At 33.8% G+C, this 288,358-nt stretch overlaps 6 protein-coding genes across 12 annotated transcripts; 3 read left to right on the top strand and 3 right to left on the bottom strand.

The window, feature by feature from the left end:
* The first annotated feature begins 40,587 nt into the window (after positions 1-40,587).
* salm (spalt major) lies at positions 40,588-58,896 on the top strand. Of its 3 annotated transcripts, XM_089651460.1 has the most exons (8): positions 40,588-41,160; positions 46,607-49,696; positions 51,137-51,270; positions 54,803-54,919; positions 55,011-55,143; positions 55,293-55,528; positions 55,715-55,894; positions 55,996-58,896. In XM_089651460.1, the coding sequence occupies exons 1-8, from the start codon at positions 41,085-41,087 to the stop codon at positions 56,347-56,349; spliced, it is 4,320 nt and encodes a 1,439-aa protein (XP_089507586.1). In that variant the 5' UTR covers positions 40,588-41,084; the 3' UTR covers positions 56,350-58,896. The 3 variants fall into 3 exon arrangements, with proteins under 3 accessions (XP_089507586.1, XP_089507587.1, XP_089507588.1); XM_089651461.1 differs by lacking the exon at positions 54,803-54,919; XM_089651462.1 differs by lacking the exon at positions 55,293-55,528 and having other exon boundaries at positions 55,996-56,134.
* Positions 58,897-64,892: 5,996 nt separating this feature from the next.
* On the bottom strand, positions 64,893-72,119 carry Rpn7 (regulatory particle non-ATPase 7). Its single transcript, XM_089631291.1, has 6 exons — positions 71,709-72,119; positions 71,241-71,415; positions 70,160-70,319; positions 67,966-68,150; positions 67,501-67,676; positions 64,893-65,185 (listed from the first exon to the last, which is right to left on the bottom strand). The coding sequence occupies exons 1-6, from the start codon at positions 71,984-71,986 to the stop codon at positions 64,975-64,977; spliced, it is 1,185 nt and encodes a 394-aa protein (XP_089487417.1). The 5' UTR covers positions 71,987-72,119; the 3' UTR covers positions 64,893-64,974.
* Positions 72,120-72,614: 495 nt separating this feature from the next.
* Positions 72,615-74,418, top strand: LOC149424340 (peptidyl-prolyl cis-trans isomerase, rhodopsin-specific isozyme-like). Its single transcript, XM_089631292.1, has 6 exons — positions 72,615-72,714; positions 72,812-73,016; positions 73,607-73,726; positions 73,804-73,886; positions 74,059-74,201; positions 74,293-74,418. The coding sequence occupies exons 1-6, from the start codon at positions 72,643-72,645 to the stop codon at positions 74,387-74,389; spliced, it is 720 nt and encodes a 239-aa protein (XP_089487418.1). The 5' UTR covers positions 72,615-72,642; the 3' UTR covers positions 74,390-74,418.
* A 201-nt stretch (positions 74,419-74,619) lies between these two features.
* RtGEF (Rho-type guanine nucleotide exchange factor) lies at positions 74,620-105,261 on the top strand. 4 transcript variants are annotated; one of them, XM_089651465.1, is made up of 10 exons: positions 74,620-74,791; positions 78,640-78,910; positions 83,085-83,247; positions 86,588-86,806; positions 87,827-88,025; positions 88,514-88,729; positions 89,136-89,351; positions 94,572-94,857; positions 96,894-97,094; positions 103,187-105,261. In XM_089651465.1, exons 2-10 carry the CDS (start codon positions 78,727-78,729, stop codon positions 103,402-103,404), a joined length of 1,902 nt encoding a protein of 633 aa, XP_089507591.1. In that variant the 5' UTR covers positions 74,620-74,791; positions 78,640-78,726; the 3' UTR covers positions 103,405-105,261. The 4 variants fall into 4 exon arrangements, with proteins under 4 accessions (XP_089507591.1, XP_089507590.1, XP_089507592.1 ...); XM_089651464.1 differs by having other exon boundaries at positions 99,876-103,329; XM_089651466.1 differs by lacking the exon at positions 103,187-105,261 and adding an exon at positions 99,532-99,845.
* A 4,359-nt stretch (positions 105,262-109,620) lies between these two features.
* On the bottom strand, positions 109,621-117,735 carry LOC149424342 (betaine-homocysteine S-methyltransferase-like). 2 transcript variants are annotated; one of them, XM_089651467.1, is made up of 7 exons: positions 117,579-117,735; positions 117,332-117,490; positions 116,744-116,899; positions 116,066-116,166; positions 115,453-115,614; positions 110,512-110,726; positions 109,622-109,941 (listed from the first exon to the last, which is right to left on the bottom strand). In XM_089651467.1, the coding sequence occupies exons 2-7, from the start codon at positions 117,483-117,485 to the stop codon at positions 109,791-109,793; spliced, it is 939 nt and encodes a 312-aa protein (XP_089507593.1). In that variant the 5' UTR covers positions 117,486-117,490; positions 117,579-117,735; the 3' UTR covers positions 109,622-109,790. The 2 variants fall into 2 exon arrangements, with proteins under 2 accessions (XP_089507594.1, XP_089507593.1); XM_089651468.1 differs by having other exon boundaries at positions 109,621-109,941; positions 117,332-117,735.
* Positions 117,736-119,773: 2,038 nt separating this feature from the next.
* On the bottom strand, positions 119,774-180,677 carry LOC149424343 (betaine-homocysteine S-methyltransferase-like). The gene is made up of 7 exons (XM_089651469.1): positions 180,270-180,677; positions 163,290-163,477; positions 139,667-139,828; positions 136,011-136,111; positions 129,694-129,855; positions 125,692-125,906; positions 119,774-120,680 (listed from the first exon to the last, which is right to left on the bottom strand). Exons 2-7 carry the CDS (start codon positions 163,474-163,476, stop codon positions 120,506-120,508), a joined length of 1,002 nt encoding a protein of 333 aa, XP_089507595.1. The 5' UTR covers position 163,477; positions 180,270-180,677; the 3' UTR covers positions 119,774-120,505.
* Between the last annotated feature and the right edge of the window lie 107,681 nt (positions 180,678-288,358).

Raw genomic sequence — 288,358 nt, forward strand, 5'->3', positions numbered from 1 at the left:
GTGAAGAAAATATAATATTTCATCATAACAATTTACTTAGCGTTTTATTATTGCTAACATCAGAAGTGGGATTCGGAAAAGCGTTGGCTTTTAGTTAATTCGCCTGACTTGAAATATCGTGTTGTGAAAACAATGCAGCGTGCGCCATTGCGGCATTCACGAGTTTTTGTTTACCTTTGGTACTGATACCGGTGACTGTTACTTTTGTTGTGATAATCTGCATATCAGCGTGAAATATTTGGACTACTGTTGTGAATTTACGTAAATATGCCGCGTAATTACAGTGATGAGTGATGACAGTTTGTTAGGGCGGAGGAACGCTTTACTCATAGCTTATGTTACCGTCGAAATTTCATTGGAGATTTCATTTTTATATGGTGCGTGAAAATTCATTTGTGATTCAATGGATTCTCCAAGAAGACCTTGCCCTTTCGTATTTGTTTCGAGAGCCGAACTTCACGATGATCGAAGAAATTGTCAACCGAGCTGTCAAAACGAAGTCGCTATCTTTTTGTGCTGGGCGCATAACCTGAAATCTGGAACAGGAGAAGAACTGGAGAAGCCCTCCTGAGGGCAAACATATAGCACATGGATATTATTCTCGAGGGCGGTTGGTGAAATGTTCGAAACCTCAAAATGTTTCGAAATTCAGTTGATAAAAGTTGACGCGGCGGTAACGAAACCTGATCCTGGTACCTGATCTAGCTGCTAAAAAGGAGACCAATTCGGTGACTTGCCTGTTATGGATACACTGGTCACAAGCGGAATGAATGAAAAGTGCCGATCAATGTTAAAGGAAATATGTTTTCGAAAATTAAAGCCCGTTAATATGTGTGGCGACAAAGAGTTTTACATCATGTCGACTGTCAAGTCGAAATCCTGTATTATGGTTTGAAGATGTTCAAACTGGTTTGAAATGGTTGGGAGATAATCGAAACCATTCGATGCTGTTTGGAATGATTCGGAGATAATCGAAATGATTCGAAGATATTCGAAATGATTCACACCCAGAAATGCCAGGTGTGGCATCCTTTGGATTCTTCACGATGAGAGTGGACATCGAGATGTTTATCAAACACTGGCTACTGTCCGGGACAAATACTGGTTTCCGTGGATGAGGAATGTTATCACAAAATATGTGAAAACTTTTAAATGTTTGGTTGAGAAAAGTGATACGGGTCAAAAGCCCGGGATATTGAAAAAAATGGAGATATCTTTTGCCGATGTGTTGAGCATGTAGCAAGATCAATTTATTGTGACCCTCCGTGAAGAGACTGGATGGAACACAGCGTGTTATTGCTCTTCGGGGTGGCTTCACAAAGTACAGCCCATTAGAGGCGGTGGCAGAAACAAATATGAAAAGTGTCGTCAAGGCACTTTCGGCGATGGCGTGCCATGGGAGCTTTTGACAAGTATCAAAGGCGGCAGATGAAACGGTTCAACTCGAACCGATTCATTATTTCAAGACTTTAGGGTCATACGTGCAACGGCACGGAAGCTTTTGATGAGTATCAAATGCGGCAGGTGAAACGGTTCAACTCGAACCGATTCATAATTTCATGATCTTATGGTCATTCGTGCTGTGGCACGGGAGCTTTTGACGAGTATCAAAAGCGGCAGGTGAAACGGTTCAACTCAAACCGATTCATAATTTCATGACCTTAGGGTCATGCGTGCTAAAGCACGGTGTGGATAAATAATCTCACGTAGGCTGGTGAGAGGCAGAACCTTACGGTTGTACGTGCTGAAGCACGGTGTGGATAAATAATCTCACGTAGGCTGGTGAGAGGCAGAACCTTACGGTTGTACGTGCTGAAGCACGGTGTGGATAAATAATCTCACGTAGGCTGGTGAGAGGCAGAACCTTACGGTTGTACGTGCTGAAGCACGGTGTGGATAAATAATCTCACGTAGGCTGGTGAGAGGCAGAACCTTACGGTTGTACGTGCTGAAGCACGGTGTGGATAAATAATCTCACGTAGGCTGGTGAGAGGCAGAACCTTATGGTTGTACGTGTTAAAGCACGGTATGGATAAATAATCTCACATAGGCTGGTGAGAGGCAGGACTTTAACGTCATACGTGCTGAATAATTGGAACATTTTGATGTGTATCAAAGGTGGCAGATGAAATGGTTCCACGTGAAACTATTCATGAAACCCTCATATCGTTTTGGCGATACGGTTTTGATCAGGATCTCTAGAGGAATTCCTGGATGATAAAAAAAAAAAGTTGAACGATTGGTTTCGGAGCTTGCCTTATAAAGTGGATGAAGTCTTGCCGAACGATCGCTTTGACGTGTTGGGTACCAGACCCAACGGCAGCACTCACAGAGTGACGGTCACATATGAGAATATGAGGAATTGGCCGGCTGAACAAATTTCGGAGTAACGGTCAGGAAGGGCGAACAGTAAAATGTTTTCGTCAATACCGTTGTGGAGCTGAACAAGTTTCAATCAGTCTAATTATTATTTTATTTTTATTTCAGCAACTGCTTTGAGGTCAAAGCAGTGGTCAGTATGGCCGTGTTAGCAGCGCATTCAAATACTGCCGCCACAGTGTTTAGTTCACCAATTGGCCGCCAGAGGCGCCACTCTCATCACTGTCAGCCAATCAGGCATCTACACTTCGCGAGTGGTTCACGGTATGGCCGGCAGAGGCGCTACTGGTTGAAGGCGAGAGCGACTCCACCTCCACCTAGCGGCCACCCGCGGGACGAGCAAGGATGGCAAGCGGCTGAGACTTGGAACAGCGCAATGCGCGATATAACCTTACTGAATATTGGATGTTATTATTGTAATAGACCGTGAAGAAAATATAATATTTCATCATAACAATTTACTTAGCGTTTTATTATTGCTAACAATATGATACTCGTATGTGTTATGCCGTGTTGTGCCTCCTCTTTCTTTGGCCAACTTTTCTGACAGCGTTACAGTGTCCATCATCAGGGCAGATATAGCAGATACAGCCTTGCAGTGACTACCATCGTCTGCCCTGCTTATTGATACTCTGACGCTGTTCTAAATGTTGGCTAAAGAAGAACGAAGAGCCACACAGTATAACACCCCATAAATAAATCACGGTAATAAAATCAGCATATTAATATGTTTAATTATTATTTATGTATTAAATATTGAGAAAGTGTTGGCAAAAATGAAGTTCGGACGTGTGTCCAGTTATCCGGCACTCGCACAATAAAATGGCAATAATTAAGTTGGAAATACATTATAAAGTTATGGTATAGGGTTAGGTGCGCACGAGGGGGTAGGAATGAGTTATGACCTGACTGCGGGGGTGGTATGCAGTGGCGTACAAACATTACCCTTAAACTTGAAATATTAGAAAATAATAAATACTGCTATTTTTTTTAATTTGTATTATTTATTTTATTTTTACTAATTTAAACGCCCTGATGGGCTTTTAAAATTATATAGGTTTTACTACATAATACAGTGACAACAGAAGTTTCCTAGTGTTTAAATAAGAAAAACAAAAATATAACAAATAATTTGGTAAATATATAGTTTTCCATTCAAATGTACATAATATAAGAAAAGAGATAAAAATAAATATAACAGTTTGAAAAATGCAGATGGCATAAAATAATAGCGTAGTAGTACATTACAAGCGTAATTTACTAGTGAATACAAGAAATTTACAATAAGAAGTAGGTATATGAAAAACAAAAATGTAATTGCTCTAACGCGATGCTCCAAAATTATAATATAATGCCACATGAAAATATCATTGAAATATGTGTTATTTAATGATAAACTTATATTAAATATGAGGTGTATGTTGCCAAGTATATGAAGTTGAAATAAGGTGCGTGTGTGTGAGAGAGTTAGACCCGGAATTATTGTTGTAGAATAATATATTTTGCCTGGTTGCTCGATTTGGTGCTTTAAACTTTTTCATAATATTATTTTATATGTAATATTTTCAGCCCATCTTACAAGACGGGCATAAAAAAATTCTTAGTAATTTTAAACGCGAAAGTATGTGTTCCCACAAAATAATAGGTTCAGTCCATTTTATAAGTATCTAAAAAATACAAAAATAAACTTCACGGAGAGTACAATATTTTTATTTTATTTATTTTTTTTTATTTATTTAATACATGTTACATTATTATGAAATTTACATAAAGTAGATATAATGAATCACCATACTAGGCGGCTGCCTGTTTCATGGTGACCAATTGAGTGTAATTAATTTGTATGAAATATGAAATCTAGTGTAAACATATGAAATTAGTAACTATAGATGAAGCTAAAATTTTGGAAAAATTGTAATAAAAAGTAGAAGATAGAAATTAGAAAGGAGAAAGAAGTAAATTAGCATTAGATTGTAAAAATGTACATAATTATATATATAATTTTTAATATGTGTGCATGCAAGCACACATGTGTATATAGCAGCAGACATACCTATATACATATAACAGCACATGTATACATACACCCATATGACGCATCCTCACGCATATAAACAATATATACACCTCTATCTGAGTACTTGGAATAGGCTACTAACACTATAACAATCACACATCAAAAAATCCCCGAGCGCTTTCCTGAAACTGTCGTATTTGGCTATTGATTTTATTTCTAACGTTAAATTATTGAATATTTTTGGAGCAAGAAAGTTAAATTGTCTTTGTGCCATTGAGGTTTTTATTGGGGGAATAGTATAATTCGATTTGTTGGAATATCTTGTATTATGGGTCGATTCAAAAATATTTTTTTTCGTATGTTTGAATTTATAGTAGGAGGATATGTTTTTGACGTATAAGGATTTTATGTTGAGTACTTTGAAGTCGTTAAATAAGTCCTTCGTGGGGTGAATATAGTGTACTTTGTAAATAGTCCGCATTATCAATTTTTGAGCTTTAATTAATGGATCTAATATCGTGTTAGAGCATCCTCCCCAGACTATTATACCGTAAGATATAATTGATTGGCATAAAGAAAAGTATACCGTTTTCAGTGTATTTTTATTAAGAATATTTCGTAATGACCTGAAGATATATGCCAGTTTCCGTATACGGTTTGTAACATTTATTACGTGATCTTCCCATCGTAGTTTATTGTCAATTATTACACCCAAATATTTAATGGAATCTACTCGTTCTAGTGGATTGCACAGACAACTAGAGTTATCTCTACAAGAATGTATTTTTAGTGTATGATTGATTGAAGGCTGACTCGGAATATTAAGACTAAACGTTATATATTTCGTTTTAGTTATGTTTAAGGTGAGTAGATTATCATCCAACCACTGTTTAATAATTTGCAATGTTAGATCCGCTCTGTGAAATGTTTCTTCCCATGTCTTACTTTTTAGTACTAGGGCAGTGTCATCGGCGAAAGTGATTATATTGCCATCAATAATAGATAGTTTACATAAGTCATTGATATAAATGAGAAAAAGTGTGGGACCGAGTACACTGCCCTGTGGCACACCAAAGTTAATGCTAGTTGAATGGGATGGTTTATGCGATGGTAGCTTAACACATTGCTTTCTGTCTGTGAGGTACGATTTGAACCAATCAAATGCCTTATTCTTTATTCCGATTTTTTTGAGCTTGGCTAGAAGGATTGGATGAGATACTGTATCAAATGCCTTAGCTAAATCCAGAAATATTGCCAGACATTTATCACCTTTGTCTAAGGCTTGTGTTATATGTGATGTTAGTTCTAAAATAGCTGAATCTGTATTGAGTCCTTCTCTAAAGCCATACTGGTTTGACGAGAGTATGTTATATTTTGTAAGATGGTCGATAAGTCTTTTTTTTACTATTTTTTCAATAATTTTTGATAGTGATGATAATAAAGAAATTGGTCTGTAGTTTGTTATGTCAGTAGGATTTCCGGACTTAAAAATTGGTTGAACTAGGGCAAGTTTGAGTTTGTTTGGGAATTCACCTTTAGTGAGACTGAGGTTTATGATATGTACTAATGGATGGATTATAAAGGGTTCAACTGTTTTTAGTATAATTGAGGAAATTTTGTCATGATTGCACGAATGAGAGGGCTTTAACTGTCTAATGGTTTGAGAAATTTCATCGTAGTTGGTCGGGTTTAAGGTGAGTATATTATCTGTTTCACTGGCACATTGATTGATAATGTCGGCAAGGACATTTTCATCGGTTGATGTCTTATTTAAAATCTTTGATGCTAGATTTTTACCGATATTGCAAAAGTATTCATTTATGTGATTGGTCACAGTGTCTGGATGGTCATTTAGGGAGGTGTCTTGGCCGTTGATGTTTAATTTATTGATTGGTTGTACTGGGTGATCAGTGTTAGATATTTCTTTGACGATATTCCAAATTTGTTTGTTATTATTACCGACTCTGGACAGTTTTTCTTTGTAGTAGTTTTCTTTTGTGGTTTTAATGATATTATTACATATATTTCTGTACTTTTTATAAAATATTTGGGCTTGAATGTCTGGATTATTGAGTAAGTTTTTGTGAAGCTTGTCCCGTTTTTTAATACAAAAAATTAGGCCATCTGTTATCCATGGTTTCAGTTTTTTATTTTTTGAATTATTCACATGGGATTCTTCAGTGACATCCTCAATATGTTGCAAGAGAGTTTCAGAGAAGGTATTAAAAGCAATGTCTACGTCTGTGGAGTTTAGAGTGGAGAGCCAATTTTCTAAAATAATTTTAGAAGTTAGTTTCTCGAGATTAATGTGTTTCTTTTTTATATTACTACGTGACGTTCCGGTAGTGGGTTTATTATGCATAAGACCAATTGCTATTGAGAAATGGTCCGTTATGGTTGATTGATATATAATTCCCTTTGCATTTTTTTTTGTTCGTAGAAATATGTGATCAATACATGAGTTACTAGTATCAGTTACTCTAGTAGGAGCATTAATATAAGAAATAAGCCCGTGTTGAGTCATGAGATTTTTATAGTCGAGAGTTTGTGATGCTTTTGGTTTAAGTAAATCTATGTTAATGTCACCGATCACCATTAGCTCTTCATTTGGTGTACAGTTAAATAAGGCCAAGTCTAAGGATTTAAGGAAGGATGAAATATTTTGGTGTTTAGGTGACCTGTATAGTGCAAGAATTGTGGTTTGGATGGTTTTTATTTTAAGGCAGTTGGCATTATCAATGATTAATTCAGAGATAATCGGGTCCAGCTCAGATTTTACATAGACAATTACTCCATCTGACTGAGTCTTATTATTTTGTGTATTGAAAACTGTAAATCCTGTAATGTTTTTGTGAGTGTAATTTGATTTGATCCAACATTCAGTTAAAATTATTATGTCAAAAATATTATTCAAATCGGCAAGTGTTACAAGAAGGTCATTATAGTTCTTATCAATGCTTCGAATGTTTGTTGAGAATATTTTTAATCGTTTATAGGGTTTTAGAATATTTATGCACTTTGAGGCATCATTGGTTTCAGGAGAAATCACGTTACCGTGGTTTTCTATTTGTAGATTAATATCAATCATTTCGTTTGACTAGTACCAGCTAATTGTATCACGAGCATGTATGAAGAGTATGGGTAAGTGTGATGAATAGATAAGAACAAGGTTGTGAACAAAGATGTAATTAAAACAGAGTTAGAGCATTTCCAGTAACTTTCTTTCCAAGATTTAAATAGTATTGAGGTAAATGTATTAAGTGTTGTCAAGAAACAACCGCAAATATTAATACTGGTGAGAAATATTCGTGTTAATAAAAGTGGTATTATTTGTTTATATGGTGAGAATGTCGAAAGATAGGGTAAAACATTAGAATTTGTGACAGTAGTTATGTCAAAACTAGAGGAATCTGTTAAGGAAGGTATGAACACATTATTTTGGGTAAATACATTATTGATGATGGTGTAAATCATATAAAAACATGTGAGTAGGACAATACGTATGGAATGATCTACTGTTTTCTTATAGAATATTAAAGAGTCTTTAGTTTTTATCAAAATTAATAAACTATGGTAAGAGTAATTACAAGATAGATTAGCAATTTTTGCAATAGTTATGCTGTTACAAGAAAGTACGAATATGTTAATTTGAATGGTTAATAAATGGAAAATAGTTGTATGGATCATACAAAAACATGTTAGGAAAAAAATATTTACAGAATGATCTATTTTTTTCTTGAATAATGTTAAAAAATAATGTGTTTGGATGATAAGAAGTAAAATATGGTGAAAATGTTTAACAACAATATTAGCAGTGATTACAAAAATTATGTTCATACAAGAGAAATCTACTAAAGAAGGTAAGAATACATTATTTAGAGTATTTAAATTGTTAAGAGTGATACGAGACAAAGAGAAACTTGCAAGGAAAATAATATTTACGGAATGAACAAATTTTTCCTTAAAGGGTACTGAAAAAACTCGAGTTTCAAACAAAGGAGATAAAATATAGTAAGAATAGTAAGTAGCAAGATTAGCAATTATTACAATAATCGTTCGGTTACAAGATAAAAATACTAAAGACAGTAAAGATGCATTATTTTTTGTATATACTTTGTTACTAGAGATCCGGCACATATAAAAACTTGCGAAAAAAAAGATATCAGCCGAATGATTATTATTATTATGTAGCACAGTAAAGAATGAAATACCTTTTATCAACCGTCACAGTGATTGACGTTTTTGTCGATCGAGATCAAGGACATTTTTTATTGTGATGATTTTGGAGGTGTCCGTTTTTCTCAGCAGAATACGCCCCGAAGCCGTCCAGGAGTGTTTATAATCGTTTTCTTTTGAAAATTTTTTTGTTTGCGAAAGTAGATATTTTCCTTTTTGTGTCAGGTGTTCGGACACATAAATACGTTTGGCTTCTTGTGACAGTCCTAGGTCCGCTGTGTTTAGTTTATTTGTGGTGGTCGCAGTGGATTTTTTATATGCTTTAATTTTGTTAAGAAAATCATCACGTGATTTAATATTATTGAAAGACACTATTAATGATCTGGGATTCTTCTCGGACAGTTTCGGTCCTAGCCTATGTATCTTCGTAATTTCAGATTGTAAGGGTAGTGCGGTATCTCCATAGTTAATAATTTTGGATATTTTTTTTAGTGTTTCAATATGATTTTCAGTGTTTGATTCTGGAATACCTCTTATATCGATATTGCATATTTGGTTTAGGTACTCCAGTCGGTCAATTTTGTCTTCTTGTTGGGATATGGTATTTTGTAGGATAGAATTACGCTTATTTAATTCCATCATATCAGTATTGACTGTTTTTTGTGATTGTTCAATGTCAATTATGCGCTTTTTTAAATCATCCTGTTGTTCTGATATAAATTGTATTGATTTAATAATTTCTTGATTTTGTAAGATGATCGATTCATATTTTTGGGCATATGAGTCTAGTTTTTTTTCAACAAATTCCATTATATCAGTTTTAAAATTTGATAGTTCATTAATAAATAATCCTGAAGTAAGAAGCCCATTGCCATCTGTGGTTGTAATTGATAAACTATCTGTCCCTTTTGGCTGGCCGGGTGCAGTTTTTGGTGATTCACTCATCTGTTTACCTTGTTTGACGATAGATGGCTCTTCATCATTTAATAATAAAAAATCATTTTTTGTCATCTGCTTCAGTTTATTTTTTGGATGTTGAATGCATTTTTTACACTTCCATTGTGTATTTCTTGCACTTCGACGGGAGGATTCCACAATTTCCGCACAGCCGAGATGATAATTGCTTTCACAGAGACAACAGCATACAAAGTCTGATGGGGTGTCAATATTTCGTTGACATATGATGCACTGAGTATTCATTTTGGATGTTGTTATAAGCGAGATCTACGTAAAAAATGATTTTTAGATGATAGCTTTCAATATAAGTTGGTAATCACTTTAGTTGACACTTGTTTACTTTATAACGGCAGAGTTTTTTTTTTTCCGAAAATATTGACACTTGGTGACAGTTTTGTACTTGGGGTAAAAACAGTAAAAAACGCAACTCCGTGAGATAAGAATACACAGGTGTGATGCGCGATCCTCAATTTATTATAAATTAAAACTTTAAACTTGGTACACTATCTTTTTGTTTGTTGATTTTGTATTTGTTTAATGTGGACATAGAGAGACGTCAACACTAGACTGGGTGGGTATGTTGAAGTACCCTAACTTTTGAATTTCAAATCAAATGTTGTAAAATTTTAATGAAGACTTAATTCAGCATATATTTTTTATACAGATCAAGGTATTTATAACTCAACATTCAGAAAATTATTTCGCCTGCTATGTAAAATAAAAATCTGATTCCCATGGGGCAATACATAGGTATCTACCACAAATATTGGTTCTAAATTTTATAAAAAGATTCCATTTATTGATAGATTATTTATTATTATACAGGTGAGGGGTAGGTAGGTACTTTGCTTGATTAAAACAACTTTGTACGTAGATAATTCATTTATAGTTAGCGGAAAAGGGACAGCAAATTTATACGTTCACTGTGCAGATACAGAGTAAAACATTATATTATTTACAAAATAAATAAATTAAAAGTCACGAGTCGCCTTTTCGGTCAGTCTTGTGCCCAGGCAGTGGCGGTAGCCACGAGTGTGGGGCGCTTAAGTGCTTTACCGAATAATGATGGTTTTATGACGCGCCGGCAGATGCTCCTTGGCACCCGCCCCGCCACCCCGCTCACCTCCGCCATCGCCAACGAAAAAAAAACTATATTTCATTTTATTTAGTGCTTCACAAAATTACCTGAATTCTGTCCGGTGACAATTGATTTGTGGCGTGCGTGCTCGTACTGAAATTATTACTCTTTCAAAACTAAGTCAAATGCGATTCTATGAATTGACATATTTTTTACACAAAGTAAAGGTTGGAGGCAGATTTCACTTCATTTTTTATTTGTAAAATAAAAATAATATTTGGCTGATTTGTATAGCGCTATTTTTTGTACAATAATCACCTCAAGGGCGCTGTACAAATAAATACACTTAACACTAATTATAACTAATCACTTATAACACAGGCTTAAATCAAGTGACTTAGGCTGCGTATAAACAGGACAAAATTTCCGCGAGCCGAGCAACGAATTACGGGAAAAGAACAAACAACCGCAAACGGGGCGAAACGCTATTTGCTGTTGTTTCGTTCCTCTTCCATAATTCTCAGCTCGGCTCTCAGAAATTTTGTCATGTTTATATGTCACACAAAGCCACATACATATTGACAACTGTGTCTTAAAGTTAGAGACAACTAACATACTGAAATGTAAATGTACGTTTTGGGTTATCTGGATTTATAGAGAAGTATGGAATATAGTCTATCTAAGTACAGATATCTTAAGCGAATTAAATGAATTAGTGAAATTAATCGTCAGTCTTTACCCCATTACGATGATTCATCGCTCAACATTTAACACATTGAGGTGTTAGGCTTTTAATGTCATTGAGATAATATACACATTCATATTTTACCTGTTTTCAACTTACTCAACTGATTGATATTCTGCGTTCATAAATTTCATTGGTCAGAGCATAAGAATGAAAAATACTTTAGAACTATAAAATTTATGATATATATATTCAAACGGATGGTAAAATAACCCTTAATTTGCGTAATAACTACCTACCTGTACAATTAAATAGAGAACGTCATTCAAAAAATCTGTTACACTATTCAGAATTCTAATAGATCATCTGCTTGCCGTACATTGCCCGAAAATAAGTATCAGTAATTTAAACAATTATTTTTTTTAAATTATTTTAATTATTAGTAATTTACCAATCTAATTATTAGTTATTATTTAGTTTCTTTAAACAATTAGTAATTACTTTTCATTAATAGTTATTTCTATTAGTAATTTAATTTAAATAGTTTATTTTAATTAGTAATTTATTTTTACCAATTTAATTTATTTGCCATTTCTTTTCAGTGTATACCAGTTATGTAGCTGATTTATGAATAAAACAAGATATCGAGAATAAAATAATATTTAGTCAGAAACGAAATTATTCAGAGCGATCAGAGATATAAATGAATTCTTAAGCAACTACGTATTAAGATTAAAATATATATGACTATCCTTGTACATCTGCCCAGTAAATGTACCGACAATATAAAAAAATACATTAAATACGTTCGATTTCAAAAGTTGTGCAACATTTTTTCATAATCCTCGAAAAGCCACAAAGGAAGAAGAAGGATTTCAGGTCCGTGTCCTTCAAGGTGGTCAGATGTTGAATTATTATAAAACGTGAGGATTGAATGGAGACCCTCGTATTGTTGAAATAGCTAAGTATTGCGTGGTCCGGGACATGTGCTAGTTATGACCGTTGACTATTGTCATGTCCTGTTAATATTATTTATGACTAAATCCTTCCGATTGTTAACTGTTGCGTCACAGTTTCCTGTATCTGCGAAGATTAATGAAATTATTTCCCTTTTAAAAATATCTTTGAAGATTATACCTCATTCTAAAATGTTCTTGAATGTATTTATGATGAAAACAATTTCCACAGTCTAAAGTAGGAATGGAGATAAATTAGGTAGATAAAATACCCTTTTTCGAAATCATGTTTAAAATAAAACTGAAGCAATGAATCATGTTAATTCTTCAAATACATTATATTTAAGTAGGTAAGTACATCCATCGAATCTTATAAAATCTTTTCCCGTCCCTTACCATTCCACACTCTTTTTTCCCCACATTGTTACCAAACATAGTTATAATATGCAGGTGCCATCATCGCACTGTCTATGGCAGAAGAAACCTTTGTTAAGTCAACACAAAAAAACTTATTTTGCAGTGTGCTAGTATCTACGTACACATCCTACATAACATTACCTACACATTTTATTAAAATTTTGGAGGCGGGTATGGGTACCGTCGCCACCTCTGCCGTAGGTCACCCCAAGTGATTTGGTGACTGATTTGATTTTGGTCTTGGTGGCTGATGCGTTTGCCCACCTACTGCGTCGTGAGCCGGATCGGATAGAACGGTTGAGGGAGGCCTTTTGACTTTTCCAGCCAGACTCTCTCGACCCTTCGCCCTGCAAGGCAGTTGTAGGGATGTATTCATACGTCTGTCACTCCTGGACACACTGACCCCCAGATTCTTACCCGCCCGTCTTACCTTTTTGCTTCCCAAAATTTCCTTTCATTGCTTTCCTTAAACAGACTTTCCATACAGCCTTCATATAGAAAAAAATATTTTTACGATCTTAAAGGTAATAGGTACCTACTAAAAAAACATAGACTGACTGATACAGACCAAATCTTCAACAGCTGTGACGTACTATATATACGCCAATTTTACGTTAAAAAACTACATTTTTGTAAAAAAAAATTTTTTTCAACATACACAAAATAACACTAACAGACCAGTTAGACAAGCGTACAAAGAAAACATAAAAACTCCGACAGTAAATTCAAGCTTTGGACAAAGACACTACCAATACCATGCTATAAAAGCTTTCAACCGTGTAAAACTTGAAATTAAAATTGAGGAAAATAAAAATAAAATCACACGCAAAATTACAAAATGGATTAAAGAACAAAAAAGACAATATTATCAAAATCTCATAGCATAAAATAAAAATAAAACCTACACGTTACACACAAAACCAATATAAACACACATCACTCACAAACACACAAGATTATATTTTAAATGTATTATTTTCTCTTTAAATGTATTATGTAGATTATATTTTCATATTATAAAATGAAGGCCTCAGCACGGGCAAGTCACCCAGTGATGCCATCATTACTGGAAAACTTTGAAATGTAAAAATTATTGTACCAAATAAAAACATTAAAAAAATAGATGTCGTAGGCCCTGAGGTAAATTATTTCCCTAGGATATGAAGTGACGGTTTGTTAACAAGGCTTTGTAAAAATGATCAAAAAATATTTTATTTTGTATTTAAGTAAGAATTAAACCCATATTTGTAAGGATACACTGAGAAAATTGAGTCGTTATTGATATTGTATTCAGAATCTCTTAAAATTATTCGTAATCCAGTTAAATATGGGACCGCATGCCTTAAGATATGAATTTATAGATTTCGAGATAAACTTTTAGTAAATGACGAATATATTATATATTACCATATTTTCGCATCAAGGCACTTGCGTGACATATTAAGAATGTATTAAAAGTTTATCAGGAAACGGACTGCAATTCCGTTTTAACCGGATTACCAATAATTTGAAACGACTCGAAATACACATTTTTCTCCGTGTATAACGGAATTATTCGTATTCATTAACAGAATTTCACACATTTCTAAAATAATCTTTTAACTAGGTTCATAACTCATTATTACAAAACGAAAGTCTATTTTCCATTTATTAAACTCATTAAAATTAATACGCCATCAACCGACGCCCACTTAATAGAACATTAAATACGAATAATGTGAGCTATTAAGGTATTTAAACATAACCGAGGTAGGCTCTATCTGGCTTTATATAAAACGAAGCTAATGTATTCATTTCTGTACTCAGTTGAAGCAGTTTCTTTTATAGCAGAGATGGACTGCCTTCTAGTACCTATATCGGATTGATGAATGTATAACGTGGCTGGGCTAATGATAATATGCAAATCATATTACTGAAACACGTCAACTGTGTGGTATACTTGCCAATGCTACTTCATCTCTGTATGGGCTAACTGATTGCTAAATGCTTTATTGGTCGTTATAATGAAATACTGTACACGAAAAAACCTATTACAAATTAAGTGCATTCTAAATTTTTGATTTTGGGCCGGGAGGAGTCTGGTGCATGTTAGAGTATTAGGTGTAAATACTCGTATATATGTCATTAAGATAGTAGTTATAGGCCTTAGTCATAAGTCACTAGATATAAGTCTTAGAGATAAGGCAGTAGTTCTAGTATTAACTATTTAAGAAATATATTTGTACAGCGCCCTTGAGGTGATTTCTCACCAAAACGGCGCTATATCAATTAGCCAAATATTATTATTATTATTTAGGATAAGATGTAGAATACGAATTTCAATCACTCTCAGTCTTGTCGATGTACGACCTACGACAAGCACCAATGCACTGAATAGGTAATATAGGTACTGTAGATTTGAATGTCGCCACAGACTTGACACCTTTTGGCTCTAGCCCATTTAGTACGCGCTCTATCTCTCTTAAACTTGCCAGACATCGTATATTGCCATCTAATTTAAATTTCATGATGGTGATGATAAAATATACTTTATATTGAAAATTTTAGGCCACATTGTGAGACTTTTGAATAACGAAACACGCACACATTGCATTTTCTGTGTTTCTTATTCTAGGCACATGTGCTCCCTTTTTTAATAAGTTGCGCGAGTAATAGAAATATTGGTTCCAATGGATCTCTTATAAACTATCTTATCATAATCCAATCGCACAGCTAGGCAGCCCCAGTATAATAAAAACTTGAATTATTCATTCAGACACCGGACACGTATTTTTATATTCATAACTAAATGTTTTATAAATTATTAAAATTAAGTTTAAGAACCTCGCGTTAAAATAATATGTCGATATTAATAAACTGATTGCTGCAATGTACCTACCTAAACAGGTTTCAAAAATAATTAATAACAATATCCATGATCTAAAATTTATTTCAATAACAGCAACCTGTCGTTGGCAAAGCCATAAATCTTAATTAATGAGCTTACAGATAAAGCTATCTTATCGATACATACCTACTTCGAGACAGACAGAATTTTTTGAACGCAGACAGACAGAAGTACCCACCCACATTTTGCATTTCGTACATTTACTAAATGTTTGCAAATTTTCTGCGACTGTGTACAGGCGCCTGAAGGAAAAATTGCAGCTATTACGGCTGCGATATCTCGCCTGGTTGACGCGGAAAACGTGTCGCCATAAATAAAATCAGAGCTTTTTCTCCCCGTGCCTGGGGCGTTGGGGTGGCTAGGCCCGGAGACATTTATCTACGGTACCTACTTTGCGGGCAGCTAATTGATAAGCTAGATAACGTTTGTAATCTAATCAGATTAGATCATTAGAAACAGCGTACATAGGTACTGCCTGCGGTTTTGTATGTTGGTGTAAGTTGGTCGTTTGCATGGTGGTGTAAGTGGGCAAAATAACATCTTACGTGGGTTTGTTTTACTGTTAATTGAACCTCGAAAATATAAGTTTTTTTTAAATAATTAGATTGTATTATTCATTCAATCCTATATTGTATTTATATGTCTTTTTTATAAGAATTGAATTGTTATACAGACTTAGACATTTTTTTATTTATTCATATTTCATATACCGTACAAGCGCAAATAAACAATTCATCTTAATAATTGGAAGCACAACTTGCGAAAAGCGTTTTGTCCAAAATAATTAAATTAGCGCCTTCTGTGAACAAAGAGTTTATGTATAATTATAAATTCATATTTTAATAATGTGGGCAATATGTTTGTGAACGTAAAAAGTGCACCGCAGTTTGATGCGTAAATGAGCATTGTGGATGTAGGTACGTGTAAAAATCCAACTAATATTTCCATAATATTTAATAATATTTGGCTGAGTTATATAGAGTTCAAGACTCTTCCAGAAAATGGTGAAAAGTGACATTTTAGGGTGCGTATAAACACGTGAGCCAAACTGCCGAGCTGAACCACGACTTATGGGAAAAGAACGTATGAACCGCAAATGGCGCGAAACACCGCTTGCCGTTGCTTTGTTACTTGTCCGCAATTCGGGGCTCGGCTCACGCATTTTTTCGTGTCTACACGCAGCATTAAAAGAAGCGAATATGATGTGTAATATTTAAATAAGAAAAACTCTGAAACTTATTATTTAGGCTGTTTATTTTTGATCGGACCGGATCGTTAAGTTATTTTGAATTTCATTTGGAATACACCTTAAATAAACAGTTAAAATATCGATATGATTTTAATATCTTAATTTATTTTGAACCATAACTAATAATAAAATTCAAATAATAATCTTTAATAAAAATAATTATGTTAATACTGCAATCTACGATAATATGATATTTTATGTTTGGATTTAGCCATATTTATAACGGCCAATAAATTGATTTTGTAATAAAATCACGCATACATGTAAATAATACGGCGGTCAGCCTAAATTTAGCAAGTTCATGGACATGTTTATTTATGACATTATTTATGAAGCTCTTAAAATTGGTAGACATGGCTGATATTAAAATGATAATAATAATAATGATTGTATGAGTTGGCGTCGGATCAGATCGATTTGCTGAATTCATGATTGTATGGGATAATTTATTTTATAAATACACCGTAATCTTCGTTTACATAGATACTTTGACTTCGTTAGGATAGAATCATTTCAAACTTCACGTATCTACAATTCAACTATTCGCTATACATAGATACTTTGACTTCATAAGGATAGAATCATTTCAAACTACACGTGTCTACAATTCAACTATTCGTTATAACTATATAGATACTTTGACTTCATTGGGATAGAATCATTTCAAACTACAAGTGTCTACAATTCAAGTATTCGTTATACATAGATACTTTGACTTCATTAGGATAGAATCATTTCAAACTACAAGTATCTACAATTCAACTATTCGTTATACATTAATACCTACTTTGACTTCATTAGGAAAGAATCATTTTAAACTACAAATGTCTACAACTATTCGCTACACATAGACACTTTGACTTTGACGAGTAACAAGTTTTGGAAGCGGGTTATTTTCCGCTTCCAAAACTTTAAAGTTCATTCATCACCGAAAACAAAAATGAAATTCATATAGATTTATTTAAAAAATATATATATTTCATACATCTTTCTTTTCCTGAAAAAAATACCAAGTCCCTACAAACACGTTAATAATAATATTTGGCTAATTTATATAGCGACCTGTATAAAACAATTATTAGAACGGTCTTGGCCTATGGATGTGAGGCGGGAACACTGACAGCAAAGTCTGCGGAACGGCTGGACACCTTCTAAAGAAAGGTACTTTGAAGAATCTTAGGAGCGGTGCGAGAGGGAGAGGCATGGAGAATCCGCCACAATAAGGAGCTATATGACATCTACCAACCTCTCTACTCATTTACGGCTCCAAAGACTAAGATGGGCCGGACATGTGCACCGAATGCCAAGCACACGTGTACCAAAGAAGGTTCTAACAGGACACCCGGGAGGCAAACGAAAGGCGGGCAGACCTAGGCTGAGATGGGAGGACGATGTCAGGAAAGATGCCAGAGGACTACTCCATGTTGCAGATTGGAAGACGACGGCCGAGGACAGAGGGCGGTGGAGGCTCATGTTAAAGGAGGCCAAGGCTCGAAATGGGCTGTAGCGCCATTGAAGAAGAAGAAGAAGAAGAAGAATTTATATAGCGCCGTTTTCGTGAAAAATCACCTCAAGGTGTTGTCGATTTTTCTACTTTAAATTACCTTGAATTTGTTTGTTTTATTTAATAACTGGGCGACATCTTTTCGATATCGATATTTTGAGTAATTTGTGTGTAGTTAATATTTTGTAATAGACGATCGACGCGACGAAGCAATTTCAACCTTATCAAGATTGACGCAATAAGTGGTCGATTCCGAATTTCAAGGGTATATCAAAATATGCAATTTCTTTATCTTATCGACCACCGCTTTTGCATTAAAAAAATTAAGTTTGAATATTTTTAACTCTTGTGTCCATCCTATGTTTTTATATCATTTCTGAATATTTATGATGTCACACTTCAGTTACCGGAAACTAGCATGACTGAAATGAATTTACGTCACCGATCTGTTCCATAACATAAAACAAAAATTTAAATATTATAATCACATTTGATTCTATTTCTAAATCCATGTTTTAAAGATATATTTTTCATACTAGACACAATAATAATATGCAGCGAAGTGCAGAAGGTATTCAAAACGTATTACGCTCTCACATAAGGTCACCTAATGCAAAACCTCCTAGATTACAAGGCCCGGACACATTCAAAGCAACCTCCTAACTTGTATGAAATTCTACAATAATTTTGGTTTTAATTTTTTTTTCAGTTTATTCTTATTTATGTTAATAAACATTAACATTTCAAAATATTTCACTTAGTAAAAAAATCTTTTGGAGGTTCTTAAACAAGTTCGGAGGCTGATTTGATTCAGTGTCCCGGCCTCGTGATCTAGGAGGTTTTTCCTAATGTCGCGTTAATGGTAATCAAATCACAAAGTCTTAAACCCGATGTATTCCAATGTCCTCCCTCACTTGCTCCAGCATAATATGAGATAAAACGAAACTGAGACACCCAAACTGTCTTGAAAACTTCAATCGATTTTGTAGACAGAAATAAATCGCGGATACTTCAAGTGGTATTTCGCGTCATACTCAACCCGCTTGGCTCAAAGAGAATTAGAAACGTTGATAGATTGTTTGCGATGTCGCAACAGTACCTACCTACTTTGGATGATAGTATGAATATTATTAAAGACGGTTGAATAAGAAATCGTTAAACATTCAACAAATTATTAGAAATCCTTAAAATGAATCAGACATTCTGCGTTTGGGTATCCCACTAAAAAAAACTCTCGAACGGTGAGCTCTGGCATGAAATGTGCACAGCCTTGCCAGTCTGTATTTTAGAGTTCGATGCAAGTTTTGCAAAAGATCAGACCACAAAGTCATTTCCGAAAAAATACAAGGCCGATAAACAAAGGTTTGTCCATTTCTTAAATTGTTCATAAATAAAGCATTAGGAATGTTAAAATCTTATTTTACCGCAAACAATTAATATCGAAATCCCACTCAAAATCGAAAACTACTGAAAATATAAATACTAAATAGTCGTACTGTGCAACTACGAAGAGGATTTGTAATGCTGCCCATACACGTACGAACCAAAGGTCCGAGCCATGAATTATGAGAAAGGAACGAATCAACCGCGGCGCTTCGCCCCATAGCTTGCGCTTACCTACGGGTGGAAATTGAACAAGGTAAATAAATAGGTAGGTGGTAATAAGTATTAATCTAATCTCTTTTACCGATGTAATAAATTAATAGGAGATCGTTTCCTTTACATGACGCTCACATTTTATGATTTTAACGTGATAATGTTCGTTCGTCATTAAATTTATATTTTACAAGGCAATCCGATCATGTCATTAAAGTATTTTTCTTCACTGCATCCAAACGGAAATAAAAATGTGGTATTTAAATAAACTGCCCAACTAATTAAAATGAAAAATATCAAATACCTACATGTTCTCTTCAACTTCTGATTTATCCTTATTACACGGAATGCAGGTAAATACCTAAGTACCTACTACTACTAATTTCCTTATTATACGGAATACAGGTAGGTACGTAAGTACCTACTACTACAAAATTCCTTATTATTAAATGATTTACACTGAATGCTGGTAGGTACCTAAGTACCTACTATTACTAATTTCCTTATTACACGGAATGCAAGTAGGTACCGAAGTACCTACTACTACTAATTTCCTTATTACACGGAATGCAGGTAGGTACCTAAATACCTACCACTACTAATTTCCTTATTACGCTGTATGCAGGTAAATTAAATTAAATAACACTAAATTCGAACAACTAATTAATTATTATTGACAAACTTTCAGTTTTTTAACTTAAGCCAAGAAACGTAATTTTTAGGGTTAAATACGTTAAAAATTAATAAATTAGTTTTAAATATACATTTATCCCGGTACCAGGAACGAGCAGTTAAAACAGGTTATAAAGTGCGCATGCCCCTAGAAATGAGGAAGGAAAAATAAATAATTAATTTCTCAGCATTTATGGAAAAAGACACTTTTTTTAACAAAAATAAATTACAATATTATTTGCCTGCAGATAAAAACCGAACATTAACATAGGGCGTTGAACCTCGTAGTCAAATGATTTCTTGAACACTATATTCATAATTTATCAATGGTATATGTAACCATAATAAAACATAACGCACATTATTTAAACAAGTTTTTATTACACAAAACTAATACAACGTTTGCAAATATTTGGCCATTAATTTTTCTGTAATTAACAAAAATAATATCAATTGCAATTAGTATTTTTGAAATATTTTTTTTTATTTAAATTTTATCATTTAATTAGGTTTTTTTTCCGATTATTTATTTTTATTGTGCTAAATTTGCTTACTTTGTACGTTTGTACCTTCGGTGGAATTCAATGAATATTATTACCACAGATGTTTTTAAATACACATATATTTTATTTCCTATTTTTCCCCTCATTATCACCTCAAATTAGCTTACGAAATTAAAACAATCTTCTTCATTTTCACTGTGCCTACCAGAAACCGGCGCATGTTCGGTTTATTACCGCAACCAATAATAACCTTATCTTCCACGAAGTGTTAGGATTCTCACACTACGCTCGGTTCACTACACACAACACCTCCTTTCCAGGACTTAATAAATAACCCTGTTTGATTATTAATTTCAATCTGTACGTATATAATTATTTATTAGTGATGCGATGTAGATAGCTCGTGATAAGTAAACGTACCGGGCGGAGAAAGGCCGCGTAAAGATTTACAACAGCGCCACGAGTAGTATAAGTATTATATCTACCTGAACTGGTGTCTTTGTGTTTTGTTGGATTGAATTTGCAATTCCTTTGCGAGCGTTTAACATTTCTACGAAGTATCATTTCTCAGGCGGAGAATCTAATGTATGTACAGTGTGTATTAATTCCACTGTTCTAGCTATTAAGTTAATGTTATGCATGAAATATTCTAATACCTTCCTCCTTGTCTAATTGCTGGTGTGGCATGATATCTTAAGGATAATTGAAAAGCAGAGAAAGTATTTATAATAGGCCATGTACATAGAAATAATATTTTTTCAAATTATCGTCTTTCATAATGTCGCACTTCCTTTTAATTGGAAAACGTGGGTATATCATCGAAACCTAATCATTTAAAGGTTGGAAGAACAGACGAAAAAACGTGGATGTATTGTCATAAAAACAAGGGAAATATTTATTTTTAAATAAATAGTTTTCAAAAATGTTTCGAATTGTTTAATTTTAAACTCCAAAAGCTGAAAACAGTTGACCACCCGCCACTGGCACTAAATACCTACACCATCAACAAGTATTATAGCGGTATTGTGTAAATTTCCACTCGGTCATTAAAACATGAATAGACTTAAGTCATCAGTTAAAAGTCTTAGTTGTAAATCACTCGACATTAATCTTAGTTATAAGCCACTAGTTATAAGTCTCTAGCTATGAGACTTAGTTTTAAGCCATAAGTAATACGTCTGAGTGATAAGTTATAAGTCTAAGTAATGGGAATAAATTAAATGCATAAATTAAGTTCTTAAGCGCACTTGAGGTGATTTTTTCACGAAAACGACGCTATACTAATATTAATTATTTTTCCGATTTTATGTCCGGGTTAAATCTGCCCCATAGGAAAAACTAAACCCTTCAACACATTTTTCCACAAATGATCATTTAGTCAATCAACATTATGCAGGTGCATTATATAAGCAAAATAAATACAAAACAATACAAGAACAACAAGTCAACCCACCAGAGATCAAATGGGAAAATAATTCACCGACTCCAGATATTTTCATATCAGAGGGTTCGGCTCGGTAGAACTCCTAACAGGGCCTATAAATCCTACTGATCCCTCAACATAAATATTTAAAAAATCTTTCGTTATCCTACATGTATTCAAAATGACCGACTTTTGCATCTTTAAACATAAATTTTTTGATAGATCCAATACGCCTAAATTTTTAATGAGAGAGCTAGGTATATAGGTATAATGTATAATATTTATTATCATTACCATTGTTAGGTAAAAATGGCGGGCAGATATTATTGATTTTAAATCTATAAATAAAATTCTTCGTACCTCCTGTGGGCACTTTTTTATAACCAAACCCACCCACGAGTCTTGGAATAATTGTGTGTTTACATCTGTAACTCCAAGGGCTGTTTTTTTGGTGGTTACCTTAATAATAATTTAACTGCGCTTGGTGCCTGTTTGGAAAAACAGAAGCACACGCGTCTTTTTTTCTGGCACTATAAAGGGACAACTGCGCCGATGGCTTAATGATATTGCAGGTATTTAACGAAAGATGTCATGATCAGAGTAATATATATTAACTAATATTTCTATGTATCCATCATATACCTCCATGTGTAGGTAGCTACTACTAAAATATATTTTGTTTTATTGTTTCCTTCGAAGGGACTAATTATGCCTTATTTAAGCATTATAAATTGACTGAGATAAGCCTGCGGTCGGTTGCATAATTTGAAATGTTTGGACTTGGTACATGGATTGCACGGAAAAAAATAGTGAGATGTTGGTATTTTATTCTCACGAATGGATCTCAATTTTTTACAGAAGTTAAACTCTTATGCTGCTATTTATGAGAGGTTGATTGGCGGAGGGTTTATTTAAGTAAAAGTAGACACATGTCGCAGTATTCTCTGATCTAGTGATGTTGTATAAACAAATAAATAATTTAAATAAAAGAGTTTTTGAAACTCTCCATGGTCTAAAGTCTGATTTATTGGTATAAGGAATGTAGTGCTTACCAAAAGTATATCTAAAAAAAACTTTCAAAAAGTAATGATTTTTTATACATCGGCGCACTGTTCAACACCCGAGGTGTCATCAGTTCGTTATTTAATTTACTGCCCAGAAACCATATGTCGGGCGTAACTCGACACCAGGCCTGCCTCATCCCCGGGGCGACCTCCGACTCTTGCGATCATCCGCACCCGTCACAATCGGCCGTCATCAGTCACCGGGCAGCATCTACAATCACGGCGCGGCGGCGCTAACTGACGACTGCCGAGCCGTATCATCTCGTAATGACGACTAACAACCGGGGATGACTTCGGCTAATTGGCGTTATCGCTGACCGGTTGGCCATATGAATCCTGAGACAACAGCGAACGAATCATGATCGGTGCAATTTCCTCATATTGTAAGAGAAATAGGAAAATGATAAACCTTACATTTGCGAGTACTTGTTGCTAAATTAATTCTCCCCAACTTACTAAAACTTACGGAATCTACAATCGGTAAATATTAACTACAAATCGTGATGAAATTTGCACAGATCTCTGAATTTTTGAAGTCAACTCAACTATTTTGATAATGAGCTATGAGGCTTTTAAATGTATATTGAACTGAAAAATTAGACATGAAAATTTCAAAAATAAACAGATGTTTGAAAGAATTTAGGTAGGTAATTTAAATAACCACCTTAATCAAATTTTATATAGATACCTTTTCTTGGAAGAAGATTGATATGAAGATTTTTCACGAGGGTTTATCTGAAAGGGTCTACCTAGTTACTAGGTAGAATCTAGGTGCTAACCTACAATCGCACTTGAATAAATACAGTTTTAACTCTAATACAGGGATAAAACTGAGTAGGTACTGCTCATTTGTTAAGTACGATTGTACGTTAGCACCTAGATAAATACTGTTTATTCAAGTACAATGTAGGTGCTAACTGTTTTCACTCTAATACAGGGAGAAAAATTAGTACTGCTCATTTATTAGAAATCCTGCAAATTATTGTTAATCCAGTTAAAAGGGGGATTGCAGGTCTTAACGAATGAACTATTAGGTTTTCTGGTGAACGTTTTGTAAATTACGAATATATGATTACGATGTGTTCATGAAAATCCGAATATTTTCGTCGCAAGTGCACATGCCTTGATATATCGTGATTATATATTCGTTAATTATTAAAAGTTTATCATGAAACCTGTTAATTCATTATTTAAGGCCTACAATCCCGTTTTTAACCAAATTACCAATATTTTGAAAAGATTTGTAATAAATTAACAATACTCATTTTTCTCGGAGTAGTTAAATATATTCAATCAATAATTATTATATTAGTGTGTAATATAATGAAATACAAAAAATATGCATGAGTGCAGAAATGTGCATATATTATCAAGTAATAAATAAGCCCGTGTTCACTATATTACCCGCAAGCTGCAAAATGTTTAAATAATTTACGACCTTATAATTAGACATTTAATGCCGCGCGTCTAAAACAAATTATTAATAACCGGCCATATGGAGCGCTCGGTTTATTTTTATTATTTCGCGATACCTGCAAATCCCCGAGAAGCGATAAAACGCGTGAGATATTATTATTTCAACGTGCATTAAAATAACGAATTCCCTCTTTGAGACTTTGATACGTTCCTCTGGGGCATAATTCTCAAAGCTAAAAACGTCATTTCTTCCTCTCGCTGGCGTTTATGCCTCGGTTCATAAAACTGCAGAGGAAGCAGAATTTCATTGAAAATATCTATCACCTATCCATTTATGTTATCTACCTATCTATCTAACCGATTCTGAGACTATTTTTCACTCATCAATCTTTAATACGGAGACATAAACGAACTATTGAGTGCAATAGAGACATGATTTTTTATGAAAAATCAATCAGCATGTCTCAAACCAAATAACAAAAAGCACGTACAATACAAGTTGTCGTTGAGAGTTTTGTTGTACACATAGGCGTTCAATAAATGCATATAATAACAAGAGTAAAAAATAAGTTCCTGAAGGTACTATGAATGTACCTAGTTACAGAGCAACTTTTTTGGAAAAGCAACTTATTTAGAAAAACCTTTATTACGCCATATAGGGTGTTTTGATAAATTAATACAAATACGCCATACTTTCCGTTGCATATTTGTTACATCAAATCATGCATCAAAACGGGTGTTAAGCTATAACCTATTATCTACATAATATTATATCCATGTACATGCCTACTTAGATCAAATAAACATTTTTTTTAAGTTCTTACCTCACATTTTCCTAAGCAAGTTATTCAAAACATTTTTATTTCTTTCATCATTATTTAATGTGCGCGTTTTTTCTGTCTTTGAAAATTCTTGTCGATAATATTGCCGCAAGTCTAGTTCGCGGGTGTGAACCCCTCTACCCCTCCTTCCCCGGACCACACATAAATCAACCCCGATTCCTTCATTTTTTATGAAGTACCGCCGGGGAAACTGGGGCGCGACGTGGCAAGGGGTTACTCACACCGCTCCAGATCGGAAGTAGGATGTGGGGACTCACACAGCTGAAAAGGTAACCTCAAATATATTATTGATGTACCTGTACTTCGCGGGATGTAAAAATGAATGGGTAATAAAATTTATACAATATTGTGAATGATGTAGAGAGAAATTGAAATAAAAAACTTATTTTGATATTATTTTAATAAAAATATCTTGCCGAAAGCGTATCGCCAGAAATACTACCTACTTATTTAGGCAAAAGTAAGTACGTGTTAATTTTTTTAAGAAATACTACTATAGATACTATAATAACATATTATTCAGTTTAGTGTCATGTCACTTCAAGTGCGCTTTAATATAACAAACATGGTCATGTTCTTAAAATTATTCCTTCAGTGTGCCTTACCCAAAACAGATCTAATATTATCAGACTAAATATGCTGTTTATACAACGTGATGATAAATTATAGAACATCAACAGCAGGACAGGACAAAACAAGAACATTAAAACTAAAACATAATATAAACCAGGAGGCATTTTGTGCTCAGAAATGAGAATCTTCTGAGCAGACTTTTAAAGAAGGTACAATTAGGAGGCAAACGAAATCAAACAAGTACAGGAAGTTTGAGAATATGTACTATAAAATATTGAAAAGAAGTTAAGAGAGAAAGAATCGTAAGATTTTTTTAATTTTATCGATGCATTGGAGTGAAATGCATTTTTTTCGAAAAATTCTTGTATCTTTCATTAATAAAGTGCATTAACTTCGGGAGGTGATTCTACATGATGGTAGAAGTAAAAAAAGTTCGAATTCCATTGTTTTTTTATAGAAGAATATTTATTTTTTCTCGCAAACAATTCAACTTTCTTACCAAAAAAACTGCCTTAAAATGTACAATTTTCGAATTTTACTTGTACTGTCATGCAGAATCACCTTCCGAAACATGTGCTCTTTACCCAGGAACACCATGTATATAACTATTTATGGAAACAACATGGAATTATGTAAGAAAAATAGTAATAGTCAGAGTTTTCTACTAGAACAGGTACAGTATTACGTCAAAAAATATATGCTTTAAGGTTTTTTATCCTACTTTTATTTCATTAATTCAACGTGGTTAAGTAGGTACTAAATTTAATTTAGAATCTCTATACTTTACCATACGCTCTATAAATAAACTTATTAATACATTACCCAATCGCGCTCGTCTGTGTTTAGAGCAGGGGTCAGCAAGTAGTGGGGTCCGAATGCATTAAACAAAATTGCGGTCCAAGGAAAACAATTAAAACTTAAACTGCGTCACTAATTTACATACAAGTTTTTCAAATATAACGCGTCTTAAAATAATAGATGTCTTTAGTATTAGTTAATATATTGGAAGATACTTTGAGTATCGCCACGGGGTAAGACCAACATTTAGAAATGAAACGTTGCTTAAAATGGCTTTTGCCGTGTTTGGTGACAAGACCTTAAAAGCCAGGTACTCTTTCACCTTCCTCTATCCCATCTCTTTCCCCTCCTCACTACCTTTGGACTCACAACATACTCCAATTGGGGATACCATAGTCTCACTGGCTCCAGATAGTTGAGAGCAGTTAGAATACTTATGTGGTATTCACATAAAAAAATTAGGGGTTCTTGAAAATTTTAGGCATGTAAGTCTAAAGAGCCAATTGAACGTTAGAAGTATCATAGCGGGGTTTTTAAAACTCAAATTTGCTTTTTTACCGCAAAATCTTTTAGATATTATCAAAAGGAAACACAAGAAAATGCACATATGCGCATTCAAATTAAGAACACATAACATTGACATTTATATATCACTAAAAGACAGTAAAATAAAAGCTTATAATTTTACGATAATATTTTGGCGGTTCAGTTTTATATTCTTCGCGGTCCGGATTCCGACCGCGGCCCGCCTGTTACCGCCCACTGGACACTCGGGGTGCCATAAAACCGAGCTCTCACGCGACGGGCCGAGTCGCGGCTAAACTTTGCCCGAGTCAGCCCGAGTATGCGACAATCTGCGCCCGAACTATTAGAAATTATTATAACTGCCCGTGTACCTAGCGCCCCCTGCCTCCCCTTTGATTTATACCGGCGGAAGTTCGCCCCAACCTGCCCCCACCCAATACTAGCTACTGCTGCCTTCATACGTTGGGTTATACAACTGTAGAATATGTTCGCGATGATGCAATATTATTGTTTTCAAATATGCTAAAATATTTTTCAATATTTCGGGAAATCGAGAGTTTACATTTATTTCAGTTTGTACCTATTATGTAGCCAAAATAAAACCAATTATGGATTTCCTACTTGTGACTTTACCTCTACTGAGACAGCATAAAAAGGAATAAGTAAATTAAATTTATAAGAAAGGAATATGAATTCAAAAATTTATACAAAACAAAAGATTATATAAAACGAAAAATTTACAAAACAAAACATTTATCAATACATTTATAGCCACGGAGAGAGGTTGTAGATATAAATCAAATCATAATAGAAATATATACAAGACAGACATAACATTATTCACAAACGATCAGAGAAATATTCTTTTATGGACCTTCTGTATTTGGTAAGTTCGCAACTGAAAATATCCACCTTGGATAATAAGTTATTGTAATTATTGCATAGTCTGTTCAGGCGAGAATTCTGCTTACAGTTCGTTTTACATTGATCCACCCTGAACAGGACAGAAGAGCATGTTGAACGCACAGGTGCATTGAATTGAATCTTATTTAGCAACTCTGGGCATTATATTTTATGTATTATTTTCTCAGAAACATGTCAAAATAAAGGTTAACTGATAGGTTAATCTAAAGATTGACCTTCCTAAAGGGACCGCAGTAGTCCTACAGTTTTTACAACTGAGGAAACTTATTTTGAATCGTAGGATTCGTTAGGATGGTTGGTATTAGATTGAATTTTCGGAAAAGTGAGTCGTTAAAAAAACTCTCAAAACGAAGAGCACTCTTCGAAAAAATTGTATAGCTATTACTGTCTAAAAGTCTAAGGACAACAAAACTATTTTAACTCACATCATCATTTCCATCATGTACTATGAAGCTTTCAAATGTTCTTTTATCTGTCGAAAGTCGGAAAAAAAAGTTAAAACTCTGACAGTAATTCATTTTACATGATTGAGTTTATATAATTATATAAGAACTGAAAATCGAACTTTTATTTGCGGCCAGTAAAAAAATAAATTATCACGTGCCCAATAATTTTGTCATAAGCCGGCCTGAGGTACCTTAGGACGATTTAAGACTATCCACTAGTCAAAAAAGGCCTGACGTTTTATGAGATTTAACAACTTAACAGTTACGGCCTTAACCACACACTGGTTAAATTTGTCTAAAATAAAAATAATATAATAAAATAAAACATTTTTATCAATAAACTGTTAAACTCTTACATAGATTGATTACTTAATTCGTAGAATGCGTAATTTTCATTTATCAAATATTACAGTAGGCACGCCTCTTAATGTTAACAGCACGTTATTAATATGAAGTATTTATTATTTTCCTCTAAAATTTGTTCATCCCTGCTGCATAGCTCCCCCCTCCCCTAGCCGCTAAACCTCCGAGGTCCCAATTCACATGACGCGAAGGGCCAAATCTTACCAACTTTCAGGAAGGGATTTCCTAAATCAGAGCAAATTTTCCAGCCATCGCGTGAGGCGGGACCGTTCGTGGCGCGGACGTTTATTTGTATTAACTAATTAGTGTGTGTGGCTTTATATCCGGTGGCTGTGGTTAGGTAATGGAGGGCTGCGAATTGACTCGCGGAAATTATTTGGGTGTGTGATAACAATTTTCATTATAATTAAGGCTGTATTGATTATATTGTGAAGAATAAGTAATTAAAAATACTAATAAGGCGGAAAGTAGACAATACTATCTTGCCGTTTAAAAACTAAATAGATCATGTAGATTGTTACTAACAAGACTATTGCAGTAGCTTAGCGGGTACAAATCCCTACTTATTTATTTATTTATTTAATAACAACGGTATTAATATACCATAAACAATAAATCAAATACAATGACATCAGAAAGTATAAAATGATCAGAAACTCTAGAATGATATTAAAAGAGATGCAGGTACACGCAAAAATTCTAAGTAGACTTTCTAGGTTTAGTTAATATTTATTGAAAATATATGATATTATAGCCTTCTTGCAGTTAAATAGATCCGCCACATCTGCTTATCTATTACTAACTTCATGCAATTAGGTATAAGTGAGTATTTTATTGTATGAAAGTAACATGTGCAATAAAAAATCATTATTCCGCTTGGTATTTGCACTTTGTATCTAATATCTCTTTGCCTGCAGTAAAATCTCGAATTAAAACATACAATACTGACCTAACCCTCCAAAAATGCCACATATTACAGATAAGTTGAAAAAACAGTTACGGGCACGGGCATACAATCCATAACGGTATATGGAGTTGCCATGGAGGTGCGCAGACGAGAGTCCTTTTAGTTGGAAGACTTTTTAGTTGCTGCTGCCGGCAATCGTAACTTTATTCGTGGCTGAACGATTTTATCAAAAGTCTTCGAAGACTGTTCCAAATTTAAATTTGACACATACTACCATATTTACTACGATTATATCAAAAGTCTTCGAAGACTGTTCCGAATTCAAATTTGACACATACTACCATATTTCCTACTCATACATAAGTGAAATTTTATTTATATTGCGAATTAGTTGCCTCAACTAAAGTCTCTCGTTTGTGGGCGCCCTGAAAAAGATTAAATTCATTCAAAAATATTTGCAAAACAAGCTACGTGATACGTCGTACTCACCCAACATCCTACCCCTAGCTATTCCCTACCAGTACCAAGCCTATGCAGAAAGTACCTGCCTGACTTTCCGACTACATAAATGTTTGAAGACATAGCTAAAGCTATAAGTATTTGGTGTGTCCACCATCCACGTGGCCCGTGTTAATATAGCCAACCAACAAGACAATGATTTAGGTAACCTCCGGCGCTGGAATTATAGCAGGCCACTCACATTTATGCAGTAAACACTGCTGGATATTTGAATGGCCTTATATGGCGTCTGTAAACTACCTCCCAGGAACTGCGCCTTAATCAGGGCTCATCAATTAAAGAACTATACTAAAACTTTAAATAAGAAATTAACTTTGTGGTCTGACTGTGTTAACAAGTGTTGCTGACAGATCATAATCACAATGCTACAACTTTTCCTTAAGGTGATGCACTACGTCGTGTAATATTTTATATTGAGCTGCTATCAATAACAACCCTTACGTAGATAGCGATAAGGTTTAAATTCCCGCTTTACACCATCCGCCTGTTTTGATATATGCAAGAAAAAAACATGGCCAAAAAGTGCCTTTTATTTTATTTTGTGGATGTTCAGGCATAAATATTTATTTTTTTTTGATCATTTTATAAATAACTTAATTTGACACATTATACAATAAAATCAAAATCGAAAATGGGTTCGTAAGTAGGAGATTTTGAACTTTATAGCAGTTTTAATAGGACTTATACATTATTTTTTTCTGGGCTTATAAAAAGACTTATCTAAAAAATACTCGATTATTATAAAGGCCAAGATGTATTCTACTTGCAGTATTTAATTAAAGCATCTGAAACATTTCTAGGCGACCAAATTTTCAAACCAAAAACACATCATTTAGCATTACTACGTATGGCATCGCCTTAATATTAACTATATTAACCATCAAAATATTAACTCCGTCTTAACAGAGTCAAAATTTTCCCGGAGAATGTGGGAATATTCCATTCCCAATCAGGGGGTGTACTGAGGCTGAACTAAGCGCAAAAGTTTGGGATATGATCAAGAAAAAGTTTGTAAACATTGTTAACCTGGTTAGTCAAATCTTGTCACTAAACAGCATCAATGTCGAGCAAACGCGCGATTCGATAATGCATGTGATCTTTTACCAGGTCGATTTTCTTCCACTGACGTGCAAATATACTAAGTGGGTCAATTATTTTTTTGTTTAACTATAAGACAAAACGCCGCATTTGTGTTGTGTTGGTATCAATACTTACGCATAAAGTACATAGGTACTATATCCAGAAATTACAACAAATCGTGTTGATGTCAGGATTGGCATATTGATGATTTCATTATGGAACCTTGAGAACTGCTTATTACGTAATTTTCCTTAATTACGATAACTTAAAACTCATTCCATTGTTGTGTCAATCAATAATAATGGATTAGCTATTATCATACCATCATTCTACTAATTTAGCCTTCAATCAAGACAGATGATGTACCATGTACTCGTAAACGCCATAATACATGAAGAAAAATGTATATTTCTAATTATTAGTACTTTTTTAAAAGTTGATCAGGAAACATATTAATTCATTCGTTATGGATATGCAGTCCCGTTTTTAACTGTAATACCGATAATTTGAAGAGACTCTTGATAAATACATATGAAAAATTAATGAAAATTAGAATAATCATATAAAAATATTGGAATAGGTATTTTAATTTCATAAAAAACAGGTAGGTACCATTATTTGAGTACCCCTGAACTTAAACTATTCTGTGCACTACGAAACGTACAACCCGTCTGAATGGCGACAGCTAAACGAAAGGCCACTTTACCAAAATAAAATTCTCCAGTAAGCCGTTATGAAAATAGCTCCACACAAATACCGCGTCTCTTTTTGTCAGAGGGCTCCAAAAACTACCCCCGCTTTACGTGGATTCTCCGCCCAGCCGAGCTTCACAATGTTATATTGTGTTCTGAAGCTTGAATTATATTATGGTTCTTAATGAATAATTTCCTCGGTAAACGGCCAAAATGATAATGAATTTTTTGCCGTGACGCATACCTCGGATCTTAGTAGGTACCTATCTACCAAATAAATTATCCAATTCTTCATTTATTCTATACCAATTTATAATATCTATGGAAAACAAAATGCCTTACGCATTACGTATAAGTTTTAGGGTTTTTTCTATGGTTTTATCTGTGTATAGTTATATCTAATTATGCAGTAAGTATGATTTGAGATTTTCACTGCCAAAGGTATCATTATAGTAATTTATTTTAGGGTGCCAAGTTACGCTACCTCCTTCTTTAACAAACATTTCGGACAGCATTGCGGTGTCCATCATCAGGCAGACTTATTTTATATGTAATAATAATATGGTTGCTATTCAATTTTTTAAATGTTTGTTCACACAACAGAATTTTTTTTAAATAAATAGGTAGTAGATATAATAATATAATACAAATTAAATTTGATTGCGTTCATTATTTTGCTGTAGACACAAAAACAGTTTTTGCCATTGCATAAAATATTAATCAAAACTTTTCTATGTTTTGTTCTCAAAGTTTTTTTTGTTTGTCCCAACTGAATCCAACCGTCTGGAGCCAGTGGGACTATGGCATCCCAAATTGGAGTATGTTGTGAGGCTGAAGGCAGTGGGGAGGAAAATGAGATGAGGAAGAAGAAGGTGGGGGAGTACCTAGTTATTCAGATCTGGTCACAAAACACGGCCAAAGCCATTTAAAACAACGTTTGAATTCTGAATTGTGGTCATACACCATAATTCGTGAACATTCATTATTGTCGATGTTTTAGGAATTAAAAGAGTCTTATATTTTTTACGTTTACCTCACAAAAAATAGCGTACTACTATATTATATTTAAAATAGAGTGTGTTACCAATCAGGGTTCAAGTTTACAAAACCATAATATCGAGTGAAGACTTTTACTGCGTATCCCAGAAGCTATGCCTAAGGAATTTTTATTGATGTTCTTCTGCTTTGCCGTCAGATCTTGATCTTAGTGTAATTCGTAAATTTACACAGATACCTACGTACATATTTTTCATGGTTCCATGATAAAACAGAACATATGTGTACATATAGGCATTGAGGGAAAAAACCTAACCTAACCTATTATCATAGCATGTTCTGTTTTGTCCGGGAGAAGTGGCATAAATAGCCGTTTTTTAATGCGTCTTTAAATAAAAATATGCTGCCAACATGAAATATACCTACTAAGTAAATATAACTTTACTGGTTTATGCAACTTGGTAAAAATGATTTGTATTAAAATATGTATAACTGTTTGTTTCCCAAATAAAATAAAATAAAAATAAAATAAGCCAAAATTCTTTGATTTTAAATAGCTTTGTGCTTGATTGATACTTTTTGCAAAGTGTTGTATTTTTTTAAATCTTAATTTTGGGGGTATTTTTCCAATGTTTTACGTTAAAGTATTTTTTTTATTGAATAAAATTTTATATTTTTTGTACGCAGTGTAGGTACCTATTATTTGTAATTTTACATGAAACACGCCCTCTGAGACCTAATGTTTTTTCAAACAAAATTAGCAATAACATAATCCATTGGAAAACACCAAAAATTTTAAATATCTCTACCAATTGTTATCAAGTATAAAATATGTTCTACCATCGCCGGTTTTAATTCAGGTCTGAAAGGGTTAACGACACAGAATTAATGGTTCTATCATTTACATATTTTACATTTCCACTGAACCAGGCAACTGAACTTTGTTCATAGTTTTCTTTGCAAAGAGACGATTCCTTCAATGCTGAGTCGATTGGCTCTTTCATAACATTCTTTAATAACATTAAATTAACCCAATTTCAAGCACACCATTGCCAATACAAAATTATGTTAATTTTTACAAAAAACAATTTAAAAATTCAACTCACCACATATATCAACATCTATGTCGTCATATGTCAACAAAGCTATAATCAAAAATGTACTTTTTGTCGGCGCAAAATTCGAACGATCGCACAATTTGAATTTTTTTTTCTGCCAACTGCCAAACGACAGCGGATGATCTGTGAATAGTATTACTATTAAAAAATTAAAAATTCGTCGTCGAAACTTACTACTAATGCGTTTGGGAGCTACCGGCACTTTCAAAACCCTCCATTCCACTTCTCCCCTACCTACAATTATTTTTTTCAATCAAAAAATGTGTTTTAAAAATCAATATTTAGGACTGACGGTACTTTTGAATTCGTTAAAATATTATTATACTTAAATCATATTTTCTAATCTATCATATTCCTATGTCTTAAGAGTTTTATTTTTGAAACCAATTTTTTTTAAAGAGCAATATTTAGGGGTGACAGTATTTTTGAACTCTGAAATCACATTTACTAAGCTATCATAAATAAGCCTTAAGAGTTTTATTTTTCTTCCCAACTTTTTAAAAAAGCAATAGGTAGGAGTTATGGTATTTTTGAAATATTTATGATTTTATTATACTTGGCTATCATATACCCAAGCCTTAAGAGTTGTATTTTTCATTCACATTTTTTTCTACGGGTTTCACTACAATTTTAGGATAAATCTAAAAAAGATAAACTATGCTGTATGCCGTTGTAAGTTGCTTACATAAATTAGGTAGGTAGTTTTTTACCACAAATGAAGAAATCTTATAGAAATGTTGGTGTATTTGAACACGTTGCAGCTTTGTTGATAAAATTTGTATTCGTCTGGTTTCAGCGAAGCCCTTGACGGTGTTTCTAAAATAGGCGTTTAGTTGAGGAATGGTGTAAGCCGCGGCAGCCACGGGCATTAAAGTAAAAATAGAGGAAATTTGTGTTCTTGTAACATTAAACCTTAAATACACATCAATAAATATGTCAAAACGGTTCGTGGCGTCTATTTGGTTGTTCGGTATTAGACATTAGGCAACGGGCGTCAAGCGTCGCGGCGCTGGAAAAATCTTGAAATAATAAATAATACATTGTTTCCTTTCTTAATACCTGCAAAACAGGAGAAACAATCATGTAATTGGTTGGTTGAAAGACAAAAGCTACAAACTAGCCATTTAAAACATCATTCGATATTGTCTTAATAAATTAAAGATATAGCGATTTGGTGTTTTTTTTACATTAGTTCCTAGCTAAGTTATATCAGAAAATTAAAATTTGATTTTTAAAAGGGTAAGTGTATTATTTTTGTGTTAAATTTCTTGTTAAATCCATAGGTCGAAAATTTTGCACAATTTTCCTAAAGGTGTAAATAAATAGGTGTGGACATACCTATTTATTTGAGTTATTTTATGGGTTTTAATTAGACAACGATAGTTTTCTTGATGTTTAATTGAGATTTCAGAGGATTAATTATGTTGTAAGAAAGATCTATTGGCAATTACATAATATTTTTCAACATTTTAGAAAATAATTATGGACTCCCGAATATTCTAAATTTAGCAGAGAATAATATCTCACTACAAGTAGTTCGGTATAATACAGCTATATAAAATATATGTAATTATCTACCTACATACATGTCTATATACATTATTTTTTAATGGTCTGCATGTTCCCTTAGGACACTATTGGGAATTAGTGTAAAGCTCTAGAGTATCTACATAGGTAGTAAAAGTAAGAGAGGAATTTAGTTATAGGTACCTACAGGTAGTCACTTACCTGTGGCATGCTGTAAAAATAATAAGAAATACCCTGAAAAAAATTCTAATTCTAAAATTCTAAAAAAAATCTTTTGGTAGGTACCTAGGTATGTAGGAATTAAGTTAGGTACCTTGATGTAAAAAGAGAATGGGTGCCTGCCAGTCGTTGATGGACGAACATCGGGTAGATACTAAGTACTTACTTACTAGTAGCCAAAGTCTTCCTCCCACGACATATTTTAAACTATAAACCATTTATATTGAAATTAATGGTATTGGTCATAATAATATTATTCTGGCAACACTAAAAACCTCGTGCCGCTTCAGATGCGAAATTAACGACGGTAGACGTGAGAACAAGAGTGGATGTCCTAAGTTATAAATTAAAAATTACCTATGATAATAATTACCTACTAAAATATCCGCAGAAATTTTCTTGCTGGCATTGATTGGCAATGGAATGGTATTAGGTACCTACGACACTATTATTACAGTACCGTTCCTTTTGTTAATGTTTTACAGCATAAAAATCATCTAGGTAGGTAGGTACTTCCTCGCATATATCTACTATTTAAATACACAGGTAGCTTCCTATGTTTGTACCTAAAGAAGTAGGTACCTATCTACCAACCGACTGTTTCGAATTTTAAACCAATTTTGAACGCTAAAATAATTTAAATGAATAGTATCCATGCAGTCGTTCCCAAGAAAAAGCTCGTAAGTAAAATTAAATAGGTAGGTACCTACGTTCCTACGTAGATAGATACTTTTAGAGTAAATGTCTTTAAATTTTTCGTTTTAATAGACGAAGAAGAAATACTTCGAATTTGTATTTAGATATAGAAAATTGGTAGTGAAATATACTTTGAAATAGGTAAGTGCCTACCTACTTCCCTGTTCAAAGAGCGTCTCCGTGAAATCGTGGCTCCGCAGTAACGACCTATGTTTATTGTAATTTGAAGAAATAAAAAGTGAAATAACTGTTATGGTAGTGTTGGATAACAGATCAGACGTAGAAATTTTTCATAAAATTTTAGTAATGGCCGCTTGTCAGATGTTTTATGAGAATATTTTCGAAAATAGAGCGCCCGAAATTTACGACCCTTAAAAAGTATAGCATAAAATCAAATGCTCGTGAAATTGTTCGTAATTTGGTTTTTTACTGGTTTTAAATTGTTCCCATGTGATAGGATTGGTAAAGAAATCTATATCAACTCTCAGTATCGCTCTGGTGAGAGATTGCCTCTCAGAATCGAAAAGTTTCTTCAAATGGATTTGGCAGTATTAGATGTTAGTGACCATATATAAACAGCCAGGAACTTTCTAATCTTCCTTTTCTTTATCTGGTTGTCCTCACCGCTTCCTTCAGCCTTATAACAACCCTAAATTGAGGATATATGTAGGTAGGTAGCTATGGTCCAATAACCGTCACATTCTGTGTATGTTATCATATAAAAAAAATTATGCATTCGATTCCGTCCAAAAATATATAACCTTACTATTTTTCTATTTCAAAACTCTGGGAATAAATGTATTTTCCCAAAAATATAATGCCCAATTAACACAACATTTTATGTTTTTTATCTTTATACACGGAGAAAACTTACTGATTTGAAATATTGTCAATTTATTATAAATCTAGTCAAATTATTCGTTTTCATGAAAAACGGGTTTTTGGGGCCTATAACGAATGGTTTGACAAATTTCATAACAAACTATTATTAAAGCACGAATATGTTATTATGAAGTTAGAACACGTGTTCTTAAAAATAATAATATTGTCGCATCTCGTCCATTATATGCATTTAATACGACAATAACACCTGCATGAACACGTTTTCAGATATATTCTCAATGACTAATATTTTATTAGGAAATTGTCATGCAGTCACATTTTAGCAGTATCTTGATAAAAAAACGTCGTAGTCATTTTTTCCGTGTAGGCATTAAGTATAGTATAGAAATATTATGTTAGTGGCTGAGTTGGCATCGCGTTTGGGTCCAACCCAGACGTAGTGTGTTCAGTATCTCGGCTGGCTAAGTCGTCCATCACAACGCAAGCAACATTTTCTGCTTACTGTGGTAGTAGTAGGAGATTTTAAAATATTGCCAGGTTATTCGTAACCCGGGAATGTTTGTCTTTCCTTAAGGCGATGCACTACGTCGTGTAATAGTTTGAATCGAGCCGCTATCAACAACACACCTTACGTAGATGGCGATAAGGTTTAAATTCCCGCTTCACACCATCCGCCTGTTTTGATTTATGCGAGAAAAAAACATGGCCAAAAAGTGCCTTTTATTTTATTTTGTGGATGTTCAGGCACAAATTTTATTTTTTTTTTGATCATTTTATAAATAACTTAATTTGCCACACTATACAATAAAACAATAACCGAAAATGGGTTCGTAAGTAGGAGATTTTGAACTTCAAATCAGTTTTCAGAGGCCTATGCATTATTTTTTTCTGGGCTTATAAAAAGACTTATCTAAAAAATAATCGATTATTTCAAAGGCCAAGATGTATTCTACTCGCAGTATTTAATTTAAGCATCTGAAACATTTCTAGGCGTCCAAATTTTCAAACCAAAAACACATGATTTTAAATTACTACGTAGTGAATCGCCTTAAAACAAATCTTTTACAATTAAAATCTTAAAAATTGTCTTTGCGAAAATACCTATATAATATGTTGGTAACAACATACCTACTACTAATTAATATCTTCTTAAGGAATTAACTATCGCGGTCAAATTCACCACGAACATAGTAAATAGGTAGGTAGGTACTTAAAGTTTGTATTTACATTTAAGTACTGAATAGGTAGGTTACCTTGTACATTCGTAAATAAATCTAACATTAAATTGAGGGTTTAGGTAATCGTGGATTTTAATTTGTTTGAATCCAGCGGTCAAATTCACAAGATTGCGTAGAAATGTTCCGAGGCCGTAACAAAGAGGGTCCTTAAGTGTTTGCCCTCAGTAAAGGCCTCCTTAACAACTCCAAACTTGGGTTTTAGTTGAGTTTTCAGGGTGTTTGTAATGAAACCTTTCAATCCACCACCTCGGTCGACGACCCACTTCTGTTCGACCGTAGACTTAGATACTTATTTACTATTACAAAGCTCTGAGCAGAAATTTATTGTCCTAACAAAGAATAGCGTAGCAACACAACATATTAAATTCTTTTGCATCCGATGAATAGGTACTTCATTTTTTAAAATTGACTTTACGATATCATATCTTCGCGCCTAATTAACTTCATGTGTGTATCCAAAACCAAAGTAGGACTCTTTTGAAGACGTGGGTTTGTATTTTTCATATTTTCAAAAAAAAAGATTTTTTATTGTATTTAGATTTAGTATTGAAAACTAACTAATTAGGTAGGCACAAAAATTTTAAAAAATCAATAAAATAATCTGTTTGATACGTTCTACTAAGTAGGTACTGAAAATTTTCGAGAGTCACTACATACACAGTGAAAATGTGATTTTTAAGGGTGGCAACAATTTTTCAAATTATTAAAATATTTTTCTGATTTATTTATAAGATGAGTTTCGTTTGTAATTCGTGCCATTTCGATAATCTATCATCAACCTTACTTCCTCAAGTACGTACACGTACTCTTACCTATGACGTGCCTACCTAGTGTTGACTAAGTATGTGCCTATCTGCCTTCCGAACACAGATATCAGTCGACAATATTAATTTGATTTGTCACAGAGCCATAAATAATCAGCCTGTACCATAAAGCAATCACAGGAGGAGAATTTATCACCGGCGATAAATCAGAAATTGAGACCGTCGCGCAGGCCGGCGGCGCAGGGTGAATGTAATGAAAGGGGCGACGCTTATTAATGCCGCGGTTATGAAAATGTAAATATGCCCCGCCCCGAATATGGAAAGGGGCGGGGGTTATGATTGGCGGGAATGGACAATGTTTGATTTATGATTGGTCGAGGCCACGCCCGCTGTCATAACTGTGCGGGCGGGGAGAGCGACGGGGCGCGCGCGGGGGGCGGGGGCGGCTGCGCGGGCCTCAGTCGAGGCGCGGAGAGCAGCGCGGCCGGCCGCCCAAGCATCACCACTCGACACGAGCCTCACTGAGCCGCCTCGAGCCGGGCCGACTGGACGTAGAAAGCGCGCGCGGTCCTTTTGTCGAACTTCTCATTCTCGTTGTCAGTGCTAGCAAACAAACAACACCATTTTATATCGCGTTATCAATACACCTGCACCATTCATATTATTTTAATCGTACGAGTTTCAAACAATAATTATTCAAAATAATAATATAAACAGTTTTTACATCGGCTAATAAACGTCAGTTGATTTTTATTATCTACTTTTATGTCCACAAAAATTTAGCATTTCTATTATTATTTTTATATGCGTTTATTATTGTGATTCTGCGAAAAATACTAAAAAAAAGCATTTAACCCGAATGACTGTTTTTAAAGTGCTTCGAATTAAACCAACATCACTATAAAGTATTATCACGTAAAGGTTCTCTAGTCATATGAAGATGAACAGTGTGATGTAGCGAACAGTGAGATTCCAATGTTGAAGTGTTTTGAACATTATTTTAATGTTATAAATAAAATTGAATTGTAGTTCAAAATGATACAATTCGGGACTATAAAGTATGGAATACAGTTTAGAGCCAGCAGCAAAGATAAAACAAAACATCCTCGGGGTAAGTCCATACATTCTTTTTATATTTGTTAGTGCCTACCTACCCTTGAGAAAACTAATTGCTAAAATAATAAAAGGGAAACTATAGAAATGCACGTGTTGTGCATTAGAGGGAGAACTTTGAATTCAGTCTATAGGGAACTTGGGAAATGTATGGTTTTTTGTATCGTCAGAAAAACATTTCTTGAACTTTCCAAATAATTCATTTTAAAGGCGAATTTCTTAAGAAAAATTAAGTAATTAATTTTGTAGATATTATTATCAGCGCAACAAAAAGAGAAATTGCAATATTCAATTCAATTCGATTTTAGTATATTACTTTGTCTGAATTGATTGATTGATTAATCGTCAAGCTCTTTCTAATTTTAACAAGACCAAAAAATATTTACTCAACGGTTAGATTAGGTATTATGAATTCAATTACAAGACAAAAGACAAGCTAACGAGCGCAAAAGATCATTTTTATTCTTTGTGTTTAAAGTATTTCATTAAAGTTCGTACTTATGAGAAATAGACAAAATGAGAAAAGATATGAATACCTACTTAGTTTTGATAAATTATATTTATTTACCTTATACCTACGTAATAGATATTATGATGACAGTGTATTATACTTAATAAAAACGCATATAGTTTTGCAGAAGAATGGTAAAATTTTATTGCTTTTCTCTCCAGTTCAATAGAGTGGTTTTTTTTACAACCAACTAAATAAGTTTTTGAGGACGCTATTTTTTAACTATTTCCGCATAAAATCGTAAAAAAACAAACCACGCTACGAAGTGGGATATTTTTACATTTGCAACTGGTTTCCACCACCCAGAATTTCAGGCATGATGAAACGAATATTTTCTGCAAGGATTATGGCAATATTTTTACAACCTTGCATTTAAATCAGTGGAATATATTAGATTTTATTCTCGACTCGTGTTGGTAAACCTACTTAGTCGTAATAAAATAATTTTATCCATGTTTGAATATCGCACTCATACTCAATCTTATTCTCGATTATAAAATGACAACACCATCAAAAACACTTTTATTTAATTTGTCATTCGTTGTGCACACTGACAAACAATCAAAAAAACTGTTTTTTAACCATAAATAATAAATTATTAAAATCTGCAACCCCTTACAATTAATTTTACCTTAGATATGTTGGTGATATTCGATTCAAACTACGAATAAACGTAAATGTGTTTTCAAAACATATTATAGAGATGTGTAAAGAAAAGGTTTTATCACAAGGTAAAATTATTACTTATTATAATTAATAATCAAATTCTTCACAACGATGTTTTGTCATTTGGGATGGTTTATTGCCTGTTGGGTGCACTTATATCTTAACATTTTTATTTTACTTTTTCTTCTGCGAATTTTCTTTGCCCACTTCAATCACGTCCGAAATTCTACCAGTTTTTACTTTGAACCAAAAATAGGATGCCTATGTTACCCATGAGTATTTTTGAGCTGTGTCGCTTTTGCTACAAAAAATTAATTGATAATAAAGAAAAAGGTACCTACTCAAAAGCAATTTTGTGCCGTCTGAATCAAAGGAATTACCTAGATAGATTTTCGAGGTGATATCTCTGATGATATTTATTAACAACTTCTCTAAAAAAATGACGACGAATATTCACAGTCGCGAAGTGTTTATTGGAGGTAGCAACATAAATATTTTAACCAACACCAGTTTTTTTTAAAAAATAAAATTCACGTAAAACCTTCTTAAATTAATTAGATATAACAGCGACGATGCGATTAAAAACACCTCGGCGAATGAAAGGCATTTGTATTTTTTGTGTATCGGGTACTTACCTATTTAAGTAATATTTATTTGAAAATTGAACAAAACCGATAACAACAATATTGTTAGTTGTGGTGCCAAATAGGTAGGTACCCGCCCCTTTAAATATATAAAAAATGTTAACAGGTACCTACTTTAAAATTCAGTAATAAGCATTATTAAATTTAATTATAAAAAGGTCATATTATACCTATTGAACGATCAAATAAAAGTGTTCAATAATGAAAACTTTATAAGTACCTACCTACTTACCTACATACCAACTAATTTTAATAATATTAAATGAATTATTAATGAACTTGTAAGATACCGTCTGAACGGCTATAAAAAGATGCAGTTTCTAAGTATAAAAGAAGCATGTTAGTTATGTTTATTCACAAGCCTCCATCGTAAACAATTCATATTATATTAATTGGCAATAAAACCGATTTTAGCAACTCTCGGATCGCGACCGTAAATATTATGCCAAAGGTGGCTTTTTACTGCCAAATTAAAAAGTCGATTTCTACGTTTATTAATAAAATATGAATACATTTGCATTAATTATTAATAATATAATTGAACCTGTGAAGTGTATACCCGATAAGGATATTAACAATAAAACAACCAAATAGTGGTTAATATATATAATAAATAGGTATTCAAAATTTTTGTTTTATTCCTATGTTGATTCGTAATAATATTACCAAAGAGTTATTATTTTCTAGAATTGATATTTACTTTGGTACAAGTTACCTTCTCCAGCAAAAAATAGAGATGGTCAGTGGTGGCTAATTGACCTGTCTAATTTGAGCTTTGAATCTTTTTATTGAATATTTACGTTGATAAAAGTAATTACTATTCTTTGACTTTAACTATTGAAAAATATTATCTACTTATCAATCAATGTATTTCAAGAAAATTTAATCATTTTGACACTCCTATCAACAACGTAGGTAACAACACAATATTATTAATATTATCTATTAATTTATTTAAAATACTAATTTTAGTTGGGGCTCCGTTTGTCTGTTGCTACAGTTCAATGTACTCTAGATCTTTTGATTTGAATTTAAAATTGCAAATGTTTGTTTGGAAAATTCAGTCAAACGTTAAAGTAGGTAGTAGATCAAATAATATTTTAAGGCGATGCACTACGTCGTGTAATATTTTAAATTGAGCCGCCATCAATAACAACCCTTACGTAGATGGCGATAGGGTTTAAATTCCCGCTTAACACCATCCGCCTGTTTTGATTTATGCAATAAAAAAACATGGCCAAAAAGTGCCTTGTATTTTATTTTGTGGATGTTCAGGCATAAATATTTATTTTTTTTTCAATCATTTTATAAATAACTTATTTTGCCACATTATACAATAAAATCATAACCGAAGAATGGAAAGAAGTGGGTTCGTAAGTAGGAGATTTTGAACTTAAAAGCACTTTACATAGGCCTTTACATTATTTTTTTCTGGGCTTATAAAAAGACTTATCTGAAAAATACTCGATTGTTTCAAAGTCCAAGATGTATTCTACTCGCAGTATTTAATTAAAGCATCTGAAACATTTCTAGACGACCAAATTTTCAAACCAAAAACACATGATTTTGCATTACTACGTATGGCATCGCCTTAACAGAAAATTATTTTAATGATTTGTGAATTCAGATCTGTTCTAGGTAAGTTATAAATAATAAACCCGAACATTGCGACAAGAAAAAACATACCAGGAGCACAGAAATGTCGTAGGGTAATTTGTCAATTTCCGCAGTGGCGCTAATGTCACAATTATACATTTAAAAAAATATACTAATATTAACCTGATGACATTGATGTATTTATATTCTCTATACCTGCCGACAAGAAAAAAGTACCAGAACACAGATACATTATTGTGTATTTCCATTTGATTATTGTTATAAACATTTATTGCTCAATGACAGTACATAGTTGTTAAAAATCATATAACGAGGAAACTATTTATATATATTTTCTCCCATGATTGTTCACGGGTCTGCGCTAGCTAGATACAATAATCGGAAATGTAATGAATTTATAATTTATGTTGCGTCAATAGTTCTTCGATAAATTAAATATATCAGCCAGCCAAAGAATTGAACACACTACTTCTGGGTTAGTCCCAAACACGATGCCAACTCAGCCACTGACCGGTCAATATTTATGAAATCAAACCTGCAGTCTTTCGGCTTTGAGTCATATATGTGGACCATTATGCCATGGATACCTACCATCGAGCAAAAAAAACATTGTAGTTACCTACCTACATGTACCTGTCTACTGCTATAGGTACCTAAGTAGTACTTAGCTTCTTTATAGTTCAATGCGTAAGTAAGTACACATATAAATTTATAAATTATTTATCATCTTAGCTGTAAATTCGATAAAAGTTTTCCTGTTTTCACATCAATAAAACCAGTAGGTGATGGACGACACAATAATTCTAATTTATTTTGAAGATTTCCTTGGGTATTTCTAAAAATATCTACCGCCTGTTGTCACCTATTGCGTATTCAGTGATAATGTTCAAACACCAATATCATAAACTTGTTTTTATGGATTATTTAATGTGCTGTGAATGTTTCCTAAATTCATAATGCATTTCAAATGGGCAAATTAAAAAGAAGAGAGTCAAAATGTACGCTATTACCAACCATAAAAAGTCGAATGCATTGCTGCTAATTTACTATGAAATCTTCGAGTTAGTTAAACAGGTTTTATTTCGCATTATTTTAGACGGCACATGCGGTATCAAAAACGTGTTTACAAAATATAAATCATAGAAAATAGTTTCGTGAATATTAATTAGTAAAATTTTTAACAATTCATTAATAATGATAATTTTATTGATAACGAGCGAAAACTACCAATAAATAACATATAAGAAAGCAATTTAGGTATATGCATTTATTATACACTTCCTTCGAGCCAGTATTGAAGTTGGTTGGAGTCAAAGATTTCGTTGCCGACGGCAACAAAATTAAATTTCTATCGGGAAATGGCAACTAGCGCCATCTCTGTTTGAGTAGCAGAAACAATAATTTGAAAGCTTGATTTTATTTTTATTTACAATGAATTTATTATGGGCATGTTATGCTCAAAATTATTATTATTTACTATTGATTTTAATATTTAATGATTTTATTCGTAAGCTATTTTTTTAAAACGAAAACTTTTAGTTTATTGTTTCGATACCTACCTACCTACTTTTTGTGATTTATTTTTTATTTGTCTACTGGGGGCACATTATCATTACTTTCCATGGTTTTTATTTTAATTTACTAACCTTTGTTACAATCGAAATGATAAAATATTTTAAAAACTCAGAATATAATATATTATCGTACAATTTTTTTTTTAATCTTACAAACCTATGCCATCTTTTTTCTCGAGGACTGAAAATTCAAAAGAATTAAGGCAGAATAAATTTTATGTACCTACGCTTATAGACTTTTAAATTTTTTGTAATTAAATAAATCCACTCATTTTAAAACGGAGATTTGTTATTATTATTATAATAATGCTAATAAACTAATAAAGTTAATTTGAATACAAAAAGTATAATATATTAAGACCTACCTAACCGTTTATATAAGATTGAACCGTTACTTTGGCATCCAAATCTTAGTGAATATTTTTGTTTCAGGGGAAAGCTCTGGATCCGGCTCAGAAGAAGAAAGCGTTAGGACTAGCGGAGACCTTCCGGCATACATGCAGCAACAGTTGATCCGCCAGGAGTACGAGGAGTTGCCGGGCAGGGCGGAGGAGGCGCGCGCAGACAGCGTGCCCCCCGAGCTGGAGGAGGAGAACATGCCCTCTGACCCCGAGGACATGGTGGTCTCGGGAGACGAAGGCATGGAGCCAGAGCCGGGAGATGACGATGTCGAGGAAGAACTCGTCGAGGGAGGCAAGAGGCTCGAGCAAGTCCGACGGCACCGGCAAGATGCTGAAAACAACAACAGCCTCGAGGACGGAGAGGGAGCCACCCCCACCCCCCTAGTGCCCTTTCCCTTCCCAGCCGCCAGTCACGTCACCCTGGAGGCTCTACAAAACACCAAAGTGGCAGTGGCTCAATTCGCTGCCACAACAATGGCTAATAATTCCGATAATGAAGCGGCTCTCCAGGAGTTGGCCGTCCTCCAAAGCACATTATTTACGCTGCAGCATCAACAAGTATTTCAACTACAACTGATTCAACAGTTACAAAACCAACTTTCTTTGACGAGGCCCAAGGACGACAGATCGGTCACGCCACCCTCTAGCGAAGCCCACACCCCTGTACCGGGACCGCGTCCTCCGCCGCCCAGATTACCGACGCCTTCGCCACCCAAGACTCAGATCCCGACCCGGGAACCGACCCCCGTCCGAATAGACACGCCAATTTCATTCCCGACATCTCAAGCCGTTCCTCCCTCACATCCCCAGCCTCCGTCGCTGAAACAGGAGCTGATCTCAATTCCGAAACCTCCGACACCATCTCCACCTAATGTAATATCTTCACACCCACCTTACAGCTCGATCTGTTCTTCTCTGGCATCAACTATCATCACGAATAACGAACCTTTACCGTCTTTGATCGATACACCGAATACCCTGGAGATGCTTCAGAGGCGGGCGCAGGAAGTGTTAGACAATGCTTCGCAGGGATTGCTGGCAAATAATCTCGCTGATGAGCTTGCCTTCCGGAAGTCAGGAAAGATGTCGCCTTATGATGGAAAATCTGGTGGCAGAAACGAACCGTTCTTCAAACACAGATGCCGCTACTGTGGAAAGGTGTTCGGCAGCGATTCCGCGCTGCAGATCCACATCCGCTCCCACACAGGTGAACGCCCCTTTAAATGTAATGTGTGCGGCTCCCGCTTTACTACCAAGGGCAACCTCAAAGTGCACTTCCAGCGCCACACGGCCAAGTTCCCGCACGTTAAAATGAACCCTAACCCGATCCCGGAGCATTTAGATAAATACCACCCCCCGTTACTGGCACAGCTGTCTCCGGGCCCCATGCCCGGCATGCCCCCTCACCCGATGCCCTTTCCACCAGGCGGGTCGCCTTTCCCGCCCGGCCTGCCGCTGTACCGCCCGCCGCCCCGCGATATCATGCCGCCGAGACCACTCTCCGACAAGCCATCACCTCTGCATCCACTGTTCGCCCTCCGAGACGAGCAGCAAGACATTCCTGCCGACCTTAGTAAACCACCTCCGTCGAGTCCACTAGACGCACCCAGTGAGGACCGATTCAAAATGGAACCGCAAGATGAAGAACATATGAGAGATCGAAGTTTTGAAGATCACGATCGAATTACGCCTAAAAGAGAACCTGACATTGATCGAGAATCACCCGATGTTGACCGGGAGCCAGATAGATTTCCCTCGCCTTCGCCTTACGACGAGTGCAGTATGGACTCCAAATACAGCAGCGAGGACAACCTGCACCTTCAAGGGCGTGACAGTCCCGAGCCCGAGCCCGAGTCCCAGTCCCACGAGAAGCGCGACCCTGACCAGCCGGAAAACCTTTCAAGTAAGACATCGTCAATAGCGGGTTCCCTTTCGATACCTGTGGGACGACGAATGCCCCCCTCTTTCCCATACCTCTATAATGCCTCCCCTCCTAGTAGTGCCTCCTCTGGGAGCTTATCCATGTTTCACGCCGCAGGCCTGCCCGGCTTGATGATGGACGCCGACCCGACTAAGGATCCCATCGTCTATAATTCTCTTCTCCCCCGACCAGGAAGTAATGATAATTCTTGGGAAAGCTTAATCGAAGTAACCAAAGCATCTGAAACGACCAAACTACAACAATTAGTCGATAACATAGAAAATAAAATGACAGATCCGAATCAATGCGTTATTTGCCAAAGAATATTATCTTGTAAAAGCGCTTTGCAGATGCATTACAGAACTCACACGGGTGAGAGGCCATTTCGGTGCCGAATATGTGGAAGGGCTTTCACTACCAAAGGTAACTTAAAAACTCACATGGGGGTACACAGAATGAAGCCCCCCATGAGAGTCCTGCACCAGTGTCCAGTGTGCCACAAAAAGTTTAGCAACGCGCTGGTTCTACAGCAGCATATTAGATTGCACACGGGAGAGCCCACAGACCTGACGCCCGAACAAATACAGGCTGCGGAGATTAAGGAGTTGCCGGGTATGGGCGGCTTTCCCGGACCAGGACATTTTTTCTCACAGGGTTTTCACATGCCCGGGAGGCCCCCCTCGGGGTTCTCCGACCTCCGAGACATGGGCCACGATTTTAAAGACGAGTATATCAGTGATGACGGAACGATGGACCGAGATGATTTTGACGATAATTCGAGTCAAAGAGGGTCGGTCGAACAGAGGGAGCCAGAAACTCCCTCGTTCTCCGCATCACTGGCAGCACTCGAAAACCAAGTAAAAACTATAACGACAATGGCATCTCACCCGTCAGCATCTGATATGAGTTCTCCCGCAGAAAGCCTTCACCAGAGCCGGCCGAGAACTTCCACCCCCGCTCCACCTGCTGCTGAGAGGGACGGGTCCTCGGCCCCTTCCCCGCAGCTGACGACCCCCTCGCCTCCGCCTCCGCCTTCCCAGGGTGCCATGGACTTGACCCCCCGGCCGCCGTTCGCCAACCTGTACAGTTTCCCTCCTCCGGACACAGGCGCTATGGGCGGGGGCGCGCTGTCGTCTCTGGCGAGCGCAATGCTGGGTGGAACCCCCTTCAGCCCCCTCGGCCTGGCGCTGGGCCCCGCAGGTAGGCGGATAGCGGAGCGCCTGCCCGACCCGACCGACCTCTTCGTGTTCGCGGGGTCCCAGCTGCTCGGGCCTCAGTCCTCAGTACCCGACGGGGTCGGTTGTGCGACACCATTCTCCGGGCAGGCCTCGAATCAGCTTCTTCTCCTCTTCCCTATCCCAATGTTCCTAAATAATACTCAATGCAGTTTCATTCATTCAATCGTTATAAAAATTACCATGGCTAAAGTCAGCCTATGTACCTACTCAGAAATCGTCCGCTTATTAATTTTGATTTTCTTAAAAACTAAATCTTGCACTAGACACTTTTCAGAACACATATTGTACTGGGTTTATATATAAAGTACTTAACTGTAGAAGCATTGTGTGTGTCATCAACAATCTATTTACTGAGCCCATGTTGCTGGCAAAATTCCAGAACACGTCGATTCTTGATGTCGATATGATTCGATTAAATCTAAGACAAAATTAAATACCAATACGAATTCCGTCGGCGCCGCTCCGAGCTTACACGTTGCGTTGTATACAGACCGCCTCAATTATAATTTTCCAGACAATAATTAAATTAACAGTCCAATGAATTGCTGGGAAAGTTTTAGTTCTACCTATTCATTATGTTTGCACTATTTTAACGAATGCCCGGTTTTTAGCTATTTAAAAATAAAATCATTTATTAGAAAACTGTTTCCGCGAATAATTAAACAAGCAATTAATAGGAATCGCAGCAGGGTAATCATGCGAAAATTCTAATTTATCGATTTCTACGTTGGCAACAATAATCGTGGTAATTTTTATAAAGCAAAAAACATATTTTTTCACCAATAAATTTGCTTACATAAAACTTTGTTCATATCGGAGTTAGCTTTACACATCTAGATCATTACTGCAACATTAATTACAATTCTTAACTTCTTTATTTATTCAACTAAAAATACTGCCTTTTTATATAACTTTATTGTTTTTTATGTACAGTGAGTTTTAGCTTGACAACATTTAAAAAAAACACATTCTTTAACTTGTACACTATAATGTGGAACTTAGGTTTTTTATTATTTATTAAATAATAATTAAAATTATTAGGTTTGATTAATTTTAATTTAAATCTTATTGATCGCTAAGCGACGATCAATAATTTCATTAAATACCACAAATAAAACGGTTTTATGTCCACTTAGAGTCTAATTTGATTTGGGTAATAATCGGAATGGAAACTATTAAGTTTAGAGTTTATTAATTGTCTGTTTAGCACAAATTATTTTTAAATTCAAAACATTCAATAATGTATGTAGACTTCATGGGACAAGGAAAACTAAATTTAATGACATTGTAAATTGTCAACAATTTTTTTCTACATTAAGTCTATATTAGAGATGCAGGAATATCTTTATACCTACAGTTGTTTTAGTTTCAACCATAACAAAAATTGTTTGTTTGTCATTAGTGCGTGGAAACACAACCTGCAACATTTGCTACAAAACCTTCGCCTGCCACTCTGCCCTCGAGATTCACTACAGGAGTCACACTAAGGAACGACCCTTCAAATGCAACGTTTGCGACCGTGGCTTTTCTACCAAGGTAATTACGCCAACTAATCAAAAAATTGCTATTTTCAAAACTTTCTCGCCCAAAATATCTCCCGAAATATGTGGAAAATTCAATATTTGTTGTCATTACCATCATTTTAGATCATGACTTATTCTTAAAAATTTTACAAAGGGGATGTTTTTGTATGAAAAGTTCTCCAGTGCGGTAAAATATTAACGTGCTGATCAATTAAATACTATTTTGTAATAATAATATTTTTTTAATGTTTAAAATTTATGAAAAATAATATCGAATGTTTTTAGTCATACGTATTAAGTACATACTTAAGGGTGAATTTAGAATGTTATACCATTATGGACAGTGTGGAATGCAGATTATAATATATTGTAGGTTTTGGGTACACTGTAGGTACATCTAGTAATAAGCCCATTTATTTAATGAATATGACAGACTATATTCTCGTGGCTTGGCTTATTTCAGCATATCGATCGCCATCCATTCCCATTGGTAGAGTATGGCGAGCGACTTGCTGAAATGGGTAATGTGTAATGTGTCTCCACCCAATAGAGTATTTTGACTAAATCCAGTGCAATTGAATATCCATTAAACGTTACCAGTCAAACATACGATTTCAGACGCAGGTGCGATTGCGTTTAACCGTTGGTTCGTGATACCAAAAAATAACTTTTTAATATTTTTTTTACTTTTGACGAAAATCGACATCTTTTATAATTGTACCCTGCAGAATTTACAAACAAAAATATCGCTTGCGCCAACGAACAATGTCGAGTGTACAAACTGTTTGCTATCGAATGTACAAAGTTGTCGTAATACACGGAGAAAAATGAGTATTGCTAATTTATCAATAATCTCTTCAAATTATTTGTAATCCGGTTAAAAACGGGATTGCAGACCTTTAAAGAATTAATTACCAGGTTTGCTGATAAACTTTTAGTTAATTTCGAACATATTATCACGATGTCGGAACACGTGATAATATATTCGTAGTTTACTAAAAGTTTATCAGGAAACCCGTTAATTCATTCGCTAAAACCGTTTTTAACCGGCTTACCAATAATTTGAAGTGATTCTTAATAAATTGCAATACTCATTTTTATCTGTGTACATATATATTCAACAAATTAAATATGTATATAATTTTTTTAAATTTTATATTAGATATATTTAAAAAATAATCTGAAAAACGGTAAAAATTGTAGACACGAATCTACAAACAGCTCTAATAAAAAGTTATCAATTTGCACCTCCAACATTGTTCGTTTGGACAATTGAAATAAATAATGCATACATGTGTCGAAAAATTACATTCACAAACATTGTGTTTATAGAGTATAGCCAATTTTCACATCCAACATTGTTCGTTTGAACAGTTAAAATAAATAATATGAAAATGTATCGAAAAATTGTGTACACAATTACATATATATTATGAGTTACATATATAAAATTGTGTACCCAATTACATATATATCATACATTACATATATAAAATTGTGCAATACAATTAAGTTTTTTTCACATGCGCTATTATCACAGCTTATTTTGTTTATAGATCTGAAATTTTTTTAAACTATAAAGTGTTAGATAAACTACTCTCTTTTTCAAGCACCGTCACATTTAATGACCATCAAATCAGCGGCTTTCTGTTTTTTTGAAGTGAAACTTCTTTAGGCGCGTAATTCGGGGACGGAGTAAAACCGAGTCAGGATCGACACGAAAATGCGGGTACCCCCACCACCGCTCACCGTTCACCGTTCACTGTTTTCAGTAAAAGCAACAAATCATTAGCATGCGCATAAAAGTTTTTATGTGTTTTATTTAAGTACTTTTTTACTCGGTAGTATAATTTTGTTTGGCGCATGCCTTAGCTGTGGTACAGACGTGGACAGGGCTTTCCTGTATCGTCCGTCCGCCGTTCAGTCTGGTTTAGTCGTCCGTCGAGAGCGCTCGCGTCGCGCGCTTTGCCGTTCCATTCGTATTCCAGTATATAAATATTGTTTACTGTCGAGGAAGTTGTTATAAACTTTAAAAAATATGTTTAAAATGCCGTGTAAATATACGTGTAGAGAGGAATACTAGAAGTTTCACTTCTGTCTTGCGTAGGCTTGACACACCCACTTTTTTTTTTTTTTAATATTTGATCATTTATTTTTGCCATCCCTGTATTATTGAATTCGATGATTGAGCGCCGGTGGTGGGGATAATCGGGTGTGCCGGCTGTTAATTATTGTGATACACTAAAAATAAGTTTTGTCTTAGGTTGTTTTGTGTGACTGGCTCGCGTCCAGCTATTCCGTCCTATTGTACCAGACGCGAATAGTATCAGCTTTATTCCTAGCTGTCTGACTAACTAACCAAAACCAACTAACGTGTCTGCTCAAATCTCAGGCCCTACTGTTGCCGAGATGCAGGAATGACAGGGCTGCCAAAAATATGACAATCGGTTCACTTTATTACTTTTACCTGTCACCTCCGGTCGACGACTAGAACATTTTATTTCATCCGATCAAATGCATTATTAGATCAACTTATTCATTTCTGAGCACTGCATAGAGATTATTTTCTAAAATAACATATACTTTAGGTGCATAAAAAATTAAAGTTTTCAAAGAATGTGAGCAGGATGCTTTCTCGGAATAATATAGAATTCTATCAAATTTGTGCAATTTAAAATTCAAACAAATTAGCCATGCTTAATTTATTATTTTTTTTGTTTATTTTACAGTCTTGTAGTGAAATAATTACCGCGCGGTGTTGACTGAAAAACTCGCTAAGTAAATACGATTGTAATAAAACAATTGTGAGTAAAAAATATTTAATTTTAATTGATTCTCAAATTCGTGTCTGTAAAATTTGATTAAAATTGGGCAAATGTTTTCTCGATTTAATGACGATACGGTAATTGTTATCCCACCGTGTAAATCCGCCGTGAAGATTTATTTCGATATTTAAAAGATTAAATAATAATACAAGAACTGAAGGTACGTCTACATGCTTAATATTACTTGTAAAAACTCTAATTTACACAAGTAACCATGTACGTTGAGACGGCAAAATGGTATACAGCGCAAACGGCATGCACAGACATTAATTTGCGCAAACTAAATTTGCTCTAATTTGCACGAGTAAATTATTTTATTTGCAGGAAATACGGCAAAACTGTATAATGCGCAAATGGCTTGTAAATACACTTATGATTGCGACTTTTGCACAAACTGTTAGTGCATTCAAGTCGTTGCCGCATGGACGTAGTTTTCCATGTAGACGGACCTTAATATCGAACAAATAAATCATATTTTAGTACGGATATTAGGTACCTACCTATACTTACTTTAATATCTAAATAAAGTAATGAAATTATAATGTCTGCTAACGTTTTAGATATAGGTAAATATGTATTATTTACATAAAACATTGACCCACATGCAATATTATGTTGATTGATGATTGACTGCTTAGCTTAAACTTGATACGCTTTCTGTGCAGTGACAAACGCTGTCATTCTAAATTCTAAATATTTGTTATATTTTCCTCGTTTCAGAGCAGTGGCGGCCGCTGCTTGTGCCAGGGGCGGAGCGTTGTCCCCGGTGCCCCCAGGCGCCCCCCCAAGCCGCAGTTCGCCACTGCTTTGAACCATTGGAGCCCCTTCTCATTCCCGGTAAGGGGCAGTCCGACCCGACCGCAAACATTACTTACCTCAGGCTTAGGTCTCCTCGGCGGGAGTACTGACCGAACCACTTCTGTTGCAGGGAAACATGAAGCAGCATATGCTGACCCACAAGATCCGCGAGGCTGGCTGCCCCGAGCAGGACGAACCCCCGGAGCCCCCACCCAAGCGGGCGCCCCCGGACCCGGACCTACCCATGCCCAAGCGACCCTCCAGTGAGAACCTTACCTACCTTACTTAATGCTATAATACCTTAATCATCATCGAGCGCTTCATTAACCCTTCACCCGGCTAAACGCTTTCTCGGTGTATCCTCGGCTAATAACACTGGCTGCTGACTAAACCGCCTGTGTGTGCATTGCAGACGGGCCTCCCCTCGGAGTGCAGGCCCCAAACCCGGCTCCACCCCCGCCCCCGCCCCCTCACCAGCTGCACCCGTCCGGGCCCCCACCGCTCTCCAATAAGCACCTGTGCGGAGTGTGCCGCAAGAACTTCTCGTCCAGCTCCGCGCTGCAGATCCATATGCGAACCCACACCGGTGACAAGCCCTTCCGGTGCTCCGTGTGCCAGAAGGCTTTCACCACCAAAGGAAACCTCAAGGTAACTCCACCCAAGTAGTAGCCAGGCAGCCGCAGCCGTTACTTATTGTACCGTTATACCGTTGTGTGAGCTCTGTACTAATGCTTCGCCATTTCGCTTACTTACATTCTCCAGATTCCGATCAATAACAATCAATTCAAGATTCCCACTCTTTTGGCAAGTGTACTAATGATGGTATGATTTCAGGTACATATGGGCACGCACATGTGGTCGAACGGGGCTTCCCGCCGCGGCCGCCGCATGTCCCTGGAGCTGCCCCCGCGCCCACTGCCGCTCAGCCCCCAGGACTCGGACTTCCTGCAGCGCCGACCAGACCTCTTCTACCCCTACCTACCGGCACCCTTCCTTAATGGCATGCAACAGAAGGTAAGATCTACAGATCACCATGAAACATGAATAATAACAGTGAAGTGAAAAAAACTTAATATTCATGAAAATAAATTAAAACATGATAATTTGCCTTGCAGCTGAATGAAATCTCCGTGATTCAACAGAATGCCGGTCAGAATGGTATGTCTTCTCCGGGGGCAAAGTTCCCAGGGCTACTGGGCTTCAGCCCCTTTGGGCATCCCCCTCCCCCGCTGTCGGGGCCCACCTCTCCGCTCAGCGATAAGCCCCCATCCTCGCTGAGCTCGCCCCCACCCGAACGCGAAGAGGAGGAACGCCGCAGGGAGGTGGAAGAGCGGCGCCGCGAGATGGAGGACCGCAGGCAGGTGTGGGAGCTGCACTACGAGAGATCCCGGGCCCCCGAAGAGGGCGAGGCCGCCGGGCCCCTGCCTCTGCTGGGGCCCCCCTCCAGGGGCGAGGGCCTGGCCGCGTGACTGCCTGCACACCTGGCGCCGTTTCCCACATATCGCAAGTTTGGTGAAGTGACATTTAGAAATGACTAGTTGGCAAGTACTTTGGTGATATTCCATATTGGGTAGATATTTCTGACAATGTCGGCGACCTTAGATTTTAATGTAATTTGAAAGATAACTTTATGGCAAATGTTTGGAACTTAATGTCCTAGTTTTCGCCGCTATTTTCTAGAACATTAATGTTACTCATACCAAAAACAGATCTAAAATGAATATGTTATTATCACCTTGTTTAAGAATTAGTTCTCGGCTTGTCGAAGCGAGGCGTAACTGACCATTGGTGTTGTAAAAATAATTTTGAATCTCTTATATTTGCATTTACTAAACTATGAACTACATACATAGTATCGTATCATTATTTGGACACTATCAATAAGTGCAAAACTTGTGTAAAAGGTAAACCTAAAATAGTAATAAATATACTTTATAACCAACACATGCACCTCTCCATCTGTCCATCTGCTGCACATACTACTTGTTGCAGTGAGCTAGTGAGCGCAATGCACTGTATAGTGAACACTCTGTACAGCGCTGGGCACTGCCACGGACACTGCCACTGCCACTGCAACAAGCAGACTAGCTATTACAGACGTGGATGTAATGTTCCTATTTTAAAACTAGTCTGTAACATACATAAATAGGTACTTCATAAAAAGTACTACATATTAATATGGAATTGCCACATGGGGCTATAAATACATAAACATTAAATTAAATTATTAATTAATCTACATTTACGGTCTGTATTCAACGCAAATTGTCTTATTGAGAAATTGTAGAACTCGGCTTAAACCTTAAAATTGATAAAAGTCCTGTATTCATTTTGGTCAATATAAAAAAAAAAACAAAATTTATATTATAAAATATCAATACTAGATTTACCTAGCATGACCATAGTGTATTATTAATAGATAAAACAGTTTTATAAATTCTAGGAGGTTCTAAATTAACTCACATTTTGTAGGTTTATTTTCCTCATAATGCGACACATGAAGCCAATATTTAGAGAAGTATTGTCAGTGTTAGTTAGACGGGATGGGAGGAAAGGAGCCTTCAAACGATTCGCAAGAACTAAGAGTTGTAGTCACGCACCAGTAGCGGCTTTCTCACAGTATTTTTACCAGATATTGCATATTGCGGACGTTTGAAGATTCTGATTCCGCAAGTTCATCCAGAGTCCGTCTGAGTATTTGGTCTATAGTTGTTAAGTTTAGTTTAAGCGCTATCGGGCCCGTGGCAATGATCTGTGAACCTGTGATACACAACTGAGCCAATCGAGGGCTGCTCCCTTCATTATTTATTCAGTTATATTAAAAGGATTGGCAAAACTCTCATATCATGTACCATCTCTGTAGGCCAATCTTGAAACAATCATTCATAAAAAATTTAAAGTAATCAAAATAAGGTGTTTATTTAAATGCATTTAGAAACTGATTAGAAGTGTTTCTTAATCCTTTTGGTGTGCTTAATCTCGATTACACTTAAAAGCATTTATGTATATTATATAAACTTATCAAAAATCCTAAATCGGCTAGCTCTCGTTCTCTGAAGAGTATATTTTTATAAATTGCATGTGCTATCAATTTTTTTAAAAAGGAAGTGAGATTGTTTTTAGAGCATTTAATCTGAATTTAATTTATTGATGTCCACACAAGTACTTCAACCGAAAGGGTTTAGAACAGAATTAAAAGACACTTGAAAGTTTGTAGTTTTATTAATGAATTTACTCTGTGAAAATGTTTCAAAGGGGTTGCATACTGCAAAGCATCCACTTTTCAGCCATAGCACATTTAGATAGAAATATTTTCACAACAGACATTATGGTTTTTGTATATATTTTAAATATGTTCAGCATTTGTCTATAAAGCGCAAAAGGATGAAACCTTTCCATAGAATACTGTAAACTAATTACTTAAAGATACATTCTCAATACTCGTACATATTGCATTAAACATTTGATTGAGAAACCAGTGAAGATAATATCAAATATCACATCCCTTATATTTAATCAACAGTATAATATAAGTAATTATAAATGTTTATCATCTAAAAGTGACTGTAATAGATATGAGATGTAAATTATATGTTTTAAAGTGTTAATACGAATTATTTACATGTTGATAAAATCAAAAGAACTGTGAATTTTAGATTTGATACATTATACTTAAGTTTGAGATTATATGATTACACTTTAATTCACCTGTGTTTCCGGCTAAGACACTGAATACTTTACTTAAATTAAATTAAATTTGTTTTCTTTTATATAAAATTATTATTGTTACCTTTAAAGCGAGACTTTTATTACTTTGCATCAACACTCACGTGTATGTGTGGCATTATATTATTATGATTATCATATTTGTACATAAGTATTATTAGATATGTAATATTATAGACATATTTTAACTATTATTGTATTGTATTATCAGTGACTGCCTAAATGATATTGTAACCAGAATGAAATATCAACAAAGAGGAGGATGAATAAATAAATGTGTGCTTAATTTACATTTTCTTTTATTGACATCCCTAAAGCCAATTGACTACGGACTTGACGTCAGTTGCATGTAGTTCCTTGGTGGCGACGAATGCCCTACAATTTACATTTTCTTTTATTGACATCCCTAAAGCCATTTGTACATGGAGACACTTACAGGCAACTCGACTTTTGTGCGCATAGCATACGCACTGACTACGGGTTTGACGCCAGTTGCATGGCACCGACATAGCTGGTAGCACGATACGTGGGTTGCATTTGAATCTACTACTCGTTTATGACATCCGAACATGATTCGAATGTTATATTTTTTCTGGAGGTGGGAAAATATCAATGTTTATATGATTATAATTTACCGGAATATGTTAGAAAGCATTTAGTTTCAAAGAAGAGTCAATTTGACATCATTCTCGTGCAATTCCTTGGCGGTGACGAATGCCCTACAATTTACATTTTTTGTTGTTGTGTGGATGAACCCAAAATCTTCATTTGGATCAATTTTATGTTTGTAAATATAAAGAAGAACAATATTATTATATATTATTTTCTTCATCGTTAGTCACTCGACATAGTATTAATTCCATGGCTGCACTTGAAAAAATGATTTAAGTACAGTATAATTCGGGTAGCGCCGTGTATGCAAACCGGTTTTAAAGAGTAGAATATCAATAGATTACATGTGGTTGCATCACAGTCACGTAGATTGTAAGTATCTGTGTTATTTCCCTACCACTATCAACGTACACATCGATGCCTGCCACATGTTAAATACCCTGACAAAAGGATACAAATAAAATACAAGTATAATAAACCATATTCTAAATACCAACACGCCAATAAGTACAGGCGGCTGAACGAACAAGCAAATTCAGTAGTCATACGCCTAACCGCGTTGATAATTTTGTACATGTGGAGGCAATTTCCCATTCTTTTAACATGGCTAGGGACATGTATGTATTTAGTTTTCCCATCATTTTGGCTTTGTCATAGACTACGCGGTTATCTCATTCGCTCTGGCTTGTGTCAAGGCTGAAATGAGGGAAATGGGTATATTGGGGTCGGTGATAGGATAAATCATCACAATGATAATTCATCACATCTTTAAAAAGTTATATAAAGTCATGGAAAGTGATGAAACAAAAACTTTATCAACTGGGTTAAGTAGGTTAGGTTAGGTTAGGTTAAATAAAAAAAAAATCGTTTCTAATGACTTTATATCACTTTTTAAAAGTGTGTTGAATTGTCACTGTGTTGAGTTATCATGGAACCATTGGGGTCACGTTCTTGGCTAGGAATGGAGAACGGAAATCCGCCTCCTGATTATTATTAGCAGTTAGTTGGTAAGGAGTTAAAGCCACAGTTCATTTTTTCCCTTTCTATTTTAACATCACATTTTACAACCATCCAATTTTTTTACAAGCAAACTAACCTAATAATAGAAATACATAAAAGACAATGAAATAATTGAAATAAACTTAAATACCATGCATACAAAAAAAATAAACCAAAACTAAGAAACAAAGTACCTGTACAAGAAACCCGAAATAATAATCAGAGATGTGCAAAATGGGTACACAAAACCATTTGAAATGCAAAATGGAAATGGGTCAAAACTTTTCCATTTGAAAATGCAAAATGCAAAATGGTTTTTAGAAAAGCATTTCAAATGCAAAATGCAAAATACCTATTTTCAAAATGCATTGAAAATGCAAAATGGTTTCTCAGATTAAACAATTAAAATAATTATAGATTCTTTAAACCATTTTGTCATTTAATAATGGACATCAATGTAGAACAAACATATTACATGATGGTAAATCCAAAAACACCACGACTACAGATTATGAAACCACAAAAAATTTGCGCGGGACTAATGTTGCCAACGTAAAAACATAGAAACTGCTATCTAGTATTTAATATTACAGCGTCATGGCTCCATGTTCAGTATTTTTTGTAATGGTATCACTCAATTGCCAGGGCTCCTACCAGGGAGCAACTTGACAAATGTAAATTATCTCTCATAGCGAGGTTGAGGACCGACTGATATTTGGGGCTTATGAAAAAAATGAGTGGAGATAGTAGGAAGAATGTTGCAAAAAAGCATTTAAAATGGAAAATGCATTGAGAAAAGCATTTAAAATGCAAAATGGTTTTTAGAAAAGCATTTAAAATGCAAAATGGAAAATACCCATTTTGCATTTCCATTTCAAATGGATTTATTTGAAATAAAGCACATCTCTGATAATAATATTATAATAGAAGAAGAAGAATTATAATAGGGAAGGAGGAAAGTAGACTGAATGCTGTATAAATTAGATCACAGAGGCCAAAGTGTGGTAAAACCTTGTATGATCATGTGAGAAATGTCGAAGATTAAGATAGATGCTTAGATGGTGTGGGCATGAAGAGCAAATAAATGAAAAAAGAAGTGTAATGACGCGAATATGAATGGTAGAATAAGTTGGGGACGCCCGAGGAAGACATGGCACGGTCAAATGAACCAGATACTTCATTTACAGAGTCGGGCCATGTCAGATTTCGGAATGACAGAAGAGTATGTATGTGCCAAGATCAAATTGTTTGGCGTTCTATCCTATCTGCCTACAACTTGGAGAGCTGCGTGATGGTTAGTTGTTAGTTTATAAAATATATCATATCGACATTACTTTCACATCACGTAAAGGAAACCAAAATCATTTGTATCTACTAATTAATTATGTATGTAAGGGTGCGTATAAATAGTACAAAATATCCACGAGCCGAGCCATGAATTACAGGAAAGGAACAAAGCAACCGCAAGCAGCATTTCGCAAAGAAATTTTGTCCCATGTATACGTAGCATAATCCATTATTATGGAAAATAAGTAGGTACCAAAAAATTTCACACCCAAAAAGAAAAATACTAAAACTATGTGTATTATATTATTTTTGATTGATCCACAAGCCATCTGCTTATGCAGTCAAAAAATCAACAAACAAACTAACAAACTTTTTTTTAAATCTACAATCATTATCTACAGCAAGGGTGGCCAAACGCGGCCTGCTGGGTGTCTACTTGAGGCCCGCGGAACATATGCACAAGTTTTTTTCTTTTAGCGTACATAAAACCACCAAACATTCCAACATGCGTAGTTCGTATCATATCTCATTTATGGAAGTATCTCAGTACATTGATTCAACTATCGTGACAATTTCTTGTATGGTATATTAGACATTGGAAAACATATTGAAGTTAATTTTAAAAATCGAGCATCCAAGTTCATATTTTATGCTCTAGCATTGGATGAAAGGACAGACCTAACAGATTTTTATCAGGGGTATTGATGTCCATTTTAACAAAATAGAAGAATTAGCGGCACTGCGTCCACTTAAGGACACTATTTACTCACGAGATTTGTTAGGAGCTGTTACATCGACATTGAATCGCTTTTCGTTATAACTCAACAACCTATCAGGTTTAACAACAGATGGTGCTCCAGGAATGATTGGGAAACACAAAAATTGATTGAAAATGAGGTTTGCAAAGTTGGTAATACTTCGATGCTAAATTTTCATTGCATTATTCATCAGGAGAATTTATGTTCCAAGTCCCTTAAAATGGATCATGTCATGAAGGTGGTCATCAAAACAGTGAACTTTCAACCCCTCACCGTCAGTTCCAAGAGTTTCTCACGTCTTTGGATTCACAGTATAATGACATGTTACATTTTATGCAAAAGTAAGATGGCTGACCCGTTCCAAAATGTTAAAAAGAGTGTTTGATTTGAAGCAAGAAATACAATGATTCTTCGCAAGCAAGTCAAAAAGTATCTCAGAATTTATAGACTAGGAGTGGGTTAGCGACTTTGCATTTCTGAACGATATAGTTGCCCACCTAAATGTTGTTAATACTCGTCTACAGGGAAAGATCAACTAATTAATAACATGTATGATCTTATTTCCGCATTCCAAATGAAACTTGGGCTTTGGGAAAAACAGTTAAGGAAGAAAATCTTCACTCACTTTCCTACATTGTTATTGCAGCCAGACGTCACACAAATGGCGGCGGATAAATACGCTTCGTTGATATCCGACTTGAACCTGGAATTTGAAAACCGATTTCAAGATTTGAGCATTGTATGCTTTTTGCTGCATTTGCAACGCCGTTCTCCGTAGACGTGAATTTATTGTCAGGAATTTTACAAATGGAACATTGTGAAATGTGTTGTGATGCACAGTTGAAGGAGATGTTCAATCAGGTTGGTTTGGAAGAGTTTTACAAAACATATTTGGACAAGGAGAAATATCTTGCATTTTACAAACATGCTCTATCGATGATTTCACTATTTGGAAACACTTATGAAGCATATTAAATCTCAAATGAGAACACGAATCACTGATGAGCATTTGGAAAAGTGTTAGCTTGTAGCAACAACATCAATCGTTATCAACATTCATGCACTTAGTTCTGACAAACAAAATCAGAAGTCTCACTAAAAGTTATTATATTTTGTTTATTTTTTCTATTGCCTAACTCTAATCTAATAAATATGTTTGACTCTCATTTTTGTTATATCTTCTAAAAAAAAAATAATATATTTCTGGTTTGCTTTGAATAATAAAAGAAATTTTGTTGTACGGCCCGGTAGGAAATCTCAGTTCTAAAATCTGGCCCAGCTGCTGAAAAGGTTGGCCACCCATGATCTACAGTGTAACGATGCCGTCAACACTCGACAGTTCTGAAAAGTGCATACTAAATCTTTCCTTTGCAGATAAAGAAGGCGTGTAAGAAAAAGCTCTATCTATGCTTTATATTTTATTATGAACTACCTGGAAAAACTTTTAGCGTAGTCAAATATAAGAATAATAAAATTTCATAAACCAAAAAATATCAAAAATACTTTTTTTTTAAACTTCTGTCTGTATCAACGATAAACATACATAATGCATATTCCTCCGGTGATATTTAAAGGATGTACATTTAGACATTTTTTGATGAAAAAATTAATATTTTAATCTTCCTTTACCTTATTTTTTGTTCTTGATTATTGTGTGTTGGTCATAGACATATGAATATAAGTAGACCTGCCCTAAGTGATTAAAAGCGTATTATCCCCACTCCACATACCGGTTCCATTGGAGCCGGCTGTGCTCGCGTATGGCCTCAAGTGAAATTTGAAAACGTGACGTCATCATTCTTGTGCGAACTATGGTCGAGGCATCATCGGTTCATTTTACGAAATAACACGGCAAAATGTTGACTTGTGCCATGAAAACTTGTAAAAATAGATGTGAAAAAGAGAATAAACCCAATTGTCGTATTACATTCCATATATAAGCATTATTTTACTTTATTTTAAGCATATTCACATCGTATAATATGGATCAGTTGTAGAAACATAATATACTATCACATCGAGAAACGTCTGGACGCGAAACACAAAGCTGGTTGGTTGCTGGGAAGTAAATTATGAACATTTATAAAAGTGTCTTAACTAAATACAACGAAATATTCGACTCTGAAAATAGAACCGAATTTTTTTGCCGAATTTGGACTTCGCAAATTTGTTCATAACGTGGCGAGTAATTTGCGCTCCCATGTAAAAATGTCTATTCATTCAAAAGCAGATTTTACTTTTAAGAAGTAAATGGTGATATTATAATGCGAGATGCCTATTTACTGTCAGATTGATTTATTGACGAATCACAGTCAGCTTCACCCCCTTCGTTCTTCAACAGTTGATTTTACCCCTCGCCATTATCTTCTCGTCTATTAATTCCTATGTCTGTGGTGTTGGTCAATTTTTAGGGTAACAAATCAAGTTGCGCTTCCTCCTCCTTCTCAAGCCGAAGTTTCGAATAGCTTTGCAGTTTCCATCATCAGGTCTATCATGCAATACCATTTAAGAATATAAGAAAATCGCAATAAATTACGACAAAAAAAAACTATATTCTATTACTTATGTACCCATATGGGGGTGTGTCAATAATTGTAGAGTAAAAAAATATATGTATTCAAAACCGAAACTGAAATTCAAAATAAATTTATTTAAGCACAATTACATTTTAACATTGATCAGTACTTATTTTGTAAAAGTAAAAAATAGTATTTAGAAGTTGATGACACTGGCCAGTTTCTTGACCCTGTTGAGAAGGAGGTCCCCTTCGCGGATGGTTGCCTGGTACAGGGCCCCCCTGTCTGCGGCCCCCAGGGCACTGGAGCCCGCTGAGCCGATGATGGCGCCCCCGCTTCCAGCCCCTGTCACGACACAGCCGTTCACGGCATCAATGCGGCACTGTAGACGCCCAGCAGCTGTGAATCTGGAATTAGAAGTAGTATTTAGGCTTGGAAGGTGTAGAAGAGGGAGACGACCACATCAGCTGTAGGCAGACTGATGGAACCTCAGCGCAAGCCAAATACTAAGTTTGGTGATCGCGCTTGTGGAGCATCTGGCCCGAAGACTTGGAATAAACTCCCTCCGAAACTAAGATCCATAACACGTCCAACAGAAATCAGGTCTAAACTAAAAACTTACCTTTTTAAGCTGTCATACCCTTAAATTAAATATACCATTCCTGAGAGAAAGTCCAATTATATCTAATTTTCCAATTATGTCCTAAATCCTGTATCCAAATTTTGCTAATAAACAATTAGTTAATGTTAATTAAGTGTTAATCTCAAGTGACCTACCAGGTAAGTACAGTACATTACCTCCATATATAGTTAGTAGATCATTGTAAAAGTGTATAATGTATATATTTGTACAGCACCGTTGAGGTGATTTTGCACAAAAACGGCGATATATAAAACATCTGTTATATCTGCCTTTGCAGATTTCAGTGTTGGGAACTCTTTGTAAAAATTAAAAGGTTCTTTATTATAATTGTGTTTATTTACGTTACAATTAATAGGTCTGGATTTAGCTACACTGTTCATTACCCGAGGGTTGGTAATTAGTTAGTTGGTTGGTGGTTCGAGAAGCTTGTTCAGTGCTGCTGTTACACTCTAGCAACATCTGACGGACTCTGGAGTAAGCTTTATGACTAGCGCCATCTATTGCTTAAATACTCAACCTTATAACCATACATCACAACATCCAAATATTATTATTATTATTATCTCATGGCTTGAAAATCTATGGAACAAGGGCAGTATCGCTGAGTTATCATCCATAGATGTAACAGCATTGCCCTAATAGCCAACCTTACCCAAATTGAAGAAAACAAAAAAATTATCACAATATTATAAAATGTAACATGCTCAAAAATCTAGCCAGTAACTACCATGGTTATTCCACATTTAGTTACATATTAAGTAAATTATTTATTTATAAAACAAAAGGCTTATGCCTTTTACAGGTTATAAAAAATTATAAATGAAATACCAAAATGATATTTTAACACAACCATTTTCATTGGTTAGAATGGCGTTTCAGTATTCACGGTAGAACCACAACATAGTTCTACCATGAATACTAATACAATGCACATAAAACTTAAGACGTAATAGTGATACGCTTACGGCTTATCATAAATGGCTGATTTCATGATACATGATATCACAATTGATGTAATGCTTAGGAAAAGAAAGTAGGGCAAAAGAATAGAAAGAATAGCAGGGTTGGTTATATCATTTTATCACATACCGTGAATAATATCTTACTGGTCATACAGAGATCGGAGACAAATCGTTTTTGCGCCGATCCATTCAAATTATGCGTCATCTATGTTCAAAGCAAAAATCGTTTTAAAATCTCAATTTTTTAATACATAGTGAAATATCACCAAAATATGAAGGATTCGAAAATTTTGCCATGAAAAAGGGAGAATATTTGATAATAATATTGTTATACCAAGAATTTGTCGAATGGAAAATTGTAAAAGCAGAATGAAATTTTTTTGTGAAAAATATAAAACATACCCGTTTCTTTTACAAAATAAATACTGTTTTAAATTATTTCACACTAAATCTGAATACTTTTTAGTTGTTTTCGTATTCCTCCATAATAATTCTTAATTTTGCACACATAATTTCTTTATTTTCATTTTTTGTAAGTAATTTTTACGAACAAAAATATTTTAGTTTGTATGAAGATAGTAATGACCATCACAATCGTGCGGGTGAGTGATCTTATTATTCTAAAAATAATAAAATTCTAGAAAAAACCTTTTTTTTTCAGGTATAAAAGGCTATAGCACAAATATTGCCTCTTTATAAACCAGTGTTTGGAAAAAAACTTAAGTTTAATTTGAACTGAAGTTCAAAGTGCACATTTTTTGGAAAATTAGATTTTAGCATACTGAAATATGCTATTTAGTAATATAATTTCATTATGTTTTGATTCCTTATGTTTGATATGGCTAAAACTATCATTTACACAAATGATTCACCAAAATAAACAAGTCAAATTTTTTTATGCGAGTACCACAAAAGAGTCCCAACTGCTTCCAACAGTCTGGAACCAGTGAGACTATGGCATTAATCATTGAACAGGTTATAAAAATTGCATTTTGAAAACTGGAACTGCAGTGACAACTGATTTCAGGTACCAGCCATCTCTAATACTATAAAGCTGACAATATACTGAATAACCACTTAATTTATAGGTCGGGAGCGATGTGATAAATTTGCGTACCTTGAGATCTCGTCCTCGATGTAATCGCGGGTGAGGCCGAAAGTGGTGGCGATGTTGTTGAGGCTGAGACTGCGGTAGGCGCGCAGCAGCTGTACGTACGCCTTGATCCTCATCTCACGCACGTAGTGGTGGTAGTGCGGATAGAACACGGGGTCGGTGCAGATCTGGGTCTCCACCTGCAAATATAATCTCATATTAAAGTTACAACATATAATATAATGTGTATTTGTTGGGTTAGCTGGGAGAAATAGGATGTAACCTATAAGCTATATATACCCTTTGTACTCTTTTTGTGCAATAAATATTTTTTAGAATTTTATAATAATGCTTTGGTGTAGACAAAGTTCAATGCATAGGTAGACCGCTACACTATTGAGTGCAGAAATTTAGAAAAGATGTTAAAAATAATGGGCCTGAGAGAACTGAAACCTCAATAAGTCTAAGTCAAAATAAAAAAAAACAAACCCAAGCCAGACTCTTCATGAAGTCAGCGTATCTGCATTCATGCAGGGCTTCCACAAACTCCCTGAGCTCGGGGAACTGGCAGCGCAGTGCCTGCACCGTGGCCCCCTGCTTCTGCAGAGTGGTCTGCAGCTCATGGCGCGCCAGGGCAATCATGCAAGCCAGCACGCAGTATTGCACAATGGTTCCTGCAATCATAATGAGGCATTGTTATTTATTTATTAACCCTTAGAAGACGGCTAATATTTTGTAAATATCTCAAAGCCAAATATAATATTGAAAATTATATTTGAAATAATTGACAGGCATCTACAAAGTCAACGCATTACTTAGGAATTTCCATGGACCATTTAGAAATTCGTTCATAACTTCTAAACCCTAGCTCTATACACTGCACATTGCAGTGCACCTGAAAGTAGTCAGGATTTCACTCAACTGCTACTGTAGTTGGTCGTATCCTAAGGGTTAATGCACTCAACCCCGCAATACTCAATTCTCACACACATGCATTTCAAGAGAATTCTCAGATGTAGGCCAGTGGCGGTCGGTGACTTTTTGTAGAAGGGATGCTGGACATCAAATGTTTATACTCGTACTTACTACGTACTTGATATCAAATATGCACATCTAGACGCTAGCCCATGAACAAGATACAATTAGGTATCGTCTAAAATTATCTCCATAAATCCATTAAGCTCCGTAACTCAATATTTCCAGTATAAGTTTTTTTTTCGCAAATGGCTGACACAAAACTTTTTCGCATTAATTATTCAATTATACAACCACACACAGAAACGGGACGATAATATGCACAATGTCTTATAATAATATTTGTATGATTTTTTACAGTGCCGTTTTTGTAAAAAAAATCACACTAAGGTCGCTGAAGAAATATTAAAATATTTAAATTGCAGTATTGCTGTTTAAGGCTAGAAGTCCAAATCTTTTTACTATAAAATGCAAGGGATGCGGAGCATCTACAGCATGTATGGACAGACCGCGCCTGGTGTAGGTTGAGTGTTTATATTATACTAGCTGAAGTGTACCCAGCATTGCTTGACTTTTCTCTAGTTTCAATAAATATAATATCCATGTATTATATATATATACATAAACCTTCCAGAAGAAATTCTCTAAATGATAGTGAAAACCCTATCAAACTCCGTTGCATGGTTTAGAAGAACTAAGTGCACAAACAGACAGATGCAGATAGTGACTTTGTTTTATACTATTTAGAGAAGTATAGTTAAGTTGTGGTCTAAGGCAGTGATGAAATGACAAATCTTGGGATTCCAGACTAGCCCGTAACGCCCAGTATTCAGTACTTGCCCGTACTATCAAAACAGTTGCCATGCAGCTAGTGCCGAGACTCGGTAGAGAAGTATCAGATAAAGTAGAGAGAAATAAACAAATCTCGGAAAACATCTCAACCAAGCCTTGCACTGTGTGTATGAAAATGTTTATAATTTTTTTAGTTTGTCAATCTGCTTTTAATTATAAACAAATAATTTATTTTCAGGCTTATTTGAATAGTATTTATAACTCATAGAAACAGAAAAATTTATATATCTTGAACGCACAACTGCTATCCGTTGAAGCGAGGGATCTAATACATTAATTAACTTTTTCATTGGCAACTGCCATTGAAATTATGTTACTATATTTATCATAGGTTTTAACATTTAAATTTGTCACCACTAATAATTATTGAGATCCCATTCCATGAGTCTGGATTAATAAGGATATCAGCAGAGTTTATAGCATTTATAGCATTTACTATTTAACCGTTTGAGTGCCAAAAAAATTCATACAGTTGCTTGTAAAATGCCACCAAAAAAACATTATTTTTTATGAAACTATATATTTTTTTAAAACCCCATAAATTCTTTGAATTTTCAATGATTTCGATGATTTTTTCGGTGTTTTATTAAAGAATATTGGTTTAGAATCACGCGGAGGAGGATCCCGAAGTCCAGTCGTTTCGAAAAAATGAGAATTTTACGTACAGACGTACGCGCGAATCAGAACACGACTGACGCAATCAACGGAAATCGACGATCGGCAATCTTCGTTAAAACACGAATCGACGAAAATCGACGATTGGCACCCAAACAGTTAAGTATTCTATGCCAAAATAAGCAAGCAAAGGTATCATTGAAAAGTACTCTATTTATTAAAAACACTAAAAATGATTTACCGAAATCAACGAGCTCATAAGATTCGAACGTGGAGACGCAGTCGATGAACAACTCTGCTGCGTGAGTGTAGTCCCTTACGGACAGGCAGTACAGAGCTTCGTATGCCTTTAGCTTGTTACGAGACCTCCAGTCGCCGCCGCGGTCCACCAGCTCATGTGCCTGGAAACATATATCAATAAGCATTACGTCTGTTTAAGATTACATTAGAGCCTCGATAATCTGTACCCAGGCTAATCCAAACTCTGCGCTGCAAGTGCGTTACACGGTTGGCCCGGGTTGATGAAAATGATCTGTCATTATTTGAGAAGATGTTGCTGGGTAAATTGAGAGATAAAGCTTTTTCTTGGTCAATAAATATAACCCACCTAAAATAGATCAGTTTATGACTAAGTAAATGTGTTTTGTGGTTTAAAAGTTTATTAAAAATAATTGTCCTAAGCAAACATCTGTTAGATCTAACAAAATATAATTCAAACGCTTCGCGAGTCTCAACACATGTTGTTTTTCATTATAAGTATTAATATTTGTAAGCAAAAATAGTAGAAAACGTTGAAATGATTCTAAAACGTTTTTTTTTTAAAAAGGAAAACATTCCCAGTTACCAATAGCTTGGGAGGCGGGAATGGGTACCGCCGCCCCGGGTACCATTCATTGGACAACTAACACCTCTACCACAGGTCACCCCATATTTGAAAATAAATTTAACATAAAATGCTGAAATTGTCGCTTATGCAATGACGAAGAACATAGATTGCAGAGGAACCAACACCTTGGACCAATCAGATACAAACCGGTCAGTCATTAATGGAGGAGACTGCAGGTTAAATTTGAAGTATAGTAGGTCATAGCACACAAGTAGTACTCATTCCTTAGGTATTTTTTGACAAAAGGGGCTCTAATATTTCACAAAAACTTTCCAATTATAATTATTATGTGGAACAGTCCAATGCTCTGTAGTAAACCCGTTTGCAAAGCTCTGGTGTAAACCGTGCGCCTAGTTTTGTGTTGAGACACTATTGTCTATGAATAGTAATAAAAAATTTAACATAATGAGCATGTTTATGTTTTAAGAGCATTTACCTTGTGGATCGCTTTTCCCATTTCTTTGACATTGCATCCGTGGAAGTATGCAATTCTGAAGAGGGCAAAGATTGCTTCCAGGCGCCTGTTGGTGGTGAGGGTTGTGTCTTCATGCTTACTCACAGCGAGGTCGGTGGCTTCCTTGTGATCACCGATAGAGCAAAGGTATTCTAACCTAAAGACAAAAGAAAATACAAATATTAATTATTAGCCTGGTTCATTTCACTAATTATCTTTCTTGGACACTGTAATTTAGTTAATAGTACCAAATTAAATGCGTAACTTCAGAAAATGTTTTATGTTCCATGATTATGCAAAAAAAATAACGACTTGTAAAATTTTTGAGGTTATGTTAACCTGTTACTAAAAAAATAAATATCTACAAATTGGGCGAAAAAATCATGGGAAAGTCATGAACTTGCATAAATCGAACGAATATCAATTTATAAAAAAAAAATAGAAACTAACCTATCTTGCCACACGGGAGTCTCGGAATCGTCTTCGACAAACTTCGATAAATGGCTCTCGTTTTCTTTGGCCATATCATCAAACAACTTTTGGTTGAATTCCCATCCTAAGTCGTTGCAGACTTCTTTATAATAAGGTGCCATGTTATTATCCTTAATGCCCTGCATCAAACGTTCTGTGAGTTCCTTGTCGTTCTTAAACTTGGGGAGACCGAGTTTAAATTTAACGGAAGCCAAGAGCATGAAATCAGGAGTCGTTCCTTCAGCTGAGAGTTCCATTTTGAAGCACTAATTGAAAAATACAAACTTTGATAAAGGTAAACCGAGCGTCCAAAAACTAAACTTATGAAATGACTCTTTTTGACAACTTGTCAATTTTATTGTATATTTCAGGCAGGAACTTGCAAATCATCGTTAACAACTTCACACCAATTAAAAATACACTAGAACGCATACTAAGCAATTTTTAGCGCAGCAACTTGTAGAAAAGGTATGGTACCTACTGGTTGGATTAGAAAACACACGATTTGGTTTTATTGTCATAAATACAACCAAAGATTTTTTTAATATATTTTCTACTTATTCATCATCACATACGTTTTTATTTCGTATAAACTCATAATTTCATTGAAAACAATTATAATTACTACACCAAATATTGTTTTTTTTCATTAAATAAATTTTAAAGTTCGTAAGTTGGAAAAAATACTTTCGGAAAACTCTGAAGCATACTTAACAACTCTGAAGCACAGTTTATAATATCATACTTAATAAATTTATATCACTTTGCGATACTACGTTATTACATCATCTATTACTGTATGTGTTACTTGTATGGCTTCTATTATAATCCAATTCAGCATAAAAACTCCGTTCTTTGAACCATTTCCTTTACGTTGACAATTGGATTCAGACGTTTGTGTAATATTGTCATCATGGTTCAAACAAGAGCATTAATATTTTGTATTTGTTCACTATTTATTATTGAACAAATTGGACTATGCAGGGTAAGTAATTTACCTCAAGTGTAACTTCCGCGTTACGTTTTTTGTTCAAAATATTATATTACTGACTTTGTGATAATTTGTTTCTTTGCAACAACAGGGGGATCAATTTAAAGTAACGGATCAAGTTTATTTCGATCTGTCGAAAGATCAAGAACCACTTGGGAGAATAGTAATCGGATTGTTTGGGGAACTTGCCCCAAAAACTGTTGAAAATTTTAAACAAATTGCTACTGTTGGGATTGATGGACTGACATACTCAGGCACAAGAATTCATCGCATAATAAAACGCTTTATGATTCAAGGTAAGCTTAGTAAATTTGAAACTTGTAGCACGATAGAATTTGGCTGCAATAATATTTGATCGAATGTAGTCGGTGAAGTTGCAACAAATTGAATATCTGAAATACGGCTTACGAAATTCGTTTGTCAAAACGCTGCCGGCCGGGATATTTAATGTCAATTGTTCGGTTCGATGGTCCTTATAAAAATCACTTATATGCAACAGAGCTTTCTAAATAAGGAACATTAATACATTTAAATGTAAACTTTTAGAATCGCTGGTTACGCTTAATGCAATACGGCAAAAAGAAAAATAAAATGGCCGAACTGTCAAAGCGATTGAAGTTTTGAAACTTTGATTGACAAAAAACGACACTTTAATTGCAGTATTTTCCATCTCCCCCGACGTAAATATTTGTCTATAGTGGTAATTAAGTTGAATCGAAGTATTATTAAAAAATATATATATTCGTGTAATACGTGTCTAGCTATCCTAAAATATTCCCCATTTTAATACTAAGCAATCCAGGAAATGTTTTAAAATAATTTTTATATCATTAAATAATATTTTCCTTAATAATAAATAAAAAGCATTGTTTTTTGGTTCATTAAGGAGGTGATATTGTACAAAATAATGGAATGGGATCTCTGAGTATTTTTGGATCAACATTTGAAGATGAAAATTTGGAAACCAAGTTCCAAATCTCCGGTTTGGTAGCCATGGCAAACAAGGGTAATTTTAAACATCGTCATCATTATCACACCGTATTGTATAAAAATTAGATAATTTAAAAATTTTTACGATTTAAGGTGTGGATACGAATGGATGTCAGTTTTTTATAACTACTGTACCAACACCATGGTTAAATGGACTTCACACAATATTTGGAAAGGTAAACTCATATAAAATTCAAAGCATACCATAATAAATAGTATGCTCGCTGTACTCATTTGTGCCATATTTTCGATTACTCGAGTAAAGGGGCAAGAATGGGAAAAATCGTTTAAATTGTTTTCAGTTATTTAATTTTAACATCTTATTTAAAAAAATCATCATTTTTCCAGGTCGTCGAAGGTCAAGATTTTGTCCACATAATTGAACATGAGTCCACAGACATTGATGATCATCCAACTCATGACATCGTCATTGAAAACAGTGGACTGATCGAGACCCCAAAACCATTTTTTATTTCTGATGAGCCATATGAGTAAACATTTCTTTTCTTCATACATAAAGTTTATACTTCATTGATTGACGTAAATAAATAATATTTAAAAATACATATTTTCTTTTTTCAGTTTATGGGCGTGGTTACGTGCTTCAGCAATACCACTTTCAATGTCATTTTCTATTTTGGCACTTTTTCACTGGATGATTAAAAAAATTGAAATGTAGGCGGTATTTTTAAAATTTCAAGATGTTGGCATTTTTTGAATAAACAATTATTGAGAATTAATAAAACTGTTTTTTTTTATTATTTTGTTAATTTTTGAATTTTATTTTCTGCCTTTTCCTATTTCCTGTCCCGTACGATCTATTAAATATCGGTTAATCGAAAGATCGATTAGGTTGGTTCTTGCTATCCCTACAGCCTTTGTTCAGTGTTCAATGCAGAAAGCAGCCAACATCAGGCAAATGAATGTTTATTTTTGGATTGTACTTGTACCATAGAAAAATGGACGAATTGTTTAGCAAGCGCGTGCCTTTAGTGCTAAGAATATAAATTTGTTATTTAAAATGGTGTATAAAGTGATATGAAACAATAAACGAACGTACAAAACTGTGGTTCTTTTCCATGTGAGTACCTGTTATAATACACATTTCATCAGCATCAGTTCGCTGACAGCTAACGGGGATGTCAAATTCCTGCAAATTTCAACCCACTTATCTTTCGATGGTTTCCAAGAAAATTTTTCTCTGATAAAATTAGTTTTCTCGTAACCATATAGACATTTGCATAAGATTCGAGAAATATAAAAATATCCTCGACATTATGATAATAAAATTTGACACATCTGTTAAAAAGACATCTGTCAATAATATTGTATGTTTTCGAGTGTCACTTTAATTCTTGCTATTTTAATTTGCATAATACGTTAACTGTGTAAGTAACATAGTATGTACCAAACTAATCTCAGTCATTAACCGTTAATTCAATGTAGTGCAATTTAAGCGTTTCATTAGTAGGTAAGTTAATTATTATGTCCTATTATTGGAACACTGGGCAGGAAGGTTATTTATGATCTAAAAGTGTTATTATTTGACTCGATTTCTGGTTCATATTAAGCTACTTTCAATAGCTACTTACTTTATTTAAAAAAAAATAACAAGCAACGAGGATTTGTGGCTAATATTACACAATATGATTTGTTTACTCAGTTTTCTACATATGCAATCTTATCAATAAATTTTACAGCTTTAGACAGTTACAAATTTACACAGCTACTAAGTGATATTTTTATAGCAAATATAATCCAGTCTCTATGTTTTATTGGTAAAGGGATTGACATAGGTAGGAAGTAACCTTTAGATCTGATATTCACCATGTTTACTAAAGGTTGTCTTCGAAGTCGACGGCGTTTTTTCATTAGTGATTTGAAGTAGCTCAACCGAGTAGTCTTTAAAGTAATAGCTAAATTAACTATTGAATATCAAAACAATTTATTTTAACATACGGTGATTATATAACAGGTAAAATCCTTCCCAAAGTGCTCTATTTAATACTAGAATACGGAAATTAATACGGAACCAAAAGGTTACATGTATTAATATAATTTAAATTATTATTTCTTTGGATATTATCCAACATCAATTTGCCTTTTTAAATTTCCATACAAAACATTATGTTTCGTTGGATACAAAGATTTGCTGTTATTTGTATCGCAATAATGATGTTGGATTTCAATATTTAGTGAGGCCATTACTCTTCTCAATTTACAAGCATTAACATTCTGTCATATTCCCATTTGCATTCACGTTTTAAAACCCAATATTCATGAACAAGAGTGACGGGCAGTTTCAACTGAATACCGAACTGTGGCCAAAAAATGAATATTACTGGATATCCGGTCTATGAATCATAAAATAAATGTGTAATTTGTTCCTGTGCACATTGTAAATATAAAAAAAATATATTTCTCCACGTTGGTATCCTGTGAATTATTTAGCACCGGAATGCGTTCACATGGTTTCACACCTATTTATACTAGATTCTTTTAGACAGTTACACTGTTTCATTAGCTGTTTGTTCATTTTAATATAATAGGATTATAAGATAAAAGGCTGTTCAACCCGGAAGAGAATATTTTAGCCTTGTCGTTTTTCTTTTAATTTGGATATGGTCTTTAACTTAGGACGGAGTAGTTTCGGAGAATTTGAATTCTGTGAAAGATTTTTTCAAATTCCGTTAGTATTTCAGTTCTGTCAAGCAACTAGCATATCTCTAAATAGTATAAAATAAAGTCGCTATCCGCATCTGTCTGTTTGTGCGCTTACTTCTTCTAAACTACGCAACGATTTTAACAGGATTTTCACTTCATTTAGAGAATTTCTTCCGGATGGTTTATACATATATAATACATGCATATTATATTTATAGAAAGTAGAGAAAAGTCGAGTATACGTCAGCTAGTAATGATATAATAACAGAACTTGAACTAGGACTTTCACAGAACCCAAAAATGAACATTGAAATTTTATGAATTGTTCAAATTCTCCGAATCAACCCGTCCGAGTATAAGATTTTCACAATTAAATTTTGTTAGTCTACAAGAGCAGAGGTACCTTTGTGTGGGCATTCATTGTAATGAGTAATGAAGCCCTTGAAATTCCTACTCGTTCTCATCCTACAGCCTTTACGATGTATGCAGCTCATTTAAACAATCTAAAAAAGAAAACTAATCTTGTTTTCTAAAATATTCATATAAAAATAAAAATGTAAATGTTCGTTTGTTCAAAACCTCAAAACTCGGAAAGTTCTTTACCGATTGCTTTGAAATTTGGACACAACGTTGCATTCGAATATGCGTGCGTTTTTATATATCTATATTATATAGATGTCACCTGTGACAGGTAAAAACATGCTTTTTTTAAATACAGCGCCATCTATTGGACATAAAAACAACACACTCTATTTTTTCTCTATCTGCACAGACAGACTAAGCCACATCAACGTGTGGCGGGGTAAAGCTAGTTTATAAATAAAAATTTAAAAAATGCCTTCTGTATTATCAAAACTATAATTTAATATTCCTTTCTTTTGTTTCCTCTCCTTATAGATGTAATTTTTTTATTCTAGTGTGTTTTTTCATATGCAACCAGCCATATTAAAAAGAAATGTAATTATTAAGCAACTTTCAAACTGAGTTTGAATGTCATGGTCTTGGCAAAAATTTCTGCTGAGTTGTAAAAAAATATTGGAACCATAAAAAAAACAAAATGGCGATATATTTATGCTATCATTGGATTGTACTGAAAAGTTATTTACTATCAGCTAAATATTGTAAATTATGATTGAATATCACAGGCCTCTAATCAAGGAGTTTACATTCATCTCAAGACATTCTTGGCAAACTGTGATTCACACAGAAACACACTCACTTTGGCCAGATGCCAAGAAACTAGTGAAAAAAGTATGCATGTTTACTGTAAGCTAAATGATAAATATGTATAATTTTCGTTTATTATCTGCGATATTACTCTCCCAAAACTGAGAATGATTTGATATGTTTTTAATTATAATAGAATGTGCTAGAAAAATTCATCTAGTTTTGAGTAGCTAAATGTTTGTTTTCTGTGTCGTACTGAATTGTGGGTAATCTCGTTCTTGTGTTGTGTTGTTTGGTTTGACATGTTTATGTATGCGTGTGTTAATGACGGACCCGTCTATATTGGGATACATATCCTGTCCTGAAAGAATCCAACACATTTTGTTCTGTAGTTTAGAATTCTGCTTTGGTTGAGAACATTTTATTACGTTGAGAAACTCTTGATGAGAATGTGTAGTGGCACTTTCATTTTTCATTGAGTATTTTATCGGGACATGGTCCCAAGTAGTATTAGCGCCGTGAAATCTGTGCATGAGTTGTAAACTATTGGTCCCACTCATGCGTTTATCATCATTCTGTCAGATTTATTGTAAATACATAATATATTTGAGTTAAATTCACATTTTCACAGTACAGAATATAAAAAGAATATTTGGCAAGGTCTAGCTTTATTTCGGCATTTATAATATGTGGTACTAGTTGTTGCTATCTGAGTTTTCCCCGACTTCCAAAACTCTTTTTTTTCTTTTCAAACAATGATAATAGATGGAACCTAAATACAATGGCTTTTTTATGTACTTCTTTACAATTCGGAGATTTCAAAGCTCTATAGCACACAATGAAGTAAGGTCAGAGAGCTGAAAATACTTTTGTTGACTTAAAAATTTAAGGCAGGAAAGGTTGTGCAAATTTCATGAAGCCGGAGCTCACCATTTAAGCGTCATCAGTGGGGCAAACAAACAGATTTTGTGCTTTATAGTTAAAATATTTCACTACTTGTTAATAGCAATTTCAAGCAAGTAACCCATTTTTTCACCATATCTTTATGGTGTAATATTAATGATTAATTAATTAATTTGCTATTTCCGTTCTTTTCAGACTAATGTGTCCCCTCGTCTGTGTGAATCAACAATGAAAACACATCAAGAGAACTAGTCCACCGTTCGCCGAACAACAAAAGCAAAGATGGCCAGCGATTCGAACTTGGTGCAGGCTATTTATACCTTCAAAGGCAAGAACAATGACGAGCTGTGCTTCAAGAAAGGGGATGTTATTACTGTGTCGCAGCGGGAAGAGGGGGGCTGGTGGGAGGGCACCCTGGGGGAGGTGACGGGCTGGTTTCCCAGTAATTATGTTAAGGAATATAAAGGTTGGTTTCTTTTGTTTCAAAACTTGGGTATGTTTCAGAAGGTTCCATGACAAAACAGAACATTGATGAAAAATTATGAAAACAAAAAACAAAACTTACATTACCTAACCGAACCTATAATAATATTTGGATGATTTGTATAGCTCCGTTTTTGTGCAAAATCACCTCAAGGGCGCTGTACAAATATATAATACGTTTCTACAATGATCTATGTTATTACTAATTATATATAGAGATAATATACAGTACAACACTTACCTGGTAGGTCACTTGAGATTAACACTTAATTAACATAACACTAATAGTTTATTAACGAAATTTAAATACAGGATTTAGGACATAATTGGATATAACTGGACTTTCTCTCAGGAATGGTATATTTAATTTCAGGGTATGACAACTTAAAAATTATTAAAAATATGTTATTTATCGTATTCTCTTTTATCTGGTTACCACTTCCGGATTGTAAAAATATTTAAAATTAAATTAGTACCAGCATTGTGTTACCTTTAAACAATAAAAAAAGGAAATATTATGTAAAATTTGGGTTCAACTAATGTTTCTTCTATTTAACCTTTACGTATCCGAAGATAAAATTTCGTAAGATATATGCAATAAAAATATAAATAAAATAAAATATTATATAAAACTATAAGTGAAAGTGTAAAGTTACAATCAAAAAATATTATTATTTTCGGTGATTTTAACTTTCCCTCAGGGAAAAACCCAATTGACGTTTTCGATTACTTTTGTTCTTTTTATAATTTAACACAATTCAACACTGTTTATAACATAAATGCACACATGTTAGACCTAGTATTAAGTAATGTAAATTCTAAAAATGCTGTTATCTGCCGCCATGACTCCCCATTAGTCAGAGAGGATATTCATCACCCTTCACTTTCATTCACATTCGATTACACAACTCAATCACATATACAAACAGACACATTGCCTCCAGACATAAACATGGGTTGGATTTTCCACGAAAGCTCAGATAACACACTTAAGAATGCCTTAGAACAACATCACTGGAATCATTACGATTGCCTTGACGTAAATCTAGCTGTCGAAATGTTTTATGAACAGCTCAATAATATTTTCAACATTTGTTTTAAGAAAAGATCTACACGTATGCTCAAAGATGTTAGACAATATCCAAAATGGTTTAATGGGGAAATCATTCACCTCATACGAGAAAAAACTAAAATGCACTATCTTTGGAAAAAAACAAAATCCGAACATGCCTTAGCTAACTTTAAAACTTTGCGAAAATCAATCAAACGGTTAATTGGTCAGGCCTACACTGACTTTACACGTGAGGCCGAGAACAGTATAATAACAGACCCAACTCGATTTTGGTCTTACACTAACGATAAACGCCGCGGCTGTGACAAACTTAACCACATGGACTACAAAGACAATAAATATGATGGATCGTCTGAGATCGCCGCAGGTTTCGCACACTATTTTCAATCAGTATTTAGCGACAATATCCCCAAACTTGACATATCCTCTATAGCTTCATCGTCATTTAACTCTTTACCTGTACAAATTCATGAAATTAACGATGACGATATTATTACAGCTTTCCATAAGCTAAAACCTAAATACTCCGTCGGCCCAGACTGTATTCCACCTATAATCCTCAAAAGATATGCAAGTTATTTTGTTCAACCTCTAAAACATATTTTTAACCTATCACTTCGTAAAAATATCTTTCCGGAAATGTGGAAACTAACGAAAGTAACGCCTATACATAAAAAAGGAAAAAAGTCAGAAATAGATAATTACAGACCTGTAGCTGTGTTGTCAGCACCCGCAAAACTTTTAGAAACCATAATTTATTCACAGATATATAACCAAACAAAACACGCACTCACCGAAAATCAGCACGGATTTCGTCCCACACTGTCACCTTCAACGAATCTTATGAATCTCATTACCTATATTAATAATTCATTTGAAAATTTTGTACCTGTTGATGTGATTTATACAGACTTCGAGAAAGCATTTGATAAAGTCGACCATGATATTTTATTAAAAAAATTAAGTGACATCGGATTCTCTCAGAATTTCCTCGCTTTTGTGGCTAGCTACTTACGCAATCGTCGTCAGTATGTCAGTTACGGACACCATATCTCTCACGAATACAAAACTAACTCCGGGATTCCCCAGGGATCGAATCTAGGACCCCTTCTCTTTCTCTTATTCATCAATGACATTGGCAACACTATAAACCACTCAAAATATCTCCTTTTTGCTGACGATATAAAACTTTTCAAAGCAATCAAAAGTTACATCGATTCCATTCTTCTGCAGAACGATCTTGATTCTCTTGTCAAATGGTCGGAACTGAACAACTTACCCTTCAGTATTCAGAAATGCAGTGTCGTTACATTTACAAGGTCCAAAGATACATTCCTGTTCCCCTACCACATTAATAAACATGAATTAACACGTAAAAATGAGATTCGAGACCTTGGCGTAATTTTTGAAGCAAATCTCTCTTTCAAATCCCATATATCTGATATTGTCTCCCGTGCCAACAAAATGCTTGGATTTGTTCTTCGTAATTCAAGATCATTTACCAACGGAATCGCAATCCGAAGAACGTATGAAGCACTTGTTCGCAGTATCTTGGAATATAGCTCCATTATTTGGGCCCCTTCTGAGCAAAACCATATTCTCGAAATAGAAAAAGTACAAAAGAGATTCATGCGTTACCTATATATGAGGGAATATATGTACTACCCTTTCCTGTATCCATCCTTATTCTTAGCAGGAATGCTCGATCTTAATACATTAGAAGCCCGCCGAAAAATATTTTTAGGAAAACATTTTTTTAAGATAATCTCTGGAACTATACATAATCCATCTATTTTGAAAGAGATTAACTTATATGTCCCAGACAAGTATACTCGTGGAAGGTCCCATACCCTTTTTTATGCTCCAAAAGCGAGGACTTCTGCCTATCAGAACGCCCCAGTCAACAGAGCGACTGAACTGCTCAACGAGTCTGCATTGACCATCGACATTTTTAACGTAACCTACAGGCAGTTTAACAATTATCTTTTGACGTATGTCACAAAGTAGTGAAACTGACCTTTTTATGTGTTTTGCTATACTTTTTGTCTAATTTGTAATCTTCTCCATAATGTATTGGTGAATAACCGTTTTACGGAGAACATGAAAAATAAATAAATAAATAAATAAATGCACTAAAATCCCCGTTAGCGATCATGTCTCTTAATTTTTCTCTTGCCCTTTCCGGTAACACTTGGATATTAGTTACTACCTACCTTTTTAACTGGGCGTCACTCATCTTTGTTCAGCAGTCTAACATTAAGTAATGCAAAACGATAAAAGACGTACGATATCAAGCATAACTCAAATATATATTATTGCAGCCCTTTCCACTAAAATGCACCTTTTTGTTAAGTACTCATAGTGGTGATCCTGAGCGGAGGGGGGGAATAATTTAGTAAAAATTTTATATTATATATTAGCGCAGTTGAGGTGACCAGCGCCCTTGAGGTGATTTTGCACAAAAACGGTTCTATACAAATCATCCAAATATTATTTATTATACCTTAAAAAAATAGTGATGGGTTAAAGCCAGTGACGGCTCGTGACTTTTGAGTGTGATAAGAATGTTAAGTTTGAAAAATTCTACATTTTTGATGTTGTTTTAGTCCAAAACATTTTTTTATTTTTTTTCGAAAATTCGATTTTTCTATGAAGATTTTCAGGAAATTTCAGTTTGGCCGTGCGCCGCAAGGATTTCCTGAAAATCTTCATACAAAAAACCTAAATTTCGAAAAAAAATAGAAGACGTTTTCGGCGACAACAACATCAATAATGCCATTTTTTTGTAACATTAGCACTCTTGTAAACCCAAAAGTCACGAGCCGCCACTGGTTAAAACAACTTGGATATCACACGACTCTTTCTTTTGGGGGAATTGTACTACCCCCTTTCGGAATGGGAACGTTAAAAATATTATTACTATTCTTTAAATTTAAAAAAAAATTGGTAGTACCTATTTGATGGAATAGAATTAAATTTATAAAATGTTGCATTTTTATCTGATGTAAGTATGTATGTATTATATAATCATCATCTTTATTCAAGGTCCATCTTAAATTAAACCGTTTTAATTATTTTTTTTCAGAGTCCACAGGATCAGCGGCAACTTCACCAGTAAGAGCTCCCTCAGAAGTGCAGGCCTTTAGGAATGTAGTACTAAAAGACATAGTTGACTCTGAAAAAGCCCACGTGGCAGAACTGCAGGGACTAGTCAACAACTTCTTGCTCCCCTTAGAAAAAAGTGACATGTAAGCTTATCGCAACTACATATAATATATTACGTATTTTATAAATCTATTGACTGAGCGTCGCAAATCTGGCACTAACGCAATTCTGGCACTAACTCTTTGTTTTGTTTGCGTTCTTAAATCTCTCAATACATACATGCCCATCTGTCTCAATTGACTGACTTTATTTGACCATGTTAGCAGACGTATGTAGTTAATTTTCTTGTTTAGTTACTGCAATCCAAGTTTTCCCGCTTTGGTTTAGATCAGAGGTTCTCAAACTTTTTTGCCCCGTAGACCACTTGCCAAATATATTTTTTTCCGTAGACCCCCTGCCTGCCGAATATTGAATTTTCCTAAAACTATTAACGTTGCATGTGATAATCATTTCGCTTTTTCGTAAGAAGATTCCCTACCCTTGCCTGTCCAACAACCGGGTGGCGGTATGGTTTCTCTGTCTTTACATTGTGCAGACAGGGGCGCCCTTGTGAGGTATTACACCAAATTAAAATGGAGCAGGATAAGCAACGGGAATTTCTTTCTGTAGCTGGCCCTACAGAATTGTCCCTTTAGTTCTTTGTTAGCGCTTATTCCGATCAGTTCTTCTTGTCATATGATATCCGATTCTTCAACATTCCACTTCCACAGTAAAAATGAATCCTCAAACTTAGTTTTGAAGTCTGTGTGAAATACATTTAAATGTTGAACATCATTATTACCCTGGAAGTTTTTCAAAAACAAATTGGGAATCTACAAAAATTTGCGGCTTCCGATGTGCAATGTTTTGTTTCAATATATTAATACTGATGAGAAAAGGAACATATAATTTTATTTACATATATACCTAAAGAAACAATTTTACAAAATATAAAAATACAAATATCAAATAAGTAATTTCTCAGTATTACTTAAACTGTGTCATTTGTGTTAGGTGTATTGTGTCATCTACGGAACTCCTAAATGTTGACTTAAGGTAAATGGGGGTCCGCTTGTATGTACCCCCATTTGAATCTCGTGGACCTCCAAATTTTTTTCTCGCTGACATAAACCTCCAGCAAGCCGATATCGACCCCTGGGGTTCTATATAGACCACTTTGGGAACCTCTGGTTTAGATGGCCTAAATGATCTATGCATTTTCATTTTACGTTAGGGCACTGCCAGTCTGTACGTTGCGGTGTTGATTGTTATGTTTAAATGCTTTAAAGCTGTTGTAAGGAACATTTGTAAATAAATAAATTGTGAGAGAAAATTCGCTGTCCCAGATTACGGAATGTTATTCACTGTATTTAATTTATTTCACAATGCATTAATATGTTTTTTCCTGCCAAGCATAACAACAAGCAGAGGAAACATGTTGCAATGTGTTTTTGATTTAGAAATACATACATACATGTAAACAAACAAGTAAATTTGAATTTGCTTTAACTCGCAAATAGCGACTTATCCCTCGTTGATTGTCATAGGAAATTGTATCCACTGATCAATAATAAAGTTAGATTAGGTCTTTTTGTATCATTTCGGGGAAATGGCTAAGTTAGTTTAATATGTACATATATCCAATTACTTTGTCAATCTAGTATTAAAGATTATGAAAACAGCAAACAGACAAGGTACTGCGTAAGAAGTTTCCACGCTAAAGATATTTTTTCGGTTTGTTGAAGAAACTAATAAGATAGTGTCACTCAGTGGCGGTTCTTCCCTTAGGTCAATTGGTGTTTAACCCCCCAAAATTATAAGACAACAAAAATAATAAATTATGTGCATCAAAACAACTGGTCTTATTCATAATTTATTTGAAATGTACTGCGAAACAGCAGAGCTGCAAGCGGCGGCGGCGAGTGACGAGCAGTGACATCTGTTGTCTCTAATAGTAGCTTTCATTCACAAGTCCACACGATTCGCTGGGTCAATTTAAAGAATGTCCCAACTTTGGCATCTTCTGTCCCTATGTGCGCCATAGAATAAACGAGATGGCACTACATATGTCTTTCGTCGAAGTAAAAATTAGGTCCCGAAGAAAGCTTAGGGACGCTTAGGTCATGGCCGTGAGGGAGACAGCACGATGAATATTATATGTTTTGTTTGAGATGGTGACATAAACATATACCCGTTTTTCATTTTGCACGCTTGTGTGTGGAACATTGGTTGTTTTTCTTTGGATACTGCGGACGGGCATTTCAAACTCTTATTTTATTTATTTTAATATTGTACACAACTACATAAAAATGTAATCTCTTAAAAATAATTTACCGTAAGTACATGGATTGTGTAGTTATTTCCGATTTACTATATTAACATAATATTTATTTAGAGTCGTGGACTTACAAATTGATACAGATAATATGTATGGGCATTTTTCACAATATCAAATAAAGATTAGTCACACACTATTTTTAAATGACCTCCCACGCCTGGATCCCTAGAGCCGCCTCTGGTGTCACTGTACCCAAATACCCTATAATATTAATAATACACCCAAATTCCGTGAAATAGTGGCAATATCAACAACGCTAGCCTCTAGAGACCGCTGGTGTAGCATGTTGACTCTGACATTCTTTCATTGATGGCAAATTGAATTTATTTAGTACCTGGTGGCGATGTTTTAATTATAAACAACAAAAACACTCCAGTTGTTTTCAGGATGCCAAAAAACCTTGACATGTTAGTTGGTGAAATATAATATGAGTTTTTGAAGTTCTAGTAAATAAAATGTTCTTGATTACATGAAAAGTGAAATCTACAAATAAGAAATAAAAAACTCTTACAATTATACAAGTATTTTATGACATTTAGCAATACATATAGCTATTTTATGTACTTTTTTTTTTCACAAATGAATGCAAATCTTGGGAGTGGAAATTAACCCACTTCCCGCCATCCCATCGAGCTGAAACTCTGCAAATAGACTCGTTATTGATTCGTCATTATTCATTCTATCAACTTTTGGTGGTATGTAATTGGCGTATTATAGTAAAAACACTTTGGTTTTTACTTGTTGATTATTTCTCTCTCTAATATTATAAAAACATGTTGTGAAAATATTCTAGACTTTTATTATATTTTCCAGCATTCATCACAGTAAAAATAAGTCATATGAGGTTTTCGGGTAAATAAATACAGAACTGTGATAATGAAATGAAAAATAATGACATGAATTTACAAAATCAATGTTTGCAATTGACGAAAGATAAGCTAGAATAATATGATGCATTATTTCCTTGCCAGGCGAATAAAATTTTGGTGTACTAGGAGCATTTTTTAAGGTTAAAAATACAATAAAATCGAGTGTGTGCTCCTATCAAATCTGCTACGGTTTCGCTGGCACTCCAAGGGTTAAAATATGCTTTTTCTATGTTTCAGATTAACTCGTGATGAATACAAGCAATTGACTGGCAACATATTAGAAGTTCTGAAGATCCACGAGGAGCTTCTGGCCCTTATTGAGGAATGCGGAGCCAGGACGGGGCCCGATCAGAGGGTCGGGGGCCTCTTTCTGCAGTGGGCCCCCAAGATAAAGGCTGTGCACGAGACCTACTGCGCCGCCCATCCTAGGGCTGTCTGTATTTTAGACAAATTCAAGTGAGTGATCTTTCATATCATTGGAATTTTATGTTTAGTTTATGCTTTAATTCTGATATTTTTTGTATAATTGAGTGTGTCCCCTGCCAATTTCTCTCCGCTGACAGTGGAGAGAAAAATATTGTAAGTGTAAAATTGTATTTTAATTAAGATTTAGTTTCTGATTTTACCTCTGGCAGATTTAGCTTGGTGACTTCAAATGTGGCTTGTAAAGGATCCTGGGTCAAGGCAAACATTCATTCTATTAATAATGGACATTTTTGTTATGTTTTTTTTTTTGTCAACAATTTATTGTAATTGACTCAATTTATGCCATTCACACCGAAGAAATAATAAAGACTTCTTGGCATGATTTTCACACTACATATTCTGGTTATATTTTATTGAAATTTTTTGTCAAAAATTTAATTATATTGTGCAGAACTAGGCAAAGGGATTGTTTGTACAATATTTTACTTAACCTTTTATCGGACACAATTATGGAATTTCATAGACAGTGCAAGTATACTAACCAACATTGGAGGGGTCCCACCCTTTCCCAATGGCTGTGTGAGGAAACTGATTGTTTAACCTCCTTAGCCGCACACATCAGTACGCACGACTCTTTTTTTGTAAAAAGAAGCTACATTTATTTAAAAACGATTCTAGACCCTCCAATGTCCCTCCATGCATGATTGTTAGTACGAAATAATGTATGCATACTTACATTAATAGTAACACAAAGTACGAACACATCAGAGATGTGTTTGCCTGGTGGTTTGGCATCTAAAATGAAATACTAAAATACTAACCAACAATTTATTAAGGCTTTTAACTGGAGACCAGCAGATAGTGATGTCTAAAAAAGTGTAGGACTGAAATTACAAGCCCTGACCCAAAATAGAGAACATTGGAAGGAAGCCTTTAACCAACAATGGTAAAACTAAGTCAGAAAAAGAATTACATATAGGGTTCTGTGGCAAAGAGTTAATGTTTATCTATATCATACTTCAAATATAATAATTTGTATAAACTTTTCAGAGACGAGTTGAACTCGTTCATGGAGCGCTGTGGCGCCGTGTGTCCGGGAATCCTGGTTCTGACCACAGGACTCAGTAAACCCTTCCGACGTCTCCACAAGTACGCCGCCATGTTGCAGGAGCTGGGTCGCCATGTGGTGGAGTCCCACCCCGACCGGGGAGACACCCATCGAGCTGTTGTGGTTTATAAAGATATTGCCGTGAGTCATTCATTTAATGATTAAACATTATTTCACACTATATTAATGACTGAAAGATGTCAAACAGAAAAGACAGACATAAGTTGATATGGTCGAATCAGCTTAGTGGTCAGAGCACTTCCCTGGCAAGGAAGATATCCTGGGTTCAATTTCTAAATGTGACTTGAATGTTTTTCTGTCTTTTCTTTTTCACATCTTTCATTTGAGAGTCGTTAATATTGTCTTCTATGATTAAATATTACGATTTGATTACTCATGAAATTATTCCACTAGAAAGAGATTAAATGTTATGTGCGGCCTTTTAAATATTGCGTAAAAAAAAATCGATGGGAGTAATCTTTTATCATCCAATAAAATGCAATTGGAATACAATATGTTTTTTTAAACATATTAACATATTTTTAAACTGAAACATTACTGAGGCCAAAAGTGATTCTACTACTAAGATTCTACCAGATAAATTCTAACCCTTTTGTATTGTTTTCCAGTCTGGTTGTGCAGCCACCCGTCGCCAGAAGGAGCTAGAGCTGCAGGTGGTGACGGGAGCCGTGCGGGGTTGGCGGTGTCCCGCGGGGCTGGGCGAGGTGCTGCACATGGGGGGCGTGGCCCTGGGGGCGCGCCACCATGACCGCTACCTGGTGCTATTCCCGCAGACGCTCCTGGTGCTGTCTGTCAGCAGGAGGATGAGCGCATTCGTTTACGAGGTGGGTAGTTTTATCTTTTCTGGTTTCAAATAGTCTGATTGAATTCTGCCAGAGTTTAGTGACAGAGCATTTAAAACATTGGGTCCACATTCTTGAATTGACCTACCATAGAGATGTGTAAGTAACATTGAAGATTTTTAAAATTCATTTACTTTGGATCCTCGGATTGTGAGTAACTTGGTTTCGCAAGACAAGCAAAATAATTTAATAAATTTTATGTTGATAAATGAGTTATGTCTTGCTGTACGAGTAATTTATCAATAAAACTTGGGAAACATTACAAAATTTTAATGTCACAAGACAAAAGCAAGAGTCATTGTCTTGTACTTTACATAATCAAATAACTAAATGTCGCTTTATAAAATTGAAGAAATACGCCTGATTGACCATGAAATTAATTTTCCAGGGTTCATTGCCGTTGACGGGCATTACGGTGACAAAGCTCGAGGATACGGATGTCCGGAAGAATGCCTTTGAGATATCGGGTCCGTTGATCGAGACCATCGTGGCCGTCTGCCAGACCAGCGCGGAGGCGGAGAAGTGGGTCACCCTCCTGCAGCAGCACTCCAACCCTGGCCAAAACATTCCTTCGGGTGGCAGCCAGCCTCAGTCTCCGACACATGTAAGAAAAATGCACATTCACCATATATTTGAAAATCTGATTAACGTAGAACAATTTGAAGTCTTTTACAAATAAATCTTCCTGATAAGTATCATTTAAATTGAAAAGGGCTTCATCGTATGTTTTAATCAGGTTCTATTGTAAATGTTATACATATTACCTTTGAGTTATCTTTAATTATTTACATACATATCATACTTTAATATATTTATTTGGTGTGGGTTTTTGGACAGGATACTGCCTGTTCATCCAATCAACACAATATAAATATGACAAAGTCACGAAATCCCCGAGAAAGTATTTATCATGTGACAATGCCGCCATCATCATATCCTTCGGCTTCTCCTTATGCCGCACTCTCCAGATATTTTGCCAAACTGGTCAGACTGAGGGTCATCACCCGATCAATATTAAAACAGCTATTGTATGTGCAATCTGGTATTCCTCCACCAGATTTATCAAAGGTCAAATACAGACATCATACTAGTCATGTAACATTGCGATTAAATGACCAAGGAGGGGTAGAGAGTGATTTTACAGATAGTGAAGACAGCGAAACAGAAAGTAGTAGCTCCTTTACGAGTAGGGATTGCTTTTCTGAACCAGAAGCTAATGGTAATGGAAAAATTGCTCGACAGGATGCTATGGATCACGGCAGCAACAGAAGTTTGACATCTGTCGGAAGCAGCTGTGTTAGTAACCCTTTTGGCTATATTCGATACTATAACGACCCCTCCAGATATGATGACAATTCCAGTGACAAACTGTTACCTGGAGGAATTCATGTGACCGACTGCACGCATGAAAGATTTGAAGGAATTAAGGAATTTGAAGAGCAACTCTCTCCTGAAGTACGATCAGATCAATGCCCTGTAATTAGAATACTGCCAGATAATTCTGTGGACAATAATGCAAGCGAGAATGTGAAAATGCCTTTGGCATTCATCAACCAGTATTCAGAAAGTTCGGATAATTCCAGCTTTGAATGTGGCACTTCCAAGCCATACATGGCATGTGAAGATCTGCTCAATTTAGACCAGAATATGGCAATGGAATCTATGGGGTCTAGCGCTTTTTCTCAGGTTAAACCTTTGAGGCAAAGTTGTCCAACAAAGTTTGTCGCTGATAGATTTAATGATTCCTCCCTGACATCTGTATGCACCCCTGGATGGCAGTCCTGCAATGATAACTCTCTTTCTAAACCTGAAGTTAATTCTGAGGACCCTAAACAGAAAGTTAAAGCCAAATCAAAAGCTTATCATGATTCCATTGATTTTAGTGACTCCAACAAAACCTGTCAAGTTGAAGAACATTTAGGCCGCAGTGTGTTTCACAGCCTTGATCCCCCTAAATCCACAATAAATCAACTGACCACTTCAGAATCTATATGTGATGATATGAGCCAAGAAGCAGTTAAAATGATCATAGAACCACCTCTCATGTTTCAAAATGTTATTGAAGTTGAAAAAGCAACTGTTAACTTAAGAAGATCTGGATTTGAAAATCACTCCCTAAATTCTGATAAGAAAATTCGACGCTCAACTGCTAAAGGTAGCGATGTTTCACATAACGCCGATAGCCCTGTTCCAACTGTAATCATGCGATCTAAGAAAAAGGTAAATGAGCCGAGACAGTGTGTCAGCTGCCACTACGCTACTCAATCTGTAACTGACATTGACAGTTTGCCAAACTGTGCTTGCTGTAACAGGTCGCGGTGCCACAGTCCAAGATCGTCTGACTCGGGAGTTGCTGGCAGTTGTAATATGGCGTCTCCTGAAATACACCATCGAGGGGATTCTCTGTATTCTCCAGGCGAAACACGATCTTTAAACGAATCGTCCTATCCTAAAACCCTGTACCATGATTACAGTATGTCGACTGGAGAAATAAGTAAATTAAATTATGCAAGAAACAAGCTGACGCTTTCTGAAATAGAAGCTGCCAATTTTGAGGCCCAATGTCCCTGTACTTCGCCATTTTCAACTCCGCGTACATCTTGTCAGCCCAGCATCACTTCAGAGAATGTATCAATCGGCAACATTGACTCAGCCAGTACTTCCGTTACGTCTAGCATTCATAATAGCATTCCTTATCCTTCGAATGTTCGGAAGGTCAAGAAGCATGCCGACAGTAAAAAAAATCCTATCAATTGTGAGAAACCGCAACTGTGTAGAAAACCCAGTAAGCACAATGAGGATGCTAAGAATGTACGGCAAGCTGTAAATCATGGCTGGAGTACCCCCGATGTGAGCATCCTGAGTCAAGCCAAGCCCAGCACCCATTACCACATGAGAATCTACCGGGAAATCTCTGTTCCTAAATATGAAGAAGATCATGTTGAAGGACAAAGACAAAGTAGAAGTCAAACCAATCCCCAGCGGAAGGAGTCTCGAGATGTCAGGAGTCCCTCGCAAGGAAGTTCCTCGCACTGTGATAGGCGGGTAAGATCTCGGAGTGAAGACCTAGCCAAGAAGTATTCCGTATCGACCAATGTGCAGACTGGACACGTTGTGTACCGCTCTGACCTGTATGCCCACTGGTGGATGAAAGCCAAGTTGCCTATTTCTGTCATCACCTCAGGCAAGGATAACTTTTCACAAGCACTGTGTTGTTATTTTAATACTTACAAACTTATATTTATTGCAGATTGCAAGTGTTTGTTGATGTTATGTAATTTAAACAGTAACGGTTTGCATCGTGATATTCAGTGCTTATGTATGTTTGATCATCCTTGCCTGTGATAAATACATGTGCCTTACTAACTGACCCGTTTTCCCCCGACCTAACCCTTATTACATGAAAATAGCAAAGATCCCGTGGCGGTGTTTTCATGAGAGCTCATCAACATACTAATGTCACTAGGACATGCTTACTTTATTGTACTGGTTGCGAAATACAGCATAAATAATTATGTTTTTATTTACCTTGTGCTGTTGAATAGTGTTCAATTATTTGTACACAGTAAATAATTATGTATAACAAGACAAGAGTGATTTCATGTTTTCAAAATCATCCATATACAGTAGAACCCCGTTAATTCGAACCCCGATAATTCGAAAAAACGCGTAATTCGAAATTTTTGCCAAAAAAATTTCCGCAGAAAAATTTTTTCATACAAAAATTTTTTCAATTCGAAATTCGTTAATTCGTAATTCGAAATTTATTTTTGTCCGCGCACGAAAATTTGTTCGTGTAATTCGAAAAAATTAGATTTTTGCGAAAATAAATCATAATATTTCGTAAATCTGAATCTAAAAGTCAGCCGTAGCGGTAAAACGCCGAAAAATGTATTTTTACGTGGTTATACATCGTCCTAATTAGTATTATTATCTTGTAAATCTGAATCGATTTACACTGGAATGTCATACTTTTTCAAATTTATTTCGAATATCCGAGTTTGAAGGGCCGAGAAAATACGTTTTACGCGGAAACATGTCGTAGTTTTACGAGTTTACACCAAATATCTGAATTTAAAGGGTCGGCTGCGACGAAACTCGGCCGCGAAATTTCGATTTACGCGTAAATGTATCGTATATTTACGAATTTATTTCGAATATTTGAATTTAAATAGCCCGCTGCGACGGAAATCGGCCGCGAAATCTCGATTTACGCGTAAATATATCGTATTTTTACGAATTTATTTCGAATATCTGAATTTTAAAAAACCCGCCGCGACGGAAAGCGGACGCGAAATTTCAATTTACGCGGAAATATATCGTACTTTTACTAAATTTACTTCGAATATCCGAGTTAAAAAATACAGCGCGACGGAAATCGGCCTAAAAAATTCGATTCACGCCGAAATATGACATATTTTTACGAATTTACTTCAAATATCTGAACTTGAAAGGCCGGCCGCGACGAAAAACTGCCAATAAAATTGGATTTACGCGGAAATATATCATATTTTTACGAATTGACATCAAATATCTGTATTTAAAGGGTCGGCCGCGACAGAAATCGGCCGCGCATTTTCGATTTACACGGAAATATATCGTATTATTGCGAATTTATTTCGAATATCTGAATTTAAAGAGCCGGCCGCGACGGAATATGGCCGCGAATTCTCGTTTTACGCGGAAATATGTCGTATTTTTACCAATTTAAATGCGGATATTTGAAATAAAGGGCCGGCCGCGAAGGAAAATTACCGCGAAATCTAGATTTACGCGGAAATATATCGTATTTTTACGAATATCTCAATTTAAAGGGTAGGCCGCGACCGAAATCGGCAGCGAAATCTCGATTTTCGCGTAAATATATAGCATTTCTACGAATTTATTGCGAATATCTGAATTTAAAGGGCCCGCCGCTACGGTAATCGGCCGCGAAAATAAAGAAATAATTGGTATTAATACGAATTTACAACTAAAATTCCACCTGGATTTGAAGCCGAGAAAATCGATTTTCGGCGTTTTTTTTTTTTTTTTCTTCATAAAATTTCGAATTACGTGGGAATTCGTTAATTCGAAATTTGATTTTTGATGTCCGGTGGATTTCGAATTAACGAGGTTCTACTGTAAATACATAATGCAATGATATGATGAAGCTTTAATCTAAATATGTGTATTTAACATGGCCAAAGCTTTTTCATCTTCATCTTGCATGGTTGTGAAAACTGTACTACATACTTAGTTACAAACAAACAAATAAACTATGTAATTATATTATTGATATCAAAGTAAAAACTCCAACTTTGTATAGCCTTTGGATTTCCCTAATGAGTTGAGGCTATTTTACCTCAATACCTGGTGGCCTAGCACAGCCATATCGACAACTAAGCAGAATCAGTACCAAAGCCATTACCCGTGATAATATCCTAAATACCTTTACTGTCGAAACTTTGTTTCCTCCCGTGTGCAAATAGTGTTCATTTTAGAAGCGGAAATGTTCGACCGTGCAAATTTTTGGTTATCGATGTGAATCAACTTGCAGACAACATTTTCTAGGGAACGAATGGGTTCAACAAAGTAACCAAATTATTTAGTTGATATCAACCGTCTGTTAATGTATTTGCAGTAAATGCAATTGTACTAGCGAGTGTCGACTAATCGCCGATAGTATTGGTAAAACCCTTCATCGTGCCATTGTTGACATTTTAAAGGCAATTATGCAAAATCTACAGCTACTGACTGATAAAATTTAAAAAATTTACTTTGATCGTATTCCTCAGTGTAAAAACTACCCAAATTCTGTATTAATCTGTTCATATCCTGACAGATATCATCGATGGAGATGGGAAACCTGAGCGGCGCGTCAGGCACGCACCATAAGCGCTCGCATTCCTTCAACAATCACCACAGCTACTCCCAGTACGTCCAGCAGCAGCCACCACACAAGGGCCAGCAGAATGACATCAGCAGCTGGCTGCAGTCCTCCTCGGACGCGCTCTCCTCGCAGGCCTCTTCGGTAGGGAACTCTTCCCGACTCACCTCGGCCACCACATCGCACAAGATCACCGCCTTTGAGTTTGCCGAGAAGCTGGAGAAGAGTAGTAATTTTCAAGGTAGGGAAATGCGCCAAAATAAATATATTTTTATCCTTGTATTGTATTAAGAAAAGTTAGGCTCGCAAAGCAGAGCGGATAGTGAAGCTGTAGATGATGAAACTAGAAACCTACGTGAAATTGTGGATTAGGTACTATGTATATCAATATTAACCCTTTGTCCACAGCTAATGCAAACATCAGTGGCAGTCGGTAACTTTTTGTTAAAGGGTTGCTGGACAATACATATAGGTATACCTACGTAGCTAAGTACTACTAAATATGCAAATCTATAGGCTAGCGAACAAGATCCAATAAGGAACTCCAGTGAAAAATATTACGGTTTAAAAAAATATATATTCACATAGATCAACAAACGCTGATTCCGAATAACAGTTAAAATATATATATATTTTTTTATTCTAAATAAAAGTTTTATTAAATATTATTTTAGAAACTAACAAAACACCATCTCATTAAAACACAACCATTTGGTTGGTATGACTGAATATGCTGCCAGTCTGCCACAACCAGTCTACGTGAGTAATATATCTATGGTCTAATATATTAGAACACATCAGGGTTGCCAATTTATGGAGAATTTCCCAAATTGCGGGGAATTTCAAATATATCAAGAATTGTGTTTTGCTAACATTTTTGTTGGGAAAATGCAGATATTTTGGGCATTTTTTTATTATGCAACCATATTGAAAAATAATATTCGCAATAATTTGATAACATACCGTATTTCGTTTACTTAAATAAAAAATTTCAAAAAAGTCGTTTTTAAGGACTGAACTAAAGAGATAATCTGAAATTCAAATATGATTTAAGATTTTCACGGCCAAAAGTATTTTTGCTATTTGTTTTTGGGGTGTTATGCCGTGTTGCGCTAACTCCTTCTTTAGCCAACGTTTCGGACAGCATTGCAGTGTCCATCATCAGGGCAGATGTGTACACATCATGAGATGTTAGCGCAACACGGCATAACACCCCAAAAACAAATAGCAAAAATAATCTGAAATTGACTAGATACTAGCTAATAAATGCTAATTTCAATAGAATTTTGTTTCATTTTGAAGGTAAAAGAATTTTTGGGGATTTTGTCAGGAATTTTAACATCTATTCATCTCTTGTGGGTGTTTTAGAACATGTGTAGTGGCAACCCTAGTCTATATTCACATTTGTACTGATGAAAATGTTGTAATGCAGGTATTTAAACACCAGTAAATTGTTTATCAGGTGCGGTCATGGATGCATTTTGGTTCAATACAATAATATTAGTGACGAGATGCTAACATTTTACCTAGTGTTTCTTCATTGTCAAAAGTGGGTAATCTTAAGAATAAAAAGTTTCGATTCCCAAATATAAATACAGCGACGGTTGAAAAAAAAACAAAGGCTTTCTGATGGTGACTTTTGTTGCATTTTAGAGAATCCCGAAAAATTATTTTAACTATCAAAACTAACTATAACAATAAATAAATATACTGTTATTTAAGTTAGTAGTTCATTATTGACAAAAAATAGTATATCAAATTAGCTCTATAAATCCTTTTTGCTCCGCAACATTAAAAATTACCAATCCAAAAATAAATATGTAGGTAATCGAAAGATTTACAATAATACAATGTTTTAATAATTTGACTTTAGTCATTCAAGCTAAACTGTCAGTAGGTAATCATCAGTTTCAATCCACTTGATTCGTAATAGGGTAGGTATGCCATTCTGTGCATTATATCCATATACATTTAAGTCGTTTCATTGTTAGGGTTACTTCCTGAGGATGCGAATTGCAACAGTGCCGTTAACGGCTAGAAAAAATAATTCCAAAGCTTTATTCGGAATAAATAAGTAATAATTATAATTATTATTGTTTTTTACTCAACAATATCAGGGATGTGCTGCCATGTATGGAGAAACAGCGCCTGGCACATGTATGTCATTTTAAGTCGTGCTCACTGCGCGGCTGTCATCTACATATGTTTTCGACCCACGCTCACAATTAAAATTTTCGACATCCAATATATTCTCTTACATAATATTTATATATTCAGGTTGGACGGTAAAGAGCCTGCGCCCCGCCGCCCCCCTGCGTCCCCTTACACACCCAGGCGACGAGACGGCTGGGGGGGGCGCGGCCCACCCTTACGCGCCCTCCCTACGCAAGGTCAACTCCTACGAGGAGGATGGCCTGATCTTGCGTGTCATAGAGGCCTACTGCACGTCCAGCCGCTCCCGCCACACGCTCAACTCTGGTGAGTGTAGAGCCTAGCGTTGCGAGATCGCCCGCGCTCACTCCTGAAACCCTGTCTCAAATCGAATCTTATTTTTTTTGAAGTCGTGCTATCGTTGACTCGTTTTTTATGATATGCGTCGCGTCGATTCGGTGTTTCTTATATTATGTACGGTGGAACTACTGGATTCAACTAAACCCAACCAAAATTAAAATTAATTTATCTTTTTGAAATGAAAACATTTTGGTAAGGACTAGACATCAGATTACATGCTCTCAAAAATACCAAAATATGTTTGCTTTTAACCATGAAAACTTTTCTTTACTAAAGAGAATTCTGTTCATTTTTTTACTGGTAAAGTACATGATAGAAGATTTCACCGTACGTAATGAATAAGACTCAATTTGGGACTCTTTCATTGAGTTGTTGGGCTTGGTATATATTAAAACCCTTTATTGATACATAAATGGCCCCAGTTTATAGAAGTTAGTTAAAACATCATAGTTACTACTTGGATTTAAGATTCTGTTCCCTAGAGTTGATAATATATTTCAATAAAGACCTGTATTATTGAGTGATTGAACCAGCTCCATGTTTTATGTTTTTGGATGCAGCTAATGGTTGATCAGTAATTATTACAATTAATTATCGAGTCTTAGTCATTTTGCAGGTTGTTAATTTAAAGTCACTGTGTGTTGTAATTAAAGTAATTTATGTGTTGTAATTTTTTCACTTCAATACATATATTAACCATTCAGCATGGTAATTAGAGTGCTTGTGAGGTAATCATATAATTTCTCATTCTTACGATGTTACAGCCGAATCGGTGTTACAATTTCATCAACTTGTGTCTTTTCATCTTGTGAACTTTATGTCTTACTGTCTTATCATTGCTTTCTCTCTCAAGAGCTGCATTAGTGGTGGATTTTTGTGTGAATTTTTAGGTTACTGGTGATCACAAGTACTGGGGTAAGTGATCCCCAGACAGAATTCTACTTCACTTAGTATACAAACCTCTCACTTAATATATATGCAATTTCACCCCTTTCCTTGCAATAATTCTCAGATATCTCGGCATCAAATATGAGAAGAGAAATTATTTTGGATAATAACCGTAATTATTTAGGTTTTCACATCGCTTTCAACAGGCAATATTAGCCTAAAAGTAATAATAATATGTACCTACTTAATATATGAAATCAGTACCTACTATTCTGTTGGAAAGAAAAAAATTCAATTATTAGTATTAGAAACCAAACGCACTGTATCACCGATGTACTTAAAAAAAAGGATTTAACTAGACTAGCATGAGTGTTTTTCACTAAATTAACAATGATTTTGTGTAGTACATTTGTAATATTATTCAATAAATATAGAACTTAATAGTTAATGAAGCTTGTCAAATAAATAATATATTAGATACTTTGACTAGATGGGTCCCCTGATAATGTGAAGGTTGGGTAGAGTTGTCACAGTTGCATATTATATATTATTGTAGTGGTGATGGTATGCATACATACACGTTATTTAGATTGGTGCACTTTACAAGCAAAATATTAGAAGATAATTTAAATATAGAGCATTCAAATAAAACAATTTTACTAGTAAGTAAAAATCAAATGAAGAAGTAACCTATTGTTGAGAGCTAAAACTAGATGTTTTTCAAGATGTTCATAAAATATTTCTTTAACATCATACCATTGACTTTTTAACTTATATATGTTGAAGCATTGTAACTAATTTTCATGAACAATATTAACCAAGCAATTTAACATTTTTAAAATCATCAGGCAATCAATCGGAGGTGCCATATTGCATAAATTATTATTCAGAATGCTAAATAATATTTATCTTTTAGAATTCCCTTAAGCGATATTTTAGATAATTTTAGTAAAAAAAACTAGATAAGCATAATAAAAAGATATTTCCCAAGAAGTTTTAAAATAATCACTGTTATGATAATAGCGTCTGCTAGAATTTTCATGGGCATTTTTAGTACTCTGAAAAAAAACTTTTTTTTTCGTTTTTTAGAATTATTATCTCGTCACATATATTATACGACTTACCTTGTTTTTATAAGAACATTTTTTACACTATGATAAAATACCATTTCAAATATGGGAATACATAGTCAATCCTACCTATTTTTTAATGTTGTAGGCTTATGAAACATATTTTTTACCAAATAGCCATTTATGGCAATGCTAAATAAAATGATCAGTTTTGATTTGCAATTCGAAAGTTAAGGTATCACAAATATTCACCAATTTAACAAGCATGCTTAATCTAATACCTTCTTTCTTTCACAATTCATACAATTTAAGTCCATTCTCCCAAAAATAACTAAAGTCTAATTCTTTCACTTTGCCTGCATATGAAAATGTTACTATACTTTAGGATATTAAAATTTTGCTTTTAATTTGATACTAACATGTTTTTCATCACGTGAATTATGTAGTTCCAAATATACCGCTGGAGTTATTCGAGTCTTCGAGGCGTCGCCAGAGCAAGTCGAGAAGCAGAGTGTTCAGTTGGCTTCTTGAATAAACGAGAAAAAACCATCTAAATTACTAATTTTGTAGAAACCGTTAACACTGCAACATTCTAATCAAATATTGTAATAATTATTGCTGTACTCCTTTATAAGTGATACATTTCCCAGGTAAAAAAGTGAAAATTAAACATTAATATTGTAGTACAAAGTCAAGAATTAATATATTGGCTCCTGGTAAAGGTCTGAGATCTGAAATATTCAAGTGTTAATTGTTTGTTCCATGCGGCCGCTTGTGGCGTCTTCCGCAGTGGACCTGGCCCGTTTATCGTGCGGTAATGTACAATCACACGCACACATAACTAATAAATCTCACGCTAATTCTAATTCCCCGCACATATCGGAATTCGATGTGTGCTACAACTTGAAACCGCTCAACGTGAAACTGAATTGCGGTCTGGGATCCAAAGTAAGAAGGAACCACAGTGCGCTACCTGCAGACTATAAGACCTGCGCGCACAAGGTTCCCGATACTAAAAAGCTTCTAACCGAACGCAAATTCAAGCTAAACCGCTCTAACCCGTCTATTGCGGAGCTGGGACGGTGCAGTAGCGACAGTCCTCTGCGGAGATCAGCCCCTGTGCTGGACATCAACCCTCGGAGGGTGTCTAGCCCCCTCCTGGGAGGGGGCGGGCTGGGCTGCCGGGGGGGACGTGGGGCCGTGCTGCTCCCCGCCCGAGCCCCCTCACTCCCCATGGCCTCGGCTTGGTGTTGTGGTTCCTTTGTAAAGCAGCTTAGAAAGACCCATCATTTTGATTAACCGACTGACTTGTGTTTATTGTTCGGTGGTCGCTTGTGCTCTGTCTCTGTACATGTGTGTGTGTGTCTGTTGGTTTTGGATAGTATTATTTTGCTGGTTCGCAAGTATAGTTTGCTGTTGTGTGTTCAGCTGTGGTATTGCCTTACGTATGTTACATATTGATATTATTTTTTAAGCGAGCGTGTAGTTTCTCAGATTGACAGTTATTTGACCGATTGATGCCTTAGAAGCATGATTATACTGTATTGCATTGTGATTATACCGAGAACTTGACTGTTGGTAATGAATGCTATTCAAACAACTTGGGAACTAACACTTTGACATAATATTAACACTATTATTTTTAGTACCTACATAAATATTATGACACATGTTTATTTTCTTAAAATACATTACTTACCTTCATATTTATTATTTATTTGAGTTGCACATCAACGAACCATATTATTTTAAGTGGAAATCTTTAACTATCTTACAGCTGATGTTAAAAACTCAGTCAAATAATGTGCCAAAAAGTAAGCCTTATTTACTATTAAAAGTATTTCTGTGATGGATAGTACATATATTTTTTCAAGACAATGCTATTTAAAATTGGCAATTTTATATTATTATTATTAAAGTTTGTTGAGATTACTTATGTTATAAGCATAGTTTCACAGTTTATATGTGAAATTAGTCGCAGAAGTTTTGCTGCCAAATAACTTAGTCGCAAAGGTGCGTGTTGATTTAATTGTTTCATTGAAGGAATTTCTCCGTTGTTGTGATAATATGGCGATTATTCACTTTTCTTAAAATGTTTATAGAAAGCTTGTTCACTTATTGTATCCATTGTTAAGTTTAAAGCTTTATTCTTAAATAAAATGATATTGTAATTGCATATTTAAAGTTCATATTATAATATACTGTAGACACTTTTTGAATAAATTGTTTATCAAAATGTTTATTATATCAAGTTATTCTTATACTCAATATGTATGAAATATTATATAAAGTAATGTAGCCACATTAACTTTCAATAAAGTATTGTTATAACGATGAACAGACTTTATATTTGCATGCTCGCTTCTATCCTATCCTATTTGCTTTGGGCTTGGTTGATGGTGAATTACTGGATTGATTCGTGTCTAGACTGGATCTGACTTATTTATGGACAAACCAATCAACAATCTAGTGCTTTGATTTGGTCAGTTAGTGTACTTATTACAAGGGTCCAGTGGCACTGTAAATAATGAGTTCCCCCCAAACATTTTCAGTGAATTTAGAAGAAGTTAGATTTTCAATAATGTGTGGAAACACATTATACACACAAGCAATGTTTGAAAACATATCAACAATGAGAAAACATATCAGCAAAAAAACTTATGTATCTAAACATTTTGCCTGTCGAAAAAACTACCAAAGTTTATCGCTGTTATTATTACTGCTGGATTCTTCATATATTGTATATCAGAATAACTGGGTTTACAATAGTTATAATGGGATATTTTCTTTCTACATATTATCAAATGCATATTTTCGAGAAAACATCATCATAAAATGCCAGAGCCTTGTAGTACACTTTACAAATAATTTTATTTATGGAATAAACTACTTTTTTACTGTGCATCATTTCTTAACTACACAAAAGTAGCACAGCCCAAACTATTATTGTGCATGAATTAATAAGTACAGTATGCAACAATTTATTTATTAAATATCTGTCTTTCCACAGCATTCAATATTAACAAATATATTTAAGATAACCGTACAACATCATACATTTTATGTTAAATAACTAGCAGTACCCCACCACGGGTTGCTATGACTCAGTTTCTTTGTGTAGATAGAGAAGCAATAGATGGCACTGCTTAAAAAAAGCATATTTTTACCTGATACAGGTGACATTTGTATAATATAGACAGAATGCAACGTTGTGTCAAAATTTCAAAGCAATCGGTGAAGAACTTTTGGAGATTTAAGGTTTTGAACAAACGAACATTTAGATATGATAGCAATACATATAAAATAATCTGACAGTCCAATAGAAGGTACATTTAGGATGTTATGAAAATATAAACTACATATTGTCGCTGTTCAGGCAAAAGTCACTGAGCCACAAAGCACATTTTTGAGATGCTGCAAATTGTAAGCTAAAATATGTTACATAAACATGAAACAAAAAAACTGTTTTAATGTTTATGTAAAGAAATTTCGATGTTTTATCTATCCTCATAATGATAGAAAAAAATAAAAGATTCAAATAAGATTATTTGTCTAACATTCAAATTTAGATCTCAAAACTTGCGAATATAGTTTGGTGACTTGCCTGAACAATGACGATATTGTTGATTAACGTGCATTTGGGTAGTGCTTGGTTACCACATTGTTGGTGGAGGTGATTTATTGGATTGTACGTATCGACTTCTATTATTTATTTGTTTTTGTTTCTTAGATAATCTAATAATAATTTAAGCAAAAACTAAATTAAATTATGCTAATGCGCTCTTATCCAATCTTATATTTTAAAGTGGTAGAGCATATATCCAAAACCTTTGATACTTTGTTTTGCCACAATACTGTGATATTATAAAGTTATCATTGGTGTTCAGTTAAAATTCTTGTGATTTTGTGGTATTAGTCCTGTGAATGGTAGGTGGCGGTGAAAAGTTTTCAATGTTTCATTCTTGACTTTGGTTGGTAAGGTATATTAAATGGAGTGCGTCCCTAAATTTGATGTAATGAAACATAATAAATATGAATGCTCTAATCTTGCCAGAAAATCAAAATTGAACTGTGTCTAACATTTAACCACTGCGGTGGCAGACTGCGAGGAGGCAGGTGACTGGCTGGTGCGGAGCCCCTCGCTGCCACTGGCGGGGCCCAAGGGAGCACCCTCACCCTGGCCCAGCCTTCTCCTGTTGCAGAGGGAGGTGCGCCAGCTACGGGAACAGCTGGAGGTGGAGAGACACGAGAGGATGCTTGCCATAGCGCAGCTGCAGCCCAACATGACGCTGCAAAACGCCAAGGAGAGCAACTGCTGACATTCGAATTTGCCTAATTATACTTTCCTTTTTTGCTGAATTTGTCCTGTCCCGTTAATTGACTTACTTGAACTAACTCGTTACATTTGTCCTGTCCCGTTAATTGACTTACTTGAACTAACAACTTACATTTGTCCTGTCCCGTTAATTGACTTACTTAAACTAACTAGGTACATTTGTCCTGTCCCATAAATTGACTTATTTGAACTAACTACATAGTTACATTTTTGGATCAGAGTAAGAATCATTGCAAATGTAGAAAAGAGATCTTCTGCTGGTTGTACAGGGTGTCCGGGGGTAGAGTGTGCTAACTTCGGGAGGTGATTCTACATGATGGTAGAAATAAAAAAGATAAATAACTTTTTCGAAATTCCAATGTTTATTTTCCCATGCAAAAATATTTTTCAATATGAGAATATTCATTTTCCCATACAAACAATTCATCTTTTTTTTAACCTAAAAACTACCTTAAAACATTATAATTTCGAAAAAGTTATTTATCTTTTTTACTTTATTAATCATGTAGAACAATCTCCCGAAGTTAGCGCTGACCCTCGGACACCCCGTCTGGATAAGCGTATTACAGTGAAACTCGCTTAACCAATCGGGTCACGTAGTTGCGTACCTGCCACCAAATGACGCATCCTCATAAAACTCGTTCTATCTTCTTTTGTATTATGCTCAGACATATGATATAAACAGTTATAGAGAGAACACCAAGCCTCTCTTTACATTTACTATACAGGGTGTCTGGGGGTAAAGTGCACAAACTTTGGGAGGTGATTCTACATGATGGTAGAAGTAAAAAATAACTTTTTTCAAAATTCAATTGTTTTTTTCCTACACAAAAAATCTACTTTTTAAACTAAAAACATTGGAATTTCGAAAAGTTATTTTCCTTTTTTACTTAGACAGTTTTTGCCATTTTTTTATGATTTAAATTTATTTTTATAAAACCTATAAATATTGGATAAACGATGCATTAAAGGTTGGCTTTAAACCACAGCAAGCAGTTTATATGTTTCCGTATTAATATTCAGAGGTATGATTTTTTGAATGAGCGTGGTCGAATCCAAAACCGAAAGCCCGGAAACCTCCACTGCTCAAGGCAATTTTTGTAAATATGTAAGTAAATAATAATTTGAGGAAGATTCAATTTAACGTTTTTTTCCACCAAAGAAGTAAATTTTTGTTTCATACATTTTTTGATTGAGTGTTTGTTATTAGCGGGGTATGACAAATTTGTGTACTGTAGAACTCCAGGAATTGTGTAACACCATAACCTCTATGTATTATAATAATATCAACAACTCTGCGTCAATATATTTATTTTAAAATGTCCCCTATAGACACAGCAGAACAGTTATTATTGGGTTATTCATATTACTTCAGTTATACCAAATACCCTTATAATATTAATAATACGTCCAACTTCTGACATTTATCATAATTTTTATGGCAGCATGCTACACTAGTGCCTCCTAGCGGCGTGAGTTGTGCGCCTTGTTTTTTCTTTCATACATTTGAATGGATTTTATGAGGAATTTATTATTTATTTTAAATTATAAACAAAAAAAATCAAGTAAAGATTTTAACCTGTTTTTTTTTTCTTATACATAAAAAATATTAACCTGTTAACCGAGCGGAACGAATAAATACCTCAAACGTAAACAATATCGGGTACGGGTAGGACATATGAATATGTCCTTGAAATATATGTTGCGCCCTGGCAAGGGCGGGACTTATATTTCCGAGCATATCACATGGAAATTGAGTTTTGAATTTTAATATATTTTAATTTTTTAAACTTAATGTTTCTATTTTATTTGTGTGATTTTGTTTATTGTTCTGGAATTCTTACCTTTTTTATTATATTCAATGTTTCCATTTTTATAATGCATAAATAAAAAAAATAATAATATGAAATAACATCCTCCGGGCGTGTACTGACAGGTCCTAGTGAAAGAGTTCGCGCCCGTTATATGCTGCGTAATTCAAAACGGAACTCCCCGGTTAACAGGTTGATTCTGTCGTTGATTGTTTAGAATTTTTTTTTATTTGCTGATTTATTTTTTATGTAATCAAGAATATTTTATTTGCTAGGATTTAATAAACTCATATTATATTTCACCACCTAACAGATTTTTCGGTATCCTGAAAACCACTTGAGTGTTTTTGTTGTTTGTAATTATTACATCTGTAAACAGCTCACATAGACTACTTACAGACGCACACATACTTTGTGGAACATTTTTATAAATATTTTTTATCGATATTTCAAAATACAAATTATAAGCGCAAAACACCGCCATGAAGCACTAAATAAATTCAATTTTCCGCCATTGAAAGGAATGTCAACGTCAATATGGTACACTAGCATCTCTAGCGGCCAGCGTTAACGATACTGCCAATATTTTACTGGAGTTGGACATATTATTAACACGTTGACTGCCAACTACGAGATAACTCGTAGATTGAGTTCATTGCTAGGACGCTGACTACGAGATATCTCGTAGTGTGTTTACTTGCCATATTTGCTAAAATACGATAAAATTCATAGTATATCAGCGCTAATATCTAATATAATATAGTGCTAATCAATGCTGGCTTACAGAACAGAAAATTTATTAATAAATGAATTGAAAATATAATTATAAAAAATTTATTCAAAATCAAATAGTAAAAAAATTTTTAAATTCTGAAAATTGCTTTGGCAGTCAATGTGTTAATATTATAGGGTATGGTTATACTGTAAGAATCAATGTTATTTATCACTTGAAAAACAATGTTATAAATAGGGAATTCGCCTAAAGTTTGCCTTATATGTCTATGAGAAATTTAAAGAAACAACAGTTATTTATTGTGTTCATCATTTATTATTATTTTTAGTAATAAGACATTTTTAAAGTCAGTAGTGCATTTCTGTACTACAATAGACTGATAACAAACTAAATATCTCAAAGCACAAAAACCATTACATTTTACAAGCACATTATAAACATGTACCTTGTCCCATTATTTTACAGAACTAAAACACTGTGATAATCTTCATACATAAAACTGAAATAGTTTTTAAATAACCGGGAAAGGCCTATTATGTAATTATTTTTCATTCCATGTCACAAACTGCACATTTTTATATTTCTTATGGCCAAAGTGTAATATTAGAGATAATTAGTAGTTAGACTGAAAGCAGTACTCATTTATTAAAAGCTGTAAAGGAAGGAGAATAGCAGCCCACAGTGGGGTTCTAATACCAACTCTGATGTATTTTTTGTTTTAATGGCAATACTGCACAATAGTCTCCACTGTTCCCAATCGTCTGGAGCCAATGAGACTGGCATCCCCGATCGGGGTATGTTGTGAGGCTGGAGGTAGTGGTGAGGGAAAGAGGAAGGTGGGGGAGTACCTGGCTATTCAGATCTGGTCACCAAACACTGAATGGTGGTCACCATGGCGATTCAGAGAGTATCTTCCACTCTGGAACGTGTCGCAAGTATACTATATAATGTTAAAATACAAATTCATGAAATAAAATTTACTTGCGCACATCGGGATTCGAACCCGCAACCTTCCGATTGCTAGTCGAGAGCCTTACCCTTCGAACACAGAGGTTGTCATGGTATGATAGTGAGGCAGGGAACTGGCAGACATATGTAGGTTGAAAGTAGAATGAATGGTGTAGAAATGAGAACCTGGAGGCATATGTGTGTAAAACCATTTATGACTGAACTATTAATGACGATATATAAAAGAATATAAGACAAAAATAAAAATAAAAACAATTAAAAGGTACGCTTGAATATTTTGTGGATGGATGAAAAAAGTGCCAAGAGATTATATGACACGCTAGAGGATGAAAGAAGTCAAGGATATATTTCGCGGAATGATCAAGTTGAAATAAGAGAAGAGTATGTTTGAGACAATATTGATGAAAAGAATGGCGTGTCAGGTCATGTTGTTGACGTTCCGTCCTCTCTGTCTATCCCTATGGAAATAGTGTATTGGTAAGTTTATTACTTAATGAAATTAGGAGGTTATTCAGTCACGAGAAATGTGTAATGCTGCATACACACTTGCGAGCTGAAGCGCGACTTCTATTATTTCGTTCCTTGCCCATGATTATTGGTTTTTCTCGCAAGTGTATAAGCAACGTAAGATATAACCGAGTGTTAAAGCCAAATTGTACATATTTAATGTTTACTGCATAATATTATATTATTATAAGCCAATAAAGTATTCCCCTTCAGGAATCGTAAAAATAGATTAAAATATTTTAAACCTTGTTTTTATTATACCGAAAGGACCAAATATTTTATGTATATTTTTATTGATTAAGACTGTTGAAACAAATTTTATGGATTTAAGTATACACCATTGTATTTTTATAATAAATGTATATTTTGCATTATGATTTTGGGTGTTTTTTTCATCAATCATAAGTAGGTTAACCCTTTTAGGAATAACTCATATGGTCTCACAGAAATCGTTGTCTTCCTTACTGTTGTGGTGAGAAATATGATCTAAACGGTGTTAGAAAGAGAAAACACCACGCTTTATATTAAAATCTAGAAGTTAACCACAGAACAATTATTAAAATGTGCATTTTTACGAAAGCAAAGGTACCAACCGCAATTAGAATTTATTTTTATGAAACTGTGAACTTATTTATATGAAATGACAAAAGGGGAGGTGATGATAACTTTTGCAATACATTTGTCTAATAAAGTAAGTGTGTTTTTATAGATATTTTTTGGTTATCGGTAATTAATTATTATTATTTTTTTTTTGTATATTAAAATTTGAATAGTTGAAAAAGTATATGTTTACTTCTAATAATAAAATGTGAGAGCGTATTTCATCACCTTTCAAAAACAGTTATTTGGATTTTATTGCAAAGCGAAAATTCTTCGACTGCCTGACAGTATATGGCCGGGGCCTGAGGAGTTAATATCAATCAATGAAGTTACATACCATAGACATCCAAATTAATAGACTTGCCGTAAGAAGAAATCTGGGTAACATTTCGACGAACTGGAGAAACCACGTCAACATATTTTTGGTAACAGGAGGGTTCAAGAATGCTTTGAATAAACTATGACATCAGTCATACATTGACCATCGAAGGACACAGATTGAAATAACCAGACCATGCCCAGAAAAGTAAAGTTTCCCAAAGTAAGACAAAGGTTTGCAGCGCTGTCCATTGTGGGACTTTTCTGCGCAGGATCTGAATGTAACACATTAGCGCCCGCGGATACCATATGAATATCATCTTGAAACATCTGGTGGGAGGTATGTTGTGACCAATCCCATCAGTGTACCAGACGTGTGTGCAGAAATCTGACTTAACGGGCAGTTCATTTTTGACACTAGTAAAGTGTGAACGAGAGTCAATTTCTCTTAAAGTTTTGTGTGCCTGAAAACGCGAACCTGAAATTTGCATATGCATATATTTTTTAGAATTATCTATTAACTCTTATACTTATAATGAGTTTAAATTTGAAAATAGATATTCTAATAAAATATTTACATTGTGGCATTACACAATATGGTCTCAAAGTGGCAGCATACCAAATGGTATCAGCCGGCGGAAATGTTAGCAAAAAATATTTGCTTTGTAAATGTAACATTTTTACCCTATATTTTCACTATCTGAAGTATTAAGTCAAGATAAATTAAAACACCGATAATGACCAGATATATTTGTCAAAAACCACCTGACTCAAATATTCTCTCGTACAAGGATTCTTTTGATGAAGACTGTGCGGATGAAGTCGAAAGAGGTTGATTGAAAAAAACAAACTGAGAACGTAATTCTAACTAAAATTCATGGAAATTTTCCTACCACCGTTAAAACGGTTTTGTCATAAAGATAAACTCTATTTTCAGGCGTAGCTTCTAGATCGTATTGCTCAATACAATGAAAATATGGGTGGAACTGATGAAGGAAGACTAACGGACAAAAGTGTCCCAAATTGTCGAATTAACATCTCCAATAAGAAATGATATGGGTAAATTATGCATGGATACTGAATGCTTGCACACGATTCGTGGTTTTTGTGCAGGAAAAATCATAATTTTCTCTGAAATTTCAGAGAAAAACAAAACTATATATTCATATTACGTATGTACAGGCGCAAACAAATAATTCATCTTAAGATTTTAAAGCATAACTTGCAAAAAATGCATTTTAATAAAATTAATGCCATCTATGAACGCGAAGATTATAACGTACGTTATGTTTAACCTTAATTTGATTGTCTATGGTGTGTACATATTATGAAAAATTTTATCCAGAAAAAAAAAAGTTAAATTCAAAACCCACGATAACCTTTATATCAACCAAAAATATATTAAACATTATATTATCGGCAAATAAACATTCAGTGATTTTTTTGCCATTCTACAACTTTTTCCTTGATTTGGGTCACATCCTTTGCATAAGTCCTGCAACAGCTTCCTATGTATCTGACTCCCAGATTTAGCCAATCTTCAACAAATGTTTCCAAAGGTTCGGAACCCTGGCCTATCCAACTGCAATCAAAACAGAAACAATAATATTATCATTACCCATAGAGAAAACCTCGGCACAGGTTCTCCTAGTGAGGTGTTCAAAGAACATTTATTTATTTATTGATACATTACTCTACAGTTCTTTACATTTCAATTCAGCAACGTTGGCCTCACTGGGTTGTTCACCCGTGCTGAGGCCCCCATTTTAAAATATGCGAATTTATATATTTAAACAAAAAACAACATTAAAATAAAGATAAATTTACATCAAAAATAAAGATTAGAAATCAAAATCCAATTCTCAACATTACTACCTAAGTTTCAATCATGTATATACAGTTGTATATCACATTTCGTTCTACCATGATTTATATATGGAACATCTATCTGTATTACTTGCACCCAACATCAATATGTATACCTATAAACTGTATGTTTAAGTGAATAGATAAATAAATAAATAAAAAGAGATATTGAAAATTGTGAAGATTCAATGACTCATCTCATATATTCTAATTTATTGGTGCATTGTGGTTTTGAACGTAGAAGAAATATCTAAAATGACTTGTTTATAAATTTTATAATAATTACCCGTCTTGTTCCACTACATATTTCTCGCCGCTATTTGGATACACAACGAGTGGAATCTCCTTATCTTTATTGCGGTTTATGCCATCAAACAAGTTGTGCACATAAGCTGGGTTCAAACAATTCACTCCCACTGCTAATATTTGCTTTGGATTTAAATTATAACAGTGAATAGCGACATCTTGGAACTTTTCTCCATGGACCAGAGACATATCATCCTGAAATGTTGTGTAATAAGAGATAATGTAAACAGCAACGCTACGTATTCATACACGAGCTGAACCACGAATTGTGGGAAAGGAATGAGCCAACCACAAACGTCGCGAAATGCCGCTTGCGGTTGCTTCATTCCTTTCTCATAATACGTTTAATGGTACGGCTTGACCATCAGCTCGCAAATGTATACGCAGCATAACATTAAAATGTGTCACATGCGCCCTTTCGACTATAATAATGATTATTGGATAAATCCTACAGCACCGTTTTTGTGAAAAATCACCTTAAGGGTACTACAAATATTAATAATCAGTCTACACCGGTCGTTGGCCGAGTTGACATCGAGTTTGGGTCCCACCCAGGCGTAGTGTGTTCAATTCCTTGGCTGGCTAAGTCCTCCATCACAACACAAGCAACATTTTCAGCTTACTGTGGTGGTAGTAGGAGATTTTCAAATATTGTCAGGTTATTCGTAACCCGGGAATGTTTGTCTTTCTTTTTAAAAAAAAATATATATATTATTACCCGGCAAGAATATTCAATACATAAAAATAAAATTTTGTCAAGGCCAACATGAAGACAATACCATACTTGATAAAGTGACATCTTGATTTTTGTGTTTAACAAACCCAGAAGAAGTAATATTCAAAGGCAAAATGAATGTATAAGGTCGACACTGCAATAGGGAATTTGAGTCCATTTAAAAAAATATATTTTATTAAAATCCACATTCACAGTATTTTTTTTCTTTAAAGTTCATTTTCATGGTTAAAATAATGTTAATGTCAAATGTAAATTTTCATGATTAAAATAATTACTTCTCCAAGCTTGAATATTTTGTAGTCCGCCAAAACAATCGCAATCCGAGCGGTAAGAAGCGGGAGGGTGCGTGACATCATCAGTGAGCTGAACGTCCTGTGGTTAGTGCATTTCGTATGGAGATTTTTAAAATTCTTTAGTAAGGAATTCCAGTGCATTTTTTTCAATGTTTACTGTCTAACTAAATTAAGGGTATTTTTTTTTTTTAAATTCCAAAATTTCATACTGAAATTAATTGTTAACGTTAGAATTTGTGATTCTCGTCCAAAACACAGTATCATCGATGTACTTAGCAAGCTCACGCCGCGGCTGTATGGCGGGCTCTCGCCAGCGGTTATGGTCATTGCTTTTACGTAAATTTGAAATGAGTTCCTTCTTGCTCATTTTTACAAAAACGTTAAATTGGCATGTAGGTGATTTTAGTCGCAGTCGAGCTAGTTTTTCAAGTTGCATTATATTATTCAATTTCACCGCTTTGAATTTAACAAAACTTTCTAAAATACCAGGATACTATGATGTAATTTAAAAAAACAATCGATAAAACTAAAAAGACAAACACAAATCATCTCAAAAACTTATATCAACATACCTAACTACACAATTCAGAACTGTATAGCGACCTCTCCCTCTTATTATCAAAGTATGCATGTAACAGAAAGAGACATTTAATTATTACATTGTACAAACTTAACGCGGAGTATATTTGACATCAGATTTCGTACGACCAATCATGGAGTGTATACACATTAGAGCTTTTAAATCATTTTTCAAGAATGATATATTAATTCTGAGAGTAAAGATATTTAAGTATATTTAGAATCGGTGTTTTTTGATCTACATGAATGTATGTATTTGTTAAAAGTCTAAATATTTTTTACTCAAGTTCCTTATTGCAGTGTTTTGTGACGTGCGTGGACACAATTCTTCACACAGCAATTGCAGGGCTCTGGCTCCTTAGGGTTAACTATTGATAATTTCAACAACTATAGTTAACAAATTGCATCTACCATATCAATTAAACTGTATGCGCAAATTCTGCTTTATATTTCTCTCTCTCAGATCAATCCTGAACGTTCAAACAATGAGATGCATATATTTTGCACTTTTCCAATCAATAGCTACATACGGTATCGTAGGATGGGGAGGCTGTGCAGCCTCAATTATTTATCCCATGATCTTAATTCAAAAACTGCTACTAAGGATTATATTAAAATTTCACCCCTCTCACCCTTCAGACCCACTTTTTAAAAAATTCGCAATCCTAGACATTAGACAATTATACGTTAATACAATTCTCATACATATAAGGAAAAATGATTTAACACTCAAAACTCAACAAAATATTTGCACCCGCTATTCATCACACCAAAAATGTAAAATTCCTCCAACAAAAACAGCCTTCGCCCAACGACAGTTCTCTTATATAGCGCCTAAAATGTTCAACTTACTGAGTATTGATATTAAGACATCGAAAACTGATGATCTTTATGCCATTAGTGTACAGAACTGGTTATTTGCTCAGGGAAGGAAATATTATAAAGAATGCCTTACATCTTAAAACTTTTCTTATTTTTTCATATTTCTCGAGTAAAAATTTTATCTCTAAATTAACTTTCAATAAAAACTTTATATTATTCTGATGCGACTATGCTTATTTTTATTTCTATTATCCCTAACATTATCTATTATTTTTATTTGTATCCTACCTTATTTTTCTTTTTACAAGATTCACCTACTTCAACTCCTTTCCTGTATGTAATCATCTACCTAATATTATATATTCAGAATTGGTTATTTATGAAGGGAAGGAACTATTTCAAAGAATGCCTGAAATCATTAAATTAAGTTCATTTGCTTTATTATTCTTTTTTTTCATTTAAATTCTGTTTGAAATAATTATTTTCATCTCTTTCTTATTTTCAGTTAAAGTATTACCTATTTTACAAATACATTGCATTTCACAAAATAATATATTAGCAAATGAATCATGTATTACATTTATATAATTATACACAAATTTCTAACAAATTGACTACCATAATACGGACACGTGTCTAGTGTGGTAGTCGAAAAGCATGTAAAAAACTGTATTCAAATATATTAATAAAAAATAAAAAATGCGTTTGATGGGGGGATTCTGATTAAAAATGAACATGTTTTTTTATCATTAAAATTGATTACATACATAATTCAAATAGAATACTACGCTTCTCTTTTAAGCAATGCTTGTGTAGAGAAGCGGATATTATTTATAATACGTACACGCAGATGTTGCATTACCGCCAATCTCAGAGGTACTCTATCAATTTTTAACTGTAACCCAACAAAGCAAATTATTATCACTTAAAGTCTTTATGTAAATTGTTAACTCAGATTTTAATTAAAGATAGTGTAGGGTCAAATTGGTATTAAATTATTTCTTGTAAAATCACAATTTTAACTAACTAATCATCACGGGTAGAGATGACGGACCGCTAAACAAATCAGTCTTGGAACGCAATAGCCTTTAATCACATTCATACATCGTCTCATACATACTCTTCTATTATTCTGACTATTGACATAGCCCGACTCAAGTTCCTGGTTCAATTGACCACGCAATGCCTTCCTCGGGCGTCCCCAACATCTTCTATCATTCACATTCGCGTCATATATTCTCCTTACGCTTCTTTCTTCGTTCTTTTGCTGTACATGCCCAACCCATCTTAGCGTCCCTTTTTTTTAATCTCTGTATCATACGTATTCAGACCTCCAGAATATTTCAAGAGAATTCATATTTACGCCAAAATCACAAAAACACTTCAACCCCGAAACCGCTCGATACCGTGTCGCCGACACATTTGGAAAACTTTACATCAAAATAACTCAATCAAATGATGTATTATATGTGATTAATCAAGATAATTACATAGGAATATAATAGCAGAACCTGAAAAACATCTGAAAATAATCATCCAGCACCTCCCTCGGACACACCAACCCACGAAGTGACCACGGCTAGGAAGGCTACTCAGTATTTACGTAGGACCCCCTCCACTACTCCCCGGATGGAATTCCATGATGGCCGCCGTCTCCAACCAATCACAGCCCGGCATATCACCTTGACTTTCTTATCAAACACTGATAACAGATTCAAATGTGATTAATTGTGATATCATCAGACTGGATTTACGGGAAAAAGATGCAAGATATAACTACGAAATAAATATCAACATCAAGAAATGATTATATACTAATATATTTGCATGAATAATTATATCTAACTATATTTGTTACCCTTTGGGAAATGTTCAAACCAAAGATATTTAACTTCAAACCCAATATGAAAACTTGTATAATTATTTATAAAATAAATAAACGGGACTGCGGGAGATGGTTTTGGTAGATTGAACTGACTTGGTGAAAGGTATCATATTAAAATATAACTTTCCTCTCAACAAGATAATTGCAGAGAGGAAAAATACCTAACCACTTTACTCCTCACGAAAGAGGATAGAACACCTCCGAGAGGGTTCGATTTGAAAACGTTCTATAAATAGAGAACCGAATTCCATACAAAGTCAGTTCAACAGCTACCTCTGAGAGGGAATCCTCTCTCCTGAAAAACCATCCCCAAGTCTCCAAAGTCTCAAGAAATATTTTCAAGTGTTTTATTCAGTAGTAAATTCAGTTTTTGCCAGTAATAAATTCTTTTCGTCAGCTCAGATCTGGAAATAAATTCCTCTCTGATCGTGGCTTTAAACTCCACCACAAAACCTCTACAACATCTACCAAGACTGAAAACGCTGACAAGTGTACCCAGCCACCTTCGTATCTACAGTTATTGTACGGACAGTATATTGTCTCGTACAATCTCGTTTAACATAATACATGATTCTGAGCAGTATACCAGTCTGCATAAATACTTACTTTACAGCTGAACGAGAGCCAGGCTTTCACGTTAGGATAATCTTCCAGAAGCGATATCAAGGCCTCTGCTTCAATTTGGCAAGGAATCGTCTCAAATGCAAAAATTTCAATGCCAGCTTTTACCATTTCCTCAATGCGTGTCTTGTGCCAATCTTTTAACTCCTATAAACACAATTATTCAATTACCAACAAGCTTACTAAACACAATCATGAGACAATAAGTAATAAATAATGATAAAAAAATGCATACAATGAAATGTTTTATAATCAAGAAAACAACTTAATTGTCTAGATATTTATAATCCAGATAGTATAATACAGGTTGTATGTTATAAGATAACTTATGTTTTGGGTTGAGCTATTTGACTGAATTTGATGAGCAAAACATTGTTCTAGAAATGATGTGTAAAAAGTATACAAATTGTAAAACAAGAAAAGCATTCTTGTGAGATTCCAGTTATAATATTATTAGTTTTGTAGTGGGCTGTACTTTAGTTTAGGATCTCTACAAGGAATTTAATAATAATTTGTGCTGAAGAAGGCTATTATGTAGCTATGCATTATTCATAATAATAAACATGTAAAAACATATATAATTGGATTATAAAATCACCTTTTTAGATATCTTATCTGCATAATTTCCAGTATACTCTGACCCATCATGCAACGCTGCTCCATATGGACCAACGGACCCAACGATTTGTGGACGTGCATCTAGTTATGGTTAATTGTTTACAGAAAAGTTAACATTCAATAATACTATAATAAACACCTCGTATCGCGCAACTTTGGGGGGTGATTGTTCATGAAAAAATAAATTTCGTATTTTCGTGCGTTTTAAAATCATTTGTATAACCACATCTTTACTATTTCTATACGCTCGGTCGGCTTTTCTATTGTTCTGTTGAAAATAAATTACATTGATTTTGAATTTACAATTTACAATCACGATAATAATTGGAACATTTATTTTTTTAAATAAGTTTATTTTTTTTATAATATTATATTTTACATGCTTCAAAGTGAATAAGGGCTGTTACTAGGCATATATACCTAACGCCTCTCAGATGTTAACCGAACACATGCAATACGATTCGCAAAAGTAAAGCTACGAATACAATTTTTATTACAATATGTATAATTTTTTGGTAATTAGAATTGCTTCGTTTAAAAAACATTATGTGTTAGAATTTTTTACTTAGATTATCATGAATGATCACCACGAAAGTTTCACGGTAAAAGCGGGGAACACGGTGTATAATAAGAAAACAATGAAATACTTTGTTCTTACCCGGAAACTCTTCGCGATACAACCTAACAGCTTCAGCTGCCAGTTCAACTGATTTTCTTATGAGAGCCAAAGCTTCCTCTTCTGTCACATTCATATATTTCACAAAACCAGTGACGGATGCCTGATATGTGCTTGTTTCAATGTAGTCTGAACCACCTATAATCACAAGGTTAAATAAAATTATTGGAAGAACATCACCATTTTTGTAAGCAGTAAATATAACGATAAAAAGGTAAACTTGTCGAATTCCACCACACGCTTAATGCGCAATTTTTTTTATAAATAGCACTTGGTTTCAACTTTTATGTCGGGGAGATGGTAAAAGATAAATTAAAGTTCTATTTTTTCTCAATCACAGTTTAGTTTGAAGGTTAGGAAATACGCATGTAGTAACATGAAAAATCCATTTTGTGCATGCTTACTTAAACCTCTGACTTAAATAGCTGTTTCCGCTAGTAATTAAGCTGAGTCAAGTGTCGTTTTTTAAAGAACCTTTGCGTTAGGCAGAATTCTAAAACTTTACTAAGATTCATTCATGCTATGTTAACCGTGTAATGTGTTTTATGATGTGGATAGTATGAAACTTACCCCTCAAAAAGTCCAGATGAGTTTGTACTATAGCTTCGGGATTCGTTGATAGGAATCTGGCAGTCCAGAGAGGATCTCCGTCTACTCTTTCAGATACATGGACAGTCAATTGAGTAGAGAATCCAGCATCCAGTATTTTAATATCAGGACTCATTGTCACTTTAAAAATCAATAGGTATTCGATAAAAAAACGATTGACTTATTTTTTAAGAAACGTACTTACAAATCAGCTTTAGAGGTTACTCACACTGAACAATATCTAATAAGTAGAACAAAAACAGTAACAGTTTAATCTGAATAAATTTGAAGACACCAAAGGTTATCAGCACCCAGTTCTAGAAAAATAATTTTCTAGTTATCGCAGTTTTCACGAGGAAGTTTCACTGAGCACAATTGTCGAATGTTCAAATTACGCTCCCGCCATAGAAAATAATATATAATGTACGTAATGTCAAAGTCAAAACAATAGGGATGTGCGTACATAATCGGTATTCAATAAGGAAACAACTTTATTCGATTGATTCAGTACATAATCGAAACATTTAAAATTCATCAGGATTCATTGTAATTTTTGGCGTTTCCGGAAGGGAGAAGGCAATTATTAAAATATTTCGGTTATCAAAAGCTTTTATATTAGCACCGATACCCGTAACTAAAAAATAGTTATTCCTGATAATAATATATTATCGCAATCGAAGCCTACTTTTTTTATAAAGCTTACGAAGGGACAATGAAGTAGTTAGAATAAACTAGAAATGTTTACATGCGAGCTTTACCCGACGTTGTGGGAGTTATGAACAGGGTCGTCTTAAGCCATGAAGGGGCCAGTGGGAATGTTTGGAAGCCCCGTTTGAACCCGTCAACCTACAGAAAAACAACAAATCTCATTTTTTCGATAATTTTACTCAAGCGGTTCGTGCAAGACAGTGACGTGCCACCTAATCGTAATTTGGAGATATTATAAATACCACAATTATCATTTTGAATTTAAAAAAAATAAAACTTTAACATTCCTCAATAAATTTGGAACCTGTGGAACTATGGCATCCCCAACTGGAGTAAGTGACGAGAGCGAAGGGAATGGAAAATTATTTACAACGCTCACGAAGAAACGGAAGAGCGCCTCAGGCAATTTTTTTGTCCGTAGTATCCCCAATTGGGGTAGATTAGGTATGTGGTGTGGGTGAAGGGAATGGAATATGAATCGTTGTATTCAGAAAGGCTCAGAAGAAGCGCCGCAGGCAAAAAAATCTTGGTCGAAGGGAAAACCAACAAATGCTTTGGATTTCTATTTTTCGGAGATTCAGGATCCCTACAATACTTTGACGAAACCCTTAGTATAAGTATTTTGTAAATGGAAATATTTTAGAATTGTTTGAAACGGAAACCTTTAAAACATATTAGCTTAAACGGATAGTAGCCGAGTGGAAAAATGCGTCGGATTCCCACCCAAGCGTTACGAGTTCATACAACTTCTAGCTAGGTACTCCATCGTTGCACAAGCAATATTTTCAGCTTACATAAAGTAATGAAATATTTTTATTTAGATTTCTGTGTCTTCAATGTGCATCATTTTGGCACTTAGCCTAGGCCCCCTACGGCGTTGGGGCCACATGGAACATTTTATGTATTATTTTCCGAGTTTTGCATCCTCAATGTTCCTATCGGGGCCTCCTGTGTGGAGTTAATGTTAACACATAAAATAAAAATCGTTTCCTGGCCGGGGCCCTTGCTCGAAGGTTGAAACCCTACGCCGGGGCCTTTCAGAACCAGGTGGAAGTCTGGCCCTGACTGAGATAAAGCATTACGTCTGTATCTGCCTCTCGTGGCTTACATTTTGCAGCTGCAGAAACTACATTGTGATCAAAACAAATTAAACCCATTAAATAATGATAATTTAATTGTTTTGATATTAATAATGATTGGCTCTGGAATTCCTTATTATGTACAGCTTCCCGTGTAGGTACTATTGATCACGTAGGTGCCTACATATTTCCAAGCAAGTAGGTAAGCTATTTTAGCAAAGACGCCAACCAATTTTCTTCTGATGAAAATCATAGAATGTTAGTCAAGATGGCGTTATTGTATACATATTTATATCTCTAATAAAAAAAACACAAATTTCGGTCGTCTGTGCTTCCCGCGTAACTCTGGTTTAATGAACTCAAGTGATCTTTGAATTTAAGTATCATAATTTTCTAAAGTGGAACCAATTGTGTGAACAATTCAGACAAGCAACAAAGTATTTACCTTTAATACGATATTTTAAAAGAAAATTGTGTCAAGTTGGAACTATTTTATAAAGATTTCATAATATCCCTATTCTGTATTTTTCACGGGCCAGCGCTAGTTATATTGTAAAATCCTATAGGCTTATATTTTTACTTACCTAATCAATTCGAAGAAAGAAAACAAAACCACAAACGAGTTTCAAATTTTTTTATTGACAAATTAAAATAACATTTCCATAAAATATAACATTGATCTGGGATTTATAAAAAAATATATCGTTTTGTTTATAAAAAAAACCACACTTTAATATTTTTTACACTTCTATGAAGGCATTGACAACATTATTATTTTCGTCTATATATAAGCTGTCAGTCAGTCGAACTCGATAAGAGTGAATATTAAATATACGATCGTAGATGCATCGGCATTATTAATTTTTCAAAACACATTTTAATTTTACGACTAGCAGGGTACGGTAGGGTAAGGTAAAAACATACAAAATAAACATTAGGTACCAACTTATAAATAATTCTTTATAAATAAATACAAAGTGACTTGATTGAGCTTTGATCTAGTAGACCTCATTATTTATTTTAGTCATAACATAATATTTTTACTAGTGATATAAAAATACATTAAGTAGTAAATATTATCTGACTCTGGAATTAAATTATTATACGAATTTCTTCATGAGAAAACATTATTGTCTTCCTTTTAAAAAATGGTAACGTTGAAAAGAGTTTGTTTTTTTACTCTAATATTTTATGGCTTAATAATAACAATAGTTGTTGTATATTTGGATATCTCTTCATCAACATGTACATTGTACGTTTCTCAATATAAAATTTAACAGCTTAATTAAGAAATTTGAGCATTCCGGAATTCCATAATATGCAAGGATTCAAATCTAAATGGAATGCACTTTTAATGTAATGAGATCATTTAGGGTTCAGTCGAGTGGGAGTATCGCTTGTTCAACCACCTGAAGACTTGGTTTCGGATCCTGGACACGTCTGCGGCGTAGGTCCTACAACAGCCTCCTATGTAGGTCACTCCGAGGTCCAGCCACTCGTGGATGAAGGCCTCAACGGGCTCTGCCTTGTCGCGATCTATCCATCTGGGAAATACGATGTAAAGTTAGTTGTAATTCGGTACCTACGTGTGTGTCGCAAAGTGCGATCATACTAAAATTATAAATATCTGGAAATCAAATAGTTGAGAACGATGTAGATTGGTTCGCTGGTTAAAAAAAAAGGTATTTGGGTACAAGGGCTTACATAAGGGAGGGGTGTTATGGAGTTCAATCAAATACTCTTAGATCACAAGGCCGGGACATTCATTCAAAGCAGCCTTCTAACTTGTATAAGATTTTACAAAAAAATTCGTTTTAATTTTTTTCTTGTATTCTCATTTTTAAAACATTTAAAAATGTTTTAGTTAATTTATAAAAACATATTTTTGGAGGTTCTCATACAACGAAGTTAGGTTAGGATGCCGATTTAATTCAGTGTCCCTGCCTTGTGATTTAGGTTTCGGTTCAGCCGGTTCGGTTTCTATTATTTAACAGCGTAAAAATATACATACAATACATAAAATCCATTAAAATGTATGAAAGAAAACCAAGCCGCACAACTCACGCGGCTAGGAGGCGCTAGTGTAACATACTGCCATTGAAATGTACGGGAAATGTCAGAAATTAGAGATATTTATAACTATCGTAAGTATTTGGTAAGAGTGGAACTCCGTGTTCCTTTTTCAGATAATATTACGATGTGCGATTTTTAACAAAAAGATTGGTATTATTGATTTAGATTTCTTTTCTGAGCCAACACCAACAATAATGTATTTAAAGCATTGGCTGGAGATTACTCTTTCAATGTCGTGTTTTTTTCGTAAAATTGGAAAAAAGGGTCAGACCGCTGAGGTTACTACTGACAGGGGTAAGCCTTATATAAGTCAATATCAGGTAATTAGAGCTTGTCTGCGTAGGTACTGAATTCTCGACATAAGTTTAAAATTCCAAGCCGTTCAGAAGTAGGTTGGTACCTATCTAAGGTTCTTCTATTTTATATTTTATTATTAACTATTTTTATACCTGTTTTATGTAAAGCAAATTGATTAAAATACTGTTGTTTACTTGGTTTAAAAGCATTTCATAAGTTATTGTACAATCAACAATGAGTACCATAAAACAACAAAATTGAATTGACGCCATAAGAAATATAATATCTATTTATAATATTATTTATGTAGGTACTTCAATGTTATCAGTATTTTACTGTTAATATATAGAATATACAATTATAATCTCTGGCCTATGACTTTTGACAACTTATTTACTCATTGGTATGTAACAAAGCACTATGAAAAAAATAATTGTTAAATATAATAATGTTCCAATTAGCATTAAAAAATCGCCAGAAAAACAAATTTGCTGAAACAATATAATTCCGTATCCAAATAATGTTGCCCATTCTTAATTCCAATATTGGCTTCGAACTTCCTTCCCATCCTTAGAGCACGTGTTCCAAGTCCTAACAAATCAGTGCCCCCTGGTGTACAGGTCGCACCGGGACAGGGATGCTCCTGGCTGGAGTGGTACAATTGTATCGTATAATACCACAGACATAGGAATTAATAGACGAGAAGATAATGGCGAGGGGTAAAATCAACTGTTGAAGAACGAAGGGGGTGAAGCTGACTGTGATTCGTCAATAAATCAATCTGACAGTAAATAGGCATCTCGCATTATAATATCACCATTATCTTAAAAGTAAAATCTGCTTTTGAATGAATAGACATTTTTACATGGGAGCGCAAATTACTCGCCACGTTGTGAACAAATTTGCGAAGTCCAAATTCGGCAAAAAAATTCGGTTCTATTTTCAGAGTCGAATATTTCGTTTAAGTATTTAGTTAAGACACTTTTATAAATGTTCATAATTTACTTCCCAGCAACCAACCAGCTTTGTGTTTCGCGTCCAGACGTTTCTCGATGTGATAGTATATGTTTCTAAAACTGATCTATATTATACGATGTGAATATGCTTAAAATAAAGTAAAATAATGCTTATATATGGAATCTAATACGACAATTGGGTTTATTCTCTTTACTAAATCTATTTTTACAAGTTTTCATAGTACAAGTCAACATTTTGCCGTGTTATTTCGTAAAATGAACCGATGATGCCTCACGTTTTCAAATTTCACTTGAGGCCATACGCGAGCACAGCCGGCTCCAATGGAACCGGTATGGGGAGTGGGGATAATACGCTTTTAATCACTTAGGGCAGGTCTACTAATATTCATATGTCTATGTATAATACAGTATAATTAGCTTCGAAAACTCGTTAGAATAACAAATTTGCTGATAAAATATAATTTCATGACTAAATAATGTATCAATATAATAATAATAATCGTTTAATTTTTCAGTTCATTATTTCATATTTTAATTGACCTTTAAAAATGACTGCGTGTTAGTCTGATAAAAATATGTCAATAATTTCATTAGGCATTCATCATGTCAATGTTTACGAGATTGATTGAAATACAATAGATTTTTTATTTTATTATTTGGTATTAATTTAAATGACGAATGCCTGAGTCAGACGGTTTAACCATGTCAAGCTGTATGTACCCCTACGACTTTTAGTGAACAACAAACACCCCCACGAGAGGTATTTGTTGTCCAATAAATGGTTCCCACGGCGGCGGTATCTATACCCGCCTCGAAATGGTGTAATGCAATTGAAATTATTCAACGCAAAAATGTCCAGTTATATAAGTAATATCTAATAACAATAGTTTATAACTAACTAACCGTATACTAACGGTTAGAGAGAGAGAGACGATGAACTGTCATACAACTCCATTCACATTCTTACTTCGTCTCATACGCAGAGCCGGCCCTATTCGAGCGCAATTGGAGCAGTCTGCTTCGGGCGCCGAATTGCCAAGGCGCCAAGGCGCCAAGGCGCCAAGGCTCAGATAATATGTAATACCTAACTGTCCTATCGGGTTGAGATTATTTATCGTAAAGACGGCGCTACACAAAAATACAAATTATCCGAATATCATTGTTTGCAGTTATCAGTCAGTGGTTGAGTGGGCATAGCGCTTGGGTCTCACCCGAGCGTCGCGTGTTCGATTCCTCGGCTGGCTAAGTCCTCCATCACAACACAAGCAACATTTTCGGCTTTCTGTGGTGGTAGTAGGAGATTTTCAAACATTGTTGGGTTATTCTTAACCTGGGAATGTTTGTCTTTCTTTAAAAAAAAAAAATCACCTATCTAGGCGTCTACTGTATTTGACAAAGGGCGCCAAAATTTAACTAACGCCAGGTGCCGTTTGGTTCAGTGCCGGCCCTGCTCATACGTATAGTCTTCTGATATTCTCGAGAATGCGCTTCACTTAGTAGTAAAATGTCCTCTTAGGGCAGTGGTCGGCAAACTTATTGGCCAAAGAGCCAAATATATACATTACAACGGTTCAAAAAAATCTGAGAGCCAAATCTGTTTTTTTTTAATTTAGTAAACCTTTATTATAACTTTAGACCTTCAGTAAATTACGGGTACACTAAGTAAAACTTGATTTCACACTTGATAAAGATTTATTTGTTGACAAAACAATAATATGAAAGTAAGGTATCTATAAATTTAAATCATGACAATTACTAACCAACACTTAATGCGAACAACGTCCTTGTATCTCCTTGGAAAGTTTCAGTAAGTCATGTTTGTATGTAGTTGTTTTTAATTTTAGGCACGATTCCAGGTTCTCATCAATAAAACGACTTCTCAGTTTACTTTTGATAAAGTTCATGTTTGAAAAATATTGTTCGCGCGAATATGTAGAACCAAAAAGGGAAAGAACAGCAAACGCGAGTTTTTTCAGCTGATAATAAGAGTCAGGAATACTATTCCAGACGTTGAAAATGATCATGGTTTCTCCAGGTCCTTCTCCTTCTTCAGGTCTTTCAAAGCAGACCACTTGTGTTGTGAACTAAGATCACATTTTTTCTTCTCCAATATTTCCAAATCAATACAAAGACGTTGAAATTTAGAGCTCCATGTCTCCTTTTGTCAATGCAAAAAGGAGAAAATGTCAACTCAGTTATCGTAGCATTAAGAGGATTTTTGACGAATGCTAAGGTCGATCCGCTGTTTTTAAACTCCTGAAACCAGCTGATACTTGCTGCCCGTGGATATTTGCGCCAGAGCCGCACTCAAGGAGCCAAAAGCCGCATGCGGCTCCGGAGCCGCACTTTTCCGACCACTGTCCTAGGGCATCTCTACGATTTAAAAAGTGCCACAATCACAGACATATGAATATATAGACTAGAAATTAAAGGCGAGGGGTAAAATCAACTGTTGAAGAACGAAGGGGGTAAAGCTGACTGTGATTCGTCAATAAATCAATCTGACAGTATATAGGCATCTCGCATTATAATATCACCATTTAGTTCTTAAAAGTAAAATCTGCTTTTGAATGAATAGACATTTTTACATGGGAGCGCAAATTACTCGCCACGTTGTGAACAAATTTGCGAAGTCCAAATTCGGCAAAAAAATTCGGTTCTATTTTCAGAGTCGAATATTTCGTTTAAGTATTTAGTTAAGACACTTTTATAAATGTTCATAATTTACTTCCCAGTAACAACGATGCGCACACTTGAGAATCGCTACATTCGACCAATGTTGGCTCGATGTGATAGTATATGTTTCTACAACTGATTCATATATTATACGATGTGAATAAGCTTAAAATGATGCTTGCATATGGAATGTAATACGACAATTGGGTTTATTCTCTTTTTCACATCTATTTTTACAAGTTTTCATATCACAAGCCACTATTTTGCCGTGTTATTTCATAAAATGCCTCGACCATAGCTCGACGCTAGTTCGAACAAGAATGATGACGTCACATTCTCAAGATTCACGGGAAGCCATACGCGAGCCCAGACGGCTCCAATGGAACCGGTATGGGGAGTGGGGAATAATACGCTTTTAATCACTTAGGGCAGGTCTACTAATATTCATATGTCTATGGCCACAATCAAATATAAATGAAAAAGCGTCAATTATCAAAAAATCAGATATATCAAATAAAAAAATGTATTTTACCCAATCTGGGGGTTGTACTTTTCGCCACTGTTGGGGTAGACGATGAGGGGGATTCGGTTGTTCTCCCTACCCCTGTTGATGCCCGTAATCAGTCCCTTGACCAGGTTCGGGCTGAGGCAGTTCACCCCGATGGCCACCAGTTGAGAGGGGTTGGAGTCCCAACACTTTTTGGCGACTTTTTGGAATCTCTCGCCGTGGGCTATGCTATGCTCATCCTGGGAATATAACAAAAAATATGTATAAATAGTCATTTTACTTATGTCTTCTTTCTCTTTTCCTGTTCGTTTGGGGAGCCATCGCATCGAAAAGGCACCTTCAGGCGTCTCTGTCCTCCGCAACCGACTTACTACTTATTACCTACATCGAAATGAGATATTTTAGGGATTTTTATTTTATTTAGTTTTATTTAAGTACATAAAACAGGCATGGTGCCCAAAAATTTATATACATGGATGTTTAAATACATAATAATAACAAAAATAGTAACAAAAGGAAAATGTAAGTAATATTAATATTAATCTATTATAAACGAAATGAGTTTTAAAAACTCATTGGGAATAATACATTATTACTTTGTTATATTTTTGTAATGTATTATCTTGTAATAAAATAAAAAAATAATAATATGTAAGCTAAATATGCAAGTAAATAACAAATAAGAATGGGTAAAAGGTAAATACAAATATGTTCATAAATGATTTGTTATTGTCACACCTGTACTGGTGAGACACTGATTAGGTAGGTACAATGTTGCTTCTCTTTAAATAAAGGGCTTCATCACAATATCAGCTTAATATGATTAAAGGTAATACATTTTTTTTGAAGTATTTAAATTGGTCATTAAAAATGTCTATTTCATTATTAGAGCCATGTATAATATTATAATTTCTTAATGTTCGCGGTACAGGAGAAAAATATCCTGTATTTGTGTTGTAGGCTTTAATATAGAAAATGTCTTTCATCCTCCTTGTTGATTTTCTTGATGGTATATTGATGTTAATTTGGGATAAAATGTTTGGTGTATCAACTGATGCATGTATAATTTTGTGTAGGAGAAGTACGTCAGAAAGTTTACGTCTGACCGTCAGTGAGTGTAGTTTATAGTGCAAAATTCGGTCATTATATGTTCTAAATTGACCAGATAAACCTTCACGATAAGCAATTACATGGGTTAGTTTCCTTTGTATGGATTCAATCCTATAATTATGAATCTCATAATTGGGAGACCAAATTGTTGATGCGTATTCGAGAATACTTCGCACAATTGATTTATATAATGTTAAAGTTAATTCTGTACTTTTAAAACAATTCGTGATTCTTAGCGTTAATCCTAATACTTGTGATGCACTTTTTGAAATTGTATCTACATGTTTATTGAAGCTAAGTGACGAGTCAAATGTCACGCCTAAGTCTTTGATTGAAGTTGTGTTTTGTAAAGGGATATTGTTAATGTCATATGTGTTAGAGAATTTATTAATGTTCTTTGTGAATGAAATTACGGCACATTTGTTTTCATTAAAATATAAATCATTTAGTGTGCACCATTCATGAAGTGAATATAAGTCTTTTTGCAAATCGGTGCAGTCTTCTAATGATGTAATTTTTTTGTACAACTTAAGGTCATCGGCAAACAGGAGATATTTTGATGTTTTTATTCTTAAAATTATGTCGTTGATAAAGATTAAAAACAACAAAGGTCCAAGATGCGAGCCCTGCGGAATTCCCAATGTTACAGTAAAAATATCTGCGGAGTAGCCTCCTACAACCACTTGCAGTTTTTTTTCTGTAATGTAACTTTCGAACCATTTCAAAGTATTTCCATTTATGCCAAACTTTTCCAACTTCTTGATGAGTAATGATTGATTTAACTGGTCAAATGCTTTGCAAAAATCCGTGTAGATGGCATCTACTTGTAAACGTTTATCGATGCTATCGCGGATGTATTGGGAGTATTCGAGAAGGTTAGTTGTTGTGGAACGCCGAGGGAAAAATCCGTGTTGCTCAATGATAATATATTTACTTACATGAGCTAATAGACAGTCATATATTATTGACTCAAACAACTTTCCTATGCAGTCAAGTTTAGAGATAGGTCTATAATTTTTTTATATCGCTCTTACAACCTTTCTTAAATATAGGTGTTAAGAAAGCCGTTTTCCATTTGACTGGGAAAACACCTTCTTGTAATGATTTGTTATAAAGAAGGCTAAGTGGTCTGGCAAGAACATCTCTGCACATTTTCAAAAATATTGGCGGGATACCATCAGGACCTGATCCCTTATTGGTTCTCAATTTCTTACACTTGAATAATATCGTTAAGGGCAAAACAGTGATCATACCAAGGCTTTCGTTACAGAAATCTTCAGATATTTGTGGTGAATAGTTTGCATTTTTTTAGTTTTTTTTTTTTTTTTTTTTTTTTTTTATATATACAATAATATTATTATTGGGTTTATAAAAACAGTTTATTTTTAAACAAGTTCTGCTGTGTAATTATTATTACGCGTGACAGCTGTTTCGCCCTCTAAAGGCATTATCAAACTGTGGGTAGCCCACTTACAGACGATACATTTATATTATTTCTGGCGTCCCACAGGGATCGGTTCTGTCTCCGACTTTGTTTTTGTTGCACATCAATGACCTTTTGACATGTGCACCGATTCATTGCTACGCGGATGACAGTACAGTTCATGATAGCTTTTTGTTTGACAAGCCCCCAAAGGGCACACAAACTCCAACGGCTCGGAGGGCTTTGAAGCAGAGAATGGACGGTTATCTCGAGAGTAATACATCTCTTAAAAACTCAAAAAGTAAGGTACTCAAATTACAAAATAGTGGCATTTATAAACTCCAGTGTGACGAATGCAACGCTGTTTACGTTGGACAAACGGGCCGGTCCTTTAACACTAGGTTCAAAGAACATATAAGATCTTTTAAAAATAATAATAAAATGCAATCTCAATTTGCCAAACATCTCCTAGATGAAAATCACTCACTTAATGATAATAATAAACCAACTCCGTTACACGTACAAAATAAAGGCCGTAAACTGAATCTTTTAGAGCAGTTAGAAATTAACAAAAACTCTAATAATCCGAAAGCTATTCTAATTAATGAACAAACCAATATAATTCGTTCACCCCTACTAGATATCTTCAAACCTAGTGCAAATACGAGTGCACATTGAAGTACTTAATTATACTATTAAAATAACCCTATGAGTCATCGTTTGGGAATAACTAACATTAAGACATTCAGTCAAATTTAAACATTACACTAATTGGGGAAACTTTACTAGGGTAATAACCATCAATAATTTCTAACATTTTTACACAGAAATCAATTAAGAAATTCAGTAATTGAAATTAAAATACCTACCTAGAAATAATATAAATGTATCGTCTGTAAGTGGGCTACCCACAGTTTGATAATGCCTTTAGAGGGCGAAACAGCTGTCACGCGTAATAATAATTACACAGCAGAACTTGTTTAAAAATAAACTGTTTTTATAAACCCAATAATAATATTATTGTATATATAAAAAAATAAAAAATAAAATGGAGTTCTACAAATTAAACTTAATAACAATAAATAGTTTGCATTGTGAGGATAGGGATGGGAGTGTAGCAGTAAATAAATGGGATCGAGTGAAAATGATGATTCAGAGGTGCTTAGATCAAACTCATATATAAATATGTACACTGTGTCTAGAAATTCGCAGTATAAACGGGAAACTGGTAAATCTACATCACATAAGGAACCAAAAAACTCTTTTCCGATCGGAGCATTTTAATTTTTTTTTAAATTTATCATTCGGTCATTCGGTCGTTCGTTATTTCGGTCGATAGAACTCGGTCATTCGGTCTCGGTTCAGTTAGGTCATTCAGTAATTCGGTCATTCAGTCGTTAGATAATTAATTTCATTTGGTCGAACGGTTATTCGGTCATTCCGTCATATGGTCGACCATTCGCTAGTTCAGTGTTGTTGTTATTTAGTCTTACCTTACAACTGAAGGATAACCAAGCCTTCATGTGGGGCCATTCCTTGATCAGCTCCACCAGCATCTCGGCTTCCTCCTGGCAGGGGATAGTCTCCAGGGCGAGGAGGTCCACTCCGGCGTCCACTAGGGCGGCTATGCGGGGTCTGTGCCATTGTCTCATCACCTTTTAGGGTTAAAACATTGTTTGGTTCTAAGGAAATAGAGCTCTCCGAGGTGTGGAAAGTCCTCTACCTTCAATAGTAAAAGAAGAAAAGCCACAGTTTGAAATGTGAATGTAATAATATATTTAAGATTCGGGTATATGTATGCACAGGGTGCATCAAGACGTACCCGACAAACTTTAACCAGTTATTCCTGAGCTTATTTGGAGTAAAAAACACAGATGATACTTTGGTTTCAGGTGAAAATTTAATATTAAAAAAAAGTATGGTTAGAAAATTTTTGGTTAAAAAAGAATAAAGATTTCAATATAAAAACGAAAAACATGGTTTTCTTGTCGCCGTCGGTAATACTGTTATAAAAATAACCTTCGAATAAAATCGTCTGTTCAGTTCAATGTTATTAGTGTATTCAAATGAATATTTTAATTTCCTGGTTTCAATATACTGGCAACACTGCACAAATAATATGTAATACGTTATTCTATGAATTCATTTTAAAAATTGTCTAGTTATGTGTAATTTTTTGATGCAATTACAAACAAAAATTTCAACGAATTATGATGACAGGCGATTTCACAAGCCATCAAAATGATTAATTGAGTATGTACATTCTACAATATAATAACAATTTTTCATAATTATACGGTAACTCGTTGGTAACCAAAAACATAAAAAGAAAAAAAGTCACCAAACTTTGCGAATCACTTGGGGTGACCTATGTCAGAGGTGTAGGTTATCGAATAAACAGTTCCCGGGGAGACGGTACCCGTACCCGCCTCCCAAACTTTGCCACGACCCTCGGTTGAGGAGACGGTAAAATAATATTAAATCCCGTACTGCGAGCAATAATCAAGAAGTTCTCTTCTGAGCAGGTGAATTGTAGGGTGAAAGGAGATCAGGGTTGTATCCGCAGATATGACGATATCGAGAACTGCAGATGTAGAAGATAGATGTGTTGGCTTAAGAGGAAATTGAGGAAGTTCGGTAGGAAATGAGAACTTTATTGATTTCAATTACATTGTTATTATAATTAGACAATGTCTAATAATGAACAGAAGAACAGCGTGTAGATTGTACTTCGTTATAATTATGAGGCTTGTTCCTGATTTTATACTACATTATTATAAGTACGAGGCTTGTTCCTGATTTTATACTACATTATTATAAGTACGAGGCTTGTTCCTGATTTTATACTACATTATTATAAGTACGAGGCTTGTTCCTGATTTTATACTACATTATTATAAGTACGAGGCTTGTTCCTGATTTTATACTACATTATTATAAGTACGAGGCTTGTTCCTGATTTTATACTACATTATTATAAGTACGAGGCTTGTTCCTGATTTTATACTACATTATTATAAGTACGAGGCTTGTTCCTGATTTTATACTACATTATCATAAGTACGAGGCTTGTTCCTGATTTTATATATTTTATACTACATTGTTAAAAGTACGAGACACAGAAAAGGGTCGCCCAAGAATTTGGTTATGAGTTACGAGCTAACTTAATTAATCTTTATAAAACAGCGCGTTTATTTCGAATTACGCGAATTCACAAAAGTTTGACGCTAGTGGTGTTAGATTTACAGTAAGGGCTGTGATTATAACACTATACTGTTTAGTCACCGTTTGGGTCAATCTGCATTTAAAAATATTCCGTCGAAAATTGATCACATGAGAATTTTGCAGTCTGGGCATGGGCAATTAGCAATAAATTGATTATAAAACTTTCACTTCAAGGTCACTTGTAGATACGCGTTCTCACACGAAGCTGGGGTAAAATAAATAAGTCAACAACTTGTATCAACGTTAATTTATCTCCTTTCGGTTCGTTACCACTGATGTTATAACGTTACTAGCCATTTGGCTGTTGTTATGCAGAAATAATTGCTTTATCGGATAATGTTTTATTTATTGAAGTGAGGTGAAATAAATATGAATTTATAAATTTATCGTTATTCTATTTTAAATAGATAATACGTACTAGGAATCAGTAGCGGACCGTTACTTTTGGGTGTACTATAGCTAACATTAAAAAATGGCATTAATAATAATATTTGGCTAATTTGTATGGCGCCCTTTTTGTGAAAAATCACCTCAAATTATTGATATTGTTGTAGCTGAAAACTTTTTTTTAATTTCGAAAATTCTGTTTTTGTACGAAGTTTTTCAGGAAATCAGTGCAGCCGAACTGAAATTTCCTGAAAATCTTCATACAAAAAAACGAATTTGATTTTTTATTTTTATTTTGGATAAAACAACTTCAACAATGCCGAATTTTTCAAACTTAACACTCTGCCACACTCAAGTCACAAGCTGCCACTGCTAGAAATGCCCTTTATGTAGATTTAAATGGAAACCAAAGTAGTACATTTTAGTTCTGGCCCGTTTAGTACATGCTCTATCTCTCTTACACTTGCCTGATATCGTATATCGCTATCGCATTTGAATTTCAAATGCGATAGCAGAAGAAGAAATGATAATGAAATACGGTTCTGAATTCAAATTTAAGCAAAGAATGGTCGGACTTTTGGATTACGAAACAAGCCCACACCGCAATTCTTGTTTTTCTATGTATACATTGTATACGCACTCATTCGAATTGAATAAAGCAATTATGACCTATAATGAAGGTTTCCATGATAATTCAACACAGTGACAATTCAAAAGTGATATAAAGTCATTAGAAACAATGATTTTTTTTTTAACTTAACCTTACCTAACCTAACCTAACTTACTTAACCCAGTTAATAAAGTTTTTGTTTCATCACTTTCCAAGACTTTATATAACTTTTTAAAGATGTGATGAATTATCATTGTGATGATTTATCCGGTCACCATAATGAAGGGTATATTTTTTTTTTTTTTTTAATTTAATTTAATTTTTATTTTTTTTTATATTTTATTTTTTTATTTTTTATTTATTTATTTATTTCACGCCTATTAAGGCTTTTAAATACATATATATTAAAAAATATTTACGAAATTATACATGAAAATAGTGCAGGCGACTATTTAAAACAATTGCAGAAAAATAACTATAAAGTCAAAATATCACTGAACTTGATCTACACAGCATGCAGGCACAAAACATAAAAAATCAAAAATATTTTTTTCTGTTTCAGTTGACAAAATTATTATGTGTTAGTCAAATCAAATTAAATACCTTTATTAAATTATTCCACTACTTGATGAAAAAAACTTCAATAGTGTATGCTTATATATTGAAATTGATGTACAAAATATATCAACAACATCGTAGTATTTGTTTCCTAGCTGTTGAATCCGTCGCATAGGAGGGACGATGATATAGAATTGCTACAATAAGAATATAAAATAACATAATAAGAAAAGAATATTTTTTATCACTTTGTTCAGTGCAGAAATTAGAGAGGTCTTTAATCAATAAAACAGTTACGACACAACTGTTAACAATTTATTCTTTCATGTCTCAAAATTACGTATTGTAAACAAGCAGGTAGAGTTATGAAAATATTATTCTCTCTCTGAATATTCCATCAAAAATAATTTCTATACATTTTTGAATTCTGAATTGTTTGTTAAACAAACGGGTTAATTTCTCTTAAAATATTCTTATTTCTAGTATTTATGTACCGTTGACTGAGACTCCGGACATGTGCATTATGCATGACAATCATGTATCACGTGCCCTTGAGAAGAAAGGGTTCACGGTTATCAGTTATCAGTGGGATGCCGGGGTCTGTGACCGATGTACGTGTGTTGTTAGTTTATGGCCAGTTTTGTTGAATTGCTTAAAAAATCACTTTTACCGAAGTTTTAAAATAGTGAATTTTCATAAGCGTAGTGTGTAAACTACTGTGAAGGTCAGTATTATTATTTATCAATAAGATTTTTTATTTCAAATGAATAATTGATTATTTTAGAACATTTTAAAAAAAATGTAAGGATATCTGCAAATTAGCGTAGTTTATTTTCTAGTTAAAAAATTTTTAGGGTGACTTCGGACATGCCACGAAATGGAAAAATAAGATTGGAGGAAGGCCTAATCAATGTTATTCTCCAGATAATTTGAAAGGCCTTGTCGGAGGTACAGATAATAATTACACATTAGAGGTGCGAGTGAAAAATATTATATTAATACAAAATCGATTTTTTAAATAAAGGTGTTACAAAAAACCCAAATCACAAAAACCAAAAAAATCAAAATCACGCCTGTCACCGAAAAACGTGGACGACAGTATTTCAACGTTGATTTTTCAGTAGATTTTTGTTTTTTTGTTTAAAACATTTTTTTTTGTTTAAAACATCTGAATCATATTTTACTTAATACATTATTATGCACGCATCTCTGCACTTCTGGTTTATATATATTATACATTTTATTTACTACATCAGAATTTTGAATTTTTTTCTGAGACAATAAATATTTTTTTATACAATAATAAACTTATTTTCATCGACATTGAACCCCCTACACCTAAATATTTGTTTTGATAAATTAATAAAAACATTAATATTGAATACTAATAATTGTCAGAAGCAATGACATCTGAAGTTTGGAACGGTTTATAGAGATAATTACTCTGCTGTCCGGAGTCACCACACTTGACGTGGTGACTCCGACAATGTTTATGCTTATTTAAAAAAAAAACGTTACCATAGTTATACAAATAAATAGATATAATTCAGACAACTTAAGGTTAATTTTTTTTAAATAAATATTTTAAGATTTTTCTATGTGCTAGTTTACCATAAAATTTAAAAAAATCATTAAAAAATGTCCAGAGTCGCCTGATCCTACGGTTCCCTTAAGTATTGCAAAAACTATTTTAACAAAATGTCCTTATAATAACTCCTCCATATCACTCAAACTATGCTTTTTAGTTAAGATATGAATTGATGCGATACCTGACTCAATGCCCTCTTAACAGAGAGCCTCCAACTACTCCACAGAATAATGAGTGAATTGTTTAGTCAAAATCAAAACCTGAAGGATTCCGACATATTTTTTGATAAATGCTGTACCTTTAGTAAAAAAAATAATGCTGTTTTCCTATAAAATAACATTTTCGAATAAATTAACTTTAGCCTTTATTCTCAAAAAAATATTTGTAAACATTTGTTAAAGGATATTGTGCACTTTCTCCTATTTTTTAATTAACAATAGTTAATATAACTTACTTTGTAATTTTATATTTGTAAAGGCTTACTATAAAATGAAGGCCTCAGAACGGGCAAGCCACCCAGTGAGGCCCACATTACTGGAAAACTTAAAATGTAAAAAATATTGTACCTAATAATAAAAAAACAAAAAAAAAATAATGTTTTTTTACTGCCATGTTTGTTACATTTGTATTTGTGTTTTCTCAAGAAAAAAAAGCTCTCGTCCCACTATTTGTCTTCAATCGCTGTATTATCTTATCGAGCTGTCTGCCCTTATCTATCCTCATACCAATATTTGTTCTAAAGCTCTATCTGATCTGCCCTCAATTACTGTTCTACTCATTCCACTATCTGATTTTATAATAATAATAATTGATAGCTGTCCTCATACCGTTATCTGTCTTCATACCTCTATTAATCCTCATTCTGCTATCTGCCTAAAAATTATGATCATTCTGGCCTCAATCGTTATCTGCCATTATCTCGCTATGTGATTTAATATCACTATAATAAATGTCATCATTCTGCTATCTGACCTAAACTGGCTATCTACCCTCAATCGCCGCTATCTGCTCTCATCATGCTATCTGACCTAATCCCGCTATCTGCCCTCATTTGCCGCTATCTGACCTCACCCCGCTATATGCCCTCAATTACCGCTATCTCCTCTTATCACGCTATTTGACCTAATCCCGCTATCTGCCCTCATTTGCCGCTATCTGACCTCACCCCGCTATATGCCCTCAATTACCGCTATCTCCTCTTATCACGCTATTTGACCTAATCCCGCTATCGAGCCTCACTCACCTCACCTCGGCTGTAGTGGTATCCGCGTAGCTGCCGTCATACTCGGATCCGTCGTGCAGATGCGCTCCGTAGGGACCCACGGACCCGACCACCAGAGGTTGACTATCTGACCTCACCTCGCTATATGCCCTCAATTGCCGCTATCTCCTCTTATCACGCTATTTGACCTAATCCCGCTATCTACCCTCACTCACCTCACCTCGGCTGTAGTGGTATCCGCGTAGCTGCCGTCATACTCGGATCCGTCGTGCAGATGCGCTCCGTAGGGACCCACGGACCCGACCACCAGAGGTTGACTGTCTGAAGAAACAAAAACATTATTAGCTTTTTTCGAGAACCACAATACATTTTTGTCCACTTTAATTGGATTATAACTAGGGTTGCCAGCTCCCGTTTTATGAATTAGAGGATTTGATACGATTGAATAAAGGACATTTGATGAAAATAAAGGACATTAATATTTTTTTTATGAAATGCTGTTATGGTATCAGTAATTACATTTATTAATAAAAAAACAATGTTAAAACACAATGTTAATCGAAGCCAAGTAGTACGACCTTAATTAGTCATTTTGCATTTAAAATAATAAATAAAGTTAATACTTGGTATTACTTTTGGCTGCTCTAAGAGCTTCTTCGTTTTCTATAATGAAATTGTAAAATTGTTTGCATTTCATGTTGAAGTTCGACTTTATTTGTAGTTCTGCTTTTACAGTATCAATATTTAACTTATTTCGGTTTTTGGTCCACGTATTCGTACACAAGGAAAAAATCCTTTCGGCTTGGGCATTAGAAACGGGGATGGAAAATACGTATTGTATTATTTTGAGCAGATTCTTGTTTTCATCCGTGGATTTGAGAATCTGAATCCAAATTTCAAGAACATTTTCACACTTCTTATCGTCTATAATTTTCGTCAGGAGAGGCTTTAATATACAGAACTCTTCATAAAATGCATCAAGGTTAATATTAGGTATCTGTAGTTTTGATACCATGATGCACAAATCCTGGAACTTAATTTCTTTCGTCAGTGTCAGCGGCTGCAAATAATGGAAATTAATATTTTCTGTGAAATCACATCGTGCAAAATCACGCTGATTCATTTATTTTTTCCAAATTAAACGACAAATTATTGTCCTCTATTGAAGATTTTAAATTAGAGGACAAGATCAATTTTTGGGTCTAAAATAGAGGACGTCCTTTAAAATAAAGGACGTCTGGCAACCCTAATTATAACCCACTATCTTCAGAAGCAGGCGCTCTCAATTCTAGAACCAACCATGTCGTATTTAAATACCCAGAAACCGACAGAGTAGAAGAAGCATCCTGTTTAAATTTACACATTTGGATTTAGTTACTTATTGCCATATACTGACAGAGGACAGTGTAAACTTAACACGGTATAAATTACATTTTTAAGAGGAACGTCTGCACGGCCTTTTTAATACAGAAATTTTGATTAGAGGCTAAAAACTTACTAAACCCAACTTAATAATTCGAGATTACTCAAAATGTATAGCAAATGCTAGTACGGATACTTGGTACTTTGTTTATTTGCGTTTTAAATTATAAAATACAGGCCTGTAAACAAATAATTTTTTTGTGATTTTAGAAGCATCTTTGACAATTTTTTGTGAGTGAATGGCAATAACTAAAAAATAATCTTGCACAAACTATTTATTATACATAAAACAATATAATTTTAATTTTAAATTAGAAACTAAAATGGATATTTTTCGGACGAAATATAAAATTTATGTACGACAAATTTGTGTTCCAAAGTCAGTCGTTTGTAATTTAAATTTAAGCCCATACATAATTTTTAAGTATCTGACATATTTTTACTTTATATTTACATAGTAGTAGGTAGTGTAACATTATTTTTTTAATTAGTCATCATTAACCAGTAAATAATTTACAAAGTTTCTTCTAAACTCGTGAAAATTTGATTTCTTTAATTGCCTATATTTTATAATTTGAAGCACAAATAAATAAAATAGCACATATAAGTACTATATATTTTCTATACGTTTTGATTAAAAAAATAACTATTCAGTTTGGTGAAGCATTTTGGCCTCAATTCCAAATTTAAGTTTTGTATGAAAAATAAATTGTGGACGTGGTAACCACAAACTTCTCTTTTAATTTTCATATTTAGCTGATATTTTTTTGCAAGAATTTCGTAAAGAATAAACATAAGCCGTGTAAGAATTTATGTTTTAACTGGAATGGTGAAAAATCAAGGGATATGTAATAAATTAAATGTGTTTTTAAAATTGAACTGAATTTTTTTTAATTAAAATAAATTACCACGGTCGAGAATCGAACACAATTCAACTGCTTGAAAGGCAAATATGCTGACCATTAAACCAACATCTATTGTAAGAACAGCGGCATAAATTCATTGTATTCTACTGATAATACAAGAATTACATATTTTTTAAATTTATACCAAAATATAATTATGTTTAAATATCGGCGGCCATCTTACCGTCGGTGTTTAGGCATTAATATAGGTTTTTATCTCAACGGAGCACAGAGGTTGTCAAATTTAGAGATATCAACACAGAGCATAAAGAATACAATTTAGTTACTCGAATTGGTTGGAGTAAGAAGCTAGCGCCATTTTTATAGGTGTATATTTAATGTTTGTAAAGGTACATTGACACACAAAAAACACTTTTTACGAACGTATTTACGAAACAAATAAACACACACCTACCACACTTTCCACGCCTGGTGACGTAAACAGGCTCATAAAATGAAACAATGCTTTTTTTGGGCTTCTCCAACTCGAAGACCAAATTGCAGGAATAAATGATATTTGCGTCTCGAAAATGAAAACTCATAGCACATAAAAATATCATCATATCTAGGTACATGAATCATAGCAGATAAAAAAATTCCCTGCGAGCGGCACAAATGTGTTAAAATACAAAACAACACAAATTATGCTGTTTGGAATGCACACTTATCAAAATTTATTGCGAGTGAGATGGCCGCCTTCGAAATCTTTCTGATGATCGATAAGGAATATTAATTTGGTTGAACGATAACAGAGTCATAATTCATAACCCTGAGCTTTCTAGAATATAACCTGCTTCATACGACTATTAGTAATCTTAAAATACAGTAGGCTATACCTACAGTAGGTTATAGTCTTATTTACTCAGGACAGGTTCATATTTCTATTGTTGATGATGATAATTCGTGGTGGAATCCCATTATAATAAAAAAAAAATCTTCGTTCGACTGTTACCGGTTTCAGATTATTATAGCCATTTTATATACCTTTAAAACATTTGTGCTGCCATATGTATACTTACGTTTTTTTAAAATTTAGAGTTTATTACATTATTATTTCCTATTTCAATTAATAAAATTTATTCCTTTTAAAGTGTAACATAACACAAATGTAATCAAAAATGTTGCCTGCCGTACAACTGATATTAGGTGAAAAATATTCACTTGAGGTATTCGCCTTAATTCGCCTGATGCTAATAACCAAATAATTGGAAATTCAGCTCTGAAATACCACGTAGCAACGAAGATGGGAAAATCCAAATAATTGTAAGAAAACCATTCTATACCATCTTTGGTTACTCCCACCCCCTCACCAAAATGTTGTTTCCATAAACCATAGTTTAAGAAATATTGTAAAAAAGCTATAATTGACTGAAACCGGTAACGGTCAAATTAGTTGACGAAATTGTGGTTGACTACCTAAAAAGAATTGTCAGCTTTGAATGGACGAGAGTCGCCAATAATCGACAAAACCGGAGACATTTGAGGAAGGCCTATATCCAAACCTGAACACCAGAAGACTTATGAGTAAGAATGAAAATTTGTGTTATACCTCCATCAGGATATTCCTCCAAGAAGATCTCTCTGGCTTGTTTAGCTAGCTCCACAGACTTGTAGATAAGGGCCAAGGCTTCCGCGGAGCTCACCCCAAGGTACTGCATGAAACCTCCGATGGAGGCTTGGTAGGTGTTGGTGATGATGAGGTCTGCACCAGCTGCAATAAAAATACACCTTATAATTATAAAGCTTTTTGATTCATACTAAATAATAAAAAAGAGGAAACCTAGAAAACATCCCGATCAGCCGGAGTTTTATGTAGGCGCAATTGGCGCAGAGCGTGACGTCGTTGTTGTCAAGTAATTTATTTGCTAACTAGAGAGCTCGTCTGCCTTAGCGCCTGTTCACATGTATACACATTTGTATTTAACTTACGTCTGGCCATATCGCGAACTCGTTTTGTCAAAAGGTTCTGAGCTCTGATCGAAAATTGGCACGTTCAGGGATATGTTTTAAGTAAATTGACAAGCTGTCTCTAATACAAAATCTGTACTTAAACTATGAATTTACCCTTATATTGAAAGCAACTACACTGCAAACATCTCGTGGTAATCTCCCTGGCATGTCAAATAATAAAAAAAACTACCGTTCCCGTTCTCTCCGTTTTGATTTCATGCTCAGATTCTGCTGTCATCCCCAGACATTCAATTTCTAAAATTAATTCTTAACTTCTTTCATCTTCAAGGGATTGGTAACTATTTATAAATCTTTTAAACGCTTAACATAATTTCACCGTACAAAAAACTTATTACGAAAAGCTTCCCTTTCACGGCCATCTAAATTTGAATTCAACTAACGAACACACAATTAACTAAAAAAAATATTCTTCACTGATCGATATTATTGTAAAATAAAAAACTGTATGTGTAAATAAAGTTTGGATCTCTCCTCTCGTTTGATTATTTTGTACGAACGATAAAAGATTAAAGATTCAAAAAATGACTGTTGTATAGGTATTTAAGATATGTATTTTATATGTACTATTAATTGGTGCGCTGTACCCCCGGACAACCTCGTAGGAATATAATTTAAAAATTTGCACCCTGCGCATAATGGATGGAATTTTCTAAAAACAATAAAACCGCTGGTAAATTTGTTGAGTAAACCATAAATATTATAATTTTCTTGATGTTTATGAATTCAATTCTCTATTTATTTATCTATGCGTTTGAATGCTACTAATTTCATATTTACATTTCGAGAGCTAAATGTATGATTTTATGCGGCTTCCACAATCGCCATGATGAACATTAGGAAGTATTGTGATAGCAAGAGTTAGTAAATTTAAAATAATTAAGATGAAATAACATCGTTCTGCTGAGGTTATGTTCACTGGTGGGTAACCAAAATTTATCTAATTGACTATCATAAAGTTGTATGGCCAGGTATAACAGATGTTTTCTTCGTAGGTACCCGGAGAAAAATTACTGAAATGAAATATTGTTAATTTATTAAACATCTTTTCAAATTATTCGTTTTCCTGTTTAAAACGGGACTGGAGGTCTATAACGAATGATTTGGCAAATTTCATAACTATCACGAAAGTATAAGACATAACTATATACAGTAAAGCACGAATAAGTTATCAGAAATAAGTTATAAAAATAATAATATTGTTGCATCTCGTCCATTATATTTATTTGGACAAGGACACTTGCGTGAACACGTGTTCAGGTATATTCTTCATTGAATTGAAAATGGTCATGATTTTTCGAATTTGAACGTGTCAGGGATACTAAAAGTTGTGCATTCGTTTGATGAAAATGTTAAATATGTATTATATAGGAAAAGAATGCACAACCGTTATATTATTTACCAAGCCATAAAAAATACAATCATCTCCCTTCCGAATTGCACTGTATTATCTTCTGGATTCATAATCCACAAAGGATGGAGAGATGCATAGTGCACAGGTGGAAGTGAGATAGATGTAGCGCAGAGCGTTGTTATGATTGTCTATGGATAAAACCGAAAGGTCTTATGTGAAATTGTGATTATGACGTATACATATTACATGTATACGTCATAATCACCATATAACCGATGAGAACAAATAAATAAAATTAAACAACAACAAAAAAGTATATGTATATATATATATTATTTTTATTTTTTTTTATTTTTTTTTATTAGTAAAAAAAAAAGATACACGAATTACATTACACAATATAAAACAGTTATTAATTACATAATATAAGTATTTGATGTACCCCCATAAATAAGCAGGGCTTGTGTGTATGGGGGGTGTTGTTATATTGGTTTATATTTGATATGATTCAGTTCAACTGTTCGGAATACTTTTTAAGGTGGCTCTTGAATTCGTTTATATTTAATTAATGTACAATGTACATACTTACTTTATACTTGAAACTTTGATTTTTGTTTGCTTTGATTTTATGTTAATGTTAGTATTAGCATTTGATTTTTATTTATTTTTTGTATTTAGTTATGCTATTATCCATGTATTACGTTACACTTACATACATAAACTGTAAATTTACCCTGTAAAAGCCCGATAGGGCGTTAATGAATAATAAATAAATATTACAATAAAAAATATATATTTACAGGGTGTAGAGGAACGTACTTGACTTTAACCAGTGATCCTGCCATTATTCGGAGTGAAAAATTTAGTTGAAATTTACGTCACCAGTGAATTTTTTTGTTGTTGTTAATTTTTTAACCCTAGAGTGGGCGCGCTATGAGCATTTTGCCGTCCTCTGCAAAAAAACTTTGATAATTGTTAAATATACCGTGCGTAAACTTTGCGCTTTTTAGTAGCTGCCCCCACTATTGTTCGCAACCCGTGCTTTAAAAAGACTGGACACCATTAATGCGCGGGGGCCGCTTGAGAAGGAGGTTGATTAGAGTAAATAAGAGTTGTTTATTTACAATATTGAAATGTATACTATATCTTATGATGCTTTTATTGTAAAAACTAAAAAAGCCCTTTTTATTTCAGGATTTATAAATTCGTAATATAATGGAAGATCAAATATTGTCTAGGCTAGAGGAAGGTTCAGATTTCGAAAATGCTAGTTCACAGTTTGTAGAATGTTTCTGAAAGTGATAGATCTAGTCAACATATTGAGCATAACACGGACACAGAACAGTCAGAAAACAACGACGATTCTGACAATGAAGAACCTTCTTCAATTGACGTGCCCTCTGAGACACCATCGTCATGCAAAGTCATATTACACCAGCAATATGGAAACAACCTTTAAGACAATTTAATAAAAGCTTTGTTAAAAAGATAAGACCAATATATACTCAACACTGGCCGCAACATTACTATGGATAACTTTTTTACTTCGATTCCTATCGCTGATCAGTTGCTAATAATAATATTTGGCTAATTTATACATCGCCGTTTTCGTGAAAAATCACCTCAAAGGCGCTGATCAGAGGACAACCATTGTTGGAACTTTACGTAAAAAAAAGGAATTCCACCTTGTTTTCTGAACACCAAAGTTAGGAAAAAACCATTTTCGGTGTTTGGGTTTGGTGAGATGAAAGTTTTGCTGTCTCATGTTCCAAACAAGAAGCAAAAAAAGTAGTATTACTATTATCAACTTTTCACGAGAATGATAGAATCAACGAAAACACAGGACGTGCTGTACAGCCTGAAATGATTACATTTTATAATGAAACCAAAGGTGGTGTTGATGTCGTGGAAAGAAGTAAGGCAAATTCAGTATATGTCTATCAAAGAAAAATAGGCACACGAAAAAAGGGTATTGCAGATACTCAAAATTGCTGTGAAATGAACATTGCACATACTTATGTGAAGACTGTTTCGCCAAAGCATATTCTGTAGATTTTGAAGATATTTAATTTTGTTATTTTTTTTTCATTTTTATAAATTCATAGGTATATATACTTTTTTAAGGATCACTTAAAAAAGTAAATTAAAATGTTACATTTTCTTAAGTCGATTGTAAACAAAAGTTCATTAACAGAGTTCAATAAATATGTTGATTTGTCATTCCTCATTTGTGTTTTACTTAAATCCTGAGAAAATAAATTATTAAATTGCAGTATTCCTACTTAAAATTGTCCACGAAAACGAGCGGCGAAATGCTCCCCACGCGCCCACTGACGTTTTACGGAAAGACGCGCCCACTCTAGGGTTAAATAAATCATCCGTAGGCAGAATCAGATTTATTTTTGATGACATGGAAAGAGGAAGCTATAAAAATATGAAGTCCACTTTTACCGTGGGAAGAGGGCATTAAATTGTCGTTAAAATATTTCAAATCCAATAGTGGGTCGATATCTGAAATTTTATGGTGAAGGGAGAACAGCGTCAGTTTTTGGTTTCTTAGGTCCGGCTAGTGTGCAATTTTCTTGTATGTGATTTACGACTATCAAAAATACTCATTTCGGTTGTCTGTGAATTATTAATTTTTTTTTTTTCAAACTTTGAATTATATTAATACCCGTGATTTTTTCTCAGGAAGCTAGTAAATTAATAATTACGAAGCTCAGCAAAGGTAAACTACTCATTACTAATCCTTGTATAAAAAATGTACCCAATATAAAAGCCCTATAGTTGTAAAAAAATAAAGGTGATCGAGGGTGAACGAGTGGTGAGGCTCTCGATTAGCAATCCGGAGGTCGCGAAAAGAATTAGTGTAATTTCACGATTTATTCATTTCAAATCGTATATTATATACTTGCGGCACGTTCTAGAGTGGAAGATACTCTTAGTACGCCCGTTGTAAGACCACCATACAGAATTGAAACGTTGCTTGAAATGGCTTTAGCTGTGTTTGGTGACCAGATCTGAATAGCCAGGTACTCCCCCACTTTCTCCCTTCCTATATCCTCCCCTCCTCACTACCTTCAGCCTTACAACATAACTTTTTTCTTATAAACAATATTGACTGGGGTATTTTTTTTTAATTTTTTTTTTATAGTGAATACCTCAAGAGAGTCCCAACTGCTCCCGTCTGGAGCCAGTGAGACTATGGCATCCCCAATTAGGGGATGTTGTGAGGCTGAAGGTAAGTGGGGAAGGGAAAGAGGAAGGTGGGGAAGTACCTGGCTATTCAGATCTAGTCACTAAACACGGCTAAAGCCATTTGGAGCAACGTTTCAATTCTGAATGGTGGTCTTACACCAGGGCGATACTGGTAGTATCTTCCACTCTGATACTGGTAGTATCTTCCACTCTGATTGTAGAGAAGTTAAAATTTCTGGTTGTATGAATTTTTTGATGATCAAAAAATATTATATCTTAACAGCGCCACCTATCGGGTCCAAAACTCAAATTTAAAATTGGAACCAACCATACACATTCACAAAATTTCATTGAAATCGGTTGAGCGGTTTTGAAGATTAGGGTGTACGAACACAGTGACACGTGATTCTTTATATATTAAGAAAATAATAAAAAACATTTCATCACGTTCTGGCGTTGCCTATGTCGGATGTTTTTGTTAATCAACTTTTACTTTGTTAACTACGTTTTCTTTTATTTCTTTCACTCCGTAGTATGTTTGTTTTGTTTCTTTCTCTTGCCGCTTGAAGAGAAAGCTTGTTTTATTATTTTTGTATTCTATAAGTAAATGTACTTAAGCGTGCAAAATTTTTTTTAAACTCTTTCAACTTGAAAACATATTATATCTGTTTTACTATTATTGAAGGCATGACCTAATACTGTATAAAATACTGTAAACTTTCAACTGATTAATAACATTCGAGTACTAATAGTGTCCACTACTCAACTGCAACTAATATATCGAAGCAATATAATACATATTATCATCCACGTTAATTATTTTGTAACTAATATTAATTATATGAATAGTGCTCTACTAACTATAATCTCAAGCTTATATAAAAATGCTACCCTTCTCATTAAGAAAAAAGATAATCATTTAGCTAATACTATTTTCCTTGTAAGTTTTTATATGAATCATAGTAACAAAAGCAAAATATGTACTAAAAATATATTCTTACTTTCCTTATTAGATTCGCTTGGTTCTAACATTATGACATTAACAATGTGTAATTTCATACTGTACTGCTTAATATTTTCATCATGTAATCTCTTTTGTTCACACATATATTATTCCCGACTAGCAACAACATCTATAGTTGTATTCTCATTCAAGCTTTACCCGCAGCACTCGATAGATTTATCGCAATACTATATAAAACTTTTAAAATAAAATACTGCAAATGCTCAAACTCGGATTCTATCACATTTTTGTACATTTCATACACCATTGTAATTGTTTATTTTGTTTTAAAACATTTATTGGATTCATCTCTTTCCAGCATAGATTCTTACCTCGTTCTTACATATTACATATTTATCACATTCAAAAATAATACATTTTCATTTTTTCTATATTCCATTGGTCACCATGAAACAGGCAGTCGGCTAGTATGGTGATTTAATGTACCATATATAAAGAAATGTTGTAATGTATTATCATGTATAAATAAATAGATTAAATAAAATAAGTTATGTTCTAATGAAAAGCAGACTTAAATATTATCAATATTTCAAGGCTTTGTGATTATTCATGCCTAAGAGAGATAAAACAAGGAATAAACCATTTAATTATAAGTTCGGTAGCAAATTTAGGTAGCTATGTCAATATCAAAAAAATTTGATTGTTCTAATTTTTCAATTTATTTTTTATTTTTTTTTATTTGTATAAAGATTACATACAATATTATTTATACCCGCTAAGCTACTGCAAGTAGCTTGTCAGCAGGAGATTAGTTGCACCTATAATAATAGTATAGTACATAAAATTAAAATAATCATCAACGCTTTAGCGTAGTAATACATACATTTCTACAAAAAAAAACCAAAAAAAAATAAATAAAAAATTGTGTTATACCTTAAATTTGAAAATACAGAAACAGTGTTGTGGGGAAAAAAACAGTCTTAATACACGAGGTTACTCCTTAGTAGCCATGATTTTAATATTAAAGAGAATTTATTAATGGAGCAATTTTCTTTTAATTCATATGGCAATTTGTTAAAAATTAAAGGTATTGTGTATTCAAGAGTTCTTTGACCATATTTGTTTTGAAACACAGGTACTTTCATTCCTTTATTTTGTATGAAACGTGTATTGTGTACATGATCCACCATTGTTTTATACGGACTGTCAGATATATGCTGTAATACAATTTTTTGCCACATAAGGGCACGAATCGGTAATACATTTATTGATTTATACATAATACTAATGTCTCTCCTCTGGTTATAAACGGTTTTGCTTACTAACAACTTTACCATGGCATTTTGAATCATTTGTACATGTTTTATGTTGGTTTTGCACGATTGACCCCATGAAGTTATCCCATATCTTACGGTAGATTCTGCAAGAGACAGATAAATCAATTTCATAGTTTTTAAAGGCACAAAATATTTTATTTTATACAGTCTTCCTACAATAGACCGAAGGCGCTTACACAGTTTTGAAATGTGTACATCCCACTTCATGTTACAATCTACTGTAACTCCTAGATAGACATAGTGGTTAACCAGTTCGATATTTGTACACTCACAGGGCTGTGTGATATTGTTGTGAATGCAGTCAAAAGAGTGAGATATGATTAGGGGTGCCTCGCTATACTTGGCATGAGGTGATCTTATATGCATCAGTTTTGTTTTTTTAGAATTAATTAGTAAACCATAATCATGTGACCACCTTAATAAAGAAATAAAGTCTTGCTGCAACAAGTTCATTGCAATAGATAAATTTTCATGGGATATGACAAGTGCAGTATCATCAGCGTATACATAATATTTAACAAACGAAAAAATTTTTGTCATAAGAGATACAAAGATAATATAAAATGTTGGTCCCAAAATTGACCCCTGTGGAACTCCAGTTTTGACATTTTTTATTTCACTAAATTTATCTGATATTTTTACCTTGATTTGGCGGTTGGTTAAAAAGTTTTTGAATAGTTTGAGTGTATTTCCTCTTACCCCTATTGCCTCCAAAATATTTAACAATTTCGTCGTATCTATAGTATCAAATGCCTTAGAATTGTCTATGAACAGTACCAAAACATGTCTTTTGTTATTCAATTCATTATTTATAAAGTTAGAAAAATCCTGTAGTAACGTTTCGGTACTTTTTTTTTTGGAAACCATATTGATTGGGATCTATTATAGAAAAGTAGTCCAAGTATTTAGTTAGTTTTAAAGATAAGTATTTTTCGAGAATCTTTTCTATAGCTGGTAGTATACTAATCGGTCTATAGTTTCCTATATCGGTATGTTTTCCACTTTTGTAAATAGGTCTGACAATACTACACTTCAGCTCATCCGGTATTACAGCCTGAGTTAAAATGATGTTAATCAGATGTGTTAATATAGGGCCTAGGATATCTATGTGTCTTTTTATGTCAAACATTCGTATGTTGTCTATGCCAGGAGACTTTGAATTTTTGAGGAGCTTCACTATGCTCACTATGTCTGCGAGTGACGCTCGTGGTATATATAAGCTATGTTGCAATTCTAGCGGGACGATATTTGATGCCCTAAAATCACATTTGTGTACCATTGAAGAAATGCTGTCTGAAAAATAGTTTACAAATTGGTTTGTCACAATTTCCACGGATTGATCTTTTAGCATATATCTAGATATAACATCATCACAGTTACTCTTTGTGTTACGTCCTAGAATTTTATTTATTTCATCCCAGGTTTTTTTGCTGTCTGTAAAATGATGCTTAAATCTATCATTATAAAATGCCGTTTTATTTTTGATTATTAATTTGGTGACATAATTACGAAATGATTTATATTGTTTTTCATAAATTGTATTTGTTGGTGAATTTTTCCATCGTTTAAATAAAAAATCTTTTTTTTTAATATGTGATAAAATATCTTCGGTCATCCATTCTTTTATTATCCAAGGTCGAGCTTTAGGTTTGACATCTATAATTAATCTACTATTTTCATACAATTCGTTAAAATTGGATTTTATTTGATTATACAAATTAGTGCAATCGTTTGTCTGTAGTAAAGCACTCCAGTTATAATTTCTAATAGAGCAATCTATACGTTTTTGGGATAAAATTGAGACCTGCCGTACTTCATTTACAATACGTTTATTCATTTTATAATATGGAATGCTCACACCTGTTGTAAAGTGATCAGCAATAATGAAGTCACATACACAAGCACGTAGCATGTCCGTGTCTTTGTGCTTATTAATATACCTAACAAATATATGATCCAGGCACGTACGTGTCATTTTACCTTTAGCTATGGCTTCCCTCGTAACGTCACTGATACATTTAGTAAAATAATTATTTGAAAGAGTGTTTTCATAGTTGATCGTTATAGCGTCAATATAATTTAGCAAATCAATATTTATATCACCAAATATTAACATATTTTCATTACGGTTCGAATGTTTGGTTAGTAATGAAGAAAGCTCATTTATAAAAGATTGTTTACTAAGATTTGGTGGTCTATAAATAGCAAGAACATTAAGTGTTGTATTATTAGGTAATGTTATTAGGCATGAGATATTTTCGAAAAACATTGTTTCATATGTATTTTGTGTAAAAATTAAAGTATCCCGGATATATAAGCTTATACCCCCTCCCGATTTGGATGTGCGACAGTAACTGATGCTATTATAACCTGGAATTTCGAAAAGACAAGTTTGTTCACTTTTTATAGATGTTTCACATAACATTAATAAATCTATATTTTTCCAACAATTTTGGAGGTTAGCATGTAAAACATCCCAATATTTAGAGATTGATCGTATATTAACTTGCACACATATAAAACTTCCCACTTCACTGTTTTTTTCTACCATTTCTTCCGTTCATTGGTCTAACCTATTAGTTCTTAAGTCAACATCATAGTCTTCATCTATGTAGTTAGACGCCATAGCTGATCGTGGAGAAATCCCTCGAAAGCGCTGCTAGGTATGCTGGGCAGTTCTCCCTGTCTCCGGTAGGATGAGTGGCGGGCTTTCCAAATCTGATGCAGGTGGCGCAAACTGCCTTCGCAGCAGTATTTGGGCAACTTTCGCGGGCGTGACCATCCTGGCCACAGTGACCACATCTTGTTTGATCTTTACAGAACTTGAAAGAGTGACCGATCATTTGGCACTTGGAACATACTGTGAGGCCAATAAAATCACGTACGCGGCACACTGTCCAGTCCACAAAGACCTTTCCCTGTTCCACTAGGATGTGTCGCAGGTTAGCAGGCACCTCGTAGACCCGGTGGCAAGTTGATCCTGTGCGAGCACCAGCTAGGTGACTGAGCCTGCAGCTCGCTATGGTGCTCCCAACGTCAGCTATCCCAGAGATGCCGGTAAGAGCGCTCTGCAGGAAATCATCATCAGTCAGCTCACGGGGAACATTAAAAAATATGACTCTCGGTAGTCTTTTGGTCGGCAGTCGGGCACTCAGGGTTGAAGAATTGACAAGAGCTGGGGCATTTAAAATTTTTTTACAGTCTTCTTTTGTCGCCGTCTGGAGTAACACACCATTATTTTTTATTTTCCGGATCCCCGTCACGCGTACACCTAAATCTGATGGTCGGAAAGTGTCCTTCATAAGCTGCTTTGTTTGTTCACTATCTTTGGCCTTTAATTTGGGAAAAATGCACACCGAAGGCTTTGGGCTTCCCACTTGAATCCTCGTGCGTGTGATTGGGGGATTGGATGCTTTTTCAGGACGATTCCGAACAGCGTCCGCAAAACTATTCCGGGCAATGTCTGCAAATGAAAGGCTGGCTTCCGTTGCCATAGCGACTCTATGCATGACAGGACCAAGGTCAGACTCCAGCTGAAGGATTTTTTCTTGTAGGTGCTTATTTTCTACTCGCTCGCTCCTTGTTTCTTCTCTCGCGATGTGAAGCTGTGCAGTAACTGTTGCCATATCAGCGCGCATAGCCTCGCGCTCTAGAAGCAATTGGGATACGGCTCGGAGAACTTCGGATACGCTTCTTGAAACTCGAAGTTGCTGGTCCTTTGATACCTTTGAGCTTTTTTCAGAGCTTTTTTTTCTTTGAGCTTAATGATCATCTGATTAGATTTACAAGATAATCTGGTTTGCTGGTAATAATCCATTAATTTTACACGTCTGGATGAAGGTTTTTGTGGCGCGGGTCAAGTGCGGGGTTTTCTCAACTCAAATTTGAATTAAAACAATTCCTACGAATTTCACTATGACAATTAATTATTTAAGACAGTTGGAATCATTGACCGGATGGCAAATTATGTCTGATGAAAATGTTTGTAAGTAGTTTCAAAGCCTTTCAAAGTCTCAATTTTATGACAGAAATCAGTTTTATAAAGTAGCATGTATTAGCTCAGGAAAGATGAGTTCTTGGATCCCAGTATCATTTCAAAAATCGGCTATAAAAGCTTTAAAATACGCATTTAACTTTAAAGAATGAGACTAAATGCAAAATTATTAGTTTGATATTTTTTAATCCTAATCTCAAGGGATAGTGAAGTTTGTTATTTATTAAAACAAAAATATTATTCTTAATTTTCGACTTAATAAGAATTTTTAATTTACTTTGAGAAACATTTATACATATTTATGAGAAAATGTTTCAGAGTAGGTCGGTATAGCACAACTTACAGGCTTGTTTTCAACACAGAACCCTTGAGGTTTTTACTAGTGGCGGGCGCCGTTTGGCTCAGGGCCGGCCCTGACTATCTAGGTTATATAATGAACACACCCTTGGCATGTAATGTTGATATTGTGGATTCAGCTCGCCTACGAATAATGGAAAGTTATTTCGCCGCGGTCATAGTTGTTGATTCCTCCGCTTTATGGATATAAGGAGTGTGGAGTTGTAGAAGTAAGCACAACGATGTAATTTAGAGTAAAACGTTTTCTGCCTAAAGAAGGACGATCTACACTGCGTATAGAGTTATCGGATCGAAAGACCGGTAAATTCATTACACATTAATTGTCACTTCAATTTCTACCGCTTTTCCATATGATGTTGGGGACCCATCGAATCGGCAAAGTGGCAAATATCCCGTATTGATTTACAGGATGAAATTCAAAGAAGCTTCCAGGTTGTTTACTACTGTGCGTTTTTGTCTCTTTTGGCAAATAAGATTAGCTCTTTGGCTCCGGACCCACAGGTGGCAGGTTGAAAACCCTGCCTGAATATGTTATTTAACGTATAAATATATTTGAACATTGTTCCAGAGTGGCAGATTATTATAAATATCGTCCTGATGAAGACACCATTCAATCCAAGGGTTGAATTAGTCGAGATGATTGCCTTCCAATTTTCTTTCGCTCCCCAATTCCATCGGCCTCAACCCCATATTAAGTTTGGCAGTTTGGTCTTCGTATATTTTTATTAATATTACCGTTACTCAACACTGAATAGATACTAGGTACATACTAGACATTCCTTTAGTGTAGATTTGAAAGGAAACTAATGTCGCCAGAGATTTAATAGCTTTTGGTTCTAGCTCATTTAGCACTCGTTCTGTCTCTATTACACTCGCTTGATATTATATATCGTACGTAATGATTATGAAACACAGTTCTGTAGAGTATTACACACCCACAAAGCATGTATTTTGATCTTTTTTCTCCAATGTATAAGGTATTATACTTGAAAGCGGTGTTAAATTTTGTTAAAAAACAACAATTTAATAAACATTGGACATTCTGTGGATGAACATTCTTAGAGAAGATGATTACTAATCCAATCCAAACAACGACATAAATCAATAAGATACACATCTTCTACTGTCTTCTAGTATCGACGCTCACTTAGTGAACACGTGATAAAAAAATTCCGTAGAGCGTAAAATGTCCGTCGTTATTTGGGCATAACATAATTTTTTTTTTATAGTTAATACCTCACAAGAGTCCCAACTGCTCCCGTCTGCAGCCAGTGAGACTATGGCATCCCCAATTGGGGGATGTTGTGAGGCTGAAGGTAAGTGGGGAAAGGAAAGAGGAAGGTGGGGAAGTACCTGGCTATTCAGATCTAGTCACTAAACACGGCTAAAGCCATTTGGAGCAACGTTTCAATTCTGAATGGTGGTCTTACACCAGGGCGATACTGGTAGTATCTTCCACTCTGGAACGTGCCGCAAATATACTATATATTATTTTAATTAATTAATTGTGAAATAACACATATCAATCAAATAAAATTTATTTGCGCACGCCGGGTTCGAACCCGCGACCTTCGGAATGGCAGTCCAATGCGTTACCACTGGACTATGCCGGCTATATAAACAAGTGAATTAACGTATTTTTATAAGGGCACCTACGGAATACATCGTTTTTACTGATTTGTGATACTGATAAGTTACTGTTAATTATAATATTTACCTGCAAGGACCATTTATTATGTATGCAAATCATTAATATTTTTAATATAATGCTGCGAATATTTATGACCCATTTACATGAATAATATAATATAACAACAATTATAATGAGCAACACGTGTCGGTTTGTTTGTCATTAACATACCCACATGATTAATGTTAATATGACGCAAAAAAATGAAGTTGTTTACAACAATAAACGTGTTTTATATTTCACATTGTAGCTAAAAAAAAACATTCCTGATTCAACAATGATGACCAAAAACCACTAGTGCTGTCAGCAAGCGGGTTTCCGGAAATCATTTGTTTAGAGTAAAAATTTCCGGAAACCTGTTTTTAATGCCTTCGTAAATAAACATGTGCTTATTTTTAAATTTAACTACTAAACAAAATTATACAATGTTTCCTCAACTTATCAGCCGGAAAAATTGAGGGTGAGTTGTAATATTTTTTTGTAATCATTAGTGCAGGTATTATTAAATATTTGAATTAAATTTGAATTTCACTTTTGTTTTCGTTAATGAATGCAAATCTTGGAAGTGAAAATTAATCCACTTCCCGACATCGAATCTAGACACTCGGCAGACAGAATCGTTGTTGATGACAATGCATTATATGAACTTTTGGTGTCAATAACGTACACACACATGGATATATACACATTTCTCTGAAATTGGATGACATTATAGCAGTTAACATACGAAATAAATGTCGGTCGAGGTTTGTAGAGCTGTCGACTCCAGTTCCTGGGTAGGAAGGTTCAATCCTCAGTCAAATCAATTTTAAATTATTTTTAAAGTTTAAAATATATTATAGGTTGAATTTTTACTTTTTTCTGTTGGTTTAGTTAATGTGACATGTATTAATTTAATAATTAATAATTGTAAGTTACAATGAAATAATAAATTTGTTCCTATGTATACACACATTTTCCTAATAAGGCAACAGATCTATCACTGAATAAATGACTTTTGCCAAATTGATGGATATCCATTTGAAAATTAGGCGACACCACTGACATAAAATTAGGCGACTCCACTGACATAAAATTAGGTGACACCACTAGCATAAAATTAGGTGACACCACTGACATAAAATTAGGTGACCCCACTGACATAAGATTAGGTGACACCACTGACATAAAATTAGGTGACACCACTGGCATAAAATTAGGTGACACCACTGACATAAGATTAGGTGACTCCACTGACATAAAATTAGGTAACACCGATAACATAAAATTAGGTGACACCACTGACATAAGATTAGGTGACACCACTGACATAAAATTAGGTAACACCGATGACATAAAATTAGGTGACACCACTGACATAAAATTAGGTGACACCACTGACATAAAATTAGGTGACACCACTGACATCAAATTAGGTGACACCACTGACATAAAATTAACTTATCAGCCAACGATTAACAGGTACAATACACCAACATTCCTTGTATGTGTAACCTACTAGATTACTAATACTACACATATTTCGTATTGATTTATGTTGTTGTTTATCAAAGAATTAGCATTAATATTACTGCGAGAAAGATCGAATGGCCGACAAAATCAATAATACCAAAGATAAATATTGTTCACAGATTTGGCGTGTTAGTAAATTTATGTAAAACAATAAAGACTCCCACGTAACATAAACGTACGCTAACTATTCTGATCCTGAGAGGTTCCGAAAGGATAACACGCATAATTTACTAACCAAAGAAAGAGTATCTACCTCCAAACAAAATAATTTTCTACTCAAATAATAATAACGTTGTTATCTTTCTAACGATTCACAAAATTAAACACATCAACATCAAACGGTTGTCATGGAAGCTTATCAAGGACGTCTGTTTAAAGTGAGAATCTGGGTATATTATGCACACTACAATGGTGAGCTGTGGCGTCATGAAATTGGAACATATATTTTACATCTAGATTAACGAAACTATTTCTAACTGTCTTTTTCATAATGATTTTGCAAAACGTCAAAATTTTTATTTAATTAGAAGATTTGACTTTTAAAAAAAGGTAAAAAAAATAATGTTAGTAAAAGTAATACACAAGGTGTATCGGCACGTACCCGACAAACTTTAACCAGCTATTTCTTAGCACATTTGGAGTAAAAAATGTTATTGGTACTTTGCTGTCCGGTAACATTTTTTTTAATAAAAAAAAATATTATTCATATTTTCACCACATGTCACCAATGTTTTATCCTTTGTCAAAGTTTGAAAACCCGTCTGGCAATATTTTGTTCGAGTTTCGTTGAATAATGTACGTACGTACCTACGTTGGCGCGCTTTTACAATCACAACGAAATGGCACGGCACCATTTGTCTCATTTTTAACTATTATTATTTAGTGTGTACGAAAGAGCGAGGACACTTTTTGACACACTTGCTAATAACAGCTGTTGAACACGAGAAACAATGCAAATGACAGTGACGGAGTGTGGATTTTTTATTTATTTTTTGTTTTTAATGGAAAAAAAATGTTACCGGACAGCAAAGCGCCCATAACATTTTTTACTCAAAATGTGCTAAGGAATAGCTGGTTAAAGTTTGTCGGGTACTTGCCGATACACCCTGTATATATAACATGAAAGTGATTGAGTGCCTCAACCAGCAACGTATTTTTCCAATAAACAATACATAATATTATGTAACTAACTTAATACCTTACTAACCATCAAGCTGTTTCTCGCAGAAGTAGGCAGAGAGGATTTATTTATTTAAGGAGAAAATACAGACATGGACCGCCAAACGACAACTCGGTCTTGGCACACACTCCTTGCCTCCTTAACACGCTCAAAATTACAGAGTTCTCTCACGTGTCCCCTTTTCTTTTTATTTTTATATTTTTTTTATGTGACCACTGCACAAGAGTCCCAACTGCTCTGTCTGGAGCCTGTGAGACTATGGCACACACAGTTGGGGAATATTGTAAGGTAGTGGGAGGGGAAGGAAATGAGGGAGAGAACGATGGGGGAGTACCTGGCTATTCAGTTATGATCACAAAACATGGCTAAAGCCATTTCAATTTTAAATAGTGGTCTTACACCAGGGCGACACTGAGAGTATCTTCTACTCTGGAACGTGCCGAAAGTAAACTATATATTGTTTTAAATTAATAAACCGTGAAATTACACAGATTCATAAAGTAAAATTTACTTGCGCACGCCGGGATTTGAACCAGCGACCTTCGAGTAACTAGTCTGCTTGTCGAGAGCCTTATTCCTCGACCACGGAGGCCGTCAATTTCCACAATAATATTTTTATTTTTTCTTTTTATCCCAAAATGGTGGATTATGTAGCTCAGTATGTCTCCTTATCTGGGTAGGTATAATTTAGAAAGTCTGATAATGCGTATTATTATAATAAATGTTATTCAATATTAGATATTTTTATCTGCCACACATGTTGAATTTCACACAGTAGTCTTGACCTATTAATTCTGGTTGCCAAGTTGAATATCGTAAAGATATTATTGCGAAAAATGTATTCGTATAATACTAATAAGAACAGAAAAAAGTTATAATTTATTATACGCCAGTGTTACACGACCTTAATATAAGATAGTTCTAAGTTATAACCGCTATTAAGAAAGATGTTTTTTATGTAAATCCAACTTTTACTTAATAATTTAGTAGTAAGCGTTCAAAGATGGTTTGAAAGAGAGATATGTAAATATAAATGTTAGAGGGAGGGCGCTAATATTAAAAAAAAACGAAAGTAATTAAGTGAAATATTTAATAAAACACGACTCGTTTGAAATAGAGTAAAAATCTTTCGACAAATGCTTTAGTTGCATTTAAAGATACACTTATTTTTTTTAATATACTTTACATATTACCACGTTTTTAATATAAATGTATCCTAAATAAGTCTCTTTAACTATGGAAGAATGGTCACTGTCACCCATCAAATATATTATAACAAGCAAGTTTCAACGTACCTTCCTCTCGAAAGCTCCATGGTGACGTGCGTACGAGCTCTATCTGGGAATACTTTTAATATACAGTTTATATATTCCCAAATAGGGAACTACAGTCAATATTATTTGTTTTATTAATATTCTAGAATATTCACCTTCCAAGTTAAATGCCAGATTTTTTTTTCTTAAACTTCGTTTTCATTGTTTTCACTTAAATTTCTCATTTAAAAAAAAACTTTTAAAATAGATTTTAGTTTCAGTTTTATTACAGGATAGCTCAAAAGGAGGGCTTCAAAGTGTGTATTATTTTAAAGATGATTCTCTGAATATTTAAATTTATCTCTGAATTTCTTGAAAGAGTTTTTTTGTTTAAGGATATAAATAATTACGCGTGGGAGTTTAATCACGACCTCTGTACGAAGTTTCATAGCATTATAACCTTTGATTTTGAAGTTAACGAGCTTAATGGCTTTTGAGTCTTCTTGTAGAGATATATAGTCTAATTCATAGTTCAAAAGTTAAGCTTTTCGCAATTTGTATCTTCCACTGAAGCCATGCGATTATAAAGGGATTTCCAATAAGAGGTGTTATTTTGATATTCAACGTAAAAGATCAATGGTTTCGTTGCTTATGTGGCACGTAGCGCCGTCTTGTTGAAATTAAACGTTGTTCAGAACAATACCATCCAATTCCAGCACGAAAAATCATTAATCATCTCTCGATAGCGCAATCCATTCACCGTGACTGTTGCTCCAGCCTCATTTTCGAAAAAGTAAGGTCCAATGACTCCGCCGGACCACAAACCGCACCAAAGAGTCACACGTTGACGATAGAGAGGCTTTTCAACAATAACTCTTGGATTTTCCGAGCCCCAGATGCGAAAATTTTGCTTGTTGACGAAGCCACCGAGGTGGGAATGGGCCTCATCACTTAAGACGATTTGCATTTGATTCACTCAAGTGAATTTTAATAATTTCAATGCATTGTTGAAGCGTGTATCGTTCCATTTTTATTAATGGCGTAGTTTCTACTTGTCAAATGTCAAAAAATGACAGCTTCAAAAGTAACATCTACCGAAATAGCGGGCTATTCAAAATAACACTTCTTATTGGTAAACCCTGTTCAAAGACAGCGATGTGTTCCCGTGAGAAATTCCGTAGAATTTTCACATTTTGACTACAAATAGTGCTACGATTACGTCGTCAGATAGTGCTACGATTACGTCGTACGATCAGTCACTTGCGATTCGCTACGCACTACGTACGAGAACCGTCGCGGTCGGTCCAGCTAGTCAGCTTAGTAGAAAACGTATTTAAGAGAAAGCTACAAGCCAAAAAAGTGTATATTTTTTGTATATCACCTGTTTCGATATATTATGAATGTACTAAAAGTTTATTAGGAAACGGATTTTAATAAATCAGCAATACTATTTTTTTCTCTGTTCAGTCTTGGAGTTTACCATTATGATTCAGGAGTCAAATTCTCAGAAGCATTTTTCAGTAGAACCCGATCAGAGTATAATATATTATAGCTATTAAACCTGTGACAATTAGCTCCTCACTAACTTGGTGTAATATACTGTGAAGCATATTATCCATTAAGTTATCTTTATATTATCTATTATGTCATTAATGTTGTGTATGTCTGTATTTAGTTATAGTATCAACGATATTAGAAGAACGAAATATGCTATGTTGGCCGCCGGACCGTAGGCGGAGTACTACCTAATTAGGGTACTTTGAATACTATCGGGACGTGTACGCACAGACATCTGTTCTATGTATTAGTGCGGATACCTTAGCGTAAGCGAAGGTGTGCAGTAGTATTGGTGAACAAAACCGGCGACACTGGGCAAAACAATTCCACACAGTATGAACTACTCATAGCACATCTCGTTCTTCTAATATCTTTGTATAGTATCAACAATGTTAAATGTATTTGCGAGAGTTTTGGTATGAATCACTGTTGACAAACCTCATAAAAAATATATATCTTAGAACCTTGCGATATTTCACAGAACAGCAGACAAGATGACTGTGGGTAAGTGTTATAAATATTAGTCTTTGAACGAAACAATAAAATCTTTCTCGTACCATTTAGTCGGGTCTCGATAATTTATCGGATAGGCTATTGAAGAAAAAATAATGTTTTGCGAATCGATTTATTTCTTGTGGAATTAGCTAGGTTCATTTTATGCCACTACTTGTTCACTTCCCGATCGTGTTGGAAAAGGAAAACGGTCGCCTTTATCAATCAAAACTATAACAACCATAGAACAAAGAATTATTTTTCCCATGATGATAACTAATAACGCTTCTCATAACTTATAATTATATTATTTTTACACAATAATCAAAATTGCCATCTTACGGATTATATTTTTTTTTACTGTTAAATTATCTCGAACTGGGGCCCTAGGAAACGAGAAGAGCTTAATTCATTCATACTAGATCTATTATTTTGGATTACGAACGACCTTGGAAAAAGCAACGACTTTTGTCTGCCGACTGTTTGAATCATATTCTGACCGTGTTCGCAAATATCGATAACTGACCGAAATCCATAACTTTACATTCATGTATTATATTTAGATGTGACACGAAGTTAAAAAATAGGTTCCGCTTTATTACCTCCAACTCTCCCAACGCTCTAACTAAAACTACCGAATCGGTATACGCGCACCGCTTATCGCGAACTAACAGTGGAACAAGTTTCGACGAGTTATTATTAGTACGCAGTAGCGCCTTTAATTGTATCTCAATGGGCTACACGCGTAATCCGTGTACGTATTAACGCATGCAGGAATATGATTTGATCAATAACGACACGAAAAATGGCTTAAGTATTTTTTTGAAAGATGAATTAAGTGATAACTGTCGGTATCACAAATTATATTGCACCAAAATATATATAATATGTAGTTTACATTTTCCGGAAGTACCTGCATCTGTTTTATTAGTTGACAGCAGTTCGCAGAGTTAAAACGTTTATCGAAAAAAATCTACAATCGCTAGAAAACGGCACGACTATTGAGATTTCGTGGGAAGGTTTCTACTTATTGATATGTTTAAAGTTCTTCACTGTCTCGAAAGTCAAGAGAGGGCGTATTATTTGCAAGGGAATGTTTACTCAGTGTTAACGTATTATTATATGTTTAACACACCGCGATAACACTGAGTCTACAATAATTATTAGTCTTGTCTAATAACAGGCAAGCGTGATTATATTAAGTGTGCCCAGACATCGTGTAACTGATGTTGTAATTGGCCTAGAATTATTATGACTTGACATCTTAAATAATATAATCTGCGTGTAAAAACAATACAAGAACAAGGAAGAACTTTGCAATTATTAAAAAAATATTCATTAAAAAATTAGTGTTCTGTTGAATTTAATATCATAATTATTGCGGGTTTAGAATTTAAACGTTTTTGTCAACAATTGCGGACGGTTTTAAAGTTCTTATTATCTTTATATATTCGTTTGTTTTGATCACAATCAATGCGGTTAGGTGTAATACAGATGTAGCGAATTTAACAAGGTGTCTAGACGAGACGAGAGACTAGATCTCTAATATCTAGAACTGACATCAATTATTATTGTTAATTTTAGATTTTTCAAATGTGTTTGTCATTGATTGGGGTCGATGTATGATACGGTGACCGGATAAATCATCACAGATATAATTCATCACATCTTAAAAAAGTTATATAAAGTCATGGAAAGTGATGAAACAAAAACTTTATTAACTGGGTTAAGTAGGGTAGGTTAGGTTAGGTTAGGTTAGGTTAAAAAAACTTTTTTTTTCATCACTTTTAAAAAGTGTGTTGAATTGTCACTGTGTTGAGTTATCATGGAACAGTATGATACTAAAGGGGTACGTAGAGAAGACTTATGGAATCAAAACAATCACAACTTAGCGAAAACAATTTTCAGAAGATTTAGCGTTGGTTTACCAAAGTGACGAAATAAAATAATGTTTAACATTTAAAATTTAATTTCACAATATTTTTACGATTGTGCAATCCCACAGAAATATGTAGTTAAACAAAAATATTAATTTGATTATTATTTAATAAATAAAATTAACTACTATTGTACCGAAATGAACTCATATAACAATACCGTAAAATTATTTTATTGCATATAATATGTAAATAAAGGTATGTTACCAGCAAAAAAGACGTGATGATCTGACTGTTCGACACTGAATATAGAAGTCCCAGAGAGAGGTCGTACGCGACGTCATCGTTCTAGTATCTTCTCTCTTTTATGTACAAGACGTGTGGGATGGATGATTTTTCGTCGAACACATACGTTTGAACTCTCGCAGGAGGTCTAGAACGGACGATCGATAAAGCCCTGTGTCAATACGGTATTGATGAAATCCATCATCAGTTAGCGATATTCGCGAGCACGGTCAGCGATTGATAAGAAACATTCCGACCGACGATAGACATATTTTAGCACGGCCTCCATAGTATCAGATAAACTTCGGTTAACTGTAAATATACACATATTATTAACAATGTCGTTCATTACGCAAAATTACTTGTTTGTTAACGAACGAAGTTGAACTAACGAAGCTCTTAGGCCAGCGCCACACTTGACGGAAATTGGCGAAAGATCCGCGACGGAACGCCAATACATGTAATTGCATATAAATTACAAATAGCGGGCACACTACGCGGAAGATCGGTCGTTCCGTCGCGGACGATCGGTCGCTCCGTGGCGGACCGCCGACTCTCGCGTCTACTCCGTCCTCCGCGCACCGATCTTCCGGCGGCGGAAGATCGGCAACGTCGCATTCCAAGTATTTGTATGCATCGCGCCACATTCGGCGGGTAACACGCGGCGACGACGAACGCACAGGATGTTCGACACTGAACGATTTATTATCGAAGTGCAAAATAGAGTTTGCCTTTGGGTCTCTAGAGATATAGCCGTTCTAAGTTTTGTATTTTGCTTGGTAATATAGTCCTTCGTTAAATTCAGCAATACATCAAATTATTGTATGGACATTCGATAATATTCAAATGCTTTATCTGGATAATGTCTTAGTTGCATATACAAGGTATGAAATTGCCCAATTTCTAGTCGAAAAGTATTTATGGGATGAACCCAATATTTACGCTTTCTTTTTCTATCTTCTTCTAATGCCTCATAAATAGCTATCACTTCTATCGGATACCTATCACTTCTATTACGATCACACCGTATAAGCGTTGGCAGTCGACTGATAATCCGCCACTGAATATTCAGTGTGGCTGCAACGTATGGTAACGGATTGACTCCCGCGGAAGTTACGCGACGGAATTTCCGTCAAGTGTGGCGCTGGCCTTAGAATTGAAAGAATTCGTAAACACGGCGAGTTGAAATCCGTTCGGGCCAATGACGCTCCATTGGTCCAGGATTGCAGAAACGAAATTTGTTCACATAACATGTTGGGAATAGAGACCTCATTAACCAATTGACTTCCCTTTTAGTGTCAAAAAGTAAATGCGGACTGCCTATGTATATTTAGGTTAATATTTCAATTGAACATTTCCAATTCATCAATATTTTTACGTAACTATATGACGTTTGTGTTACGGAATATCAATTCATAGATAATACCTCTATTGTTGCCAGCGTATGTCGACTTCTTATTTATTGCGTTACCAATATCGGTCTGGCTATCAACAGCGCGACCGTGCTCGGGAAATCGCTATGAAATCATCGATAGTTAAGCCTATCGATCCGATATTGTAAAGTTACATAGAGCTACAATTAGAGGTGCTATGCTTACAAATATTTCGTACTAATATCTCGTCCAAACTTTTTCATTATTAGAACGCGATAAGCGGTGTGCGTAGCTCGGATTCGGTAGTTATAGTTATAGCGTTGGGAGGGTCGGAGGTCAGTTGGAGGAAAAAAAGCGAAATCTATTTTTTCGTTTCATGTCTCTTGTGACCGGATAAATCATCACAATGATAATTCATCACAACTTTAAAAGTTATATAAAGTCATGCTAAGTGATGAAACAAAAACTTTATTGACTGGGTTAAGTAGGTTAGGTTAGATTAGGTTAGGTTAGGTTAAAAAATTATTTTTTTCATCGTTTCTAATGACTTTATATAACTTTTTAAAAGTGTGTTGAATTGTCACTGTGTTGAGTTATCATGGAACCCACACAAACACCCCCCGTATGAACTAAGACAAATATCAAATATCTAAAATTGCATATTTTAAATCGTTACAGGAAGTTTATTTGCCAATATGAATGTTTTGAAGTGCCAAATTTCTTAAACAATAAAACATCCCTATGAACGAGTAAAGAATAAGTATGAAATAAAAGTTTGTACCTCTCAGGAAGTCAAGGTGCGTGCTGATGACGTCGTCGGGGTGCGTGGCCAGGAAACGAGCGCTCCAGAGCGGGTCACCGTCCACCACCTCGCCGAGGTGGCAGCTCAGTTGCGAGGAGAAACCGCCGTCCAGGATCACGATCTCCCGCCGCTGCTGGCCCTGACCTTGACCGTTCGAAGGACTCATGCTGAAACAACAAACAATTTCTTTTTATTAACAAATGTCTTTAAAATAATTCACACCGTCTTACCAGATTCTTACGCACCGGTTCAGCGATATGGTGTGGTTAAGACTGCATTAAGCTAGGTTTAAGGCCGTTTTAGCCATACCTACGCCAAATGTGTAATAAGACTAATAAGGTTTTCACAAGCGGTGTAATATTTACACCGCGTAAGGCGGTCAGTAAGCTGTTGAATGACGTACGCGTAGTTCCGCTTAGTTGTTCTAGCATGCAGTCGACAAAATGAATACTGCCACAATGATAGCCAACATCCGTTAAGAGAGGACACCAAAATGAGAAAAAACATTTTAAAACAGTTTATTTTACATGAGGTATCAAAATTCATCGCGATAAACTGAAAACATTGTTAAATTAATCGAATTTTTTTTGCGGTGGAAGAATAAAATGGTTATTTAATAGTATTTCCTTAAAAAAGGATACCTAACAAGAAAATATTTGTCATCTAAGGTTACTATCTTAAGGCTATAATATTTTTAGAGTTTTGGGGATTTAGAGAAGAAACCGAACGGATAAAGTCAGTTTTCTATGGAATTAAGAATGGAAATTAAATTATCTTGGATTTGTCGAAACTGTCGAGGCCATGAGAAAAATAATTGCCTTCAGGGCCTATGTCATCTTTTGGGATGCTGTGTAGTTGGTCTTTTTTAAGGGAATGAAGGAGAGGAAATTCTGGGAAGATAAAAGGTATGAGGGTTGGGTAGGAATCTAGGGTTCAGTGTGTCCAGAAGTGATGGACATATAAATATATTCCAGTTGGAGTGGTCAAAGGGTCTCCCCAAATCAGCCTGTAACGATCCGCCACGCAGCTGGTAGGTAGGCGCATCCTAAACACACCTCACTCGATATCTATTTATACAGGGTGTATCGGCACGTACCCGACAAACTTTAACCAGCTATTCCTTAGCACATTTGGAGTAAAAAATGTTATGGGCACTTTGCTGTCTGGTAACATTTTTTTTAATAAAAAAAATATTATTCATATTTTCACCACATGTCACCAATGTTTTATCCTTTGTCAAAGTTTGAAAACCCGTCTGGCAATATTTTGTTCGAGTTTCGTTGAATAATGTACGTACGTACCTACGTTGGCGCGCTTTTACAATCACAACGAAATGGCACGGCACCATTCGTCTCATTTTCAGCTATTATTATTTAGTGTGTACGAAAGAGCGAGGACATTTTTTGACATACTTGCTAATAACAGCTGTTGAACACGAGAAACAGTTCCAATGACAGTGACGGAGTGTGGATTTTTTATTTATTTTTTTTGTTTTTAATTGAAAAACAATGTTACCGGACAGCAAAGTGCCCATAACATTTTTTACTCCAAATGTGCTAAGGAATAGCTGGTTAAAGTTTGATACACCCTGTATATTGATTAGATCAATATTTGAATATAAAGTCTAGTTGACTACTTTGGTTTTACTAATTTTATACCAATATTCAATTGATTCTGTGCGGACTGTGTCTTTGGACGATTGAAAGAAAATACTTAAGTTGAAACATAATATTCGGTTGAATGCGCTTTGACTTAAAGCTTTCCAGTAAAAACGCATTAATACAGAAGTACGGGAATATGGTATACACCAATAAAAACGTCATCAACGAAGAACGTTCCTGGTTCAAATTGAAATTCTTTCAATCCTTGCGGTTTGCATAAGGATATACCTACGTGAGAATATATGGCGGTTTAATTAATATCCTGGATATCTGACAAAGGCTAATAATATACGTGTGGTGAAATTCTGAGTAATTAGTCGCTGCAATGCAATAAAGGACCTCGCACAACGCGCCCGACCAACTACTAAGCCGATAAGTCCATAGGAGGAATAGAAATGCCCTGTAGATCTTTGATAAAAATTGCTCTAAATAAATTTGCTAAGGGACAACATTTTCCACTAAAGGAAAAATAAGGTAAATACACAAGTAGGTATAGTAAATGTCTTAATATGAAAAAGCTGCCTTAATTTTTCAGTCCGATATGCTAAACTCCTTGATTCAAAACTCAGTGGTGAAATAAAATGATATGGTTATACATAAAGATATTATTATTATATTTATATTGATGGATCACTAGGATTTATAGGTCCAATTGGAAGTTCTACGGAGCTCTTCCGAGATCGTTCCCTCTGATATGAAAATATCTGGAGTAGGTGAATTATTTTCCCATTTCATCTCTGGTGATGCTTATATAATGCACTTGCATAATGTGGATTGACTAGATGATTATTTGAGGTAAGGTGTGTGAAAGGGTTTAGTTTTTCCTGTGGGGAAGATTTAACCCGGTCAAAAAATCGGAAACAACAGATTTTAACCAACACTGCAGCGGCGTATTATGGAATCTTTAAAAGTATATAATATACAGTAGTGGTTGTTATTCTCAGTATATAATATGAATACATTTTTCCTTACTAATAAACGTGTTTTAAATTTTACACAACTGATAAATAACCACTTATGTATTTTAATCAGTTGTGTAAAATTTAGAACATGTTAATTTGTAAGGCCCCTTGTATGTGTGATTAGGCCAGTAGAGAGAAAACCACTCAAGTGAAACTTTGCTCCAAATCGCTTTTGATATGTTTGAATGCAGTGGCGGTTCGTGGTTTTTTTAACAGGGGGTTCAGAAATTCAAGAGAAGATAAACATATCTAATTAAAATTTACTTACTGTTGTCCTACGTCAAATAGTCGAATACGGCAGCAGTCACACAACTTAAATAAAGTTAGTGGGAGGGGTACCGACATATTATTGTTTTTAAATCACTTTGCCTAGACACAATTATTAGATAATGAGAAAAGTTTTATAGGAATTAAATTGTTTAATGTTTTTATAGCACTCAATGTAGGTACGTTGCTAATTATTATTGTTTTTTAGAGAAGAATAATTTCGTAGAATATATAATAGATATTTTAAAACATCAAAAAAACAAATAAAGGTGGCACGAAATAAATTTAAAAATAGGTAGTAGATTTACAAATGCCATAAGCAAACGGTTGGAGAAATGCAGAAACAAGAAAACAAAAATATGTACAAAAATGACTACAAAGTTAAATACCATAATATAACATAAAAAAATAACACTTAACTTGCATCCCTATGGTTCAAAGGTTAAACGTCGGCCGCGAAGTTCTCGGGTTTCTTCGGTTACATTCGTCAATGTTCGGAGGTCACGTGATATCACAACGCGTGTTCGGCGCACACAATTTGTCTTATTTTTGCAAAGAAAGACCAAATTTTGTATATATCACCGTCATAGGGTCTGTACCGGCTAAGATTATTTTGTATGGAGAGTTTGGCGCGGATTTTAACTCGCACAAATTTGGAATAGGCATCGTATTTTTCGGTGGCGCGGGTTTTGAAGGCGAAATTTTAATAGCGTGCTATCTATAATGTGCTTATATTATTATAAAACAAGGATGTTTTATTTTCTCTTATTTTTAATGGGGGTTCGCCGCACAAACGCACTTTAGAGAAAACCGCCATTGAATGTGACTATATTTGAATAGCCAGATAACTTCCCAACCATCCTTCCTTTCTCTTTTTACCCTCCTTCACTTTATTGAGTTTAGTTTTATTATGTCCATGGGTAGATCATATATTTGTAAACTTGATATCTAAATTTCATTACACTGTCCCGTGTCCTCTGTGCGTAGATCAAAGGATCTTACCGCTACGTCGCGTCGGGGAGTATGTCATGTTATTTTCTGTTGATAAAATCACTTGGCACGTTTTGTGAAGTGCGTTCGTTACGACGTGTTATCACTTGTTGATAAGAAATCAGGGTTTGAGGCAGCCTGATTTACCCGGCAGATGGTGTTCGCGAAAATAATACTGTAAGTAAATATTTTACTCCGAAAGAGAGTCAAATTAAATGTAGTAATATATGCTGGTGAATTTTAATTAACTGCATTTTAGTGGTAATATTTTGTTTTAGGTAAACAAAACCATTTAATTTAAACAGAAAGAGAAATATCATTTGTCGATGAACTCACGATGCTCTTTTGTCGTATTGAAAAAAAATCTTGTTTGAAAAAGATACAAATATCATTCTTCGTTGAACTTTATTCTTATTGAACAAAATCATGTTTTTTGACAAAAGTGGAGATTTCAAAGGTCCACAGCTCACAATGGATATGATGTACTACAACTTTAAATATTTGCGTTAAACTATACATTTATGATGACAAACGAGAAATTATCATGACGATGGAGGTCTCCCCTTGTATTAGCACTTCATGGGAAGCAATATTAAATATATTTCCTATTCTGCTACTGAAACATTTTATGCACTCGGTAAACACGTACCAACTGGCTGCCTGGAACATAATAATTTAACACAAGAATATGCATTTAAATTTACAAAATTCAAATTCTGTTGTGAAAGGATATTTTCAATAAACATGGCTTCAGAATTGGTGGCAACCTTATTTTTACTATGTTCCAAAAAAATTCTATGTATTTCATAACGTTTGGATAATATTAATATTGTTTGAATAATAAAAATAAAATTTAGAGATTTCTTACTAGGCACGCTATTTTATTTATTTCTAATGTGTGAATGAAAGAGCAGTGTACAAGCGATATATAATGCGCAGTTGATTAATATCGTGTCAATGCGTGTATCGTCCTCATTGGATATACCAACACCACTTCCTCATACATTACACATTATTTTTTACTATCATATAAATTACATTTCATAAGTATCTACATATATTATAAAAAGTATTTAATCAAAGGCCGTTCTTGGTCATGTATTATAAATATACGTTATCAGAAAAGAAGAGTTCAAAAATAAATAAATAGTAAGTTAGTTAATTTTTTTAATTGGTGTTTTATATATTTGAGTTATTTGCTAATTTAATAGATTTTAATATTGCTAAGGGAGATGAGAAAAGTTCAAGTATTCTTCTGAATGAAATTCGGACTAAAAAAACTAAAGAAGAATTTAATTTAAGAGAACATCTCTACGACATTGTACACCTTACTATTAACTATTCATCAGTGGAAAGTTCATAATTGGCATAATTAACTATATTATTATTGTATCATTGTATAATTAAAGATTTGCTGTCAACTTTTCCTAAAATGTATAAATAAATAAATAAATAAATTAAAACAATATATTTTTAAGGTTTCAAAAAATGAAATCATTGGAATAACAACAAAACATTTGAATTTGTGACTTATCTGCCTTCGCACCCGACCCACAAATAGTTGTCGATATGATTTTTTAATAATCAAATCAAAGCGCAGGCAAAGTAAATTTTTTTATAAAACTATTCATGTAAGTACCTACTTATTTTTTTACAGATTTGGAAGTCAAAATTTTAGGTTGATCAAAGATAACTGCTGTAATGTAAGATTGAACTCTACATTGTTCAATATAGTAATTATTAATGCACAAAAAAATCATCAAAAATTTGTTTCAATCATCATTTCAGGTATCATTCCCCCCTAGCATCCTAATAAAAAGTGAAATTTATTAATAATTAACAAAACTGCAAAAAATAAAATGAATATTTTATATTTATTACCAGCAGACAGTTTTATGAAAACCTCCCCCTATTACATACTTTTGTTAAAAGGGGGAAACCCACGTCGGTTTATCGTATTTCTCTAAAGTTGCTAACTAGTATGTCGTGTGTTTGAGAAACACTGATGTAGACAAAAGATCAATAATTCATAATATGTCTCGTTCAGAACAAGAGTAAAATGATCCCACTCTGAGCTTTTTGACATGGAAATTGACATTGGCAATTCAAGCGAGCCTTATTAGCTTTTTGTAAGAGCGCTATTCGCTTTACATATTATGCAATGTTCCTTTATTTTATTAAGAACTTCTAAATACCGCGTAAGAGTCCCAACTGCTCCCAACCACCTGGAGCCAGTGAGACTACGGTATTCCCAATTTGGGTATGTTGTGATGCTGAAGATAGTGGTGAGGTGAAGAAGAGGGGAAGTACCTGGCCATTCATATCTGGTCAATAAACATGGCTAAAGCTATTTGAAGCAACATTTCAATACTTTTTATTTGTGTATTCTTTATTTTTTTTATTTGAAATTTCAAACTTATAAGTAAGACAATTATTCCTGGGTTACGAATAACCTGACAAAATTCGAAAATCTCCTACAACCACCACTGCAAGCGGAAAATATTGCTTGTTCTGTGATAGAGGATTTAGCCAGTCGAGGAATTCAAAGTAAGACGCCTGTGTGGACCCAAAAGCGATGTCAACTCAGCCACTGATCGGTCATACTGAATGGTAGTCTTACACCAGGACGATACTGAGAGTATATTCCACTATGGATGATTAAATTATGAAATTTCACAAATCAATAAAATAAAATTTACGTGCTCACTCGCGCTTGGATTTGAACCCGCTACCTCCAGATTAGCCCTTGACCACGGAGGGTATTATCTTCTTCCCCTCCCCACATTGTATACCTAAACAACTACTCCGATATTTGTGATGTCATTGTCCCAAAGTAGACAATTAAACATAAAATACGTACAAAAAAGTACATTTCAATTTAATTAAGATTCATAAAGTTTTGATTGGTGATAGCAGCAAGAAATAAAGTGGACAAATAATAAGAACAAGAATACTGCAAACTAAACAAGCTATCAAAAGTACGCCCCAAGTATCCGTCTGAAATATTAACTCGTTGTCCGTCAAATGAAGTCAAAATTTATTATTTATGATTGATAACCACCGAAGTTGACCCGAAACTTCAACTACGGCTTGATTAATGAACTGCCAAATGCTTTGCTAATTCTGTAATCGTTTCATTATACTATAGATAATTTCTGTTATACAAACAATAAATGATTGTCATTCACCCGGGTTATCTATAATTGTAAGCGGAGAATAATGAACGGCATCAATAACAGTTACTATGTTCAATATTTGTACTAATATCTTCAGTTTGACCAGGGGCGTCGCGAGGGGTGCCGCCGCCTGTGTGCGAAAATCAAAAATGCCGCCTATCAAATAAAATATTTTTTAAATTGTACAAGTACCCTGTTTTCTTTGCATTTAAATTATATGCAACAGGACATATTAAATAAAAAATATGTTCAAGTTTATTATTCAACAAACATTATACCTAAGTACTTATATTTAAATCAACAAAACACATTGATGTACCTATTGTATTAAAGTAGTGATTAAAACAATTAATTTATAGACCGTTTAGATACGTAATTATGCTTCATTTACCGATCTTTTAAAAACACGATAGCGCACGTCTCTTCCATATAGTTTTAATTTTAATTTGAAGTCTAATAAATGCCATATTTGTTAATTATATTTGAAAAATACAAAAAAATGCACGTACAATTTTCTCGCCTGCGAGAGTTTTATAATAATAAACACGTTCGGCTATTAAATTACCAAGAGTATGAGTATTCGGAATGTACTACTAATTTCTGAACACTGGGCATACATTATATGAATATTATGACAATTAAATAAAGCTTTTTTATAGTTGATTAATTTTACCAACTTTTACGATTGATTTTAACATGTTGCATACCAATAAGTTACAACCTTTTACCTACTTTAACGAATGATTTCGACATATTACATACCTACAAGTTACATCCTTTTATCTACTTTAACGATTGATTTTGACGATTTTGAGGTGTTGCATACCAAAAAATTACATCTTTTTATCTACTTCGATTGATTTTATACATTCTTTTATCTACTTCAACGATTAATTTTGACATATTACATACCTACAAATTACAACCTTTTATCTACTTTAACGATTGATTTTGACATATTACATACCTACAAGTTACATTATTTTATCTATTTTAACAATTGATTTTGACATATTCCATACCTACAAGTTACATAATTTTATCTACTTTGATGATTGATTCTTACAATTTACGAACCTGCATCATGTTCTTTAATGTAAGAATATTTAACTAGTATTAATTATTTTAAGAAAATGGCAAAACAAACTGCTTGCAATAAAATTCGAGAGTTTAGAAAAAATTCAATAACATAACACTAAATTCGTCTACTTTATCGCCTTGTTTACTTCTTTTATATTTTTTTACATGGCTTGTGGTTTAGTCACAGATTACATCTGTCGAACATTCCAAGCGACTCGGGCCATCGAGAATAGGAACTGTTTCCGATGTGACTGTGAGTGTTTCTAAACTTTGCCTTGACCGATATAAAATAAATTATTTGGTTTCTATTTTGGCTGACGCGTTCTTTATCGTTATTTGCTTTAACCGTCTCCGCCGGGAAAGGGGTCTATGACCGTAGCGCGCTTAGTGTGTAGGTAATTACAATATAACAAAAAATGTAAGTCTCTTCAAATCGAATGTAACTCGTATTCGCATGTAAGTTAGTTTATATGTTAATACATGACGCAGAAGTCGGGGACGCCCAAGGAAGACATGGTACGATAAAGTGAATCAGATACTTGAGTCGGTCCATGTAAAGAGTCAGAATAATAGAAGTGAATATGAATGTGAATGAGGCAAGAAGTGTGTGCCAATACCCGAGTTGTTTGGCGGTCCATCCACTCTGACTAAACGGCGTGATGGTTAGTTAGTTAATATATAATTGTTTCAACTGTCGGGAGCCAGTAAAACTAAAGTTTAAAATACCGCAGATTTTCGATTTGGAAGGTGATACGGGTACCGCTGGCCGGGGAACCATTTATTGGATAACCAACACCTCTTCCGTAGGTCATCCAAAGTGTTTTGCTACGTTTGGTGACTTAGCTGTGGTACCCGGGTTCATGGGGTGGGGTTTTCCGGATCTTGGCGTAGGACGCGACCGTCCACTAACTGCGTGGCAGGTATCGGGAGAGAATGGTTGAAGGAGACCTTTTAACCTCTCCAACAGAACTCTCTCTAAACATCGACTTGCACTGCAGTGGGAGGGATGGGTTCATACGTCCGTCACTCCTGGACACACTGACCCCCAGATTCCTACACACCCCTCATGCCTTTTTCCTTCACAGAACTTCCCTCCCTTACTTTTCTAAAAAAGACCCTCCACAGAGCATCCTCAAAGATGACGTAGGCCCTGGGGGGGAATTATTTCATACAAGTACAATTTAACATAAATGGAGGTTGTAACTCGTAACGGCAGCCCGCACGGTACTGTCTTCGCGCTCTCGTTACACCGCAACGTAACACTTTCATGACGGTAGAAGAGTTGTTGAATACGCTAAAAAATGAAGTTCAAAAAATACAAACCGTTAAAGACTCGAAAACCAAAACTAATATCGAAAAAATTATTATTGATCTTGACAATGAAGTGAAATCTGAAATATTAAAAATGCAACAACAAATAATTCAACTACAAGACAAACTTATCGAAAAAAACGACCAACTGGTGGGAAACTTTGAAAAAATAATGAAAAGCGCATCAACACCATCCTATGCACAGGTATTATCAACAACCAAAGTCACTCCTCGAGAAGAAGAGAGATTCTCAATCATCATTTCGTCGACCAAAAATAATGCTAAAGCAGAAGAAATTGAAAAGATAATAAAAAAAGAAATAAATTTAAGCAACATAAAGATAGGAATAAATGGTTTGAGAAAAACAAAAGAAGAAAAAATAATAATATCATGCCCAAAAAAGGAATATGCAAATACCTTAACCGCCGAAATAAAAAAACTGAATACCGATTTGGTGGTAAATGAAATTCAAAAGAAAAGACCAAAAATAATAATAAAAGGATTAAAATCCAATCTTACTGAAGACGAAATAGTTTGCGGAATAATTACCCAGAACGAAGGAATTGAAGATGTTTACAAGGAAAGTGAAGACAACAAAATCACACTTATAACGGAGATAAAAAACACAAACATAAACGAAAAGCAGCGCCAGTTCACTAGCTACATCATGGAAACTAGTGGCAAAATGCGAAAAAGTCTCCTTGCACTCGGTAAACTAAATATACAGTTTCAACGAGTAAAAATTGAAGATTGCGATCCACTGACTCAATGTTTTCATTGCTGTATGTTCATGCATACGGCTAAAAGATGCCTACACCGAACCAGCCCTCCAATTTGCCCACACTGCATGGGTGATCACATCCTTTCAAAATGTCCGGGAAGAGAAAAAACAGTACCAGCATGTGTAAACTGCACCAGACAAAATTCTAAATATGGAGAAAAAAACACCACGGACCACGCAGCCAACAGTATTAGGTGCAACTATAGAAACAAAATGCTGAAAATTGCGAGGGATCGCATCGATTACGACTAATGATGCATATTATTAATTACAAGTGTAACGAAAACCTAAATAATATGCACAATAATTCAAAAAAATATTACGAAAAGCCCGCCCGCAAAGTGTTAACACGCAGTGATAATGTTCAAGCCAACACATATAGTATTATAATTGCAAATGTGAAGTGTATTCCCAGCGCCAACATTATTGTTAATTTTATTACTACCTCAAAATGAACGACTTTATAATAAACGCAATAGATAATTCATATAAAATAGACGAAAGGATTTTTGACACGGTAAATAATACAAACGATTTTATAGATATAAAACCTACAGCCAGCCTAATAATAATACACATGAACGTTAGATCTTTGGAAAAAAATTTCGAAGAATTTCTAATAACTATTAAACAATTAAATAGACTTGACTGTATAATATTATCAGAAACGCATTCATCGAGTGAAATTAATTATAATATACCGGGTTACTCGTACTATGCAACAAAATATAAAATTAACAGAAATAGCGGCGTCGCCATATTTGTATCAAATATTTACGCTGTCACGAGTGTAAATGAAATAATGGTGAATAATGTCAATTTATTAAACTTGGAGATAAATTTTATGAATTATTCATTTAATATCATTGCTATTTATCGGACACACTCTTCTGCTATAACCACATACATAGAAGAATTAAAAAAAATATTACAACATCATAGAAACAAAAAAACAATACTCATCGGAGATATTAACTTAAATATCGCTAATGACTACTCCTCTAACGATAAAGATAACTATTTAAATATGTTAGCAGAATTAAATTACATTTCATGTATAAATTCATACACCAGAAACATTATCGGACAACGACCATCTTGTATCGATCACATATTCACAAACACCAAAGATATACAAAATATATCATCTGCGGTAATTAAAACATCTGTAACGGATCATTTTGCATGTATATTTAAATATGACTACAAACATCAAAACCTCTCATTACCAACCACAACGGCCGTTAATAATACTGATAAATACAACTATAGTATTAATATAAATTCTCTCACTAAAATATTAAGTAACGAAAAAGAATGGCAAGAAATATATCAATGTAACGATGTAGAAGAATGCTGCAAAATATTTGATAAAAAACTGAGTTTTCACATAAATGCTTGTAGAAATATTAAATCTAACAAAACATCTTCAAAACTAAAGCCAATCAAACCATGGATAACTCACGGATTAATCATCTCAATTAGACACAAAGAAACACTCTACAAACAATATACAAAACAACCGGAAAATATAACATTACAAAAACATTTCAAAGCTTATAAAAAAAAACTTACATATCTAATAAAAAACACAAAGGATGACTACTACAAACAAAAACTTGAATTATCTGGAAATGACAGTAAAAGGATTTGGTCCATCATAAATGAAATTGTCGATAAAAAACATTTAAAAAATAAAACAATCAACAATGTAAATCATAATGATTCAAAAATCTGCTGTAAAGATAAACCTCTAGAAGCCGCAAATGTATTTAACAATTTTTTTGCTAATGTAGGAAAAAACCTCGCTAAAAAAATCCAACAAGGCCTTACCCCAAATGACCCAAATACTACAGTAAATAATGAGCATAAATTTGAATTATTTCAACCAACAACACCAGAAGAAATTGAACAAATTATTACAGGTATGAAAGGAGGTTCTGCCCCTGGTTTTGATGGGGTCACAATACAAACACTGAAATGTATAAAATCACAAGTATCAAAACCATTAACTCATATAATCAATACAAGTTTTCAAAGCGGAGTTTTTCCATCCATGTATAAACAATCTGTAATTATACCAATATTTAAAACCGGCAATCCGGAAGAACCAACCAATTACCGCCCTATTTCTTTACTATCAAACATTGCAAAAATATTTGAAAAAATTGCCAAAAAAAGAATAACTCAGTTCATAAAGATTAATAATATAATTCACGAAAATCAGTTTGGATTCATGGAAAACAAAAGCACAAAAGACGCCATTGCTAAATTATCTAGTACCATACAAGACGCTTTAGACAAATCATTAAAATGTGTTGGTATTTTTGTTGATCTCCAAAAAGCCTTCGACAGCATATCTCATGTCAAACTAATACAAAAATTAAAGATGGTAGGTTTTAATGACACAGCATTAAGTTGGCTAAAAAGTTATCTTCACCAAAGAACACAAGTTGTAAAAATTAATCACGCATCTAGTCTACCACTCACAAGTGATTTTGGGATACCACAAGGTACCGTTTTGGGTCCTTTACTTTTTATCATGTACGTAAACGATATTTTCAAACAAAACCTCAGTGGAACAGTTATATCTTACGCAGATGATACAATTATCATAATTAAGGGTAATGACTGGAAAATTGTAAATGAAAATGCAAATAATGACATCCAAATCCTAAAAAACTGGTTCGATACAAATCTACTTACAATTAACGCAAAAAAAACAGTTTATATACCATTCACAATAAATAAATTCAAAACTAACCCCAACATTCATATAATAATACACAACAAAAAATGTAACAAAGATGTTTGTAATAAATCATGTACCATACTAAACCAAACAACTGAAATAAAATACCTCGGTGTAATTGTAGACCAACATATGAAATGGAACAGACACATATGTGAACTTGTTAAACGCATTAGAAAATGTATCTATATATTCATTAGATTAAGAAATGTTCTCAAGATAAACAACCTGAAAAAAGTCTATTACGCACTAGTCCAATCATTACTTCAGTATGGAATCATTGTGTGGGGAGGTGCATATGAAAAATTTTTAAGCTCTGTTAAAGTGGTACAAAAACTAATTATCAAAGTAATTTTGAAAAAAAAACCAACTTTCTCTTCAGCATCATTGTTCAAAATTTTCGAAGTACCAAAAATTGAAGACCTCTACAAAAAAGATGCAATATTACAAATATATAAAGAAACTGTAGTAAAAAAACTTAAATTTAACTCATCCTTAAGGCATAATTTTAATATCCAAATTCCTCTATTTTCAACACAACAAATGCACAATAACTACATTTACAAAGGCATAAGATATTTTAATAGTCTTCCCGAAGAAGTGAAAAAAATACCAGATTTTATTTTATTCAAAAAGAAGGTCAAATTTATCTTTAAAAAAAATTAATATCACCTATCAAATGTTATAACATCAATTCATGTTACAACCAAAATTAACGTCACAATCCTCTTTTAAGTTTATATTTATTGTACTGTAATAATGTTAATTACTGATATAAACATGAAATAATTGTCAAATAACTCCTACGCCAAGCTCAAGAGCTAGCACTCTTCATTGGAGTAGAAATTCAACAACATATGTTTTACACTATTACTTATTATTACCTAATGTTATGTACAATGTAACAATGTTATAAGTTAAACAATAAAAAAAAAACTATATGTATTGGTTATACACGTATAGTTACAACCTCCATATAATATTATGCAGAAACAGGACCATAGACAGACAGGAGATTGAGAGATATTTGATAGCCCGCAAGTTGGAGGTCGCTGATTCAATTCGCGGCTTGAGCAATTAAATTTTAGTTGATTACTTTGTGTTATTTCACAATTTACTCATTTAAAATTATATATAGTATATTTGCAGCACGTTCCTGAGTTGAAGATACTCTCAGTATCGCCCTGATGTAAGACTACCATGGCTTCGGCCGTGTTTGGTCACCAGATCTGAATATCCATCTCCTTCCCCCCCCCATTACCTTCAACCTTACAACATACCTCAATTGGGGATGCCATAGTCTCACTGGCTCCGGGCGGTTAGAAGCAGTTGGAAGTGCTTTCACAAAAATTAAAAAATTTCGTCAAGTTGCTTTCTGGTAGGAACCCTGACAATTTAATCAGCTGAAAACATTTCCGAGTAGTTATTCTGAAATACCGTCCCTTACAGGTGCCGTATTTTTTCACTTTATAGTAAGTAGAATCTTGTTTGTGAATCATTTTTGATCGTAATTTATGTACAATATCATGGCTTTAAGGCATCAATAACATTTGCTTTTAGAGAATAAGGTGAGAGAGGAAAAGAGCAAAGAAAGAGGAATAAGATTTAAGGCGATGCACTACGTAGTAATGCAAAATCACGTGCTTTTGGTTTGAAAATTTGGTCGCCTAGAAATGTTTCAGATGCTTTAATTAAATACTGCGAGTAGAATACATCTTGGCCTTTGAAACATTCGAGTATTTTTTAGATAAGACTTTTTATAAGCCCAGAAAAAAATAATGTATAAGGACTATGAAAACTGTTTAAAGTTCAAAATCTCCTACTTACGAATCCATTTTCAGTTATGGTTTTATCGTAGAATGTGGAAAATTAAGTTATTTATAAAATGATCGATTTTTTTTTAAATATTTGTGCATGAACATTGAACATCCACAAAATAAAATAAAAGGCACTTTTTGGCCATGTTTTTTTCATGTATAAATCAAAAAATGTGGATGGTGTTAAGCGGGAATTTAAGCCTTATCGCCATCTACATAAGGTGTGTTATTGATAGCGGCTCGATTCAAAATATTATACGACGTAGTGCATCGCCTTAAGTAACATCATGTTTTAATTCTTATCATAATTTATATATTTTTTATTTATCAACACCCAGTAGATTAATGGGGCTTATTGCTCTGCCACGAAAGGTCGACAAGTAATATTAATTGAGCTATCCGGTTGACAGTTTTAAACTAGGTCATAGGCCTAATGTTTTTGTTTACATCATTTTATAAACGTAGAATGTTGTCTAGTCTTCATTTCATCCCTTTTATTTTTTATTATTATTACAAAATATTCAGTCTTGGAAAATAAGCATCTCCTCGATCTAGCATTTAGTGGGTTGAGAATATAATTTGCCTAATTAATGGTAATACATTTGTGTTTCCACGTTTCCAAATCTGCATTAATTTGTATAGGCAATGATGCATAATCAACAATGGCATCGTGTCACTTTGTATTATTTATTTTGAAGCCAAACAAATGATTAAGAACCTACCTTCAGAGAAGTAAAATATTGAGAAGTGTTTACCTACAATATCTGTTCAAAAATAATGTCAACTTTGTGATAAAAACCTTTACCGTTTAAGATACACATTTTATATGAATTAATTTTGAATTTCATAATCAATGAATAGCTTTTCCTATAAAACAAACAGGTTTCCAAGGGTTTACGGAAACCATTTATATCGAGAAACCTGTTTCTAAATGCTAAATATCCAGAAAAAAGAGAGACACGCTTGATACACACATTTTATTTAAAAAAATCATTGTATCAGTTACATAATAATGAGAAGCGAGTTTTTCTGTTTAAAGAAATGGAAAATAATGCATATTGTAATAGCCATTTCGTCGAAAAATTGATATTTTGATTTTTTTCTTCTCGCCATGTTTTGGCATAATAATATTATATTTTTTGTTGTATTTACTCCTTAATTAAACCCTAACAAATAACCTATTTTGGGATAATAGGTTCATATTTTGGGATAAAAAAGAAAAGAACAGACTAACTTTAAAACATTCGCATTAATAACAATGGCCGCCAAGCGAACAATAGATTTTAATTTTAAGGAAATAACTATTTTCAAAAGCGATTTCCGGAAACTGAAATACTTAATTTTCATTATTATGTGCCCTACAAAGGACATTGTTTTTCACCCTTTCATTATTATGTGTCCTACTTTTTTTTGTCTCCGTCTCTGGTCTCGGTCCCCGGTAGCAGTCGGTTGCGCGAACCGGCGCGCCTTAAGTGTGTCCCTGTTTTCTGCATATTTACCGTCTTAATAAGTAAACATTCGTTTGCCAGCAACGTGCATAATGTTTACCTACATATTATGTATAATATACCATGAACTGCGCGGACCAAACAAATAACTTTCAGTAACTACATTAGATATTTGAACATATTCTTGTTAGAAACCTGTTGTCACGGAAATTAAATGATTCCATTTCATAAATTAATCACAATAATTGCAATAAAATTTTGATAGCGAATATCGTAATTGTGCTTTATTTAGAACATGACAAAGCAATGCATATAGAAGATTGATAATATCAATACTTGTCTCAAAGGTTATCTATGTCATCACGATAACAAATATAATAATAAATCAGTATAGGTTGTACTTGAAATAACTTTTTGATACTGTGTGGATTTTCAATAAAATTAATATTGAGAATTAGCATTAATTTTTGTTAAGTTTAATGGATTCACTCATGGCAACAAAGATAGAATTAGCAAAAACACAATTGGGTAGATAGATTTTGCCGATTACCTTGTGCGTGCATTAGTAATTTGGTTAAATTTGGCTGATTTAACGATATAACCGATTTGAATTAATTATAGTACGTTGAGTTTATATTAACACAAGTGGTGCTTATTTTTAACATGTTAAAAGTCTTCACAATAAACATAAAAATAGTAAATATAAATCCAAACCTGATTTTTAAAGTTTTCTTTCTCCAAACAAACACTTGCCTAAGTGCCAAAACTGTTTTCAGATGATGACAGCGTTCTCTTGAATTTCAAAATCAAGAAAAATACAACACTATCGACTAAAATCACAATCTTTATTAACTATTCGGCACTGAAATCACAGGATTATTATTATATTGCGATCAGGATTTTTAAGTTCCGAAGTTTTGATGAAAGACAAACAACAGGATGAAGGGATAGTTTGGACGTGGGATATTCTAGGATAAATTGGCAGGAGAAAGAGAAGATGGTAGTGGAATAAGTAGGGCTTCAGTTAGTCGCTAGTGAAGCCGGCTGGACGTTGCGTCGCCGCGGATACGTCTGACAAACAATCTGCTGTTGTGCTAACAGTACGCTGTACTCCGCCGCCTAGCTACCGATTACTACTGATAAACGCGGCCCGGCACACTGACTTTGTTGCCTAGGACATGACCAAGGTGTTGAAAAACAACAGTAGTATTCAACTTAATTTTACGCGTACGAATCCAGACTTTAAAAATACATAAATACGGAGCGGACCGGTAACTTTTATCGGGGGGGAAAAACAATCGTTAAAAAAGTATTGAAAATATTTACGGTATAAAATTTGCATCATTTACATATTGATTTACAGCCTACATCAAAATCATTAAAGAATTGTCTTAGTTTACGCGTTTGTGCCAAAACTACAAGGAAAAGCAATTAAGGTTGCGTCTGTAGAAAACTGCGTCATAACGGAAACGTTAATTGATTTGTTGCTATATTTTTTTTTGTTTTTCAAAATATTTTGATGATACGTTGCGATTATTAGTTGACAGTCATACTACTTGTTATGATTTATTTTTCAAGCGTTCAAATTTACGTTAAAAATATAATAAATAATATGTTGTGTCTAATTTGGGTTATCTCTTGAATGACGTGACAATGGACCATTTGATAATTTTATGCATTATTTGTTTTATGAAAAAAATATTTTTAGGTTTTAATGTACTAACTAACGACCACGTCATATGATTAAGTGACAATGGGCAGCATAATAATATATAACTCACGTTTTTAAACAATAATGAATGATATGTATTCGATGTTCAACCCTGTTTCATCTAAGTCCGGCTAACAGTGGTGCAGCTTGATTGTGGATCCACACTTTCTGTTCATATTTTTAGACGTTGGCATGTTTTGATCTACCAGCCGGGGAACGTTTGCATCTGCTTTGCACCGCTGGCACTGTCCTCCGCTGTCCTATCGCGGCAGTCCGATTTCCTCTGGGCAGGCGCGGACTTGGTGAATTCAGTGAACCAACTCTAAAAGCTTCGAAATGAGAATAGAACATTTTGAACCCACCAAAAAGTACAAAAATACAGTTATCATAATGTATGAGGTTACTTGTAAGACAAAACAGGTTCCTACGTGTAGGTATATAAATTCATGAGTTTATTTTCATATTTATTGAGATGATTTATTTAATTTTTGTTAAAATCGTGGAAAAAGTAACTCATGTCGGCTTGTCAATTGCACTCTGTAAGGGTTCACAATTTATTTTCATACAAATTATATTCTTCATTGGTGACGTTAAAAATATGACGATTTTCGTGACTGAGTGGTGACGGCACTGGAGTACACAATGGGTGTGGAATAGAATAATTAATGCCCTAAAATGTTTATATAAAATCATAAATTCAATAATTGACAGCCCTAAACTATTATACTTGATTTCTTTACATATACCTCGCAAACCAAAAACGAGGCATTATCTACCGTTGTATTGTGATAACTCCAACACAGAATCTCAATTCTATACCCCCGTTCGCCGTATACAAAATTTGGGTAATGACTATAAAGATGATTTTGATATATTCAACACATTATTCAACAAATATAAACAAGTCATTACCCAATTTATTTCAGAAAGAAGAATATCAAATATAATATAATTTAACTATAGAAACTAAGTAGCTCTGTTTATCTTACCAAAGTTTTGTAATTTTCCATTATATTTTTCCATCATCAATGTTTTGACATTGTTTTTGTTTAAGAGATTGTGTTTTATTATGTCTTCTATTTTTTTTTTGATTTTTTTTGATTTTACTTTGATTTTGTTTTCTTTTTGATTTTGTTGTGTTCTTTGTAAAAAAATAAGAAAATAACATGTAAAAGCCCAGCCGGGCGTGAATTTATAAAGTAAATAAAATAATATATATTAATAAAAATATTGCTTGTACCAAGATCATAATATACACCAGTTTGGAAAAATATCAAAACAATATTGTCCATTGACATGGCCATACACTATATTTAGCTTGATCGATATATTCCCCTGTCAATGTTTAACACATCATTCCACTTTGGTTAAAGGAACTCTTTTGTTGTATTCTAACAAACTTTTTAAAGTGCTAATATTATGATACTCCAACGGGCAACATTTTTAAAATTGTCAAATTAAATAGTTGGCTTTCAATTTCCTTGGATATTTTAACAGTCAGTCCATCTCTGCTTTAGGTCAATATATCAAAGAAAAAGGGCAACAACCTTGAGGCACTGACCTTTGAACAAGCACTACTTTTGAGACGCTCATAATATATTCACTAAAGCAAAGGGGTCATTTTTACACCCATGTTTCAATTTAAAGATACCACAGTGAATTTGTCAGGAGCCATTGCTGTTTAAACACTATTATTCCACGATGCGTAGGTACATAAATTTGTAAGTAGTCGTTGAGATATGATCACCACGAAAATCGTGATCAATAAAACAATATTTAGTTCACATAAAGGTCATTGTGTTCAACTTGCATTGTAAGACTATTTGGTTTCAAACTTCTAAAAACAGACGTTCAAAATTAGATGTCTTCATAATAAATTAAACTTTAGAATTTTGGCTTGATTCCATTTCACAAATACAATATAAACACTAAGATGATTGGTACATATATGATGCAAATACAGGCTAAAATATCTAATAATTAACTGTTGGTAATAGTAGCTTTTGAGGGATTTTTATTTATACAATATTAACAAGTATTGCCAAGGAAGCTACTGTCAGGGCAAATATACGAGAGGGATATGTCCTCCACTTTGCAGCGAAAGAAAATTCAGTTATTGAAATCCGTTCCGTTCTAATGCATTTTTTTATGATGCCACCAACTAATTGCTTGTGTAAATACACATTTCTTAATTAATATTTAGTTTAATGACACTATCTTTAGATAGGTACTATCCGAACATTGAAAAATATAGAACGAACTGTTACTGTCATCTTATCTTTTATGGCTATTTCTATTATGCGGCTGTTTCAAAGTTACATCGCTCGTGGTGGAAACCGCGTTGCCAGTAGTTTCATTTGATTTAATTAATTTGTAGATAGAAAAAAAGTTTGGTGAATTTCATGATGCCAGAGCTCACGTTTGACAGTTTTTGCTGGTTCAAATTAGATTATGAAGACGAAATCATAATTATATAGGTAAAGGTATTTACACTGGTTCCAGATTCTTAAATTGTTTTAACATTCTTCTTTGGAAAATGGAATTTAACTTCCCGGTACCTACCAGCTAGTTTTGCGATTTAACATTATTGTTAACAGTTATTCTGGTTTATGATGTTATGGCTATGGAATTTAACAGTGTATGTCCTCTTTGACTAGAACTATTTGTCTTAATATTCGATAGAATCTTATACGGAATACCCAAGACATGCCTAAAATCTTTTCCGTGTTTCTTTGCTGACAAAATTTATTAATTAACAACAGATAGATAAATTGTAGACGAATAATTTTGTGAGATTTTCTTCCGCCACTGTTTGAAACGAACGGGTCAATGGCACGCTTTCTGGCGCTATGTTTAGTCACTGGCACACCGTATTTACATATAAAGTGAGATTTTTATATTTTCTAGCACAATAATTGGACAACCGATGATACAACATTTGAATTTTACGATAATGCGTGAACCAAAATAATTTCTGTTACTAGGAGAGCGTGCCTTAAACATAGATATATTATAACTAGACGAGAAACTTAGCGAAATAAGTGGCTCCACTTTGATGGAGGTTGGTACACCCACCTTGATCCATCCCACTACTTTAATCGACATGGAGCTTGGCAAACTAAATAATGCTCCTGGTCCTTCGTGCATGTTCTGCGCGATTTTTCCAAAGTTATTCTGAAATTGAGAATGGTGATCGGAGATTTTTTTTGGTTGATACGACTTCTATCGAAATGTAGTTCTGTGCATCAAGCAGGGGCATTCTCTTGTTTGCCAGACTCTACTCTATGTTCAACCATCGTTGGCGTTTGACGAATGCATAGAATACAGAAGAACATATGGAGAAAAATGAGTATTGCTGATTTATTAAAATCCTGTTAAAAACGTGAATGCAGGCCATTCCCTAACAAAATATTAGTGCATTCAAAATATATCGGAACAGTGTTCATGCAACTGCGTGTTATCCTAATAAATATAATGACAATATCCGAAAATATTAGAATATTTATGTGATATTAACACGTGTTCCGATATCCCACTAGCACATTCGTGTTTTACTAACAGTTTGTTAGGAAACCTGTCAATTCATTATTTAAAGGCCTGCAGTTTTATTTTTAACCGGAATACGAATAATTTGACCAGATTTGAATAAATTATCAATATTTTATACCAGTAAGTTTTCACCTTGCACAAGAAATGCGATTTGGGCATGTTTCGTGATCCAAAAGTCTGACCATTCTTTGTTTAACTGGGTCATTATCATAAAATAGTCATTTTGATCAAATGGGATGGTCATATACAATGTCAACCAGTAAGAAGGACAGAGTTCATGCTAAATCGGTTAGTGCCTAAAGATACTGGGTCAATGGCGACATTCAAATCTGTATGAAAAGCGTTTCTAGTGTGTATTATCAGTTAATTAGACATATTTTAAACGTAATTCAAAAAAATATATATTTTCATTATTATTTATTTATTCCGGAATGTAGGAACGCTATCATATCATATATCAAAATGCCTTTGTGCTTTATATGTACTGCCAAAACAACGCCAAAAAGTTTGGCATAGCCGACATCGTAACTTGCTCAATCTATTTTTATATAATTCTATGGCCATAAACCGGTTTGAAGCAAGAATAGTTTCTGATGCAATACTCTTCAACAGGTAGAATAGTGTTTATTTTGCAGCAGATTTTTTAATAATCGCCTTTCGTTAAAATTAATAGCTTAGTTGATGGTTTGTTTTAACTAGATCGTTTAGCTGCGCGATTTCTGTCAGGTGTTGCCGTTGCAAGTTTCAATGAACCTGATGTGAAATACTGAACAAAATAAATGGGACGCGTTTAGAATAATCAATATAATTTAAAAAATATATATTTATTTATTCACGGCTTCGAAGTCTTTTAAATAAGTATGTACATATATGTAAGTATATGTATATGTGTGTACATATATATGTATATATATGCGTAGGAATATGTATGCGTCTATGTATATGAATATGTGTGCGTGTAGATGTATGTGTGTATACGTGTATTTACGCGATTATGCATGCATGCACACATATGTATATGATCCAATCCTGCATAATAGCATGTCATATTCTTCTTTATTCTTATTTTTTTTTTTTTTCGTTTTTCTGTTTTCTATTTTATATTTCCGCTATAAATTTTCTACTGTAATCCATCCTATTTTCAACACGTTTATATGTTTAGTTCATTTCTTCACACTAGACCTCACATAACTATATTCCATTGGTCACTTGTCAAACAGGCAGTCGCCTAGTATGGTGATTAAATGTATCATATATAAATAAATGTTTTAATATATTGTCATGTATTTTATAAATAAAAAAATTAAAAAAACATGATTGTAGTAAGTTGTTCAGGAGTACAATAATAAGTGTATAGTACATATCATAATAAGCTGAGTATCAACAATATAGGCAGGTATAATACAAGTCATGAAAGAGAGATATTATTATTTTTGTAAGTATTTAATGTAATAGTAATAATCAATAATAAATAATAATCAAATACTTGCAGAAATTAATTTGTTTGAGGTATCTACATAAAAAAATAATAGTAATGGAGTTCCACGAAATAAACATAATAACAATAACAAATAATATTCGATAAATGCTGGCGTCCCACAAGGATTGCTTCTGTTTCCGACTTTGTTTTTGTTACACATCAATGACCTTTCGACATGTAACATGTGCACCAATTGGTTGTTACGTTGATGTCATTACAATTCACGATGGTTTTATGTTTGGGCACACAAACTCCAAAGGTTTGATGGCTTTGAAGCAGAGAGTTGATGGTTACCTCTAGAGGGTTTCCTCTTGGGGTAAGAATAACCTTGTCGGATTTAATATTTCAAAGACCCAATCAGGTCTGATTACTTCTAAAAGAGATCGAAATTATAATCTAGTCTCCTTCAGCGGAAGAAATCTTCACAACAGACGAGTCATTGTTCACCAACTCTAAGCGACCAGCTTAGGCACGGGGGTAAGCCAAAGTTAAGTTAGCCTCTCAGAAGCTGTTAATGCATGCACATACTTTAATAGTTCACAACTGCTGACTCCGTACAAATCGCAAGTGCGCCCCAAGGTTGAATTTGGCAGCCACCTCCGGTCTGAGAGCCGCAAAACATCTGAAAAACCCTCGGCTTTGTGAAGAAACGGGCTGTCCGTTAAATAAATTCTTCAATCTTGACAAACGGATTGCAATATTTAGAGTATGAATGCTGTCCTTGTTCTGATTTGATGACAGTTGATCCCCTGGCAAGTGGATCCCCCGGACAGTTGATCCCTCTGCCAGTTGATCCCTGTGACAGTTGATCCCTCCGAGAGTTGATCCCTCTGACATTTGATCCCCCGGACAGTTGATCCCTCTGCCAGTTGATCCCCTAAATGATTATTTCTTCTGTAGTTACGTCCTCATCGTATAATAAAAATCTATATATGTACATCTGCAAACTCGAGTGGAAATCCGCCATACAAATATTTTTAGATATAATAATGCCGTTTCCCCGAAAGAGTATCCGTAATGCATCTCAGAGATCCGATCCATGTGACGCATGAATCGCGGGAACTTTTAGTTTAGTTAAAGGGTAGTTTAGATCGTATAATGCAGTCAAATATCAAAATCCCTGCTTCAGGCCTACAAAATGCCTATTGTTCTCATCACAAACCCAAGCAGTTTGTAACATGCCGATGATAACTGAACTATATGTTTTGAAAAGTTAAGTTTGTTTCAACATTTCATAAATCAGAAGACAATTGTTACTGTAGTTATTATTTTTATTCTCCTACATAAATTTTACAGATGATTAAAGTTTATATAGATGAAAAGTTCCAATAATTAAAATATTTCACCATTTTTTATGATAATATGATCTAATTTAAAATACAAGAAACATACAAAATATTTAAGCCGAGTCTGTCAGTACCCATTGTCAGTTAATTTTTATATTAAAACATTATTTAAGAATAGTTCACGATTACATCAGCGAATTCCATGGTGTACTTGCGATAATATTATTTGATTAAGAAGTGTTGATAAAATATGACAAATTGATACTTCACGATACTAATAATAATAATTGTAAAGAGGGAAGTACCTACCTGGGTACACATTACAAAAATGCATTGCACTATACGCATTACGAAAATAATTCATTTTAGACACATTTATGCACATTTTTCCCCATAATATATATTTATTCAACAGTAAACTTTTTGACCGTTATCTTTTTATTTTCTGATTCTTTTTCTGCTTCATGTTTCATTTAGATTTATTAGAACCATCTTCTTCTTGAATGATATATTACATTGATGGGTATAAACTTCAAAATAAGGTAAAAAGAAAAGATTGTTCTTAAATCAATTACATAGAAACCGCACAGAAAACTAGCTTAAATGTAATACTAAAAAACATAGACTGACTGATACAGACCAAATATTCAACAGCTGTGACGTACTAGATATACGCCAACTATACGTTAAAACACTACTAAACTACATTATTGACAAAAAAAATTTCAACATAGGTACATAAAATAACACTAACAGACCAGTTAGACAAGCGTACAAAGAAAACATAAAAACTCCGACAGTAAATTCAAGCTTTGGACAAAGAAACTACCAATACCATGCTATAAAAGCATTCAACAGTGTAAAACTTGAAATTAAAATTGAGGAAAGTAAAAATAAATGCACACACAAAATTACAAAATGGTTTAAAGAATAAAAAAGACAATATTACCAAAACGTCATTGCATAAAATAAAAATAAAACCTACACGTAACACACAAAACCAATATAAACACACATCACTCACAAACACACAAGATTATATTTTAAATATATTATTTTCTCTTTAAATGTATTATGTAGATTATATTTTCATATTGTAAAATGAAGGCCTCAGCACGGGCAAACCACCACGTGAGGCCAACATTACTGGAAAACTTTTAAATGTAAAAAATATTGTACCAAATAAAAAAAATAAATAAACTTAACTTTTATTATTTGTAACCTGCTTGATTTGAAAGAAGTCCATGGAAATAATCTTGAATCGATAATAGTTTTTAAAGGATTGCACCGGTAATTCACCAAGTGAGTGAGGCTTGCAAATCAAAAATAAAGTTACTCTATCAAATAAAAAAAAATATTTACAAAGGCTTACACTGGCCAGGAAGACAATTCAGTGTAAATGTACCAATAAGGCATGAATAACTTGGTTTAGCACTTAACCAAAAAACCTTTTTTTGCTGGTGTATAATAAATTACTTCCCACGCCTTTTAGATGACCTGAACTTTGGTGCGTTTTAATGCAGCGGTAATGATAATAATACAATAATTGATTATTAATTGTGTTTTAGTTTAAAAGACAGGTCACAGGCTTATCAAAGGTTATAACTATAAAACAGCTTCCGATAATGAGGGCTTTAACCTTGTCCAAATGAAATACCAAAGTCTTTTAGATAAAACATATAGAATAAAGAAGAGCATTAGAAATGCCCCCCATATAGATTTTAATGGAAACCTATGATTGCCACTGATTTTGTACCATGAGGTTCTAGCCAGTGAGTAGCATACTCGAGCAGCTCGACACAATATGCCATAGATATACCACCAAGACGGTCAAATCGTAAATTTCTGTCGAACATCGAGCAAGGGTTACGATCCACGAATCTTTTTTGCGTCGAGCTGTTCGTTCGATATCTAGCAATAATCAAGAGTCAAAAGACACGTTGAGACATGTTCGAATGAGCGTAAAACCATCGAGCATGAACAAGCGTGGGTACATAGGTTTACATTTCGTTCCACATGTTCACATAAAAAAAACACGGATGTGGTGGAAAGAAATGCCTAAATATCGACTTCGCCTACGAAAGAAGACTGCGTCTTTCGTAGGCGAAGTCATGAATCACGATTGCTATGCGGTTTGAAGCGATATACTAGTTCCAGAGCAAAGATCGTATGCACACCATCGACGATCTTCCTAAAAGCAGTTCATGAAAAATCTTCCTTCTCACACGTTTCGTATAAAAACGAGTAAGACAGGAGCTACTGAGAAAAAGGGGTAGCGGTGGCCATTTATGGTGGCTCTTAGGGAGTGGCGGTAGCTGTTGATATAGGGGGGTGGTGAGGGTTGTAAATTCACTTGGACATTTTGCAAATGTATGTTTCTTTCGAATCTATTAACTATTATAGTATTTTCCAGTTGGGTACTGTAGTACTTCAGCGGTCTTTGTCCATCGCAGGCCCAGCATTTGGAGTTACTGTCCCCAGCTTTGCCTGTGACCTCTTCCCTCTGAAACTACTCTGAAAAAAAAAATATTTTTTTATTTGGATACATACATTCATAACCTCTTTACCGATAACATAAAAAGTGTGAAAAACATGTTTTTGACTAACCAATGTTTAAAAATATTTATTTACAGACAGCGTTGACATATTTTATAACATTGATTAAGGGGTCCAGAAAGCGATTGTCCATTTCACGAGCAACGTTGATATTGGCCGTCCAAATGACTCTTAATTTTTTCAAAGAGGATCAATTAAACAAAATAACATAAATAAAGTATTCGAGTATGCTCATTAAAAATGAAACTAATAATTAAACGAATTATTATTACAGTTGCTTTTACGTCAAACAGATGGCGCTGTTTTAAAAAAAACAAGTATTTAACTGTCGCATGTGACATATATATAATACAGGTATATAAAAACACACGCGTATTCAAATGCAACGTTGTGTCAAAATTTCAAAGCACGAACTTTCAGAGATTTAAGATTTTGAAGAAACGAACATTAACAGGAACATTGACAGGAGCACCATTGGTCTTATTTAGTCAATGAGGAGCACTTCTACACCAAGAGGCACTGTTTTATTGGGACTTGGAACACGTGTTCAGAGGATTAGAGTTTCATCGACCGGTATACATCATGGCAACCTAATTAGTTAATATTGGAATTTAGGATCGACAGGAATAAAGGAATCGATCGAGCGTTATTGTTTCTTCTGTATGATTTCCCTCTTTTTGCCTCTTCTTACATTTCCTTGCCTCTTTTGGCTCTTCCTGGTTCATGTTTTCTCTTCTTGGATCTTCTTGTCTCTTCTTGTCTCTTCTAGTTTCTCTTGGCTCTTCTTATCTCTTCTTATTTCTTCTAGTTTATATTTATGTCTGTCCCTCTTCTAGCCTCTTCTTGGCTTGTCTTGTCTTTTCTTGCACATTCTTACGTCTTTCCGTCCCTGGTCCGACCTTTCTAGTCTAATCCAATCTTTTGACTTTTTCTTGTTGCTTCTTCTTGCATGTTCCCGACGCTTCTAGTAACCGGAAAAACCTAAATAAAATAAATTAAAAACCTAATCAAGAAATTAAAATCTCATCTATTCACAAATTTCGTGTACAAACAAAGGATACTCCTCTCGACATGAAACCATTTAGGAAACTATAAAAAAATACGAGTAACACTCGGAGATGACGATTTTTAAAACAACAAAGTCAAACAAACATTACTTAACAAATAGCTTTGCAATTAGGCATCGTGGCACCCCGTACTACGGCAGTTATCCTTCAATACAGCTAGGTTGAGGAGGTCCCATAAATCCCTACTTACTAATCACACTACTTGACACTTGAGGGGCCATGTTTACAATCTCCGGCAGCATTGAGAGTCTTTGTTTGTTAGCTTCACTTTCCAAATTTTATCGGCTTAAAATATTATGACTATTTCAAATTATTTCGCCCCATGAGAAGGTAGGCAATATGTTAAACACATATGTTAAGACTTTTCAGCAATCTCTTAACAAGGGAAACTTTATTTTTTTTATATTTTTTTATAGTAAGAGTCCCAACTGCTCCCGTCTGGAGCCAGTGAGACTATGGCATCCCCAATTGGGGGATGTTGTGAGGCTGAAGGTAAGTGGGGAAGGGAAAGAGGAAGGTGGGGAAGTACCTGGCTATTCAGATCTAGTCACTAAACACGGCTAAAGCCATTTGGAGCAACGTTTCAATTCTGAATGGTGGTCTTACACCAGGGCGATACTGGTAGTATCTTCCACTCTGGAACGTGCCGCAAATATACTATATACTATTTTAATTAATTAATTGTGAAATAACACAAATTAATCAAATAAAATTTATTTGCGCACGCCGGGTTCGAACCCGCGACCTTCGGAATGGCAGTCCAATGCGTTACCACTGGACTATGCCGGCCGTCAAAATGATTAAACGAACATGAGCAGTTAAATAAACTAAACCTCTAAAAAAATATCATCTTGTTTCAAAGCCAAGGTTTTTTTTTATCAACATGTACATGTTTTCATTACATGATACAACATGCAATGAAAATTAATCCATATAAAAATAGATAAATACGCGTAGACAAATAAGTAGATATCTGTAAATAAAAATGATACAATAAGCGGTGATTAATTAGTTATTATTCAAAAATATATTTATATAAACTAAATAAATATATGTAATAATTAATATTGGAAGACCTAACCTATAATTTGATTTAAAAAAACCCAAAATATTTCAGGCAGGCATTTGATTATTTAACAAATTTATCGTTAACTCTAAAATATGTCTAAGGTTAATTCAAGTCAGTGAAATGCTCTCCAAATGTGTTTATATTAACCAAATCTGTTCTTCTCCCAAAGGCCCAAACACAAGCCAGGGCCGTATTCTTAGGCAGATGATGAATAATATAAAATGGCAAAATTCGAACAGAAAGATGCCATTGAAATACTAAAAAATGGGTTTAATTCACTCAGAATACGAATGTTTTATCGTGAAGGACCGAAGATGTAAAAAATGTAGAAGAACTGTTAGGTCAACCAATAAAAAAATATATCTTAAATAGGATAGATCGCTTAGGTCGCCGCTCGCTTCGTAGCCCTAGATATATATCCTAGTTAGGCTAGGTTGCTTAGGTCGCCGATCGCTTCGTAGCTCTAGAACTCTAGATCCTAGATCAATGTATTCTGAAAATTTCGTCCTAAGTCAGTGTATTTCATATATACGGGCGAAAACAAAATTTTTTATTCTTTAGCATTCTTATTGTTTAATTTGCGTAAACATACATACAGAAGGATACCTTATTTAATGTAATAAAAATTTTTTCCAAAGCAAATTCCAATTTCAAAATATCCTATTCCTTGTTCTAGAAAATCTTAAGAAAGTCAACCCACGCCGTTCATACTAAATCTGTTAGGTAATTTGAAGTACTGCCTTGGGAAATTTGTTCTAGTTTCTCAACTATCCTCAATTGTTTCATAATCTTAGTATTTAAGAGAGGGAAACAAAATTCTTAAGGAACCCCCAAGCTCTGCCTAATATTTGCAAAGCCTCGCGGCGTCAGTGCTTAGCTGATACTTACCGAATAAATAAAGAACCACTTAAAATTAAGGCTTTCCTAAACTTCGGGCTTTGACACTGAAAAAAAATAGTGAATTGAAGAACAAGATGAAAAAGCTTACCCGAGTTTGGAAAGCTTACCCGTATTTTGAAATCATTTCTCTGTACCTTTTATTACTAAAGCACGATGAAAGCGTTCTAAGAATACAGGCTCAAAAGAAAAATAAGTTAATTTATTTGATAAAAAGAGTACTAAAGTACTTACGTAATTGAATACCATAGTGGGAGACTAACGTAATTCGTGATTATACCCCCTCCCTTTGGCCTATTTAAAAATTTCGTGCATGACATCCAATTCCTATAATACTGGCTTTAAAAAAACCTGCTCTTAATTTATGCCAAAAAACACTTTATATTCCCTTCTTAATAAATAAACCACAAACGTTGAAATAATTATAGGCAATAAAAACGTAACCAAAACTATCTGTAATAGATCATGTACCATATTAAACCAAACAACTGAAATAAAGTAGCTCGGTCTAATCATACACCATCATGTGAAATGGAACAAATACAGATGTGAACTTGTTAAGCGCATTAGGAAATGTATTTATTTATTTATTAGATTAAGAAAAATTCAGATCATTACAACATGTATATAATGCCCCAGTCCAGTCATTAATTCAGTATGGAATTATTAGATAGGGAAGTGCATATGAAAAAACTATAAACCCTGTAGAGGCGGTACAAAGACTAATTAATAAGATATATATAAAAAGACTTTGGACGGGTTTCAGATAATTCGAACAATTCATCAAATTTTACAGTAAATTTTCAAGGACTGTGAAAGTTCTATTCAAGTTCTATTATTATTTCAGTTCTGTGGAGTAATTGGCCCATGTTGATATAATAACAGAACTTCAATCGGACTTTCAACTTTGAAATTTTATGAATCGTTCTAATTTTCTGAGACAACCCGTCCCTAACATTACAAATATTCAAATAAAATACAATTGATTACTAATTCATCGCTAAGACGTGAATGTAACACCCAAATTTCTCTGTTTTCTATACAACAATGATGTGTACAGAGGGATAAAATATTTTAATATTCTTCCCGAAGAAGTTTAAAAATAACAGAATTGTTATTATTCTAGAAAATTACCAAAAAAATCGTGACATCATTAACAAAATGCAGTAGCTTCATTTCGAACCATGTTTATATTTTTTTAATGTAACCACACCCTGTATTATTATGCACTTAAAAATATTAATTTTACTCCTTCACCAAACTCAAGCAAGAGCTAGTTCTCATTCTCATTAAATATTTTAAAATATATACAGGATGTCCAGGGGTCAAGTGTACTAACTTCGGGAGGTGATTCTACATGATGGTAGGAGTAAAAAAGATAAATAACTTTTCCGAAATTCCAACTTTTTTTTCCATCCAAAAAAACATAGCCGCTAAAAATCCTTCGTGTGAGGTACAAACTTACCCAACGTTGTTGTCGACCCGTATCCATTGAAACCGCATGTAAATAATAACTTTAGGCCTTTTGTTTGGAGCCAAGAGTTTGACATTCACAATTATGCTACAATGCGTATGTTTTAAACCAAATTCAAAAGAGAACTGTACTAAAATTAACAAAATGTAGTAACACTTTGAACGATCAAATTTTTAACTATTAATCACTTTATTTGTTTGTCTTTGTTTTTGACTAATTTAACGAATTTTAAAAATGTCCACTTTCCATGTGTATTTACATCAAGTAGCCCGTAAACCTAATGAATGTCTGCTCATTCTTCGCCAATGAAGTTAGAAATTGTCACAGTAATTAAAATTACGCACAAATACTCGTAAACACAATGTTAAAAGTAAGTAAGTCTTTGGAGAAAACACGCACTAAATAAAGATATTCTTTCAAGTAAGTCTTAATAAATGCACACTAGGATAAAGACACACTACATTAACAAGTTTTGATTAAAACTATCAAGTTCTCAAAGTTGTTTAGATACATTAAATTATCAGATCCTTTGCAAATAAAATAAAAGTTATTGACATGAATCGCGGCAATTAAATAGACTGACGAAACGACAGCTTTTGGGCGCGTGACGGTAGATTGAGCAACAGCGCAAAATAATAATGCAAGTTTACGTTTTTATCTAAAAAGTTGGAATTTGAAAAAAAGTCATTATTCTTTTTTACTTGTATTATCTCATGGAATCTCTCTCTGTATTTAACTATTTATTCTTATGCCATTTAAAAAAATATTATTGATTAAATAAAAAAGGTGAATGATTATATCCTGTGTTTGGGTACAGATAAAGCAAGCTGGATACCGTAATGAGGTACGGTTTTGTAAAAAACGCTCCTCAGCTCTCAGGTTGTGTTTGTTGATAGAATCCATAGAAATCTCTAATGTACTGAGAGTAAAAGAAGCGCAACATTAAGTAAGAATTATTTTGTTGTTGCGTACCAACCTAAAAAGGTTTTCGGTATCCATATGATATTGTGCCAATGAACAATGCCTAAAATAATATGGAAGTCATTCGTAAGTTATGTACCCACAATTATTAAAATCTTAGTCAGTGGGTTGTATACCTATCAGATATATTGGGTTGTATACCTATCAGGTATTCCAGCAAATTTGTTGAACTAAAACACTTTTTTTAATGGTACAAAAATACTCAAATTGTCAGACAGACTGCCTTGGTATTTCTATAGAAAATTCTAAATGCTTCTTATTTATTCTAATTTGCTAGTCCAGAATTGCTTCAGATTCCACTACGTAATACTAGAAGTCGAGGTTTATTTCAATGCAGATATTCTGGGCCTAACTACAATTCTCTTTGCCTAGAATACTAAAGTAGGGAAATAATTATACCCAGTCATTTTTACTTTTTCACTAAACAAATACAAAATGTTGTTACTTGGGCAGTTCAGTTATTTGTAATAACTATGTATGATTATAAACCATGTATAAGTTTTTATTATTCATATTTTATTTTATTTTATTTGTGTACAAAAAATTTTACAACATTACAGATATTTTATCTAACTAATTGTAAAAGTACCATTTTCACAGTGAGAATGTAGCGCCAAAAACCTTACAAACTCATTGAATTTTCCGAAGAATATTTCGAAATTTTTATCTAATATATTTAAATAGCGTATCGCTCTTCCCACGGGTGAATTCGGGTACAGATTTGTACGACTCAATCGGCAATATAATATGTTATGGTGACGTGCCCGAGAGTGAGACTCTGGGACAAATAAATTGATTTGCGCCAGAATCTCACCGTTAGAGACGAGGCCATTGATTAATTGAAAGAAATATTTTAGCAACGCAAAACATCTACGAGTTTCTAGAGAATGGTAGTTAGTCATACCTAGAATAAATCTCGATGGATATAAATATGGATATGTTCCATAGAAGCGTAAATATAACAAACGTAGGAATTTTTTATGAACTCTTTCAATGTTTAAAATATAGGATGCTTCAAATGGGGCCCAGATAATACAATTCGACTCCAGTACACTTAGCACCAGTGAGTTGTAAAGTAGCCTAATTGTTAGTGGGTTTTGAAATGAGCGTGAATTGCGAATGACAAAGCCCAGCAGTTTATATGCTCTGTTGCATAAGTCATTTGTGTGCTGGTGGAACGTCATTTTGCTGTCAAAAGTAACTCCTAGATCTTTTATTTGACTAAAGCGATGAAAAATGTTATCGTTAATTAAATATTCAAATATGATCGTCTGTTTTGCCCTTGTGAAAGAGACTACATTGCATTTAGGTGCACTGAAGCTTAAGCAGTTAATTTTTGCCCAGTTTGCGACAGAGTTCACATCGATTTGAAGGAGAACACAGTCAGCGAGATTTTTTATTATGCGGTAGAGTTTTAGGTCATCAGCAAACAATAAATAAGAGGAATGAGTGATGATTGAGCATTTTTATTTATAAAGAAAGACAAACATTCTCGGGTTACGGATAACCTGACAATATTTGAACATCTCCTACTACGTTGTGATGGAGGACTTACCCAACCGAGGAATTGAACACACTACGCCTTGGTGGGACCCAAACGCTATGTCAACTCAGCCACCGACCGGTCAACTGTATTAACAATACATAGTGTATAATTACTATTCACACGTTAATCCCATAAAAAGGGCGCTTATAAATAAATATAAAATTTTCATGGCAGAGCGCTAGCGTGAATGTCTTAGGTTTGAAAATAATTTCAACATCACCCTGGTGACAGGCTACCAATCCAAATCGAAAATTTATCTCTTAAAACTTAAACTATGCTTACTAACCAGGGTTGAATATTCAGTTTATTTAAAACATTTCACTTCCCTTTTCTCCTTCCTCTCACGTCCTATCTTTACTGTCTCATACATTATTCAAATGATATGGGGCACTTACACAGTATTCATATAACATCGACCATTCAAATAACACAGGGCACTTGTATGTTATTTAAATGACATCGAGCACCTATACATTATTCAATTGACATCGAGCACCTATACAGTATTCAATTGACATCGAGCACTTATACAGTATTCAAATAACACAAGGCACTGGTAGAGTATTCAAATAACATAGGGCACTTATGCAGTATTCAAATAAAATAGTCAATTAATATTCTGGAGGTTTGTCTCTTCTAAGACTATTTATCTATTAGTATTTCGGGTCCGTAAGAACATAATTTTTGTCCACACTGTTTACCGATTATGAAACGTCTAGAATATTTAGAAGTAGAAAGATTGACAAAAATTACATTAACTTCCTTTTTAAAATTATAAATAAACCTGTAAGTTTTCCCTCGCAGCCAACAATCAAAATCAATATTATAATCAATGTCTACAAAAAAAAACTTCTAAATTATCCATATTCCTTTTCAAAGAACCAACTTAACCTTCTATATATGATTCCGGACAAATTTCTCGAATCTCTTGTTTTCACTTGACACAAATTGTATTGTCTTTTGTTTTTTGCTGTTGTTTTTTTACATACTTGGGGCCTTACTAATAAACATACTTTAAATTTTACACAACTGACAAACAAAAATTAATATACGGTAAACGGTTGATTATCAGCTGTGTTGTGTTTACATCGTTACTGGACGATTGTCGTTAAACCTTCGTATGTTATTTTCTTTTACTTCGTATTTAACCTTTTTTATGTAAACCCTGTCTTTTGTGAACATCATAAATGATAATATAAAAACAGAAATACGTTCTTGGTGCAAGTCTTTTCTAGAAACTTGAACCCTCTGTGGGCATAGCGAGAGGCGCAGGAACGTAACTATTGGCCATTTTTCCTCCCCAGGTGTTGGCTCTTATTTATTTCACCGCCTCATCCGGCCAAAGTTTTCCTATTAGTCACATCATAAAGGCCTTCCTGGGGGTGTTATTACTTGGGATTATTTTGCGTAGACTTATGAACCGGAAAATAAAGCGTGTGGAAAGCGAAGTACTTTCGCCCCGACTCGGTGAACAATCAACTTTACATAAGTTAGAACTTTTCAAGTATTCTAACTTTCGTCGTTAGATCGACAAGTGCTTAATGAGAAAAAATACCGAACACATGTTTTGTCTCGTTCAATAAATAGTTGACTGAAACAAACGCAGAATCGATTATCCGGGTTAGGTTAGGTTAGTACTTTGGTGTGGAAGATTTGTGGTTTTCATTAAACCTCGTCAATATCAACAATTTGGGAGGTGGATATGGATACCGCCGTCCCGGGAACCATTAATTGGATAACTAATACCTCTGCCATAGGTCACCCCGAGTGGTTTGCTACGCTTGATGACTTAGCAGGGGTGGCCGGGTTCATGGGGTGAGGATTGTCTAGGTCTTGGCGCCGAATGCGTCTGCCCTGTGTCTACTGTGCTGTGTGGCGGGCCGGATTTGGAGAGACTGGTTGAGGGAGATCTTTTCACCTTTCCAGCAGGAGTCTCTCGACCCATCACCTCGCACTGCAGTGGGAGGGATGAATACAAACGAATTTGCCTGGACACGCTGACCCCCAGATTCCTACCCACCCCTCATACCTTTTTCCTTTCCAGTTCTTATTCTCCTTCCTCCCATTCCTTTCCTTTAAAAAATCCTTCTCCACGCAGCATCCCCAAAGAAGTCCCTGGTCAAATTATTTTCCTCAGGGCTTCTTGTGTGGAGCTAATTTTTAAATATATAAAAAAATCGGTTAGTTGGTCAAGAGATTCGAAGCGACAGTATCAATCTTCTGCTAGTCTACCAATCTTCCATTTTTCACCGTCCATCAAGTCTTCTATAATTGCACAAGCAATATTTATGGTAGTAGGAATAATTCCATTATTGTCAGGTTATTCGTAACCTAGAAATGTTTGTCTTTCTTTAAAAAAAAGAAAGACACAGAAGATATTTATATAGATAGAAAATGACTGATGATAGACAATGAACACTGACGGGGGAAGGTTTAGGTCTAGGAGATAAGTGACAGCCATTGTGGACATTCACATTGAAAATGAAGAACTTGTTGAAATAATGGTAAGGAACATTACATAAAAAAAATATTATTACAGATTATATGTTAAAAAGTGTAGGTATTAATAGTACAGTCCATGGCTATCCTACGAGAAGCTGCAACGATTTTAGGCTTCCTAAGAAAAAAATATCAACAGCAAAAAACAATATTTATTATGAAGGTTTCAAAATGTTAATGAACTCCCTTTGAATGTTAGGGCAGACAAAAGTCATGCAGTTTTTCGTGGGTTATGTCACAATGTTGTGAAGTCCAAATATTAGTACCTACTTATGTAATAGAATATTTTTAGAGATGTTTTAGAATAGATGTACACTAGATATAAAATGTTAAATTTTATAACAAAATAAAATTTACTAATATACTTTATAAAATACAAGCCTAAAAAACACCTTGTGTTTTTTTAAAGATTTTTAGGCTGTAGCTTAAAGAACCCTATTGTTGTTTGAACAACGTGAATGAATATGTTTTAACGCAATAAGGGCCGGATTATGCCTGAGGCAAACTAGGGAACTGTTTTTTTAGATTTAAAGATATTATTACTGGATAGTCTTCAACTTGGTAATTACGAACCAATTTCTGGTTGAAAGAAAAGTAATTTCAGAGAATAATTTGAAGAAATTTACCTACGGCTATTTCAGCTGAGATATTTTTTACCTAAATGTTAGCTATTATCTTCTTATCTTCCTCATATTATGATTTCGTTCCTTTAGTTTTGAATACTTGATTACCTACGTAGCTTTTCTTTATGCTTACGTTTGTAAACACCACTAATTTATTTATTACAAATGAAAAAGTTATATTGTATTTATTAAATTTAATTGGAATTTATTTTTAAGGTTGCATATCATTAATATATCATTGAATCCAGGATAGAGGGAGATTCTATGCTCGATTCCCAGTTGATACCGTTACCTGTCTATTTTACAGTGTTATGTTTTCATGTTTCATTTAGTTTTATTCTTATTATCTTGTTCTTCAATGATGTATTCATATAATTTATTTTAATACATATTGACTTAGTTGATATTAATTGATGTATAAAGGAATATTTAGATACATAGTGACATAACTGCGACGTGAGTTTGTGAACTTTTGAATGAGGAGTCTGACCATTATCAAATAGGATGGCGATATACGATGTCACGAAAGAAAGTTTAATCTCTGTTCTGTCTCTTTTTATTCTTCTCTTAAGTTCTGTCTTTCGACAGAACGCGTGATAGATGGGCTAGAACCAAAAAGTGCTATGTCAGTGGCGATATTGGTTTCCATAAAAATATTGTTATCAAAAATCATGTAATTTATCAAAAGTATTATATTTTTACAGTATGCATATAATTTATTTTTAAATATGCGTAACTACCATGCTTTAAAATAACTTTTTGTGTTTATTTTTATTAACTAGTTTCAAAGTACCTTCCCTTTTCCTTTCACCTTCACTTTTCACACTTTCAGGCAACCAATCGTAAAGCGTATCTTTTCATAAGCGGTGTGTTAAACTTAGTCTCATAATGATGAAGACTTTTATTAAGGGGAAGCTACAAGCCAAAAATGCGTATATTCTTGGTATATCTTATATTGTAGGCAATAGGCATTAAAATCGCTTGACAAACGGATTCTAGAAACGTTCGATTTCAAGCACAAAACTGGTGTTTATTTATTTTGTAAATAATTTTATAAGAAAGCAAAAAAGTTAATCAAGTGAAACTGTTACATATTATCTTAGGTATAATACTGTATTTCTTAAAAGTTGTTTCCTTTAAGCGTTCATACATTTCTATTAAAAAAAAAATTTGTAGTGTACATTTATATATTTTATTGAGTAATTTATTTTTTATTTGTATTCTATTCAAGCGAAACGATAGGAAAACCTTCAATGTATACAAAGCATATTTTTTGGTTTTCATAATGTACACCGATTCGTTATAAAGATTAATCAAAATAGTGATTTAGCATTAAGCTTCGACTTAACGACCATTTTATCCATACAATAATTGGGCATTCATTAATCTTTTGGTACTATCAGACACCTATATTTTAACTGCAAAAGCTTAATAATCCTAAATCCATAGGTTGGTCCTGCCCCTTGGAAAAATAAATAATCTGTGCTGTCTAGCTCTGATGAAATTATCAGGGACATAAAAAGAAATTCGTTCCAGAATATCTGGATTGCAAATGTGCCCATTTAGCAGCTTGTGCGCCACTAACACCATTGCAATATTTCTCCTAACGTCTAGACGTTCTATCCCCAGCATTCCGGCAAGAAAATCAGAGGGATACAATAAAGGGTAATATCCGAACTCTCGCATGTAGAGGTATCGCATAAACTTTTTTTGCACCTTTTCTACATCATTTGAGTAAAGGGCATCTTCGGGTCCCCATATTATCGATCCACTCTCAAGAATGCTGCGAACCAGAGTAAAATAAAGCATTTTTATGACTGCCGTATTCGTAAAAGATTTCGAATTACATATAACAAAACCCAGCATTCGCATTGCAGAGTTGCACACCGAATCGATATGAGTTCGAAAAGTCAGACGCGTGTCAAAAGTGATTCCTAAATCCTTCGTTATCGAAATATGTTTTAGAGAGGTACCAGACATTTTATAGTTAAAATATAAAGTACGCTTTGCCCTTGTAATGCACATAATTGAACACTTACTACTGTTAAAATGAAGTTTATTTTGATGACTCCACTCTACTATACCGTCGATATCGATTTGTAGACGAATGGAGTCTTCATTTGTCGTTATACAGGTGTATAGTTTAATGTCATCCGCAAATAATAAAAATTTTACAAATCTTATAAACATCCCTATGTCATTAATAAACAATAAAAATAATAGTGGTCCTAAATTAGACCCTTGAGGGACCCCAGAATTTGTGGCGTAGAGTTTCGATGTGAACTGCCCGTAAACAACGTATTGTTTTCTGTTAGACAAATAATTATGAAAGAACAAAAGCAGCATCTATGAGAAGCCGAAGCTTTCAAGTTTATTCAGTAATATGAGGTGATCCACTTTGTCAAAAGCTTTCGCAAAATCATTACATGAGACATCTACTTGTTCGTTATTGTCCAATATATTTGAGACGTAATCCGTAAATACCATTAAGTTGGTCGTTGTAGACCTGCCCTCTCAAAACCCATGCTGCTGGTTTATGAGAAATGGTTCTACTTTATAGTATATACGTTTTTGTATTACGAGTTCAAATAATTTGGCCGGTGCCGAAAGAATTGCCACAGGTCTGTAATTAGATACACATGATTTATCGCCGTTTTTGTGTAAGGGCGTGACTTTTGAGATTTTCCAGCGGTCGGGGAACTTACCGGAGTTAAGTGAAACATTAAAGATATGTAAAAGCGGTACCATTAACGGATCTGCATATCCCTTCAGGACAATTGTGTTAATAAAATCTGGTCCAACAGATTTTTTTGGTTTTAGTTTTTTAATTGCAGCTAGGTAATCATTTTTATTTACACTTAAAATTTCAACATTTTGAGCTAGTGAAGAGTAACCGCCTGGGGTGTATGAGTCAAATTCTGCACTACGTTCGCTATAGACTGACTTAAAGTAATTCGCAAATGCTTCCGGAATATCGGGCCCAGTATGAGCACTTCCATTCCATGACACTGATTTTAGAAACCCACCGTCTTTCCTCTTTTCGGATACAAATTTCCAGAAGGATTTCGGATCACTCTTGACGTTTTTTTCGATATTATTTATGTAATCCTTATACGCAATATTTATACTACGTTTGATTTTAGATCGTAGAATACAAAACTTTTCCCGATATCTTATCAATCCGGTGCGCCTCCAGTTTCTGTGAAGTTTGCATTTCTTTTTCAGGTCACTAATAATTTCACCATTAAACCATTTAGGGTATCTTCTTTCAAAACAAGGTACACGCTTTCTCTCAAAACCCATGTCAAAAAGGTCATAAATTACATTATAAAAATATTCTACTGCTAAATCTACATCTTTAAGTTTTAATAAGGGTTTCCAGTCGTGAGAATTCAAGTAAACATAAAAATATTCGAAGTTACCACGTTCTAGATTCCATCCTCGCTTAACACAATTTTCATTGTCGTCATTTAATAAATTCCGACAATAGGCTTTGCTTACATTGAGCGCGAATTCTATATATAAAGATGGGTGGTATGAATCTTCACTAACAAGTGAGTATACGGATTTGAACACTTTTAAGTCAAACTTACTGATAATAACGTCCAAGGTCCTGTTCGTTATATTAGTGATTAAGTTTTTCTGTTCCAATTGAAATAGTTCCATAAAATATAACAAATCTGTTTGAGTTGCTTTGTGACTCACACAGGAGTGTAAGTTAAAATCGCCAACAATAATAATTTTTTTATCTACTAAAAAGTTAAAATTAGCTATGATTTTATCGAAAAAATCAGAGTAAGTAGTTCTCTGTGAAGCCGGTGGAATGTACACTATACATATATAAATACTAATTTCATTTATTTTAGCCTTAATCCATAAGTTTTCGCCATCATTTTCTAGAAACGTGAGTCTCTGGCATTGTTTGACGCGATCACGTCTCGCGGCTAGTAGCACTCCTCCTCCTCTTGATTGGCCTGAAGTTCTGTCCTTTCTGAAGACGTCATATCGTTGATCGAACAGTTGACAATTATGAATACTGTCGTTGAGCCAGGTCTCTGACAATAATATAAAGTCGTTGTCTTGTATAATAACACTATGTAAGAAGTCATCGGTCTTGGATCTCAATCCCCGCACATTTTGATAATACATTGTGCAGGGGAGAGAATTTACTTTAACTCTGCTCTCTAGTCATTTAGTGGCCGCAGAATCGTTTTGTTTGCCTCGGTTTTGGTTAAGATCAACCGGATTTTGTCTCGGTTTTAAGTAACGGTAGTTTCATACCGGTACTCCTCGGTAAGTTAATGTGGTATGTTAACTAATGAGAGAATAAAAACACAAAACGCAGCATTACATGCTTAATTTTATTTTTCGAAATTGTGTATAAAACTAAAAATTTTCTTCCACCATGAGAGAGAGGGAGAGAAGAGACGAAAAAACATTTAAAATGGCTGTCTGGAAGTTGAACTCACACCAAACGATAAATGACCAAATACATATATTCGTATTATTTTTTTTCGAAACCGTTTAACGATGCCAGAATTTTTCATTTCAATGTACTATTTTACTGCAAAATACTTTTTCTTACTCGTAAAAGTACTAACCATATAACTTTGACTTTAGGCGAACCAAACCAATGCATTCAGAATCAGCATCAGAATCAATCAATCAATCAGAATCAGAATCCCAGCACGACGCACATTTTGTGACAATGCCATTGTGAACTCCAAACTACGTATCACAATGCGTGAATGAAGAAAATTTAAGAATTTTAGGTTTTTAAAAGCACAAAGTTTTAAATAGAACATTAACGACGCGTTGTTTCGGAGAAATTGAACAATTCATCAAATTTCAACGTTCATTTTCGGGTTCTGTAAAAGTCATATTCAAGTTCTGTTATTATATCATTATAGGTTAGTTACTTGACAGAACTGAAATAATAACAGAACAACAAAAAAAACTTTCACAGATCTTAAATATTAACTTTGAAATATGAAGAATTCTTCGAATTCTCCGAAACAACCCGTCATTCTAAAATGTACTTAATATATATAATTTAACTTTGTTTTATGGAAAGTGTAAGAAACCCTACTTTATTAAAATTTGTTTTTTGTACTTGAATGAAGATAATAACATAGTTATGGTAAACATGATAAGCTTTTAATATATGTTGCTTTATGTATTTATAAACTGAATACGAACTGTTTTTGAACGATAAGGCTATCGTGCTTGTTTTTCATAATTTAACGTTATGTTTATTTATAATACGCGGAAGATAACAAATACATTATTATGAACTTTATAAATGTTATCGTGCAGTGTTGGTAGGTGGCACTTCACCGTACGTATTTATCATAATGCTAATTAGTTATATACTTTTTTCAACTAGTCACAACTGAACCGGTGGGACTACAGCATACCCTGTTTCGGAAATGTTGGGTTGCAGGAAAGGAAGTGTAGAGGGGGATTAGATCGGGTTGAGGGAAGGTTAGAAGAACTACACACAGTAATACACCTACAAACCTACAACACTAGAACACGCGTGAACACCTAAGCATAAGTTATCTCGTGAGGTGTTCACGAAACACTGTAACATAATACAAACCATTTACAGTGGGTACCCATTATTCTTACTTTATACTACAAAATCTAAATATAGTGAAATATACATTGTGTTTTAAATAAATTTCACTGAAAATAAAAAAAAATCTTTAATAGAAAATTCTTATTACATAATTAATTAATTTAATTAGGGGAACCCGGGGCATGGTGGTCCTCGGGGCAAACTCAGCCTTACGATCGATTTTGATATTATTCCGATGATACTCGTACCTTATTTTGTACGTAACGACTTGTGTTCCAAGACGCATGAACATGACATCAGACTTTGCTGCGACAAAATTTACAAATTAGTATTTTTTTGGATAGTCACGCCTTATTTAGTGGATATAACTAAAAGAAATTGTACTATTCTAGGCGAATTGATGCTTATTTTGTGTAACTTATCAATATTGTTCTTATACCTGTTTAATTAATAATTTTCGTTGTGTATGTTTAAATATGTTTCGTTTTTAAATTGTCCTTTAAAATATTGTTTATTAGTATGGATTCCTTTATAAATTCTCCTCTGGAGAGACACATATAGCAATAAGTGTCACTGACAGGAGATAGCTGGAACATCAAACAATCAAGATTCATCATCGTTAATTCTTCATTCTCCAAAAGCTATTTTACCAATACTGAAAACTACTTAAGCTAAAAAATAGGTCTTCTAGGGAAAGCGGAAAAACAGTCGTATTACCAATTTCCCCGTATAAGAAAAAGTTAGAGGTTTGTGTTTAAAAAACTCATATGGGAATATGAAAGAAGGCTGGGAATAAGGAGGAAAGTTTTCAATTGTGGAAGTTGCCAAAATGGGCTCACTGCTCATGCGAAGAAGACGACAATGTTGACGAATGTTATCACATTTTTGTGAGTTGCAAAAATGTAATGTAAGCTGTTAATTTTTTAGATTTAGGTTCTATTAGATTATTATGTAGCCCATTATGTCCCACTTGGTAGACCCATATTCCCCAGTTACGGCATACTTGTTTTTTTAATGCAAAATCAAATGTTTAGAATTATGACCCGCTGTGATTCAATAAATGCAGTATGTACCTACTTTGTTTTTTTTCATCTCTTTTAGTCTATATATATATTTTTTTATTTTACTTTAAGATGACCGCTATGCCCCGAGTTCCCCTACATTTTCTTTACACCTTTCGATTTTGAATGATGGTCTCTCACGGCCATATTGAGAGTTTATAACAGAATAAGAAAGCAGTACGACCATAACCGAAAATCGCTAACAAAATACTATCACACAATTCCATGTTATGCCACGTATAAACTTGCGAGCCGAAGGAATGATTCATTCATTTCCCTAAAATTGTGGTTCGGCTCGTGTTTTGGCTTGTATTGAATCAGTCTACCTGTAAATTAAAAAATCAGATACTATTTAAAAATAGAACCAGTGGCTGCCCGTGGTTTAAGTCATGTGGAGTTCAACAATAAAGCAATTTAAAAATGTAAAGAAAATCGGATTTTTGTGACAAGTTTTTCTTCTCCATATGGAGTGACGTCATTTTTAAAGACCAACAGAGTTAGTACAGTTATTTGCGTCTGAATTTTAAAATAATATCAATAAGTACTTACTACAAGACAGTAGTACTTGAAATAATACGTCCATTGATTACATTCGTGGCTTGCATTTGTAAAATAACTTGCGTTGAAGAAAATAATTTCAAATTCGAAAATAGCAGTCCTTAAAATCAGTGCGTTCTAGAAGATTTGTGAGTGCTGTCAAAAAACAAATAATTATCGATGTGTAGAAACAAGTAAATAAAGGTGTAATCATATACTTGATAACAATGAAGCAAATATTTTGATGCGTGTAATATTATTATAAATGTGAATAAATCTGCGTAAGTACCGATATTATGTCACTCGAATGCATTCGGTAACGTTCGTAAAGTTTTGTATCCGAGTCCATCGCGGCGCACACGAATAACAAATTTTGTCCTACCTACACCTACTAGCACCGCTCGAAACAGACTTTATGTTCAATGAAATATACCGTAGGTTTTATTAGCTTCCTTGTGCATTCTGGAATTCACGTTGGGCCGGAATCCCATTGTGGATTTTTTACTATGGAGTTGGGTCGTTGTTCAAACTGCAGTAATATTATAAACCAAGTGAGTAACATTAGAGAAAACCGCCACTGGATAGAACAGCTTTTTTCCATACGGAGTTATAAATAATGACTTGTGTGCACAAACCTTCATCTATTCAGGATCTACTATTCGCGATCTTCCATTAACTAGAAGATCCAATATCATAACAGTTGAGAATTGTTTTCTTAACGGTAACTAACCCGTGAGTACCATGTTTCTACCCGAGTTAAATCTGATGTAGCGCGAAATTGCGCCCCAAAGGCGTTCAAAAGCATCGATCAATATTCCTCATCAGCAGTTTGCGGTCCTCATTTACTTAGATAAGTCGAGTTTAATTCAGATTTAAGACGTTAATGTTTTAATATTCGGGAGGTCCATACGTAAGTGCTACCACAACCTACTGTTATGGATTCCTTCCTAAAAAAAACTAGTGATGAAAGAACCTAAGAACGGTTTAATTTAAACAATTCCTAAAATTTAAATATTAATTTTTAAGTTCTGTGAAGGTTCTATTTAAGTTCTGTTAATATTCAGATATGTGAAGCAACTTACCAACAATGATACAATAATAGAACTTCATTAGAACCTATACAGAACATGAAAATCAACTATGAATTGTAAAAATACTGTGAAACATTCCTTGTCCTTCGTGTGGTTTACTTTTTAGTGTTCTATGTTGTTTGACAGGTCATTTTTTCAAATGTCGTAAGATCCTAGTGCTACAAAGTGGAGAAAAAAAATAGTAACCAAAGTAAGATAACATTTATGATCGGGTTGCTGAAAACAGGTACCTTAATCTCTCTTTTTTTTAAATCTGACAATCCGTGGTAGAATTCCATCACAATGATATATTGATACATAGTCTAGAACAATTGTACCTTTTTGAAGCTACAATATGCTGAAACTGGCAACGGTAAAAAATTAAAATAAATGGGAAAAAGTAAAAAATTGTTTCAATCGTCTTAATCTCCAATTCGAAATAATAATATTAATCTCAACGTATCGCTCGCAAGGCGATTTCCCTTGATGATAATAACGTAATGCAAAAATATTTGGATTTTCATGAACACGTATTTCTTAGAAGACAAAGTAGAAACTGAGTGGATTATATCAAAGATAAATCTAATCGAAAAACATATACACCTCCAATCCCTGCTCAGTAAATTAAAAAATCAAATAAGAGTAAATTAAGTATTAAAAATTATTTGTTAAGTTTTCTTTTTCTAGCACCGCTTAGATCATATTTTTATCCCAAAAGCGAACAAATTGGCCTGAGACGTTAAATCTCGAACGTAAATATGCGTATCGCAGTTAAGGTTGCTCTGCCCTAAGTAGAATATACTATAGACTAAGGTATAAAGATTAATTTAATTGCTTCCCATCCCCACTAAGAGACCATTTCCTTCTAAAATGGATTGGAAGAAAAAATTACATCAATGAGAACAAAGAACACAATTCAGTCATTAACGAAATGGAAGCTTTTGTTCATCTGGGGCCAGAAAATAAATTTTATTACGAGGAGAATAGTAAATAAGTCACTATCTCTACGTATCAGTTAAATGGGGTCTTTATTATTTATAAATACTATTGGGGTTTTATAATGGTTTTATATGGTATGCAGATTCTTTATGTTTACTGTTATTTATTATTTTTAAAGAATTTTTGTCACGGAAACTTTTCCTGACTTATGAAAAAAGGTACCAGTATTCAAATCAGGTGACCAATATTTCATTAAAAAATTTCAGAGCATTTAGTACACCATCAAGTTTTGCTAAGGTTTTTGAATCTTTCACAGTTTGAATCCTTTCTCTGCGCCAAGCAACATGGGTTTGTTCCTCATAGATCTATCAATTCAAATCTTTTGGAATTTTATAATTATGCGTGTAATTCTGTTAATAAAAGATTTGAAATACATGCAATTTATACCGATTTCCAAAAAACTTTAACCACTTAATCTTACTAAAAAAGCCTTATCATATATATAATCATAACATGGATATAAATTATCCCCCATATTTTTAACTTTTGGTGTACCACAGGGGTCAAATCCTGACCCGTTACTTTTTTTAAAATTATTTTTTTTTTGCCGATGATCTTAAAATTAAGTCTGATTCCGATCATCAACTCCTTCAAAATTACCTCGTCACACTCAATTACTGTTGTACCATAAATAATGTGTACTTTAATGTTACACATTAAAATTCACTCGAAAAAGAATTATGAAGGATTTTTCTAATGTAAGTAATAATTCTATTCTTAAAAAAAAGTGTCTTTATTCACAGAATATGTTAACATTTCAAAGAACCTCAATCCATGTTAACCTTTTACAGTGCGTTAAGTAAACATGAATATGGAAGTACTATTTCGCATTCACATGAGTGTAAATATGAATATCGGTTCAAAAAAATTTTAAGGCCGTTATCTTTCGAGTGTGGTTTACATAACCATCTTAGATCATACGAAGTTCGTCTAGAATACTTCAAGATGAATACACTTAAAATTAGAAGTCAACTGGCTGATCTAATACGTTTACACAAAATAATTCACGGCGTTCTTGATACTGCATTATGTCTTAGCAACATTGAAATAAATTTCCCAATTCCCATTTTTTAAGACGCCATAGCATGTTTCACCTGAATACATTAAAAAATAAAATCAGCTATTTCAGCCCTCTTACCCAAACGTGTCGACTATATAATAAGATAGAGTGTGCTGAAGGAGACATTTTCGTCGATAATTTATATGGATTCAGAAAAAATGTTGTTTTTGCTAAAAAATATGTTGCGCTGATTATTTGATGTATTACTTCCGTCTCTATCTGTGTCTCTATTTTGGTGTCTTTTGTCTCTTAGTTTTTTCTACATTTTTTCATTTGAGAGAGCTTTCATATAATTTTGTGTTTTTATTTTTATTCTTTTCGTATTTTAATCTTTATGAAAATTAATATATCCTACGTCTGAGTATATTTTTGTAATTGTTTATCCTATTTATGTATTAATGAGTAATATTAATGAGTCTCAAATGAGTGAGATCGTCTGTAAAAAAACAGTATAAATAAATATATATCGCCTTTTGATATTGAAGTCTATGTTTTAGAGCAGGGGTTCCCAAACTTTTTGCCCCGTAGACCACTTGCCAATTTTTTTTTTCCGTAGACCCCCTGCCTGCCGAATATTGAATTTTCCTAAAACTATTAACGTCCCATGTGATTCATTTATTTTTTTAGTAAAAATATTCCCTTCCCTTGCCTGCCCAACAACCGGGTGGCGGTATAGTTGCTCTGTCTTGTGCAGACAGGGGCACCCTTGTGAGGTATTACACCAAATGAAAATGAAGCAGGATAAGCAACGGGAATTTCTTTCTGTAGCTAGCCGAACAGAACTGCCCCTTAAGTTCTTTGTCAGTGCTTATTCCGGTCAGTTCTTCTTGTCACATGATATCCAATTCTTCAATGTTGCATTTCCATATTCAAAATGTTCTCAAACTTAGTTTTAAAGTCTGTGTGAAGTGCATTTAAATTTTGAACGTCATTATTACCCTGGACGTTTTTCAAAAACAAGTTGGGGAACTAGGAAAATTCGCGGCTTTTAATGTCCAATTTTTGCTTGAATATATTAATTCTGACGAGAAAAGGAACGTAGACCCTATTTATATACCTCAATTAACAACTTTACGAAATATAAAAATATCAAATAAGTCATTTCTCAGTCTATTATATTTGTGTTAGGTCTATTGTGTCATTTACGGAACTCCTAAATGTTGACTTGAGGTAAATGGGGGTCCGCTTGTATGTACCCCCATTTGAATCTCGTGAACCCCCAAATTTTTTTCTCGCTGACATAGACCCCTAGCATGCCGATATCGACCCCTGGGGGTCCATGTAGACCACTTTGGGAACCTCTGTTTTAGAGGAAAATAAAAATCGAGAAGTTTCTAACTTGTCTCGTATTACCATTTTTTAAAAGTAAATCAAATTACATAGTGTAGACAAAAATAATTATTAGTACATTTTTATTTTGGCCGCTTTACAGAGGAAATACATTGTGTTTTTAATTTTAATTATTTAAAGATATGATAAATAGAAAACGGTGAAACGTGACAACTAAAATGTGTTTTTAAATACTATTTTCGGTGACGCTTTATGTCGCCTTACGTACTGTGTCAGAAAAGGGAGTTCTATCCTCTCTCTGCCTAAGGATAATTCCGGAAGGATCGCGATGCTCCAAACCGACACGCAAAGTAACACGCAAGATTGCACTTACCAGGTTTGCTTATCTTGATGTATGTTGATGTCAAGTGGGGCCCGCACATCGATAATGTTCGTTAAATGGATGAATTAAAAGTCATTTTAAAACACAAATCAATGCACACTTGTTGCAATGATTACGTTTTAACGGCGGTTACCGCGGACGTAATAGTCGGTCGTTAATGATCTCGGAACTTTTAGATAAATATGTAGAGTGGAACTCTTTACGGTCTGTACGTTCGTTGTATTCTCACGTGTTGAGAATAAGTCCATCGATGACTCGGCCGCATTAACGACGTTCAAGTACAAATCACGCGCGGATCCAATGGCACATGTTTGAACCCTGGGAAGCGATTCTCCAATCCGTGCCGCTCGCAATCGCCATCGAAAGTACATACATTGCTCGAAATTCTTATTCTTGATTCTCGTCGAAGGTACATACTTACATACGCCAAACGTCAAAAGTCGTTCCACTCGAACAGCGAGTGGGTCGAACCACTCGAATGACTTTATCGAGGATCGAGGCCCTGCTCTGTGGTTGACGGAAACCGAACGAAGCTACCGGTAAACGTCAATACTATGATTTAAAAGGTCACAGTCAGTTTAATAGTTCATTTGTGAGGTAAAAACTAAATTATTATTACCAAATAACAAATTTTAACATATTAAAGAAACACATATATTTCAATTTTCATTATTAAATGGGTTAGAATGATAAAAATAATGGTGGGATGACAAAATCGAAGATAAAAATACCTTTCCTATTCCTCTTTATTCGGTTCCCTATGACCAGTGCCTGGATTACTTTGAGAATTACTTTCAAAAAATCTTTTGATAGTGGGGAGGGAGAGAGTAACAATTGTTTCAACATTTCGACGGGTCGGTGGCTGAGTTGACATCGCGTTTGGGTTCCACTCAGGCGTAGTGTGTTCAATTCCTCGGCTGGTCAAGTCTTCCATCACAACACAAGCAACCTTTTCCGCTTACTGTGGTGGTATTAGGAGATTTTCAAATATTATCAGGTTATTTTTAACCCGGGAATGTTTGTATATCTTAAAAAAATCAACAAAATTCATTTGTGTTAATGGATATTTAACGGATGGAAGCTTTAATACTAATTAAAATATTAAACACTCAAGCATTGTTTTCTGATCAAATTGTAAAACTGTCGTCAATATATGTCTCTTCTTGGCCATTTTTAACGACTAGAATTTCATGTTTAAATTCAGATCTCGGAATCGACGAAAATAACAATTACGCAAATAAGGTAGATGGTTATGAGACAAATTTTACTTATTTATTTAGTTATTCCTTTTCGGGTAGTCAACATTTCATCAGTTTGTAGTTGATAGCAAAAATAAAACTAACTATGGAATTCCTTCTTATGACTTTTCCTCTCACACGACAACATAAAAAATAAAAATAATGAAATTTAAAAGAAAATTATTTAAAACAAAAAATCGCACATTGCAAGTAAGAAAACATTTGTTTTATGTAGTAGTTAATTATTTTTGTGGTAGTTGAAGATTACATAATATATTATTATATAATTTTACATATTGACTAAGCACTTAAAAAAATCCTGTTTTAACAAGACTGTTATGCATTTCGTCTGTTTGTAAATTTGTTTGTACATTCCGTTTCCGTTTCATGATGGTTGCCGTTTTAATGTTTTGTTATTTTTTTATTAAGTTATAAAAAATACATTTTTATATCTAGTATTAACCTTTACTAACTACTAACAACTTATTTCTATGACATTAAGGACATAATTAATGATTCAGTAAAGTTTTTTTTTCAAATGCGAAATCGACGTGTTTATTTGGAATTCCTTGAATAATAGAATATTGAAAAATAACTGTCATCATTATTCATCTTGTCGGCCGATCCGGCACTGTAAAATGAGACTATTATTTCAACCTGATATTACATTATATTTTATCTAGTTTCAGTAATGTGTGAATATTTGGCTTTCAACATAGTTCTGTTAGAATATCCAAGTAATTTTATCGGCATTTGAAGCAGATGAACACGGTATGCATTGGTGGAGAGAATATTAGAATTTTTTCTTTGATTGAATCCATACCCACCATTCAGTTTCCTTTTATAATAATCGCGACATTTGTTTTTTTTTCTGATAAGTCTTAAGTCTTACGAATTGAGTCTATTGTGCTGAAAGGTCGGTCAATATTCTTTATTGAAGTCTGGCAGCGATAAGATTTGAAAAGTTGAAGTACTTGAACCGAAGTGTAGTTTATTTTAATGCCTTTTTATCATGAAAACGTTATTTTTGTAGAAGAAATATCGTCCAATATTTTACGTTACTCGTTTTCACGCTCGAACTTTATGTCAGCATTATGTACGAGTATGTTACGTTCTATGTCATTAGTCTTTGAGCAGAAACGTGCTGTCGGTTTGATATATTCCCTTATTTTAACAAACGGATTGCAATCTTTAGAGCACAGACATCTGGTAGGTATGCCGTTCTTGTTCTACCGGTATTACAATGGAAGATGCTCTGAAGAACTAGCGTCATTGATCCCTTCGGCATCGGTTTATAGTCGGGAAACACCCAAAACGCGCGCACAACATATGTACACGGCTTACATTTGTCACATGACTCGTTGAGTTCCACGGCTGTGGAACGATTTGCCGGCTTCTATGTTTCCTCTCTCCTACAACGTGGGTCTCTTCAATACTCGTATTCTCTCCTTCCTCTCCTCAAAAAACCCTACACACAGCATCCCCAAACATGACATAGGCCCTTAGCCAAAATATTTTCCTCAGGGCCTTCTGTGTGGAGGTAATGTACAAAAAAAGTCTCTTCTTTCTTATTTAATTATAACAATTATTTTTTTCTTTTTATTTATTGTTTATAAAAAAAATTGTTTTTCTAATAGGTACATATCTAAAAATTAAATTAATAACAAAAATTATTCATATAAAAAAATGACCGAACTTCATTCACATGAAAAAATTATACAATCATTTTTACAGATTAGGTTAGGTAGGATTTGTTTTTTACAATTTGTGTTGCTACAATTAAATCACAATGATGAGGGTTAGGTTAGCAAATCTCTAAAATAAAGTGGGAATGTTAACGACATAAGTGACGAAGTCGTGTAAAATAATATTCAGCGCGCGTCCCGGCGAAATGGACGGACCTACGGTCTAAATTGATCTTTCTGTGGTCTCATTGATCTAACAGATGTTTTTAGAGGAATCGCTCGGTAAGTTACTAATTCATTGTCTGGAACAATAAAATCTGAAGTGAAGCGGTGTTTTTTTTGCTTTTAAAATACATGTATTTGAATTTCACATTTTTTCTCTCGGTAATGAATTCGGAAAATCTTAAAAGCGGAAATTAACCCACTTCCCGACAGATAGACTCGCTGCTGATGACTAATGTATTCTATCAACTGGCAATCACGTACACGCACGCGACAATATACACATTTATCTTAAATTTGATCACATTACATCAGTTAATATACGAAATAAATGTCGGTACGACAATTGGCCCACTGAAAGTTGAGCACCTGGACAGTTGACCCCCAGACAGTTGATCCCTCTGCCAGTTGATCCTTCGTACAGTTGATCTCCTAAAGGATTATTTCTGCTGTACGTCCTCATCGGTAAAGTAAGTTTTCAGAGAGGAAAGATGGCCGTCTAACAAAAGTCGATATAGCATTTACAAAAAATGTTATCGCATTAATGAACTCGTAAAAAAATATGTACCTAACTTACACGTTTGTATATATCTACATAAAATAAATGTCAATTGCAAATATAAAAGATAAATATATCAGTAGGTATCTATAAGAATATGGGCCATATGCCTAGTGACAAGATAACCCAATTCCCACATATTATTAAAAAATAAAGAATTTTTTTCAAATGAGTTCTTTAATGCGATAACATTTTTTGTAATTGCTACTTCTTTATAAGAATTTGAAGATGGCATCACTTTAGCAGAAAGCAAATCGTTGATTGTCTTGATAGTTCGTAAAAAATCTCAGTCATTTTCTTTAACAAAAAGTGTAATTTATCTTCTTGCAAACTGCCATAAATATGTATGAACTAGCGCAGACAAAGAATGAGGTCGTCTCCAATTTTCAGTACCTCCAAAAATGGCGAATTTATGAGCTTCCACAGTGAACTTGGGCAAAACGTATGTAATGATGTCTCGTGACGTCATACGAGAGAAGATTCAGTACAATTTATAATTCGACTGGCTGTGCTGCAGTACCGCTGCGTACCTACGTACCGTGATGTCACAAGCTTTTCGGCCGCAATTCGATGTCATATACCTACATTCGGTATTTTCCAAAAGTTCTATCCTCAACATGCTCTAATTAATAATTAAAGTAGAAAACATGAAATTTCATTGTAGGACACGATACCTTTCTCGACAAATGAGTCCCAATTAACGACAATTAAAAAAAATCTTCTTTTAAAAATAGTATACTAAAGGTAGGTACTTCATCGCTAGTCTTCTCCAAATAAACGCCTCCAATTAAATTATTATATAAAACTATTAATAGCCTGAAACACTTATATGAATTGAAAAAATCTTCAGATAAAAAATAAATGCCACTATGCTACGTTGGCTTATTTCAAACCGCCAAATAATTCAATAAACACTAGAATTTTGTTGTATTATTGCCTATTCGATTATTTAACAAAATAAATTTAATTAAATTCAAAACAAAAATTCTAGAGCTTATTAAACTAGATTTACATACACTCAACCGAAATGATTATTTTTAGTTGTCAATAATAAATGGTTATGCTTGCACCTTGTACCAGCATATAAAAAAAAATTGTAGCATTCATACAATCATAATATGATACGATATTTGAGCAGTTTGGTAGGACTGCAGCACTCTTTCAGTAGAATACACCTGCGACTCATAACGTTTCAGAAAACGATCTGTTATCTCCTATCTCAATTTGTTATCAGCACCAGACGATGTGTCTGTCTAGTGCAGGCTGCCTCCTGCGAGTCTGGCGCAGATACGAGTATCAAATGAAAAATATCATTTTTTCGTATCATTTTTCACATAATTAAGTATTATCAATCTTTTCATGGTTCAATTTATGAAACTAATTTCTTTTCAATTGATAATAATTACTGAAATTTTTTTATTCATGTCATAAAATTTAACAACTTCACGAAGTCAAATAGCACCTAACAGAATGTTTTAATATTAACTGTAACAAAGATTTTATTAATTAATATTAGGATTGTTAAAACAATCTCATCAATATTTTGTTTATTGTTTCTTAACATTGAAGCATTGTTTATATTTCAATATTTAACCTCTTACGACGATTACGACCTATTTTGAGGTTAATACTTTGATAAAATAATAAAAACAACATATTAGAAGAACAATATTGGTGCAAATGTTTCATGAGCCAGCCGCACAATTGAACTGGATATGTGGTTTGAAATTGAGTAGGCCTTTCTCGTAATATGTTTGAGTTAATTAAAAATACTGATTTCGGTTATTGGTGCATGGGTAGGTTGGTAAGTAATGTGAAAAGTTTCTGCTTAATGCATAACATTATTCAAATTCATTGAACTTTTAATTTAAAATTTGAACGACTTATGAGATAAAATAGGTGCCAACACTATTATATTAATTAATAATTCTTTAAAACAACTTTTTCTTTAACTTTGTTGAAGGTTATATCCACAATAATAAATGTAATCGAGTGGTTGGTCCTCCCGCTAAGACAAGAGATCCTGGGTTTGATTCCTATTTGTGATCTTTATATATTATTTTATTTTCTGTGTCTTGTTCTGTTTCATGTTTTGCTTAGATTTATTAGTATTAGCTTCTTCTTCATCGATATATTACATTAATGGGTATAACCTTCGTATAATTCCTTCCAATATCTAAGTTTATCTAAGCTAAACATCGTTCCTAGTTGCTCTGGAAATTTATCCCAAAATTAACAGAAATAACTCGTTTTTCGACTCAATCTTAACTTTAAATAGTAAATCATAAGTGTAAAATCATCATCGAGTGTTATCTCGGGCCCCCAATACAGGGCACTCGTCCTTTTAATATCTTAAAATCTCCCATTTTCAGACGTTCTGTTATTGTTACCTGACTACCCACTGACAGACAAAACCACAGAAAAAAACTTTTGGATCTGACCATAGAAAAAACCACAGAAAAAACGTTTGGATCTGACCATAGAAAAAACTAAGAGAAAAAAAAAACAAACAAATCAAACAATCGCCCTATCTATTCCACAGACAAAAAAACACATAACATAAAATTTAACAAAAAATACAATACAAGTGATATGTAAGACATTAAAAACAATAATTCCTGAATGGCAGATTCCTCATGTACCCCCCCAGGGGGTAAAGATCCCTTCAAAAAATCGGGAACTACGCCAAGGTCACCGATAATCCGGAGCCGTAGCAGTCCAGAGCTAGCTAAGTCTCCAAGACAAACCCGAGTCGAAAGTAGAAAGGTCATGGATAAACAACAAAAGAAGGGAATCAAGACCAATAAGATGGCATCAATTTCCACTTACACCAGCTCTGCTTTTTCTACCACCGCCGCTACTACAAAATCCTCACCAACAACAGTCATATCCAGTCTGGCGCTTCTTTCTACCCAAGAAGACAAAACTCCTCCCATCAAGACCAAACCGATCGTGACTCCTATTCAAACCCCCCAATTTACTTCTTCTCAGAATATGAACCAGTCCGAGTCAGCCCTAAACATTGTACAAGTTGCTACTCTGGCACTGAAAGCAGCAGAACCTCTCAAGAGTACAATATCCAAAGAAGTCCGCGAAACCATAATTTCATCTTTACTGGAAATAATTGAAAAAGGAGCAAACTTGGGACAGCAACTTCATGCCCTGGAAGTCCAACTACTTGAAACAAAAGTAGAAAATGCAGAATTTCAACTTAAGGCAGAAGAAAGGCACTCCAGGGAAATAAAGGCCTGTGCCAACGCTCAAAAGACACCCCTACTCAGTTATGCCTCAGCAACGGCAAATCGAGGAGATGACACTAGACATGCCATAATAGTTTCATCGTCAGAGCTAGGAGCGACGTCGGAATTTATTACATCAACAATAAAGGATATCATCAAGCCAGCAGTCCTCAGGGTGGGTGTCAGTGGACTGTCGAAGGCCAAAAATAACAAGGTCATTATTACTTGCCCTAAAAAGACAGACGCCGTAAAAATACTGACAGAAATTTCAAAAGCAAATAAAGGATCTCTAAAAGCTCAAGACGGCAAGCTGCTCCGACCTACAATGATCCTCAAAGGAGTTGCAAATGAATATAAAGACAGTGAAATCCTCCATATGATCATTCAGCAAAATGATCTTATCTATGAAAAAATCCAAGACCGAAAACCAGAAGACTGTATGAAGATCCTTCGAACCACAAAAAATCGAAATGAACAATTAAGGAACATAGTACTAATAGTCGACAGTGAAATAAGAAAAGCACCACTCAGTCTCGGCCGTATCAACATCGGGTACATGAGGGTGCACGTGGAGGATTCCTCATCACTAGTTCAGTGTTTCAAGTGTATGGGATTCGGTCATTCCTCTTCCAACTGCAATGCTACAAAAGACAGATGTCTCCACTGCGCCGGCGAGCACAAATTGATGGTGTGCCCAAAAAAGGACGATGATTCAGCAACAAGGTGTTGGAATTGCAGTAAAATTTCTACCAACAAAGATGTTTATTAGCATAAAGCAAATAGTAGACAGTGCCCTTATCGGCAAAAAATGGAAGAGAGAGCCCAGCAAAGAACTGACTATGGAAAATAAGGGACTTGAAGATCTGAATGAGGAAATTGAAGCCAAATTGAAATATGGAAATTCTATGTCATTTGAAAGTCCAGAACAGTGTGGTAAAGTATTCACAGAAAAAAAACTTTCTCTGAAATTGCTAACTTTAAATATCCGAAGTCTAAACCGCAATTTCAATGACTTTATTGTATTACTTCAGAGGATTCAAGTTAGTTTTGATGTGATTATTCTAACAGAGTGATGGCTAAAAGAAACATACCAACCAAAAGAAATTCCTAATTATAAAGTATATCACACTGAAAGTAATTATAATCAAAATGATGGAGTTATCGTTTACGTTTTGGAAAAACTAAAAATCGTTGTTAAAGAACCTAATTTCGCAGAAGGAAATTGCTTATTAATAAAAATAGAAAATGATATAAGTATTGTAGCCTTATACCGTTCACCATCTTTCAGAAAAGTGTCGACATTTTTAAGTTCTTTAAACTCAGTACTCTCAGAAGTAAATCACTTTCAAAATGTTATTGTAACGGGAGATATTAATATAGATTTGCTGAACGAAAACCATCCAAATACTGTAGACTACAATATACTCATGGCGGAGAAAGGCCTTAAAAGTGCAATTCTCCTACCAACACGGGAAAATTCCTGCCTAGACCACATTATGGTAAGATCTCGTAAACGAATCAATGCTATTGTCTGCAACACAGCTATCACAGATCATTTCCCCGTAATACTGGCCTTAGAGACGAAAATTGTCAGAGAAAATAAAATAAAAAATATCGAAACTCTCCTAAATTTTGAAAAAATTAATGAAGACATGTTGAAACAAAACTGGACATCAATATTGACATCATCAGACGCAAATCTTGCAATGGAAATTTTCGTTCAAACTCTTCAAAATACAATAAAAAAATATGAAACCAAAAACAAAAAAAACAACAAACGAAGCATTACAACCATGGATTAACAGAGGCTTAATAAAATGTATTAAGAAACGAGATAAGATGCACATGCAATGTAAAACACATCCACAAGACGAGACCATGAAATTTAATTATCTTAGATATAGAAATATGTGTAAAAAAACTATTCACTCTGTAAAAGAGGAATATTACAAAAAGAAAATCGAAAATAATTCACAAAACCCAAAGAAAATTTGGAACGTAATTAAAGAAATTGCTAACATAGCCCCGAATAAAATCACAGACATCTCGCAAATCAAGACGGAGCAAATCTCGACAAATAACGCCGACCCTGATATAAATAGACTTAACACTATTAACAAATACTTTGCAACAATAGGACAGACACTTGCCAATACGTCCCTAAATAAGATGAAAACAACAGAAAGACAGCTAAATTTGAACTACAGAGCAAGAAGAAGCCAACAAAATTCTCTTTTCCTTCTACCAACAAACAAAGAAGAAATTAATAGGATAATCTCTGAACTGAAACACCACTCAGCACCTGGAATAGATGGAATCACTGCAAATGTCATAAAGAAATGCAAAGAAGGTATAATAACACCGCTAACACACATTTGTAATCTCAGCATGCAAACTGGAGTATTCCCAAATTGCCTCAAAAAAGCAATTGTGTGTCCTATATTTAAAGGAGGAGATCCGTCTTCTCCTAGTAATTACAGGCCGATCTCTCTATTGAGCATTTTATCTAAAATCCTGGAAAAGCTTGTTAAAGTAAGATTAATGAATTACTTTAATAATCACAAATTAATCTCGCCACAACAATTTGGGTTCCAACAGAAAAAATCAACTGAACATGCGATAACAGATATGACCGAATATTTGGCGAAGAATTTAGATGCTGGTAAAAAATGCGTGGGAATCTTTCTAGATTTACAGAAAGCGTTTGACTCAATTTCACAAAAAATTCTATTAAGGAAATTAGAAATGATGGGTGTGAGAGGCATCCCACTCGCATGGTTTGATGACTACCTCTCGGAAAGAACTCAATTGGTAAAGAACGATGGAAAGTTAAGCAACACGGAAAAAAATTTATTCGGAGTACCCCAGGGCAGTACACTTGGACCAATACTTTTTCTTGCGTATATAAACGAACTATGCAAAATAGACCTAGAAAATGGGAAAATAATATCATTTGCCGATGATACAGTTTTACTTTTTAAAGGAGAGACATGGGAGGAGATAAAATCAAAATCTGAAACAGGTCTAGTAAAAGTATCAAAATGGCTAGAATGCAACCTCTTGACATTAAATGCCAAAAAAACAAATTCAATGTTTTTTTCTATGAACAAAAGAGGCAAACCTAACAGTGACATAAATATAAAATTACATTTTAATGACACCTGTACCCCAGGAACACAAATATCTCACCCATGCGCATGTCAAGACCTTGAAAAGGTGCAATTAGTCAAATATCTGGGTATTTTAATAGATGACTCTTTGACCTGGAGAGCGTATATTGAAAATACGGCCAAACGAATAAGCAAACTAATTTTCTTCTTGAAAGATATACGCAACATTGTTGATAAGAAAACCATTAAAATTGTGTACTATGCTTTGTGCCATTCAATTATCAGGTATGGCATACTAAGCTGGGGCGGTGCGGCCAAGACTATACTAGATCCGTTAGCCAAGGCACAAAAAGCTGTTATAAGAGTGATGGATAAAAAACCTTACATGTATCCATCAACACCCTTATTTAAGGAAACAAAATTATTAGATGTAAGACAGATTTATATACATGCACTCATAATGTACTATACAAACAATCCCAAGCTTCATAGTCTTGTTGATCACAGCTACACAACAAGACTAAGATCAGAACAAAGGATGAAAGTACCAAAAATGAACACATCGTTTGGACAACGTTTCCATATATTTCTGGCTCCTAAAGTCTATAATGGGTTCAAGCAGCAATGCAGTAAGATTAAAACAGGCCCTCTTCAAAAGAAAATAACCGTATGGCTCATAGAATGTGGCAGAACCAAATCAGAAAGCTTCCTGAATGAAATTATTGTCTGACTGAAGAAAGACCATTAAGTGAATTCATTCCGACTTTATCCATATTATCGCATATATATTTATTATTTTTGTATAATTGTGTTTAACATTGTATAATTGTGTTTTTATTTTATTTTATATGTTTTTTATATTTTCTTATAATTTCTTTTTTTATATTTTCTTATTTATTACCACCATAATACGGGCATTTGCCTAGTTTGGGGTATTAATAAAAAATAAATAAATAAATAAAAAATAAATCAAAAGAAAAAGTTGTTCCTGAATACTTTTTAGACTTTAAAAAAGTCAATAGGTATCCCATAAAAATAAAACATGGATATGTTCATTGTTCATCCGAGGGTTACGAACCAGTTAATTGGAACTTGGAACGTTGCGACCATTCAAAAAGTTGGCTGCCAAAAATATGAGAAAAATTAGTTGTACGATGATTTTGTTAATTCTGAATTTGAAATCTGAAATCAAAAAAATTGATGATTAATAACTAGGCCCCAATGGTCGAGTGATTAAGACGTTGCCCCGGTAAGGCAAGAGATCTTGTGTTCGATTCCAATTTGTGACAGTTATCTTGTAATTTTGTATATCTCGTTCTGTTTCATTTTTCGTTTAGATTTATTATTATTATCTTCTTCTTCAATGATAATAATTCTTTTTTTCAAAATGCTTATTTCTTTTGTTCAAAAATGCTAGACAGATGTTCAGATGAATTAATATACGTTACTGAGACAACACGCGTGGCTTCACTAAACTAGGTCCAGTGGATATACTTTAGCGGTCCGTTCGTATACATATTCTTTGAATGACTAACCTAATCATAACCGGTGCTACATTTTTTGTTCGATTAGTATAAATATAACGTGTCTTGTAATTTTTATAATGTCATTGGATAGGTATCGTATTTCTTAAGTTTGCGATCCGATAAGTAAAGTTTTTCTGTGAAAGTAAATGATCCTGAGACAAATATTTTATTTATAAATATTTTAAGCTTGACGGCCTTTGTAGTCGAGAGGTAAGGCTCTCGGCTAGCAATCCGGAGGTCAAGGGTTTGTGTTTTTTTATTTTATTTGTGTAATTTCACAACCTTTTCATTTAAAACAATATATATACTTTCAGTATCGCCATGGTGTAAGACCGCCATTCAGAATTGAAACCTTGCTTGAAATGGCTTTAGCCGTGTTTGGTGACCATATCTGAATAGCCAGGTACTTCACCTACTTCCTTTTCCCCATCTCCATTCCCTCCCCACTACATTCAGGCTTACAACGTACCCAAATTAGGGATGCCATAGTCTTACTGGCTTCAGACGGTTGGGAGCTGTTTCAGTTAACTTTGAAAAAAACGCTTCATAAATGCTACAATATTTATAATATAGGTACTGTGATTTTTCACACAACCATCGTAAGTAGGATACAAAAAAGTAAGTTTGTACAAATAAGTTAAGTAGATGTTACCTGTAAAACGAAACAAAACGGACGTTTTTGGGATTCTGTGTGGTTGTGGTAACAACCAAACAATAGTTTTTATGTTGCAAAAGTTTCTAAGCTACGATCGTTTGATGCTAGTTTGAGCTCAAAACCAAGTTTTTAGCCATACGAACCAGTGGCACTTAACCCTTATCCTAAACCTGGCGGTTAACTTATCTTTTATTGAACTAACGGTGCCAAATGGGGTTACATTTAAAAATAGGCACCTAAACATCCTGCATTGTCCCCGGTTATGGGCTACATAAAAACTTATCAAATCTCACCAATTACGGTTTAAACATATTGTTAAAAATTCACGTACATAGATACTAAATGTTGATTTACTTGCGTGTCTGAGTGTAATTTTAAACGGAGTATAAGAATTAGGAACCAATAAGATATGCAGCGCCTAAACATAATGCGCAAATATTTCTGAAGGGGCCTGAGGGGAATTCTACTTAAGGATAAGGATTTGTCCTTACCCTTAAAAATAACGAATTTTCCGTTAACTAGTTGTGATTTAGGTTCTACTCAGAAATAAGAAATTGCCCACAACTTTAAAATTAACGACTTTTGGTTAACTACGATTCCAGCGAAAAGTTGACATTTCCTTATCCCTAAGTCGACAGCCGACACTGCTTCGTTCCTGAATTACGTAAGTAATTATTCCTATAGCCTTAATTTGTTGTTTCAAAGTACTTTTCTGTAGAATTTGTTAATTTAATTTTTTCTAATAGGTTCGAATAGATTTATAAGATATTTGTATGTATAATTTTAATATTAACATATCGAAGTTGTTTGCAGATTTGATTATAAAAAAACACAGTCTCCAAATTAGGTTTTACATTATTTGCTTCTTTATTTTCGGCACATAACCAGGTGTTCGTTATAAAAGGAACCACGTGGCTTATCATAGAGAAACATTTACGAAATTTGAATTTAGGCCATCTACCGACACAAACATTTGAAATGTCCCATATTTTTCCAACATTAACCGTCACAATGCTGCACAACCGGGTAGCGACATGGTTCCCCTGTCTTTATACTGTCCCGACAGGGCGCTCTTGTGAAGTGTGACATAAAAAATAAATATATGGGCATGTGTATTCAAGATTTGTCCTGGAGGTAGGGGGGATGGGGTTTATTTTAAATAAATTCTTATAGAATATCGAGAATACAATGTAGAAACTGAAGGCATGATATCAAAGATCAATCTAATCGGGATAAATAGAATTCTTAAATGCTTGCAAAGTGAAATGATGTCTTAAAAAAAAATCGCAGAATGGTAATTATAAATTCAAAGGGTTATTTAAAATATAAATTGTCTCATTAAATTAAAATCTGTTTTCAATTTTTAACGAGTTTTCTGGGAGTGTATCCTTTAATTTCCGTAAAAGCCTCTTCTCTGAAATTCACAGGTACAATATTTGTTGCTGAAGGCTTTTTGTATTTTTTGGGAAACAAAATAAAGTTACCTTTATTCCATACTCGTTCAACATTTTAAAAGCAAAAAGCTACTTTGATAGCATTTAATTAACCAACAGCGACCGTGCAAAACATTACATTACATTGCACTACATTAAATTATAGTCAAATTTAGTAAATTAGTTAACCTTATTCCCATTTAGTTAATAATAATTTGAATATAAATAATAACGATTTAAGAACTTTTTCCATTCCCTTACTTACCCCATCCTAAAATAAGTTGTCTCCCTCTCTTCTACTCGTATCTTTCCTTCTTTTTATGTTTTCCTATAGATACGTAATATTACATATTTAATTAAAATTAGTTTTCAATTCAGTTCAGTTTATTATTCTAAAAAGATTAAAAAGACTGTTCATTTTAGTGCTTGTTTATATATATTTGTATATAAGAATTACAGAAATATAACCAGTGGGTACTTTAACTATGCTAGTGGTTACAGGCAGTTTCGTTGATGCTAAACATATCAATACCGAATAGATTCTGTTCAACAGCAAGATTGCTCTCTCCCAAGATATGACCATCGGCTAATTAGTCCTGCAGGCTGGGGGGTAAAACAGTCTATGTTATCAGTGACGGAGATAACTACCGGGAACATCGAAATAAATGCTCTCCATAATAGCCGAGTTTACAAAACCATCCACTAATCAGTTTGAAGAAATGTGTACCAAAACATCCCTTCTGACTCGTAGATGGTTTTTTCCGAGCAAACCCAAAAGAAAGTTGGTAGGATAAAGCTGCGGATAGTAGTCATATTCCATGGTTGATATAATTATTATAAGTCTTATTGATTCATCACGTCTGCTAGAAAAGATTAAATTTCGCTGCCCTGAACACCAGATCAAACGACTTATTTAGAACACCACACTGTGAAGCCAAATATGCGCAAAACTCTTTAATAGGACGTATCTGTAAAACTCACAATGCTTCTAGAGATGTAGACATTTTCAAGTGTAACTTGAAAACATATAAAATGAAACTTACCAAACTGATAACTTAAGTTTTTATTTTGTAAAATAATCTTATCATTTAGTTTATTTTATTATTTTTATTATAATTATGCGAAAACTGTATTACTACTAACTGTCTTTAGTTGTTTTTATAACATTTTGTAATTCCTTATTATGTTTATTTTTTATATTTCTTTGTCATTTATAAATATATTGTATAGGTGGAAATATTGAATCAACGACTAGTATTAATGGAACATTATTGGTTTAACATTGTAAATAATTGCTGTTTATGCTAAATATATAGATGACCGTTTGTTTCCAAAATAAAATAAAAATAAACCCTGACGAAGTTGACCGAAAGCGTGTCGACTGTATATATAGGGTGTCTGGGAGTAAAGTGCACAAACTTCGGAAGGTGATCGTTCAAGTTCAACTTTTTTCGAAATTTCAACGTTTAGGTAGTTAATTTTTAAGTAGTTTTTAGGTAAAAAAGTTGAACTTTCTCTACGGAGAAAATAATATTCGTCTTTGGAAAAATATTTTTGTATGGTAAAAAAAGAAAACGAAATTTCGAAAAAATTATTTATATTATTTACTTCTATCATCATGTAGAATCACCTGCCGAAGTGTGTGCACCTTACCCCCCGGACCCTGGGTATTTCATTCTATTAGGTGTTTTGTTTTACATTGAATATCACACCCACGTATTTTCGCTTCTTAATTAATAAAATTAATTAATTAATATTTTTTGTAATTTATTAACTTCAGAGGTCATCAGTTAAAATTAGCAACAAATATAATTATAATATTCTGAGTTAGAAACTTTTAGCTCGACCATTAAAATTATTTTCAAATCTAGCCATGCAAATAATATTTAAGTATATACTACGTAGGGGAGCGTATGGTAAATGTTTGCATAATAATTATAACTTGACTACCCGACAAGCAACTTTGACCCGAACAGCACGAGCGTGATGTTTATTTTACTTCTGAAGTAAATATTACCGACTCGGTAAGGCTCTCTAACAGAAGATTTTTAAGTCTTAACCACCTGAAAGCACGCTAATTGCTAAACTTACTAGCCATCATATCTTTTCCCTAATGGTAGAGACGCAACAGATGGAACGTCATAGAAACCATGCATCTTCTTGTACAAACTCTTCTATTATTCGTGATCTTGATATCGCGGAAGAATTTTACTCATCCTTAGGTCTTTGATTTAATTTGCCATCGTTAAAAAAATGTCTGGCATAATAGATTTTAATTTTCTATCGGGTCATTTTCATTAGCCATTATATTCGTAAAGGTCAGCGAAATTTCCTTCTTAAAATTTTTAGCATTTTTTATATAAAATTTACAATTTTTAGCATGTAACTGATTTAATATAACAATTTCCCTTCTACGGCAAGTGCATGCGCGATGTGTGATCCTTTGTGAATAGTTTTATTACTTACATCGCTGCGCCTGTGCAGATAATGCAAATTTATGAAGTTTCGATGGCATCCATCCCTTGGAGACCTCAGCGTGATATTCCAGCTATTTATGATTGTATAGAAACATCCGTACGTACGTTGTTTACATTATAGCGTATGGCTTGCAGTCGGCAGTGTGAGTGCTCAAATGGTAAATGACTAAACTAGGAACCGCCGATTGCAAAATCTGTGATTCAACATCATCACAATCATCACTGATTCAATTGTGGTTTAATATCAATAAAGGCTGTTTTAAAACTTATTTAAAAAATGTAATCAAAAAATCATCTCCTTCGGTAGCTGTAATCGCCCGGTTTAGTTTAGAGAAACAACCGCACAATAAATTAAGGAATCACCGTACGTGCCTCCGTATAAAGATAATAATTTTCTGAAAATATTCAGGGAACCCGCAACCCTTGTCGAGTGTATGTCAGGGCCAGCACGTGACCGGACTCGTTAAAGTCCCGTAAAGTATCAAATCCTTTCCCAATTTCCGCATTATTTCTACAACTGGGACGGTGAATCGGATGAGGGCGCCGGAATGTAGGCAAAATGTTCATCACAATTCTAAATCTCCCGCGGTGAGAATGAATAGATAAACATATTTCAATAAAATGTTGTGCTCTAAGCGAGAATGTGAATATGGGGGGAGAAAGGCCAACGAATAAATTTCAATAAATGTTTATTTGTGGTGTCAGAAAAATAACGCTCTCAATAAAAAAGGGAATGGAGTGTATTCGAGAGTTAGTATTTAGAATTGACATTTGCGTTTTCTGAGGAAAACTGTTATTTGCCTTGGACCTATAAACTAAACGTACAGCCAAAAAAATCGTCCACAAATCGATAATGAGAAGTTTGTGAAAATAGAACTAGAAATACAAAAAAAAGAAACGTGTCCAATTCCGATCTGGTCACTTATTTATTTATTTAAACGCCATATAATGGCTTTTACAATACATTGATTAGCGAATTACAAGTATACAGTGGTAAACAGGATAATAACAGCAATAAATTCACAAACAATTGTGTGTAAACAAAAACACAATTGCAAGTGATGCAGTTATTAATATAAGTGCACTAAGGCAATGCATAATTCAAAAGAAATATATACCAGTGTAACAATAGTTGAACTACTCTATACTAGGTTTGTATAAGACCTGTTATAAGTCGAAGTGTGAGGTGTCTATGATAATAGTCAGTAGTGAGTTATTGTTACCTACAAAATTAATTGTACTTATTGCAAATTAATCACAACAACACAAATTATATCCGATTTTTGGTAATAAATCCTCCGATTTGATACGTTCGAGTGAAGATTATTTATATCCTACAGTTTAAAAGGAAGTACTTAAAATATTAAAATTACATCAAAGACAAAACTATTTATCTTAAGTTCATCTACCACAATAAAGATTTTCAAACGGTTTTCACAATTGAAACCTTTTTATGTTCTTTGTGCATGTTTTCTACGTTATTTCTGAACAGAATACGGAAATATTACCCAAGAGATTAATTAGCTTACAGGGTAAAGTTATGAGGAACATTAAAACTGACCATTTCCTATTGTCAACACGTACACGTACACACACGCATATTGTGGATAATGTATAAGATAGATACATATAAATACAATTTACACCCACACTCGCACCAAAAGGATATTTTGTGTAGGTATATTACATTGGTGGTACTAAAATGTGTGTGAAATATTTTCCCCTACAATTAATTCTCATTTACGTTACCGCACATGTTTTATTGTGATTACAACAAGAACTTATTTTTAGTAAAAGTAATTTAATGGGAATTTGTTTATTGTTGGAGCACAATGATGAATAATGTTTAAAAAGTATTATGTCTCCAATGAATCGAGGACAAAAATGTTCTAAAATATTTTCAAAGCGATAGATTCCGGAAATGGATATTTCAGGCCGCGTTTAGCCATAAATTCCAGACAGGAATATCTGTGCAAATTTCATAAGTTCACCGTCAGGTTTTGCTGTTTTGCGTGCAAACAAATTCGGGCTTAATACTAGTTCCAGTCTTTAACCACATCATTTTAACTATGGGATACATTAGAATCAATATTCAAAGTTGTTACATATATTGTGCTAAGCTTGTACTTTCTGCCTCAAGAATCTGTGTCCTACGATAAGAGCGTGTGTAGCAACCATCGTAGATCCACTTAATGGCGTTCTTATGGGATATTAACAATATGTAAACAGCGTACGATAGAACGAGCGGTGTTAAACCTTTTATGTACATAAATTAATGAAAAAATTATATGTGTACCTGCATTAATATTCCAGATTTAAAAAAAAACTGTTCCCGGAACTTCACGAGAGATCGTTATAAAATTATAATTCTGTATTGAGTTGATTTATTGTGATGCCACAAATGAGTCAAGTCATGTCAATTGGACTATAATAAAGTAATGTTAAGAGAATGGAATGAAAATTCACCGGGCATTAACTTAGTTGACAAATGCGTCAAGTTCTCACCTTGGCGTCATAGGTTCAATTCCTCTCCATAATTGCACAAGAAATATTTTCAGCTTAAAATGATTGCAGTGTTTCTCAAATATTGTCAAGTTATTCGTCACTTTTTTTGTATTAGGCAACTCACCCTAAAAAGAGTGCTATATTCGTAACTTAGGATTGTTTGTATTTCTTAAAAAAAATAATGAAAGGGAAAATTAAGATCTTGTCCCTTAACCTGCTGAGCAATGTTTGGATTCGAAATAGTGATCTCCAGCCACTTGTCTTATATACGAACTGCCAGTAAACAAATATCAATTATGAGTATACATTTTTTTTTGTACCAGATTTTATATGCGCAACCCCTGTGCTCAAAGCTAAGGATCTTACAGCTCTGCCACTGAGATCCTCAAATATAATCTTATCCCTGCTGGTAACATTTTTATTACTATCGAGTGTGAATATTAGGCCGGTCTTACAGGGATGGGTTCTCTATCGAGCGAGAATATTAGCTCGGTCTTACAGGGATGTTTCCTCTATCTGATAAGTTGTATATTCCATTCTTCGTAGTAAATTTGAATAGGATGTTAACTACACAATAACTCTTGTTAATGTATGTACTCATATTTGTATTGAAGAATTCTGAAACTGGGGTGCTGTTATATAAAATAAAGCGGTATAACACAATAAAAAGTTGGGTTACCATCAAAATGTTTTCTGTTTTTCTAATTCATTTGCTAGAATATAAAATGTATTGAATAAGAAAAAAAATTACCGTTTTTGAACACTTATTACACATTATTCTGGATACAATGAGACCCAAAAGATGCACCATACCTATTCATAATGACGCCATTGGGACTCCAAAGATGTCCCATATTAGTCTCTTGGGTGTATTATAATTTATGTAGAATAGAGATTAATGGAAATGCTTTGGACGGTCACTATGCAAATCCCGTAACGCCCAAATAATTGCTGTTGACATATTATGTAGAAAAGGGAACAAATTTCCGAAATACTGAAGTGAGGAAGAGAAGTGTGGAAACAAAGAGTATTTTGCAATTGGAAAAAAAATATTTGACTTATAATTCTGTGCCCTGTAGTACAATTTGAATACAAATTCATTTGTAAAAGCTTTTCCAAAATACTATAGAATCGATTGTGGAAAGTTACATCCAATAATTATATAATTTTTTGTATGAATGCTCCCACAATTTTAGACATTTAAGCACATCTCAATCTTTTTCTATCGACGCATTTGAGAAAGGTCTAAATCCCTTTGTCCGAAGCTCAAGAAACAGAAAAGATGTTGAAGAAGAAAAACCTTTTATGTTTCCCCCGTTTCTCATCAATTTATGCATGCTTTGAGATTATCATTGGCATATTTATTTTATTTTTTAAATTACGTTGTAACCCTAAAAATATTCCTGAAACTAAAAATATTTTTACTTTAATATCATGTAATTGTGTTCAAAAATAGACCGACGTAAAGTTTTCAATTTTATGGTACATTTTCTGATTGTGTACGGGGCCTGGATTACCTGGGTGCGCCGGGTAATGTAGACAGGGGGCTCAACTGGACAGTGGACAATCCCGGACACAAATTACATTACGGGGCCCGCTTGCACGCCTCGGACCGTATTGGGTCATGGGATGGGCCCCCGGGGACTGGGCGCGGCGGGCAATACCGGACACCGGACAATACCGGACAGTGCAACCAACTCTATTCTATAGCAGCAACCACAAACCTTTTTAGTAAGTCATTTATTGTAAGCGTTATTAGATTTAACAACATTAAATTTGAGAACTAATGTAATTTTTTTACAACGCCATTTTTATGAAATATCACCAAATACCGTAATGGATTGCCCAATGGCAGAAAAAAATCAATGGTACGTGTTTTCTTGGATTTTTAATTTTTTGCAATGGATGTATTGCATTCCATTCTACCTATTTTATAAAAAAAAAACTCAAAAACAAAATAATGGTTGCTTCATATCGAAATATTCATTAAATGGTTAAAATAATAAAAATGCAATTACACATTGTTATATCTCTGCCTTTACTTGCAGATTTAGTGTGTTGGGAACTCTTGACAAAGTAAAAGGTTCTTTACAATAATTGCGTGTATTTACGTTACAATAAATAAGTCTGAATTAAGCTACACTGTTCATTACCCGAGGGTTGGTAATTCTCTGTTTTCAGAAGCTTGAAGTCTGACAATGATACCCCACAGGCAATTGCTACACTCTAGCGACATCTGTCGGACTCTGGAGTAAGCTTTCTGACTAGTGCCATCCATCGCTTGATTACCCAACGTTTTACCATACATCACACATTTTTGTTTATTTAAAAATTTTCAATAATGGTTTTTTGTTGTTGAAATCTCATGTGAAGCCGGGTGGTTAAGTTTTGTATAAAACACAGAGCTTTTTTCTTACATTTCAAACAAGTGTACTTTATTGCACACATTGCACACACGCCGTCAGCGAGAGAGCACACGGAATTGACTTATAAGATGTTATGATACTGCATCGATTTTTAAGTAATAAAAATATAAAATTATATTTGTGAAACAATTTTTAGCTGGCACATTAGTATTTATATTACCACACAAATTCTTTAGCACATGTCTTATCCAATCATCCCTTGGCATATTTTGTCATTAACTGATACACCCTGTGTTTTAGAATTCATACTGCTGCTAAGGCATTTTCAGAAAATTGATATCCTAAATCTGGAAAACCACAGACTTTTAGCTTTGATACGAACTACAAGTAGGTAGAAATTTAATATAATCCTCCATAAATATATTTTAAACCTGCTGGCTGCTGGGGGAAAAATGTGGTTCATAAATTTCAGGTTGAGATTCCCTGGTCTAAACTACCGCTGGGAATCCAAATATAAAATATATATTGGTATAAACAAATAGAGTGCTTTGAAGAATGTTACCAATTGCCTTGATTTATGGCGAATAATTGATGCTAGTCAAACAAAATTGTTCTTTTCATGGTAATTATTTTACCCTCTTTGTATATATTTTTGGGAGCTTTTATAGAATCAAAAGAAGGTATTATTTTTTCTAGGGATTCCAACAAAAGAAATCAATGCAATAAATCACCCGTAAATCATACAGCAGTATGATTTTTGTTTATTTCTAGCTATGTTACGTTTTGTTAAACGCATTTCAACAACCCTGAAATAAAATCATAAAAAAAACTGTTTTGCGGAAATGTTTATCTTATCAATATGAATATGAATTGAGTTAAGAAGTTGTTTTAAACACGAAAGTTTTCTTTACGTTATTATTTTTAACTAAAACTAACTGTGTTCCTGCTTTAGCTTACTTTTCGTTAGATGTTTTAGGTCATAAAATATGATTTTAGTAGGCAAACGAATTTTTAAAATTTATTTATTGAAAGCATTTGTCTCTAGAAAATTATAAGTACGCGGAATTAAGCCAAATAATGTAGACACGGTTATTATTACTTCTTAAATAGTTGTAAAATTACTTTTTGTCGTCGTTTTGACCATATACACGGTGTCCGGAAACTCGTAGTACAAGCGGGAAACTGGAGAATCTACACCACATGGGGAACCCAAAAAAACATAAAGTTTTTTGATTTGAGCATTTTCAAAAAAAAAAAAAACAAAAAAAAAATATTTTTCGGCTATTTTAGGGTTAAAGTTTTTTCTGGTGTTTAGGGTTGAATAACAGATGTTTTAACCCTGCAGAGCAGAAATATTTTATGATTACACCGGGTTAAATGAAGGGTGATTTCAAAATAATGCTTCAAATCCGAGTTTCTTCATTTGTTTTACTTTCAAATAGTTTTAATTGGTTGGGTACTTTGATCTTCAGTAATAATTTATAAGAATTTGATTAAAAAAAAAAAAAAAAAAAAAAAAAAAAAATCAACTTCAAACTCGATTTACTCGATAACGAAAGCTCAAATAAAAAAATAAAATACTACAAAATCGACTCCAAATGTGATGTAGATTCACCAGTTTCCCGCTTGTACTACGAGTTTCCGGACACCCTGTATAAATGAAACACTTCGTTTGCGGAACTTTTAATTAATAATTATCCACATGTTTCAAAGCCGATAGCATCTTCGTCGGAATAAATAAAATTAACCACTTTAAAAATATGTAAGTAGGCAAATGAAGTTTTAAAATTTATTTATTGAAAGCATTTGTCTCCAGAAAATTATAAGTACGCGGAATTAAGCCAAATAATGTAGACACGGTTATTATTACTTCTTAAATAGTTGTTAAATTACTTTGTGGCGTCGTTTTGACCATATATAAATGAAACACTTCGTTTGCGGAACTTTTAATTAATAATTATCCACATGTTTCAAAGCCGATAGCATCTTCGTCGGGATAATTAAAATTAACCACTTTAAAAATATGTAAGTATAGATAAATAAGTACATATGGACAATAATTGTATAATAAGTGGTGATTAATTAATTATTATCATAAAAATAAAAAAAATAAATTTAATCATCATAAAATAGTAAATTATTACATAATGTTTATAGCGGTTCCATGATAACTCAACACAGTGACAAATCAACACACCTTTAAAAAGTGATATAGAGTCACTAGAAACGATGAAAAAAAAATTAAACTTAATCTAACCTAACCTAACCTACTTAACCCAGTTAATAAAATTTTTGTTTCATCACTTTCCATGACTTTATATAACTTTTTAAAGATGTGATGAATTATCATTGTGATGATTTATCCGGTCACCGTTTATAGCAATTCTTTAAAATATAATTAAACATGTATATATAAATTGAAAACTTATTTAATTTAACTTAAAAGAATCAAAGAGTAATTTAGATGTATAAATAAGAAAAATAAAAATACAAAATTAAAAATATTATAAATATAGGAATCAATCTAGGTATATAATACGGTTATTTTTGACAGAGCGACTCGGCTGTTTAACGATGCTACAAGGACAATAATGACCATTGACATTTTCAACGACACTTACAGACAGTTTAGCAAATATCTTTTGACGTATGTCACAAAATAGTAAATCTCGTCCATGACCGTTTCATACTTCTACTTCTACCTTGCTCTATTTCCTATAAACTTCTCTAGTTGTACCAACGTAATATAACACCTCTTTTATGTTAATTTAATATTGTTGTCTTTAGTATTTTTAAATCTTCAACAAACGCATGTAGTTTAAGCAATTAATTCATTTTTCGAGGAAAATTTCTTCTGAAAGCTTTTCACATTGTGACGTCATTATTTATTATGTTAAAACACAAATAACTTTGTTAACATCACTTTAATATATATAAACTCTACATGTTTCATGAACAATGTTCACCTCATCAGAGTATATACTTGATCCTGATGAGGTGAACATTGTTCATGAAACATGTAGATGTTATATATATATATATTAAAGTGATGTAAACAAAGTTATTTGTGTTTTAATATAATAATCAATTCATTTTTATTAAGCTTTTTGATTTTAACATGTTACACCTAGTTGCACCAAAACCAAAATCGCACTAACGTGTGAATATAATGTTTTCCTACTTATTTTATTTTTTTTACTCATAATCATATTTTGTGTAGCTAAATATAAAGCATTTTATAAAAAAATAATAATTTTACGACTTTCTGCGGAATGCAAAACTCCAATTAACAAAAATAATTTAAAAAATCATTATATTCGCACATTCGTGGTCGTGTTTATTCCCATTCGTAATGTATGGTGAGCGATATTCTGAAATAGGCCAAGCCATGATACGTATAGCGTAATGTGTCACCCACCTTATGAATTCAAAACCATAATAACACATCATCGGTCATCTGAATCTAGTTATAAGCTGCGAGTATTTTTTTTTAATTACCCAAAGCTTCCACGTTCTTTGTCTTCAGACCTTATTTAATATCAGAAATTATCACTAATATAAATCATTTTTCGAGAGTTTAAACCCGTTTTCAAGTTTCATAAAATTGATTGATAAAAATTGCAACATTCAAACCAAGTTCTTGCATTCTACAGGTTCTTAGGCAGTACTTACTTTATACTTTTGTACAACATGGATAATCTCTACGGCGATTGACCTACTTTGCCTTCTGCTAATCGATATAACAATACAGCGTAGTAGGGTGGGGTAGAACCTATCTAAAAGTCATACATAATCAATTTAAACACAGAGAAGTTAATTATAAAAATAGGATGGAATGAAACAGTTGCCATCGGAACTTAAGTGTAGATTAAAATCTGTTAGGTTAGCTAGTGCCCATACACACAAGCTTGTATAATTTAGGAAACAATATTATACTTGTTGTTACTACCTGGTTTCTCCCGAATTCAACATGGTTTTTCAAAACTTATTTTTTTATTGAACATATTTATGAAAAACTACCTTTTTGTTTTATTTTGTGAAGGTTGATTGACATTTTCAAAGCTCTATAGCTCATGGTGGAAATGAAGTTGTAAACTGAAAACAGAAATTCTAAATGGCTTATCAAATTTAATGAAGTTAGTGCTAAATACTTGAACACTCTAGGTGAACTGAGCATTTGATGTTAACTATCGCAAAAATTCACTATTTTTATATTAACTTAATTTTTTTAGTATGATTTGATACGTATTATTCATTTGTAATACACATATGGAGAAAAATTACTGATATAAAATACTATTAATTTATTAAAAATAGACAAATTATTTGTTTTCACGTTAAAAACGGGACTGCAGGCCTTTAACGAATGAATTGATAGAGTTTCCAACTAAATATCAATTAAAAGCTAATGTTTTTTGAGGACGGCGGAACATGTGTCCATACAAATATTGATATTGATATTTACATACTGATACTGTCGCATTCCGTCGTGATATTTATTAGGAAACGAAGCCGTATTTTGTACATAGTCTGAATGACTAATGGTTTATCAGGAAATAGGCAAGCTCTCACTTTTTAAACAGGATCATTTTTCTCCGTGCGATTTGTTTTCTTCGTTTAAAAAAATAAGATTTAAAAAGTAATTTCGTGTACAGTTTTACTCACAATTATCGCGCTTGAGGTTGAGGCGCTAACAGGTCCAGGTGTGCGGCGTGTGCGGCGTGTGCAGCCACTACACGCTATTCCCTGCACTGCACCTCTGCCGCCCCACGTGCAGTAATCTCCCGAAAGCCTCGCACCTGAGGCCGCGCCTAAAAGAGCCCGGCTTATGGGCCTGGATGTGGCGGTAAGCCGGAGTTATGCAATGCCTCGAGGCTTTTTCACTTATTCTGCATACTGCATTGGGTGCAGTCGGTGCGAGAGACAGGGAGGGACTAGGCTGCGCCATCAAAATAATAGAACAAGATTTGTTTTGTGATTCGGTTTTCTGTTTCATTGTTTCAAACTTTGTTATATAGATATTTTATTTTTGGTAAAGACAGGTGTAGTTACTAAAAACGGTTATAACCTTGCTTTATATTTTATGTGCGTCCTTTACTTCTATACTTTGCTTTTAGTATTTTATTTTTCGTCCCTACTTGCCTAATATCCACAAATGTAAACTTACTATGGCTTACGGTACTGTCGCTAAGAGCTCCGGTTTATCTATAATTTTTTCCTGTTGTAAGTATAGTTTATCCGAAAGACAGTGAAGTTTTAACGGACGTATCAGTTTTATGGCTTTAGGTAGATACAAGACAAATACATCGTTTCGATGCTTTAAAAAAAATACAATATTCTTGGGGATGTTTTTGCTCCCAACAATTTTATTATTAACGACATGAAAACTTTAAGAGATCTGTAAATTTTTTTTTATATGTGAATGTTTTATGAGGTCTATCTTAAGGCGATGCACCACGTTGTGTAAAATTTGGAATCTGGCTGCTAATAAAATAATCACTCCTTATGATTACTTCGATTTAAGCAAAAAAAAACATCTACCGAAAGCGAAATTTATTTAATTTTGCGATGTTTTGGCACAAATATTTAAACATTTTCTAAAGAATTTGTCACATTATACAATTAAACCGTAACCGAAAAGCGAATCGTAAGTTGGAGATTTTGAAAGCAGTTTTCATATGCCTGATGGGCTTATAAAATATTAGATTATTTCAAAGGCCTAGATGTATTCTAGTCACAGTATTTAATTCAAACATTTAAATATTTCTAAACGATCAAATTTCACAACCAAAAACATTTATGATTTAGCATTAATTCTTAGTGTTTCAAAGAAAACTAAATTGGTAACTAAATTTCCTAATAACTATTAGTTTATTAATGATGTTTTGTTACTTTTTTATAGAAGTAGGTACGGATAAAAAGCACGTTAAATTTTAAATTTTAGTTCATGTTTTTGGCTTCTTGTACATAACATATTGTACATACATTGTAACACTTTATCATGTGTTTGGCTTATACATAACATATTGTACATATATTTTAACACTTTATCATGTGTTTGGCTTGTTGTACATAACATAGTGTACATACATTGTAACACTTTATCATGCGTTTGGCTTCTTGTACATAATATATTGTGCATATATTATAAAACTTTATCATGTGTTTGGCTTCTTGTACATAACATATTGTACATACATTGTAACACTTTATCATGTGTTTGGCTTCTTGTACATAACATATTGTACATACATTGTAACACTTTATCATGTGTTTGGCTTCTTGGACATAACATATTGTACATATATTTTAACACTTTATCATGTGTTTGGCTTGTTGTACATAACATAGTGTACATACATTTTAACACTTTATCATGCGTTTGGCTTCTTGTACATAATATATTGTGCATATATTTTAACACTTTATCATGTGTTTGGCTTCTTGTACATAACATATTGTACATACATTGTAACACTTTATCATGTGTTTGGCTTATACATAACATATTGTACATATATTTTAACACTTTATCATGTGTTTGGCTTGTTGTACATAACATAGTGTACATACATTTTAACACTTTATCATGCGTTTGGCTTCTTGTACATAATATATTGTGCATATATTATAAAACTTTATCATGTGTTTGGCTTCTTGTACATAACATATTGTACATACATTGTAACACTTTATCATGTGTTTGGCTTCTTGTACATAACATATTGTACATACATTGTAACACTTTATCATGTGTTTGGCTTCTTGGACATAATATATTGTGCATATATTTTAACACTTTATCATGTGTTTGGTTTCTTGGACATAACATATTGTACATATATTTTAACACTTTATCATGTGTTTGGCTTATACATAACATATTGTACATATATTTTAACACTTTATCATGTGTTTGGCTTGTTGTACATAACATAGTGTACATACATTTTAACACTTTATCATGCGTTTGGCTTCTTGTACATAATATATTGTGCATATATTTTAACACTTTATCATGTGTTTGGCTTCTTGTACATAACATATTGTACATACATTGTAACACTTTATCATGTGTTTGGCTTCTTGGACATAACATATTGTACATATATTTTAACACTTTATCATGTGTTTGGCTTCTTGTACATTATATTTTTTACATATATTTTAAAGGCAAGACTTTGAATTAAATTGAGACGGGTATATTATTTTTTACTTTATTTTTAATTAATTCTCGTTGTAAGCAGTTGCACGGCTTGATTAATTGTAAAAATGAGTTTTATACACTGGTTCTAAGTATCAAAGCTTTTAATGTAATAACGACCGGTCGGCGGCTGAGTTGATATCGCGTTTGAGTCCCACCCAGGCGTAATGTGTCAATTCCTCGCCTTGCTAAATCCTCCATCACAACACAAGCAACATTTTCCGCTTACTGTGGTGGTATCTTCAGGTTATTTGTAACCCTGGAATATCTGTCTCTCCTTAAAAAAATTTATGTTTAAGAAGTAGGTAAGATAAATTTAAATTAAAAAGAAAAAAATATGTCTAGATTTTAAAATATTTTCAGGTTATTTGTAACCTGGGAATGTTTGTCTCTCTTTCAAAAAAAAATATGTTTTAGAAGTAGGTAAGATAAAATTAAAATAAAAAGAAAAAAATCTGTCTAGGGATAAATACTATACTGTATTATATTTTCTGATGTAATGATAAGTAAAATATTTTCACTGAAATAATAATATTATGTAAAGATAAAAAAATCACATATTTTCGAAGTCATTTGATATAACAGTATAACAGTAGCTCAGTGATATAACAGTCACATCTGTAAAAAACATAATAGGCTCTAGAGCTGAAATTGAATATGAGTGCGAATGGGGGTGGCGCACTCCACACGATTCTCGCAATAAATTGTTGCCACAAAGCTAACCGAGTTGGGCCCTCGCTCGCTCGGAAAATGAGGCCGTAATTATCCGACAACGTCCAAATTGCACTTTTATTTCAATTTAAAGAGTTTTTCCTACTCAATGAGGAAGTACCTACTCACTAACGAAATTTATTTTTTGAAAATACAGTCTTAGGATGGGTTGTTCACTTATTCCACAGAATATGAAAAATTCATCAGATTTTAAAGCTAAAATTCAATTCAAATAAAAGTTCTGTTATCATAGCCGTCACGGGTATCATGTTTCATAGTACTTTCACAAAACTTGAATATTAAGGAACTTGAACAATTCATCAAATTTTATATTCAAGTTCTTTCATCATTTCAGTTTTGCAAGATAGCTGGCCAATAATGTTATAATAACAGAACTTGAATAGAACCTTCAAAGAACTTGAAAATCAAGTTTGAAATTCGATTTATTTTTCAAATTCTGCGAAAAAACCCGTCCTTACTTTGAAATTTGAGAAATTGTTAAAATTTTGCGAATTACTCGTCCTTACTTTGAAATTTGATATGAATAGAACTTTCAAAGAATTTGAAAATCAAGTTTGAAATTCGATGAATTTTTCAAATTCTGCGAAACAACCCGTCCTTACTTTGAAATTTGAGAAATTGTTGAAATTTTGCGAATTAACTAGTCCTTACTTTGAAATTTGATAAATAGTTCAAATTATATTATGAAAAAACCCGTCCTTACATTTTCTCATGATGTACGGTAGGAAAATTCAACGTTCCTGAGTTTAATTTTAAAAGTTAACTGAGTTGTTTGTTGGTTTACGAAAATAGTATTATTTGTCGGAAAATTGTCTTTTCTCCAAATAGCCGTTACATCAAATAAAAACCTTCCTCGAAAAAAGTCATTGGATTTAGTCTAATAAAATAGCAGATTGCTAAAAAATACACAGTTCGTATTGCTTGAAAACACAGTGCAAAAAATAAAAGGTTAAATTAATTTAGGTTGGTTGGAAGAAATTGTCATCTGGAAATTGACATACCATATGTGTAACGGTTAAACCATATTTGGTTTATAAATAAAATAAAATAATATCTTTGTAATTTAGAAAAAAAGGCATTACTATTAAATTGATATGGAGATAGAGATGGTTTCATACGAGAAGGTTTTTATGAAAATTTAGTCTATCTATGAATATATGACATTAAACAAAACGATTACGTGTAATGTCCGTTCTGCGAATAGGGAATAACACGAGGATTTTGTAGAGAAACTTTACGAGAAAATGTATTCACATGGGAATCAAAATATAAACGTGCTGCAGAGGCAGATAAATAAATATTTAGTTCAAAATGTTCTATTTTCCGACGAAAATAATGGACTGTGTGTAAAGCATAATTATTTTGAGTGTAAAATTTCACTGCTTTTTTACTGTGGGTAGGTACAAAATCGCACTGCAAAATTAAATTTAGTTTTGGACGAGTAAGAAAAAAAAATTTAAAAATAATTTTCGTAATAAATGTTTACATGAAAAATATTTTGCTAGTAAGTATCGAGTTTTTGTTAAGTTAAATATTTTTGTATAATATGCTACAGACCCAAAATAATTAACAATTAAAAATAATTACCAAATATTATTTTTTGTTCACCGAAAACAGATCACCTAATATGTATTTTTAACGTACACATATATAAGAAAATAGATATTACTGACCGTCACGCCAGTTATCCATGGGGTAGGAAGAAACGGTAAAAAGCCGCACAAGTCTGTCTTGGCGCACACTCGTTGCGTTACTTATATGTATCCATCGTCTCACGCGTATATTTCGATTATTCTGTAGCGATGCAACGAGAATATTCTGGAACGATCGCCAATGCAAAACGCATTGTAGCGGGAACTCTCTAGACGCAATGCGAGCATTCGGCGTTTCTACCTACAGGTCTGAAATGTTCTCGATGCACCCGGGTGGCTATATAATGAGGCGCGTCGAGATGTAGTCGGTCAGTCATTAATTAGAAGTTTTACGAGTGACCAAGCTGCGAGCGCTGCTACTGCTTGCTGCATGCTTCAGCGACCCGGCTCTGCATGGATTGAGAATCAATATGTAGGTACTCCTCGGGATCACATCAGCGCCTTGGCCCCGGCTATCATTCCTGGCCAGCGCTTCTCACGCGCATAGAAACTGCGACACCTTCGCAGGTCTGCGCCTCGGCCCCGTGACATCATCGCCGGCCTGCATCTCCCGCACATCTGCCGGCCAGGTCCATTGCACCTTCGGCTAACTTGTTCACACTGGAGTACCCGGAAGACTCCACGTCTTTACCAGTGCTGAACATATCCACGAGTCCGGCCTCCTCCAACGCGAGGTCGACTCACTGACTACCGCCTCGACCGCTCCATCGTCGTCATCCCCGCCTACACCTAGTCTCATCGGTCCAGAGTCATCTCCCAACTGCGCAAATCTACTGACTCATAAAAATGCTGTGACACAACTACTTTCTTCTTTCATTATCTCCTTACCAGATTCCCAAAATTCCATACACATGATTCTACTCTCTTATTGATTAACCGTTTTAATTCAAACCTTTATGGGACGTTTATTGATTAATTTCATTGATACATGCCTTCGTGGGATTGTTATTATTTAACTTCACCGATCTATGCATTCGTGGGAACTTTATAGATCAATTTAATAGGTCCATGCCCTCGTGGGACTGTTATTGATTAACTTCATCAATCCATGCCTTCGTGAGACTGCTATTGATTAACTTTGTCCTATTGTAAGTTATTTATTTTCTTAACATAATGTTATTTTAACATTAACTCCAAGCAGGAGGCCCCGAGGAAAACAATTTTCCTTTGGGCCTATGTCATCTCTGGGGATGCTGTGTGGAGGGTCTTTTTGATGAGAGAAAGGAGTTAACACGGATCTTGAAGAGACTTATGTTGTATGAGGAAGTGAAACAAATCGGCTGGCAAATCGTTCCACAGTCGAGCTGTTGAACTCAAGAACGTGTCGTAGAAACATATTCTTATGTTTGTATATATTTCTAAATATATATTATGTAGATAAAAAATAAACATACTACCAATAATTAGAAAAGTTCAATAATAAATACGTTTTTAATCTATTTTGATTCCATTTTACCAACTGTTCCTGTAACATAGATTTCAATCAACCATTTGCATAATGACACGTGCATAATTTCGGCACCAATTTCCCATATTGTGCATGAAGGAGACATCTGGTGTTGGGAAATGATTGCAATCAGAGGATAAATTACTTTTTGATGATTTTTTTATAGATATTTCACGGAATATTTGCCAAACGTGATAAGTGACAATGAATGTCGAATGAATAGTAATCAAATGGCCAGATGAATTTAATGATTCTATAATTTGATTATATAATTTTTATTAATTAATTAATCACAGTGGCCATTTTACTACAAACAATATACTTTATAACATATAATATATTCCTTAAAATTGTATACATTTTTTCTATTTGTAACTCCCATGAGGACAAAATTATGAACCTCATAACAAGAAAATGATAACTCGAATAAATAAATTCTCAATGCACAATGTTAGAGAGAGGGCATGGCGAAAATATATTGTAGATGCCTGCTTTCATCATTAAAAAATAAATATATTTCACTTTTTCAATATTATTTGTTTTTATGTGAAACCCCACAACCGTCTAGAGCCAGTGAGAATATGGAATTTCCAATTAGGGTATGTTATATGGGTATGCTGAAGGTGGTAGGGAAGGGAAGGAGATGGGGAAAAGGAAGGTGGGGATGTACCAAGCTATTCAAATTTGTTCACCGTACACGACCAAAGCTATTTCAATTGTGAATAGGGCGATACTGAGAGTATTTTCCACTCAGGAACGTGCCCCAAAAATACTGTATATTCGTTTAAATGTGATATAACACAAATGAATCAAATAAAATTTACTTAAGCACGCCGGGATTGAACCCATGACTTTCAGATTGCTAGTCAAGAGCCTTACTCCTCGACCACGAAGACCATCAAAACAATATAATTAACTGAATTAAAAATTCTAAGAAAAGCATTATTTAATTTTTTTACCTCAGAACTCCCGATGGAGTTTAAATACGATCTTTACGACCAGAAGAAGACAATTCAAAAACGAAGAAAGTGAAAATGGAAGTAATTCGTAAGGAAGTAAAAATGGTTTTATTTGTTAAGCTATGAACGCGGCCACACCTATGTCATCTTTTGGGATGCTTTGTGGAGGTTCTTTTTTAAGGAAAAGAAGGGAGGAAGTTCTGAGAAGAAAAACGGTATTAGGGTGGGTAGGAATCTAGGGGTCGGTGTGTCCAGGAGTGACGGACATATGAATATATCCCTCCTACTGCGGCGCAAGACGTTGGGTCGAGAGACAAGTTGGAGAGGTCAAAGGGTATCCCCCAACCAGCCTCTCTCGACCTGGCACGCCACGCAGCTGGCGTGCAGGCGCATCTTGAACACACCTCACTCGATGAACCCGGGCACTCCTGCTAATCACGTAGAGAACCACTTGGGGTGACCTATGACAGAGGTGTTGGTTATCCAATAAATTTTTCTCAGGGTGGCGGTACCCAAACCCGCCTCCCAAATTAAGTTAAATAATTGAAGTGTTTTTATATAATATGTTGTGAAGAACTTCATAATGATCTCAAGCAGACTAAAATAGGTAAGACATAAAAATGTGTAATGTTGGAAGGTAGGTAAAAAGGGTGTTATAACTATTCGGGTTATTTAAAATCCAAATTTCACAAAAAAAACATGTAAATATGTTTTTGCATTTCAGTGGGAATATAACCCGAAGCCTCTTGACATATTCTTCGAGACAAAACGGTAAAACTGCCACATTTCTCATTTACTGTACCCTCATTATGTTATAAATGTGTAATTTTATCTAGTTCTTTACATAAGTATATGTGGTATAATTTTGACATGATGAATACAGTGATCAGATTTACAAAGGACAACCAAATGTTCAAGAATAGGGTTGAAATAGGTTTTGGTATGGTCCACAAAATTCACCAAATTAACATTATACACATCAATATGACCTAAGTATTGATTACCCATAGTGTGAAAGCTGTCTGTCGGAGAATTACAATATAGTTGCGCTTCTGCACACTGCGGTGGAATAGAGTGTTGTGTCGTTTTGTTTTTGGAGATTTGTGTAAGTTTATAAGTTGCCGGAGTTCGAAATAGTCTAATTTAGAGTTTAATATTTTAAATAAGAAACTTGAATAATTTATTTTGCGAATGTCTTCCAATGTATGAATTTTAGAGTATTTAATAGCAAAGAAAAATTTATGTATTCTGGCGGGATATTTAATTTAAAATAACGAAAATTGATTATATCAGTGTCGCCCCCCTTTTTGAAGGTAGGCATAATGAAGCCTGATTTCCAGCGGTTTGGAAAATATCTAAGGAACAAGAGACGGTTGAACCGAAATGTAAGTGGTTTAGATATTATAATGGATAATTCGGTTGTCAATGTCTAAGGAAAGTAATGTCTTTTGTTATTTTGTCACCTGTAGTTTCTTCACCGTTTACGTTTTTGAAGAAGTGCGAAATATTGGTGTATAACCCTTTTATGAAGAACATAATACAAAAAGAAACACCAATACCACAATATACGGATACCACCTGGATGAAATTATTAAGAAATTTTAAGCAGATTTATTTTTTCTAAACTTTTGATTTTTAATTCCCCAGTGAACTTCATTAACCAGAAGAAGATAACTCGCAAAAGAAGAAAGTCTGAATGCATAATGGTGGAAGGTGAAAAAGTGTTATTAGTACCCAGTTCTCCGGCACGGGTCGTTAAATAACCATATTTCATCAAGCTTCCTTCACGGCAACAGTTATCAAAACCACGTGTTTTTCTTAGCTTCCCGCCCGAACGTATATTTTTCAGTCTCGCTAGAAATAACAGTGAATTACTTTGTTTTTTATTTACCCAAATGAAAAATTTGTAATTCTCCTGTGTTTTGGCTCATTTTCTTTTTACAAGTTTTTTAGATCTTGGTTTTTGACTGTCTACGATTTTCTGAATTGTTAGAAGGGATTTATTATTTTTTTTTAAATCGTAATAATTTTTGGGCCGACGGAGAATATTTAGTGTTTTCATCTGGGGTTATTCATAAATTTGTTTTCTTTTGTTTGCTCTTGTATGATATTTCACCAGAACAATTGATTAAAATGAAAAAGCCAAATTAAATTTGACATTGTTTTGACTTTAAAAGAATTAGTTTTACGAAAAAATCGTCTATTTTTATTATTATTTGGGTTGATTAAATAAGTACAAGTTTTTCTGACAGAAGAATTCATATTTTTTTCCAAAGCTTACAGATTTTAACAATGAAAATTACCGGCAAGGTATTCCCGTCCAGATTTCCGTATATTCGGTCAAGATTGCGCAAGATTGTTATGTTAAGTATCGCCCTATCTTCACTGTGAAATCTGTAACCTTCTCTTTCTGCATTATTTTGTGCGTCCCTGTTAGCGACTTAAAATTGTCATAATTTAAAATGACAAAACGTGTAGGGAATTCTCGTGCATTTTGTAAATAATTTATTTCAATAAAGATAATTATTTTATTATGTGCCTCTTTTTTTTCTTTTTTTTTTAAAAATGCATTTTCAATTTTTTGTAGTTGTTTTAAAAATTGCGTGCTATTTCGGCTCTGAAAACGGTCATGCGCCATTTTGACCGCTACGTCACAAGTGCTACGTCACACCTTTGCCGCTGCCGACGCCATCGGTTTGCAGGATCTACTCGGGCCGGTCAACAGTGACGTCATCGTTCGCCCTTGAACGCTTGATCAATCACCGGGCGTTTTTAGCTGCATTGAAATATTTCGTTCGCGCCTGTTTTTAAAGTCATTATAACTTTAATAAATGATTTTTGAAAATTATAAAAACTATGTATTCTTGTGTCTGAAGTGTTTCTACATGTGGATAATTAATAATAAGTGATTTTTTGGTGTGAAGAGAATTCCCTATTTCAAACGCGATTAACATTAAAAAATTATTTCCAGATTTTTTCCATATTTATACAATTTTGATGGAGTTATTCGAGGGATATCGTTTATTTGTATTGTGAATTTATCTTACATATTACGGTACCCATGACGGGACATAATATAGAATAATATTGACAGCCAACACCTTGGAGTGCAAGACTATTGACGGCCAACACCTTGGAGTGCAAGACTATTGACGGCCAATTCAATTAATTGTTCGGTAATAGGCAATAATAGGCAATTTATCTTGCTCGTTAACCTCAAAAATATTGAACTAAAATTAAATTGTAATAATCCAACTCATCGGCAAAATTCCCTGTGAGGGTAGAAGTTATGTTACGCTAATGTTCGGGTGGAAGTACGAGCATATTGCCAATAACCTTTGCGTAACTGAAAACGTTATTGCCAGCAAAACTATTGCAAAATGGGTAACAGTTTGCCTACACATGTTAGCAATTTTAAATATGATATATCAACTATCATCTTGTTTATTTTATTGTTTTTATTATAATCATGCAAAAAGTGTATTACTACTAACTGTCTTCAATTGTTTTTATAACATTTTGTAATTCCTTATAATGTTTATTCTTTATATTTCTTTGTCATTTATAAATATATTGTATACGAGCAAATATTGAATCAACGACTAGAATTAATGGAACATTATTAGTCTAATATCGTAAATAATTGATGTTTATGCTAAATATATAAATGACTGTTTATTTCCTAAATAAAATAAAATAAAAAATATACGAATGCCAATAAAAGTACCAATAAAAGTGTATTTAAAAAAAGGAGCAAATTAAGTTTGCTTTGCACCGTGTTGATCCAACGCAAACTCAGTGTCGGGCGAAATTTTGACTACATTAAACGAAATTTGATTACATCTGTGTAATATTTTAACTTTATGGTCGTTCAGTTTGACTTGTAAAAGAAGCCGTATGACTTGTTGACGTATATTTTGCAAGTTTATTTGACATTCGAGAAAAATATATTCTCGAATAATAATTTTAATGCTGATAATGTCATAAATTCTTCAATCTTATACATGTTATAAAAACGGCAATCGAAGGTACATCACCTAGCACCTCCTAACAGAATTCTGGAAACATTTAAACTTGAAACGATAAAAAATTGTACTTTGTATGGAGAAATTGTTAAACTTTTAACAATAAAAAATAATAAGCCTTTTATGATACCAAAACTCACTGAAATTTAGTAAAGGCGAAAATTTCCTTAAATTTTTCCAGTGTTTCCAGGAACTTCAAGTGCCTAGGTACTTTAATAACATTAGATAGGTGCTGCTGTAGAGAAAAGGCTCAGTTTACGGTTAAGCTTTTAGTAATAAAAAACCCTTACCTTAATTGTATTAAAGAAAATCTAATCATTTTTGAGAACGTAAAGAACGCTTCCTTGTATTTTATATTTTTAAACTCCCAAAATTAATGACGTTTCCGTTCCGTACAAATCCGGTTTTCAACGAATAATATTCACTTACAATTATTCAGAATAACTCAACTGATGTTAAAATGTTTTGAGCTTTTTTCGTTAAACAAAGGGCCAGCCGTCACTAGGAGTAAAAACTTTATGATTGGTTTCTTTGCAGCGGAAATGTATTTTTTTTTAATTTGAACATTTTTGGGGGTTAATTTTAATTGAATCAGACCTTTTTTACAAAACTGTACACAAATTTGTTTTACGCTGGTTTTACTAACCGGCTCCTCCTAATCATTTTAGAAACGGACTTTTTCAAAATATTTTTCATATTGTACAATAATTGGAAACAAGGGAACACATATTTTGGCATTTTGTCTTATTTTTTCACAGCTTAATTAATATTTTAAAATGCCATAATTCGTTTTGGCAATTATGTTGTTGTCTTAAAACACCTAGAAATTCCAGAAAAAAAAGGCTATGAACATTTCAAGATGCCGGTTCTTGAGTTTGGCTTCGTATTTAAGATTATTTCAAAGTAGGTAAAATTATTTGAAATCATTGATCTTATAATTAAAATGTATATTAATGTACCACAGGTTAGGTCGGATAGGTTTGGTTAGGTTAGATTAGGAGTTTATCACAACAAGTTGTAAAGACAATACCTAACTGAAAAATCAGTAAAAATAAATTGAAGAAACTTTTATAAAATCACATGAAAGAAACAATAAGAATAAACCAGCGGTTCTGCAGAAAACTTTTATTGTAAGTCTTAAACGCGGAGTGCATTCCTTCTGCGGAGATATTTTATCTGGCAGTTGCATGCATGTTCTGGCTTTTCATTCTGTCAGAACACAAAGAATGACCGCATCTGCGAACTGCTATGCCATCGGACTTGATTCAGATTACTTATTCGTTCTTCTTTCTGTGCAACTGAGTAAATGGACTACAGTGTGAATAGAAAACGAGGTTACATGAATAATACTTTATTTTTTACTTACTTGACATAGATTATTTAATCAAAAGTATCCATGCTTTGGTACATCAAAACGGTGATCTGCCAGTGGAAGAGTGATAAGTTATCCGAAGTTTCTATCTGGTGGTGCTCGTAATTTGGATTGCTCGAGTGTAATATTACGTATAGTTTATTTTTGTCACACTGTGAGTACATTTGATTTTGTGTGATTTATTTATTGCGTTGAGAAAGTTAATACCGCACAAGAGTCCCAACTGCTCTCAACCGTCTGGAGCCAGTTAGACTATGGCCTCCCCAATTGAGGTAAGTTGTAAGGCTGAAGGTACTGGTGAGGGGAAGGAGAAGGGTATTTTGTCAATTCTTGTATGAGTGTGTAGATGGCAATATAAAGGGTATTTTGTCGAGTTTCGTATGAGTGTGTTGATGGTAATATGAATGGTATTTTCGAGTATGTTATTATGTCTTATGTAATTTTTTTACACATATCCTAATTCTGTGTATACCGAAGCGCTAGCCGAACCGAGAATTATTAGAAAGGAACGAAGCAACCGCAAGCGACGCTCAATGGAGTTAATAAACTCGTTTTGGGACCAGAGCAGGACGTCAATAAAAATCTAAATTGTTGCCATCGTTATCTGTGTACCTACAATACAGTTTTCTTAAAATACTTATTTCGGTTCTTTTCATACGTAAACTGTGGATAAATTGAACAATAAATTTGATCATTTTCTTATTTGACCATTCCAGGAAAACAAGGTTTCATTCGGAACATTTGCGCGAATCTGTCTTCGATAAATTTTGTTTGTATGAAGATTTTATCAGTTTCTCAACTCTATCTCAAAGCTTAGTGGAGTAAGTCAAATTTACGGCAATTAGATTCTACACCAAAGTAGTGAACATCAAACAATTTTTTAGGTTACTATCGATTGATACGTCAAGTAATATTACTTTATACACCACAAATAGAGGGAGAAAATCAAATATGCAAATATGACGTCTCAAACCAAAATCGCAATATGGAAAATAGTGTTCCGCAATCGCAGTCGTTTTGCCGCACGCCATAAAGAATATCCACAAATAATAGAAGAACACGTGTAGGGTAAAGAGTGAACTTTTACATTGAAAGTCAGAAGGAAGAAGGAAGAAGGAAGAAGGAAGAAAGGCCCCTGGCGATGGTGAGCACAAAGGGGAGACAAAGGACAGATGAAGAGGAAATGACACGTGATGATACGTAGAGTCAAAGGAGGCAGACAGCGAAATGTATCAAACATACCCCCCTTCATTTGTTTTCGAGGGAATATGAAAAACATAAAATGGCTTTAAGTTCGTACCCACGAAGTCATTTTTTATGGCAAAATTCTGATATTCTGGAAATTTTGAATGTTGAGAGGAATGGCTGCGCGACCTTCTTTTTACGAAACTTAAATTTGGATTTGGACTAAACATAATAATAATGTTTTTAATCAAAAGGTATAGCAAATACCTAGGACGGATATGTCCTGCTTTATTAATTCGTGATTTTAATTTTAAAATATTTGCCATAATTTTTTTTTCACGATTTTAGAGGCAATTTTTGTCAATTTTTTGAGAGTGTGTAATTATTGAAAAAATAATCTTTCCCAACCTAATATATAAATACAATGAAATATAAATTAACAAATGGTTGCAGTGGCGTTTTATTTGTCGGAACTTAAAATGCATATACGACGAAATTTCTGTACGAACGTAAATCTAAAATCGTGAAAAGAAGATTTCTTTAGTGGCCCATGTTTTGTAATTTGACACACAAATAAATAAAGTAGCACATATCCGTAATAGATTTTTGCTACATCCTTTGATAAAAAAAATATTTTTCAATTTATTAGTTGATATTAAATGCGATTTAAACAATCTACGTTCGAATACGGAAATAATTTTAGAATTCAGACCCATTCGGCATCAACTGACTCATTTTGTAAAAGTTAAGTGACGTGTTTTATTGTCAATGCTTAATATCTCTGAATGTAGGAACCGTTACGTATAGTGAATTTATTCCCTTTGATAACAGGTGTTGTACTGAAAATTGTAAGGGAATGTTTGAATGGTGTCAAAAGGTGTCTGTTGTATTTTGAGGCACTATTCTATTCAGATTCCATGAAAAAATGCTGTCTGTTTAAACTTCCCCATCAACAGTCAAGGTTTGGAACTGACAATTCACGAAAATTAAATTTTTTTGCGGCGTCACAAGAAGTACAAAAATACGTTAAAAAATACACAGCTATCAAGTAAAATTCCTTAAAACATGTAAGTTATCCTTTAAAAAAATAAAAATTACATAATTTTTACCACAGTTCTCACAAGCAATCGAAAATGATATTTTTTTTTTCAGTGCAAATGAGGAAATCTACATACCAAATTTATATTATATTTTTAAAATCCATGGGATCAATAGTTGACAATACTTCTCTAATTCCCTGGCCTCCCCATTCTGTTGCAGCCTTCTTCCATCTTCATCCATAGATAGCCAATCGCTTAGCAGAATGGTTTCACTAGGAAACCTACCCACTTGGGCATGCCATGACCTTTAGTACCTTGTCATCTGACATGGTTTTTCGAACATGGCTTTTCGATCAACCGTCCATGATAGTCGTGTTACTACATTTTTTAAAATATTAGTTCTAGTTGTTCTTTTAACTGGATACACGCCCAAAAAGTATGATGCTGGAGAAAAATACTCAGTATTCTAAGGACATCCTGGTGCACAAATTTGTCCATTCTGGTAGAGCTAGGCATCCATAATAGGTTTGTCCTGTCAACTTTCTACCGACTCCAACTTGACGCCAGTAAGACTACGGCATCTCCAGTTGGGGTGTGTTGTGAGACTGAAGGTCGTCGCGAGGTGAAGGAGATGAGGAAAAGCAAGGTGGAGAAGTGCCTGGCCATTCAAATCTGGACAAACAACGTTTCTATTCTGATTGGTAGACTTTCACCAGGGCGTTACTGAGAAATGGGAAAACTTTACGGTTTCTCTAAAGAAATAGATATTTTGAAATGCCAATATGTTTTAAGCTACTAATAATATCTATTATTGAACTACAAACTCCAAATTTATCATCTTGTTCTTGAAATAAATGAGGACTACAAATGATAAATAATAATGTCGGTGAATATTGCCCTTCGCTTGTACCCCTCAATTGAATTCAGTGTGACCATTATTAAATATATTATCAGATGTTACTAAAGGCTCTTCATTGGCAAAACTTTCCTATTAAGAGGGACACACAAACTTCCTAGTTATCACATTCAGTCCGGGATTTAGTTCGAGAGTTTACAAGACTGTCCGAGCCATGAACATTTGTGGAACGGACATGAAATTTCTCTATTTCGGATACTAAATTTCACAACGAATATCGGACGCCATTCAAAGAGCTATTAAACATTAAAGCTTTTATACTGCAAAACATACTTCTACATTGTAATAGCAGATATAATTTAACATTTTCATGAATCGACATTATGTTCGTTTTTTAAATAATTATTTTGGGTTTGAGGTTGCAAAAAGCTCAAAAATTTAAGATTTATTTCCCCACACAGGTAGGTACCGCAATACTAAAAAAGCTAATGAGAAAGTCTAGATCAAAAAAAAAAATCTTTTCGAACTATTTGACGATTACACACATTAAAAAAAAGTGGGTGTGTCAAGCCTACGCAAGACAGAAGTGAAACTTCTAGTATTCCTCTCTCTCTATTTTCAAATTTAATTTATTCCTCTCTCTCTATTTTCAAATTAACCGTATGAACCACAATCAATTACGTATTTCACTCGTATTACACTCACGACGCAGTATACTAACCAAGCAGCTGATGCTTGGCGTGGCGCAGTTCGCTGGTGTCTGAGAGAGAGGAAAGAAGAGAAGAGAGAGAACGTTCGTGAGCGGCTCCCCCACCTCAACAAGCGCATATGGTGAGAGAGGGACAGTGAACGGTGAGCGGTGGTGGGGGTACCCGCATTTTCGTGTCGATTCTGACTCGGTTTTACTCCGTCCCCGAAAATCCATTACGCGCCTAAAGAAGTTTCACTTCAAAAAGAATCTTTACGAACGATTAAAACGGCCACCACCTCGAAGCGAAAACGGACTGTGCAAACAAATTTACTTGCATGGTACATAAATAACTACATACTTAAATATAAACCACATTTTTATGCAACATTTTTTTACTTCTAATAAGGGATTATTCAAGTTGTCCAAAGAAACGTTATTATATCAATGACAATTCTTTTTTTCATACATTCTTCAGGCAGGTAGGTACTATGATATTATTGATGATATTGAAAAAAAATAGTATATACTGAACCATTAAATCAGCCACCGTGTTTAAAAGGAAACGGAACTTACAAACAAATTAACAGACAGATGAAATGCAAAATGGTCGAGTTAAAACACGACTTCGCTACGCTCAGCAAAAAATTGACTAATTTATCTTTAATAAGATAATGTCACTAAAAATTTTAAATACAACAATTTTTTTCATCTCCTTTCAGATGATGACTATATTGAGTAGTTTCTCCTTCGCCGTAACTATCAATGTAACATCTAATGTATCAAAGTAAGTGAAACAAAGCATTAAACATAATAAATAAATAGACCTCCGGAATATACGAACAAACAACGTACAACTTGCGAAGTTCGGGTGATTTTTCGATATAAAAAATATCCAATTATCTAGTATTATTATCTACAGACCGGTTGTTAAACAGAATTTGAACAATTCATCAAATTACGAAGTTGATTTTCAAGTTCTGTGAAGATTCCATTTAAGTCCTGACATTATTTCAGTTTTGTGAAACAACTGGCTAATAATGATATAATAACAGCGCACTACAATTACGTTCGCAGAATAATATTTGGGTTCCCTCGCTTTGATGATTTTTCAAAAATTTTTTGTGGTCACGGTCGGTGGGGCTGTACGCATATATTTGAAGGTGTCGATTTATTTTGTTGCAATAATTTAATTAATTTGAATATTACTCATATTTTATGTCATGCGAATAAGGTAGGGTAGGCTTTGCTTTTGTGTATTTATTTATTGGATGATTTGTATAGCGCCACTTTTGTGAAATATCACCTCATGTGCGCTTTACAGTTGATGCAGGTATTACAAAAAAATATAAATATTATAAAAATAAATTGAAATTAAGTTGAATAAAATGAAGTACAGAAACAGGTGACGCGAAGATGGAGAATCTGCAGTAATAATCCTAGGTGTTGAGGAAACTGGACCAGCTGCTGCAGCGAGAGAGTGCACCGCGTCCACCAACAGTGCCAGCACGAGGTTCGTCATCCATCCAGATATGTGTCTGCTGCTAATAGAGCGCTGACACAATATCCTCTCATATATACCAGACCTTGGCAGCACCGCTGTGACATTCGACGAAGGTAGAGGATGGAGACGAATAAATAAAAAAATAAAATAATAAAAATAAACGAACAAATACAAACTCCAACGGCTCGGAGGGCTTTGAAGCAGAGAATGGACGGTTATCTCGAGAGTATTTCCTCCTGGGGTAAAAATAATCTCGTCGAATTTAATGTTTCAAAGACCCAATCCTGTCTGATTACGTCTAAAAGGGATCTAATTGATAATCTAGTCTCCTTCAACGGAAGCAATCTTCCGAACAGGCCTTCCATTGATATGCTTGGTGTAACTATAAGTGACCAGCTCAGGTACGGGGGCTCCATCGAAGCCAGAGTAAAGCTGGCCTCTCAGAAGCTGGGCGTACTGTACAGGGCCCGCAGATACTTTAATAGCACACAACTGCTGACCCTGTACAAATCGCAAGTGCGCCCTACTGTCGAATTTGGCAGCCATCTCTGGTCCGGAGCCCCTAAATACCTGAAAAAAACCCTTGACTCTGTGCAAAAACGGGCGGTCCGTTTGATAGATTCCCCAATCTTAACAACGGACTGCAATCTTTAGAGCACAGGCGTCAGGTAGGTATGCTGTCCTTGTTCTATCGGTATTACAATGGAAGATGCTCTGAGGAACTAGCGTCATTGATCCCTTCGGCACCGGTGCGTAGTCGGGATACACGCCAAACGCGCGCCCAACATTTGTACACGGTTGACATTTGTCACATGAGAACGGGTCGTTTCTACGATTCGTTCTTAAGTTCAACAGCTCGGCTGTGGAACGAACTGCCGGCCTCTGTGTTTCCTCCCTCCTACAACATGGGACTCTTCAAGACCCATGTTCACTCCTTCCTCTCCACAAAAAGACCCTCCACACAGCATCCCCAAAGATGACATAGGCCCTGAGGGAAATTATTTTCTTCAGGGCCTCCTGTGTGGAGTTAATATTAAAAAAATAATATATATATATATTTTTTTTTAATTTTATTTTATATATATATAATAAACGTCCTGCTGAGTAGGTATCTATAATGGATTCACCACGAAATCACGCTGAAATATTGATTTATTCATATTATTGTTTTTTTTACTCGCATTAGAAAAACATTTAACCAAATAATATCTGGTTTTACAGAGTAACTAAAGAGATACATATTACTCAACATAAATCAGATCCATCCCCTCCCCCTCCCTCCCAACATCCCATTTCTATAGACTAATCTAACTCTTAAATACAAATCAGAATCTTTTAAAAAGAGATACATATTACAAACATTACTTAACACAGACTTGAACCAACCCCACCCCCTCCCTCTCACCTTACCATCACCATATACTAATCTGACTTTTTTAATAAAGAGGTATATATTACAAACATTACTTAACACAGACTTGAACCAACCCCTCCCCCACCCTTCCTCCATCCCATCCCCACAGACTAATTCTTTTCTCTTTTAAATTCACTAAAGTAAGATGTATCATTGAAAACTTTTTATTGGTTGAGTAATTACACATATTTTACTTTTTATAATGTACTGTACAATATTCTATTATTGATAGCCATTTATAAATCATACCAAAATCAGGTCAAAAGCAGTTCACTAGTTGCGGCTACATACGGACAAAATGATCGCGCATTTTTCCCTGTTTAACTTTTCAAAAAATCTGAAGTAACTTTGCCATTTGCGAATGATTTATCACAAGATATGATAATAGGACCAAGATATAAAGTTTTCAATGTCTATAAGCTATAGTCGTCAAATTTCGCACACTATTAGGCTGCAATGGTAATGGAGGCTGTTTAAAGAGGGATGAAATATTAATTAAAAGGATATGTTAAAAAAATTTGCTAGGCCAATATAACAGGTTGCTTGCTGTCCTTACTATGCTATTGACACGATTCTCGATGTCAACAGTAAGCTTTTATTTAACCAAATAAACATCACTGCTCAGTGGAACAAATAAATTAAAAAGGCTCGATTCCCAGTGGGTCTATAGAAGTTTGCTTCATATCTCAGATGTTCATAACAATTTGCTTGCTAGGCGGAATGCTTCATGGTTCGTAGATCGTACCACCCTTTTCTCGTGTATTTTTCTAATGCGCGGATAAGCTTGTGTTATCTTCCATATTAGATTATTGGTGTTGAATTTAAGCACTACTGGTAAGTCTACATGCTTTTGTATTTTCGTAAAATAACAATACTAGTGAGAATGATCTTATATTTCAGAGAGAAGGACTTATATTATACCGCTCGCAATAAACTTCATATATTATGTGATCTACCATTTTCATACGATAATCACTTCGTTCTTCGATTCGTTCTTAAGTTCAACAGCTCGGCTGTGGAACGAACTGCCGGCCTCTGTGTTTCCTCCCTCCTACAACATGGGACTCTTCAAGACCCATGTTCACTCCTTCCTCTCCACAAAAAGACCCTCCACACAGCATCCCCAAAGATGACATAGGCCCTGAGGGAAATTATTTTCTTCAGGGCCTCCTGTGTGGAGTAAATATAAAAAAAAAAAAAAAATTACTATAAATATATTGTTACACAAACTAATTTAGAATCTGAAAAGATTTGAGAGACACAGAAAATTCCTTATATCTGTACCGATTTGCAAGATAACTAGTGAAGACTTTGTTGGGACGAAAAAAAGGATTTTCACATCTCTAGTGTCAAAGGCTCTTTGAAATAATATCCGATTCCCGCCTCCGAATGCCTCCATTTCCAGACAATGGGTTCACGCATGATTAGGCTCTACAGCGAAGTTCATATTGTATTAACTTCATATCATATATGTAAAATATGGCACCAAAGCAAAGTGAATCAGCTTTTTATGGATTAAGTTAATGGAGGTGTTAAGGAGATTACGCAATTACTATTTGAATATATTTTCTATTGAGCCTTGAACAGAGCGTTTTATTAAATGAATAGATTCTAATAGTTTTTTAAACCTAGAAGTTATTTGAAGTTAATGCTTAAACGTAAAATTTGAATTGTAACATATTTGATTTTAATAAAACAATCCATTATTTATTCATAGATTTATGATTAATTTGTGTATCCCAATTTTATCTAATTTTTACCGATCCTTTGTTCATCCACCGATTCCAGATGATTTAAAGGGTAGATAGTAATTAGGGACAGATTGTGTGTCCTTGGCCTTTATTGATTTGCATCTTTTATAACAACCGGGAGTCAACTTCAGCTATTCCTAGAGAATACCTCAAGGAGCCAGAAGGATTACTTGTTAGTAAAGATATGATTTTCTACATTTTTCATGAATATAATATTTTTTGTGTTGTTCAAATTCGGAAATTTCACATTTTAAACTGCCAGAATTACATATGGACGAAATTGCACATGGAAAGCACGAGATACACAGAATCCATAGCCTAAAAACAAAATAATCTCTCAATTGTATGTGGCTAAACCATAATAATATATTGAGCCTAACTGCTTTCCCAACGTCATGTAAAAATAATACAAATCAGAGCACTTTCCCGACAAGGAGGAAGTCCTGGGTTTGATTTCTAGATGAAATTGAATCGTTTTCTGTCATTTCTGTTTAACATCTTTCGTTTCAAAGTCTATTATCTAGAATGTTTAATATTTTGACCGATTAGTGGGTGAGTTGGCATCGCGTTTGGGTCCTACCCAGGCGTCCTACGTTTAATTCCTCTTCTGGCTAAGTCCTCTATCACAACAGAAGCTACATTTTCCGCTTACTATGGTGGTAGTAGAAGATTTGCATATATTGTCAAATTATTATATTCGTAAACCAGAAATGTTGGTTTTCTTTAAAAAAAATAAAAATCAACAAGATTGTAACATTAACTTCATAGGCCATATATGTTAGTACGAAGCAGCAAAATTCTTGATGCAAAGACTCTCGTGATGTTTTAACATCTGTTTTTGCTTGCAGTTTTAAATCAAATTTAACGAAAAATAGATGAGATAAGACATATTTTTCAATTCTTGGTAAGAAAAACGCTTACATACGCGTAAAAAATATTTGGACTCGGGTGATGTTGGGTAGCATATAGTTACTAGTATTATGTAGTCAATGTAAATAAAGCTGATATTGAAGCACATTGGATCGGATATTGAACGAAATAAAATCTTATGCATTTTAATTGGATGAATGATCGTGATGAAGCTTTTGAGCTACTGAAAAGCTCCGAGAAAATATGTTTATTCCTTTATAATAATAAATTGATCAATAATTACGATCGTTTTTTATTTAAATAGCTGAAGCATAATCATAAAAAATAGTAAGTCAGTGCCTAAAGCAGTTGTTCCTTGGAAGAAATATGTACAAGTTGTTCGCTTATTTTCAATTACGGAAATGCAAATTATACTTTTGCAGTTGCAGTGTTCATTTCATCTCCGAGTGAAATTGTGTTTCTTCGGTGTTTGCTTTGGTAAGAAATATATGTGCAAATGCGCGAGTTTATGTATTTCATTCGTTGCTTCTAGTTTCCTTGACACATTTGTATGTGGAACCTTCTTCCTGCGAATCAGTGGTGTGCGGAAACATTTTTGATAATTTTGAGGTATTGCAAACTTAATCAGTATAAAAAGACTTAAAAAGAAAGTAATGATTTATGTGTCTCTTTGCTAATCGCTCTCAAAATATGGTTTTATCGGATGGGGCAGTGCAAATGACAATATCCTCAAATCACTCATTAAAACCCCAAAAGCCATATTGAAAATTATCGTGAATGTCCCGGTAAGAACTAGCACTGACAAAAACTTTAACAAACAAGATCATGTCACTTATAATACTATAACACTTCTTTACATTCATAAATACAACACAAGAAATAAGAACTAACACATATATTAGAAACACTAGATCACAGAGTCAAAAACATGTCCAAACAGCAACTACAACATACAAAATTTGGGCAAAAAAGTTACCTCCACTATGATACTAAGCTCTACAATAAGATCCCACTCTCATTCAAATCTGTCAATAATATTTTAACATTTTTATCTCAAATGAAAAGCTGGATACAAAACAGAGGGAGATCAGAAATAGATAAAATACTGTCACCAAATACAGACTGAAATCATATTGTCGTGATATTAAAAGTGACAAGTAACGTTTGAATTTGTCTTGCGAATTTCAGTTAAAATAGTTATTTATAAGCATCATTTAAACAATTGGTTGTGTGAATCACATTATAAAAATCCCTCTAAACACTGTGAAATATAATTATACCATAATCGTAGTGATCCAAACGTATCAATCGGTTATTCACTAAATTCTATAAAATATTATCAGACATTACTGATTCCAGTGCGTGTGAGCGGTGCGACATCATAGTAGGTCACTATCACCCGTAAGTGCAAGCAGCGCAGAAACACTCCGGACGCAGTTGAGTGTGCAGGGTGCAGGGTCATCACTCACTTCCTAACTTAATATTACGAACCTCTAAAATAAAAATGGATGCTAATCAATGTATGGCGAAGGCTCAGGAAATTATTACCGACTCATCTAATAAGTTCAATAAAGAACAACTTGCAAAAATAATGCCAAAAACTACCGAGTTACTGGGCGTCGCGGGACAGATGGCAGTGAAGATGGGGACTATGGAGGGTGAACTATCCGCATACAAAAATATTATTAATAACCAACCTGCAATAACTGGAACTACTCAATCTACTTCAATGGAAATATGTGACGCAATTACCGAGATAACAGAAAGGAATTTACGTTCGAAAAATCTAATTCTGCTGAACGTACCTGAAAGTAGAGACGAGAATCAAACCAACAGGATATCTGATGACAACAACAAAGTATGTTCAACGTTAAAAATTATCGATGATACACTACAGATAAATATTTCTAAAATATATAGGCTTGGCGTAAGAAAAACTGACAAGATCAGGCCAATAAAAGTAGAACTCCAAGATTCATATCAAGCTAAGCAAATAATCATAAATAAATATAAACTGAAAAATGGCATCAAAGTTAAACAAGATCTCACGGAGCTGCAAAGGAAACAAATGACGGATGTTTGGAAAGAGTTTGAAACGAGAAAAGCGGAAGGGGAAACAAACATAACAATTAAGTACATAAACTCTGTTCCAAAAATAATAAAAAACGTGCCAAAAAACTTAAACAGCACCTAAAATTGTTTGGGTACTACCAAAATGTCCGCGGAATGAGAACTAAATTACAACATCTTAAAATAACTTCTCCCACATTCCCACATGATATTTTGTTATTAACAGAAACATGGTTAAATGAGGACATCAATTCATCGGAATTAGGTCTCAATAAATACAACATCTATCGTCTTGACCGTGACCCCATTACAAGCAACAAATCAAAAGGAGGAGGTGTAATGGTGTGCATATCTAAAAACATTTCATCTAAAAAATTGCCAGTTAAACACAAAAGCGTTGAACAGATGTTTGTAATGCTAAATATTTCATCCACAAAAATCATTATCGCTTGTACTTATATTCCACCAATGTCAGATCTGCAAATATACAAGAACCACATCGAGGATGTAGAAACACTAAAATATAAATATCCTAAAGCCAAATTTATAATTGTAGGCGACTACAATCTTCCGAAAATCGACTGGTCTTTCGATAAGAACAATGAAGTGATTATTAACGAAACAGAAGTGCAGTGTGTCAAATCTAAGGAAATGCTTGATATGTCTTTTTTCCTAGGACTAAAACAGTTAAATAAAGTGCATAATTCTTATAACCGAATGCTTGACCTAGTATTTTCTAGTGACTTAAGTACAGTGGTAGAACAATCGGATGAATTGTTGTTACCTTTAGACCAACACCATCCCGCGTTAGATATTATTATCACAAATGAGTCTAGAAAATTGCAGAAATTAAAAACTTCATCGTACAATTTTAAAAAAGCTGACTACCCAAATATAATTGATTATCTTGACCATATAGACTGGTCATTTCTAGAAGATGAAAACAATATTGTGAATCAAGTCCAACAATTTTATTCAATCCTAAACACTTCAAAAGAACGTCATGTTCCAAAAGTTAATTTTATTGCATCGCTTTACCCTACATGGTTTTCAAAAGAATTAAAAGAATTGATTTATACTAAAAAACAAACTCACCGAATATATAAGCAATCTAGAAACGTCGATGATTATATAATGTTTACTAACATAAGAAAGCAGTGCGAAGAATTGTCTAAAAATGTTATAATGATTATATTAGTTTAATAGAAATGGAGGTTCATGATAATGTTAAAAAATTGTGGAACTTTTCTAATGCTCAGCGTAAAAATGATGGTAGTTTACCAAATATTATGTATCTGAATAACAATTGTGCGGATAATACCGAAGGCATTGTCAATCTTTTTGCAGATTTATTCAAAAGTGTTTATGATGATAATATTACCGATAATGAAATCCCAAATGATATATCACTTGAAGAATCACTTAACCTAAACCATTGTTTTATTGAAATAAACGCTATAGAAAAGGCTATAAAAGCATTAGATACTAATAAATCCGCTGGACCGGATGGTTTCCCTCCAATATATTTAAAATCTTGTGTTCGCAGTTTGACTTATCCATTATTTTTACTATTTAATAAGTCTTTGTCGTCAGGGTGTTTTCCAAAACAGTGGAAAAAAAGCTATCTTACGCCTATTCATAAAAAGGGAGATAAAAGCGATGTATCGAACTACAGACCAATATGTATATTGTCCGCTATTCCCAAACTATTTGAATCGTTAGTCCTAGATGTAATATGTAAACAAATTAATAATATTATTGTACCCAACCAGCATGGCTTTATCACAGGTAAATCCACCCTAAGTAACTTGATCATATACGAAAATTACATAACTGATTCTCTTGCCTTGAAGCATCAAGTGGATTCAATATATACTGATTTTTCCAAAGCATTTGACAAAGTTAGGCGACATATCCTTGTACAAAAATTAAGTATGTTGGGTATCAAGGGTAATCTGTTAAGTTGGATTGAAAGTTATCTTAGTAAAAGAGAGCTATGTGTCAAAATAAAATCTGTGGAATCTTACATTTTCGAAGCCACAAGTGGGGTCCCTCAGGGGTCTCACCTGGGACCAATTCTTTTTTTGTTATTTATTAATGATATTGTTAGCATATTTAAAGATGTAGAAGTTCTTCTTTTTGCAGATGATTTGAAAATATATAAAACAATACGCAGTTTAGACGATTGTTATACTTTGCAACTTAATTTAAATAAACTATATCGTTGGTGCATCATCAACTCTCTGTTTCTTAATATTAAAAAATGTCAGGTCATTCGTTTTTGTAAAATACGAAATCATACAATTTATGAATATTCGCTTAATAATGTAAAATTGACAGCTGTCACTCAAATCAGGGACTTGGGTGTTATATTTGATGAACAGTTAACATTCAATCCGCATATAAATGAAATCACAAATAAAGCCCTAAAAATGCTTGGGTTTATATGTAGAACCGCATGTGACTTCAAGTCACTAGAATGTTTGAACACACTGTACACATCTTTAGTAAGAAGTCAAGTAGAGTATAATTCGCCTATTTGGTCCCCGTTTTATAAAGTACATTCCAACAATATTGAAAGGGTACAACACAAATTTTTAAGATTTATTAACTTTAAACTAAATATTCCAATCCAAAATATAAATTATATCCAACTCATGCATCAACTAAATTTGATTACGCTATCAGATAGGCGAATTATCTCCGACCTTGTTCTACTAAATAAAATTATTAATTATAGAATCGACAGCCCTGAAATTCTTGCCACGATAAAATTATTTGTACCTTCCAAAAATACGAGACAAAATTCCACCTTTTTCTGTAACAATTTCAAATCTAATTATCATGCGCACATATCGTTAAATCGAATACAAAATTTTGGTAATAAATTTGGTAATGTTGTTGATATATTTAGAGATTCCGTAGCAGTGCTCAAACGAAATCTACATAAACACTTTGCTGATATGTATGACTTCTCCACTCCATAGTAAAAAACCCATTTTTTAGCTTCTGTTTTTTCACTCTTTTCTTTTATGACTTCTTTTATGACTTTTTAACTTTAATATATATGTTTTAAGTTTACAAATTAATGTTGTAATTTAAATAACAATTCGAATATGATTTTAAGTCCCTATAAATGCTGATTAATTTCAATCCATTTATTTTTCTAAGTAAGTAAAAAAAGAAAAAAAAAACTGTTCTCCATAATGGTATTCTGTATTATTTGTAAAACATTTATGTACTACAGATATAATAACTATTTTATTTATATATGTACGTAAACTTTTCAATGTCACATAGTTAATGTAATAACACTAATAACAATGTATGTAAAAGCCCAATGGGCGTTTAATAAATAAAATAAATAAATAAATAAATAAATCGAAATCGAAACGAATCAATCGAACGAGAAAAAAACATGTAATATAATTACATATAACTATTTCAGAAATGTACACTATTTAATATATTTATAATTACTTTTTTACTATCTATTCTACTGAATTAAAATAATATGTGAATGAAATCTTCAGCACATGAAATCCCAGTGAGGATATCATTATTTCTAGTTGTCACAAAAATGATAATGAAACATTTTTTAATTTTTTTAAATATATTCAATAATATTGTTATTGGGTTTATAAAAACAGTTTATTTTTAAACAAGTTCTGCTGTGTAATTATTACTATGCGTGACAGCTGTTTCGCCCTCTGAAGGCATTATCAAACTGTCTTCAGAGGGCGAAACAGCTGTCACGCGTAATAATAATTACACAGCATAACTTGTTTAAAAATAAACTGTTTTTATAAACCCAATAACAATATTATTGAATATATAAAAAATTAAAATTAAAATGGAGTTCTACAAATTAAACTTAATAACAATAAAAAATAAATAAATAAAAAAAGATAATGAAAAATTTATTATTATTATTAATATGCACGTAAATAACACTTCGTCTCAATTTAATTACAAAAGAAACAACTATTTACGTTAGGGGAGAACATTCATTTAAATTCCTAATTTACGTTTATTTTCAATTAACGCCATGTTGAAATTTGTTAGTAAAAGCACCCTCGATGTGACATTTGATGACAACCGTATTAAATGGATATTTGCCAAATCATAATAATCTTTTCATGTTAGGTAGGTAGCGGGACTGTCATAACACGATCTACTAGATTTTGGGCTCATTTTGAAAAAATATATCAAAATATTTTTTCATGAATTTTAATGAATCACTTTTCACCGAATATGTACCTACTAATATATATAGAATATTGCGTAATGGAAATAATGGTTTTATTTTTACACGGTTGGCATCGTTGTCAAATGTCAAATGGATAAATTATATCACAATTAAAAATTATTTTTTTTACCAAAAAAAATTTCAACGCATTCTTTTGCATCTCATCCTACGTAAAGTGTTGTTTGATATAGTAACTCTTAAAACGATGTATTATTTTTAGTAATTATTCATAATTTAGGAGGCGGGTTTTGGTACCGCTGCCTCGGGAACCATTTATTGGAAAAACCAACACCTCTGCCATAGTTCACTCCAAGTGGTTCGCTAAGTTTGTTGATTTAACAGGGGTGCCCGGGTTCATCGGAGGCTGGTTTGGGGAGACCCTTGACCTCTCCAAGTGGTCACTTTTGACCCATCGCCTTACGCCGCAACGTGAGGGATATATCATTTGTCCGTCACTCCTGGATACACTGATCCCTAGATTCCTATCCATTCCTGATTATTTTTTCCTTTTCAGAATTCCTCTCCTTCCTTTCCTTAAAAAGTCCATAAATATGACATAGACCCTGAGGGGAATTATTTTCTTCAGAGCCTCCCGTATGTGTTTGTGCAAAAAAAAAGTAGATTTACATAAAAAATAGTACTAAATGTTTTTTCCATTTTTTTTGTAATACCACGAAAAATTGATAAGAACCGCCATTGCACACGACCTCCATATGGGTGCTGCGAAGTTACGAGGCCCTTAATTAAAATGTCATCCCGTATTCGTTCCAATACCAAGTCTGAACGTTTTGATAACACGTACAGTCTAAGCCAAATCAAATTCTGTTGAAATGAGGCAGTCAAAACCTGTCTCATTTTGTTCTTACCAAATGATTTGTGATAGTAAAAAACTGCATGGCTTATTCTGAAAGAATTTTTATGCTTGAAAACATAGAGAGCTGGGTCAGAAATCTAAATAATCTCTAACGATTTTTTTACACACAGTCATCTCGTGTTTCTAATTTTGATCAAGTACTGTGGAAATAAAAATAAATTTAAAAAGATTGGCTCGAAAAATGCTCGATTGTTCTCATCATATATAGTTTAAACAAAGTTTACTGGAGACAAAGGCTTTTCTGTACTTCACTCAAAACGACATGCCGGCAAGTAGGATAATTAATATGTAATTCCGTGAATCATATGTAAGAAAATCAACGTTATAATATAATTTTGAAAAGGTCTTTTTTATTCATCATCCGTTTATTTATTTCAAAATATAATAAAGGAAGAAAATAATGAAATATCAGATCAAACAAAAAATATAAAATAAAAATCCATTACGACTATTCTAGATTAAGTCCTTTGCTTATTTTTATCGGGATACTTTAGCGTCATATAATTTTATTCAATGTTTTGAATCATCAATAGGTGAGGCAAATTACTGTCTATATGATTTCCAAAAGGATATTTTTTATAAAAAAGTGAAAAAAATACACTTTTCGAAAATACTTCATTTACCGGATACTACACATTTCATATCGCCGGTCTACAACTTAATTGAAGAACGTGTTTTGTTTTGTGTTGTTTTGAAATGTTGAACTCAAAGGTTAAACGGTTACATGATGAATGCAGCCATCGGCGTAAAAAAATAATACTGGACAAAATGACGTCCCCATCACCCAAGATGGCTTCAGGATGATGATTGATGAATCCGACAGATTCGTTATAGTCTTAAAAGGAGAATCAGAGTATTTCAGTGATCCTTGTTCAGATATTAAATAATACCCGAACCCATCTAATAGCTATCCAAGACGTCCTTACTGAAAAGCAAACTAAGTAACACGAAAATGGCATCCTCCGGTTTTTCGCATAAAAATTTAAAGTTGCACTTCATGTACGAGTATGGTTTCATTCTTAAATGCTTCTGCAGACGAATTAACAACTATCATTTTATCTGTGAGCGAGTCCTTAACATTACATTCCATTAATTAACATTACACTCATAATTTCTTATCACGCATCAAATTTCTTGTGAGTAACATAAAAGTAAATTAAGAAAGGGATGTTGTATCACCTATTTATTTTTGTCTAAAATGCTTTCTAGTAACGTTGTAGCATAAGTACCTTTAAGCTATGTTATACCTTTATCTGGGTTTTGTCATAATGTCTTAAAATTTTCTTAATTGTATCTGAAACACTGTAAATGAATACTCTTCTCGCGTTCTGGAAGTAATTTAATTACACTGTTTTTTGTGGTCAGCAGGCCTCACCCAAAGTTCTTGCGGGCCGCACCAAAAAGCCTCGTGGGCCGCAGGTTCCCCACCCCTGTGTTGGAGGAATATTTTTGTATAATATTGTAAGGCAAGATGTTACATTGTCAGATTCCTTAAATAGGGAAAAAAATATTATAAACATAACAAAATTCACTGAAAATGAAAGATTTTAGGCTCCGAAATGTACCAATTAGTTCGGTGAAAGAACCCTAAACGATGTACATCCAAAATAATAAACAATCAATGACAGTTAAAAATAATATCATTTATACTGCTAAAGTCAAATATAATCTAAGAAAATGTCTATTAGATACAGATGATTTATATTGATGCCCTACTGAAGCCCTTGAATTGCTAATTGGAATTCACATTACGACTTATAATTTTGTAATACATATCCTCATATCTTCCTATGTCTGTGAAACTATTGATGTGACTGTTCATTTGTACTTGTTTGTTATATAATGATTATACATCTATTCGTTTATTTATATGTATACTATTCTTTTGATTTAACGCATCGATTAATTGTTAATCTATAATCATCATTATTGTACACATATACTGTTTAAAAATTAACTAGGTACATAATTACTTAAAATGTTATGCTGACAAACAAAATGAGTACTTTATCAGGTTTTATTATTAATAAATATATTTTTTTTTAAATCATCATCATGGTGGATCAAATCATCATCGCAGGGTGGATTTTGGCCTCCTACAACGTTGCTTTCTACTAGCTGCGGTTCCTCGCTATTAGCTTTTGGTTCTCCTGTACCGTTCCAATTCTCTTCCAGTCAATATAGTTACCTCTTCCTCGGTCTGCCTCTGGAGCGCTCGCACTGGGGCACCCACTTGTTCATAATTTTGGTGTCCTATCATCTGGCATTCTTTCAAGCTGGCCAGCTCATCCCAGTATTTTGAACCTCGATGGTCTCATGCTCAATTGAATTGTCGAGCTCATTATTTAATTCAACCATATTTTTAATAATTCATTAAAAAATATATATTGAAAGTGTGTGGTTATGTGTGTGGTTATTTTCGTTATTTTTTTTATTTTTTCTGCCAGTTGAGATTCCTGACGTAGTAAATAACCAATGGACTTGAACCGAGACTTTAAATTTTCCACTATGTTAAGATGTGGAACTGTAATATTCTTGTATCTTAGAGGCATAGTTCTGAGCATCTAGCTTTGCATAATTCTAAAGCCAAACTGGGTGACGTGCTATTAATCAGTAAACCCGGAACGTATTACGTTCTGACAGAGCTACATCTTGTATTTGTGAACAAAGGTAACAGATTAGTTGTCATAATTTTAAGTGAATATCATTTTTTAAAGATTTTAATAAATAGAAGGAAAAAAACGTTCTCGGTTGTCCAAATTTGAGTTTTCTAATTTTCATTTTTTTTCTTACACAGCATATTAGGCGTATATTGTAAAAATATGTTTTTATATTGATGACAGCCATTAAATACATTATTTAAACTTGTTAACAATAAATAACCAATAATATTAACACAAAAAAACCGTTTTTAGAAATTGCAGTAAAACCAAATATTTTGCGACTAAACGCATGAATTTACATACATAAATACACACGGCTTTGGATGTATTAAAACAATTAAGACCTTCAATCACAGTTGAGAACCTTTTATAAATTGGGTACAATTACTCCTACGTGGGGCATACTTAGGTAAATATTATATGGCTGTATGATGTACGCAAAATACTTGGAAGATTATAATTATTTATAATATCTTGCGGTCGTAATAATCTAGCTCCTCCGTTACACTAACTCGTAGGTACAAATTTATTCCGGAGTATAAATATTAAAGATGTGGCGGTAGGGGTAGGAGGGAGGTTTTCCAGTATTTAGTGGCGGCGCTAGTTTGTGTTGACACCGACACTAGGTCCCAGGCAATAGGTAGCCACCCACACCCGGTCATTAGGGATGAATTTAAGGGTATGGCCTCAAAGGAACTCATTATTAGCCCATTCGTTGTATGGCCTGCGCGCTTCAACAGGCCGGAGAAGGTTCTGGATATATTAGCGCTGGAAACTGAAGTCTCTATTACTCGCATTACAACCACCCTGAATATAGGTACTTACCTATCTACGCGATTCGGGCTTGATTATTCGTAACGAACTCAACTTGTTCCAAGTTCAGGGCTTATTTTCACCCAGAAAACTATTGTTTATTTATTCTTCGAACGAAAACGTAAATTGTAATTTGAACGTAACTGTAATAACATTGGAGTTATTTCAGATTTTTTTTTATCAACGCCTATGAAATATTTTTTATTAATTTACGGGCTTTTACATAAATTTTAAAGTCATAATAATATCTCAGCTATCTCATATGCTTCAGAAGTTTCAAATACTTTTCTTTTTCTCATTTTACCAACTATTATAACCTGTCAACGTTTTTCAGAATCTTGAAAAACGAATTGGGAGTGTGTTTGTTGTTTGTACTAAAACTGAATCACGGAACCTACTTTTTTAAACATTTTTTTTAATAAATATTAAAAAAAATTATTACAGTGAACAAGATTAAGCTTTTAATTAAAAATTAAGATATGAACAATGGATAAGTAACCCCGAACCATATGACAGGTATTTAAGATTTAGATAAAGTTGATCTTAGAATAATTAAAATTTAGAATTAAAACCTGTCCAAACTTCATTAAAATCTATTTAATAGCTATTTCACATTTCAATTCATTCCCTCTTTCCAACCGATGCAACCAAAATTGGTGAGAAGGCAGAGAAGAGTGGAGAAAAGTACGCGACTGAAGAGGTAAAGTATAAATCTATAATTTATTTAAATATCCAAATAAATATTCTGAGCTAGTTACAGGACACAAACCCAGATTATTACTGTACATTACTGTATATTACTTGTTGTTGAGTGTAAATACGTTTTTTGTTCAAACGCTGTATGCAGGAACACTGTAGGGTATAGAGTCATTCATAACAATCGTCACATAAACTGTACACCCCTACTGATGCTATCCCAACTCTAACCGGAGTTTGCTGAACGCTCCCGAACGTCCGAGCGCAATGATAGAAAATATCTTTGTTCATATTAGTTCATGCTAATCAGGCTCATTCAAGAAAGTACTTTAAATGCGAGAGGAGCAAGTAGCGTAAGGCCGGGCTTCAAGTCTGGCCGCCATTCAAGTTGGATTCATAAAAGGAAGAAGTCCACGAACTGGAGACTTAACGTCATACTGGGAAAACATGAAACAAGATACTTTCTTCACATGAATTTTAGTTTGAGGAACGAGGACTTCGTTATTTTAGCTTGGCATGACGATGCGAATTTACCAATTGACGTGGCGAGCCGTACATGGATTCCATAACTACAAGATCCTGACCGTTTAGATTCACATAGGAGGAACCTGAGAATTAATTTTCGGAGGCAACCTGAAACCGACAGAACTTGATTCAAGATTACCATCGCAGTACAACCTCCATAAATTGCGTACGTTAACATATATTCATCTGAAATGATTTGCACTATCTCTATTACCTATATAATAGTTACAAATATTTTATTTTCACTATTGTTCTCCAATCTACTTAAATTTGCATATTGTATTGTTTGAGAGTGAATGAGATATTTTACTCATGAATTCACTCTCCACAATCTCTTTGAACAAGATAATCATGCTCGACATTTAGCACACCATAATTACACGTGACAATAATTTCCTTTTATTAAAAAAATAAAGCTTGTACAACGAAGGATGTAATCAGTTTACTTATACGATGGGAAAGTGGAGGAAACCCTACAATGTTCTTCTTTAATATGTGTTAGAAACCGAGTACATTAATCAATGGTATTTAAATCATATCGACTTTCTACCCACTCTCGTATTATCAAAATTAGTAGCTACCTACTATTTAAGTGTATTGTTCAACTTATTCGACACCACAAGAGGTTTTGAAAAATATAATTATTGCCTAAAAACAGTGTAAATGAATAAATTAAAATCTTATTAGCACTCTCAACAAATGAATGCTATGGAAAAAGAATATTGCGTAATTTGTATATTTGGATGTTCGTTCGATGTACGTTCGTGAAAAGCCAATTTGATGCAATATGTTATTGATTGATCTGATTTTTTTTTAATGTGAAACCGCACAACTGCCCAACTGCCCCCAACCACCTGGAGCCAGTGAGACTATGGCATCCCCAATTGGGGTATATTGTGAGGCTGAAGATAGTGTGAAGGCAAAGGAGATGTGGATGTGGATGGTGGGGAAGTACCTGGCTATTCTGATCTATTCACCAAACACGGCTACAGCCTTTTCAAGCGAGTGGTGGTCTTCATACATCAGGGCGATACTGAGAGTATCTTCCACTCTGGAACGTGCCGCAAGTACACAGATTGACTTAGAAAAAAATACATTACTTATATTACGAGTACATATTAACATAAACAGAAATTGCTGTTTTGATCGTTTATATGCATTTAAAATGCACTTGAGTATGCTGCAAGACAAACCGAAACTTTTTGTGCAATTAAACGAATTTTCACTCGTTAAAACACTTTCAAATTTCATTGTTATCACCGGGCGAGCTATAAAGTTTTATTTTATTAGAAGTGTTAGGTTTATTGCAGTTTCTGGGCATGTTATACGGGCTTTTGTTTCAAGTAATCTCTCAGATAGTGCGCGCCCAGTTCGCTATAAATCTTTAAAGTAGTTTAATTTACTCAAAGTCACACAAAGTTCTTTGGTCCAAAGTCACTCCGGGTGAAATATTTTGGCCAAGTGACTCGTAACTCGCAGTTTTTCTGCTTTAAAATCCCATTTATTCGAATTTAGAAATATTAAACACCGCATTAAAACAACGAAAAAGAAATAAGGATGCTGAATGAAAACCATTTTATTAAATTATTATTTTTTTCTTTTCGTTGAAACAATTTCAAAACTGTATATATTTCTTCGAAGTAACAATCATTGGAAAACCAATACCCCGTCCATAGGTCACCCCAAGTAGTTCGCTAAGTTTGGTAACTTAGCAGGGGTGCCCGGGTTGACACAGAGTGGGGTTTGACTAGGTCTTGGCGACACCTACTGCATGGCGGGTCGGATCTGGAGAGACTGGTTGAGGGAGACCTTTTGACCTCTCTTGACTCTCTCTCGACCCATCGCTTTGCACCGCAATGGGAGGGATGGATTCACTCGTCCATCACTCCTGGACACATTGACCCCCAGATTTCTACCCACCCCTAATCACTTTTTCCTTCCCAGAACTTTCTCTCCTTCCTTTCCCTAAAAATACTCTCCACACAGCATCTCCAAAGATAAAATAGGTCCTAAGGGAAATATTTTTTCTCGGGGTCTACGGTGTGGAGCTGAAGTAAAAAAAAATATATTTTGACAAAATTATTTTATTTATTAAAATTATTATTTTATATTTTTAGCTTGTTAAAAAATAAAACCGCAATTATAAATGGACGCTACACGACGACCTTTGTGGTTGCCATACTTCATTAAAATGTAAATTTCCGCTTTATACACCAATGAAATGGATGAATTAATGAGAGCTTTCTTGGAACAAAGAACACATTGTTTTCCTTAATTAGAGTTCTTGCATTCCATAAATGCTTAACCTCATTTGATATGGATTTCATTTTAACAAGCAAAGTTAGGGGTTAAAATTGTAAATTCAAAACTAAATGGAAAACTGAACCGGATTTCCGAACTCTATTGAACTACATAATACTGATTGAGATTTTCAAATTAAAATCTTGAAGAAGATTGATGTCTCAAGGAGCAAGTTAACTTTCTCAATTTTAGGTTGAAATTTACCTAATGACTCTTTTTTCTTCATAATTCGCTGGATTAGCAATAATATAATAGTTAATGCCCATTAAAGTTTTTTTTAAATTGAATAATTCGCAAAAATCTGAAAAAAACACGGACCTAACAGCCGCATGGTAAAATACAACACGATCATTCTCCGTCATTTACCATTCTCAAACAGACATGACAATACGTTGTGAGCGAGTTATGTACATTTTCATGTATACAAATTTAACTACCTATATTAATAAAACCAGTGGTATAGCGGTGTTCATTCTAAATAAATATAACAATGTCACTGTCACAGAAATTAAAATGCAATTAGCAAACTGTTTACAGCTGAGTGAAAAAGTGAACGACATTATGTACCATATTATTGCCATCTACCGGACGCACGGATCGAATCCCACAAATTTCATTATAGAAATCGAAAAATTATTACTGAGTCAAAAAAGTACCACTGGGTACAAAGCAAAACGAAAGATGATTATATAAATGTAATGACTTCGCTAAACTATAAATCATATATAAATAATGCAACACGAAATATCAGCGGACAAATCCCTTCCTGTATCGATCACATATGGTGCAACTCAAATAACACTGAAAAAAACATGCCGATATTATGGAAAACCAGCATAACTGACCACTACACCTGTATATTCGTTAACAACATAGACAAAAAAAGTACCAACCCCAACAAAACTGACAAAAAAAACAAGAAAAAAAATATTTAAATATGGAAACTTTAGAAACAAATCTTAAGATGGAAACCTGGGCATCAATAATTGAATCGGAAAATCCAAATACTTGTGCGGAAAATTTCAAACTATTTTCCTAAATCACATAAAACTTTCTACACAAATACTTATTTCTAAAACAAAATCTAAACACAGATTAATAAAACCATGGATAACCCATGGATTAGTGATTTCAATCAGAAATAAGGAAAAATACTATCACCAGTCTAAAAAATTCCCTAACGACGAAAAAATCGCTACTTTCTTCAAGAAATATCGAAACAAACTTACGCTTTTAATTAGACTGACTAAAGAAAACTATTTTCGTGATAAATTAAAAAATGCTGGTCAAGACAGCAAAGAGTTTTGGAAAATTATCAAAACAATAACCAACAAAAGCACAAAACAAAAATTTCCAAAAGAAGTTACTCATCAAGGAATCAATACTGACACAGAAAAAAACCCAAAACTTTGTGGTGATATCTTTAACGATTATTTTGTTAATGTCGGCGCTAATCTTGCTAGTAATATTATCCTAGACAAAAAACAAACTCAACAACTAGAGCTAAACCCAACTTTTGAAGAAGGTTTCCACACATTTGCTTCAGTAACTGATAAAGAAGTTGAAAACGCTATAATAAGTCTACGAGGATCAGCAAGCCCTGGCTACGACAACATAACTGTAAAAACATTAAAAACTGTACGTGAGATAATCAGCAAACCAATTGCTCACATAATAAATGTTAGTCTGAAGAAGGGCATATTCCCGAACATCTATAAGAAGACTATTGTGACCCCTGTTTTTAAAACTGGTGACGAAAAAAACACTTCTAACTACCGTCCCATAGCACTCACATCAAATATAGCAAAAATTGTTAAAAAACAACTCAACAACTACAAAAAGATAAGAAGATAATGAGCCCAAACCAGTTCGGATTTAGGGACAATCTCAGCACACAGGATGCGATTGCTAAATTGACATCAACAATAATGCAAGAATTAGATAATGGAGAAAAGTGTCTTGGAATCTTCATTGATCTCCGCAAAGCATTTGATAGCATATCACACTCAAAACTCACTGAGAAACTAAAACAAATTGGATTGGACGGAATAGTACTATCATGGTTCCAAAGTTACCTAAAAGAGAGATTCCAATATGTCAAAATCAATAATACCCTTAGTGAACCCAAAACCTCATATTTTGGCATACCGCAAGGAACTGTAATCGGTCCAATCCTTTTTATTATATATGTAAATCAAATGTTCACTCTTCCCATTGTTGGAGATATCATATCTTACGCAGACGACACTGTAGTTATCACAAAAGGAAAATCATGGGAGGAAACAATGAGGATAGCCAATATCAATATAAACATACTCAAAACATGGTTCGACCTAAATTGTCTCTCACTAAATACCGAGAAAACATATTTCATCCCATTCTCTTTGCAGGAAAAATTTTTTGAAAACAATATTACCATTAAAATCCATTGTGAAAATAAAAAAGAATGCGGTAATGTAAATTGTTTACCAATAACATGCAAAAATAGTATAAAGTATCTGGGTATCATAGTAGATAGACACTTAAAATGGAACGAACAAGTCCAAAATACGGCAACCAGAGTAAGAAAACTTATTTACTTATTCATTAGATTGAGAAACATCCTTTCATATAATATGATTAAAATTATATATTTTTCTCTTGCCCAATCCATATTACAATATGGTATAATCGGTTGGGGAGGGACTTTCAAAACTAACCTTTCACCTGTAGAAAAGGTTCAGAGGTTAATTTTGAAAGTCATCCTAAGAAAACCATCGATATTTCCAACCACGGAGCTGTTTGACTCGTTTAGGGTTCTTAGCTTAAACAAAATTTTTAAAAATAATGCACTGTTACAAATTCATAAAGACCATTTCAATTCAACAATTTCTACAAAAATAAGTAACCGATCTAGATCACGTGGTAACTTAGAAATTCCTAAATATAATACTAGTGCTGGTCAACACCATTATAATTATCAAGGTATTAAATTGTTTAATGCCCTTCGGGATAAAATTAAAACTGAAAAACATTACAAAACTTTCAAATCACAAATCAAACAACTTTTAGATAAACCCAACGGTAATCACAAGTTTTAATTTCATTGGATACATTTTTCAAATAATTGTTTATATGAACTCATTTGTAATTTTTATTAATTAAATTTTCCTAAATTCACGTTATGAATTTAGGAAAATTGATTAATGATTAATAAAAAAAAATATATATAAACAAAATTTAATATTTAAAAAAAAAATACATATCCTCTAAAGTTATATTATCCGCTTCCTAATATGTGCTAATATGCGTTTATTGTTGTTGCATTTTATTAAGTACCCATTTCATACAAGATTGCCAGCTCGGTCTTTGAACAATTTACTACCAGTACTGTACCTACCTACTATTATTTCGTACCAAATAAGTACATTTTTATTTTTATATCTTATTTTTTCTAAGTTTAATAACTATTATATTATTTAAGTTACATTTTTTTTTTTTTTTTTAGTATGTAATTAAATTTCTTATTTTCTTAATTATATAGTGTTATCAAATTTATCATCTAGTTTTATAGCTATTTGTTAATTTTTAGCTACATCAACTAGTGAAATTTTACAACCTATAAACCATAATGACTCACAACACTCCCCAACTCAAACACGAGAAATAATTTCTCAATTGAGTTGGGCAATTTTTTGTTAAAAATTTCTAATTTTTTCGCAATCAGCCTCGAAATATCTACATTTGTAAATTATTGTAATGTGTTTATATATTCAATAAAAAATGTCAATAAACGCCCGGGTTGTCCTCAAAGAAATCAATTTATCTACTCATCTGCTACGGTAACTGTTTTATTTAAAGTTATTCCAGAAATTTGTTCAATATTGTTGTAAAAAAAAAACAAGATTAATGTTAAATGCAGCGTTCGTTATAATCCACACGTTCAAAGATGGTGATAATTGAATTATTTTATATCAATATAAATATTTTTTAAAACTCACTTCCTTCGAGAGAGGCATACAAATACAATATTGAACCGATAATTAAATCCAATATTGTATTTGTACGCTTTTCTTGAAGAAATTGAGCTTTTTTTAGGTAAAAATATTTATTCATATTCATGCTGTGTAAGTACGGGCGCAAACAAATAATTTGTCTTAATATTGTAAAGCAATAGCTCGCTAAACGCGATTTTTAATAAAATAATTAAATATCACTATCTTATTGAAAATTTATAAAAACCGTATTTTAATAAATTAAATTAATTTATTAAATTTATTAATAAATTAATTTAAATTTAAAAAATATCGAAATATTCAGGAATTTCACCTTAAATTAAAAAAATACCTTAAACTATTATAAGTCCAAAATACGTTTACTACTTACATCTAGAAGCAATATTGTTTAAATCTTGTGTTGTTTCTTTATAAATTATTTACCTTAATACTAACATGTACATAATTGAACTAGAATTCCCTCACCAAACACAAGAGCATTGTCTCTTTATGGTGAGGAAAGGCTACTTTAATTTCTATTGTTTTATATTTTTTTTTATCCTGTATACTTATCTATGTATAAATATATTTTTTCAAATATTAAATAAATAAATAAAAAAATAAATAAAAATTAACGCCATCTATGAACACTTAGATTATAACGAGCGTTGCGTTTAACCGTAATTGAGCTTTTTTCCTGCGGTTTGTAAAGTAGATAACTCAAACAGTAATTCGCAGTTTCTTATACATCATAAATTACAATAAATAACCACAATTTAATTTTTCCGCTGCCGAAAATAACCTGAAGTTACAATATGCAACCTCACAAGCAAGTTCAAAATAAGTTTTGTTTTATATTTCGTAAACAAGGCGCTGGGTGGACAACGATACATTTCTAGTATTCCATTCTTATCATATTGAAAAAGTACATTAATGAACGGTTTTACAAATCAATCAACCTTTATTCATAATAGGTGTATTCATTAATTTTATGAAATAACTAAATAAATTTCCATCCAATACATAGTCTTTAGATTTGTTATTAAGTTCCTACCGGTTGTAAACTAAATGTTTGTATCTCTTCTTGTTTATTAAATGTTTTTAAAGAATCCGAACTATCCTCAACGCTAAGTGTGAGACCTAGAACGTAATTAAATATACAATAAAGATTATTGTGAATATAAATTAGATGCAACACGACAGCTGCACAACACCGATATAGCCTAGTAATACCTAGCCCCAAAGCTATTTAACGATTTACCTGATGCAAAAAAAAAAAAAAAAACAAAACTCATGATACAATTTATCCAAAACCTAGAGCCTAATTGATGTTTTCGTCTATATTATTTTCCTATTTCTTTTGATATTTTCACTGATTCTTTTATTCTCCAATATGTAAAATATTTTTAATAATACTCATTACGTTATTCCAAAAATAAAACATATTTATACTAGATTTGCAGAAAATTCAATAGATGTCGCACATTAAAATAAAATCGTGTATATTTTTCTAAGATACAATCTAGATTGCAGTTCAGGAAGAATCTTGCGGTCACATATAAATATAACAGCCAATAAAAATATGCGATAAGAAAATGAAGATAATTTTGGTAGTTCAAAGTCAAAGTATGATACAGTTGAAAATGATCGAAGGAAATAGATTAGGGTCGAGCAGCGCCCCGGCAAGACTAAGGTCCTGGGTTCTATTCCTAGATGCGACCGTATCCTTTTCTGATTTTCTTTCCCAAATTTTCTTTTGACAATCGCTAATATTGTCTTCAATGATTAAAAAAAGTTGTTTGTCACTTCAAGTAAAGCTAATTTTCATCTGTTACTTTGCCTTAATCTTTTAAGGAGAGATGGTATTGTAAGGAGATCAATAAAACGAGTATCGCTACAAATGAACTACTGCTACATTTTTACCTGCTACATCGAACTCTAGAAACCAATGTGCATCAATACACCTACAATTGTGATTTGAACATAGTTTTCTCTTGCGCCTTCAATTAAGATAAGTAGGATAAAACAAGAAGCCGTACAAGCCTAGGCCTGCAAAGCAGGTCATAATCAAATATTTCATTAATTTTATTTGATAGCGTCATGCAGATGTAGACCACCGTTTTAGCATCGGCCACTCAGGTAATTTTGTTTGGCTTTAACAAATTTACTAACAATTTGCAAGCACTGCTTTTATATTAACTCAGTAGAATTAAGCTTATTATAAATTCTGTTTGAACAACGATGTTAAAGTAGAATCCAATTTTGCCTTATTGCATAACTGCATTAAGACGTTAATTCCTATCATTTGCGTAAAAGGTAGACTTTTTTTCAAAGAAGTTATGCTTTCTACGAACCTATTTACGCATGAGAAACGAGATTCGGAAGATTTATTTTGTAATGTTTGAACGAATTTAGTACAATAATTAACAATGAGCAGATTTTTTAACTACGCCTTTTATATTGGGCTTCAAAACATTCAACATCAAAATACGATTCTCCAGCAATTTTATAAATAAACTGCAAATAACAGCCCAATAGAGCTGAAATTACTTTTATTAGATACACATTTTTAACTGAACCTAATGAAACGGGCAATAAATGTCAAATCGACCATTTTTGGTAAAACCCTTCAAGCCACATTTTTGGGAATGCTACTTTTCCATGGTTTCATATAGAATTGTCTTCAGGGTGTAAAGTTGCAAGATAATTTTTGCTGAATATGGAGTTTTTAATACCAAAAAAATAAATATATGCGTATATTTTTAAGTTACTTCAGGAAAACTATAGACAAAATTACTAAATCCTCAAATCTCTCATATTTTTAATAGAGTTGCAATATACTTGATAAATGTATTGTTTTTTTTAAATTTTTTTATTTAAATAAAAACCTTCTGTTGGCACTTTATTATGCAGTAAATCATGTAAAACGTCATCTACATGCCCATTGGGGCGTTTAAATTAATAAATATTTTACATCAACATTTTGAAAAAAAAAATACTTTCACGTTATCTCAGTTTTACGAATTTGGAAATATTCGTTTTTATCACCTCCTGTAAAATATTTATTTTGCGGCTTGAATGGTTTTACCAAACAACAGAAGAAATAGGTTTTTTTAAATGGATCGCAATTAAAGTATTTTTTCTAAAAGAAGCGAACGGAAGATGTTTGGTATCTTCAAAAAACTTTACTTACCGAAAAAACGTTAAGCAATCTATAAATCTCTGAAATAATAAACTTGGGGAAAAAGTCCAGTTTTTTCATTTACAAAAATGTTTAGATGAACCATTTTATTTGCTAATAATGAGTGATGGATTTAATTAAAAATAATTTAACCTGCTGATGATAGTATGAGTTCAAGAATGACTTACCTATCTTCCAGCCTACGTGGCATAGTATTTTGCTTACTTTTCTAACATGGGCAAACATCTTAAAAAACCAAATACCATTTTAAGCAACGTTTTAATTCTAAATCGTTGTCTTTCACCAGAGCGATACTGAGAGAATCTTCCTCTCTGGAACGTGTCGAAAATATACTATATATTGTTTTAAATTATTAAACTGTGAAATAACGCCAATTAATTAAATAAAATTTACTTACGGATTCGAACTCACGCCCTCTGGCTCGACCGCGGAGGCCGTCAAATATTTATATAAAATATTATACGAAAACAATCGATTATTTTTCTGAATAAAATATTATATTACAAAAGCTTTTAAATTTCAACTCCGCTTTTATCTCCCCGTGTGAAATAAAGGAACTGAAATATCCGTTATCGATTTCCAGAAATATATTTAATCCTTAAGAAGTGGAATGAAGCGTATCATCGCACAGAAACATTGAAAAATATTTTCGTTCCTGAAACACTTCCTTGACGTCGACATATTATATAAAGTTTGGAAAAAGAACGGAGGAATAATGAAACCGATGACAGAACGACAAGAAAGGGGAAAATTTCGATCGGGTGAGCGAAGAGTTTTCCAATCTGAAAACAAAAGAGTTTAAAACTAAGTTATTTTTTCGAAATACATTTACTTTTGCGAAGCTATGTTGGATTTGTGTTCAGTCATAAACCAGGCATAGCAAATATATTTCTTAAAAATTTATTCTTTAAAAAATGTCTCATTAACCCTTCAGGTTTTTAAATGTTTTTACCAACAAGTCCCAACGACATGGTGAATTTTCTTGGAATTTCGGAATTCTCCCTAGGTATCTAAAATGTGCTACATATTACTTATTTTTGAAGTTGTCGTTAAACGAAATACTATTTTAGAAACTAGAAAAAATTACCTTTAGAAATATTTGCATTTTAAAAAACATAGATCTTTCTAAATAATGAATTTTCAATATCAAACACGAAAATGTTAACAAAAAGACCTTTAGGCTCGGAACGTTCGAAATTTTGAAATAATTCGATATTAATAAAATATATTCCTTTTTTGTAGGTAATAAGTAATAAATAATAAAACTGTTACTTCACTTTTTATACTATTCATACAATAAAAAATACTAAATTTTTTAAACTTTAAACTGTCAGTGAAAAAATGCCGAAATTCGTAATCATACGCTTTGACAATTTTTTTAAATTTTATCCAAACATATATTGAAAGAATGATTATTTATCTCTACAATGACGAACATACTACATATCTACACATTATAGAAAAAAAGATAAAAATACTTTTATATTGACGACCCGGTCGGATCTGTCCTTCAGAGGCTACAATGGAATATGATGTTTGTGGCTAGTAATGTCTTTCCGAGGCCTGAATGGTTGAAATAGTTAATTATTGGCTACAACCTTAAATTATCTACTGTTATATTACACTTAAAATAAAAAAATAAAATAACGTTTTTACATTTCTCTATTTTGAACCACAAAGGTTTCAACAAAGTTATAAAGTTTTTTTATCAGTTATAAAATAATGGAGTTTTACGATGATTTAACACTTTGAAGATTATCACTAGTAATAAAAGCTAAAACTACTTACGTATTTTATCTGTTATTAACTAACGGTTAGCTAACTCAGTAAATTCTCAAAAAATAAAGAATCGTGGGGTTATAATATGACATAGGTCAAAAGTTTTTCTGATACTTCATTGGAACTTATTTTATGATGCAGATACTTAAACCAAAATAACATTATACCCACGTTTGCAAATGAATTGTTATATAATGAAAACGCTGGAAATTTTTACCAAAAAAGAAAGATTTATATAAATAGGGGTACCTTCTCTTAATGACACACCACAAATCAGACTGGTCAAGTTTACACAGCAAATACACGCGTAGCTACTAAAGAAAACACAATTTATTTCCACAGCTTCAAAATAAACGATTTCGTTGTTTTGAAAGGGCAGAATTAGAAGAGCAGAAATAAGGTCCTTTTGTTTTTTCAACCTCGTGATTGCCGCGTGTTGCGCTCCTTCCCACACCCAAACCAGAACACCCCAAAACATCACCAAACATTGATATCTGGGATTATATTCTGTTGGAGGTATTCGGGATGCCTGACGTGGCTGTAGTATAGTCTATAGTCGTACCCAAAGCTTTGTTGGGCATACAACATGAATTCTAGATGAATAATTGATCAAATCGCGTTACAATGCTTTCATTCAGTTTGATAAGGGCTCTAATTTTTCTCCGCCAATCAAGGATTATTCCTTTGTGAATCGAGAATTCTGAAAATATTTTCAAAATAATTTTTGATATTAAAAAAACAAAATGAGCTTCCGTGGGTAAAAATTGCGATTGTTTTGATAAATTTAAGGTATCTTAAAGACTCGTGTTATTTACTTAAAAAGGATCATTATCAATTTGTTATTTTATTATTGTGTATTCCAATTGAGTTTTAAAGGTTTCTGTAACTGGATTGTTCACGCTTACGTGAGAGCATTTGTAAAAACTAACTACTACTCTACTAAAATAAATAAATTGACTTCATACAATTTATTAAAAACAGGTTATCGAGATCTTACGACCACTGAAATAAGAATATTCCGATACGTCTAAAACATTGTAGAAAATATTAGGTTCGATGGTTATGAATTTGATTTACATGCATTTATTTTGGGAAAAAATTAATTATCATAAAGTAATAGAAACCATTTTATTTTTAAAAATTACAATAATTTTTTTTTAAATGATGTTTTCATTTCTACGTTATCACCAAAAGCAATGATTTATAAAAGAACATTAACATTCAGACATTTCGTGTAAAATAAACAGCGATGTTACGATAAGAAAACAAATGTCTTGCATTTATGCTCTACGCCGCTACGCCGCTACTCCGCTACGTCGAGTCCGATAAAAAATATTAGATAATGTTTTTTACCGAATTATGCCTTCGTTGATATGCCATAGTACTGCGAAGTGTGACAGTGAGTTCGTTAAATTTTCCCGTTAAGGAGAAAGTCTGCATTAAGATGGTTTTACTTCCATTTAATGGAAATTATTATATTGTACATGGAAATTACACGGAAAAGTCTTAGACGTTTACGTTACATCACGACAGTAATTCTTCTCATTTCCTTTTCACCGTTTATATGCTCGGCTTCAGATATAAACCAAGAACCAACTTTTCTTTATAATATAACATAGATATATCTACAGGTAAGAAAATGTTATTCTGTGCTGATGTCATCATTATGCAGTTACTAAGGGCTAGGTGACTATTTAAAATAATTTTCCGTCACTCTAAACAGGAGTCCAGACATTTTACTTCCGCGTCTTATCTCTTCTGCCATTGCAAACATTTTCAACTGAAGAATTAAAAAAAACTAAAATTTTCAACTGAGAAATTAAGGAAAACTGAAATTTCATCTAATGAATTAAGGAAAACTAAAATATTCAACTGAGGAATTAAGAAAAACTAAAATGTTCAATTAATTAACTAAGCAAAACTAAAATACCCAACTAACGAATCAAGGAAAACTAAAATGTTCAACTGAGGAATTAAGGAAAACTAAAATGTTCAACTGTGAAATTAAGGAATACTAAAACGTTCAACTGTAGAATTAAGGAAAACTAAAATGTTTAACTGTGGAATTAAGGAAAGCTAAAATGTTCAACTGAGTAATTAAGGAATACTAAAATGTTTAAGTGAGGAAGTTAAGCAAAACTTAATGTTCAACTGAGGAATTAAGGACGTTGTTTTATCCTGTGGAAAGGAATCATAACTTTCATTAAATAATTAAAATGTAGTTTTTTTTATATTTCTGTTTTTTTTTTTTTTTTTAATATTTACAATTTTCTTTACCAACTAGAACTGAAAAACTTAAGTTAGAAGACTAACGTTAATATTATTTTTTTCTAGAAAAACTATCTTTAAGCAATATTTCCTTTTTCATTTGTTTAGTTTAAATGGAACTCTTAAATGCGTTCTTTACGCTCAAACCATTAAATCTGCTACGTCTGTACTTTATTACTCCATTAAACTAATTCAGAAGTAACTGCTTCTTGCACATGCTAGATATTTCGTTCTTCGTGTTTTTACTAGCAAGTACATAAAAACATTAATCTGTTTGTTCGTTGGCGTAACAAACTTTGAGATTATCATAATAATGTTGAAATTTTCCCTCATAACACCTGCAAATTGAACATTATGTTTACAAAAGAAATGTAATTTTACTCAGAGAATATAACAGTATATTAGTTCAACTATATTAATGGGAAACTACAGAACTCCCACTTTATGAAGGTAGTGACCCGTAACATGATAACTGCCGTGGTTTTTCATCTCTATTTGAGAAATCGCGATCATTTACGGGGCTTTGGTAATAAGAACTGAACTAAACAAGACAATGAACCCAACTTCAGACAGACATATTTATATCTTGAAAGTCAATAAAATGTGTCTAATAAGTTTGTAATGTCATTGGTCTCAACACGATGTATTAATGAGCTTTTTATAAGAAATGTTAGCTCAATTTCTCATGTTCAATTAATGTCGCCTATTATCTTGTTTTTATTTTTTTTTATTTGGGAAAATCAACATATTATTTACATATATAAGAGTAAACTAAATAATAAAGATAAAATCCAATAACAGATTTTCACTTAAAATTATAATAGTAATAAAAAATATTTTTAAAAAAACTAAGGGTTCTGTACCCGTGGCCTGAGAGATTTACAAAAAATACAATATTATAAATAATAAATAAAAAATAATAGAAGATGTAAGAACACAAATAAATAAAAATTTAAAGTTAACTGATATACTAATAACCAGCTAAATTTCAAAAATTTAAAGTTAACTAATATACTAATAACCACGTAAAATTCAAAACGTATTGTAAAATTTCAACACAGCAGCAATCAATGAAAGCACTTCACAATAGCAATAATAACAATATAATAAATGTATACCTACAACTAAATTGAACACATGAGTATAAATTGGAAGGCAAGTAACTGGAAAGGATTCAAAGCAACAACGTGATAACTTCCAGTAGAATATTTAAAATTATTTAATGTTTTTATTTTATTTTATTTTATTTTATTTTTTTATTCTAGATAAAAGAAAATTACATTTTCACTTATTTAACTAGAAATAACATATATATTACACATAAATATATTACACACCGATATTATTCACTTTCAGTGTTTTATTGTTTGAGCATAAAACTGAACAATTTTTTTTTAAATGTACCTATACTTTTTCATTTTTAATTTCGTCTGGGAGGCAATTATATATGTTGCTTCCCTCGTAACCAATGGATTGCTTGCCATAATGAGTATATATGGTGTTTAAATGTATTTTATCATAATATATATGTTAGTTATTACATATCTTTTAAAGGTTCTTAAATAACACGTGAATATGTCCATATCATTAAAATTCTTATTAAATATACTACAGGCTCTGAATAAAAACGCATTTTGTCTGATATTAGTAGAACATTTATGCAGATGAAAAAGTGATTTTTCTCTAGTTCTAACGCACTTGAATGAACATCTTGTTAATCTTGTTAATGAACAGCTAAGCTAGGTTGTGAATGATGGGGTATAGTATACATGCCAGAGGCTTAGGAAAACGTAGGTTATTAAATATTATTAAAAATTCTACCAACAGTTAAAATTGTTTGAAGCTGCGCCATTAATCGATTAAGGTTTTAGAGCCGGTACATGTTTTCACGTGTTTATTAATAAATTATCATCATTGCATCATAACTTAAGAGCTAAGCAAGAATAATCACTTCATAATGTGTCTACGGTGGGTATAAGTTATTGTATTTTATACGACCTTAAATTTAATTAAGAATCTATCTTTTAGTAATGTATACATAATCATCATTTTATGTTGCTGTTTCCCCGAGCAAGTAGAGTTCTGACCGCGAGTAAAAAACTGGATAAACTTCCCAAAAATATTTTCTAACAACTCCGATCCCTAACCATTCATCTCTAATCCTCAGAGGCTTCCCTTCCAGATCTAGTCTTTTTCAACTTAATATGTTCTTCTGTCTACCTCTAGGTTGCTTCTAACGGGATACAAACTTTGATATTCCAGCATTTATTATTTCCAAGAGGTCAGCCCATTGCATTATTTAGAACAGAATCTTTACTGTTTTACTGTCATCTAAATTCTATAGTTTTTATTGTCCATCATAATATATTTCTATATAAAATGGGCTCAAAGACTATTAAGGTCTGTTCATTTTGATTTAGACGCCATGTTTCACACAAACTTAGGTATACAATGATCTTAATTTGATTTTATGTTTTAGAAGCGTGCTTCTTTTACTCAGTATTTTCAGCTCACGAAATGGTATCTATTTTTGATATATTGTTAGTTCTCCGTGAAGTTTGATTAAGGATTCAGGTAAAACTTAAAGTTTGGCTTCGCAAAGTCTAATTGCCACTGTAAAAAGGGATTACATGCGTGGTATAACGGATTGCTGCAAATAATAATACCGCATGTGAGCCGTGTGGATACCGCAACGTGGGCGTGAAAAGACCGAAGCACTTACTAAAGAATGACTTTCATAAATTATTATTGTTACAGATGTTCAAAGTATTCGACGTACGATTCCATTGGAGACTGAATAACCATTTTTCTATTTGCGGTATGATTCGATATCAGGTGGATCCGATCGATGCTTCGGCGAATCCAGTCCGATGAGGTGTGGGTTAATGTGTACCTTTGGGTAGATAAGTGCCCGCCTATATAAATAGGGGTTCATCTCGGAATGCTTTTGTGTCAAA

This window comes from Hesperophylax consimilis, chromosome 4 (assembly GCF_061612785.1).
Source record: "Hesperophylax consimilis isolate HC1 chromosome 4, BYU_Hcon_1.0, whole genome shotgun sequence".
Lineage (NCBI taxonomy): Eukaryota > Metazoa > Arthropoda > Insecta > Trichoptera > Limnephilidae > Hesperophylax > Hesperophylax consimilis.

What these genes read in the sequence shown, in the direction of transcription:
- salm (XM_089651460.1), top strand. Translation starts at nt 41,085, where the DNA reads ATGATACAATTCGGGACTATAAAGTATGGAATACAGTTTAGAGCCAGC. An exon ending in CCACCAAAGGAAACCTCAAG is followed by an intron (nt 55,529 to 55,714) that starts GTAACTCCACCC and finishes GTATGATTTCAG; the next exon opens with GTACATATGGGCACGCACAT. An exon ending in TTAATGGCATGCAACAGAAG is followed by an intron (nt 55,895 to 55,995) that starts GTAAGATCTACA and finishes TTTGCCTTGCAG; the next exon opens with CTGAATGAAATCTCCGTGAT.
- Rpn7 (XM_089631291.1), bottom strand. Translation starts at nt 71,986, where the DNA reads ATGGAACTCTCAGCTGAAGGAACGACTCCTGATTTCATGCTCTTGGCT. An exon ending in TCATGAAGAGTCTGGCTTGG is followed by an intron (nt 67,677 to 67,965) that starts GTTTGTTTTTTT and finishes TTATATTTGCAG; the next exon opens with GTGGAGACCCAGATCTGCAC. An exon ending in ATCGAGGACGAGATCTCAAG is followed by an intron (nt 65,186 to 67,500) that starts GTACGCAAATTT and finishes TTCTAATTCCAG; the next exon opens with ATTCACAGCTGCTGGGCGTC.
- LOC149424340 (XM_089631292.1), top strand. Translation starts at nt 72,643, where the DNA reads ATGGTTCAAACAAGAGCATTAATATTTTGTATTTGTTCACTATTTATT. An exon ending in AACAAATTGGACTATGCAGG is followed by an intron (nt 72,715 to 72,811) that starts GTAAGTAATTTA and finishes TTGCAACAACAG; the next exon opens with GGGGATCAATTTAAAGTAAC. An exon ending in ATTTCTGATGAGCCATATGA is followed by an intron (nt 74,202 to 74,292) that starts GTAAACATTTCT and finishes TTCTTTTTTCAG; the next exon opens with TTTATGGGCGTGGTTACGTG.
- RtGEF (XM_089651463.1), top strand. Translation starts at nt 78,727, where the DNA reads ATGGCCAGCGATTCGAACTTGGTGCAGGCTATTTATACCTTCAAAGGC. An exon ending in TTATGTTAAGGAATATAAAG is followed by an intron (nt 78,911 to 83,084) that starts GTTGGTTTCTTT and finishes ATTTTTTTTCAG; the next exon opens with AGTCCACAGGATCAGCGGCA. An exon ending in TGAGCGCATTCGTTTACGAG is followed by an intron (nt 88,730 to 89,135) that starts GTGGGTAGTTTT and finishes TTAATTTTCCAG; the next exon opens with GGTTCATTGCCGTTGACGGG.
- LOC149424342 (XM_089651468.1), bottom strand. Translation starts at nt 117,485, where the DNA reads ATGAGTCCTGATATTAAAATACTGGATGCTGGATTCTCTACTCAATTG. An exon ending in TCATCTGGACTTTTTGAGGG is followed by an intron (nt 116,900 to 117,331) that starts GTAAGTTTCATA and finishes TTGTGATTATAG; the next exon opens with GTGGTTCAGACTACATTGAA. An exon ending in GGCTCTCGTTCAGCTGTAAA is followed by an intron (nt 110,727 to 115,452) that starts GTAAGTATTTAT and finishes ACAACATTTCAG; the next exon opens with GATGATATGTCTCTGGTCCA.
- LOC149424343 (XM_089651469.1), bottom strand. Translation starts at nt 163,476, where the DNA reads ATGAGTCCTTCGAACGGTCAAGGTCAGGGCCAGCAGCGGCGGGAGATC. An exon ending in CGGATACCACTACAGCCGAG is followed by an intron (nt 129,856 to 136,010) that starts GTGAGGTGAGTG and finishes TAACCCTAAAAG; the next exon opens with GTGATGAGACAATGGCACAG. An exon ending in GGTTATCCTTCAGTTGTAAG is followed by an intron (nt 125,907 to 129,693) that starts GTAAGACTAAAT and finishes TTATATTCCCAG; the next exon opens with GATGAGCATAGCATAGCCCA.